This window comes from Podarcis bocagei (genome assembly GCF_964188305.1).
Source record: "Podarcis bocagei genome assembly, chromosome: 4".
Taxonomy (NCBI): domain Eukaryota; kingdom Metazoa; phylum Chordata; class Lepidosauria; order Squamata; family Lacertidae; genus Podarcis; species Podarcis bocagei.
In genome coordinates, this window is record NC_138128.1 from 96079273 (window position 1) to 96296283 (window position 217011).

The 217011-nt window shown below is 44.4% G+C and overlaps 1 protein-coding gene across 1 annotated transcript; it reads right to left on the minus strand.

The window, feature by feature from the left end:
* Positions 1-42615: 42615 nt before the first annotated feature.
* Positions 42616-199121, minus strand: ANO2 (anoctamin 2). Its single transcript, XM_081191598.1, has 24 exons — positions 198861-199121; positions 193206-193589; positions 166817-166915; positions 164117-164268; positions 161732-161786; positions 160783-160834; positions 159142-159197; positions 156903-156944; positions 147767-147831; positions 141373-141507; positions 136833-136993; positions 130848-130930; positions 124073-124156; positions 84731-84805; positions 82957-83158; positions 80219-80330; positions 77175-77232; positions 73337-73437; positions 66975-67123; positions 52056-52208; positions 51862-51914; positions 49191-49372; positions 44578-44683; positions 42616-43855 (listed from the first exon to the last, which is right to left on the minus strand). The coding sequence occupies exons 1-24, from the start codon at positions 198888-198890 to the stop codon at positions 43574-43576; spliced, it is 2871 nt and encodes a 956-aa protein (XP_081047724.1). The 5' UTR covers positions 198891-199121; the 3' UTR covers positions 42616-43573.
* Positions 199122-217011: the final 17890 nt, after the last annotated feature.

Consider the following 217011-nt stretch of genomic DNA (forward strand, 5'->3'; position numbering starts at 1 on the left):
GTCAGATTCCCAGTTCTGCACACACCCTAAGAGGAGTTGCTCTTTCATTTTGAAATCTGTCTCTAGTTTCTCCTTCTGTTCCATCAGAATTCAGTGGCAAAATGTGTTTTACTGTGTTAGTCTGGAAACAGGACCCAGTGGCGTAGCGTGGGTTGTCAGCACCCGGGGCAAGGCAAGTAATTTGCGCCCCCTAACCCCTAACCTGCCGCCGCTGCCAGCTTCTTTTTGCTGCTGCCTGGTCTGGTCTGGTGTGGTTCTCTCCCGCGCTCAGGGCTGCGCTGAGCGGCCGCTGCACTGTCCCTCCCCCAGATAGTCCCTCGCTCTCTCTCCACACCGCACGCCTGGCACCCACCCCCTCCACAGTGGGCGGCGACCCAGCGGCTCGGATCGGATTCGCACAGCCAGCACTGCAGTGAGAGAGAGAGAGTGAGCCAGGTAGGGGCAGAGAGCTGAGAGTGCGAGCGCGCGCCCCCCGATGTTGCGCCCGGTGCGGCTGGCCCCCCCTGCACCCCCACGCTACGCCACTGACAGGACCAATGAAGAGATCCAGCGATGCTCTCTTACATAACCTTCTGTCCTTGCCCGTCATTATGTTCCTGAGAAGGAACATCTGAATGTTCATCTACTTCTAAGGAGGAGCTGCAGAGGCTGGGAAAATGGTTTAATTCAGTTTACAAACTAAAAGAAAAACCGCTATGTAGTTTGGAAACTTGTTTGTTCACTATGCAGTTGGGCATAACCAAAGACATCATAACCAAATTTTGCACGGTGGTTCCTGAGGTCAAGGAGCAGGCTTTCATCTATGCTTGGATACAACCAGATGTCATTTTGAATCAATATGGGGTACTGAACCTTTAAAAACTGCACTGATTTAACCATTATTTTCAAAACTGCACTGATTTAACCATTATTTTCAAAACTGCACTGATTTTGTTTGTTAGAATTCCCAAGCAATGCAGGGCTCGAGGCTGCTAATATTATGTGATTTAGTAATTGTCAAGATAGGGACGCGGGTGGCGCTGTGGGTTAAACCACAGAGCCTAGGGCTTGCCGATCAGAAGGTTGGCGGTTCAAATTCCTGCGACGGGGTGAGCTCCCGTTGCTCGGTCCCTGCTCCTGCCAACCTAGCAGTTCAAAAGCACGCTCAAAAGTGCAAGTAGATGAATAGGTACTGCTCCGTCGGGAAGGTAAACAGCGTTTCCGTGCGCTGCTCCGGTTTGCCAGAAACGGCTCAGTCATGCTGGCCACATGACCCAGAAGCTGTACACCGGCTCCCTCGGCCAGTAAAGCGAGATGAGTGCCGCAACCCCAGAGTCATCCGCGACTGGACCTAATGGTCAGGGGTCCCTTTACCTTTACCTTTAATTGTCAAGTATTTGTAGATGGTTCCATAAGACAAACATCCCCAAAGGGAAGGCAAACAGAAGAGCTAAGAGACAAGCTGACACATAATATTTAATGCTACTTAAGGACTGATGTACGCTGGCTCCCTCAGCCAATAAAGCGAGAGTCGTCTGTGACTGGACTTAACTGTCAGGAGTCCTTTACCTTTACCTTTTTAAGGATTGGTGTAAACTCACATTCCTTAATTTTAACCATGATTGCATGTTTGTGTTCAGTATGCAATCTGAAGTTCACATCTCTGGTATTCTACCATACTCATTATTGGCTAAAGTTGCAGTAAAGCAAAAGGTGAACTACTAGGCATAACAAATCAATCAGGAAAACATATGTGAAGGACAAAATGTTCTAAGTTCTAGCATTTTGCATTGAATAGCCCCAAAGTATTAATTCACAATAGCCAATTGGTATGGAATGTAGCTCTGAAGTACTGTGAAACGAAGCAGCCAAGGTGTGTAACAGTTCATCCAGGGAGAAGCCAACAGGTAAGTAAGCTGAATTTTCAAACAACCCCACAGAAAATTTCAGTAACCCATAATACTCACTTCAAATGCTGTTTTAACGCATCAACCACCACCACCACCACCTTCTCTTGTAGCTTTCTAGTGCTGGAAGAAATGGACCACTCATCTACATTGCGTGCTTAAAATCTTTAGAATCTAGTGCTCTTTGGGACCATTCTTCATATTAAATTCACATATTCAAATCAATGGCTGGGTTTTTTCCCCCCTTGTGGGGGGCATACCTTGAATTCTATAGCATACACCTTCCTTAGAAATTAACACTTCAAGTTAACCCAGAAGGATACTCCTCATACCCTATATATTTCTTAACTGTTTCATTATTTCTTTGCATTTTCTGTGGGATAACCTTGGTTCTTTATGTGAAATTTTCCAAGAGGAACTTGGTAGAGTTTCTGATATGCAAAGGATCCTTTCAGACAACAGACCTGCTGGAACGGACCAAAGCTTTATATCAGGCATAGGCAAACTTCGGCCCCCCAGATGTTTGGGACTACAATTCCCATCATCCCTAGCTAACAGGACCAGTGGCCAGGGATGATGGGAATTGTAGTCCCAAACATCTGAGGGCCGGAGTTTGCCTATGCCTGCTCTATATAGTCTAGCATTTTCTCGCATTGTCACTATCTGGCTAGATGTCTATAGGAAGCTCACAGGAGATATTCAAAGGCTGGGTGCCTCTGATCTTGGAGGTAGCATATAGCCATCATGGTGGGTAGATATTGATACTGTCTGTTTTGGGTCTGTGGACCGCATTAGAGCTATGTGTGTGTGATATTGATACTCTTTATCTTCCATTAATTTATCTAACAGGCCTGTAGATAAATGTTTCCTTTGTGCTGACCTGTGCTTCCTAGGGCATCTTGCTAGACATCGCTGGAAACTAATTGGACTCTTTGTCTGATCCAGCAAGACTCTTCTGTTGTGTGCAGCCAGGTGGAGGCTAGTTGCTTTGAACAAGTACAAAAAGTAAGCTGCTTCTTTCAGTTCTGAAATTGCACCTATGGCATCATCAAGTTGTACATATTGCTGACAAAGAACTCATGGATTGCTGCAGCCAATAAGACTAAGCAACAGCATAAACAAAGGAGGTAAACTGAGGGATGGTAAGAAGGAAGATGGGACTGAGGAGCAACAGGACTTGAGAAATAACACAAATGCCCCAATTCACCATAGGCAGGAGACACTTCTCGACACAGGAAATTGGTTTTATTTGAAGTTCCATTTATATCTTGACCTTTCAGTCCTGTTATTTATATCGTGACCTTTCAGCAAATGTATTTTTTAATGATAGCCTGAAATATATAGAACCATCCATTTTTATTTATTAGAAACATTTTGGAGCAAAATAAAATCAATGGGATCCTGTGTTCTTTCTGCGCACTTTGCAAATGCAATTCATCACGGATGTGGCAGGGAGAGCGAAAGAGCACGGGAATCGGTCCTCGAGCCTGAGAAATGAGGAGGAAAGGGTAAAGAGCTAGTTGTGAGGGAATTTGTTTTCTGAAATACTTTGCCTGTATTTGGTTAATGCGGATGGCAGGAGGTTGAAGGAAGCCCAGATGCCTGTAAACAAACACAAGGCAAGGGTTTCCAAAAAGTCTTCTGAGAACTGGGCATTCTATAAGCCTAGGGTTCTGAGCCTTGTATTCTTAAACAGTTAATCCCTTTTAAGCAGAGCTGTAACCATGAATCATCTTAATTGGAAGATTAATCAACCGCAGCTGTGGGGAGGACCATCATCTTCTAATTCCTTCAGTATCTCCACAAGGCGCCACATCTTTGACAGCCACTCTGAACAGGCCAGCTACGCAAGTGGAGAAGGGCCAGCTTGGCACCAACATGGAATGGTTAATGCAAGTTCAGTCATTGCTCCCTTTGTCAGGGCTGTGGCCTCAGAGTCATGTCATAGTGGGACAGCTTAGTCCGTAGAGCATGAGACTCTTAATCTCCGGATTCGAGCCCCATGTTGCGTGAAATATTCCTGCATCGTAGGGTAAGATTACCAGATTTTTTTCTAAAGAATCCGGGGACACTTTTCTTTTTTAAGAGAAAAAAAGTTATTAAAAAAAGTTGTTGTTTTATAAAAAAGAAGTAATCTCTTCTGTAGTCTCCTCTGTTGTGCAGCCTTCTTCTGGGCCCCAGCCTGCTTTCTTGGAGCGCTAGCTGCCATGGAGTATGCTCGGTTCGGGCCTCGGCTTTGCTACGTGTCCTTGCCCTCCCGGTGCTCTCCTACCTCTCCTCTTCAGTGGCAGAGGCAGCAGTGGTGCGGCAAGGTCGGGGCTCCTCTCTTTTTTTCTCCTTCCTCTTTCTCTCTTTTCCTTCTCCTCTCTCCTCCCTGCGTCGGCTCCGGGGTTGATGCGCCGGGCGTCCCCTGTTCCCCCTCAGCAGCGGCATTCTCAGCAGCCCAGAGCCAGCCTGGTAGCGCAGTTGGCTCTGGCTGGCTTCAGGAGCTGCTCACTGCCGTGGCGCCCACCATTTTGCCTCACCGAAAGTCACCATATGATGTGTCTTGTGCTGTTGAACCAATCATGCAACATTCATTTCCTACTAATAAATCTACAACACTTAAAATATATATCCGGGGACATTAAATGAAATCCGGGGATGGATTTTATCCAGGGACAGATTTGTGAATTCGGGGACTGTCCCCGGGAAACAGGGACATCTGGTAAAACCATATTGTAGGGGTTGGGCTTGGTGAGCCTTATGGACCCTTCCATCTACAATTCCACAATCTATGCCTCCCTAGCCATTGTAATTGCTTCTTATATATATGTAGATGCTATAGCTAGCTATCCATAGTAGTGGGGTAAGAGCTGAAAATGATGCCAATATATTTCACATCTGGCAAACAATGTGTAGCTTTGGTTTCAGTACATGGGCAGATGAGTTGACTCTGGATTTGTATAGTCAATTCTGAGGCATGATTTAAAGCACTTGCCCCAAGGGAAGTGGATCCCTTGGTTTATGGTGGGAGACTCTGAATGACAAGAGGGAGGGTGTGTGAGGGGCAAACTAGCTGAAGAGAGACCTTGCCCATGATATAGCATGAGAGGATTGGAGCAGGCAAACTACATAAGGAAAGCTGGTTGCCCACAGCCTGGTACAGGGAGGCATGGAAGAGAGCCATGGGGACCCAGTGAAGGATCCCATTAGGGATAAAATAATGATTCCATTCTGTATCGAAAACACTCCACAAAAATGGGGGGGGGAGCACTGCTACCAGCACTCTCATTTGCCTCCACCCCCACCCCATTTCCCACACAGTCACACATTTACCAAGTTGCAAGTTGAAGAGGAGGGATAATGGCATCCAAGGCCATTATCACTAAGGGCCTCTTTCTAATCCAGGCATAGGCAAACTCGGCCCTCCAGATGTTTTGGGACTACAACTCCCACCATCCCTAGCTAACAGGACCAGTGGTCAGGGATGATGGGAGTTGTAGTCCCAAAACATCTGGAGGGCCGAGTTTGCCCAATCCTGTTTTAATCTGTTCCACTGCTGTCAGTTCTGCAAGTTTGCTGCTGCTGCCGTTGTTGAGTCCACCTGACTCATTGACCAAGCAAAACAAAAACAAAAACAGCTGTTGTTCTCAGTTGCAGGTGGGTGGAAGTCTAGGAAAAGCTTTTACCACCAACCCTCTCAGCTGCTCCCCTTGCCCCCACCACTTGCTTGATTCCTTGGCACCTTTAGGTATGTGTGGGAAGGAAGAGAAGAGGGAAGCTGGTAAACAAGAGGAGCTTGTTGGGACTTTGAAAGTCGTGGGGTGTTCTCAGAATTTCCAGAACCTAGCCAGAAATTTCCAACCTCCAAGAAGAAAGTTACTGCATATGTGAGTGAACACCAAGGGGGAGGGGGCAGAAGTAAATCACTTCACTACTGACATCCCCCAAAGGGTCAAAATCTCCCCAAAGCCATGAGGAAGAGGACTATGAATGTGTGTTACTGAATCCTGAATCTGTTACTGAGAGTGTGGGACACAAACTCTCTTCCAGGAATCTTAAACTGAAGTGACAGAGAAGAGCATGAGATCTCTTGGATCTCATGCCCAGCCTCATCGCCTTCCAAGCCAGTCCAAGGGTGGTTGCAAGATCTGGAAGGTTTAGCTCAGGTTGGAACTAAGAAAGTAACCTACCCCAAATCACCCCTCCCCGAAGAAAAAGTAAGCAACATTGTGTTTTGTGTGCTGTTCCAGGGCAAGTGCATGGGATATACATGGGAATAAGCCTAGCCCTTCTCTCACTCCCAGCTGGGTGCACATGCTAAACATTAGTCAGAGTGGGACTGCCCATTTCGTAGAATCACAAAACTGAAGAGTTGGAAGGGACCCCAGGAGGCACCTAGTCCAATCCCCTGCAATGCAGAAATCTCAACTAAAGCATCCATGACAGATGGCCATCCAAACTCTGCTTGAAAACCTCAAGAGAAGGAGAGGCCACCACCTTCTGAGGGAGTCTGTTCCTCTGTTGAAAATCTCTTTCTGTCAGAAAGTTCTTCCTGATGTTTCATCAGAATCTCATTTCTTGAACTTGAACCCATTGGCTTGGTTCCTACCCTCCAGAGCAGGAGAAAGCAAGCTTCCTCTATCCTTCATGGGACAGTCCAGCCTTTATATATCTGAAGATGGCTATCCCATCTCCTCAAATATTTAAGGGTTGTCATGTTTCTTCAACTGGCCAGTGATTTGGGCTGAGCAAATGCCTATGAGCACTGGCCTGGTAATATCACATCACGGCATCACCATATTATGGCACCACCTTTCATAGACTATGAAGGCCACACCACCATCAGAGGCATGAAGCTTAATCTTCAATTGCAGAGTCTATGCACATGTTTGCAAAGGGTGAGAAGAATTGTTAGGAGTAGAATCGGGGAAATGAAATGGGGATCATTTATCATTTAATTATTTTGTTAAATTTGTGCAAAAAATAAACAAATGTCGGGGGGAAATACTTTGTCCTTGAACTCAAGGTACAATGCTATACATGCCTACTTAGAAACAAGTCCCATTGAGTTCAGTGGAGGTTACTCTAGAATAAGTGAGTGTAAGACCTACTAAAGCATCATGGAACATTTTGTCAGCTCAGTCTGATCCATACAGATGTGAAAGGCAGGTTCCACTGGGCAGGAGAATTAGGAAGTGTGAATTGCTTTTGAAAGCTCAGCAGAAATCACCACCCACTCTAAGGAGCCCCAAGCAAAGGTGAAGGTCAGGAATGGGAAGCCTTTCATCTTTTTAAAGTAGTCTGATATTTGCAGTCTTTTTATTTGGCTTTTGTCAACAGGCTTTACCCTTCCCAGATTATGGACCTGTTAAACCTGTTACCTTGCTGTGCAAGAGAAAGAGTAATAATTACTCTAACCAGTGAGTCTACTGTTGGTGAGATTTGCATGCATATGATGCTATGTAGGTCTCTGTCTACGATCAGGACAACACCTCTCCTAGCAAATTCCTCACGCAAACCTGTATTCCCACTCAGTCCAGCCAAGTGTGAGGGGGTGGGTTTAGAGGCTAGCTCTTCAGGAACATGTATTCGGGGTGGGTTCGGTTTAAGATATTATTAAGGCTAATGTGCAAAGAATTGTGTTTACTCACGTGTCTTCCCCGCTGTCAGAAGCAGAACTTGGGCTATTCAAAATCCTTAAACACATACCGTATTTTTCGCTCTATAAGACGCACCAGACCACAAGATGCACCTAGTTTTTGGAGGAGGAAAACAAGAAAAAAAAATATTCTGAATCTCAGAAGCCAGAACAGCAAGAGGGATAGCTGCGCAGCGAAAGCAGCGATCCCTCTTGCTGTTCTGGCTTCTGGGATAGCTGTGCAGCCTGCATTCGCTCCATAAGATGCACACACATTTCCCCTTACTTTTTAGGAGGGAAAAAGTGAGTCTTATAGAGCAAAAAATACGGTAATTCTCCTGCAAGTGAAGAGTTGCTCTACTAAATTCAGTGGGTGACATTCTCTTGCACAAGCTCCACTCCCTCCCTCAGCTTAAAGTTTGGTACAGCCCGAAGGGAGGCTTATCATAATATAATGTTCAGACTGTATGTTTCTGTCAGTTTGTGTGTGTGTGTGTGTGTGTGTGTGTGTGTGTATTCCCCTAATAATTAATTCCAAACATTCAAAATGCATACAGAAGGCTGGAGGTTAGTGGTTGGTTTTTTGTTTTACAGATGTTGTGATAAGCACAATTCTCTGTCGGCATGGGGTTGAGTTCCGCCCTGACAGGAATCCAGGCTGGAACCGCAGGTTGCAGGTGGGGCGGAAATATTTCTGGAATCGATCCAGGGTTTGCTCCTTTCCAGCTCCTTTCCTTCATCTATCACCATCTCCCTGCTTCTCAGGGAAAGGACCGTTTTCTTGCTTATGCTATTATTGGTATTGTGCAAGAGGCCATCCATATCTCTGCTACTTTGCAGAGTGCAATAGGACAGGCCCTTCCCTAGGAAGGTTACCTGGTTTTGTGTGGAGGGTTGGTGATAGAGGAAGGACAGAGGCTGGGAATTTGACACGGGTGGATGACAGAGGAAAAGGAGACACAAGGGAAAATGGGAGCAGTATGTGTTCGTTTCTCTGATCACATTTGTTGTTGTTGTTGTTGTTTAGTCATTTAGTCGTGTCTGACTCTTCGTGACACCATGGACCAGAGCACGCCAGGCACTTCTGTCTTCCACTGCCTCCCACAGTTTGGTCAAACTCATAGCTTCGAGAACACTATCCAACCATCTTGTCCTCTGTCATCCCCTTCTCCTTGTGCCCTCAACCTTTCCCAACATCAGGGTCTTTTCCAGGGAGTCTTCTCTTCTCATGAGGTGGCCAAAGTATTGGAGCCTCAGCTTCAGGATCTGTTCTTCCAGTGAGCACTCAGGGCTGATTTCCTTCAGAATGGAGAGGTTTGATTTTCTTGCAGTCCATGGGACTCTCAAGAGTCTCCTCCAGCACTATAATTCAAAAGCATCAATTCTTTCGCGATCAGCCTTCTTTATGGTCCAGCTCTCACTTCCATACATCACTACTGGGAAAACCGTAGCTTTTACTATACGGACCTTTGTAGGCAAGGTGATGTCTCTACTTTTTAAGATGCTGTCTAGGTTTGTCATTGCTTTCTGCTCACACTTAGGCTTAGTGAAATGCACTCTTGCCGGCGAGCACACAGATGATGGCGGCAGATAGTAGGATCACACATAGAGGTGCCTCTCTGCCACCCTTTCTCAGCAGAGAGGAGCACTGCCAGTGAGGGTCTGCTTGCTTTCCCTCTCACCCAGACTTGGTGAGATTGGATCCACCAGATTCAAAGCCTCTGGGTCTCACAAGAAGCCCACACCTTGGATCTCTCAGGCACAACAGCCTAGAACTGGTGTCGTGAGAAAACAGAACCAAAGAAACAGGGCTTAGGATGTGGCAGTAGATACATTGCTCTTCTCCTCCCAGCCCTACTTAGGATTCCTTTGTCAGTTGCCATATGGCAAAGGAATGAATAAGTTGTGCTTTGCAGCAAAGGTAGCTTTGGGGATGGGATTTGAATGAGGCACCACAGTTTAAGAAGGATGTTGACAAGCTAGAATGTGTACAAAGGAGGGCAGCCAGGATGATCAAGGATCTGAAAACCAAGCCTTGTGAGGAACGGTTGAAGGAGCTGGGTATGTTTAACCTGAAAAAGAGGAGACTAAGAGGAGATATGAGGGACGCGGGTGGCGCTGTGGGTAAAAGCTCAGTGCCTAGGACTTGCCGATCATATGGTCGGCGGTTCGAATCCCCGCGGCGGGGTGAGCTCCCGTCTTTCGGTCCCAGCTCCTGCCCACCTAGCAGTTCAAAAGCACCCCCAAGTGCAAGTAGATAAATAGGTACCGCTTTATAGCGGGAAGGTAAATGGCGTTTCCGTGCGCTGCACTGGTGCTGGCTCACCAGAGCAGCTTCGTCACGCTGGCCACGTGACCCAGAAGTGTCTCCGGACAGCGCTGGCCCCCAGCCTCTTAAGTGAGATGGGCGCACAACCCTAGAGTCGGACACGACTGGCCCGTACGGGCAGGGGTACCTTTACCTTTACCTTTAAGAGGAGATATGATAGTCATCTTCAAATATCTCAAGGGTGTCACAGGGAATATGGAGCAAACTTGTCTTCTCCTGCTCCGGTGGGTAGGACTCGAACCAATGGATTCAAGTTACAAGAAAGGAGATTCCGACTCAACATCAGGAGGAACTTTCTGACAGTAAGAGTTGTTTGACAGTGGAACGGTCTCCCTCTGAGAGCCAGTGTGGTGTAGTGGTTATGAGCAGTGGACTCGTAATCTGGTGAATCGGGTTCGCTTCCCCGCTCCTCCACATGCAGCTGCTGGGTGGCCTTGGGCCAGTCACACTTCTCTGAAGTCTCTCAGCCTCACTCACCTCACAGAGTGTTTGTTGTGGGGGAGGAAGAGAAAGGAGATTGTTAGCTGTTTTGAGACTCCTTAAAGGTAAAGGTAAAGGGACCCCTGACCATTAGGCCCAGTCGTGACCGACTCTGGGGTTGCGGCACTCATCTCGCTTTATTGGCCGAGGGAGCTGGCGTACAGCTTCCGGGTCATGTGGCCAGCATAACTAAGCCCCTTCTGGTAAACCAAAGCAGCGCACGGAAACGCCGTTTACCTTCCCGCCGGAGTGGTACTTATTTATCTACTTGCACTTTGACGTGCTTTCGAAGTGCTAGGTTGGCAGGAGCTGGGACAGAGCAACGGGCGCTCACCCCGTTCCGGGGATTCGAACCGCCGACCTTCTGATCGGCAAGCCCTAGGCTCTGTGGTTTAACCCACAGCACCACCCGCGTCCCCTTTGAGACTCCTTAGGGTAGTGATAAAGTGGGATATCAAATCCAAACGCTTCTTCAGAAGGTGGTGGACCCTCCTTCACTGGAGGTTTTTAAGCAGAGTTTGGACATGGAAGCTATAGCTATGATCCCTGCATTACCGGGGATTGGACTAGATGACCCTTGGGGTCCCTTCCAAGTTCTATGATTCCATGCAGGTGTTATTTTATGAAGCCATGTGTACATTGATGCAATGACAATGAAAGTGCATCCAAGTATTTTTCATCTGTTGCCCTTGAGATGCTGGATCACGGCTGCTATTATTCCGACTCCATGGCTTTAGGCTGCTGTAACATGTAAATTTATAAGCCAGCCTTATAAAGAGGAAAGAGATATAAATGCTCTTTAATAATAAATTTACAAAAAGAAGTAACAATTGTTAGATATATCCGCTGCAGCAATTTGCAAATGGATATGATCACTGAAGTGAAAATGTATGATGGGACCATATATGTATAATTTTTTTTAGAAACAGTGAACGACCAGGGCAGCAGGTTAAAATGAACTGAAGCGGGAAGAGGAGTTCTCAGTATATAGATAAGTTATCTATATCCCTGCCTCCTGAGCAGGGATGAACCACTACTATTTTGATGTCATAGAGCTGGGATGAACATGTGGTTTTAAGACCCAGATACTGACCCTTTCTAAACGCCTGAAGGCCTGCTCCGGTCAGATTCTGGAAATCGTGGGGCGGGGTAAGTAAAGCATAATCTATAGAGCCAGACATAAAGAAATAGTTGGCCGAGCTTTGTATTTCTCCCCACCTCTACCCAGACCCACACCTGCTTTTCTGAACAGCCCAAAGACCTTTTAAAATGGCAATTTGATACCATACGGCTGACGGCTGCTGGACATCAATCTGCATAAACTGCTCAGCAGATGGAATTTTCAAAGCCAACATCAAATCGACCACCAGTGTAGATGAAGCGGAGAGAAACGGTGATGGAAAATGCATTTGTTTGTCAAAAATATAACAAATGCATTAGTCTAAGCAAGGGGGGGAGGAGATGTAAATGAACGAGGTGAGTTTGTAAACTAAGGCTGGAGCCCTGTACACATTGCTACTGAAGAGGAGCCTTGTTTTCAAGCCAAGAAGAAACTTCAACTTCAACTTACACATTTCTCTCTTGAAAAAAATGTTACTCCAGCAGCCTTCAGTCAGGATTTTTGAAGATCAGTTCAATGCCAAGAGAATAATAATAATAATAATCTGAAAAAAGAAAGTTTGTCTGTTCACTTCATAGTAACACTAATTTTCCACCTCTGAAGCTGCTAGTTATATATACCTCTCCAAAATTTCACTCCTTTTTCAGACTCTCCCCTCTTTATTACTCCAGTTAGCAATGCAATGAGCTGGTGGAATCCTAAAGTGATGGAGAGAATTGTACCAGTTCAGATACAGGTAGAGATACCATTAAAAAACAAACAAACAAACAAACAAACAAACAAACAAACCACCAAATCAATCAAAAAATCATCACAAGCAGAAAACAATTCCCTGCTGTAATTTTCTATTTGCAGGGAGTTTTGTAGGGAAGAATTCAAGATGTGACCTTCGACCTTGAAATAATATATTTCATTCTACTGCCTCCAGATTCTACTGCTGCATGTGTATACCAATGGTTAGGTCAGGCTTCCTCAACCTCGGCCCTCCAGATGTTTTGAGACTACAATTCCCATCATCCCTGACCACTGGTCCTGCTAGCTAGGGATCATGGGAGTTGTAGGCCAAAAACATCTGGAGGGCCGAGGTTGAGGAAACCTGGGTTAGATGATGGAGTGGTTGAGAGGACTACCACATATAAAATAAAGCCAAAATGAAATTTTGCCAGCCATGCAGCTGATAGAGTCATGAATACAAATGTGCTTGACATCTCTCTATATAATAAAAATTGAAGGCAAAGAATACAAATGTGCTTGACATCTCTCTATATAATAAAAATTGAAGGCAAAGTTGCACAATATCAGTGGCTGCGGCATGGAAGGGAGGCACACTGATAGGGGAAAGTGGTGGTTTAAAAGACTGGCAGAAGTTTTAGTAAAGTGGGGTGGAGAGACACTGAGAGAAAACACTATTTTAATACTTTGTTGGAAGCCGCCCAGAGTGGCTGGGGAAACCCAGCCAGATGGGAGGGGTATAAATAATAAATTATTATTATTATTATTATTATTATTATTATTATTATTATTATTATTATTATTATCAAATGTCATAGGTTGAAATAAAGTAGGGGTGGAGTAACACTGAGAGGGGGGAAGGTGGTGATTTTAAAACGATGGCAGAGGTTTGAGTACAGCAAGCAGAGGGCGACACTAAGGGGGTGGGAATACAAGTCTCAGCTCAAAGCAGTGGTTTTGCTGAGCGACAGCTCGACAGCAACCTGGGAAGCTGCTTCTTTTTGGAATGAAGTGGATGGGAGGGGAAAGGGGTGAGGAGGAGCACTTTGCTGGGCTGCTTCCACCATGAGGATGAGGGGGCTGGAACAGGAAGTAGAAGCACGCAGCAAGAACTTTCTTTATGTATGCTACAACAGCAGCAAGAATACTTATCGCAAAGTATTGGAAGACACAAGATCTACCTACTCTGGAAGAATGGCAGATGAAAGTGATGGACTATATGACATTGGCCGAGATGACAGGCAGAATCCGCGATCAAGGAAAAGAGACGGCGGAAGAAGAATGGAGAAAATTTAAGAGATACCTGAAGGACTATTATAAACTTGATGAATGTTAGAATGTTGAGGTTTGCAGGAAAAAAAGGGATACAGTGACATAAGAACAGACTATAGAAAAGATTAAGATGACAGAGCTTGGAAAGGAATATTTAGAAGTTGCTAAAAAATTATGGACATTGGAATGCAGAAAGGGGGGGTATGGGGGAGTCCCGGAAAAGAGGTTTATGAAAAAATGTTATGAAATTATACGTGTTTGTATGTCTTTTTAGGTGTTTGTTTGTCTTTAAAAAATTTTGTAAAACCAATAAAAATTTTATAAAAAAAAAAGGAAGTAGAAGCACGCAGTAGCATGCAAGTACGATGTCCCTGCCCCTATCCTACCCCGTTGGCTTTTAGTACTGGTTTATGTCTGTTTGCTCAGCAGCAAAGCTCACAGACTTCACACCTTCAACAACAACAACAATTAATTAAATAATAATAATAATAATAATAATAATAATAATAATAATAATAATAATTTATTTGTACCTCGCCCATCTGGCTGGGTTTCCCCAGCCACTCTGGGCGGCTTCCACAAAGACCAAAAATACACTAAGATGTCACACGTTAAAAACTTCCCTGAACAGGGCTGCCTTAAGATGTCTTCTGAATATCAGGTAGTTGTTTATCTCTTTGACATCTGATGGGAGGGCGCTCCACAGGGCGGGCGCCACTACTGAGAAGGCCCTCTGCCTGGTTCCCTGTAGCTTTGCTTCTTGCAATGAGGGAGCCGCCAGAAGGCCCTCAGCGCTGGACCTCAGCGTCCGGGCTGAACGATGGCGGTGGAGATGCTCCTTCAGGTATACTGGGCCGAGGCCATTTAGGGCTTTAAAGGTCAACACCAGCACTTTGAATTGTGCTCGGAAACATACTGGGAGCCAATGTAGGTCTTTCAAGACCGGTGTTATGTGGTCTCGGCAGCTGCCCCCAGTCCCCAGTCTAGCTGCCGCATTCTACCTGCCTACAAAGCCTACCTGCCTCCAGACATTGTGCAGCAGGACACAAAATTTCCAGAAGGTCCAGAGTTATCATCACCATCATTTTCAAAGTTATATGCTGCCTATCCTTCCAGGTGAGTCCAGGATGGTAAACACACAAACAGCAGAATGTTAAAAAGAAAATACTGTATAGTACAAATGCAGACTGGGAGAGATCTGAATTTGAAAAGCTCGTTGAAAGACGAAGGTCTCCAGGAGGCACCAAAATGTCTAATTCCTGTCTAATATTTAAAGGGTGGGTGCTGCAACACTGAAGTCCCGATTCCTATTCTATGTGGACAGACCAAACAGCAGCAAATGCCACCGGGCTGATTTCTATTCCTGACATGGGATAAATAAGTAAAGGCCAGCAATTTCTGCTCCCCTTTCCATCAGAATTTGCTGATACCCTTTTTAACTTTTTTCAAAAGTTTTTAACTTTTTAAGTTCCAGGTGGAACTTTTTTTTTACCCGGCTTCTGCAAATACAGTGGTACCTCAGGTTACATATGCTTCAGGTTACATACGCTTCAGGTTACAGACTCCGCTAACCCAGAAATAGTGCTTCAGGTTAAGAACTTTGCTTCAGGATGAAAACAGAAATCGTGCTCCGGCGGCACAGCGGCAGCAGGAGGCCCCATTAGCTAAAGTGGTGCTTCAGGTTAAGAACAGTTTCAGGTTAAGTACGGACCTCCAGAATGAATTAAGTACTTAACCCGAGGTACCACTGTATAAAACTATGCCATGGTGAAGAGTTCAATATAGGGGTTTTTTATGTTATTTTTCTATGTCAGGAAGCATTCAGACATGCAGCAAGACAGCTCTTTGCAGCATTTCCTGAATACAGAGCCTTGCTGGCCTGCTCTTTGTCCTTCCTATAACAAAGAAAAAACACTTTAACAGTGTTTAATCTCACCATGCCTGGAGTTGGGGTCAGGAAAGGGACGTGAGTGGACTGCAGGTTAATTGAGGGAGAATTGATTTGAGGCACGATCTAAGTGGGTAATGAATTTGAGAAAATATATCGTCTGTGCAGAACATTAATTTGGAGAAATAAATTAATTTAAGAGGAATTCGTCTAGATGGAATGAGTTGTCGTGAACACAGTGGAATTTCTGAATAAAGACGGCAAGACCAGGAATAATTGTGCAGGTCGCATTTGAAGTAAGTAGTAGGGACTCCATAAGATCGTTGAGTCCACGGTCTAAAATTACTTAGCTTCACCAGTAGACAAGACAACAAGGATCAAAACAGCTGTAAAATTTGCAGGGGGGGGGAGATGCTGATGCTGTTACCCTTTATTTTTGATGCCTTTCAAATGAAAATGATTTTCAAGGGAAATGACTCTTAAAGCAGTTGTTTAAGCCTGTCACCATGCTTAAACAAAGGTTTGAGGTAGCCTTTCTTTCAGAGACTTAGCAATGGAAAAAGGGGGTGGGGATGAATGTTGCAAATGTGAGTGGGTAGTATAGTTTATTATTACGGTCGGAGACCAGCTTGTAAAACGCAAATGGAACTACAATCCCAAAAGCAAAACAAACATTTAAAACAATATACAACAGTGGATTTTAAATTTAAAAATGTGGTAGGCATATAATCACATAAAAACTTTAAGATAGACTGCTATAGAGAATTGACCCAGAGTCGCCTGTGGATCCGAGTTTGGGAATTTTCTTAACAATCTAGTCACCATCCGGGTCATCTTGTGAACTTTGCCTAACAGAAGAAGATCGAATTTTTGCTTTACCGGGAAGTCAGCAAGCCTCACCAGCAGGGGGTCGTAGGTTTCTCTACATGGTAGAAGGAACATCTAAAAAATATGTATTCGGAGCTTCCTATTTCCCCCAGTGGGCAGGCGCAAAGTCTTTGGGCATATGGGACTTTTTTAAAGGATCCTTCCAAGACCGGCGAGGGCAGAGCCGAGCTTCTGGCAAGTGTAAAAGCCCTTCTTGCATTTTTGGATACAAGAAAAAAGAGATATGCTGCCGGTGCAGCTATATAGCTCTTGATTTCTACAATTTTGGTGAGTGGATGTAATGACCCTACTTGTTTGTAAAGACTATTTCCTATGAAAATAAGTTTTACTTCCTTTTCTTACACAGTTCTTTTTCCTTCTTGAAGTTATTCCATTTTGTCCTCTCAGCAACTGCATGGGGTATTTAACTCTCAGAGTGACTTACCCAGAATGAGCAAACATGGAACTCTCTGCCCCAGGAGATTCTTCTGGCTCCCACTTTGCCAGTAGGCTTTTTTTTTTTTTTTTTTTTTTTTACATAAAGTGGTGGCACTGTGGGTTAAACCACAGACTTGCCAATCAGAAGGTTGGCGGTTCGAATCCCCGCGACGGGGTGAGCTCCCATTGTTCGGTCCCTGCTCCTGCCAACCTAGCAGTTCGAAGACACGTCAAAGTGCAAGTAGATAAATAGGTACCACTGGCCCTGTTAGCTAGGGATCATGGGAGTTGTAGGCATAGGCAAACAAAGTGCACGTAGATAAATAAGTACCACTGCGGTGGGAAGGTAAACGGTGTTTCCGTGCGCTGCTCTGGTTCGCCAGAAGCGGCTTAGTCATGCTGGCCACATGACCCAAAAGCTGTACGCCGGCTCCCTCGGCCAATAAAGCGAGATGAGCGCTGCAACTCCGGAGTCAGTCACGTCTGGACCTAATGGTCAGGGTTCCCTTTACCTTTATTTTGCTTTCCTCTCCTCCTTATCCCATTTTAATCAGAGTCTGGACTAGCACAGCCTCTTCCACAACTTTCCAAATTTTATATATTGGCATTTGCTATATCCTGCCACTATTTGAATGTCACTATTTTGTACATGCAGTCTTTCCCCTTTCTTACTTTTCTTGTGGCACTCCTGCTGTCCGCTTTGTGCTGCCATGCAAACAAATATTGAATAAGGTGCTCTAAATAATCAAAATATCTGTGACGGCTGCTGAGCTGCTCCTGGATTTTTGTCCCCCCCCCCCAACTCATATTTGTTATCAAGGGTCTCCTGCCACTGTCAGTGAAACCACTGCTTCTTTTTAGTTGTTTAAAGGGAAGTCCTCTTTCTGCACATAACTGTTAGTTCTCTTTCTGCACAAAACTGCTGCATTATGGGGAAGCCTTGCTTCTTTTCTCTTGCATTCTGGGAAGTCTTGCTTGTAGGCTTTTCTCTGCTTTTGCACACACTGTACGAACCTGCTCTCCATGCCTAGCTGACCACATCTACAGAACTCGATTGTTATATTGTTTCATGTTATGATCAATCATTAGTAACAGACATCCTAAGCTCATGGAAAACAAACTGTACCTGCTCTTCATGCCTAGCTGACCACATCTACAGAACTTGATTGTTTCATGTTATGATCAATCATTAGTAATTGTTTGTGCCATATTAATCTCTAGTTACAATTTAATTAGGAGGCTTCATGCCTGTCTAGTTCTAGCTCCGATTCTCAGCCTTTAATGTATCAGTGATAAATGATCATATGTAAATCCCACCTCTCACATGTAATCCCCGCCTTGTAACCAATCAGCCACAGGCCCACCTGTGGCAATGCTTGCAATATTCAATAAAAGAGGCTCCCAAGGCCCGCCCTGACAGACGCCTCATGTTGCACCTGCTTCTCTCGTCTCCCGTGATTTTTCATTCCTACAGTTGTTGTTAGTCCAGGTGAAAGCAACAGGCAGACTTTTATGGCTGCTCCCTAATTGAAGTGGGCCGGGTCTGCTGTGCTGTACCAAAATGGAACAGGTGAGTTGAAACAGGGAAAAATATTTCATACAGAACTACGAAGGCGAAAGTAGGGCAGACCAGTGGTTGCAAACATAAATGAAAATTAAACGAAGGATCAACATCAGAACGGTTTATTGACTAACTAAGAAATACAATGTGATATTAGATGATCAGCACTCCGCGAAATTCAGAGCATGGAACGTCACCCAAAGATATATAATTAGGCTTTTATATTTGGCTATTTTGATTGTATTGTAACTTGGAATGTTTTAATGTGGTTTTTACTGGATTATTAAAATGGAAAACTTAATTAAACCATTTTTTTTTAAAGGAACAGGCGAGTTGGGATGGGATAACACACCCACAACAAGAAGCTTCACTTTAAGATGCCAGACAAGTAACAACTCCAAATATTGAATGGTTTTGTTTGAATCTATTTTAAAACAAACACGTTTCATGCCTCTACTGTGCCTATCAGGGGTCCCCCCCCCCAGCTAGGGGAAACATCTAAGGGAGGAGCTGGAGGCATGCTCAAATCCAGCACAATGCCATATGGATACGGACCCAAAAATGAGTGCCTGGAACACTTCCAGAACACTGCAAATGTGGAAGCAGCCTCTGTTGTTGATTTCCTAATGTTTTCATTGTTTAATTGGCTTCCTGGGTGTAAAGTGTTTGGGGCATTTCCTTCTGGAACTAGAAAGAGGGCTTTGCATCTACAAAGAAAACATTATGCATGTCTGGGGGAATGGCACTGTGTTTTGTCTGCTTACGCAGTCCCCACGACATCCCCAACATGTTCCAAATCCCTTGCTGCTGGCAGGGGGAGGTACAAGGAAATAACATGGCACAGGATTGCCCTTTTCCCCATGGCGTGGAGCTCACGTAGTCCCAGCCTGAGTGGAAATTTAAAGTATCTCCAGTCTGAGTCTAACACTCTTATTTGCCACACCTGAGCAGTCTCCAGAAAGGTGTAGCCTTTACACGCACGCACACACACACAGAGGTGCTGATGAATTTTGACACAGACCTCGAGGCTAGTCTATCAAGGAAATATATTTAGCATTACTGCGCAAAATAATAAAAACAATACCTTCCCCAACAAAAGCAGCTGAACTGCAAAAAGGCATCAGGAGAAAGAATGTTTTCCAGTTGTTCTCAGAAAACGAGAACACTTAGTTTTCTTTGGCAAGCGCATTAGTTAATAAGAGCCAGATTTTTTAAAAATCCTCTTTTTTCTTTTTCTTTTTTAAGGATCAGCTTATCCTCTCAGACATGTCGTGCTATTAGAATTTCTCAAAAGTAACTGTGAAGTATAAATTGGGTACCATTACTCAGATTAGAAAAGATTTAAAGGAAGTATGTTTCTGGAGGCGGTGGTTTCCAAACTTTCTACCCCCAAAAAAACTCCCCTCCCCATATTGACTTATCTGTCAAAAGGTATTGTAACTGTAAAAAGGTAAAGGACAGTTAAGTCCAATCGTGGACGACTCTGGGGTTGTGGCGCTCATCTCGCTTTACTGGCCAAGGGAGCCAACGTTTGTCTGCAGGCAGTTTTTCCGGTTCATGTGACCAGTATGACTAAGCCGCTTCTGGCGAAACCAGAGCAGCACACAGAAACACCACTTACCTTCCCGCTGGAGTGGTAGCTATTTATCTACTTGCACTTTGGCGTGTTTTTGAACTGCTAGGTTGGCAGGAGCTGGGACCTAACAAAGGGAGCTCACCCCATTGCGGGGATTCGAACCGCCAACCTTCTAACCGGCAAGCCCAAGGCTCAGTGCAGGCACCACAGTGCATGCAGTATATCACAAATGATTCTAGTGAATATAGAAGGGTTTATGCTCCTCTCAAAGGGACATTAGCCAAGACAGTGTGACAAAGAACACATCCAACATTGTCTTGTGCTCTCCATTGTAGGGAAAGATGAGTATTGGATGGCACACTGTCTCGGAAAATCTCGTCCGTCACTTCTGACCATCTTATGGAGTAATTCCTCATGAGCTTCCCAGGAAGAGCTGTAGCTCCCTAGTAGAGCATCAGCTTTGCATACAGGAGGTCCCAAGTGCAATCCCCAGCATCTCCAGATCAGGCCGGGAGAATTCCCCATCTGAAACCATGGAGAGCTACCACCAGTCAACGTGGACAATACTGAGCTAGATGCACAAATGGTCTGACTTGGTATAAGGTATGTAAGGAACAGTTTGAAAATGATTGGCCAAATCATAGAATCATGGATTTACTGCCAAAAAGTTCTTCTTGATCTTTAGTCTTTAGTCAGAATCCCCTTTCTTGTAATTTGAAGCCATTGGGTCCCATCTTCTGAGAGTGGAATGGACTCCATTGGAAGGTGGTGGCTTCTCCTTCACTAGAGGCTTCTAAGCAGAGGTCGGGTGGCCATCTGTCATGGATGCTTTAGTTGAGATTCCTGCACTGCAGGGTTGGACAAGATGATACTCAAGAACCCTTCCAACTCTACGATTCTGTGAACTCAAAATGTTCCATGCTATTTTGGAACACTTTAGGTTGGCCTAATAAAGGTATTGTCCTAATATGTATTTTGGAATTTTTCTTAATGGGTTGACATGACTGCCTTTCTTCAATTTCTTATGCAAGTGATAACCAGGTGCTGATTTATTCTGCAGATCAGAATAATTCTTCTTTGCATAACTGAAGATGAATGTTTGTACATAGCCCAAATTTGTACGTATGTGCTTTTTATAGTATGTGCTTTTCATATTGTACCTCCCTCAGGGGCATGGCTGTGCCTCCCATTTACAGTCATAATATGTCCTAATTGGACATTCCATGCAGCAAAGTATAGGAAATGAATTGGCTACCATATATGTAATAAACACAGCTGTCAAGGTTTCCCCTTTTTAAAGGGAAATTCCCTTATTCCGAATAGGATTCCTTGCAAATAAAGGGAAAAGTTGACATCTATGGTAATAAATAGGTTTGAAATAGATGTGAGTGATTGTTCCAATGGCCATAATTTCTGGTGGTTTTCTGTCCTCATAGCACTATGCTGGTCAAAGATAGGCTTCCACTGCTATTATATGTTTGGTAGCATAGTTTCTTAACTTCATTATGGTGTTTGGTATACTCATATAAGTTCATTAGTTTCAGAATTCATAACCTAATCTGTTCCGTGCAATGATATATGACACTGAAGAGGATATTCAGAGTCATTTTCTTGTCAACATCTTTTTGTCATTCTGCATACAGCTGATCTGCAAGGATGCTTTTTTAAACATGCTGATGCCTGAAACTCATTTTCTAATGGACTTCCTAGGGGGCCTCCTCATCCTCCTTCTCCACATGGTAACATGAGGTGGGCTTTTTCCCTTGTTGGCACTAGTAGTGTAGAATGCCCCTCCCTGCTGAAACAAAAGAGGAGGCCCCATTAGTGTTGGCACCCTACTGGCTCCTTAATACACAATTATTCAGACAAGCATTCCGCTGACTTAAATTTGTGGTTTTATTTTTAAAACTATGTTTAACACTTATTTTTTAAAAATTGTTTGTTTTATTATATATTTTAAGTAAGGATGTTTTAATGTTGTGTATTTTAATTATGGGGTGATTTTATAGTGGTTAGCTGCTTAGGAGCCATTTCGGCAGTGGCATATTAATTAGCTATTAATTACTTAATTAATAATACTTGTGGTGGTGGTTAATAATATTAACTGGATTTCTTACCCATCTGTCACCTTAAGGCTCCAGGGCAGCAGGATACAAGCACATATAAAAATGCAATACTGAAACCATTTAAAACAATTTACAATCAGAAGAATAGGGTTGCCCAGGGCAAAGAGGCTCTAGGTTATATTAACCTACTATAAACACATGTAGAAGAATGAAGTAAAAATTGTAAAGTAGGGTTCTGAGCCTGAGTTCATGCATGCATGATAACATATATGCCCGTTCCTTTCTGAATGGTACCCTGTTTTTTAAGAAAGCAGGAAAGGGTAAGTAGCAAACTAACGCACCAGTTTTCCTACCTGAACAGAAATGGCTAAAACCATCCTAGAGTTTGCTTTGGGGGGTATTCAGTGGCCACTGCAGGACAAGCCGTACAAATTAGCTGCAGCTCCTAGTTTAAAAGACTATCTTTTCACCTTCACCTTCTTAGCTGGGATTTTGATGCTTCGGAAATTAATACCAGGAAAATGTCACTGTCCTAAATGATTTAACAGAAGCAATTTATTCCTGTTTCAGCTGGAAACTGAAACCTCAGTTTAAATGAAGGATTCTGTCCAAAGCTGTTCCACACACACACACACACTGCCTTCACAAGGCAGATTACAGAGGGGGAATTATAAAACACCAAAACACAACCATTTTATGAAATAAATTTCAAAATTAAAAACTTCCACCATAGGCCACAATAAATACAGTATAGACTATAATCAATGTATACACAGTATTTACACATACATACAGTACACAGATACAGAATGCATGGACCCACATTCCCTGAAAAAAGTTGGCAATTGAAATGTTTTATTCGCTTCATATCTCCCCCCCCCCACCCCAGCAGAAAGCTCCTAGAAAAACCCTGAATTTTCACTTGACATGGAATCCGATGGCAAGCCAGGCCTTATCAACTCCACTTGATAATCCAGCAAAATTTCTCCCGCAGCCCCAAACTCTGAACCAGAGAGCAGCAAACAGGGAGAATTCCACCCCCTTTGGAATCTGAGCCGGAATCACTGTTTCCGGTGGGGGTGGAGGCATTTAGGGAATGGCTGCAAAGCCTGCTTGCTCTCTAGAGGGGTCTGAGCCAGTCTCAAAATACAGTCAGGACTCCACTGCAACGGAGGGAGGTGGTTTTGTTTTGTTTTGTTTTGTTTTGTTGTTTGCCTGCCTTGGATATCCTGACATGCGAAAGTAAAAAAACAAAAACAAAGTCCCTCGTGGGTTCGCTTCTTTACAGAAGCAAAGAAACAATTTCATAAGGGCAAATTTTTTTAATTTATTTTTTTAGTTTTTAAAACTGTCAACATCATCCCAGACTGTGACGGGAGGGGGGGCAGTCTAGCTGAGCCAGGAGGCTCACTTACAGTGAGGGGGGAAAGTATTTGATCCCCTGCTAAATTTGCCGGTTTGCCCTCTGACAAAGAAATGACCAGTCCATAATTTTAATGGCAGCAGTGAGAGACAGAATAACAACAGGAAAACCCCCCAGAAACCCAGAAGACAAAAGTCAGGGATTGATGTGCATTATAATGAGTGAAATAAGTATTTGATCCCCTATCAACCATCAACCACCCCCTATCACTCATTATTGGTTTCTGAATTGAAGAGAAAGACAGACAGATTCATATGGACCTTCTGTGGAATTCAGCCAGCATTTCTCCAGTGAGAAAATTCATCTCAAATATTGGGTTAGTGAAAGGCGTCCTAAATCCCTCTTACAGATGTGGAGGGATGAAGGCTTGCCCATAAGTGATACAGGCAGCAACTCCCACCCCCACCCAACCTTTTTTTTTTCTTCGCTTGCTGTCGACGGAGCTGCTGTTTGTGGTTGCCTCACAACAGGACCTCCACCCTGCCTTATAAGTCATGGCACCCCAGGATTCTTCCAAATGGCTGCAGAAGTTGCAGGGGGGGGGAGGGAATCCTTGTTCTTTTCAGCTTAAATATATATATATATATTGTGCAATCTAATTTTAGTCTGCACAAGTCTTCTCCCTATTTTAAATAAATAAATAAGACCCTTCTCTGCCTTCAGAGATGGTCCATTTGTTGACCAGCTCCATTCCCTCTACGGTGGTACCTTGGGTTACATACGCTCCAGGCTACAGACTCTGCTAACCCAGAAATAGTGCTTCAGGTTAAGAACTTTGCTTCAGGCTGAGAACAGAAATCGTGCAGCGGCGGGGCAGCGGCAGCAGGCGGCCCCATTAGCTAAAGTGGTGCTTCAGGTTAAGAACAGTTTCAGGTTAAGTACAGACCTCCAGAACGAATTAAGTACTTAACCTGAGGTACCACTGTAATAGTCTGAGATGCAGGTAGGCTGGTGGTTGGTTAAGCTTCACTGCATCTGCTTTCCTAAGCAGGGTAGCAAACCCCTCCCCACCTACACCTAAGACTAAAGGGAACCCTGACCGTTAGGTCCAGTCGTGGCCGACTCTGGGGTTGCGGCGCTCATCTCACTTTATTGGCCGAGGGAGCCGGCGTACAGCTTCCGGGTCACGTGGCCAGCATGACAAAGCCGCTTCTGGTGAACCAGAGCAGCACACAGAAACGCCGTTTACCTTCCTGCCAGAGTGGTACCTATTTATCTACTTGCACTTTGACGTGCTTTCAAACTGCTAGGTTGGCAGGAGCTGGGACCGAGCACATGGCAACAGGAACAAACCACTCTCTATCATGCATCTGAATACGTGCCGTTTCTGCATTTTCTTAAACAACAACGAAGATCTCAGCTCAGCTCCTGTTATTGCATGACTTATTTTTAATTATGAACAAAGGAGCTGCTTATCTCGTAAGGTATGCATGGGGCCATCAGAAAGTAACAAAGTTTGTAGCAAAATAATTATCTGGGTTGAAAGGAAAAACTCCAGCAGTGTTGAGGAATAACAAAAGGGTGTTTATTGCTAGCAATAAAGGCTTGATGGGATCACTCTCTAAAAGCTGAGCAAAGCACCAAAAGCGTGGGGCCTCCTTATATACATTTGTTGTTGTTTAGTCGTGTCCGACTCTTCATGACCCTACGGACCAGAGCACTCCAGGCACTCCTGTCTTCCACTGCCTCCCGCAGTTTCGTCAGACTCATTCTGGTAGCTTCAAGAACACTGTCCAGCCATCTCTGTCGTCCCCTTCTTCTTGTGCCCTCCATCTTTCCCAACATCAGGGTCTTTTCCAGGGAGTCTTCTCTTCTCATGAGGTGGCCAAAGTATTGGAGTCTCAGCTTCAGGATCTGTCCTTCCAGTGAGCACTCAGGGCTGATTTCCTTAAGAATGGATAGGTTTGATCTTCTTGCAGTCCATGGGACTCTCAAGAGTCTCCTCCAGCACCTTATATACATAGCTGTTATCTATTAAAGCTATACATATGCATAAACGTCCTCCAATCTAAAGTTACAACACAATACTAACTATACCATGTATGGTCTTTCCTTCATTATCTATTCATTGAGCTAGGGAACAAAGAACCCTCTCTCTAAGCAGCCCCCCTGCTGCACGTGATCTCTTTGCATTCCTTTCTACCTGAGGGGGTTAGAACACATGAAGGTAACATCTCAGAACAGCAAGACACATCTCCTTTCATATGTAGATGCTTCGGAATGTGTTTACAACCTTGGGAGTAAAGCTGCTCCTAGGGTGGTGCTGTGGGTTAAACCACAGAGCCTATGACTTGCTGATCAGAAGAACAGTGGTTCGAATCCCCGCAATGGGGTGAGCTCCCGTTGCTCGGTCTCTGCTCCTGCCAACCTAGCAGTTTGAAAGCACGTCAAAGTGCTAGTAGATAAATAGGTACCGCTTGGGTGGAAAGGTAAACGGTGTTTCCGTGCGCTGCTCTGGTTTGCTAGAAGTGGCTTAGCCATGCTGGCCACATGACCCGGAAGCTGTATGCTGGCTCCCTTGGCCAGTAAAGCGAGATGAGGGCCACAACCCCAGAGTTGGCCACAACTGGACCTAATGGTCAGGGGTCCCTTTACCCTTTACCTTTAAGGCACTTACAAAGAAACAACAGGCACAAGGCCTCTTGCCTAGCTGGTAAGCTGAGCTTATAGGTCTCTATGTGCATCAAGTTGACCAGCATACTTTGCTCTCCCACAGGCGTTGTGGGAGACAAGCTACATTAGGCTTCAGACATACTTCCTGTAACTGAGCCCTGCGCCGTGAACTGTCCGGAATGTGGATGGCCAGCTATCTCTGATCAGGTGGGATGCTCCTTTTAAAAAAAGATATGGCAATTTTGCCCACAGTGATACTCATAAATCTGGATAAGACGGAAGAACTCTTCATTGGTCAATATTTGAATATTGCACTGATATGCTATAAATTCAAAGAAGTGATTTTTAAAACAATACTAAATTGAACAAAAAGTTCTCACATTTTGACCTGCAATATAGGTAAAAATAGACAAATCTGTCAGTTTTGGTTTTTCTCAGTTTCTCCAATATTAAAAGTCCACCCCATTCTACAAAGTATTTGACTGTTGTTCTTTAAACACACAACAAAAATATGTATGCAGTTTCCTGAACATAGACACTCTTTTTAGTACACGTTTTGGGTAGCCAGGACACCAATGTGAACAAAATATTATTGGGGGGGGGGGAACGGATGGACAGATAAGCTCCTGCCCCCAATCCTAGCAACAGAGGTACCTTGTGTTGGTGAAACAGTTACTCCCCCCTCACACCACTTTTTATACACAAAACAGCTCTGTGGGGCTGACAGGTCTCAGAAATAACGCTGCTCTGAATTCTTAACGCTAAAAAGGGACTTGAACTCAACCCTCCCCAAGTTTGTAGGCACCTAGTTGCCCCCTCTGCCCCGCCCCCCACAAAATCAACAAGGGCTGGCTGCAAAATGATGCATTTGCCTGCTTGGGCATATTTTTAGTACCCACCTTATTTCTGTGACGGTAAGTTCTTTTAAATTGCTTTTAAATATTGTGTTTAAATTGTCATAATGCACCCAGGGACCTTGGGGTAAATGGCAAATTAATGATGATTCATAGGTGGGGAGTTTTACCCTCCAAGTTGTCTGAATTAGTTTAATTTTTTTTTTAATGATATGCAACTGGAAGCTGCTTCCTCCCTTCTCCTAGCAGAGCGCAGTGAACCTGCACACAAGAGTACACAGTTTGCATTCTCTCTTTCCTCCAGTTGCAAAGGCCGTAAGAAATGATGCCAGAGGCTTTTGCCCAATCCCAGCTCTCTTGTCATCGAGCAACCCTTTTTCAAGTTCCTTTGCATGACTTGTTGGAAAACAAAATCCAAAGGTGGAGGAGAATGAAAGGCAGCAAGGCCCCTCAAATATTTTATTGCAGGAGGTGAAGGGACCTGGGACTCTAGGAGTTGGTTCTGATGGTAGTAGCCATTTCTATCCCTCTTCTCCATGCATTTGTCTAATCCTCTTTTAAGGGTCAGCTTCATTGCATGTCCGTGAGTTCTAGTGTTAGAGGGAGAAAAACTTTTCTCTTTCTATAGCCTAATTGGAGTTCACCGATTGGGTCTGTGTTGCTCTGGGACAGGAGGAAGGAAGTCAAATGACACCGAGGTTGATTCAAAGAAAGAGTTTATTCTGCTCTCCGGATAGCAGAAGGCACTTGCGTGATCAAGTCCACAGCCAGTCCAAAGAAATGACAAGTTTCATGGGCTGCATCAATAGGAGTATAGCATCTAGATCAAGAGAAGTAATAGTGCCACTGTATTCTGCTCTGGTCAGACCTCACCTGGAGTACTGTGTCCAGTTCTGGGCACCACAGTTCAAGAAGGACACTGACACACTGGAACGTGTCCAGAGGAGGGCAACCAAAATGGTCAAAGGCCTGGAAACGATGCCTTATGAGGAACGGCTAAGGGAGCTGGGCATGTTTAGCCTGGAGAAGAGGAGGTTAAGGGGTGATATGATAGCCATGTTCAAATATATAAAAGGATGTCACATAGAGGAGGGAGAAAGGTTGTTTTCTGCTGCTCCAGAGAAGCGGACACGGAGCAATGGAGCCAAACTACAAGAAAGAAGATTCCACCTAAACATTAGGAAGAACTTCCTGACAGTAAGAGCTGTTTGACAGTGGAATTTGCTGCCAAGGAGTGTGGTGGAGTCTCCTCCTTTGGAGGTCTTTAAGCAGAGGCTTGACAACCATATGTCAGGAGTGCTCCGATGGTGTTTCCTGCTTGGCAGGGGGTTGGACTTGATGGCCCTTGTGGTCTCTTCCAACTCTATGATTCTATGATTCTATGATTCATGCAGTATATGTATCCTCCAGGCACCCTCTCCCTCCTTCCCATATAAATCCATCCACGTCAGCCTATGTATGCAGGTTGACATCACATATGTTCTTGCTCTGGTATTCTTAACCATAAAAGGGAATTCCTTCCTGTACTTCTGACCATAAAAGACCCTTCCTCTTCCTACTCTTATCTTGGAGGAAAAGGTGTCATCTCCAAGAACACACTTTTGGCGTTGTTCCGGACTTAGGTCTGTGCATCTTTTGTGGTCAGCACATAAGATAAGGTACAAATGTGTCTTTTCTGTTCTACTGGTGCAGTCAGGGTCATCCCTGCCGTCACAAACTGATAAAGGAGAGGGCTCTGAGCATGGCCGCGTTTCTGTTTATACATTGACTCAGAGCTCAAGTTAATGGATTTTAGCTAAGGAAAAATAGGGATTTTGGTGCAGTTTCAAACTGCCTGCACAGTCAGTTTTGGGTTTTGGGAAACCCATTCCTTCATTTCCACTTTCTCCAAGCCATGCGTTTGTATAGACTTCTATCACGTTGCTTCTCTAAACTGTCTCAAAACACTGCAGCCTTTCCTCATAAGAGAGCTGCTCCATTCCCTTTTTTAAAGCCTTTCCAATGCCATAATACCATACTGGGGTGAGGTGACCAGAACTACAGTAATCCAAATGCAGTCACACTATAGATTTGCATACAGTGGAACCTCTGGATGCGAACGGGATCCGTTCCGGAGCCCCGTTCGCATCCAGAAGCGAATGAACCCACACCCGCGCATCTGCGGGTCACGATTTGGCGCTTCCCCGCATGCGTGTGATGCCATTTTGAGCGTCTGCGCATGCGCGAGCGGCGAAACCCGGAAGTAAAATGCTCTGTTACTTCCGGGTCATTGCAAAGCACAACCCAAAAATGTGCATCCCAAAGCTGCTTCAACCCGAGGTATGACTGTAATTGCATTATGATATTGATGGTTTTATATTCAATCCCTTTCCTTATGATCCCTAGCATGGAATTCGGCTTTCCCCCCTCAGCCACCACACACAGTTTCAACTATGGATCCTACCTGTAACTAATATGCGGAATGCCATAAACCTGGAATAAGAAGGCTCAGACCAGAGGAAGGCCTGAGATTTCTGCAGGGGCAAAACTGGGCTTTATTTCACCTGGGTCAATAGCGCCCCTCTGGAGGCTTCACCTGGGGCAAAAAACCCCAGCTAGCCCCCTACCCCCCTAGCTATGGCACTGATTTATGTAGTGCTCAAAAATGTACAGGGATGGGCATGAAGAAACAGCCTCAATAATAATAATATAATAATAATAATAATAATTTATTATTTATACCCTGCCCATCTGGCTGAGTTTCCCCAGCCACTCTGGGCAGCTCCCAATCAAGTGTTAAAAATAGTACAGCGTTACATATTAAAAACGTCCCTGAACAGGGCTGCCTTAAGATGTCTTCTGAATGTCAGGTAATTATTTATCTCTTTGACATCTGATGGGAGGGCGCTCCACAGGGCGGGTGCCACTACCGAGAAGGCCCTCTGTCTGGCTCCCTGTAGCCTCACTTCTCGCAATGAGGGAACTGCCAGAAGGCACTGGATCTCAGTGTCCGGGCTGAACAATGGGGGTGGAGACGCTCCTTCAGGTATACAGGACCGAGGCCGTTTAGGGCTTTAAAGGTCAGCACCAACACTGAATTGTGCTCGGAAACGTACTGGGAGCCAATGCAGATCTCTCAGAACCAGTGTTATGTGGTCCCGGCGGCCACTCCCAGTCACCAGTCTAGCTGCCGCATTCTGGATTAATTGCAGTTTCCAGGTCACCTTCAAAGGTAGCCCCATGTAGAGCGCATTGCAGTAGTCCAAGCGGGAGATAACTAGAGCATGCACCACTCTGGCGAGACAGTTCGCGGGCAGGTAGGGTCTTAGCCTGCGTACCAGGTGGAGCTGGTAGACAGCTGCCCTGGACACAGAGTTAACCTGCGCCTCCATGGACAGCTGTGAGTCTAAAATGACTCCCAGGCTGCGCACCTGGTCCTTCAGGGGCACAGTTACCCCATTCAGGACCAGGGAGTCCCCCACACCCACCCGCCTCCTGTTCCCCCAAAACGGTACTTCTGTGTTGTCAGGATTCAACATCAATCTGTTAGCCACCATCCATCCTCCAACCGCCTCCAGGCACTCACACAGGACCTTCACCACCTTCACTGGTTCTGATTTAAAGGAGAGGTAGAGCTCAACTCTTCCCTTGCACAGGTAGATATGTCAACATTGCTCCGGAAGCAAAACTAAAGATCCCCTAATAAATCATACCACTGAGGAGGTCCAGAAATGTCCCCCCCCCCCAAAAAAAATACTAGTTTACTCAGCTGTCTCACCTGGGTGCTAATTGGCCCCCAAGCAGGGGAGGTGGACTATGGAAATGACTAAAAAGGCCCAGGACTCGACAGTCTTGGCAAGGAGGTTTGGGTCTAATACAGTGGTACCTCGGGTTACAGACGCTTCAGGTTACAGACTCCGCTAACCCAGAAATAGTACCTTGGGTTAAGAACTTTGCTTCAGGATGAGAACAGAAATCGTGCAGCAGCGGCGCAGCGGCAGCAGCAGGAGGCCCCATTAGCTAAAGTGATACCTCAGGTTAAGAACAGTTTCAGGTTAAGAACGGACTCCAGAACGAATTAAGTTCTTAACCCGAGGTACCACTGTATTTGTTTCAGCAAAATCCCTTTTCCGCAAGGATGGTGAAGTTGCATTTGGATTTTTTTCACTCCATTTGTAAGAAGAGGTTCACCAAAGGAGATGAGCTCTCCCAGGTGGTCTTTGCATGACTGCAGAAGATTATGCACACGGCTGTCTTCTCACATCACCTCCTTCTCTTTATGTATTTTCCGCAATGCCTTCATGGCAAGTTATCCAGTGCTTCTAGGAATTCATATTCCAATTCATTCCTTATGGTGCTTGTGTAGTTTATGTCCCATTGTTAGGGTGAATACAAAGCCTGTCTCATCAAAATGTTACTCGGAAATCTTTCCTTCCAAGAAGAAACCACAGGCTTGTATTTCAGGCAGGAGAAATAGATCCATTCCACTGTCGAACAGCTCTTACTGTCAGAAAGTTCTTCCTGATGTTTAGTTGGAATCTCCTTTATTGTAACTTGAACCCATTGGTTTGAGAAACCCATTGGTCCAGAGCAAGAGAAACAAGCTTGCTCCATCTTGCCCTTGAGATATTTGACGATGGCTATCTTATCAGTGTGGAAGCCGCTCAGAATGGCTGGGGTAACCTAGTCAGTTGGGCAGCAAATAAATAATTTATCATCATCATCTCCTCTTCCTCTCCGTCTCCTCTTTTCCAGGCTAAACATACCCTTGATCGTCTTGGTTGCCCTCCTCTGCACACATTCCAGCTTGTCAAAATTGTGGTGCCCAGAATTGGTCACAGTATTCCAGGTGTGGTCTGACCAAGGCAGAATAGAGTGAGACTATTACTTCCCTTAATCGGGACACTAGACTTCTGCTGATATAGTCTAGAATAGCATTAGCTTGTTTGCAACTGTTGACTCATGTGGTCTACTAAGACCCCTTGATCTTTTCCACATGTACTACTGGTAAGTCAGGTCTCTCCAATCATATATTAGTGCAGTTGATTATTCCTGCCTAACTGTAGAAGTATATTTGTCCCTATAGAAATTCATTTTTTAGCTTGGGCCCAGTTCTCCGATCTGTGGAGGTCATTTTGAATCCCAATTCTGTCTTCTGGGGCATTAGCTACCCCTCCCAGTTTGGTGGCATCTGCAGATTTGATAAGCATCCCCTCAGTTCCCTCATCCAGGTTGTTTATAAAGATGTTCAACAACAACAGGCCCAGGATAATATCAGACTACACTGAAGGGTTGTTGTAAGCTGCTTACCATTTGGACTGAGCCCATGACAGGGCAGGAATATAGTAGATTTCCAAACTGGAGAATATGATCTCTGACTGTTCATTATGCTAATACCCTGCAGATGTACTATTAATTCTTTTAAAATTATACTTTGATGATGATTGTAATTGCCATCTGACTTCCAAAACACACACCATTAATCAAGAGATGGTCAGCTGATGCTTCTTTGACTCACATCTGCACTGCAGCCTTAAAACAATTTAATTGCCAAGGAGTCATGGAAATTGTGGCTGAGTGACACAGAATCCTCTCCTAAAACGATCATTTCTTTAACTCTTTCAGGAACACCATAAAAAAACCAGTTCTAAAATTGATTTACGATTGTAGTGCAAATCTTTCCAAGCATATGTCAATACAAGAGCGATACAAGGATGGCCACTAATTGATTGATGGGTTATTTGATTTCTATTCTGTTTAATATTTAAAAATATCTCTAAAAGCGGTGTACGAAAAACTGAAGCAACAACTGACAGAACAAAAATATTACAACAATACACAGTTACATATAAAAATGTGACATGAATACAAAGTTATCAATATCAGTTCATTCCCCTTCTGACATAACCTTCCTCTGAGTTTACGGGTTCTCATAGAATCATAGAATCATAGAGTTGGAAGAGACCACAAGGGCCATCGAGTCCAACCCCCTGCCAAGCAGGAAACACCATCAGAGCACTCCTGACATATGGTTGTCAAGCCTCTGCTTAAAGACCTCCAAAGAAGGAGACTCCACCACACTCCTGGGCAGCAAATTCCACTGTCGAACAGCTCTTACTGTCAGGAAGTTCTTCCTAATGTTTAGGTGGAATCTTCTTTCTTGTAGCTTGGATCCATTGCTCTGTGTCCGCTTCTCTGGAGCAGCAGAAAACAACCTTTCTCCCTTCTCTATGTGACATCCTTTTATATATTTGAACATGGTTATCATATCACCCCTTAACCTCCTCTTCTCCAGGCTAACCAGAGTCCAAACAAACTCTCAGCTCTCAATGAGAAGAGTCTCTCTAAACAGCGGACGTCACTCTAGTCTCTCCCTCTAGACCTGCTTTTTATGTGCAGGTGGATGGTCCATCCTCAGGCTGCCCACAGCTGTGTCCCATTCAGCTTCACTCTCCACACCCTGTTCCAGGTGCAGCAGATATGTTGGGTTTCCCCGGGGGTCCAAAGAATGGGGAAAGCGGCCCCCTGAACTCACAGTTCTTTCTTCAGTCACTGTCCTCCCCTCCTTCAGCTCCAGAGACAACCAAAGATGCAATGCAAGATGCCACTAAGAACGAGGCTGAGCACTTATCAGATAGTCATTGTTACAAATATTCGACTGATGAACTAGTTTATAAGTACAGATAGGTAGCCATGTTGGTCTGCCATAGTCAAAATAAAAAATTCCTTCCAGTAGCACCTTAAAGACCAACTAAGTTAGTTCTTGGTATGAGCTTTCGTGTGCATGCACACTTCTTCAGAATCTGCACACGAAAGCTCATACCAAGAACTAACTTAGTTGGTCTTTAAGGTGCTACTGGAAGGAATTTTTTATTTAGTTTATAAGTGAAATTGTGTCCTCCCTAAAAGAGGGCATGTGTTGCAGTGAGACCTGGAGACTGACCTCCTGTGTTGTGGGTGGGTATATTGGACAGCCGCAACACCCGATTGGTAGGTCCCTCAATGTTGGGTTCAATCTGGCCAATGGGGTGCAGTCTAAATGGATCAAGGGACCTATATAAACCCATGCACGTGACCCAGAGCTTCTTCTTTCAGCATGTGCATCGAAACACCTGCCCACCTCTCCTTATATTTAGGGCATTGTGTGCTTGACCTTGCTATGCCGTCGTGTGTTGTCTGTCATTGGGACAGGGGCACGGCAGGAATTTGCCCCACTTGCTGATTGGCTGTTGCCATTTGGGTTTCGCCTGCTGCATAGCAAATCGTTACAACTTGTAAGGTTGTGGATAGGCACTGGTTCAGGTGATAGGGATGAGAGAACGCTCTCGCCATCCCTATTTGAAGGATATTGCATTAAAGGAATCCAGGGACTCAAGTGGTTTGGTCAACCCTGAGAGGGGCTTGTGCCCGTGCCTGAGTCCAGCGGAGCATCTGGGGAGTGAACATAGTCTGTTCCCAGCTTTTCGGCTACCTTAGGTTTTCACCCTTGGCTGACCTATGATAGAGCTCTGGGTCAGCGCTACCTGCAACGGTGCAGGGAGCTAGTTGAACCAGAGCCTATGCAACCACTCACTTAATCAATAAAGTTGTGGCCTAAATTCTGCCAAAAACCAAAACTAAAATTTGAGTCTTGTCTGAATTTATTTAGGGGAGAGGTCTCTGGGTCTGAACACGCAAATGAGACCACCCCAAAATAAGGGGATGCCTTCTGCATACTTGGGGAATGTAACTCTGCGACTTAAAAGAAAATTAAAATTTAAAAACACCTCTAAAAATGCAAGAGATCGTCATGGTTTGTATATGTAAGACTGATTCCTAAAGGTAGCTGGGTTTTTAACACAGAAAATGAAAATGGCATTTTTAACATAGAAAAAAATTGTCATATATTTAAACTGATAGAAGCTGACCAAGGGAGTGAAATTCAACAGCTACTGCTTTCCTCTGTTATGAAAATGTGCATCATTTGAATTTCTGCCTGCACACAGAGCCTCTGTCAAATAAAGAAGATAGTAACCATTATTGATAAGCTAACCTTTTATTATGTGTCCATGTTATTAAAAATATTTGTGTACTGCTATTTCATATAAAATATCAAAGCCATTTACAATTATAATGCAATAAAAACCACACAAAAATCAAAACAGATCACCAGCTGAATATTATGGAAAAGATGTATCTTAATTGTTTGAGTAAAACTTGTGGCTTAAAAATAAATGGCCATAATCCAAACTTGCAAAATCAGGACCATTGTAAAAAAATTTTTTAATGAAAAAGTCTTCCCTTGTTTTGCTCACCCTCTTCCCTTCCACTCTTCTTTGCTTTTCCTGAAAAAATGGTTAAATTCTTCTGAAATAAAATGCAGTAGCAGCCAGTGGCAGCGGATGTTTGAGGGCTACATGTACGAACAGGTTTTTTCGCCTGGGCCTCTCATCTCGCTGGGCTTCACATCTGCAGTTTACTCCTGCCTGATGACGGCATGAGGAATAGGTGAAGCTCTCCTGGGAGGATGGCAAGTATGCAGTGAAAAGAGAATTCAGGTATTTAAATCCCCCGTAGTCTCTGCTTATAAAAACATGTGTTGCCTTCAGCAGAAACATGTTTAAGCCACTTGCTGTTATTGCTGCTACAATGAAACCCATTCTACTTTTGGCAAGCCCTCAGAAGTTTCACCTGAGTGGGGAATCTCCAGCCTTGCCTAACATTTTTCTTTGTGTATCTGAAGAAGTGTGCATGCACACGAAAGCTTATACCAAGAACTAACTTAGTTGGTCTTTAAGGTGCTACAGGAAGGAATTTTTTTATTTTGACTATGGCAGACCAACACGGCTACCCATCTGTAACATTTTTCTTTTGGTGGGTTCCAGCGGAAAAAGAGAAGGAGGGAAGGCACCAGTCACAGGGAGAGACAGAGTCTCAAAGGTGCACAAGATTAAAGGTGTAATGGCTTTATTTATGCATTAAAATAATAATAATAATAATAATAATAATAATAATAATAATAATAATAATAATAATCAGGTCCATTGAGATGCACTGATCTGAATCATCAATTATGTTCTGTAACCAAAAGTGTCTATTACAGACGATGGCTGAGGACACAATGTTGTGAGGAACGTTGTGAAGTTTTGTTGTTGCTTTTAAAAAATGTTATTACACTATTGAATCTTATTCTTGTGCATCTTGGTATCTGGTGGAATGCAAAGAATGTGTAAAACCCTGCAGAGGGATTTTACTAGTGTCACTGAAATCCTTTTATGCCCCCCACCTCCCTGACCCCTCAATTCCTCACTCAGGTTTCTGCCTGGGCAAAAAGCTGTCTGAAGGTGTCACACAATATTCTGTAACAGGATCAATCTGGCTGCTCCATTAATTATAAGGTAAGGTTGTGGCTTTGTGCGTGTGGTTTCGGGATTTGCATAGGCGTGATTATTATGTTTCTATTTGCCACGATGAAACAAAACGCCACCTTCTGGGCAATCAAAGAGAAGGGCTGCAATTTTGAGAATGTTGCTTCAAATTCACACGGAAAGTCAGTCCACATTCAGCGTAGGCCACTGAGTGCTCTACCCAAATCTACCTGGAAGGTGGTCTGTTCTCCAGCCCAAGGTCTCTGAAGTCAGTTGCTACAACTGAGGCCTTAAGCTACAAATAGGGGAGCTGGGAAAGTGACAGCCTTGAGCAGTGAGGTCTCTGGACATGAACTGAATAGGAACACTTGGGAGAGTCTGCCCCACAAATCTTCAGAAAGGGAGATGAACAGTGGCACCATCTGAGGAGCTGTGCTGGGTCAGAAATTCTGCAGAGCTTCTGGAAATTCACCATGGCCCAGGAGTCTATTTCATGACTTGCATACGTAGTTTCTCCCTGTCATATAAGACAGCAGATGTCCATGGATGGATCTCATCACAGTCACTCTCTTACACATTGTTTGCTTCTTGGTTACGGATGTCGTAAGTTTTCCTATGAATTAAAAATAAGAACTCCGAATGTTAATACAATGCTGGCATGGTAGAGAAGGATACTCAGGAAGAAGAAAGACTGTTTCTCCTTATGGCCTCATTTCCCGCAGAATGTTGACATAGTTCATTATTTTTAAACAAACTGTTCCCAGAACAGTTAAACCAATAATATGAAAAGAACATGGGTAGTTAAAATAAAAAAAGCACCAATGCTTATTCATTATTAAACTATCCAATAACCACAGAAAGTCTAGCATGCTTTTGTTTCAAGGACTATGGTCTTGCACGGTGCCTATTCATTTCTGCAGGCTTGCGCAAGAGACCTTTCTGCCCAATCTGTCTTTGAGCATCTACACCATTGACTGGTGTGTGTGTGTGTGTGTGTGTCTTTGTGTGTGTGTGTCTTTGTGTGTGTGTGTGTGTGTGTGTGTATCCTTTTTTTATATGCACCTTAGCCCATATGGAAAGTAACCTCACTGACTAAGGGGAAAGCAAATACATGTCCTATTTTTAAAAAGCACTTTATACAATACACTATGAAATACTCCTATGAAAAATGTACACTTGAGCTGAGATTGGAATAAAATCAGGCTTGTAAACTATAAATTACTTATTATTATTATTAAGAAGAAGAAGAAGACTGTTTTATGAAGCCATGTAACTGAAGCAGAAAATTCCCACAAGGCACTCTATTAATGGAATTGTGTTCCATTAAGGATAAAAGAAAGTACTGTATCATAAAAAGGAAGTCATGTAAACATATGGGACTTATTTTTCCTCATATAATATGTATCTAAAAAGCAAGTATTCTCTTATTATGATTGCACATTCTGTTATTAGCCACTTACTGTAGGACACACTTACACAATGTATGAGCCAGCAAAGGCTTTCATGGAGGTCCTTTCCGGCTTGGTTGCCTCATATCCTTTAAGCTGGAGACTGAACATGCAAGGTATGTCATGCAAGGTACAGTTTGGGCCTCCTAGCCCGAATTGTGGGCTGTCTGATTCCTAACCTCTCCCCTGCTTTTGCAATCCCTTTGTAGACAGCAAAGAAGGAGGCTGGGTGAACTCCCGAGAAGCCAACCAGATTGAGGTTGACTTGGCTGACACAAGTGCAAGCATGTTGCAGGAAAACAGTATGGTTCACAACCATAAGCCATGAACTAGATAATGACCACGAACTAAGACACAATATGAGTCATAGCTCAGAACCAGCTGTTGGTTTGGTGGTGTTACTAAAGCCCTCTTCGCGTGTTCAGTTTGAAAGTAAAAAAATGGAAGGTCTTTCTCCTTGATCCTGGATTGGAACTGCCCTGTTTCTGAATGAATACTTTTTGCCCCCATTCGTGCTTAAAAAAATCTCAAAAGTGATATATTGTTTGCTGGTACCGGGCACCTTAGGGAACGCATTCCCTTTCCTTTCAGACCGGGCCTGACAAGCCTTAGGTAGCTCACACAGCTGTCATTTTGCAGTCAGAGGTTACCAGAGTCCCTGACAGGAAGAAGCAACTTTCTGACTAAGCTGAAGAGGCAGCAAGCCTGAACTAGCCAAGTTCAAAGTCCCCACTCAACTGTGAAGCTAACTGGGTCATGGCTGGCTAGTAACTCTCAGTCTGATGTGTCTCACATGTCTATTGTGAAGATAAGCAAAGGAAGGCATCATATACACCACCCTCAGTTTGCCTTTGAGACAGGATAGTATAAGGTCGGGGGTAGTAGTAGCAGCAGCAGCAGGAACAGTATGAATAGTGTGCATATGATAGCAGCCAGCCTCAAAGGTGAAGAAGACCCATGAGCAAAAATCTGTTTCCATACTTGGTGCTGCTGCAGCTGTGAAGGGAGACCAGTGTATTAAATCTTCCGTATTTTCCTCTACGTCACACAGGCATTTCCTGTGGCATTAACCCTAATTACAGCATTTTTCATCTGAGCAAAATGCACTAAGGCTCAGCTTCTCTTAAGCTGCAGTTCAAAGTGCAATAGAAATGCCTAACTTTAGTAATTTTCTCTTAGTTTATTTTTTAAAAAAGATATTTATTGAGATTTTTTTAACATATTACAATAAAAATGGAAAAAAAAAAATAAAAAAAAAAAAATAAAAACAGTTAAAAACACGTTAATTTTCTGTTTCTTATTTCCCTTAAGCTTATTTCCCCGGACCTCCTCATACCTCCCTTTTTTGTATTCCACTTAGATTAGTTCAGCAAATCCTTACCATTAAGCTTTTACCCATTTATAAGCCTTTTTTCATATTCTCTTAAAGCATTACAGCTAGAAACCACTTAATTTCTATCCAACATCATTCTAACATTCATTAATTTTACAATATTTCTGTAAATAATCTTTAAATTTCTTCCAATCTTCTTCCACCGACTCTTCTTCCTGGTCCCGGATTCTGCCAGTCATTTCTGCCAATTCCATATAGTCTATCACCTTCATCTGCCATAATTTTCTCTTAGTTTATTTCCCCCTCTGCGTTCTCTCTGCCTCGCTTCCCACACGCAAAACTCTTATTTTGCTTCATGTGTGCTTCCCCCACTTCAGCTGTGGCACCAGAGGAACGAATGCGACTGCATCTCTTTCTGGTTCTAGAAGATGAACGAAGCCCTTTTCGTATTTGGTTTTCAAAAGCATTTTTGTCATAGAGGTAGTTCCTCATATTTCCCACTGCATATGAAAGTGTAATTGAACCCACTGATTTCAGTATTAGCTTTGCAGCTTTGTTGGCTGAGGCCTTTCCATCATTTTCCATCTACCCCAGGAACATTTTTTCATCATTTTTAATGGATTGGGTACTGCTCGTTGTTTGGGTTTACTTTATATTTCCATATGCTTTTAGGTTTCTATTGAATAAAGCTGTTTGGGCGACTGTGCTGGAGAAAGAGAGGGGAAAGGGAACCTTCAGAGAGGTGAAAGTACAATGGCAGTCACTTTACGGGTAGCCTTACAAGTTTCAGGCTGATAAGGAAGGACTGCACTGTGAGAAAATGGTGAGTTCAACAATGGAACGGGGAGTTGGGCAATCGGCAGATCTCCAGTTATAGGCATTTAGGAGAGGCTTTCATTTGCGACCTGGGGGATGGGAAGAGAAGTCAAAGGTTTCTGTGGGAATGTTAATCCCTGGGGACCGAACCAGCACTCAGAACCAACCTGCCAAGTTTCTATTAAACTGAGCTTTCAGGATCAAGATAAAAATAGATAGTGTATCACATATGCAGACAGGGAAGCTGTCAGTCAAGGCTTTGATAACCCAGCAAGCCAGCCTTTACTTTTCCCAGCCTTGCTGGAGCTTGGGGATGGGGTGGAGGGGTGGGGAACTATGCAAGACTCCAGAGACTGTCCAGTAGACTAACATACATTAACTTTCACAGAAAAAGGATGAAATTCTAGATGGAGTTTAACCACAGCCACCTGCTCGTTCTCTCTCGCTCTCTCTCTCCTCCCTCCCAGTGGCTCAACTTTCTCAGATTCTGTGGAACAATGGAGGCTATATACAATGAAAATGCATTAAACATTGGAAAAGTTTCTCCTTGAGGTGCTCTGAACGATCTATGAATAAACGAGAACACAACCGTCCAAGACATTCCAATGATCACGCTAAGTAATTCTGGGTGCCCCCATTTGTGCATATCATGGAGCATTGTGCACAAGATTTGCACCATGTAGTTTGCCCTCTTAAGAGCAGGATTTTCCTTCATAAATAACTGGCCAAGGGCCCAAAATCAGAATCGAGACCCTGGCATGGGGCTGTGATGGACAGCTGAGCCAGACCAGAATGTGGTGATATAGTGCTTCAAAATTCCACCAGAAGGCCAGAGCCTCTCTCTGATTGGTTACCAAGACAGACAGACAGACAGACAGACAGGGGTGGAGCCAGCAGTTTTTGGAGGGGAAAGGAAAGGAGCCGCTTCTGAGGGAGGGTTCAGATAGTCTGGCATATAGTTTAAGGGAAATAGCTGGAGGGAGAGTTGGAGAATTGGATCTGATCTGTGTGTATAACATCCACTCTGAGGAAAATATCTACAGCCAGAGAAAGGAGTCTCTGAGCTTAGATAGCAAGACAGTGTTTAGTGTCTTGTGAAAGTAGTCAGACAGGAGTTTTCTGGAGGGCTGAGTCTGAGCTGTGGAAGCTGTGAGGATAAAGTCTCCTCAGGTCTCATTCCAGTCAAGGGGAGAGATTTTCCAGAGTGAAGACTCCCAAACCAGTTTAGGAGGGGGTGGTGATCCCCTGGGTGTGTTATACTATTTGGAAATACCACAGGAGTGGGGTTGTTAAGAGGTTGGGAAACTGACAGAAAGTCCCACCTTGTCTGAGAACCAAAGTGTTAAGCTCTAACACCTATGCAATGAAGTTTGAAGAAACTGAAGTAACCAAACTAGAAACAAGCTGAACACTTAACCAACTAGTCTAGAAGTCTGTAACATCCGCTTGGTTTACTATAATTATTAATGAGTGAACTGTTTCCTGAAAGAACTTTATCTCCTGACACTTCATTTGCTTTAACACCTTTCTTCTGTATAATAAACCACTGTTATTTGCTCAACTTCTGCCTGAAGTCTCCAAGTACCAAAGTTTTACCTCACACAAAAACCCATAAGATAACATGTGGTGGTTATAGGGTCTAGGGAGTGAGGCTCACCACAGGGGGGTGTTTTAACTTTTTGCCCCCTGGTGCAAGGTCAATCTTGATAGAAATAAAATTATTGTTGCATGCCACCATTGCTATCTCTTAGTAGTGTAAGATTCCAGGAGTTTCAGCAACTTACTTGGGTTTGTGTTTCCTTTGGAAATGAGGAACAGCGGAAACTGTGGTGTCTTTATGATGTATGGTTTATTTACACATATGTACAACCTGAGCCTATGATGGAGGGGTTCAAAGCATCAACACTCAAGGGTGTCTTCTCCCATAGCTACAGCCTTAGATTACAGCAGAATCTTTTTCTCTCTGGCTTCTCAGCCTGCCGCCTTTGCATCCAGCTTCTCAAATCTCCACTCTGGCCATTTGTCTTTCTAACTAATAGAAAGTTGATCAAGGAATAAGAGGGGCAAAAAATCCAAAAATCCCCTCATAACAATATTCTTTAAATACATTTAGATGGCATGCCTAAGTGGTAACTTTCTGAATTTTACATAGGAACATCTTGATTTACTGTCATTGTACAGCAGCAAGTAATAAGTGTGATCAAGGACTAAGTTAATGCATAAAATTACATTATATCCCTCTTAGGGATATCAGTGAACTAAAATGCTGTGCTTCAACTGAAGATGAAGCTACAGGTTATCACTTATAGATATGCTTGTATCAGCCAGCCATTTACAGCACTGTAACTTCAATGATAACTTCAGTATTCTAAAATGGACATTTTCCCCATCAAAGCTAGTTTAAGTGATGTTTCATGGATTCTTGTACTCAGTCCGAATTTCCAAATGTGCACATTTAGGAAGAGCAGGATTGGGCTTTCCCCTGTTGTTTGTGTGGGTGTTGAGCAAAATCCATGATTTAAACTACTATTTTTATTTTTATTCATAACATCAGATTACATGATGCTTTACATAGTTTCAAAAGCAAAAACAGACAGGTCTCTGCACCGATGGAGCAGGTTGACAATGGGGAAGACAACAAAAGGAGGCAAGAAGGAGACAAGGTAGCAGAGAGGGAAAGAGTTGCTGCTCACAACCTAGACAACCTACCTGTACTCTAAATGGTGCTGGTACCAAAGGACAGGTTGCCACTGTTGCACCACCTTCCTCATTATGTCTCCTGCTCCCTGCCCAGATGAATGCCATCATTTATGTCCCACTTGCTCATCAGATGGGACTGAGCAATGGGACAAGAACACAAGCTTGGTACTGTCTAAATCACAAGTGGGTTGCCTAGGTTGGAAAAGTATAATGTCCTCTTAAAATCATAGAATTGTAGAGTTGGAAGGGACCATGAGGGTCATCTAGTCCAACCCCAGGATTTTTTTTGGGGTGGGTGGGTTCTTGTGGATACACTTCATGAATGGTGCTAGGCGCATGTACTTCTGTATGTGGAAACTGATACAAAATGTGATGATGGACTGGAAAGAGGAGAAAATCAGGCTCTAAGCAAAGTGTTCTTCTCACTCTCTATCAGATATGCATGCTGTGGTCTCTCTTGGCGTTTTCATACTTTTAGATTGCAATCCTATACTCACTTACCTGAGGGTAAGCCCTGCTAAACTCTATGTGACTTACTTCCGAGTTGGTAGGTACAGGACTCTGCTGTTAATGAGAGAGAAACATTACTAAATGTCAAAGTGCTCTTTGACCATAAATATTTTGCTATTACGGTTCTGCAGCTTTCAGTCCAGCCACTCAAAACAAGGCCCATCAATATGGACTGGTGTACTCTTAAGGTAGTTCTGTGAAGGAGGGGGGGCGGGGATTTCTAAGAGAGGTATTAGAACTCTCACCAAACTATAATTCTCAGGATTTGGGATGGGGCAGAAGAACAAATGCAGGCAAATTGGTATAAAATTACATGAGTTTGTAACATAAATATACAGAGTGTTTTCACGTAGGACATCTGATTAAGAATACTGCAGAGAAATTTAAAAATGAAGCTTCTGAAAACCAGTATAATCTATTTGTCCAAAACAATATCCATTCTAGATTCAAGCACTTCCCCCTTCAAGATCTAACCAGACAATAGGTAAATTATTATTCGATATGTTTCGTACTGGCTGTTATTTGTTGCACTACAAACCTATATGTGCATCATGCTAGCTCAGCTGTCATGTATTCCTCTCCAAATCTTGGGAACTGTAGCAGGGCTAGAGTGATGATGAGAATATTCAACTGAAGAAGATAAGCGTCTTTCACTACTACAGTTCTCTGGGGACAGAGTGATTACAAGTGGTGTAGCTGTGCCCTCAAGGAATCATACATCAGTGTGGTGTGAGCTAAAGGATGTTAAGCTGCCCCGTTGACTTCGGTTGAACTGGCAGAAACTTGCCGCTCGAATTCTCTTTCCTCTTGTCTCATTCTTGCTCCTTTGCTTGTCTCGCCTGATAAAGTTTTCTATCAGTTTCAGTTTCTCGTGCTCTTCCTTCAAGAAGAAATCAACCAACACACTCTTTTCTTTCTTGATCTGCTCACTGATATCCTTGGGTATGTCTGGGATCATCCAGTCAACAAGCACACTGAGGAACATTACCAGGTTCTGCAGGAGAAATAAATTAAATAAGCAGGAGGAAGACGTGTTCCTTACAGCATTGAAAAGATCCTTAAAGCACTCGTTTGGGGGAGCTATAGCCAGGTGTGTAGCACTGTCTGCCGGTGCCAGGGGTGCAAGCGTGCATACCCCCAAGTGTGGACCGAGTGCACTAACCCAGCCCTCGCCACTCTCGCATGCTGGGTGGGGACAAGGCACAGCAGGCATGGAGGGTGCTCAATAATATAATAGTCTCTGGGCTGCTTCCAATACTCCATCAGCAATACAGTGGTACCTCAGGTTAAGTACTTAATTCGTTCCGGAGGTCTGTACTTAACCTGAAACTGTTCTTAACCTGAAGCACCACTTTAGCTAATGGGGCCTCCTGCTGCCACCTCGCTGCTGGAGCACAATTTCTGTTCTCATCCTGAAGCAAAGTTCTTAACCTGGAGCACTATTTCTGGGTTAGCGGAGTCTGTAACCTGAAGCGTATGTAACCTGAAGTGTATGTAACCTGAGGTACCACTGTATACTGCTAGCTGAACAGACACCAATACATCAAGATGTTTTAATTCTCTTCTAGTTTAGCTGAGACTGTTCCACAAGGGCAAGGGAATTTGAAAGGGTTAGTGAACAAGCGTGAATAAAAATCAATGGACAAATAAGTACTGCAGGCAGCAATCAATGCATTACATGTGGCAGTGAAGTAATATAACACAGAAAGGGTTTACCTGAAAGATAATGACAAAGGCCAAACGGGCAGATAAAACAGTCCAGTACTGCTTAGAAAATTCATACTGGTTTTCAGACCATGGCGGTTCTCTGTAATCCTTAAACCTGTAAAATGGAGCCATTGCTTTAAACTGCACATTTTGGAGCCATATCTGCTACACATAACACGGATCAGTTCAATTTTCCAGCTAGAAAGTTCCCCAGCAGTTGTGCAATTCGTACCCTTCATTTCCAGCAACAGTGTTTGGGTTCTCCGATTATGCTTCAATATTTCTTTTTCACACCCACCAACCACAGCCCCATGTGTCGGGCTGCAGTCGTGAATTGCTTTAACAATTTTGACTGACATGGGTTGACTCTGATAAATCAAGCAACACATTTGCTTTGAGATATTTTAGTGACTGATAAATAAATTTGAGATATTTTAGTGACTGAAGTGACTGATAAATGGAATCCAATAAATAAACAAAGTTGCCCACATTTCACTGGATGCCAGATTGCACATGTGTCCTCCCTAAATGGTTCTGAACAGAGGAGAGATGCAAAGAGCTTTTGTCTGTGCCCAGCAGTGGCAGATGTAGGCGCCTTTTCTTAGTTGATGGGCAGGAGATGGGAGGCAGAAGTGCTGGCCTGCTTGTAACACATTGTGGCACTCTCTTTTCCTGCTTTTTTTAGATGCAGCAACCATTTTGTGTCATGTCACTTCCCACATGGCAACCTCTTTGTGTTATGCCAGGCACAGACAAACTTGGCCCTCCAGATGTTTTGGGACTACAACTCCCATCATCCCTAGCTAACAGGACCAGGGATGATGGGAACTGTAGTCTCAAAACATCTGGCGGGCCGAGTTTGCCTATGCCTGTGTTATGCCATGATCCCCATGGTAGCCATTTTGTGACTAGTACTCATGGAGCTCACTTTCTACCAGCAAGTAAATAGGCTTAATAGTGAACAACTATACACTTTTTATGAAGATAAATATAATAAATTGTTTTGTTGAGCTGTGATCCCCTTGAGCTCAGTAGGACTTACTTCTGAGAAAGCATACAAAGGAGAATGGTTGTTAGGCATGTAAATATACCAATTTTGTTCTTAGAAATAATACAAAAGGATAGAGAGATATTTATTTGTATAGAAGGCACAGTTTTAGAATGTTCAACTTAGGTTCCCACAGTGGAGAGTTTGAAAAGAGAAGCATGCAAGGTCTGGCCTATATTTAGTATAGTGGGATAATTTAAGGCTGAGAGAGAGTGGGAGACAAAATATGGAAGGAAGGAAAGAGTTGGGCATGCTGAAGTTCCCAGGTTCAATTTCAGTTCTTTTATTCTATTTATTACAAAAGATCTTACCCGCTCTTCACCCTAAGATCCCAGGCCGTGTTACAACAATTGCAAAAACAGATAAAACCACCACAGTTATAAAACCAACGAGCCATTCCAAATGAACCAGAACAGTATAAATTAAGCAGGAGAGATGAGTCCCACAAAAACAAAATATTTTAACTGTTGCAAAGAGGTGCCTCTGCAACAATGAAGATGCTAGGTGCTTCTGGGGACGGGATGGGGTGAGTGCCACAATTTAGGGGCTGACACAGAGAAAGCCCTTTCCTGAGCCACCTTTCCCCAACACCTCTGAGGGTGGCCAAAGGACCAAGAAAGCACCTGATAAGGTGAATAGGGGTGTAAACAGTCTTTCAGATATTTGGGGCTTTAAACATTTAATGTGAGCAGCTTAAACTGCGCCCAGAAATGAGCTGGCATCCAGTGTAGCTGTTTTAAAACAGGAGTTATTTGAGCTCTAATTTGAAGCCCAGCACAGTAATCTGGGGTGCTTCACTTTGGAGTTTCTGAATTATCTGCACACAAATGAGCGTGAAAGTATTTCCAGCAATGAGACTAAGTTATTTATAATAGCAGCATAAATGAGAAATGATTGCTTTCAGCGGGGTGCAACCCTTCCTGGAGCAGGCTGCCTTCCTATGCTCTCATATAACAGAACTGGGAAAGGGGCTGAGTTTGGAGCCTGGAGACTTACTACCAATTGGAAGTGACAGCCCTGATGAAATGGACCACTTCTCTGACTAAAGCATCATATGGAAGTATCTGTCCAGTGGCAAATGGCTGCGTTTCCACCTGTTGCGTGTTGAGGTCCCCAGGGCCACCCCAATAACTCACACATCACACAGATTTTTTTGTTTAAGGTTTTTGGTATAATTTTGGCCACAACTTTATTAAAATACAAAAATGTGAGTGGTTGCTTAGGCATTGGTTGCGACTATCTGCCCCCACCATGGGGGACAGACTGACATTCCACACGATGCGAAAGTCAGAAAAGGGGAATATACTTGGGGGTAGCGACGGAGCAGGGAACCTGCCCTCAGCCCTCCCCAAATGCAACCAGGAGCTCATTGCTGTGGCCCGAGCCCCCTTGACAGAGTGGACAAGCAATAGTTAGCTCCCAATTCCTTTAACGGAATCCCTCGCAGCAGCAGCATTAGAGGGGCAGGCACAGCCAATCCATGCCCCTCAACCAACCAAACCATAAACCAATGCCTAACCACATTACAAGTTGTGATGATTTGTTATGCAGTAGGCAAAATCCAATCAGCCAGATGCGACAAAATTCCTACCGGGCCCCTGCCCCAAGAGCAGACGAGCCCATGACAGGCATAGCAAGGTCAAAGCGAACAACCCTAATTCTGGGGAGGGGGGGCGGGCAATCCGATGCACGGGCGAAAAGAGGAAGCCCTGGCCTCGTGCAAGGAGTTTTAGCATTTCTGGCTGTCAATCAACAAATGGCAACATTAACTTCTTCCTAACAACAAAGGAAGCCCCAATCACATCAGTGGCCAACGATCAATTAGCCCGCCCCCAACTTTGGAGTGTCCTGGCGGCCCCCACCGCAACACGTGCTCTCCATGAAGGAGAACACACTTAAATGTGCACATAATGGCAGTGTGCAATTCTGATATTATACTGGCAAGGTGATCAACATTATCTGGCCAATATTGTAACTTATTAGGATGAGGGATGTCTGAGAATTCCAGCAAAAACAGAAATGGAAGTGTAAGTTGTCAATATTTGCTAATTCATCCCATGTTTGGAATAAAAAATCTATCCAGCGAACACTTGTCGCTTTCAGTCCAGAAATGATATGTAACTGAACACACCTTTTCCCATTTATGTTGAAATCACTTTGCATTAAAATATTGTTGCTTTTGCTTTGAAGAAGGAGGAATTAGCTGTTGATGGTTATTACCATTTTGCAGACAGAGATTTAGAACCAAAGGCTGGACCTTCCCTGTTAAAAGTCTGTATCTTAAAAATATATTCTATGAATGAAACACACAAATCTTTGTATCAGACAGTGGTACTTCACAAAGTGATGGGATTGCCTGCAGTATTTGTCAAATGCACACCTGGTTGCAAACTCAGGTTTACTCTAGTGTCGTGTGGATAAGCTTTTAGTGACAAACTTGATGTTAGGGTCCGATAAATTCATCCTCATGATCTATACGAGAGGAGTGTTTAACTGAGTAAGGTGTCATTTTCATTTTGCCTTGAGCAGAATAAAAAAAAAATAACCCTTGTACTCTGCAAGAAAAAAAAATTATGGCTAATTATATGTCACAGATTGTTGACAGATTATTGCCACTGTTGCAATGTTCATTTAGAACAAATACCAGATATTTCAGAGTAGTGGATAAAAATGTTGCCCTATCTATTCTAAGAAGGCATCACTAGGGAGTGTTTGAATTTGTTATGGATTCAGTTAAAGACACCTTAATATCAAGTGAAGCCCATAATGGGAAATTCCTGCTTCCATTGACTTGTATCAGGTCAACTTTCTCCCCGATTTTTTTTCAGAAATGAAATGTCTGCATCTATGTGTTTAATTGAGCTAAAATACAAAGCTCATAGCCTCCCTCTATGTTAAGAACCCAACTAGGTGTGAAGCCTTCCTGACAGTTTTTGGTTTTACTTAAATGCCTCCACTGAGGGCTCTAAATTTGATAAGAGCAGGGGGGAGAGAAAGGGGCTGATCAGTCTTTCCCCATGTTTTTCTGATCAAAATCTCAACCCCAAAATTCTTTTCCACCTGTGGGGAAAACATACTGTATCCATTCAGTCAAGGCACATTCATCCACATTGAGATTTGACTTCTAGAGACTTGAGGAAGAGGGATGAACCTCAATAATGGCAACTGCAGTGAACATGTACACACACTAACAATATTTTAAGAAGGCATCCACAGAATGCAAAACAAGGACAGTGATTTATATGGGCCAGGGACCAGAAATAGGGGCTGCCCCTAGAAAACATGGATACCTATTGGATACTATTTTTTGTTCTCATATTTGTTTCCAAATGATTAAAGAAGAAATATTGTGTGTGTTTCCTAGGGAGTCAAGTCTTGAGCACACTGAGCTTTAAAAAATGTGAGGAGCTTACAGAAAGGGCAAATGTAGCTGGAAAATTTACCTTTTGCCTTCAATGACAGAGATCAGTCTTACTCTAATTTTAACCCACGAAAGTTAGTGGAACCACCTACCAAAATTGTTCCTACCATAAGTCTTAAATACAATAGCCAGTGATTGGTAAGGCTGCTTTACCTGCAAAGGGAAACATCCTCTTCGAAACTTGAGGCTTCTGGCTGGGTTCCAGCCTTGAAATCACTGACGTTGAAGTATGAGAGAGTGTGATTGATGAAGCCATGCATGGTTCCATTGTGACTATATGCATATTGATAGACAAGGCGCGGAATGAAATCAGAAGTGACGGATATGACAAAGGCCTGGGAGAAAAGAAAAACCTTTACCATATCAGCACAGATATGCATAGTGTACTTTGGAGTCAATTTATGGATGAGGACAGTGATCCAAAAGATAACCAGAAATCCCCAGAGAAGCTGCTTTGTGACTTGAGAACAAGAACTAGTTGGACTTTCAAGTATTATTTGTCTCCACAGCAGTGTGGAAGAGCATCCTACCAGACTGACCTGTAATCTGGCTGTTTAATAAAAATAGATGTGCAGTGGCTGAGAGGCCAAGGAGTCTGGCATTTGTTCAAGAGCTTTGCATAGGGGGCCTTTTATGCCTTTTTAATATAAATCTTGGATAGATTTTTACTGCCGTCAGTTTGATGTGAGATAACAGTTTATTTGTTTAAAAGATGAGTGAACAAAGAAGGATGATAATAGAAGGATGAGCCTTGTGGCAATTTACACAATTGAAATTGAACATATTGTTATGAGTTCTTTGGGGGGGCAGGTTGCATGCCTGAGCCCCCCCAATTCCTGGATCCAACATGGATTCAATTGCTGGAATAGCCAGACCAGCCTAGTGATGGCCCGCTAAGTATGAGTTGTTAAGGGAACAAAGGAAGTGGCTGTGAGCCAGATAGTGAGAAGGATAAAGCCTGAATCTGAAGCAGAGTTTTGGGACTGCGATGTGAACTCAAAATAAAGCAGCAATGGGGGATAAGGCTACTGATGGGTTCTAGCCACCATGGCTAGGTTCTACTTGCCATGTCGGAGGCAGCAAGTCAGTTGTTGGGAATCACACATGGAGAGTGTGTGGTTGCACTTAATCTCTGCATTCAGATTACCCCTAAGCACATGACTGCCCACTGTGAGATGGGGATGTGGGAGAAATTTGATTCAGTTCAAATTTATGGATGAACCTGCTTAATGCCTTTTTGCATAATAGAATGGTTCCTGTTGTCTCAAAGGAGGCAGCAATGTGCAACCATAACTGAAGAAGCCCACTGTGGACCCACAGGTCCAATACACCTTGGTCAAGGCAGTCTAGAAGGTGGTGGTGATTCAGCTGCAATCAAAACACAAGAAGAGACCTACTGGATCTCACAATGCCCAACCAGATGCCCACAGGAAGCCTGCAAGTAGAACCTGAGCATAGCCCTCCATACCTGAGATTCAGAGCAATGTCTTCAGAGATGTACTGGAGGTAGACCATAGGTATCACAGACAGTAGACATGAATTTGTCTTTTGGTGAAGCTTATTATCTTAATGTATCCCAGTCTGGATTCAGGCCTGAGAATCAACAGGGCAGTTCCCAGGTCCCAAGAACTGGGTTCTGTACAACAGGGCAGTTGTATTCCCTCTGAAGGAGCAGGTGCATAATTTGCGGGGTGCTCTTAGATCCACTGCTTTCACTTGAGGCCAAGGTGACCTCTTGAGGACCATTACCACCTTTGGTTGGTGTGTCAAACAGGGATAACTTTGCCATGGTGCTCCATATATTGGTTATGTCAGTGTTTGTAAAACAGGAAAGGGTTCTGACCTCCTTTTGTCTCCTCAGTCTGGTCCTCAGACCCTTGTCGGCATAAAAGAGTCCACAAGAATATCCTTGCAGAGTGCTTTCTGCTTTTATTCTTAAAAGTCTTTGTGCAAAAGCGACTGACCAGCTGTACACACCAACACTACCAGCTTTCATTAACCAACCAACCAACCAACCCCAACAACAAACTAACATTTCTCACTCTATATATACAACTCGGTGCAGACCGCTGACTCATGCTGACCCAGCTTTTTAAGCATTAAAGAAACAGCGGCCATTTTAGCCATGACACAATTAGACAACACAATTGCACAATTAGACAACAGTAGCACAGTGTATATGGAACTACCCTTTCTATGCTATGACGTTAGCATAAAATGCAGCTGCTATGGTGCTTAGTGGGACATCCGGCTTTACACATTTTACACTATTGCTGAAAGAGCTGTACTAGCTACCTGTTAGCTACCAAGCCAATGTCAAGGCTTTGTTGTTCAATATTCAAAGCCTCAAACAATGAACAGACCAAACTAATTTTTGAGGTCTACTGAGGAGCCCCTGTTGGTTGTTGGCAACAACTTGGAAGTGGGTCTTCTCAACGAAAGCACTCACCATCTGGAATGCCTTTTCCGAGGAAATAAAGTGAGGTGGAGACAGTAATGACCTTCAAACACTTAAAAAAACCAACTTTTATATTTAGCCAAACTTTCCTGGACTCAGACTCTCTTGTTTAGCACACTGCTCAGTTTAATTTGTGATGTATAATTTCATTTTGTTTTAATCTAGGTTTTAGGAAATTTTTAAGGTATGTTGTTGCATTTTTATCATTTTTTATGTAAACTGTTTAAATAATTTTATTGTATTCAGTGGTATACATTTTTATAAACAAATAAATTGATGTTTAAATAAGAAAAGCCTGAAATTCTTGACAATTTAAGTAAAATCCCCTCTTACCATAGCATACGTAAGCAAGAAGCCAATACTCACATTAATTATTACTGAAAATTTTCCAATGCCACTCAGAATGTTATACCAAATCCCTGTAAGAGAGAAGAAAGATTTGTTAAGCTGTGCAATTTCCATTCCTGTTCTCATTGCAAACCAAATTCCAGACCTCATATTTTTCTCTCCCGCCTTTCTATACACCATCTTTATCATAATTTTAAATTTAAAAAACGTACCTATATCTTTTGCTCTCACTGTATCTGGCCTCCTTAGCTCAGTGACAAACTTTTTGGCATCCAGGCGAACTTCAATGACATTGTTGAGCAGGGCAAACACAGGAGCCAGAGGAAAGGAAGCGACAAAGAGCGTGACAAATCCAAACTGTATAACTAGAAGACAGAAAAACATTGTTCCCAAGGCCTGAAAAACCAAGTCTGCAATCACTTGCAAAGCCATGACATACAGTGCTATGTACACCACTTAGGTCAACAAGGTTATACACGCCTCTTTGGCAGAGGGCTTGTTTCAGCCACCCTGAAGGAGGTAGCTGTGAGAAAGCCTCATTGAATCTTGAGGATCATCTCAACTATAGCACTTGTGAATGATATTTTCATGGGGAAATTACTGGATATTATGGATGAACTGCTTACATTGGCTTGGTCATGCTGATAGTACATGTTGCTTATGACATGTGGTGGGAATGTAAAAAGGTGAAAAGCTTCTGGGAGATGATATAAAATGAGATGAAAAAAATGTTGAAATATACATTTATAAAGAAATCAGAAACATTTTTACTGGGCATTGTTGGGAGTGATATAAATAGAATGTAAGCTCTTTTTATATGCAGTAACAGCAGCAAGAATATTATTGGCCCAAAAATGGAAGCAAGAAGAATTACCGACGATTGAAGAATGGAGGATGAAGTTATTGGACTATGCAGAACTAGATAAACTAACAGGAAGGATTCGAAACCGGCGGGACCAGAAATTCACAAAAGACTGGAGTAAATTTATGGACTATTTAAAAAGTAGTTGTGAAGATCAGACGGCATTTGTAGGTTTGCAAGACGTTTTGTGTGGAAGTATTTATTGGAAGTATTGCAAAAATGGAGAAGGGGAAGGATGATTTGTTAAGAGATGTAAAGGCAATATAAAGTTAAGAAATACATAAGAAGTGGTTAAAACAGTGGATCATCAGAGGTGCTGATGGAAGTCTAAAAGGATTGTATAAGTGATAAGTTTTGTGGTACATTTTATAATTTATATGTTAAAATCAATAATTATACACACACACACACACACACACACACACACACACACCCCTATTGATTGTCGCATTCAACGCAACTGATCACAGGATCCCTCTGCTTAGGCTCTCTAAACTGGGGATTGAGGGCGTTTTTATTCAGGGGATCCATTCCTCCCCAAAGAACCAGTTCCAGGAGCTGGCATTATCAGACTTTTCTTTGGCCTTCATGTTTGAAGAACTGTGTTGTAGGAGACCAAAGGTCTATCCAGTCTAGCATTCTGTTCTCACAGTGGCCAACCAGATGCCTATGGAAAGCCCACAAAGAGCACATGAGCACATTAGAACTCTCCCACTTGTGGTCTACAGCAGCTAGCAGCCATTTCCATAGTTTAATGATGCATTGTGTGAAGAGGTCATTCCTTTCTTCTGTCCTGAATCTCCGAACCTTCAGCTTCACAGAATGACACCGCCCATGGTGATTTAAGAAGTACATGAAACTGCTGAGTGAAGTGGTGAAAGAGTTTGGAATTGGGTGTTTTCAAAATGGTGATGACATCCAGCTACCTGTCTTTTCTAGCTGAAGTGCAGAAGCAGTATTTGGGAGCAGTAATGGAATAGATGAGGGCCATTGAAGTGAAACTCAGATGGATATGCTGCTGGTGGGAACGGTAGTTTGTCCGTTCAGGAAGATGGTGTCAACCAGTTCAGGTGGGAGTTACCGTATTTTTTGCACCATAACACTCACTTTTTTCCTCCTAAAAAGTAAGGGGAAATGTCTGTGCGTGTTATGGAGGGAATGCCTACGGGTGGCATGCCTATGGATTTTCCTCCTCTAAAAACTATGTGCGTGTTATGGTCGGGTGCGTGTTATAGAGCGAAAAATACGGTACATTCTCCTTCAATGGGCAGGTTTGCAGTCTGAGCGTGCATGAATTCATCTTTATTACTGAGCTTGGATCACAGCAAGATGGAGACGCTGTGGTTGAGTGGTTTACACCAGTTGTAAACCTTCATATGGAGTAGATGATTTCCCTACACAAAGCATCTCATTTTTTTGAGGGTTTAATCTCAACTTGTAGACTCTCACAATTCCAGGCATTCTTGCAAGTGAGTGTATATCTATTATGTATTTAAATAATACCATTGCCTACATTTTTCTTATACATTAGAAAGCATGGCAACAGAAGGGAGATAGCCTTTTTCATTACTTAAAACACCATAATGGCATAATGCCCAGTGAAATGCGAATTAAATTTCTGGATGCTCTAGAGTGGCATCCACACCAGCAAAGCCTTCATGTGTGCAGAAATTTTTCAGGTGTGTGCATGGAACTTTTTTGGATAGGACTGAGGGACCGCATGCCCCTTCTAATGGGTCTTGAATTGGTGAGCCGTGGGACGTGAAGCAGGAAATTCAGCCTGAATGCTATCATCCACTTTTGGTCACAAGAGGGAATGGAAAGGAAATCTGTCACACCAACAAGAAAACCAAAGAGTGATGCAGAGTGGATGGTCTTTTCTGACCTTTGCAAGAGGAAACTTCTGGATTAGGTTTCCATGCTGCTCTAAGGGATGCGGGTGGCACTGTGGGTTAAACCACAGATCCTAGGGCTTGCCGATCAGAAGGTTGGCGGTTTGAATCCCCACAATGGGGTGAGTTCCCATTGCTTGGTCCCTGCTCCTGCCAACCTAGCAGTTTGAAAGCATGTCAAAATACAAGTAGATAAATAGGTACCACTCCAGTGGGAAGGTAAACGGTGTTTCCGTGCACTGCTCTGGTTCGCCAGAAGCGGCTTAGTCATGCTGGCCACATGACCCAGAAGTTGTATGGCGGCTTCCTTGGCCAATAAAGCAAGATGAGCGCCGCAACCCCAGAGTCATCCACAACTGGACCTAATGGTCAGGGGTCCCTTTACCTTTACCTTTACCTAAGCAACTAGGTGACATTGCTCCTTGCTGGCCATGGGTTCTTTTCCTTCTGCCTTTGATTTTGTCTTGCAGTATTATGTCCATACTGTTAGCCCATAGTTTCATCTCTACCCTATGCTACACTAGCTCTCACCTGTAACATAGCTCTCCAAAGTTGTATCATAGAAATCTTCAAGTTAGAAGGGTTAACCAGGGCTATGCAGCCAAACTGACTGTTTTGGTGCAGGCTATGGAAGGGAATAGTGGTGTTTGCTTTGTGGACATTTTGCCCCTTCTGAAACAGACTTCCTTTCCACTAAACTCTTCCTTCTTGGCAATTATTTGCAGCATTTATGAAAAGATGGAAAACTGCTTGCAAGGCAGTGAGGTCAGGGGAAAGGGGGAACACCTTGCTTGTTGTTGACATAACTGAACCAATGCTCTGTCACATTGTGATGCAGTAAAAATAAGGCAGTGCAGAGGAACAAGATTCACATTCAGATGTGCAGCTGCAGGCAATTCTACACATTAGCACTTTGTTACTTTTAAAAGAATGCACATTTGAATCACTGATTCTTGTAATGGGAATGTTATTTCTTCCCCCCTAAAGAGCAAGCGAGCAGGGAAAATGTGTGCAAAAGCACAGAAGACTGGCATGTGGGTTTGTTTATGAACATTTGTTGACTTCCACAGCAAAAACCAAAACTGACAAACAATTGATGCAGCGCTACAAAGAAAGAGTCTGACTATTGTGTGTCTGCAATAGCCACTAATGATTTCTCACATAATTGATGTATACAACATGCCTCCACAAGATGCTCCAAGATGACACTTTCAAATCCTGCTACATCGTGGAGATTACAGAAGAATGTGGCAATATTTCTTTTGTTTTGATGGATTCTCCTGCTTTAGGGGGAATTCTTCTAAATCTTCAGAATTAATCCTGGAAGGCTTAGAGACCCTGAACCTCTTTCTGCCTCGCTTTATATGGATGCTAGACTTCTGACTGCCTTCAGCAGGAAAATAATTAATTCTGTTATATTGGCTTTTTGGAAACTTTCCAATGAAGTACCACAGAAATCCTTGGTTCACGCACTCACGCTTAGTAGAAGGGGAGGAAAAAAATTGGATAGCAAAATACGTTCATTGCAATCTAAACAGAAGTTCAGTGACAAACATGCCAGCTGGATGCCGGACAGAGAATCTGCTTGTGGGGTGGTGTTCTGCATATCCTTAGAACATTTATTTGGCAAAGGAATGTATAAAGGTAAAGGTAAAGGGACCCCTGACCATTAGGTCCAGTTGTGACCGACTCTGGGGTTGCGGCGCTCATCTCGCTTTACTGGCCGAGGGAGCCGGCGTTTGTCCGCAGACAGTTTTTCCAGGTCATGTGGCCAGCATGACTAAGCCGCTTCTGGCAAACCAGAGCAGCGCATGAAAATGCCGTTACCTTCCCGCCAGAGCATTATCTATTTATCTACTTGCACTTTGATGTGCTTTTGAACTGCTTGGTTGGCAGGAGCAGGGACTGAGCAACGGGAGCTCACCGCGTTGCGGGGATTCGAACCGCTGACCTTCTGATCGGCAAGTCCTAGGCTCTGTGGTTTAACCCACAGCACCACCTGTGTCCCACCCTTAAAAAAATTCATGGGACATGAAGCTGGGCTGGAGCTTAGGGTCATTGTTCTTAAGTTTGACTTTCTGATTTTAATCTTCGCTTTCTGTTGAGGAACCAGCCATCACCCCTGACTGCTGCATAGCAATTACACTGTAAGTATCCTGCTAGGTTGCCTTAAGTCTCAACATTTGCCCTGTGCAGTCTCTTCGAACAGTGTTCCCATGATGGCAGATACAAACTAGGCCCAGATGCAGTCAAGGTGCAGCTCGTTTTCAAAGCTCACAAAGTCTTCAGCTAATTATAAGAGAGTGTATTATTATTGATTTTTGGCTTTCAAAAAACCTCTCATGTTATCAAGATCAAGTTATTATTGCAGCAGTATTAGTGTTCTGGCATGCAGCATTCCTTACCACAGCACATTTAGAATCATAGAATCATAGAGTTGGAGGAGACCACAAGGGCCATCGAGTCCAACCCCCTGCCAAGCAGGAAACACCATCAGAGCACTCCTGACATATGGTTGTCAAGCCTCTGCTTAAAGACCTCCAAAGAAGGAGACTCCACCACACTCCTTGGCAGCAAATTCCACTGTCGAACAGCTCTTACTGTCAGGAAGCTCTTCCTAATGTTTAGGTGGAATCTTCTTTCTTGTAGTTTGGATCCATTGCTCCGTGTCCGCTTCTCAGGAGCAGCAGAAAACAACCTTTCTCCCTCCTCTATGTGACATCCTTTTACAGTGGTGCCCCGCAAGACGAAATGAATTCGTTCCGCAATTTTTGTCGTCTAGCGAATTTTTCGTCTTGCGAAGCACGAAATCCCATAGGAATGCATTGAAAATCAATTAATGCGTTCCTATGGTCAAAAAAAGTCGAAACAAAGCCAAATTTGGTACAACAACAGTTTATTAACTGCTCTTTAAAGTCACACATACTGTAAAGAGCAGTTCAAAAATTGAAGGGAAAATAAATTAACTTTATAAACAAAACATGTCTTTGTTTTTAGACAAAGGAAACAAAGCCGTGAGACGTTTTCGTCTTGCGAAGCAAGCCCATAGGGAAATTTCGTCTTGCGAGGCAAATCGAAAACGGAAAAACCTTTTGTCTAGCGAGTTTTTTGTCTTGCGAGGCATTCGTCTTGCGAGGTACCACTGTATATATTTTAACATGGCTATCATATCACCCCTTAACCTCCTCTTCTCCAGGCTAAACATGCCGTTCCTCATAAGGCATCGTTTCCAGGCCTTTGACCATTTTGGTTGCCCTCCTCTGGACACGTTCCAGTTTGTCAGTGTCCTTCTTGAACTCTGGTGCCCAGAACTGGACACAGTACTCCAGGTGAGGTCTGACCAGAGCAGAATACAGTGGCACTATTACTTCCCTTGATCTAGATGCTATACTCCTATTGATGTAGCCCAGAATTGCATTGGCTTTTTTAGCTGCCGCGTCACACTGTTGGCTCATGTCAAGTTTGTGGTCAACCAAGACTCCTAGATCCTTTTCACATGTACTGCTCTCAAGCCAGGTGTCACCCATTTAGTTTCTGTTTAAGTTATATTTCATTTCTGGTTTGAAGTCAGCTAGTGAAATATATAAGGGATGCGGGTGGCACTGTGGGTTAAACCACAGAGCCTAGGGCTTGCCGATCAGAAGGTCGGTGGTTCGAATCCCCGCGACGGGGTGAGCTCCCGTTGCTCGGTCCCTGCTCCTGCCAACCTAGCAGTTCGAAAGCACAAAGTGCAAATAGATAAATAGGTACCACTCCAGTGGGAAGGTAAACTGCTCTGCTTTGCCAGAAGCTGCTTAGTCATGCTAGCCGCATGACCCAGAAGCTGTACACTGGCTCCCTCGGCCAATAATGTGAGATGAGCGCCACAACCCCAGAGTTGGCCACGACTGGACCTAATGGTCAGGGGTACCTTTACCTTTACCTTTAGTGAAATGTATAAAGCATCATGCTAACTAGAGACAGGGCACTGCTTATTCTAGCAAGCATTCTGGGCAGATTTCACAAAACAAAACACCTCAATCAGCATTTCCTACCAGGGGTAGAACTGCACATTGTAAGAAACAGAGGGGATAGTGCTGAGAAACTGGCCCTTGTTGGGCCTCGCCTCCATCATGCAACTTCCTTTGGGCCTAGATCTCATTATGTTGTATGTTTCTTTTTTTTCTTCTTTTTTTAATGGATATTTATTAAGAATTTTCCATTTCAAAAAAAAAGACCAAAAACAAAAAGGAAAAAAGAAAACATATACAGTTTGAAACCCTTCTTTTTCTATAACATATTTCTCTGACTTCCCCACACCTCCCCTTCTTATATTCCAATTCAAATTGTTAATTCAACAAGTTCTTATCCCCAATTTTTAACCTTTTTATATTTAGTTCAATTTATAGACCATTTTTACAACATCAAAATTTATACGTCAATGTTCATTCTTAAATCTTAAATCCTTTTTCTAAAGTCAACCCAAATTCCCTTCCACGATTTCCCCACTTTTCATAGTAGTAACAAATCAGAATAAAAAGAAAAAAGGTAGATTATAATTATGCACCCTTTGTATCCCTAAACCCCACCCCATCCCCTTTCCCGGTTTCAATCCCCAACAAATGTCCATCATTCTTAATCTGCTGTCAGCCTGGAGATCTCACATCCGAGGCTCTCAATTCTCTCTCAGTTCCTCTCTGCCGGTTTTTTTGATAGTCCTTAATATTAAACACCAGATCTCGGAGACGCTCTGGCCCGATAGGGACAATGTTTCTTCCAGCCAGACCTCCATACTTAAAAGTGGAGCCCAAATCTGTTTCTTATTCCTTTCAAGTACAAATGTCCCCAGAGCTCCAACTTCAACCCTGATCAGATTTGTAATCCTTGGGTCTTCAGATCTCCACATAAGGAGATCTCTCATTATGTTGTATGTTTCATTGCTCTTGCTCCATTTAACGATGTGGAAGGAAAGGCGTTCAAGATAATGACATCAGTTCCAGAGTGACTTGTACTATAGAAGTGGAGGCAGGTATCTGATATGGGCCTGCCATTTTTGTTGGCAGGTCTGTGTTTCTTATTACACATATTTTTGCCTTTCTCGCTCACTGGATCATATAAGTTCTATTCTGAACTTAAAAGTGGAAAGCGTAATGCTGGTGGTCAACAAAAGAGGTTTAAAGACTGTCTCAAGGCAAATCTAAAAAAATGTAGTATAAGCACCGACAACTGGGAAACACTGGCCTGCGAGCGCTCCAGTTGAAGAACAGCCTTTACCAAAGGTGTCATGGACTTTGAAGACACTTGAACTCAGAATGCAAGGGAGAAACGTGCTAAGAGGAAGGCATGCTTGGCAAATCCACACCGTGATCAACTCCCACCTGGGAACCAATGTCCCTACTGTGGAAGGACGTGTGGGTCCAGAATTGGCCTCCACAGTCACTTACGGACTCATTGTTAAAACCGTGTTTATGGAAGACAATCTTACTCAGCTATGAGTGATCGCCAAAGAAGAAGAAGACTTTTGCCTTTGGAGGACCTTACATGTGACTCTAATCTAGGGGTTCCCATGTACTGTTTCAGAATATATCCCCCTAACATACAGACAGGTAGAATTGCCCTGTTATCTCTCAGTTTGTATGGCAAAAAGGACCAGAATAGGTGAAGACGGACAATCACACAAAGCTACACAGATTTCAAAACTGAATCCAATCAAGGTGGCATTTTGGGATTAGGCTACATCAGTATTTCCATTCCTTCTCAGGGGCATGTTGCTGCATTTAACCACAACATTATTTTTTCTTGCAGTTAAAAATTTCCTTTCTGAATTCAGTGACTCTCTCTGCAAGTCCTGTACTTTTACCCAGTTTTGAAAGTATGCAAACATTCTCCACTGAAGTGCTCCTTTCATCTTCATTTCTGCCTGATGCCCTTTCAGAACAATCTCAACTGACAGCTTCAGTGCTGAGCATCTCAAAGAACTTCCGCTCCATGTGGGTGGTCTGCGTCAATCAGCAGTGAATCTGACAGCTGAATTTAGTGATACGTACTGTGCACCACAGGGAGAAGAAAGTTTAATTTTACTCTAGCTTTCCATCTTTCTTGAATCTCATAGCCAGCACTCAGCATCTTGTGCCGCATGGTAAAATTACAAAGATGGTGAGCCATTAATATTAAAATAATCAGATTCACCTGCTGGAATATATATATATATATATATATATATATATATATATATATATATATGCAGGTTTTGGTGTCTTCGGGTGTCTTCCCGTGTAAGAGTTGGGGTGTCTAGGCGACGTTTCGACGAGGTCTCACTCGTCATCTTCAGGCTGGTGCTTTCGGCTTCTTGTTACTGGAACAGAGCAGGATCTCAGTGTTTGAGTTCCTATAAATACTGTTGAGGGGGTGTGGTGTATAGCCTCCAACGTTCTGGGCAGAGAGGAAGTTCCCAGGTTAGTGTGTCTTTTCTTCTTTTGTTCATTAATTACTTGAGGGATATCTTGAGTGATTTCTTGAGTGATATTCTGAGTACCACTTAGGAGGGTCATTAGGTGTGGATTAGTTGCTAAAGCTTTCGTGTCTTGACCTCTTGAGCTTGTAAAGAGTTTTTTCTGAGAAGATGGCTGTACTTCACTTAGTTGTGCTCTGGCTTGGCTTCGTGTATAGGGGCGAGCTGTGGTTTTGTGACAACAACTTAATTCCCACATGCTTCCAACTTAAATTCCACTCTAAAACCCCAGCTACCGAAAGGATCCTGAAACGAACTGAACTATCCCTAATCAGAAACGAACTACATAAGAAAAGATACCTACTAAACCAAACCAACAAAGATCTGCTCACTCTTCACCTCAAACTTTGTAACAAAATCCACCCTGCACTCTGGGACAAATGCAAACAACTAGCCGTTTGGAGAGCTGAAACGGAGTCCGCACATAAGACAGACACACACACCAACAAACTCCACAAACTAGAGAAACGCCAGAAGCCCAGCCACCCTCCACAACAACCCATGAAACAAACAGTACATAACATATCAGACAGGATCCTCACCTCAACTGAAACCAAAGTACTCTCCAAAGGTTTCAACTTTGCAGTCGCCCCGAGACGCATCCCCACGGAAAACATCATATGCGGAGTCGAAGCTAGCCTAACCAAAATCAACCCAGATGAAGCCAATAAAATCAGACTTGAAGTCACCAACATCCTCTGCTCCAGCAAACCACCCAGAAGCAATTTACACAAAGAAGAACAGAAAGCACTCACCAACCTGAGGAAAGACAACAACATAATCATTCTCCCAGCAGACAAAGGTAATGCCACTGTTGTGATGAACACATCGGACTACCAAGCAAAACTATCAAATCTACTCCAAGACCCTACCTACCAACCTATAAAAACAGATCCCACCACCTATCTGGAAAAAACCACCAAATCCAAAATAAAAGCCTCTCCTATCAGTGAAGAAATCCAGCTAAGAATCATCCCCAGAGAAAAATCATCCAGATGCCCCAAACTCTACGGTCTCCCCAAGATACACAAAGAAGGAACACCACTCAGACCAATAGTCAGCTCCATAGGCTCACCTCTACAAAATCTCGCTAAATTTCTCGCTAAGCAACTTCAGCCCTATGCAGAATCTATCGCTTCACACGTTACAAACTCCTTCCAGTTCATAGAAACAATAAAGAAGCAAAACCTACATCCCGACGACCTACTTGTGAGCTTCGATGCTGTATCTCTCTTCACACAAGTGCCCATTAATGAAGCCTTGACAGCCATTCAAAACAAATACAATCCCCCCGAATACATCCTGGACCTGACCAACCACTGCCTAACCAACACGTACTTCATCCACAATGGACAAAGATACAAACAGATAGAAGGAGCACCTATGGGATCACCCCTATCACCGGTCATCGCAAATCTGTACATGGAACACTTTGAAACCAATGCTTTAGACAAGTCAGAACACAAACCCAAACTTTGGCTCAGGTATGTTGACGACACCTTTGTAATTTGGCCACACGGGAAGAAAAAACTAGATAGCTTCCTCACACATCTCAACAGCCTACACCCCAAAATACAATTCACTATGGAAATAGAAGCCAACAACCAACTTCCCTTCCTTGACGTCCTAATCTACAAAAAACCTGATGGCTCCCTAGGACACACTATCTACCGGAAAAAAACACACACCAACCGCTACTTACATGCACAATCACACCACCACCCTGCACAAATAAACTCCGTAGCCAAGACTCTCATCTCCAGAACCAAACGCCTGGCTGACAAAGACCACTTGACAACTGAGTTACAGAATCTTTCAAATGTGTTAATCGCCAACGGATACCAGCAAAACAGGGTTACGAAGCTAATCCAAAAAGAAACACCCCCCAAAAACCAAGACACAGAAGAAAACAATGGCATGGCCCTCCTTCCTTATATCAAGGGCACTACAGATAAAATTAGCAAAATCCTCCACAAACACAATATCAAAACAGCCTTTTGCACCAACCAAAAAATAGCCAATATCCTCAGAAACCCCAAAGATAAAATCCAGTTAGAAAACCAAGGGGTCTATGAAATACCCTGCAAAGTCTGCCCAGCCACGTACATTGGACAAACAAACAGACGAATAAATGCACGTATCGCAGAACACAAGAATGCCGTCAAAAAAGAAGAAAAAACTTCCTCTCTTTACCAACACATGAAAGAAACAGGACACGAAATTAATTTTTCAGATTCCAAATTGCTCTTTAACACGGAACACCACCACAAGAGAATAATCATGGAAGCCATCGAGATAGAGAAACACCCTCACAACATGAACAAGCGTGACGATACGTCCCGCCTGCCAGACATCTGGAAAATAGCCCTCCCCACAAAAACCGACACCAGAACCAGAGGCACACAGAACGCCATCTCCAATCAACCACACCAGACCCAAACCCAGACCCTCTCCACAGATAAATTACAGACACCATCCAGTAGCCAAACCATAGTGGCACCTCCGGATGCTGCACCCCCCTGCAATCCTTACACAGATCTGGCTGGCACAGGGCACAAAACCACAGCTCGCCCCTATACACGAAGCCAAGCCAGAGCACAACTAAGTGAAGTACAGCCATCTTCTCAGAAAAAACTCTTTACAAGCTCAAGAGGTCAAGACACGAAAGCTTTAGCAACTAATCCACACCTAATGACCCTCCTAAGTGGTACTCAGAATATCACTCAAGAAATCACTCAAGATATCCCTCAAGTAATTAATGAACAAAAGAAGAAAAGACACACTAACCTGGGAACTTCCTCTCTGCCCAGAACGTTGGAGGCTATACACCACACCCCCTCAACAGTATTTATAGGAACTCAAACACTGAGATCCTGCTCTGTTCCAGTAACAAGAAGCCGAAAGCACCAGCCTGAAGATGACGAGTGAGACCTCGTCGAAACGTCGCCTAGACACCCCAACTCTTACACGGGAAGACACCCGAAGACACCAAAACCTGCATATATATATATATATATATATATATATATATATATATATATATATATATATATATATATATATATAATATGTGCTTTCGTAGATTTTCACGGGTACAGGAATGCAGGTTTTGGTGTCTTCGGGTGTCTTCCCGTGTAAGAGTTGGGGTGTCTAGGCGACGTCTCACCACAGATATCTCTCCACAGATAATCTCACCACAGATATCTCACCACAGTTATCTCTCCACAGATAAATTACAGACACCATCCAGTAGCCAAACCATAGTGGCACCTCCGGATGCTGCACCCCCCTGCAATCCCTACACAGATCTGGCTGGCACAGGGCACAAAACCACAGCTCGCCCCTATACACGAAGCCAAGCCAGAGCACAACTAAGTGCAGTACAGCCATCTTCTCAGAAAAAACTCTTCACAAGCTCAAGAGGTCAAGACACGAAAGCTTTAGCAACTAATCCACACCTAATGACCCTCCTAAGTGGTACTCAGAATATCACTCAAGAAATCACTCAAGATATCCCTCAAGTAATTAATGAACAAAAGAAGAAAAGACACACTAACCTGGGAACTTCCTCTCTGCCCAGAACGTTGGAGGCTATACACCACACCCCCTCAACAGTATTTATAGGAACTCAAACACTGAGATCCTGCTCTGTTCCAGTAACAAGAAGCCGAAAGCACCAGCCTGAAGATGACGAGTGAGACCTCGTCGAAACGTCGCCTAGACACCCCAACTCTTACACGGGAAGACACCCAAAGACACCAAAACCTGCATATATATAATATGTTTATATATATATAATATGTATATATATATATATATATATATATATATATATATATATATATATATACAGTGGTGCCTCGCAAGACGAAAAGAATCCGTTCTGTGATTCTCTTCGTCTAGCGGTTTCTTCGTCTTGCGAAGCAAGCCCATTGACAGATTAGCGGATTAGCGCTATTAGCGCTATTAGCGGCTTTTAGCGGCTTATCAGCTTATCGGATCAGCTGATAAGCGGCTTAGAAAAAGGGGGGGAGGAAAAAACCCCCGCAGGAACTCGCAAGACATTTTCGTCTTGCGAAGCAAGCCCATAGGAGATTCGTTTTGCGAAGCACCTCCAAAACGGAAAACCCTTTCGTCTAGCGAGTTTTCCGTCTTGCGGGGCACCACTGTATATATATGTAATTGGAATAAAAATATTTGAATTGTACCTGAAGCCAGAAATAAAGAGGGAGGCCACTGATATTGGGTTGAGGGCTTTTATTTAACAATAGATTGCAGCAAGAACCTGAATCGCTGTGCAAGCATAGGTTGAGGCCGGGGTAGCCTTGCCACCTCCTCCTAAACTGTATGCTATAGGCAAGCCAAACTCTGCCCCAAGCCCAAGTAATGGGTTTTCCTGAGTGTGTGTGGTGTAGTGGTTAAGAGTGATAAGACTCGTAATCTGGGGAACTGGGTTCGCGTCTCCGCTCCTCCACATGCAGCTGCTGGGTGACCTTGGGCCAGTCACACTTCTCTGAAGTCTCTCAGCCCCACTCACCTCACAGAGTGTTTGTTGTGGGGGAGGAAGGGAAAGGAGAATGATAGTCGCTTTGAGACTCCTTCGGGTAGTGATAAAGCGGGATATCAAATCCAAACTCTCCTCATCTGTTGGTTAAGGGAGACTCACCTGGCACCCATCTCCCCAAGCCCAACGACTCCAAATGTGTGGTCTGAGTGGGTCTCTGTGGAAGGCCTATTTGCAATGGCGCCTCCTCATTTGCATATACTACCGTTAGGCGTTATTCTCTCTCCTGTTTAATTTCAAGCTGTTAAATTAGGTTAGTTTATTCTGATTGTTTTATGCAATGCCGTATGGATATTTTTTTATTTTAATTTTTTTGCATTTACTTATTGACATCATGAGTATTTCTAATTGTTCCTAGTATAAGGTTACCAGATTTTTGTTCAAGGAATCCAGGGACACTTTTTTTTTTTTTTTTTGGAAAAAAGAAAAAAAAGTTATAAAAAAGCTTGTTTTTTTTTTTTAAAAAAGAAGCAATATCTTCTCTTCTGTAGTCTTCTCTGTTGCGCGCCCTTCCTCTCGGCCCCAGCCTGTTCTCTTGGAGCGCTAGCAGCGATGGAATAGGCTCGGGTCAGTCCTGGGCTCAGCCATGTGTCCTTGCCCTCCCAGTGCTCTCCTACCTCTCCTCCTCAGTGGCAGAGGTGGCAGCGGTGCGGCAAGGTCGGGTTCCCCTCTTTTTTCTCCTTTCTCTTTCTCTCTCTTCCTTCTCCTTCTCCCTCTCCTCTCTACTTCTCCCTGCATCAGCTCTGGGGTTTTCCTGGTCCTGGAGTGCCGCTGGGCAGTTGGCTGGGTGGCCGCACGCTCTCGTGCCCGGCTTGATTTGAGTCGCGGGGATGTGTGTGTCAGCGCTTCCCCCAGTTGACATGTCGGGCATTCCCAGTTCCCCCTTGGCAGCGGCAGTGGCACCCTCAGCAGCCCAGAGCCAGCCTGGTAGCGCAGTTGGCTCTGGCTGGCTTCAGGAGCTGCTCGCTGCCGTGGCGCCCGCCATTTTGCCTCGCCAGAAGTCCCCATATGATGTGTCTTGTGCCGTTGAACCCATCATGCAACATCCATTCCCTACTAATAAATCTACAACACTTAAAATACAAATCCGGGGACATTAAATGAAATCCGGGGACATTCCGGGGGACGGATTTTGTCCACGAACAGATTTGTAAATCCGGGGACTGTCCCTGGGAAACAGGGGCATCTGGTAACCATATCTTAGTAGGTTTTTTAAAAAGATCAGGAGTAAGTTCTGCATGCTTTATAAAAGTTCTATAAGCTTTTTAGAAAAAAGACTGCTTTGATACTAGCGGATGAAAAGAGATATTTCAAAAGCCTTACTCATTTCCATGTATTCTGGGGTCAACCCAGTGAAAGGTTCCAAGGCGTGGTCCAATTCCCATTGCTGAGGTGGCTTGGAAGGATCAGACTCATTTGTCTTTGTCTCAGGCCTCTCATCCTTTAGCTTCCGGAACAGTTTTTTTAACTTACTGGGGAATAAAAAAAATGTAGGCAATAAATTTAATTAAAACAGGCTGGGGATCTCAAACAGAGCTTTTAACAGCCTCACTAGTTGCCCAGGGAAGCAGCTTAAAAGAAAAGCATTATTTTTTTGTTTTATGTAGCAAACATAAATGTGTGTGTGTGGAAGACGCTCAGGCCTCACTGGGTCCTTCCATTTCATCCTCACAACCATCTTGAAGCTGAGATGACAACAAACCAAGGAGCTTTCTGGCAGTTCACCAGGGCATAGCTGTCAATCTTTCCCCCCCTTTTTAAGGGAAATTCCCTTATTCCGAATAGGATTCCTCACAAGAAAAGGGAAAAATTGGCAGCTATTTACCAGGGATGTGAGGTAAGAGCTCTCTCTGCCCCACTGCCTGAACTTACTTAAATAAACACATAAAGCATTGTCTGCAAAATAAACTTTGTAGTATAATAATCAAGTATTCTCCAGGAATGACACCAGAGATACCAGCTTAAGGACACACATGAGAAAAGATGCTCAAAGAATGTTTCGCATGCACCATACCTATGAGTTAATTATCCAGGTTAATCCTATGCCGCCAAGATCTTAACAAAGGGCCACGCTAAACCTTCCTCCCTGCAGTCTGCAATAAATCCCTTGAACCTGAAGTATGCGTGCTATGCAAAAGAGATTATGATGGAGTGATAGGTCTATTTATTAGCTACCTGTTCAAACAAAAAGTTTTCTTTTACACCTAACCAAAGTGGGGAAGTAATGGCAGGTATTTGTAATAAAAAACCATCAATTGAAAACCTTTGAGGGTGGGGAGCTGGACTTACAGCGCAATAGCAATACCAGTGGTGTCCAAACTTTTTTCACAGTTTCTTTCACAGTTGAGCTTTTTTTTTTTTTAGGATTGAAGTTGTTGAGGTTTTGTTAAGATTTTACCCCACGAAATAAACTGCCACAGGGGCCGGATTAAACCAACTGGAGGGCCGGATTAAGCCCCTGAAATGGACTCTGGTGCAATCCTATGGATGTCTACTCAGAAGTAAGATCTATTTCTTACTCTCGTATAAGTGTGTCTGATGGTGGTCTATTATTAGTAATAGTATTTGGTTGTTGTTGTTATTGTTCTGTTTTTTTTCTCCCCCCCCCTTTCCTTGTTAACTTTGCAAATAAAATAATAATAATAATAATAATAATAATAATAATAATAATAATAATAATAATAATAATAAGTGTGGATTGCAGCCCCCATATTCTTAGTTTTGTTAAGAATGGAAAAAAGAGAGTTGGACCTCAAACTGGTGCCATATGGAGAATTGAATAAAGCTAAGAAAAATGCTCAATGTGCTTTGACGAATATGTCTTCATTGAGGTTGATGATTCAATCCCTTCCCCTGTTGCTACAAGGTGCTTGGCCAGTTTTAGTTCTCAAGTTGCTTTCAGATCACATCTGGGATCACATCTGAGAAAAGCATATTTGTCAAAAAGGGGGGAAGGGGGGGAGCACTGGCTACTTCCATCCAGTATAATGCATTTGCCATTACCAGTTTGAGGTTCACTTTTCATTTTTGCTTTTCTGGCCATTACTGGTGCCACTAACGTTCTGTTTCATTCTTATCTCCCTCTGGTAGGCTGCCTAAAGTAACTATAATGTGAGCCAGTACAGATCATCACTGTGCAGACCTAAAATATGATTAACAAATAACCCCCGTGAGTACATTCTTGACCGTGTGTCCTGGAAGCCCTGCTCCCTGCCTTGCAGGCCTTTTTCCACCTGGGCAGGGGCTGGACTGACTCCAGCTACAAAAGCTGAGACTGCTGGACAGACTCTTGGGCTGGGGTGTTGTTTGGGGTTCTTTGTTGGGTGGCACAGATCACAAAAAGTGGTGGAGAATAGTTTGTAAATATTCTGTCAAAGTACTACTAAGCAGAGCTGGCCCAGTCATTAGGCAGGGTGAGGCTGCTGCCTCAGGTGGCAGAGGCCCCCAGGCAGCATGTCCAGCGGGTGCCTTGCCTGCCCTGCCATCTCCCCCAGTGGTGAAGAGCCACCTTGATCGGTGCCAAATTTGGACAAGATCATCATCATAATTTAGTAATTATACCCCGCCCATCCGGCTGGGTTTCGCCAGTCACTCTGGGCAGCTCCCAACAGATTCAAAACAGAATAAAAATCAAACATTAAAAACTTTCCTAAACAGATGTCTTCTAAAAGTCAGATAGTTGTTTATTTTCTTGACATCTGATGGGAGGGTGTTCCACAGGGCAGGTGCCACTACTGAGAAGGCCCTCTGCCTGGTTCCCTGTAGCCTCACTTCTCGCAGTGAGGAAACCTCCAGAAGGCCCTGCTTGGAGCTGGACCTCAGTGTCCGGCTGAACGATGGTGGTGGAGATGCTCCTTCAGGTATACTGGGCCGAGGCCGTTTTGATCAGACCCATTTTGAGCGAGATCTCAACCAAAACTGTGAGAAAGAGATGTTGTGGAGTGTGCAAGATCTCACATGATTTGAGGCAAGATTTCACCCAAAATTGGTGTGACCTAGCCCAAAATTGGCTGTGATCACTGCCATGGCAGGAGGGGTCAGAAGCAGTGGCCTTGCCCATTTCGCCTCAAGCAGCAAAATGGGATGTGGTACCCCTGCTACTAAGAGATATTATTATTATTATTATTATTATTATTATTATTATTATTATTATTATCATCATCATCATCATCATCATCATCATCATCATCATTATCATTATATTTATACACCACCCATCTGGCTGGGTTTCCCCAGCCACTCTGGACAGCTTCCAACAAAGTATTAAAATACAGTGGTCTGTTAAACATTAAAAGCTTCCCTAAACAGGGCTGCCTTCAGATGTCTTCTAAAAGTCTGGTAATTGTTGTTCTCTCTGACATCTGGTGGGAGGGTGTTCCATAGGGTGGGTGCCACCACCGAGAAGGCCCTCTTCCTGGTTTCCTGTAGCTTTGCTTCTCGCAATGAGGGAACCGCCAGAAGGCCCTCGGTGCTGGACCTCAGTGTCCGGGTAGAACGATGGGGGAGGAGACGCTCCTTCAGGTATACTGGACTGAGGCCATTTAGGGCTTTAAAGGTCAGCACCAACATTTTGAATTGTGCTCAGAAACGTACTGGGAGCCAGTGTAGGTCTTTCAAGACCAGTGTTATGTGGTCTCGGCGGCTGCTCCCAGTCACCAATCTAGCTGCCACATTCTGGATTAGTTGCAGTTTCTGGGTCACCTGCAAAGGTAGCCCCACATAGAGTGCATTGCAGTAATCCAGGCGAGAGATAACTAGAGCATGCACCACTCTGGCGAGACAGATTTCACCGTCTTATGGAAACTCTCTTGACTTCCCTCACTTTTGCTCAGACGTCTTTGCCAAAGCATTCCAAAATACTTGCCTTGCATTCCTGCTACAGATAGCACTGAGAGGCAACCTTGTTTATGGCAGAAGGCTCCTCCCAGTACTGTATCAAACTCCTTTTTCACACATGTGTTCCTAAAAAATTGCAATATCACTCTTGTTTTTAAATGTGTTGCAAGTAATTTATGTTAATCATTTTACTCATAAGGAACTAATTTGTTACGGCACCTTTTCTCTTATGCTAATTAAGTTTGACCTCAGTTGAATTCACTCATTCATTCATTCATTTGTTTGTTTGTTTGATTATTTGAGTACTGTTAATTTTGCTCACTACTATTTATACAGCTGGTTTTTCCCCACCACCATGGATGTTATATCAAATACTAATGTATTATATGATTCTCTCCACCCTCATCCCGCTCCCCCCCCCCATATAGTATCATGTATTGTATATTTTTCTTTGTCGTGAGACCTTTGGGTGGCAAGCAACTAATAAGTTTAAACAATAATAATAATAATAATAATAATGTATGCAAGCAATGATAATATTTCAGTAGGCTTTGGCAAATGGGATCATCTTAATAGATGGTCCTGGTTGCAGGCAGATCCTCAAACCAGTGTGGGTGGAGCTGTCGCCCTCATGCCAGGGTGGCACCACAATCACCCAGGGCTATTGCCCAATCATGTCAAAGGGTGATAGTGGGGGAAAGTATAAAAGCAGCAGCGCGACGTGTGCCAGGCTCCTGCTTCGCGCTGCCAAACACCCTCCCTTTAATTTAGATCCTTTGGCCTTGCTTTAGACTTTGGTTGGTTGCCCGGCTTGAGTCAGGGGCTGCATAGGAATTTTTTCCATTTGGCAAATTGGCACGGGCCACTTGGTTTTTGCCTACCTCTTAGCAATCGTCACAACTTTGTAAGGTTTGGCGGTTAGGCATTGGCTTATGGTGAATGGGGGAGGGCAGGTCGGCCATCGCCTGCCCCTCCAGTTTCAAGGGTATTCCGTTAAAGGAAGCTGGGGCCTGTCCGAAGTCCGCTTGAAGGGTGAGGGACATGCCAGGCCTCTAGGACAGTGTTTCCCAACCTTTTTTGGGCAAAGGCACACTTGTTTGATGAAAAAAATCTCGAGGCACACCACCATTACAGCCCCGTGACGTCAGCGCGCAGCGTCACGCCGGGAGGGACGCACGAAAGTGTAAGTTTCAATTTTTTTCCCTCCCCCTTGCCGGGGAACCTCCAAGCTTTGGGGGTGGGGGGGGAGGAGGCAGCAAAGCGAGGGACTGAGGGACTCCTCCAACGACAAGTGTTGGGGAAGAAGAGAAAGGGCTATTCCGCTCCAGTCCTTTCTGAAGGAGCTGAGGGTGGGGGTCCTCCGGCGCCTTCGGCGAAACGGCGCCGGCCCAGAGCGCTTCTAGGAGGCTGCCTTTGTGCGCGGCGTAAAGCCCTCTTTCCCTCCCTCCAGCCCCGTGTCACCTGTGGAAAAGGGGGCTGGATCCAGTGACGCAACTCGGAAAACTGTTAGGGAAGCCAGAGCAGGAAAGTGAGTGGGGGGCGGCGTTGCCGCTTTAACCCACGTTTCCTTTTTGAAAGAGAAACTTAAGACTAGATGACCCTTGGGACCCCTGCCAACTCTACAGTTCTATGGCCCTTTGTGGAGGGGGGGCAGCACCTGGAAAGACGGGCTAGGGGATAATTGGGGCGGCCGCCTTAGGCACACCAGAAGCGAAGCACGTCCTGAGCTACAAAAACAAACCCAATTCCTGCCTCGTTTTTTGCAGTTTCTGCAAAGCAAGGGAGTCTCCCCCGCCTCCATTCCTCGGTGGCTCCTCCTCCCCCTCCTCCCCCTGCTCCCCACTACGGGTCTCCCCTGCACTTGGCCAGGCCGCCTCGCCCTCCTTCCTTTCCCAGAGCAGTGGCTCAGAGCGCCTCCTTGCACCGCAGGTACACTCCGTGGGGAGGGGAGGGAGCGGAAGCCCAGACCAGCCCCCAACCCGCCTAGTCCGACCCCTCAAACCTTCCAAAAATAAGAACTCTGCGTTCTACAACGTCACCCCCCAGCGGAGCCCCCTTTATTCCCGGTGAGAGGGGGGCGGCGGAGGGAAAAAGCTGCTTCCCACACTTACCCGCCGCCATCTTGACTTCCTGCAATGAGCCGGATGCGGCGCCTAAGCTCCCTGCCGTTGCTTCTCCGCCTCCTCTACTTTGCACAAGGCTTCAGGGTCGCCGGCCGATTCATCCATCGGCCGCTCTTTCAAGCCCACTCGGAGGAGGAATGAGTCGAAAGAGCCAGAGACGCAGCCGCAGTGGAAGCCCCGCCCCTCCCTTCCAGTCTCGGGGCGGGGCAGAGGCCACCAGGCTGGCAAGCAGAGCGCCGAGAGCGAGGAAGCTGATGCAACGCGGAGGCAGACCCCGGCTGGCGTGTGTTTCCCAACCTTTTTTGGACTCGCCCGCCTCCCTCCAGGCAACATCTCGCGGCACACCAGGCAACATCTCGCGGCACACTAGTGTGCCGCGGAACACCGGTTGGGAAACACTGCTCTAGGAACACCAGGGGAGATGCAGGCGGGTTCCCCTGAAGCAATTTCCCTTTTGGTGGTTTACCCTTACAGACTTCCTGCAAAGGGGGCAGGAGCCAGATATAGTCTTGCCAATGCCTAAGCCAATACCTCTCTCATTCATGTAATCAATAAAGCTGTGGCCAAATTTTTGCCCCAAAACCTTAAACAAAATATCCGTGTCTGTGTGAATTTCTTTATTCTTATGGGGGGGGGGTGTCGGCTTGGGGGTCTTGCCACGCAAACCAAAAGCCACGACATGATACCTTACAGAAACAAGGGCATGAATGTGAATGAAATACATACGGAACTCCAATTTCAAAGATGTTATTTTGGATCAGCTGCTTCCCCAACATGATAATGCTCAGCTGAATGCAAAGCTCCATCAAGCAGCCTCCAGGAGCACACTAGAGGGCAAGAGAAAGGGCAAGGGGGAGACAGAACACCACTAAGTAGAGGTTTCCGGAGAGTGGGTAATGCAGGGGGGGGGGCAACACCCGCAGTGCTATTGCTTGTCACTGCCGCAGGGCATGCAAGCAACTGGGCATTCCCACATACCGTATTTTTTGCTCTATAGAACGCACCGGACCATAGGAGGGGGAGAACAGGATTTTTTTCTTCTTGTTCTCCCCCTCTAAAACAAGGTGCGTTCAAGGTGTGTTCAAGAGCAGGTCGGGGAACAGCCTTGCCGCTGCCCCCCGAGCTTGTGGGGCTGGCGGTGGGGGGAAGCGCTGATTTCCCCCACCGCCAGCCTCAAAGATTTGGAGCGCAGCTGCACTCCAAAGGCTTGAGGCTTCGGGGACAGCCTTTCAAGCCTCCACAGTGCAGCGGGGTGCCTTCACCCCGCTGCCTTGCGGAGGCTTTGCGCAGCCATCCCGAAGCTGGAACAACTTCGGGCTGCAGGCTGCTATCCGCAAGCCTTCGGAGCCCGGCGGAAACTCCCGCCAGGCTCCGAAGGCTTGCGGATAGCTTCCTGAAGCCTGGAGAGTGAGAGGGGTTAGTGCGCACTGACCCTTCTCGCTCTCCAGGCTTCAGCGAAAGCCTGCATTCACTCCATAGGACGCACACACATTTCCCCTTCATTTTTGGAGGGGAAAGTGCGTCCTATAGAGCGAAAAATACGGTATTTGCCAAGCATCAATCTGAGCTTCAGGAAAACGGCAGCTTTAGCAAACCCAGCTGATAATAATTGCACCCTTATATGTTTTTGCCTCCAGATAATCAGAATTAGAATATTACATACTTTCAAGCAGCACAGCAGATTTATGAAATATCTATTTTGGCGATGCAGGAATCTGTCCAGCTTCTCCCTTTTACTCATTCCCCCCCCCCATGTTAAATCCAGTTCGTCCCATTTCTATACCAGTTTGAGTTGTGTGTGTGTATTTAATGAAAATTCAGCAGCCTTTTAGTCTATGTTTCTCCTGGTGCACATTTTTGTATGCCATTTTACCTAATGTAACACATTGTACAAGCAATTATCTGTAATAGAATGCATATATATATATATATATATATATATATATATATATATATATATTTGCTTTCGTAGATTTTCACGGGTACAGGAATGCAGGTTTTGGTGTCTTCGGGTGTCTTCCCGTGTAAGAGTTGGGGTGTCTAGGCGACGTTTCGACGAGGTCTCACTCGTCATCTTCAGGCTGGTGCTTTCGGCTTCTTGTTACTGGAACAGAGCAGGATCTCAGTGTTTGAGTTCCTATAAATACTGTTGAGGGTGTGGTGTATAGCCTCCAACGTTCTGGGCAGAGAGGAAGTTCCCAGGTTAGTGTGCCTTTTCTTCTTTTGTTCATTAATTACTTGAGGGATATCTTGAGTGATTTCTTGAGTGATATTCTGAGTACCACTTAGGAGGGTCATTAGGTGTGGATTAGTTGCTAAAGCTTTCGTGTCTTGACCTCTTGAGCTTGTTAAGAGTTTTTCTGAGAAGATGGCTGTACTGCAAATAGTTGTGCTCTGGCTTGGCTTCGTGTATAGGGGCGAGCTGTGGTTTTGTGCCCTGTGCCAGCCAGATCTGTGTAGGGATTGCAGGGGGGTGCAGCATCCGGAGGTGCCACTATGGTTTGGCTACTGGATGGTGTCTGTAATTTATCTGTGGAGAGGGTCTGGGTTTGGGTCTGGTGTGGTTGATTGGAGATGGCGTTCTGTGTGCCTCTGGTTCTGGTGTCGGTTTTTGTGGGGAGGGCTAATTTCCAGATGTCTGGCAGGCGGGACGTGTCGTCACGCTTGTTCATGTTGTGAGGGTGTTTCTCTATCTCGATGGCTTCCATGATTATTCTCTTGTGGTGATGTTCCATGTTAAAGAGCAATTTGGAATCTGCAAAATTAATTTCGTGTCCTGTTTCTTTCATGTGTTGGTAAAGAGAGGAAGTTTTTTCTTCTTTTTTGACGGCATTCTTGTGTTCTGCGATACGTGCATTTATTCGTCTGTTTGTTTGTCCAATGTACGTGGCTGGGCAGACTTTGCAGGGTATTTCATAGACCCCTTGGTTTTCTAGCTGGATTTTATCTTTGGGGTTTCTGAGGATATTGGCTATTTTTTGGTTGGTGCAAAAGGCTGTTTTGATATTGTGTTTATGGAGGATTTTGCTAATTTTATCTGTAGTGCCCTTGATATAAGGAAGGAGGGCCATGCCATTGTTTTCTTCTGTGTCTTGGTTTTTGGGGGGTGTTTCTTTTTGGATTAGCTTCGTAACCCTGTTACCGGATACCAGCAAAAACCCGGATACCAGCAAAACAGGGTTACGAAGCTAATCCAAAAAGAAACACCCCCCAAAAACCAAGACACAGAAGAAAACAATGGCATGGCCCTCCTTCCTTATATCAAGGGCACTACAGATAAAATTAGCAAAATCCTCCATAAACACAATATCAAAACAGCCTTTTGCACCAACCAAAAAATAGCCAATATCCTCAGAAACCCCAAAGATAAAATCCAGCTAGAAAACCAAGGGGTCTATGAAATACCCTGCAAAGTCTGCCCAGCCACGTACATTGGACAAACAAACAGACGAATAAATGCACGTATCGCAGAACACAAGAATGCCGTCAAAAAAGAAGAAAAAACTTCCTCTCTTTACCAACACATGAAAGAAACAGGACACGAAATTAATTTTGCAGATTCCAAATTGCTCTTTAACATGGAACATCACCACAAGAGAATAATCATGGAAGCCATCGAGATAGAGAAACACCCTCACAACATGAACAAGCGTGACGACACGTCCCGCCTGCCAGACATCTGGAAATTAGCCCTCCCCACAAAAACCGACACCAGAACCAGAGGCACACAGAACGCCATCTCCAATCAACCACACCAGACCCAAACCCAGACCCTCTCCACAGATAAATTACAGACACCATCCAGTAGCCAAACCATAGTGGCACCTCCGGATGCTGCACCCCCCTGCAATCCCTACACAGATCTGGCTGGCACAGGGCACAAAACCACAGCTCGCCCCTATACACGAAGCCAAGCCAGAGCACAACTATTTGCAGTACAGCCATCTTCTCAGAAAAACTCTTAACAAGCTCAAGAGGTCAAGACACGAAAGCTTTAGCAACTAATCCACACCTAATGACCCTCCTAAGTGGTACTCAGAATATCACTCAAGAAATCACTCAAGATATCCCTCAAGTAATTAATGAACAAAAGAAGAAAAGGCACACTAACCTGGGAACTTCCTCTCTGCCCAGAACGTTGGAGGCTATACACCACACCCTCAACAGTATTTATAGGAACTCAAACACTGAGATCCTGCTCTGTTCCAGTAACAAGAAGCCGAAAGCACCAGCCTGAAGATGACGAGTGAGACCTCGTCGAAACGTCGCCTAGACACCCCAACTCTTACACGGGAAGACACCCGAAGACACCAAAACCTGCATATATATATATATATATATACACACACACAGGTTTTTATGCACACTTTCTCTTAATACATACTTCTGTGTATGTTTCTTGGTTAGTGAACTACACAGCAAAACTCAGAGAAGAGCATATTTTGAAGGACAGCTGTGTTCCCATATTATTTTGGATGCGTGAATTCAGTTAGATTAAATGCAAAGCAAACTGAATCCCTCTCCCTTCTCTATTTCAAAGTAAGATTTAAAAGTGGATACTTACCTCTTCCATTCGATAACCAGCAAATACATACACATAATGTCCAGGTCGGCCTACAAACCTGAGAACAAGCACACACATCTGGATTATATCAGTATCAGAATGATTAATTAAAATAGCTTACTTTGTGCAGCCAAATGATGAATATGGTTTTAAAATAAATAGAGGACCATTATATTTTATAACTAACTAAGGCTGCAATAGTGGGACGCGGGTGGCGCTGTGGTCTAAACCACTGAGCCTAGGGCTTGCCGATCGGAAGATCGCCAGTTCGAATCCCCACAACAGGGTGAGCTCCCGTTGCTCTGTCCCAGCTCCTGCCAACCTAGCAGTTCGAAAGCACGTCAAAGTGCAAGTAGATAAATAGATACCACTCCAGTGGGAAGGTAAACGGTGTTTCCGTGCGCTGCTCTGGTTCGCCAGAAGCGGCTTAGTCATGCTGGCCACATGACCCAGAAAAACTGTCTGCAGACAAATGTCGGCTCCCTCGGCCAGTAAAGCGAGATGAGCGCTGCAACCCCAGAGTCGTCCATGACTGGACCTAATGGTCAGGGGTCCCTTTACCTGTTAAATCTGCAATACTTAGGATTGTGTGTGAAACCCAAAGACAGCTAGCCCACCATTTCCAATGTCCTGGAAGGCTTGAGCCAGCAGGGCAGAAGTTTGGGTGGAAGAGTGACTCCACCCAGTTTCCCTGCTTTCCACTGGAAGCTGGTGAGGTGAGAGGAGAGATGCGGATAGACTCCTGAGCATGTCTAAATCTCCCCCCAGCTTGAGTGTGTGTGATGGGACTAAGGAAGCTTTGTATCCACCCCTTCCCGGTCTCTCCCTGGAATGTCTCAGAAACATCCCCCTGGGGGGCCCTACCAAACTCTGAGAGAGGATCCAATCTATCTAAGATTGCAGCCTTAGGCACACACACACACACACTCTTTCCCCCTCAGTTTCAGATGGTAATACAACTATATTAATAAAAAAATTAATTTTTAAAAATTAGTTTTATTGCAAAGTGAATACATCAGTACAAAACCACACATAAAGAATAATATAGAGAAAGAAAAAGTAGAGAAGAAAAAGGAAAAAAATGCAAAGAAAAATAGACAGTAAAAGAATAAAGAAAAGTATAATATTTCAAGACGATAAACACAACTTTACAAAATAATAGGAATAATAGACTTCCATCACTCTCACAACACTTCCTTTCACATTTCACATTTTATCTGTATTTCAGTATTATTTTCATCTTCATATATAGATATGTATATATGTATGTTTCTCCTTTTCCATTCACGAGGTCATTCTAGACACAGCCAAATTTTTACATTAGAACCTTGTCTTTCTAAATAATCATTCAAGCAATTCCATTCCTTCTTGACTGTATTCATTGGCTTTGGGCTTATTATATATGTCAATTTGGCCAGTTCCAAATATACACATAATTTATATAACCATTCCTCTTTGGTCGGTACCTGGTTACCCTTAGCCACCAGGATTCTTGCCACTGATGTCGCGTACAGAAAGAATTTAGTATTTTCTTTTGGAATAACACTATTCAATGTTCCGAAAAGATATGTTTCTGGTCTTTTGCTATGTGAAATTCTTAGTAACTTTTTTATTTCTTCATGGATCATGTCCCAGAACTTTCTGATATCTGGACATGTCCACCACATATGGTAGAAGGTTCCAATCTGCTTTGTGCATCTTCAACACTTACTACTAAGCGATTTGTTCATTTTAGCCAATCTCTCTGGTGATAAATATATAAATAAATTTACAAACACATATATAGTTGCAGATTTTGCCATTTGAAATTTTAAAAGTTTTTGTTATATAAAATAATAATATTATTCTTTGAAAATTGTTGTGACTCTCACTTCTCGATCCAGCCCTACAGAGAACAGGAAGTCTTCCATTCATTTCAGTTAATATTGCGTAACTGAGAATTTTAAAATATTCACACGTGGCTGTCTTTCCATCTCTTGTAGAAGGATAGTGTCTCCTCCAGGCATAGGCAAACTCGGCCCTCCAGATGTTTTGGGACTACAACTCCCATCATCCCTAAATAACAGGACCAGTGGTCAGGGATGATAGGAACTGTAGTCTCAAAACATCTGGAGGGCTGAGTTTGCCTATGCCTGGTCTACTCAGCAGGTACAGGAAAGCTGCATATATGCATCTGTAGTAAATCAGAGTGATGTGTTGGAGAATCCTTCACCAATGTCTGTCACAACCCCCTTCTGGAGCAGTCTCCGTGTGCTGCCTGTGGGTGTCCTTGAGAAAAACACCTGCGTGCCCCCTTAACTTATAAGAGGGGAGGTGCTGGCATCTGCCATACTCCCTTTGCAACAGTCCGTTCCCAAGACACGAGGCATGAATGCAGGAACCCCACATGTCACAAAGAGCCCAGTGGTCTCTCAACGTGTGCCGAGCAGGCTAAACACAACCCACACCCTGTCCTGAGCAGGCAGGTGAAGAATTCATATGAGGGAGAAGCCTCACTTCTCACTTCCCAGTGGGCTTTCTGGAGATAGTCAGGAGCAGTTCCATTCTCTCCATCTGCTTCCAGCCGCCCCCCAATCCATGCAGTGAGGTGTCATAAGCAGAACATATCTATATTGAATTTTGCAATGTGTAAATATCAAATGTGCTGGAGGAGACTCTTGAAAGTCCCACGGACTGCAAGAAGATCAAACTTATCCATTCTGAAGGAAATCAGAGAGCCCTGAGTGCTCACTGGAAGGACAGATCGTGAAGCTGAGGCTCCAATACTTTGGCCACCTCATGAGAAGAGAAGACTCCCTGGAAAAGACCCTGATGTTGGGAAAGATGGAGGGCACAAGGAGAAGGGGATGACAGAGGACGAGATAGTTGGACGGTGTTCTCGAAGCTACAAACATGAGTTTGAACAAAATGCGGGAGGCAGTGAAAGACAGGAGTGCCTGGCGTGCTCTGGTCCATGGGGTCACGAAGAGTCGGACACAACTAAACGACTAAACAACAACAACAACAAATATCAACTTTCTGCTAAAGAATCATATTCAACCCACCTTCCTTTAAAAAATGCCACGTAAAAAATTGGTGCATAGGAGTTCACAAATTTCAGAAGGAAAGCTTTCATAATTAAATGCTCCTCAAAGGTTTTTTCTGTTTTGGGTATCTCTGTCATGAAGAAAGCAGAAAAACAGATGAGTGGAAACAACTGATAATTTATGTGACACACAATAAACCAATAAGCCATATTCCGTGATCAAAGGGGATGCTGATAAGTTTGCAAAATGTCATATTTACATCTGAAAGGTCAAGACCTGTTTGGGAGTACAGGGTTCTTAGCTTCCATGCTGGCCTCAGAGAGAGGGAAGGAAGTTAATACACTTTCTCTCTGATTTGGGTTTCATCCTCAGCTTTCAGGTACTGAGTCAAGCATGGGTAGCCAACACCCACATTTTGTTTCTGTCCTACTGATGCTTACTTCATATTTCCTCTCCAGATGATAATAGTAGTAGTAGTAATAATAATTTCATTATTTATATGCCACCCATCTGACTTGGTTGCCCCAGCCACTCTGGACAGCTTCCAGCAAAATATAAAAACACAACAAACATCACACATCAAAAACTTCCCTATACAGGACTGTCTTCAGATCTCTTCTAAAAGTTGTAGTTATTTATTTCTTTGACATCTGATGGGAGGGCGTTCCACAGGGCGGGCGCTACTACCGAGAAGGCCCTCTGCCTCGTCTCCTGTAACTTCATTTCTCTCAGTGAGGGAACCCCCAGAAGACCCTCGGAGCTGGACCTCAGTGTCCGGGCTCATGACTTGATTATTGCAAGACACTCTACGCAGAGCTGCTCTTAAGGCTGTTGTGGAAGTTGCAGAATGTGCTGCGGTCTGGCTGTTGATTGGAGCTTCTTATTGACAGCATGTGACCCCACTGCTGAAGAATCTGCACTGGTTGCCAATATGTCACAGGCCAGATTTCAGGTGTGACTGTTACACTTGGGACAAGCCTTTCTTCATACATTCCTGTGCATTCTTTGATATCTGCTGGAGAAGCACTGATTACTCTTCCTTATGGCATCCACAAGGAATTGGGCCTTTAGTCTAGCAGCACCTACAATGCGGAATTCACTGCCTTCGTATATTAGGCAGACATCCTGTGTCTAGTTTTAGACGGCAGCCCCAAAACAATTTTATTTACACAAGCTTACCCCGTCTTTCAACTCTGTGTCATGTTTCTCTGATATTTGCCTGTTGTGTTTTGATTTTATGCACACTGTTTTGACACCCTCCTTGCTTGATTTAGCAATATAAAAAATTACATGGAAGCAAATATGTGAAGGGACGCGGGTGGTGCTGTGGGTTAAACCACAGAGCCTAGGACTTGCCGATCAGAAGGTCGGCGGTTCGAATCCCCGTGACGGGGTGAGCTCCCGTTGCTCTGTCCCAGCTCCTGCCAACCTAGCAGTCAGAGTGCAAGTAGTAGGTACCACTCCGGGGGGAAGGTAAACGGCGTTTCCGTGCACTGCTCTGGTTCGCCAGAAGTGGTTTAGTCATGCTGGCCACATGACCCGGAAGCTGTACGCTGTACGGTCAGGGGTCCCTTTACCTAAATATGTGGCAGGCTCTTCCATGAGGCCAGAGACCATGTCTCAGTTGCCTTGCAATGGTGTTGGGGTTTCCCCACAGCTTTGGGCTTGCTTTTGCACAACTTCCAAGATTCAGATTCAGCAAGCAGTGGAAGAATGAAGGAATGCAAAAAGTCAGGGAGTGGGCAGTAGCCATTAGCAGTTAGCCATGAGATGGATAGGAAATTGTGTCAAAGCCTTATCACTTGTCTATTGGCAGTCTCCCTTCTGTGGATCTTCTGAATGGAAGTGGAACAAATCACAAAAGTGTAATACATTAACTAACTGTGTGAATCTGCCCTTGGCAGACAGGTGCTTGCAACTGTTTATATCTAGAACTCTTTTTTGAATTTGAGTCAATAAGGGTGCTTCTAGGTTGGTGGCTAATAACTGTTCTTTTGTAGTTAAAGGTAAAGGTAAAGGGACCCCTGACCATTAGGTCCAGTCGTGACCGACTCTGGGGTTGCGGAGCTCATCTTGCTTTATTGGCCGAGGGAGCTGGTGTACAGCTTCCGGGTCATGTGGCCAGCATGACTAAGCCGCTTCTGGAGAACCAGAGCAGCGCACGGAAACGCCGTTTACCTTCCTGCCGGAGTGGTACCTATTTATCTACTTGCACTTTGATGTGCTTTTGAACTGCTAGGTTGGCAGGAGCAGGGACCGAGCAACGGGAGCTCACCCCGTTGAGGGGATTCGAACCACCGACCTTCTGATCGGCAAGTCCTAGGCTCTGTGGTTTAACCCACAGCGCCACCCGCGTCCCTCCTTTTGTAGTTACTGTAACTGGAAGCAAATTGTAACTGACTTGCTACATTATCCGGGATGTTGCACTCAGCTATGATCCTTCTATGTCCCTGCCCCTTCTTCTTCTTTAGTCAATAACTGAATAATTGAACCACCAACCTGCTGGTTAAAAGCCAGGTGCACTAACCCATTGTGCCACATTACTGATACTATTGTTGAGGAATCCCTTATAAGCTTCTGGGGAATTTCAGCATTTTGCAAAATATAGTACAGTATAAAACTCCTGCTATAGATTGAAGGAGGTTTGAATATTATAGAATGAATGAAAAGTCCTACTTTGTGGGACAAAAACAGTTACTGTACATTATTGGCAAGAAGCAGAACATATGCACTTATGAATGGTGAAAAAGCATTACCCATTTCTGTCAACCATTTGGCAACCATTCCATAAATCTCATCTAGGATAAGTATCACAACAAGGTTAATGATGACAGCCGTTGCTGTCACCGTCACTCGGACGTTAGACTTGGTTGACTCGTTGGGACTCATGGATAGTGCTGCCGCTGTAGTTATCCGGTACACAATCACACCAAAGACCAAGGAAAACGTCAGTGAAATCTGAAAAGAGACATACAGGTATTCATAGAAATGCTTACATTCATGCATTTTTGCATGTAAATCTACTTGCCGCAGTTAATGAGCTTGAGTGGCGTTAGAGAGCCCACATATTAAGCAGCTTCCTCTTTGAAAGGAAATGCTCTGCACATGGCTGGCCAATGGGTTTTCTCCATTGACCTTTTAGGTTTAGATTAAATAGTACTGGTGCGGGGCTGTCCCTGCTTATGCCACCACAGCATCATCCAGTTTGCTGATCTCAATTCTGAACTACATGGGCATAGGAGCACCACTAATTCTAGGATATTCAATCCTGGCTAGAACTACCAAGCCTCAATTTTGCATGTGCATCTAAATGTGCCCCTAGAACACATGAAGAAATGTGGCTGCTTATCCTGTTGAGGGCATGGACTCTTCAAGGACTCTTTTGGTGACCCACACGCTAGGGTCTTCTGGTGAGTCTGCATCTCCATGACTGACAGTCTATGCCTTTGCTCAGAGAACTATTATTCTCCTTGTTGGATCTGTAAAGGATGACTGCTATTAGCATCTTTAAAGGAAAAGGGATCCCTGACCATTAGGTCCAGTCGCGGATAACTCTGGGGTTGCGGTGCTCATCTCATATTGGCCAAGGGAGCCGGCGTACAGCTTCTGGGTCATGTGGCCAGCATGACTAAGCCGCTTCTGGTGAACCAGAGCAGCGCATGGAAATGCCGTTGACCTTCCCACCAGAGTGGTACCTATTTATCTACTTGCACTTGACGTGCTTTCGAACTGCTAGGTGGGCAGGAGCAGGGACCGAGCAACGGGAGCTCACCCCGTAGTGGGGATTTGAACTGCCAATCAGAAGCTGACTCTTACTCCAACACTGGCAAGGGAACATCATCTTCGACTGCACTGGAAGGCAACAGGCTAGTTGACTGACACAGACCAGCCACATGCCACTCTGCCTGGCACCTCCTTGGCACCTGCTCAAATGCTGTAATGCAACACCTGTGGCAGCAGTGCACAGGACATGAGTAAAGCAACACATGTATATGTGCAATATCTGCTGGAGTTTGTGGCCTGGACTGTCTCTCTCTCTGCCTGGTAGCTCAGTTAGGGTCTTTCCCAGTGATGCTTTTTGTGATGCATTGGGAGAAGGTGACCAGATAAGACAATCAGGCAGTCCAGGGAGCAAAAAGCAAGTATTGTCAGTGCCTGGGTAGCAGCTCAGGAAGATGGTTATTGGGGAGTGGCTCAGGCAAAGAGCAAGAACAATGTCACCACTGTGCTCCAACATCCACGGTCTGAGATGTTCTGGGAGGGGCAGCCATGATCTGGCAAAGGAGCTGGAAAGTGAACCAATCCTGCACCAAGCACTGAATCTGGACTTTGTGGTGCAATTGACGTTTTAAACTTTTGCAATTCTTAGTCCATCCCCAATTCAGTGTAAAAGAAGGATACACTGAGGGAAAACAGCAAAGGTAATGCATACGTTAGAGAATATTGATTCAGTCTGAAGATCCATGCAGTCAGGGCAAATTTAATATAGGCCACTGTTAAAAAAAGCAAGGAAATAAAATGCAAAATTACCATAAATAAGATAGATGCAAAGTTCACTAGATAGCCAGGGGTACGGTCTTTCCAGGTCAGTTTTTCCTTCTCATCCTAGTACAAGCCATAATAGGGAAAACATCAGTTATGATACTAAGTAAATAAATAAGGTGACAAGTTAAGCGCAATTTGGAATCAGTGTGATGAAATACAGTGCAATCATAAACAGTTTATTCAGAAGTCCCATTGGGTGTTATTCAACTAAGTTTTAAATACCTTAATCAAGTTTCTTAATTTCAATGGGTTTACTCTGAGTAAAACTTAGTTCACTATCACTGATGGATTCCAGTAGATCTTAGTTCCTAAAAAGTGTGTACAGTGGTGCCTCGCAAGACGAAATTAATTCGTTCCGCAAGTTTTTTCTTCTTGCGAGTTTTTCGTCTTGCGATGCACGGTTTCCCATAGGAATGCATTGAAAATCAATTAATGCGTTCCTATGGAAACCGCCTTCAGAACAGGTCCGGGGACAGTCTGTCCCCCGACCTCTTCTGAAGGCTGGGGGGGGGACAAGGGCTTTTCTTCCCACCCCCAGCATTTTAAAAAACCCCGGGACAGCAGAGGACTTCTCCGCTGTCCGGGGCGATCTTAAAATGCTGGCGGGCGGCATTTTAAAATCGCCCGGGACAGCGGAGGACTTCTCCGCTGTCCGGGGCGATGTAAAAGCCCCTGGGAAGGCAGGCAGGGGGGACAAAGACTTTTGCCCCCCGCCCGCCTTCAGAAGAGGTCCTGGACCTCTTCTGAAGGCGGGCGGGGGGCAAAAGTCTTTGCCCCCCCCCGCCTGCCTTCAAAAGCTGTCCGGGACAGCGGAGAAACGCGCTGCCTTTCTCCGCTCTCCCGGGAAGGCAGGCAGGGGGGAGCAAAGACTTTCGCCCCCCCCTGTCCGCCTTCAGAAGAGGTCCAGGACCTCTTCTGAAGGCGGGCGGGGGGTGAAAGTCTTTGCTCCCCCCCCCGCCTGCCTTCAAAAGCCGTCCGCGATAGCGGGAAGCGCTTCCCTGCTATCCCGGACTGCTTTTAAAATGCTGGCGGTGGGGAGCAAAGCCTTTTGGCCCCCGCCGGCCTTCCTGGACCTCTTCTGAAGGCCGGAGGGGGGGAAAGGCTTTGCTCCCCACCACCAGCATTTAAAAGAGGTCCCCGGAGATTTCCCTATGGGCTTTCTTCTTGCGAAGCAAGCCCATAGGGAAATTCGTCTTGCGAAGCGCCTCCAAAACAGAAAACCCTTTCGTCTTGCGGGTTTTCCGTCTTGCGAGGCATTCGTCTTGCGAGGTACCACTGTAAATGATTTCTGCCTTAGTTGTTACTATGCCCCCCTTCCTTGCCTTCAATTAGATTTTATCTGTTACTCTGGGTTTTTCTTAGTTTTTTGTTTTCCCACTCTTAAATTCACATTCCTTCACATCTCCACACCATTTTTGTGATTTTTAAAAGTGCGCGTGAAAATTTATCAGTGTTTCAGTGTGGCATTGCGATATATGGAGAAGTGCACATTTCGGTGCTCTCATTCCCATATTGTTTTGGGAAGTGCAAATTGGGTAGATTCATATATTATAATGCAAACTGAACCAAATTTCTTGTTCATCCCAAATTTTATCCAATATATGAAGACACATTACTCTCATACGATCTATAATTGAAAAAGCAGACTGAATTTTTACTGTAGACATTTCTTCCCTAGGGTCCCCCCCCCCTCAATTTTTTAAATTAGAAATTAAGAACTACTATTTGTCTTATTTCATTGTTTTCTCTGGCTTACTCATCCTGTCAGCAAGCAAATCTATTATGGTCTACCTTCTACACATTATATCACTAACACGCCTTTCATGTCATGTAACAGCATCAGTAAATAAAGTTGCCCTTGTGACCAACAAAATATGGCCCTCCAATTCCCACACCACACAAAGAAACACACATATTCACAGCTGCTTATATTATCTTCCTAAATATGGCTATGCCATGACTTCTGAAACAGAAGAGTAGCTGTTACATCTAAGTCAGGGGTGGCCAACTCCCAAGAGACTGCAATCTACTCACAGAGTTAAAAACTGACAGTGATTGGCCCCCTTTTGGGGGGTTCAGGTCAAAGTTGTTGTTGATCTTTTTTTAGGGGGCCCAAACTTGTTGAGCTTCATTGGGGGGAGCCAGTGATCTACCAGTAATCTAAGAAAGACGTCCAGTGATGTACCGGTAGATCACGATCTACCCGTTGGACAGGCCTGATCTAAGTCATGTGGCTGGCTGAATCGAAGACTTTTTCCACCAAAAGGGTGCACCTATTTCTTAAGAACACATCTGCTTTTGCAAATCCCAATCTCTCCCTGCCCCCCCCCCCCAAAAAAAGAAACCATCAGCAGAAGCGGCCAAAGAAGAGCTACAGGCATTCATTTTTATAATGCAACTATGGTCAGAAGGGGACGCAGGTGGCGCTGTGGGTTAAACCACTGAGCCTAGGACTTGTCGATCAGAAGGTTGGTGGTTCGAATCCCCGTGACGGGGTGAGCTCCCATTGCTCGGTCCCTGCTCCTGCCAACCTAGCAGTTCAAAAGCACGTCAAAGTGCAAGTAGATAAATAGGTACCGCTCCGGTGGGAAGGTAAACGGCGTTTCTGTGCGCTGCTCTGGTTCGCCAGAAGTGGCTTAGTCATGCTGGCCACATGACTCGGATGCTGTACGCCAGCTCCCTCAGCCAATAAAGTGTCGCAACCCCAGAGTCGGTCACGACTGGACTTAATGGTCAGGGGTCCCTTTACCTTTACCTTTATGGTCAGAAGACAAACTAAGGGGACCTGCGTTATCACCCTCTGGAAATCTTGTATGTGTCATGATGACTCAGGACTGCTTGCATATAAGAAAACTGGATGAGGACAAAACTCAGCTGCTATGATTCTTCTTCTCCCGACCTCCCCTCCACCTTATTTTGAAGGGGGTTGGAAGCGTGCGGATGCAAGGCCTATGTACATATAGAATCATAGAATCATAGAGTTGGAAGAGACCACCAGGGCCATCGAGTCCAACCCCCTGCCAAGCAGGAAACACCATCAGAGCACTCCTGACATATGGTTGTCAAGCCTCTGCTTAAAGACCTCCAAAGAAGGAGACTCCACCACACTCCTTGGCAGCAAATTCCACTGTCGAACAGCTCTTACTGTCAGGAAGTTCTTCCTAATGTTTAGGTGGAATCTTCTTTCTTGTAGTTTGGATCCATTGCTCCGTGTCCGCTTCTCTGGAGCAGCAGAAAACAACCTTTCTCTCTCCTCTACGTGACATCCTTTGATATATTTGAACATGGCTATCATATCACCCCTTAACCTCCTCTTCTCCAGGCTAAACATGCCCAGCTCCCTTAGCCGTTCCTCATAAGGCATCGTTTCCAGGCCTTTGACCATTTGGGTTGCCCTCCCCTGGACACATTCCAGTTTGTCAGTGAATGTATGAATAGTACAGAAAGTCGAAGAAGCACTGAATGCATAAAGATGTCTTGGAAAAAGTTAGGCCACTGATTCAGCTGGGCCAATGATGCTTATACCATCTGGCAGTGGCTCAGGAAAACGCCCTTCCTAGCTCTGGCGACTTAAGTTTCCTTCTTTGTGATTTGGGCTGTTCATTTTAACACAAGCTTTGTAGATATAACACAGCCTTCTATATAGAAATTTCAAGCTACAATCCTAAATATCCAGACCTACCCAGGAAAAAGTTACACTGAACTCAGTGAGTCCAATATATGATTGAACTGCTGACTGTTTTTTCACACCATTTTTTAAAATAGTTTTAAAATCCCAAGAAAACAGATGTCTTAAAGAGAATATACAAGGGATTGACTCAGGAACTTTATGTTCCCTGCCACTTCCCATATTGCTAGAATATTCACTGTAGAATGGCTGCTATTGAGCATTGCTCTGGCTACTGGAACTCCAGAGGTTTTATATGAGAAATCATGTGCCATTGTAACAACATTTAATTTTCTTTTTAACTGATTGTTTAACAAAGCCACAACTGATTCATTTTAACTTATCTACTTCTTATATTTAAGCAAGCAAGCCAACCAAACACAATTACTTAAAGTTGACTGAAACTAAGAGGATATATTTCAAATTAATTAAACGGTCCAACCAAGCAAAGCCCATAAAAACAGATTAACTTTTGAACTTCATTTGAAAAGTTCAATTTTGTTTCTGTGGGGTTTTTCTGTGTCACAAAATCAATAAAATATCACCCTCCCTACATATTTCACTTATGAAAGGAGCATTTTTACTAGGTTAATTATTGGAACAATAAACAGATACCAAAGAGGCAGAGCAATTTTTAAGACTATAATTTCATTTTAATTACTCCAGTACCATAGCAGTATTTGAACTGGATAGTCATTAAAGTTACTAACATACAGCTTTAAGATTAATGTCATGTGCCTACATCTGCTCTTCCACAAACTGTCAAATAAAATCACAATTATTCTTCTGCCTTCACGAAGCTTTTCCTGCTAAAATTTAAAAAAATAAAATGCCTTGCTAAACAGGTTCCACCTGTCCAAGCTTTTACATCTCTTGACAGAAAGTATTTTATCACAAATCTATTGCAAAAATTACCCATTCAACCAACATTATTTACTATAATAAAATCAACTTTGGCCTAATGGAAATAAGCCAGTTGGCAAATTTACTTCACAATTTGTATTGCTCAAATTACAATGTTATGCTGAAGTCTCTTAGCAGCACTTAATGGTCCTTTCACCTGCCTCTAGGTCAGTGTTTCCCAACCTTTTTTGGGCAAAGGCACACTTGTTTGATGAAAAAAATCTCGCGGCACACCGCCATTACAGCCCCGTGACGTCAGCGCGCAGCATCACGCCGGGAGGGACGCACGAAAGTGAAAGTTTTCAATTATTTCCCTCCCCCTTGCCGGGGAACCTCCAAGCTTTGGGGGTGGGGGGGGGAGGCAGCAAAGCGAGGGACTGAGGGACCCTAACCCTAACCCTAACCCTCACCGATCACCCGGGAAAGCATGCGAACGAGGAGCCCCCGTGTCCTGCTCCCGGCAGCGGACGGCACAAAGCGAGGAGGCCTGGACAAGGCAGCACGCTCCCCGCTCTCGCTGCATCGGGGCTTTTCTCCTCCAGGCCGCTTTCGAAGTCCCCTTCTCCGCTCCCAAGAGCCGGAGCCGCTGCTTCCAGGCCCTGTCCGAGCCCCGACTTGTGGCCTCACTTCGAGGAGCGCCTGTTGCTGGGGACGGGGCTGCATCCCCCTCAGCCGCCGCCTCGCTTCCTTCCAGGAGACCCGACGGCTCCCCCTCTCCCGCTCGCCCTCCTGCGCCCGCAGCAGACCGAGACCTCCCCGCCCCCGCCCGGCTCGGCCCTACCTGGGCGCCTCCAAGCCCGGCCGGCTCCGCATCGCGCTCCACGCCGTGCAGCTGCAGCGGGGGCGCACGGCGGCCCGGCTGAGCATGCCCTGGAGCCGCCGCGCCGTCGCTCGCGAGTCCCTCCGAGAGCCCTCGGGACTGACTCCGGAGTCGCGAGGCGTCGCGTCGCCCAGGGAAGGGGCGGCTTCCCACAAGTCCTCCGGGAAGCAAACGCCCTCGCCCGCCTCCCTCCAGGCCGCCTCGCTTCCTTCCAGGAGACCCGACGGCTCCCCCTCTCCCGCTCGCCCTCCTGCGCCCGCAGCAGACCGAGACCTCCCCGCCCCCGACCAGCTCGGCCCTACCTGGGCGCCTCCAAGCCCGGCCGGCTCCGCGTCGCGCTCCACGCCGGGCAGCTGCAGCGGGGGCGCACGGCGGCCCGGCTGAGCGTGCCCCGGAGCCGCCGCGCCGTCGCTCACGAGTCCCTCCGAGAGCCCTCGGGACTGACTCCGGAGTCGCGAGGCGTCGCGTCGCCCAGGGAAGGGGCGGCTTCCCACAAGTCCTCCGGGAAGCAAACGCCCTCGCCCGCCTCCCTCCAGGCCGCCTCGCTTCCTTCCAGGAGACCCGACGGCTCCCCCTCTCCCGCTCGCCCTCCTGCGCCCGCAGCAGACCGAGACCTCCCCGCCCCCGACCAGCTCGGCCCTACCTGGGCGCCTCCAAGCCCGGCCGGCTCCGCGTCGCGCTCCACGCCGGGCAGCTGCAGCGGGGGCACACGGCGGCCCGGCTGAGCGCGCCCCGGAGCCGCCGCGCCGTCGCTCGCGAGTCCCTCCGAGAGCCCTCGGGACTGACTCCGGAGTCGCGAGGCGGCGTGTCGCCCAGGGAAGGGGCGGCTTCCCACAAGTCCTCCGGGAAGCAAACGCCCTCGCCCACCTCCCTCCAGGCAACATCTCGCGGCACACCAGGCAACATCTCACGGCACACTAGTGTGCCGCGGAACACCGGTTGGGAAACACTGCTCTAGGTTACAGATATTTTCCTCAGTAGTATTGGAGGAACCTAACAGGGGGAAAGTGTTGAAACGGTACCTAGAGAATAATTCACTGTCTTGCCAAATCCTTCCTTCCCTATCCAACACACAATACTCTTACATGAGATACGCACTTTTCCTGCTCTTTTGACACATAATGGCACTCACTGATTTTACCCAGCAAACCACTGAACTGGTTGCAACTGGCCAGATGTTGGCCTCAGCTACATTAGTAAAGCCATTTTGTATGCATAATAATAATAATAATAATAATAATAATAATAATAATAATAATAAATACCCCGCCCATCTGGCTGGGTCCCCCCAGCCACTCTGGGCAGCTTCCAACAAAACACTAAAATACAATAACCTATTAAATATTTAAAGCTTCCCTAAACAGGGCTGCCTTTAGATGTCTTCTAAAAGTTTGGTAATTATTTTTCTCTTTGACAACTGGTGGGAGGGCGTTCCACAGGGCGGATGCCACTACTGAGAAGGCCCTCTGCCTGGTTCCCTGTAGCTTGGCTTCTCACAGTGAGGGAACCACCAGAAGGCCCTCGGCGCTGGACCTCAGTGTCCAGGCAGAACGATGGAGGTGGAGATGCTCCTTCAGGTATACTGGACCTGCATTATAAAACACTGCGGCACCATATGGTTCTTTCGCCAACTTGATTTCCCTTTACGAAGTTTACCACGCTTTTAACTCAAATGCTTCTTTGGTGTGTCTAGATCCAGCCGTTATGTAGGATATGATACTACAGTCCTGAGAAAGCGTGTTCTCCAATAAATGAGAACATGTGTTGCGGTGTGGGCCGCCGGGCCGGACCTCTTGTTGCCAGGCAGGTTAATAGTTGTTGCCTGGCATTATGATTGGGTAACCGGGTTGCTGGGGCAAATTGTATGTTGCAAATTGGGTGGGTGGGACCATAGTCTTTAAATATTGGTGCACTCTGGTTTCTCTTTCTCTTTGCAGAGTGCATCGGATCACCCGCCCTCTTTCCGGTTGACCTTGCTTTGCCTGTCATGGGGTCGTCTGCCTTGGCACAGGGGCCTAGTAGGAATTTTGCCATTTGGTGATTGGCTGTGCCATTTGGTTTTTGCCTACTACTCAGCAATTCGTCACAACTTGTAAGGTTGCGGTTAGGCATTGGTTATAATATGCTGGTGGTGGAGGGGTCAGGATAGGCTGTGCCTGTTGGGAAACTGCCAGGGAGATATAGTCCATCATGGCCCCCATCAATCTCCCGTAGTCACGCAGATCCAGCAATTAGCGACACAAAGCCACATTCCAGGGCTCGTGCACACTCCTCTTTATCAGCAGAAAACACAGCCAGAAAGTTGCACCGCAGAAGAGCATATTTACAGACTTTATTTAGCGTTGAACAGAACAAAGAAAAACATGACCGTTCTGAGTCAGTGTCTCCGACCGACTGCCAAATCGAAAGGAATAGCAAACATAAACATCCTGTGAACAGGACATGCACAGACTCTGTGACTCACAAAGCCTGCTCCCTTTTAAGGTGGAACGGAAATATCCTAACAGTGCCTGCCCCTCCTATTCCACTGAAGGGAATTCCGTTAAAGGAATCCTGGGGCTTGCCACGATTTCGTCCAATCCCTGTCATGGGACCAGGGCCGCCCAATCCCTGTCATGGGAATTCCTGTCATGGAACCAGGGCCGGCAAGCTTTTGGGGAGCTGCTGGGGTGAGCGGTGTGGGTCCGACGCTTAGCTCAAATGACCCCCAAGTTTGACTTTCCCTTCTACTGGCTACCGATCGGACCTCGGGATGTCAGTTCTGTCCCAGGCGGGGGGACAGATAGTCATAACCAATGTCTAAACAACCACTCACTGATTTTGTATTTTAATAAAGTTGTGGCCAAAATAGTGCCCAAAAACCAAAACTAAAAGTACGTGTTATGTGTGAAGTTATTTGAGGGGTGGCCTGGGGACCTACACACGCAAACCCAGGAGGATAATTCCCACAGTGAGGAACAACATTCTCCCAATACCACCTTCCTATAAAAGATAATTAAAAAGGAGTAACAGCAAGGATCATGGACAAAAGATACAGTTGGCTCAGATTCTAATCAAGGAGACCTGACGAGAATAAGACTTCAAATGCTATCTGGGCACCCCTTTGGGAGCACTGAGTTTTTGTTCCTCTTTACAGCAACGTAAGAATTGGGGCCCTACTAGCATTTACACCAAATGTCACCAAAATACAAATTTTCATGGCGAATGTAGAACATTATGTTTGGAGCAGGAGGAATCTGAGGCATTTGAGAGACCAGCAACATATACCGGATGGGAGGGGCAGTTTGCACATCCTGAACAGTGATTCATGGAGGACCTGAATGGAGACCATTAGGCAAGCTGTTTTGTGTGTGCATCTCATCATCACCAGAGTCCTGGGGGACGAGGTCCAAGGTTACTGAATAAGTTCCACTAAGTGTGCAATGGCTGCAAAACCTGGGACCAAAGTTGCCAATTGTTTCCCCCTAAACTTAATTTTGTTGTGCTCACTCGAAGGACAGATCGTGAAGCTGAGGCTCCAGTACTTTGGCCACCTCATGAGAAGACTCCCTGGAAAAGACCCTGATGTTGGGAAAGATGGAGGGCACAAGGAGAAGGGGACGACAGAGGATGAGATGGTTGGACAGTGTTCTCGAAGCTACAAACATGAGTCTGACCAAAGTGCGGGAGGCAGTGGAAGACAGAAGTGCCTGGTGTGCTCTGGTCCAGGGGGTCACGAAGAGTCGGACACGACTAAACAACAACAAAACTTAATTTTGAGGAAATAAGAAATAATTTAAATTTAAAAAATATCCAGGGAAGACCTGCATATCTCTCCATTAGCACAGACACCCTCACCCCAAGTCTGATCCTATGACTGATGTGGATCTCAGACATAGAGTGTTACCCACATTATTATTCCCTTTTCTATATTAATTTTGCTATTAGAAAAACAAGTCTGCACAGCACAAATAACTTACATTGGTACATGCAATCTAACAGAACTCAATGGTGCTAATGGAACAACCTCTAAACTTAAAAGCATCGATGTGGCTACAAAATGGAATCATCCTAATACCGTTTCATTTGTGCCCAAGCAAGGACGACCAAATTAGCAACAGATTAGGCATCTGGAAACTTTTAACAAAACGTGCATCGTTATTAGGAAAAGATTTGTTTTTCTTCTGCTGGGCATCATTCCTTAACGTTTTGTTCACCACAAATGAGCTTGATCAGATAGGAGAAAACTAAACAAAGAACAAGTTACTTGTTTGTGCAAGGAAACAAGTTTGTTTTACATTTTTAAAAGGTGAAATTCAGAATGGCATTAACTTCAGGGTATGACAGTAGCGACAAAACCAGCTGAATTTGGCAATCTGCTTTACTAAGGGCAGGAAATGTTCTGTTCCTGATGGATAAAGTTCAAGCCAGGCAGAACCTACTTGACCCCATGGCTTTTCTGCTTTCCCAATGAGTACCTAATACTAGATTCTCAATATTTGATGTGGAAAACTTCATGGCAACACATTACATGCACACACACACACACACACACACACACACACACACACAGTTTTCAAGATGTGCAATTGTGCTCAATGAGCAAGTTCACACTGTCCTGAAGTGATATAAAATGACAAGCATATTTCTAAAGCCCAAACCTATGTATGTTGTATCTCAACATGCTTATGCTATGTAAAGTTAGGATACGGCATCACCCTGGGACCTGCAATCTGCAGCAGAGGACTCTGATGAGGATGAAGCTCAGGTTTCTTCTTCTGTGGGGAGAACCATCCATATGCCATTTGGGACTCTCCCAACCAGATGACACAGCCTTGCCGAAGAACATGACCCCCCGATCTACCAGCCTTGTGGAAGTCAAAGACTGCAAAACGAGGGTCTGGTAACAACCTTGACAGTTCCTCCAGGCAGGCAGAGCTGATCACACTACATAGAGCTCCAGCTCCTTGCTGGGGCAACAACTTCATCCAGCTAAACAAGGGTGTTGATTTTCTCTGCCCTCTGTGCAAGACAACCTCTGATTGCACCTTGTTTGCTATGGTTTGATTTTGCAAATTTTGACTGGACTTGATTTGCTTCACCTGCCTCTGATCTGACTTCACCGGATGCTACCTGCTTCAGGTATGGGCCTCAGGCATGGGTAGGCAAACTAAGGCCCAGGGGCCGGATCCAGCCCAATCACCTTCTCAATCTGCCCCACGGATGGTCTGTGAATCAGCGTGTTTTTACATGAGTAGAATGTGCCCTTTTATTTAAAATGCATCTCTGGGTTATTTGTGGGGTCTGCCTGGTGTTTTAAAGGTAAAGGTACCCCTGCCCGTATGGGCCAGTCGTGTCCGACTCTAGGGTTGTGCGCCCATCTCACTTAAGAGGCCGGGGGCCAGCGCTGTCCGGAGACACTTCCGGGTCACGTGGCCAGCGTGACGAAGCTGTTCTGGCGAGCCAGCACCAGCACAGCACACGGAAACGCCGTTTACCTTCCTGCTATAAGGCAGTACCTATTTATCTACTTGCACTTAGGGGTGCTTTCGAACTGCTAGGTGGGCAGGAGCTGGGACCGGAAGACGGGAGCTCACCCTGCTGCGGGGATTCGAACCGCCGACCATGCGATCGGCAAGCCCTAGGCACTGAGGTTTTACCCACAGCGCCACCCGCGTCCCTACTCATTTTACATGAGTAGAATGTGTGCTTTTATTTAAAATACATCTCTGGGTTATTTGTGGGGCATAGGAATTTGTTCAATTCCCCCCAAAAAATATAGTCCGTCCCCCAACAAGGTCTGAGGGACAGTGGACCGGCTCCCTGCTGAAAAAGTTTGCTGACCCCTGGCCTCAGGCACTCATAGAAGAGGACAGGTTAAGGTATACCAACAGTCAGGCAGGCAAGCACATTTCAGAACGGCTTGCTGTCAGCGAGGTGAAATATTGCCTTATGCACACACTGTTTGGGAAATTTTAGAACTCCTCAATCTGCATTGCTAATGGAGAAGATATCTAACTAATCGTTTTATCTATCATCAGTTCTCCTATTTGCAAACTCGGGTGTTGAGTGCTGACAGAATTGGAGCCAAATGCATTCCACAGCTAAGTCTGACTTGGGAGCCCTTCCTCCAATTAGTGGTTGATGTTTGTAATTACTCTGGGGCGAGAGAGAAGCACTATATGCATGTTGCTATTATTATAAGGAGATGCCAGCCAGGTCCCACACATAGCAGCTCGTATTGGGGCAACAGAAAGAGGTTTCTTGCTGTCCTCAGCAGCCCAGCTGACACTCGCCAGATGCCATTTTTAAATTGCTGGCAATGAAGGTAGCTGGATTTTCACATCCTTGCCTCTCGCTCTCAGCTCCCATCTCCAATATGAGAAAGACAACAACACTGGCCTACCTTACAAATCTGGTGTAAAGATTACCAAGGTCCGGCAGTTCAGAAAGCAGTCAACCAAATGGCACTCTCCCAGTGGGAAGGAAGCAAATTTCAGTCTTGTAGTTCTTGGTCGTAACTAGGGCCAGGGCCTTTTCAGTACTGGCCCCGACTTGGTGGAACGCTCTGTCACAAGAGACTAGGGCCCTGCGGGACTTGACATCTTTCCGCAGAGCCTGCAAGACAGAGCTGTTCCGCCTGGCCTTTGGTTTGGATTCAGTCTGACCCTTATGTTTCCCTCCCCTTATGGTTTTGATCTATGGGCTACTTTTAAAATGAGGCTGCATTTTAAATTGCATTTTAACCTGTATTTTAAATTGGTTTCTCTCCCCCCCCCATTATGATTTTACTGTAATTTTACTGGTGTTAGCCACCCCGAGCCCGGCTCTGGCCGGGGAGGGTGGGGTATAAATGAAATTTATTATAATTATAATAATTATTATTATAAATGAAACAGATTCTAAAACTTGCTCTGTGTTTTAAATTATCTTGTTTTCATGCTGAATTTTGACAATGCAAGTAATACCACCTGCAAATGAAGAGAGTATAAGGCAAGGCAGGAGATGTGGGAAAATATCCAAAACATGGGGAGTGGGGCAGTACGAGAAAAACTGGTATGAATATGAGATATGCATGTGTGTCGTGCTTCCTTGACAGGTTTAGCCCCAAAGCAGGCTGGCATGCTGGAACACATGTGAGTAGGATTGCCAACTCTTTTAAAAAGTGCTATTTGAACAGGGCTTGTGGTGGAACATTTGAAGAAAAAGGCTAAAGGGGGAGTGGAATAGTCCTGAAATGATTTTCTGGAAACCGTCTGGAAAGAAAGCAAAAGGGCAGTTTGGGCTTGTTTCTGTTTAGGTGACAGTCCTGCCGGTGGCCAATTAAGCAGTTGCAGCCCATCGGTTTTGTATAGCAGGCGATTGGGAGCTTGATAAACCTCATGCTTCTGCTCTCTGTGAAAACCAAAGCAATAAAAAATAAAACCATGGAGAGACCTGGTCTTAACAAAGACACTGGATTCTTATCTCATTATACATGACTAAGCCATTTCTCACCTTCTCACCCCTTGCCTTTTCCTGTAAGACCTATTACAGTCGTTAAGAGTCGTCAACAGGCTCATCTCAGCTATCTGCCAATCTCCCATTCCCACCACCCTTCTGAGTAATACCCCTCCCCACCTTCTCACTATATAGAAGGATCTGGCAACTTCTGTTTCAGTGTATCTGAAGAAGTGTGCATGCACACAAAAGCTCATACCAAGAACTAACTTAGTTGGTCTTTAAGGTGCTACTGGAAGGAATTTTTTTATAATAAAAAATAAATAGAGTGGTACCTCGCAAGACGAATGCCTCGCAAGACAAAAAACTCGCTAGACGAAAGGTTTTTCCGTTTTCGATTTGCCTCGCAAGACGAATTTCCCTATGGGCTTGTTTCGCAAGACGAAAACGTCTCGCGACTTTGTTTCCTTTGTCTAAAAACAAAGACATGTTTTGTTTATAAAGTTAATTTATTTTCCCTTCAATTTTTGAACTGCTCTTTACAGTATGTGTGACTTTAAAGAGCAGTTAATAAACTGTTGTTGTACCAAATTTGGCTTTGTTTGGACTTTTTTTGACCATAGGAACGCATTAATTGATTTTCAATGCATTCCTATGGGATTTCGTGATTCGCAAGACGAAAAATTCACTAGACGACAAAACTTGCGGAACGAATTAATTTCGTCTTGCGGGGCACCACTGTAAAGGAAAGGGAAAACACTTGGTAAACCATTCTCCATGGCTGACAGGCTGCAATTCAGCTTGGTGACGCTGGCTGTCACCAAGACACTGCCCAGTTTGCTAAGACACTAGTCACAGGTGGCATCCAAATTCTAAGGCAGGTTCTTTATTGCTTTTTCTAATTTGCTCAGTACTTAATGAGTGAATGCAGCATAAAATAGACTGCAGGACCAGCTTTTGTGCCATGTCAAAGCACACCTTCTGTTGGGTAAAAAGCCAAACTTTCCTGAGCCTGCACAACTCAGGGCTTATCCACACTGCTTCCTCTTGTCCTGCTGTCCCGGAAAAATCACTTTTTAGCACTCAGTTGGAGCAAACAGCTATTCAGGTTTTCTCTGAATTGATGTTTGCTCCAATTTAGCATTGAAGAGTGCTAAGGAGCAGTGCAAAGGTGAAAAGCACTCTGACTCTAGTCACAGGCCAAGCCCTCCGTTTGGCTTGAATATCAAGCTCTGAGTTATTTGTTGTGGCGTTTGCCTCCTAGGATGGGTCATAAGGAAAGGGTTAAAATAGGTGTGATGTGATTGGCAAGGGGGGGAAAATAAAAGTTAGAGTGGGAGGTTTTGAAAGTCAGTTGAGTTGAGGGTTGAGGTTTGGGAGTTGAAGAAGGAAGAGGGAGGTTTAGGTGTGGGTTGGTAGAGTTGTATTGTAAGAGAGTGAGAGGAATTGTTAGGTGGAGTCAGACAGTTGGAATAATCAGTTTGGAGTTGTTAGGAACTAAGAATAAGAAACTGTTAAGAAAAACTAACTGAAACCATAAGCTTGTTCCTGCATTTAAAAATAAACTTGATTATTTGTTTATGTTAATAACTGACTGGACTCCGTATGTCCCCGTGAGAAGCGGGGTGGTGGCAGCGGAAAAAGCAATCGCAGTGGTGGCACAGGGTCAATAGACCGTCAAACGTCTGGGGGCCCTGTGTGTGATTGCCACACTTGTGTTCATTTAAATGCCTCTCTTCCCTTTCCCAACATGGTAAAGAGTTAAGCATAAGAAATAGCCAAGAGGGACAATTAACTGCTGAAGATTTTAAACGCACTGCAATACTTTATCTGTGACTTGCCCTTCAAGAAAGGTGCTATGATGTCATACCCTGTCTATAGCAAAACCTCATCTGTGGTTATAGTTTGATAACACTTTCATTAATGAAAGGTGTGCCCCCTGCTTAATGCCTGACACAGGGAAAAAGTGTAACATCAGCAAAATGTTAATAGAGAAGGAAACATGGTTCTTCCAACCTCCCTATATACTTGCCCATCAATCTGCCTAATTGTTACCTTTTCACCTTCTGAATTCCTGCTTCCTTCTCGTTTCTGCTGAATGTTGAAGCAGCTCTGCTGGAGGGATAAAGTTGCATCTCACTCTCAAAAGGCAACCAATCCCAAGTGCCTCTCCCTACCAATGTACCCACTTTCTCTGCACTGCCAGCTGGGAAGCTGGATAATATTCCTGGTTACGGGGGTCACTTTTGGTCCTGGAGGCCACAATTACTGGCCCTACACTAGCATTTGCTTTTGCCTTGTGCCTCTGTTTGCAAGATTTCTCTGGCAAGTTCGTAGACATGCAGAAAGGGTTCAAAGGTCTGCTTTGCCACATAATGTTAGATGGGCATTAGTGAGGCTGGCCCTTTCCCCCTGTCTCTCCCAGCAAACTCCTAGGTGTATTTGGAAGCACCTGCTTGGGTAAGACAAAGGAGATGGTGTTGGACTTCTGGAGGAAGAGAGGGGAACCTGCCCCATTGCATATCCGGAGGGCTGTGTGGAGAGAGTCTCCTCCTTTAAATTCCTGGGAGTTTACCTTAGTGAGGACTTCACTTGGAAAATCAACATAACTCAGGTGGTCAGAAAGGCCCAATAGAGACTCCATTTCCTCAGTCTTGCGAAAGAACAATGATAAACAACAATTGACAAACCCCTTTTGCCGGTCCACAATAGAAAGTGTCCTTTCATATTGTATCACAGTGTGGTATGCTGGCCTGACAGCCACGGATACAAAGTCTCTACGGAGGGTGGTGACTACAGCACATGATATCATGGGCTGTCCCTTGAGTCCGCTAGATGACATTGCAAGGGATCGTTGCCTTAGGAGAGCGAGAAAAATTCTCAGGGATGGCTCACACCTCGGCCAGCACCTCTTCAATCTTCTACCCTCGGGCAGGAGATATAGAAGTATAATCAGCCATACCAACAGGCTAACAAATAGCTTCTATCCATGGGCTGTTAGGCTGTTGAATGGAAAATAACATAGTGCAATTGACTTGCAAGGTGGTGAGTTGTTCAATAAGAGATTGAGTGTTTGGGTGGGTGGGGGTGTACAAGTTGTACAATGACAATAAAGGTATTATTATTAAATGATTTTAGGAAAACTAGTTAAGTATCTTCAGGTAGGGATGCGGGTGGCGCTGTGGCTTAAACCACAGAGCCTAGGACTTGCCGATCAGAAGGTCGCGGTTTGAATCCCCTTGATGGGGTGAGCTCCCGTTGCTCGGTCCCAGCTCCTGCCAACCTAGCAGTTCGAAAGCACGTCAAAGTGCAAGTAGATAAATAGGTACCGCTCCGGCGGGAAGGTAAACGGTGTTTCTGGTGTTCGCCAGAAGTGGCTTAGTCATGCTGGCCACATGACCCGGAAGCTGTACACTGGCTCCCTCAGCCAATAAAGCGAGATGAGCGCCGCAACCCCAGAGTCGGTCACGACTGGACCTAATGGTCAGGGGTCCCTTTACCTTTACCTTTTTATCTTCAGGCAACCTATGCATTTAGCTGCAGGCTGGCATGCAGATACTAAGCAGGTGTAGCTTTGCCTGGCATGGAGATGATGCGACCAGCTTCACCTGCTGAATGTTTTTACTTTTAAGTTGCTGTGGAGGCAGTGGAGCAGGGGCTGTAAAAAAAAAAACAAAAAAACCAAGGTGGTAATCCTAAGCATCAGAGAGTCCCTTGAGATGCTCATCTCTCCCCTGAGATATTGATTTGGCAGTGGTGGGTCAGTACTTCAGAAAGTGTTTTCACCATGCACAGTGTGGTGGATGCTGAAGGATTAATTTTGCAAAGAACATTTCAGTCCCCTCTCATGGCAATACTAGTGTTCCCTGACACACAGATTGGGTATCACTGAAGTAGCAATCATTGGTTTTCTTGATTTAGTCCAATGCTTTTAGGAAAAAGAAAATTGCCAGATAGCACTGTAACACAAAAACAGCCCTCCAGACTTCGTAATGTTTCTTACAGCACAAAAATGCATACTGCAATTTTTCAGGCAGCCCTACATACTTATTTTACTCATATCGAAAGGAAAATGCATTAGGCAATAGTTCAGTTCCTGGAAATAGAACAAAGAGTAAGTATATATTCATATGAATTCCATGCATCACTCCTTTAAAATCACTTATGCATATATCTTTAATCGCGTGTAAAAGGCCCCTGGGATTAATTGGGATATTCAAGGTAAAACGAAAAGAAAAGAAAGAAATCCACTTCAAAGACGAGAGCCCTGCTCTTCCTTTTTTTTGCCAGTCATTTCTGGCACTTCATTTCTGTTGCCTTTGATAAATCCCTTATTGTTTGGTGAAGGATATGATGAAATCACATAGAGCTTTTATAAATCCTGTTCCAAAATTACGAGTTTCAGGCCAGTCTTAAGTGCCCAATTTGGTGACAGGCGAGTGGTGCTGGATGCGCCACCTCACATTAACACACTTTGCTTTTTTTGCCTGCAGATTCTCTCACACAATTCATAGGATGCAAATGGAAAACGAGATTTTGACATTAGAGTTTTTCTCTTTTGGGGTGGGTGGAGGGCGTTTATACGTATCTTCAGGGACTGAAGTGAGCACTCTCGCAAGTTGTTGACCAAGAATCAAATCTCCAGAAACAAAGCTATTTAAAATATTCCCTTTGTCATACAACTGTAAAAGCCCATTATGCACGAAGGACTAAATTTCTTTTCTCTGCCACATACATCTGCACGGAAAAAATAAAAACCAAACACCACACACCGCTTAGAGCGTTGATGTGTATACTTCCATATATGGCCGTCAGCTGAAGCCCCAAAACTAAACCAACAAGCTTCACGTAGACAAAATTTCCTTCGGTCATTAGCACAACTCATTCTCTGATGTTTCTATTTTTAATGCCTCAGAAGGAGAAACAACCTTCTTTCTTGGACGCCATTAAAACTTTACTGAGTCAGTCTGGTAATGGTTATAGATTGGGGCGGGGGTTCAACTTTTTGGGCCATGGGGCCAGATCTTTATCTCCCATCATCCTGCAAGCCAACTTTTTAAAAGGTTAAGAGGAAGAACTTAAAAACAATATCATCAAAGTGCACTTAGACCATGTGCTCCGTAGTGAGCCTCTTCAGCTTCTTACCATTCTGCTAAAGCCCAAGGGAAGATGCCATGAGTTACCTTCTCCTCTTGGGAGATCAAGAATTGCAGCCAGCTAGGACAATGCTTAATGAAACAAACACACATGCCACCATCTCCACCAGTTCTCTCTCAACAATAAAGTAAGTTCCATGCAGCAGCCACTGAGATTCTAAACGAATTATACAGTTCTCCACAAGTGAGACAGAAAAACATAAGCCTGTTTTGCGGGAGAAGAAATTATCCAATAAATAGGGAGACAGGTTTTGGAAGAGCTCTAAGCTTCTTCAGGAATAGCCTCTCAGCCACCTCTTGCATGGTGGTTGAGACCAATCACTTCTTCAAAGAAACAGTAAATACGGTAATAATAATAATAAAGTTTCTGTTACAAAACTGTACAAACATAAATCATAAAACAGCACATAAACCATGACATGACTGACAAAAATAAAAATAAAAATGAGTCACTGGGGGGTAAATATGAAACACATTATTTTACAGTACATAATAATGAGGTTGATTACATAAACCAGTTCAATGGATTCTTCAGCAAATCAACTTGGAAAATGCAGAGGTATATGAGTGAGCTAAAGAGTATTGCCTGTTTATTATTGCAATATAGATAGACTTGTAGAGTTGGACGGCACCACAGGGGTCATTTAGTCCAACCACTGCAATGCAAAAATCTAAAAGGTTGCAGATGTTTATAAACAGGTACTTCTTGTCCATGTTTTGTTTCATCTGTATATTTAATCAAATCATACCATACAGCATAAAAAATTCTTGTTTTTGCTCTCCCCTTCCCACATTCTATTTTTGTGACAATCTTTGCATTACGGCTGTTTGCCTAACAATATTAATTAATTGCAAAGTTCTTCAAGTTCTGGCTACTACCATTCTGGCTGCTGTTTGTAAATGTACTTGTAAATGTGCTTGTAAATGTAAATTCCTTACTTCTCAGTTTGTCCATATCTGGAGTATATAAATTAAGCAAGGCTAAAAAACTGGGTATGCAGATTGTCTGAGCTGTAATTGGAGATATCTCTTTCAAGGTTTCCTTCCAAAATTGTTCTATTTGTGGACATTCCCACCACATACATAGGTATGTACCTGCAATTTGGCATCCTCTCCAGCATAAGAGGGAAAGATTGGGCTTTAGGCACCTTGGTGTTAAATAATATCCATGCACAATTTTTAGTCAATGTTCCATAGTAGTCGTTTTTGTCCATAAATTGTTCCATTTACCCCCCCTTCAGTGTTTATATCTCAATTTAACCCCCACCAGCTTTTTAGATTTTGTTGGGGGCAAAATTGGTTCTCAATAAACGTTTTGTATAAAAGGGAAACTAATCCTTTAGTCATTATACTATCTCTTATTACTATATTTTCATATTCTGTTAATTTTCTTGTAATTTTCATGTTTAATTTGTATATTTGTAAGAAATGATCTCAAGTGATATCCTAACCACCCTGAAATTTGATTATTTTCTAAATGCGTCTCTGCTATAGTAAGAGGTTGTCCCTTGCGATAATAATATTTCGAATAATGTAACTGCTGTTCTTTCCACACATTTGCATTATATGGTGTTTTCGCTTTGAAATAAAGGATGATGTTGTATCAGAATTATAGGTGACGGTCCTGAGGCTAAAACCTTTGCTCATTTCCCCCATATTCTAAAGGACGTGGGCATATAGGGGTTAAAAGAAACTACCTCTTTCATCCTTGTGAAATGGAGCAACAGCAACCCTTCTCAAATTTGCCTGACAGGTAGTTCAAAACGGTACTATTGTGTATGATACTGGAGGCCTCTGAGAAGCCCAAGAATATTGGAAAGAACATGCTCTCCCATCTTTCTCTCAGCAAAGGTCAGCTTCTGTTCCAAAGCCAGAGCTGAACCCAAGTTAAAATGGCTGTAAATAAACTGTCTCATCTAAGAGAACCTTGACCTAACCAGCCACTTATATTGAAGACAGGCCTATAATTACTTCAGTCTAAAGGTTAAAGGAACAGCTTGATTAGGGGTGACCACACAATGGCCTCATTCAGAAATTGTAGGGTGTTTTTTTTAAGTGTCCAACAGTAGAAATCCACAAATTATTTTGGAGTACAGGCAGGTAGGGGCAGCAGATGTTAAATATTTCATCAGCAGATGCTTGATAAACATGCCCCAGCATACTAACAGACAATCTTTGGTCCCTGAAGAGAGCTCTAGTTTTGAAGATTTATCATCCAGAAAAGCTTTACTATGCAACAGTGGCACCTGATATATAGATGCAATAAAAAACTGCCATCATGGAGTCTGCTCTAAAGCGGACTCTAGCCTATGTTCTTTGTTCTATGTTTTCTCCATTTGCATAATCTTGGCTTATTTGTTCATGATACAGTGGTACCTTGGTTCCTGAACGCCTTAGTTGTTGAACAAATCGGCTTCTGAATGCCGCAAACCCGGAAGTAAGTGTTCCAGTTTGCAAACGTTTTCCAGAAATTGAACGCCCGACGCGGCTTACGATGGAGTGCAGGAAGCTCCTGCAGTCAATCGGAAGCCATGCCTTGGTTTTTGAATGGTGCCAGTACTCAAACGGACTCCTGGAATGGATTAAGTTCAAGAACCAAGGTACCACTACTAAGGACCTTGATGGGCTCAAGTCTGGTAAAGGTACCCCTGACAGTTAAGTCCAGTTGTGAACAACTCTGGGGTTGCAGCGCTCATCTCGCTTTACAGGCCGAGGGAGCCGACATTTGTCCGCAGACAGTTTTTCCGGGTCATGTGGCCAGCATGACTAAGCCACTTCTGGTGAACCAGAGCAGGGCACGGAAACGCCGTTTACCTTCCTGCCAGAGTGGTACCTATTTTTCTACTTGCACTTTGACGTGCTTTCGAACTGCTAGGTGGGCAGGAGCAGGGACCAAGCATTTTGAAATACATCTGAATCTGCCAGCTGCCTAGATGGATCACACAACTTACCCCCTCTACCTTTGTTTAGGGGTGCAGTGGCCTCCACTGAGCAGTCATACTCTAAACTGAGCAGAATACCCAAACATGTGATGGATCTAAAATATAACAGCGCAGCCTCATTGTTGTCATGGTGTTTTGCTATCGCCAAAATAGAGGGGTCCTAATGTGGACACATAAACCCCACAAACAACAAAAGCCTGAAGAACCCCAACTAGTTGAGACCAACTCTATCAGTAAATATGCTTCTGCAGTTATGTCACTATACTTACAGAATTGCCAAGTTGCTCCTAGATCTCAGTGTTAGGCCCATGCACTCATTAAAGGTAGTCTGATGAATGGGGAAATAAGTAAACATTATGGAAATCCTACAGCAACTCTTCCCCCTTCTGCCCTTCATCGATGCTGTGCTGAGAACTTAGGAGGACATACCTGAGGTGGAATAGGACACCCTGTCTTGTCTAGGGAGGTCTCAGTTATTCATGCTAAACTGTCCCCTTCCTGGAGGAACAGGTGTTTGACTGCAACTAGCATCAAGCAGCAGCAACCCCAAAAACGATGTAGAGTTGGAATCAATCCTTTAGTCAAACTTGTTATGAAAAGGGCCCAGAATGGAGGATAGACACTCTCAACAGCTCCTTCCCTTTCTTGGTGCAACTGATCCCCATCACCTATTCTGCTTCACACGTACAATGTACCAGCCAAAGTAGCCCCTATTTTATCTTGCCCAGTTGTGACTCATCCTGGCTGGTACTTAGCTGCTGTATACCAATCCATTCATTTGACTTTTTGCCCCAATTCTTCTCCAGCCTAGAACTGGATTTTGTTGTTGTTGTTACAGTCCTCTCTCATTGGTACAACCCTCCACCATGTCATCTTCTCAGCATTGACTGAAGGCAGAATAATATTCAAAAGACATGCTGCTCTTATGAAATGCATATGAATTAGGTCTCACTGCATCCTCTTTATCGTTATCTTCTAAAACTTGCCTATTTTGTAACCTGTAGACTTCATCTGTGCTCCTTGGTTAAAAGACCAAGCCTCTTTGTTACAGTTGGGAGAACCATCTGGATTTGACAGCTCATTTTTGACCATCCACCCAACTCCTAAATCTTGGTTTTGCAATTTTTGTTTCCTTGCTGTAATCCAGACGAATTCCAATTGAATTTGAAAACAAACTGAGCACATAATTATTATTCTTTTCCACATGGCAGGAATATACATTGTCACAATAAATGATTCAAAGCTGTCAAACACAAAATCATGTTTACTGCAAACATCTAAAACATAACTTAGTTTGAGAGTTATATTTCAGGAGACACAGCTATTTTCTGTATGAAGTATGCATTTATGAAATAAACATTGCAATAAAAATACTTCTTTGTGGTTGCGCTAATGTGATAGACTGCAGTCCTAACCCCACTTACCTGGGAGTAAGCCCCATTGAACTGAATGGGACTTACTTCTGAGTAGACATGGGGTAGAACTTCAGGCATGGACAGCTTTCTGACAGGCCATTAGCTGATTAATTAACTTTGTCTTTAAGCTGCCACAAGGTTTTGTTGTTTTTGGTGCTAAAGACTAACAGAGCTAGCCTCCAGAAATTCATTAACCTTGAAAGGCAACACACAGAGAAACTAATTCATTTGTATTTGTTCATGCTAAGACATTAATGTCTATTATGTGCAATGATATACAGTATATAAAAATGTGTATATTTCTGCACTAATGGCCAATGGAAGTAAAGAGAAACTTGAGCAAATAAAGCAATTGCTGCAGAATGGAAAACACCAGACAGAAGTGTGAATGAATGTCAAAACCAACTGAGCCACTTTTGTCTATCCTTACTCATGACTGGTCACAAGAGTGATTCTAGCTTGGCCTTCTTGATGATATAGAGTCCAATTAAGGAATGTCTCTTCATTCCATAGAAGCTCTTCACATTCTCTGTAAAACATTCTTTCTTACCACATAAAACAAATATACATCAGTGTCACTGCAACATAGTGACATAAGTGGAAATCGGTGCAATTAAATCTAGATGCTATTACTGTTTTAACAAGAAAAATATATCATTAATTGGCCATGGGAATGCTCTGTCAACTTTTGATAGTGTAATTAGTTCAGTGTACACACTGGAGAGACAATGTGATATTTTAAAATGCAAGTTCAGGATAGTTCATTCCCACTTAAATATGCCCCCCATGGGCATTTCCTCCCTGTTCCATAAAGGGGGTGGGGTGAGGACTATTTCATGTACGGCAACAGAAGAACATGCTGTTTCCATACTCTGCTGTATTGAACTTTGCTGAATTCCAAAGAATTGAACTGGGGTCAGTGGATAGTGGATACACAATCTATGTAGTTGTGGATAGTGGATACACAATCTATATTAGATTTTTCTGACAATTGAGTCTCAATGTTTTGAAACTAACTGTTAAAGTTGGAGATTATCACTGACTCTCAATAGCCATATGTTTTCTTCTGTTTGAAATGAGTAAACCACGCATATCAATGTGTCGTTTCCACTGAGGTAAACAGAATATTGAATTTCATAGAATCATAGAAATGTAGAATTGGAAGTGACCTTGAAGGTCATCCAGTCTAACTCCGCTGCAATGCAGGAAACTCTGCTAAAGCATCCATGACAGGTGGCCACCCAAACTCTGCTTAAAAACCTCCAAGGCAGGAGAGTTCACCACCTCCTGAGGGAATCCCTTCCACTGTCAAACAGCTCTTACTGTCAGAAATTTTTTCCTGGTGTTTAGTTTGAATCTCCTTTCTTGGAGCTTGAAGCTATTGTTTCGGGTCCTAGCCTCTGGAGCAGGTGAAAACAAGCTTCCTCCATCTTCCCTTTGACAACCCTTGAGATACTTGAAGATGGCCTCATCTCTTCCGTCAGTCTCCTCTTTTCCAGGCTAAACATGCCCAACTCCCTCAACTGTTCTACATAAGGATTGATTTCCAGATTCTTGATCATATTGGTTGCCCTCCTCTGCACACATTCTAGCTAGTCAATATCCTTCTTAAATTGTGGTGCGCAGAATTGGCCACAGCATTCCAGGTGTGGTCTGACCAAGGCAAGAATAGAGTGGGAATATTACTTCCCTTGATCAGGACACTAGACTTCTGTTGATGCAGCCTAGACTAGCATTAGCTTGTTTGCTGCTGTGTTACACTGTTGACTCAGGCTCAGCTTGTGATCTACTAAGACCCCTAGATCTTTTCCACATGTACTCCAGGTGTCCCCCACCTTACATTTGTGCAGCTTGTTATTTCTGCCTACTTGCAGAACCTTCCAACTGGTGTCCCTACTGAAATTCATTTTGTTAGTTTGGGCCCAATTCTCCAATCCGTTAAGGTAATTTAGAATCTGGGGCATTAGCAACCCCTCCTCGTTTGGTGTCACCTGCGAATTTGATAAGCATCCCATCAATTCCTTTATCCAATTTCTTTAGAAAGACGCACACGTTTCAGTAAAAGCTACCTTCACAGGAGGGTGGGTTTTTTGCTTAAACATGAAAAAACTTCTAGGGGGACACTTTTCTCTCTTTTGGTATGTGTTGACTTTTTTTAAAAAAAACACCAACACAAAAATCAAGGGCTCCATATGGCAGAATCTCATGTCCTCAACTAAATGTTCTTCAGGCCTGCCACAAAGATGGCCAGAGACACATTTAGGTGTGCCTGACCAGTTCGGTCACACTGGGAGCGGAACCTTGTTAGTGCCACAAGGGATGCCCCAGCTATGATTTAAAATGGAACGCGAGAGGCGGGGGGCACCCAATTCTGGCATTGCACAGTGTGCCACTGAAATATGAGACCCCAAGATCCGCCATTGAGATGGCAACCCCCATATCTGATTGCCTTCTTTCCCTTTAATGCCTAGTTCTAGGTTCAGTGTGATCTTAATGTTGTTACTGTCTGTGGAGGTGTCACCACATTGCCACTTGCCCAGAGAGCTAATCAGTCACCACCACCACCTGCTCACTTTCTTTCTGAGAAAGGTTTCTGGAAGACTTTCCTCTGGTGGTGGCAGCACAAGAGCGTTTGACTTACATTTATTGAATATTCTTATCTGGAGCATTTCTATCCTACCAATCACAAAGTGTATTTTAAGACGCTTGCTGTGCAAGAACTGAATAATCTCAGAAATCATGCTTTTAATCTTCCCATTCCTGAAGTGAATTGCTCTTTCTTTACCCAAGTCATTTTTTAATTCTAAAGTGATTTTCCACGCCTCATAATGGGACTGAAAACTGGATACACTATTACAATGTATAATCAGGTGATAATTTTGCCATGTGATCAGCTATAATGAATAGTAGATATATAAATAAACAGGAGTTCATTGATTAACAATTCCAGAGAAGGTTATAGCCTTCAACAGGGGATTGTTAACAATTGTGGTATGATTTTGTAATCACAACAGCTGCAACAACCTGCTGGGCAGGTCCTGACATCAGGTAAAGACATTTTTTTAATGTGAGACTAACACTAGTAGTGATCTAGGCTTTATTAGATAAATTAACTTGTATATTACGATTTTTAACTGAAATATTTTAATTTGTATACAGTGATCTGAGTTATGGTGACCATACAGTGAAGGCTCAGACAAGTGAGTTGTTAATAAGACCAAGAGCACTTAGTAATGGGGGGGGGGATACTGTTGGACATCCCATTGACTGTTGGCACCATGCAGCAACTACTGAATTAGCAATTGGAAGAGTTCAGAGATGTATAAAATGGTTAATGAAAATGGATCAGAGAAAGATGAGGCTAACAAAGACACAGAACCTTTGGAGAATAATATTGATGGAGAACTGCCAGAACAGGAGAGTGGAATACTAAGGCAGTAGATATGGAAGTGGGAGCTGGACCATAAAGAAGGCTGATCGCCGAAGAATTGATGCTTTTGAATTCTGGTGCTGGAGGAGACTCTTGAGAGTCCCATGGACTGCAAGAAGATCAAACCTACCCATTCTGAAGGAAATCAGCCCTGAGTGCTCACTGGAAGGACAGATCCTGAAGCTGAGACTCCAATATTTTGGCCACCTCATGAGAAGAGAAGACTCCCTGGAAAAGACCCTGATGTTGGGAAAGGTGGAGGGCACAAGGAGAAGGGGACGACCGAGGACGAGATGGTTGGATAGTGTTCTCAAAGCTACCAGCATGAGTTTGACTAAACTGCGGGAAGCAGTGGAAGACAGAAGTGCCTGGCGTGCTCTGGTCCATGGGGTCACGAAGAGTCGGACACGACTAAACAACAACAAGATGCTGAAATGGGGAGGACCTCCACACAGGTGTCTGGAGGAGTGAAAATTAAACAGTGGAGTTATGTTGTTGGAGGAGAATAAGAAATATTCTGATCTGGCAGAGGCAGAGCTGAGAAAGAAAGGATTCGGTGTACAATTTGGAGTGAATTTAGAGGGGAAAGCTACCAAGTCTCTGGCAACACTTCTGGAAAAAAGAATGGAAATGTAAGAACTTTCTTCTAAATTAGGATAGAAAAATGGAACAACAGGAAATGGGAATGGAATATATGGGACTGGGTGCAAATTAAAACAAGAAGTAAATACAATAAGTAAATAACTATGGATTACTGCTTTAATATATGACCACAGCAAAGAGACACATGTGTGAATAAAGATGAAGGATTTATTGGAGGTAAATTTGTTATGTTGGACTGGAAGAAGACTATTGTTGAGATTTATTGAGAAATTTTCTGCACAGCACTACTCAATATAGCTCTTGCTCAATGTTGCCCTGAAATTCAAGCTCAGTGAGCATACAGCAGGCATAGGCAAACTCCGGCCCTCCAGAAGTTTGGGACTACATTCCCATCATCCCTGACCACTGGTCCTGTTAACTAGGGATGATGGGAATTGTAGTCCCAAACATCTGGAGGGCCGGAGTTTGCCTATGCCTGGCATACAAGGATTCTGCTGATACAACTTTCAGCCAGGCTTCACAAATGTGAAGTCCCCATTCGTAAGAACCATTGTTATCTTGCAGTAAAATATTTGCAGCAGATGCAATTGCAGAAGCCCATAAAATATTTCTGTAATCATATAAGCTGTGGCAGCTGAGGTTAAATCCCCCACATGTAGAATCGAAAAAGGACCTCTGCATGAGAGCAAAGAAATATCCCCGGATCAGAACCAAATAGGGCTATGAGTGAAACTGAGTGGGGTGTTTAACTGGGACGCCATTTTGATCCACACCAAGAAATCCCTAATGGCGAGTGAGTGTAAATGAGGCCAGTGCATTATGAGAAAGGGACAAATATCTTCCCTCCCATGCGTCTGAATCTTCTGAAAACTAAATTTATTGCCAAATACTTGCTCCTGGGTGTGATGGGCCTTTGGCAGGGGTTTCCATGGCGACCACCCCTCCAAGAAGCACTTATGGTACTAGCCATTCATTTTCATCTGCCTCACAGAGGGTTGGGGGAAAACAGCAATAGATGCTCCTTGTTGGCGTTACTGTTTGTTCACCCGCTCTTTATTCCATACAAATACGGTGGTCCCTCAGGTTACATATGCTCATAGCTGTCAACCGTCCCTTATTTGAAGGGACAGTCCCTTATCCCAGCGCCATGTCCTGCTGCTGTCCCTTAATGATGATGTCCCTTAAATTTCCCGGGTTTCAAAGGAAGCAGCTCCTCTCCCTCCCTCCCTGTGTTGCTTGGCTGCATTGTTCACCCAATAAGGAGTCTAAGAATGACTGGGGGGTGGAGCTTGCATGCCTTGTGCCGATCAAATCGGCCGCGTTGCCTGGGGAATCGCCTTTGCTCAGTGCTTCCCAGCAGAGAGGTGATGGTGGTTTTCCTTGCTGCATCCCCTTTGCCGGGTTGCTGCACTGTGGGAACCACCGTGTGAGGCTTCGTTTGGCTGCTGGTTGACTAAAATCCCTTATTTTGGCTGCTGATCCCTTATTTTCGAGGCTGCTGGTCCCTTATTTTCAAATCTGTAAGTTGACAGCTATGCATACGCTTCAGGTTACAGACTCCGCTAACCCAGAAATATTACCTCGGGTTAAGAACTTTGCTTCAGGATGAGAACAGAAATCGTGCAGCAGCGGCGCAGTGGCAGCAGCAGGAGGCCCCATTAGCTAAAGTGGTGCTTCAGGTTAAGAACAGTTTCAGGTTAAGAACAGACGTCCAGAACGAATTAAGTTCTTAACCTGAGGTACCACTGTATAACAATGGTTAGCAATGGGAAGAAGTAGTCACTGCTACTCACTTGGCTGCCCTCTCCACTCCTCCTTAGTATCACCACTTGCTTGCCCATTCAAGCAGATGATCAGAGTTACGGTAAAGTCTGTCGTTTCGCTTTGCAGCTACCTGCCCTCTCCATCTGTCTGCTGGAGGAATGTGACCACGTTACACTAATTCTTAATCCTGATCGAACCCAGACGGTGGATTCCACATTTTTTCTCAAGGAAAATATTTTACAGTTGAACAGAGCTCTCATTCCTTGGCTTGAGTTCCTGGAGCAGACATTGGGAACAACAACAACAACCTATTTCTGAATCCCTTTCTAAAATTACTCAGTTTAGTATCTGTTAAGTTACTTTCTCCAAGTTGGAAATGTCAATCAAGATGCACAACGTGAGGCTTAGGACTAATTTATTTTCTCGTGAATCCTGTAAATTATTAAATAGGGCTGGAAATGCCACTGAGGGATTGTTCATCATGATAATAACATCCCTCACATGTACAATGTCCTTGTGAAGAATAGTACACCATCACATTCATTCTCCTCATTTCTTTCTCCATTTCAGTATGTCAGCTACCGCACTGTGTAGCAACTCAAGAAGCTAATTGTGTGTCAAGGTCCTCCAATCCACCCCCAAATGATTCACACTTCACACATAATTTTTGTTTAAGGTTTTTGGCATACAGTGGTGCCCCGCAAGACGAATGCCTCCCAAGACAGAAAACTCGCTAGACGAAAGAGTTTTCCGTTTTGGAGGTGCATCGCAAAACGAATTTCCTATGGGCTTGCTTCACAAGACGACAATGTCTTGCGAGTTCCTGCTGGGTTTTTTTCCTCCCCCCCTTTTTCTAAGCCGCTAAGCCGCTTATCAGCTGATCCGATCAGCAGATAAGCCACTAAAAGCCGCTAAAAGCCGCTAAAAGCCGCTAAAAGCCGCTAATAGCGCTAATCCGCTAATCCGTCAATGGGCTTGCTTCGCAAGACGAAAAAACTGCTAGACAAAGAGAATCACAGAACGGATTCTTTTCGTCTTGAGAGGCACCACTGTAATTTTGGCCACAACTTTATTAAAATACATAAATGTGAGTGGTTGCTTAGGCATTGGTTATGACTATCTGTCCCTGCCCTGGGACAGAATTCCAGTGAAAGCCAGTAAGGGAAAACAATATTGGGGGGAGCATGGGGCCGGGCACCAGACCTTCACTCCCCCTCATGCTCCCTGGGGCTTGCACGGCCCTAAGCCCCCTTCAGGGGTATGGACGAAAGAATGGAAAGCCCCTGGATTCCTTTAACGGAATTCCCTTTCCACAGCAGCATTGGAGGGGTAGGCACCGCCAATCCTTACCCCCCCACCAACCAGTTTTTAAACCAATGCCTAACCGCAACCTTATAAGTTGTGACGATTTGCTACGCAGTAGGCAAAAACCAAATGGCACCAGCCAATCAGCCAAGTGGACAAAATTCCTACCAGGCCCCTGCCCCAAAAGCAGATGACCCCATGACAGGCATAGCAAGGTCAACCAAGATTCCTAAAATTAGGGAGAGTGGGCAAAAGTGCCTAGTCAGAGCTGGGTGACTTCATTTTATAACCTTTGGTCCAACCCCCTAAATGGCAACACCAAAATTTGCCCAACAACCCAACTGCCCAAACACTGCAGATGGTCATCCAAACTAACCCGCCCAGCAACAGAGGGGTGGCCTTCCAGACCCCACTGCAACACGTGCTCTCTATCAATGAGAGCACGCTTTCATGTAAAACAAAGGGGGAAAGTTAATGTGCAGCTCTCAAAACACCTCATGAACTTGTGGCCCTCCATTTTCTAGGCCTAGGTCTGCACTTTCTGTGTCCCAACACATTTATTTTATTTTATTTTTGGTCCAGCCACTTTCCCCAGGAAAACCCGATCTTTACTGGAGCAAACGGCAATTTGAGTTTGCCGCAGATTGTCATTTGCTCTGATTCAGCAGTAAAGAGTGGGGCTTTTCTTGCTGGAGGAAAGAAAATAAAAGTTCTTGGACAGAGATCTGGGAAGCCTGGACTTTTGCCTAGAAACGCGGACCAAATGGAAGTGTGGGTGAACCCTGCGCTGGGTTTTCTTACTGGCCTAAGCCAATGGAGCGCTTGCTGCTCTGAAGACAGCAGGTTGCCTTCAGAATTTACCTCAGGGTATGACCATGTTCACACCAAGCTTCAGTTTATGCTGAATGGAGCCTGGACACTCAAATCCAATAATGCTTTAAAAATTCTAGCCCCAACCCTGATGTTCTAATTCAGGAAAGCAAAGGAAGCCAAGTGTTATGGAAAATATGCAAAGTAAATACAGTGGTACCCCGCAAGACGAACGCCTCGCAAGACGAAAAACTCGCAAAATGAAAGCTTTTTTCGTTTTCGAGTTGCCTCGCAAGACGAATTTCCCTATGGGCTTGCTTCGCAAAACGAAGCTTGCCCCCGCACCCCGGACCTCTTTTGAAGCAAGGGGCGGCGGGGAGAAGATCGCTTCTCCCTGTTGCCAGCCCCGCAATCTCCGGGGACAGAGGGGAAGGCAGGCGCGCGCCTTCCCCTCTGTCCCCGGACTCCTTTTGAAGCAAGGGGCGGCGGGGAGAAGCGATCTTCTCCCCGCAGCCCCAGGTCCGGGGACAGCGGGAAGCGCTTCCCGCTGCCCCCGGACCTCTTTTGAAGCAAGGGGCTGCGGGGAGATCGCTTCTCCCGGTGCTCCGAAGCGGGGTGGGGGGGCGGGAACACCTGCCCCAGCCGCCCCGCTTTGGAACGCTGCTCCGAAGCGGGGTGGGGGGGCGGGAACACCTGCCCCAGCCGCCCTGCTTCGGAACGCTGCTCCGAAGCGGGGCGGGGGGGGGCGGGAACACCTTCTGAAGGCGGGCGGGGGGCAAAAGTCTTTGTCCCCCCTGCCTGCCTTCCCAGGGGCTTTTAAATCGCCCCGGACAGCGGAGAAGTCCTCCGCTGTCCCGGGGCAATTTTAAAATGCCGCCCGCCAGCATTTTAAGATCGCCCGGACAGCGGAGAAGTCCTCCGCTGTCCCGGGGTTTTTTAAAATGCTGGGGGTGGGAAGAAAAGCCCTTGTCCCCCCCCCAGCCTTCAGAAGAGGTCCGGGGACAGACTGTCCCCGGACCTGGTCTGAAGGCGGTTTCCCTAGGAACGCATTAATTGATTTTCAATGCATTCCTATGGGAAACCGTGCATCGCAAGACGAAAAACTCGCAAGACGAAGAGACTTGCGGAACGAATTAATTTCGTCTTGCGAGGCACCACTGTAAATAAAAATGAATTACTTTATTGAACTAGACTCCTTTTTTTTTTTTACAACTTTAATTCAAAGGTAAGTCCTGGGGGAAGAGTGATCCCTTGCTTTCCATCCCTGATCCAAGGGAAGGTATAATAATAATAATAATAATAATAATAATAATAATAATAATAATAATTTATTTGTACCTTGCCCATCTGGCTGGGCTTCCCCAGCCACTCCAACGAAGATTAAAAATACACTAAAATGTCACACATTAAAAACTTCCCTGAACAGGTAGACAATCAGAGTACAGTTGTACCTCGGGTTACAGACGCTTCAGGTTACACGTTTTGGGGTTGTGCACCATGCCGAACCCAGAAGTACTGGAACGGGTTACTTCCGGGTTTTGGTCTCACGCTCGTGCATGCGCAAAAGCGCTAAATCGCTCTTTGCGCATGCGCAGAAGCGGTGAATCGCAACCCGCACGTGTGCAGATGCGGCGCTGCGGGTTGCGAACGTGCCTCCTGCGTGGATCACGTTCGCAACCCGAGGTTCCACTGTAGTCCTCAAGGGGGAAAAATCATTAAATGCTAGGATACACTACTTTAGGATATGTGAAGTAGAAGAACCCTGCAGGATCAGACCAAAGGCTCATTAGGCAGCATCCTGTAACTAACAGTGGCCAGCTGGATGCCCACAGGCAGACGTGAAGGAAACAATTGAGGACAAGAGCCCTCCTGCACTATTTGTTCCTCAGCAATTGGTATGCACAGGTTTACTTCTCAACAATGGACTGTATCAGTTCTAAGGTAAAGGGGACCCCTGACCATTAGGTCCAGTCGTGACCGACTCTGGGGTTGCGGCGCTCATCTCATTTTATTGGCCAAGGGAGCCGGCGTACAGCTTCTGGGTCATGTGACTAAGCCGCTTCTGGCAAACCAGAGCAGCGCACGGAAACGCCGTTTACCTTCCCGCCGCAGTGGTACCTATTTATCTACTTGCACTTTGACGTGCTTTCAAACTGCTAGGTTGGCAGGAGCAGAGACCAAGCAAAGGGAGCTCACCCCGTCACGGGGATTCGAACCACTGACCTTCTGATCAGCAAGTCCTAGGCTCTGTGGTTTAACCCACAGCGCCACCCACGTCCCGTATCAGTTCTATCTATGTATTTAATCTAATCCCGTGGTTCCCCACGTGGGGCACAATTTGATTTTTAAGGGGGGGCAATTTGGAAGCTTGTTTAGACCACGTGAATGGCCTTTTAGGCTTCCTCCACATGAACAGGACCTCACTTTTTGAAGAATAAGAATTATATGTCACGGGGGGGGGGGGGCATCAGGGTTTTAGAGATACTTAGGTGGGGCATGGCCCAAAAAAGGTTGGGAACCACTGATCTAATCACCTTTAAAGCCATCTGAGGCAGTGACTGTCTTTAATTCTTACGCTAGAGGATGCTTGTAAGAATATTATACTTACGCATCGTTTACTATGTTATAATTCCATATTTATGAATAAATAATTATGGGTTTTGAGAAAGAAGAATCCCAATGATAAAATAACTCACACGCAATATGGGGAGGACTCTCATCGAAGCCTTTTCGGATCACTTTTTTAAAAAAAGAACTTGTCATCATCTGTTTTCAGGTGCATGTAATTATTTTTAATTATTCACTGTTTGTTCCGCTGCTTAACCTTAGGCATTCATTATAAATGTTCCAGCCTTTTCAGCTTCCTTTTGAAATACTAGCACCTTTAGGGCATTGTTAGAGTGATAAATCAACCTTGTGTATCTGTTCCACTCCTGACAAGCTCTTTCCCCCACTTTCAATCTAACAGATAAAATATTTACTGCATCACGGAGACCTCGATGGCAAAATGTGTCATGCTCAGAAACACTACTACAACAGAATAAAAAAACCTCTAATAACTGCAACATAATCCCCAGGAGATAAATTATTGATTTTGTGGAACACGCCTTTATAAAATGGAGTTAAGTATGGTGAGAAAACCATAACCAAACCAAAATGCCGAATGCTTGGGTTGACATATTCCCATTGTGAGCACAAAGGTGCCCTTGTATACCACATGAGAAATGACTCGACTTCCCATATTGCATAAACAGCACAAACACATAGCTTTCATAGTATGTTTCCGAGCACAATTCAAAGTGTTGGTGCTGACCTTTAAAGCCCTAAACGGCCTCGGTCCAGTAAACCTGAAGGAGCGTCTCCACCCCATCATTCAGCCCGGACACTGGGATTCAGCGCCAAGGGCCTTCTGGCAGTTCCCTCGCTGCGAGAAGCCAAGTTACAGGGAACCAGTCAGAGGGCCTTCTCGGTAGTGGCAGCCGCCCTGTGGAACGCCCTTCCACCAGATGTCAAAGAGAAGAACTACCAGACTTTTAGAAGACATCTGAAGGCAGCCCTGTTTAGGGAAGCTTTTAATGTTTAACAGACCATTGTATTTCAATATTTTGTTGGAAGCCGCCCAGAGTAGCCAGGTGGGCGGGGTATAAATAAATTAATAATAATAATAATAATAATAATAATAATAATAATAATAATAATAATAATAATAATAATAATTGCCTGTAATGCCACTGCAGAACATAAGGACTTGGGGGCTTTGCTTTTGGCCACTGCCAGGCTTGAAGTCACATGGTTTCCATTTATAACATCTATAACCAAAAATAGTGTATTATATAAAGCTCCAATGACTCACACATCAGACTCCCCTCCCCTCTAAAAGATTCTCCTTTTGCCTGGCCTTGACATGTTTGAGACTGTTCCCTTTCCCCAACCATTTGATCCTATCCCTCTTTTGCCTCGAATCGTAGAATTGTACAGTCCAGTCATCCAGTCTGGAATCTCAGCTAAAGCATCCATGATAGGTGGCCATCCAAACTCTTCTTATAAACATCCACGGAAGGAGAGTCCACCACCTCCCAAGGGAGTCCATTCCACTATCAGAAAGTTATTCCTGATGTTCAGCCAGAACCTCCTTTCTTGTAAGAGGCTTGAACCCCACCCTCCAGAGCTGGAGAAAACAAGCTTGCTCTAACTGCCATGTGACAGCCTTCTAGATATTTGAAGATGTCTATCATATCTCCTCTCAATCTCTTTTCCAGGCTAAACATCCAACTTTTTATGGCTTTTAATCTGATTTCATTCTAATGTAAATTCTGAGCCACTCCTCCATATTTATTTATTAATATTGAAGAAAAGAAGAAGAAGAAGGACAAGGAGAAGAAGAAGAAAATATGAACAACCTGTGTACTTCACTCAGTCACAGCTACAGTTATGGCTTTTTATTCTCCTTTGATTTGGTACATTCTCAAAAATCAATAAACCTGTACCATATTTATTCGAGTCTCATGTGCCATTGAATCTAATGCGCACCTCAGTTTCCAGAACCTTGAAACCAAAAAAAGTATTTGCTGGCGAATGTAAATGTGTAAGCAAATCTAAAGTGCACATTACTTTTCACAACATAATTTGGCCAAAAAAGGTGAGCATTAGATTTGAGAATATATGGTATTTTAAAAAAGGAAGCTTTAACAATCGCACAGTTCCACTCATTAGACAAGCGCATAGCAATGCATTTGAATATTCTAATGGAGGGGGGCTCCATAAATATGGTGAGTTCAAGAAACCATCAGACTCCAGCATCAGCATCTATTATCACCCATATTTATTTCTCTCTCTTCTCTCTCTTTCTCCCTCCACAAAGGTAGCTTTATACAGGAAAGGGGAAAACAGCAGTAAGCACTGGCAACAAACTCTTCTAGGTACACAAGTTTGTTTGTGTATCTACATATAAATACATATTGGTGAAAATTAAGGAAAACTCTAGTTTCTGGTACTAGCTTTCCTGTGGGAGCTACACCATTGAACAAGCCCAAACACAGTTTTGACCAAAGCAAAGTCCACACAAAAGGTTAACACAATGCATACATCTGTCCTACAACCTCCCCTTAACAAAGCAGAGCGAGCGTCGTGCAAAGCGAATCTCTGATGAATATGGATATTGTTAAAACTTTCCTAACTTGGCAGCTTTATCAAACGGACAAAACATCCGCTTTGTAGAAGACAGAAAGCTTATCCGTATCCTCATTATCCTGTCAGGGTTTATGCATGCATGACAGCCACTGATATTAATGGAAACAATTATCCCAGTACATACATTTTAATGCACCATGATAGTCTGGGCAATGGAAGAACTAATATTATCGTCTACAGTCTTTGCTCAGTTGCAGTTCCTTGCCTTTTATGGGGAAACTTCAGCCTGGTGAGAAAGTCATGCTCATTTTGGGATGAAAGCCGCATTACTAGAATATGGAGAATTATTACTCCAAAGCAGTTATGAAACGCAGCATTATAGTATCTTAATTTATGACACTATGAAGTGCACTGTGGTTTTTGTTGAGTTGTGTAAAACCCTCTCTGCAAGAAATTGAACACGTCTTTGAAACTGTTTTGGCTTCTGCTGAAATTCAGATGGTTTATCTCAGTATGGTAAACTTTGATGAACTGGGTGGGTGGAGAAAACACCTTGAGAAGTTCTGGTTGCATTGAAACTTAGTGCTTCTCTTGAAGATAGTTAGATATAGGGGACTAACCAGCCTATTGGGCTTTACTATCCAGCAGGGCCAGATTTAGATTTGATGAGGCCCTAAGCAACTGAAGGTATATGTCCATCTGTCCTTTGTCAACAACAAATTACTTTCAATGGGAAAGCGTGCCTTGGTTTTAGAACGCTTTGCTTTTGGAACAGACTTCTGGAATGGATTCAGTTTGAGAACAAAGGTACCACTGTATATAAAAATGAGCAAACCAGTGATATTTTAGGGAGCAGGCGAGGCCCATTACTTATATCATAGGAGCCTACACAACACAAAACACTGTTGCTGTATGTAGGTTTTATTTTATTTGTTTTTTATCTTATATTTTGGAAATGTACATCCAGTTTTCTTTCCCTTTAATTTTTTGGGGGCCCGCAAGAGAGTAGGGCCCTAAGCTATAGCTTGTTTAGCTTATACATAAACCCAGCACTGTCATCCAGGCAAGCTCTAAAGGTAAAGCGAACCCTGACCGTTAGGTCCAGTCGTGGCTGACTCTGGGGTTGCGGCGCTCATCTCGCTTTATTGGCTGAGGGAGCCGGCGTACAGCTTCTGGGTCATGTGGCCAGTATGACTAAGCTGCTTCTGGCAAACCAGAGCAGCGCATGGAAATGCCGTTTACCTTCCCGCCGGAGCGGTACCTATTTATCTACTCGCACTGGTGTGCTTTCGAACTTCTAGGTTGGCAGGAGCTGGGATCGAGCAACGGGAGCTCACCCCGTCACGGGGATTCGAACCGCCGACCTTCTGATCGGCAAGTCCTAGGCTCTGTGGTTTAGACCACAGCGCCACCCACGTTCCTAGGCAAGCTCTAGGAAGAGGCAAATTGCCTCAGTCAGAATGGGTGGCAAATAAGTACTCCTCCGCTTATTTTCCTCACTTGACACTGAGCCACTTATGCCTGACCTCCCAGTTCCTATGGCTCTCCAGAGCAATCCCATCTTCCTCCTTTCTTTTCTTTTTTTTATGAAATTTTTTATTAAGTTTTAACAATGCACAATATAAAAGGAAAAATACAAAAACAAAGACAAAAAATATATATAAAAACACCACATACATACTACAAAATACAACAACACAAACATTAAACACAAAATTACAAAAATGCATACATTAAAAAACTAATAATAAAAAAGAAAAAGCCCATATAGAAAAAACACAAAAATTCCCTCTTTCTTGATTTTATATCTTAAATTCACATATTTTCCTGACTTCCTCACATCCCCCGTTCTTGTATCCCTTTTAAAAGTTGGTTCAGCAAATTCATAGCCCTTAGTTTATCTATTGTTAGTTTAATCTTAAATTTTATCTTGTTGCTAGAACCCCCACAGTTCATTTCAATGTCCTTAACATTCAAAAATTTTACAATGTTTCTGCAAATAGATTTTAAATTTCCCCCAATCTTCTTCCACTTGCTCTTCTCCCTGGTCTCGAATTCTGCCAGTCATCTCATCTTCCTCCTTTCCTCCGCCACCACCATGGCCCTGGATCCTTCTCTCCCCCAACCCGCCACCTTACTCATTCATTGTTTTGCCACTACTAATGCTGTGGCTTGGCTCACTGTGCCACTGCCTCACTCTGAGAACAGGCTGTGGTGTCTTTCCTCAAAGAAAGACATTCTGGGTAAGGTGGTCAAAGGGAGTGCCTGTGCTGCTGTGATTTTGCCATCGTAGTTAGAAATTCCCTTTAAAATTTAGCTGTTTAACTATTAACTTTTTTTAAAAAATCTAAAAAATAAACTTTAGCTGCCACGACAATGCCACAGTGGCATAGAAACTCTCATGGGCCACCTTGCCCAGAACACCTTGCTCTGAGGAAAGAGCCCAGGCCAGGGGTCTGCAACCTTTAAGACAAAAAGAGCCACTTGGACCCGTTTCCGAAGAAAACAACAACTGGGAGCCGCAAAACTCGTCATTATAAAAATAACTTTTTTGTCACTTTTTTTTTATTTCTTTGTTTGACCCCTCAGAATTGCTCCTCCTCATAGAAATAAACGTTAAATTAACAAGTTACCTTTTTGTGTGTGTGTGTGTTCTTCACTCCCCTTCAAAACAGTGACCAGCGTACATGCCCCCTTTCAATGCAGTGACCAGCGTACATGCCCCTTACAATGTAGCGGGCGGGCGGGCGGGAAGGTGACGTCGGGACGGTGCGTGACTAACGCACGCACCGCCCCCATGCGACGTCACAGCCAGTACAGCGCCCGCCACAGTGGGGAGTGTCGGGGCGCACAATGCGCCTCCTCCCCTCGCTAGTATCCGCCCCGGGGGCCGCGGCAAAGGTATAAAAGAGCCACATGCGGCTCCGGAGCCGCGGGTTGCTGACCCCTGGCCCAGGCATTCCTTTAAAAATTTGGGGCGGGGGAGGGCTGGGCCCCCAGGAGTTGGCACCCCTGCTCTGGACTATTCAGCTGACCTCCTATTGGTACAGACCTACCTCTTCTGCTTCCTGAATATGAGGGAAACCAGAAGGTACATCTGTGATATCCCTACCAGCAGAAAGTCTCAAAATGAGCGAAGCCAGCCTAGAATCTGCTGGATCCCAAGATGCTCTTACAGCCAACACTGGCTGGCATCAGACTCCATCTGCTTGTTCCCCTACCTTCTCCCACTGCCACCATAAATGGCCGGGTTGCTGATGTGGCAGTGACTTTCCCACTCTGCAGAGTCTAGGCAGTGGCAGCAGAAACACTGAATTGTCCAAAGCTGTTGGTTAACCAAGCAATTCACTTGAAATAAATATCAGTCAATGTGTATCTTATGAAAATGAGTCTTTTTTAATACTTAAGGATCAATTATTAAAAAAACACTGCCATTCATCAATGGAAAATTACCGTATTTTTTGCACCATAACACTCACTCCCCCCCCCCCTAAAAAGTAAGGGGAAATGTCTGTGCGTGTTATGGAGGGAATGCCTACGGGTGGCATGCCTACAGATTTTCCTCCTCTAAAAACTATGTGTGTGTTATGGTCGGGTGCGTGTTATAGAGCGAAAAATATGGTATCTGTTTCATTTTCAATTGTAGGAACACAACAAAATCAAAATAGCACCCTACCCACCCACCCCAAAATAAGCAAGAACTTCTCTTTTGGAGCAAAACCTGGTTTATTCAACCAAGGCTTTAATCAATTAAAGGTTACAGCCCTAAGAAAAACATAATATGCATGTTGAAAAGAAATGGAAGGCAAAAATACAGTAAAAATCAAATGAAAGCAAAACTTTATTGCAGTCCAAAGACCCACAAAACAATTTCAAAACTAGATACAGTTAAAACAACCAGACAGACAGATGGAAGAAACCAAGGCAGTCATTTTGTTTTACAGTAAAACTGAAATGTCATACCTCATCTTGACATGTTTTTTTGCATTTTTCGGTTTGGGATTTCTTCTGTAGCAATTTGGTTTCATATTCTGGTCTGGGATGTTCCTAAAGAAAAATGTAAAAATGTGGGGCAAATTTAACATCAGAAGATTCGTAGATAATCAAATGGAATAAAAGCACATCGATACACGATTCAGTAGCTCACAATTAAGAAACACACCAATCAGATAAGAAACACTTATCTGGTTACACTGTAACACTGATATGGTTATCAAAATGGAAAAAGAAGTCTAACCTTGACTAGTTCCTTGGGACGTTTTTGGCAGGGGAGAGGAAGGGAGAATACATTTAGAACCAACACCTTGCAATACTTACTAAATAAACAATTGAATTAAAATAGTCACACTGGACCTTATAACTGGTTTTGAAATAAGATGTGACATTTGCCCCTGGGTTCCTTTAACAGAAAACCCTTGCAGCAGCAGCATTTTGGAGGGGCAGGCACAGCCAAATCCATACCCCTCCACCAACCAATTCCCAAACCAATGCCTAACCGCAACCTTACAAGTTGTAACGATTTGCTACGCCGTAGGCAAAAACCAAATGGCACCAGCCAATCAGTCAAATGGACACAATTCCTACCGGGCCCCTGCCCCAAAAGCAGATGACCCCATGACAGGCATAGCAAGGTCAAGCAAACAGCCTAAAATTAGGGAAGGGAGGGCGGGTGATCCGAAGCACGCAGCAAAAAGAGGAAGTTCGTCGCTGCGTGCAGTGTATTTAACAAATAGGGCTGTCAATCAACAAATGGCAACATATAAATTTCTCCAGTAACAGCCCGCCCCTGCTTAAAAGAATGGCCAAACCTTTTGCCTAGCAACAGTGAGGTGTCTTGTCAGCCCCGACCGCAACACGTGCTCTCCATGAGGGAGAACACACTTTGCCTGTTGTCTGGTTTCAAATGAATATACATTGATGAGACCTACACAACTCATGAACCAAATCAAATCCTGCCCGGCAAATGTATATTTTATTTATTTATTTATTATATTTCAATCTCACTCAAACAATTATCTCTCGGAGCAGCTCACATCAAGTAGAAAACTATAGTGGCAGGCACTTTTCACAAACGAAAATGAGCCACAAGCCCTGTCCTGAGGCTTACAAACTAAAATGACAATGAGCAGGAGGAGATGAGGGAGATCAGTCAGACAGTGCCAGAACAAAGCAGTGAGTTGTAAACAGGATTGTATAACCAGTTCAGGAAGGCTCGTACTTCCTTTCTAGTGTTCTTGCTTGAATAGAAGCGGTGCAGCTTCGCATCAAACCTTGATGTGGCCGGTGGCTGAAGCCCAAGTGTCCTTTGCCTGACAGCTTCTCCGATACTGTGCAAACCGACACAGGCAGCAAAAACAGGAGACTAATCAAGCAGTAGATGGGCTATTCAAGGGCCATGCTCAGCTTAGTGGACCAGCTTTCTTTTTAAACACAAAGCATCTGAAGCAATTACATCATTTGGGGTGCCATTGTGCATAGCTGTCAACCGTCCCTTATTTGGCGGGAAAGTCCCTTATCCCAGCGCCGTGTCCCGCTGCTGTCCCTTATTGATGATGTCCCTTAAATTTCCTGGGTTTCATGCTTGCCCGGCTCGGGAGGGAAGCAGCAGCTCGGGGTCCTCCGCCGTCGTCCTGGCGCAAGGAGTTCCATCGGCCCTTCCCCACCCGAGGCGGGGGGAGGGAGAGAGGTTCCCGCCCACGAGCCCGGAGGTGGCAGCGGTGGTGGCAGCTGAGGAGGTGGCCTGAGGGAGGAGGAAGAGGAGGGGATGGAGAGGGACGTAGAAGGGCGGTGCTTCAGCGGCCACCACGGCGCCGCAACCGCCTCATGCCAGATTGACAGCATCTGTCAATCGTACCAATGTAAGTAACCCTTTACAATAGCAAAATCCCTTATTTTCGAGGCTGCTGATCCCTTATTTTCTAGGCTGCTGGTCCCTTATTTTCAAATCTGTAAGTTGACAGCTATGGTCATTGTGGTGCCGAACTGTATTTGAAATTTTTTGCTGAATGTAAAATATGATAAATATTTATAGTTCAGCAGGTTTCACGTTTTCCAGAAATCTAAATTATGTGGAGTATTCGGACCACTGATACAATAACTAATACCTGATGCAGTATACTAAATATATGATAGGGAGATCCCTCTCTCCCTCGCTTTCTCTCTCGCCCAAGATCTCTCCCTCTCGGCCCAAGCGCATCTTTCCCCAACCACACATATGTCAGAGAGTCAGTGTGGTGTAGAGGCTAGAGCGTTGAATTAGGACCTGGGAGCTTCAGCCATAAAGCGAGGGATTGGAAAGGTCACTGGGTGAACTTGGGCCAGTCACTGTCTCTCATCCTAAGCCAGGCTTCCCTAACCTCGGTCCTCCAGATGTTTTGAGACTACAATTCCCATCATCCCTGACCATTGGTCCTGCTAGCTAGGGATCATGGGAGTTTTAGGCCAAAAACATTCGGAGGGCGGAGGTTGGGGAAGCCTGTCCTAAGGCTACCTCACAATTAAACGGGAGGGGAGACTGAGTTCTTTAAAGGAAAGGTGGGATATAAATGTAATAAAATAAAATAAAATACACCTCCCTTTTCCTTTTACACACAAAGAAAACAATGATCTCCCTCTCTCCCTCCCACACAGTGCTTTTCCCCCCTAGGGGTACTCTCATTTTGACTCAAGAAAACCACCATTTTAAAGTTCAAATCGGGAAAAATAAACACAATAAATGGACAAAAGTACAAAGATTCATAAAATGATTAGGGGTATGCGTATCCCTGCCCCCCCCCGAAAAAAGCACTGCTCCCACATCACAAATAAATGTTCTCTCTCAGACAAATCGCCTCTGAATCTCTCTCACACGTTCTATATGGGGGCATTCAGAAAAAAACCCTCCACGGGGCAAAGGAAGCACTCACCGTCAACTCCATCTAGCTGGTGGGAGGCAGAGGCATGAGTCTGCAAATATACCTCAACTCCTTCCTTGCTTCCCTAAAGGTAAAGGGACCCCTGACCATTAGGTCCAGTCGTGACCGACTCTGGGGTTGCGGCGCTCATCTCGCTTTACTGGCCGAGGGAGCCGGTGTACAGCTTCCGGGTCATGTGGTCAGCATGACTAAGCCGCTTCTGGCGAACCAGAGCAGCGCACAGAAACGCTGTTTACCTTCCCGCCAGAGCGGTACCTATTTATCTACTTGCACTTTGACATGCTTTCAAACTGCTAGGTTGGCAGGGGCAGGGACCGAGCAACGGGAGCTCACCCCGTCGTGGGGATTCGAACCACAACCTTCTGATTGGCAAGTCCTAGGCTCTGTGGCTTAACCCACAGCGCCACCTGTGTCCCTTAGTACGTGGTTAGACGAGTCTAAAAAGCCTAGGACACAAATCCCCCCCCCCCCGTCGCGGGGATTTGAATGGCAAGCCCTAGGCTCTGTGGTTTAACCCACAGCGCCACCCACGTCCCTCCTTGCTTCGCTAGCTTACCTTTAAAAAAAACAAAAGAAGCAGTCCTGGACCCTGCCAGATCCACCTGGCCAGCAGTTAGCAGTGGCCTGAGCATGTGGAGATATCCTTGTCACTCCTCCTTCCCCACCTTTTTCTTTTCAGACTCCCCAGCACAGGCAAACATGGCCAGAACAAATGGATGACACTCATACCTGAGCATTCTGCCAGGGGGAAAAAAGAAAACCCACTCTTTGTGTGTATCGTTTTGGTCTATAGGTCACAACCAGAGAGTTTAGTTGTCTTTCGTTGTTCGTCTATAGCATGGGCAGGCAACCTAAGACCCGGGGGCCGGATATGGCCCAATCGCCTTCTCAATCCGGCCCGTGGACAGTCCGGGAATCAGCGTGTTTTTACATGAGTAGAATGTGCCCTTTTATTTAAAATGCATCTCTGGGTTATTTGTGGGGCCTGCCTGGTGTTTTTACATGAGTAGAATGTGTGTTTTTATTTAAAATGCATCTCTGGGTTATTTGTGGGGCATAGGAATTCGTTCATTCTCCCCCCAAAAATATAGTTCGGCCCCCTACAAGGTCTGAGGGACAGTGGACTGGCCCCCTGCTGAAAAGGTTTGCTGACCCCTGCTCTATAGAGTAATAAGGATACTTGAAAGCGGGGTGAGTACAGATGAATGCACTAGCTCTGCCCTGCTACCATTTTGGTCACCTAGAATGCTCATTGCGTCTCCTTATTTGTGTTAAAAACCTGGAGAATCAGGTTTCTGAAACATATGTGGAGACTCTGTGAGCATAGAAAGTTTTCAACTTTGAAGTCTGGGGAGATCAGCAAAAGGGACAGAGGTAGTGCAATGATCCTTGTGCCCCTTTCTTGATTTAACTCAAATGAAAAACACCCAAAGACAGCTTTAAAGCTTACAAGTTTCTGATCTTTGGGTTTAATTCTGAACTTATTTTCACCAGTGTGGTTTAGCTGAAATTATTGGAGTAACACCGGTGCAGAAGCCAGTGGAATTAAGATCTTTGTTTAAGAGAGGGAAGGCGGTTTGACTTGGAACAATATTGTAAATGACTCTGATGTGTTGAGGAAGTCTAAATATCCATGTACGGAGAATATATATATATATCCACATCACACACATCCACTAATGCTGGAACCAAGCCAGTCCAGCTGCCAGACACTTATTGAAAACCATGTGAGCCAAGCTAAAGACAAAATAATTGCTCCAAATGAAACTGAGACTTCCCATCTTGGAAACAAAAAACAAAATCCTGAATTTTGTACTTATGCAAACGCTTTGTTGACGTCAATAGGACTTTTCTGTGACCAAGGAATAGACTCAAATATACTGTTTACACTATGGAAGTTACCTATGGGAATTTTAAAATGACTTGGATATCTGTTTTGTTTTTTAACAGTTCTGACATCCCTTGATATGTTTTCTGTTTGAAACAATATACTTCCCCCCTACATATAACTAACAGTTGGATAGATTAAAGGTTCAACCCTGGTCTGGAAACTGGAGAATTTTCCTACATCAAACAGCCTTCCCTATCTTAAACAACGATCATAATTATACTGGGTTCTGAACTGGTATAAATCCAGCAAATCCAGCAAAAATAAAATACAGTGGTGCCTCGCAAGATGAAATTAATCCGTTCCGCGAGTCTCTTCGTCTTGCGGTTTTTTCGTCTTGCGGTTTTTTTGTCTTGCGAAGCATGGCTATTAGCGGCTTAGCGGCTATTAGCGGCTTAGAGGCTATTAACGGCTTAGCGGCTTTAAGAAAAAGGAAACAAAATCGCAAGAACTCGCAAGACGTTTCGTCTTGCGAAGCAAGCCCATAGGGAAATTCGTCTTGCGGAACGACTCAAAAAACGGAAAACTCTTTCGTCTAGCGAGTTTTTCGTCTTGCGAGGCATTCATCTTGCGGGGCGCCACTGTACTGAGAAAAAGAATTCCATCAATGACTAACATCCAAGACAGAAACAGAGCTAATGCAGGAGTCTTTTTATCCCTGCTCTAATGTTCAGTTCTGATTCCCTTCATTTTCTCAGTTGCCCTAATGGTAGTTCACTGTGTCAATCTCAAGTTATTTCTTTTTCTTCTTTCCAGTAATCTTTCTAATTTTTTGATTAAGGCTAACCATCTTTCCTATCCATTTAATCTTCACATTTATATCATTTATTAACTTTCTGACTCTTCCCCTGTCTCCCTCCCCACTCAACATCTGCAGAATCTTACAATTCATCTACATTGTCCACCTCTCATTCTGACATGCAGCTACTAGAAAAAGGGGAAAGGGGTTGAAATCCAGAAGGCTGCAAATCATGTTAACCCTTCTTAAAAAAAGCATATTGAAAAGGTAGAATAAGGGAATATAGGTCAGTGATAAACCAGGGACGGATACAAGAAAACGTTAAGATTTTCATTGCAGATAACTGGGCTCAGCAACAGAAAAGGGAAGCTTCCTCCAAATATTATTCTAGACAGAGTTACTATAGTCCAAAGATAAACTCAGCTGAAAAGGCTTGAGCGATTTATCTCTTTTTCCTATGAAACAATTTTCCACCAACAGCATATAACAGAAACGGAAGTTGTTTAAAGAAAACTTAAAATCTCAGTGCCATGTTATGCTTGCTATTAATATTATATTACTAAACAAATGAATGGCTGGATGGTTCCCACCAAATCCGACTTTATTTGGTACTGAATCCACTCTTACTATACCTCTCTGTTCCTGTGACAGCAATCATCTCATTCTAGTCTGAGGTAAGGTAAACACAGTTGGCACTGTGGTCTAAACCACAGAGCCTAGGACTTGCCGATCAGAAGGTCGGCGGTTCAAATCCCCGCGACGGGGTGAGCTCCCATTGCTCTGTCCCAGCTCCTGCCAACCTAGCTGTTCGAAAGCATGCCAGTGCAAGTAGATAAATAGGTACCGCTGCAGTGGGAAGGTAAATGGTGTTTCTGTGCGCTCTGGTTTCTGTCACGGTGTCCCGTTGCTCCAGAAGTGGTTTAGTCATGCTGGCCACGTGACCCGGAAAGCTGTCTGTGGACAAACGCCAACTCCCTCGGCCTGAAGCGAGATGAGCGCCGCACCCCATAGTCGCCTTTGGCTGGACTTAACCGTCCGGGGTCCTTTACCTTTATTTTACTTTAGATTTAACCTCTTTTTGTCCCAATGTCATATCCAGCCACATTCTATGGATTTATAATAGCAAGTCTCCACCTGATTTTTTTTTATTGGAAACTATTTGGACTATTTAAAAAAGTAATAATAAAAAACCCTTACTTCTTCCTCCTCCAAGCCAGTTAGGTCCCAGAAATAACTTAGTCTCATCTGCAGACGCTTCCAGTTTTCAAGGAACATGGTGGCTGAGAAAGAAAATCCAATTTTAATCAGAAGAGGGCTTCAGAGTCAAAATTGATTATTCTGATTACCAGTATGCTGAATATTCAAACCCTCCTAATATAGATATGCAGCAAATCAGAGCCTGAGCAGTCTAGAATGATGCCTAGAATAGGTAGAGTATAATCAGCAATACAGGGAACTTTTCTGAAACGAAGCACTACTTTTTGCCTGACTTGAACCTGTTGCCAAACAGTTTCAGTGCATGACCTTAAAATTCTAACACAGCATATAATTGAGAGAAAAGTTATAACATGCTTTCCAGAGGTTATATTTTCCCATACCTTGAATAGAACACCAGATCTCATTCAGTCTTGAAACGCTAACATTAATAATTTGGGTAGCATTTATCATAATCCAACTTCAAATTACTGAATATTAGTCTGTACTGTCATCATGAATGATAACCTATTGGCCTTATTGCAGTCAAGGGAGTCTTTCTAAAATGTCAGGACTGGTAACTAGAGAAAAGGAGATGAGGACTATTCACTTGCACAGTTGTGGGTCTGCACCCACCTCACTAGGGTGACAACAGGAAGAACAGTCCTTCACCACCCTAATCATTTCCACTGGCTACACATGTGCAATATCCAATGCCCAAATATCTGAAAATGTCTGTGTATTAGTCCACATATAACAAGGTTTGTTTGTTTTTTGTTTTTAAAAATGCTTGATTGGTTTTAAAGCTATATAACAAAATATTAAACAGGTGCTAAAGAAATAATAAAAATAAACAAACGTTCATTCCTTAATTGATACCTGTTTTGTACATCATTTTGTAATGAATTTGAAATGACCTCCGATCCATTATGTTCCCAAACTGAATACCTTAATTACACACTTGGCTTTTTTTTCTCCTTGTTATTCTAATTACTTTAAATTTATAAAGTTGACCTATTACTTGCAGAAACTCAATCAAGGCCTGCCGACGGATTAATATTTTGACAATGTTCTTTTACATAAACTCTGTAAATATCTCCCTCTCTGGTAAATTTTTCACCTGTAACGTCACATAGCCTTGCTGATATTCTCACTAATTCAGCATACTCTCTTAATTTATTCTGCCAGTCTGATTTGGGTGGGTATAGGAAAAACTGAACAATTGTATTTTTCAAAAAAAAGGCCTATAGCTATGCTGCCACACTCTACTAGCAAATAGTATCGCTATGACAAGTTGTGTCTGGGTGGTTTATTTTGCAAAGACCCCTGGAAAAATCATAGAGCCCATGCAGGAACTCTATTATGATGAAGATGTGCCTCTTCACCCTGGTGCTTGACACTTGAAAGTCTGTAATTTCAGGACCCACCCTATTTTCTTTGATTGCATTTTCTGTACTTTAAAAAACTGTTTTTTAATGCTGTGTTTTAAATTGTTGTTCCCTCACCCGGGACCTTAGGGTGAAGAGTGGGTAATAAATGAATAAATAAATAACCCTGCCCACCGTAGGTGCCCACCCACCAGTGGGAGCCCAACATAACAGGAGGGAATGGCAACCACCAGAACACCACTGGGACTGAGGAATTAACTGAGTCTGGACACCCCAGGGCCCAGGGCGTGAGAAGCAGTTCTGGTCCTTCCCACTGTGTGATTTACTTTGCCTTATAGAACTCATTGGGAGCTGCCATGCTTCCATGAACATCCCTGTGGACAGATGCATGGAAACCAGGGTCAGCTGCACAGCTGGATCCTGTTAAGTGGAAGAAAGGAGATTGCAGGAAGAACCTTCTGACAGTAGGAGCTGTTTAAGAGTAGAACGGACTCCCTAGGAAGGCGGTGGACTCAGTGGCGTAGCGTGGGTTGTCAGCACCCGGGGCAAGGCAAGTACCGTATTTTTCGCTCTATAACACGCACCCGACCATAACACGCACGTAGTTTTTAGAGGAGGAAAACAATAAAAAAATATTCTAAATGAAACAGTGGATGTATGATTTTTGTGGTTCATGCTGTGGCCACAGACATGTGATCTGACAGTGAGTTTGGAGTAGCCCAATGCAAAAATCCATGTGGATCCATGCTTTGTAACCACGTTTTTGCACCACTGTGGCCCCAGGCAACAGTGGGTGTGTGATTTTTTTGGTGTAAGATGTAGCCATGGACATGCTATGTGATCTGATGGTGAATTTGGGGTGACCCAGTGCAAAAATCCTGAGGATTCATGTGGATCCGTGCTTTACACTCGTGTAAGCAGCTCCTCTCCTCTCCCGCTTTGTTCCTTTAAAGAAGCAGGCTCTCTGTCCCTCTCTCCTCCCCACTCAGCGGCTCTTCTCCCAATTTGCTGTTTCAAAGCGAGCCACGGAGGAGGGAAGGAAGGGGAACCATGGATCCTCTGCTCACAACTGCAGCAGATCCCCCCCCTGCCACCCGCAGGCATTCGCTCCATAACACGCACAGACATTTCCTCTTACTTTCTAGGAGGAAAAAAGTGAGTGTTATGGTGCAAAAAATACGGTAATTTGCGCCCCCTAACCCCTAACCTGCCACCGCTGCCAGCTTCTTCTTGCTGCTGCCTGGTCTGGTCTGATGTGGTTCTCTCCCGCACTCAGCGCTGCGCTGGGCGGCCGCTGCACTGTCCCTCCCCCAGATAGTCCCTCGCTCTCTCTCCGCACCGCACGCCTGGCACCCACCACCTCCACAGTGGGCGGCGACCCGGCGGCTCGGATCGGATTCGCACAGCCAGCACTGCAGTGAGAGAGAGTGAGTGAGCCAGGTAGGGGCAGAGAGCTGAGAGTGCGAGCGCGCCCCCTCTGATGTTGCGCCCGGTGTGGCTGGCCCCCCCTGCACCCCCCACGCTATGCCACTGGGTGGACTCTCCTTCCTTGAAGGTTTTTAAGCAGAGGTTGGGTGGCCAGCTGCCATGGATGCTTTCATTGCATTGCAGAGGGTTGGCTTTGCGGGTCCCTTCCAACTCTACAATTCTATGAACGTGCAATAAATCCACCATGGTGCTGATTAGAGCCCAGGAGAGGAAGCAGAGCAATAAAGAAACAGCCCAGCCTCTCCTACAAAAGACCATCCTAGACTGCTGCCATATAGCTACTGAAGATACCCTAAGGCAGGGGTCAGCAACCCGCGGCTCCGGAGCCGCATGTGGCTCTTTTACACCTTTGCCGCAGCTCCGGGGCGGATACTAGCGAGGGGAGGAGGCGCATTGTGCGCCCCGACACTCCCCACTGTGGTGGGCACTGTACTGGCTGTGACGTCGCATGGGGGCGGTGTGTGCGTTAGTCACGCACCGTCCCAAAGTCAACTTCCTGCCCGCCTGCCCGCTACAATGTAAGGGGCATGTACGCTGGTCACTGCATTGAAAGGGGGCATGTACACTGGTCACTGTTTTGAAGGGGAGTGAAGAACACACACACACACAAAAAGGTAACGTTTATTTCTATGAGGAGGAGTAATTCTGAGGGGTCAAACAAAGAAATAATAATAAAAAGTGACAAAAAAGTTATTTTTATAATGACGAGTTTTGCGGCTCCCAGTTGTTTTTTCTTCGGAAACAGGTCCAAGTGGCTCTTTTTGTCTTAAAGGTTGCAGACCCCTGCCCTAAGGGCTAACCCCACTGGCACTTCCCAAGAGTCATTGACTCTTGCATCCTTAAAGAGCATTAATGACCATAACCAACAAACAGAAGGTTGGCAAATCTCCTCCAACCAAGAACCAGTGGCAGATCTTCATGCTCCGGAACTGGGGGGGGGGAGCAGGTGGGGGCGGGGCTGCCACACATCCCGGGGGCGTGGTGCATGTCCTGGGGGCGTGGTGTGCCACCTGTAAGAGCATGGCGCCCACCGCGGGCAGGGGAGCAGCTGCAATGGCACACCGCCGGGATTGTGCTGCTGGGGATGGTGCGCTCCCCCTGCGCGCCTCTTCCTCCGCCAGTGCCAAGAACAGCTGGGTAACTGGTCTCCTGATCCAGCACTAGTATGTGAAAATTCTTATACAGTGGTACCTCTGGTTACGTACTTAATTCGTTCCGGAAGTCCGTTCTTAACCTGAAACTGTTCTTAACCTGAAGCACCACTTTAGCTAATGGGGCCTCCTGCTGCCACCGCGCCAACGGAGCACGATTTCTGTTCTCATCCTGAAGCAAAGTTCTTAACCTGAGGTACTATTTGTGGGTTAGCGGAGTCTATAACCTGATGCGTCTATAACCTGAAGCGTATGTAACCCAAGGTACCACTGTACAGTGGTACCTCGCAAGACGAATGCCTCACAAGACGAAAAACTCGCAAGACGAAAGGGTTTTTTGTTTTTTGAGCTGCTTTGCAAGACGATTTTCCCTATGGGCTTGCTTCGCAAGACGGAAACGTCTTGCAAGTTTGTTTCCTTTTTCTTAACACCGTTAATACAGTTGTGACTTGACTTCGAGGAGCAACTCATAGAACGCGGTGTGGTAGCCTTTTTTGAGGTTTTTAAAGACTTTGGTGATTTTTGAAGCTTTTCCAAAACTTTCCCGACACCGTGCTTCGCAAGACGAAAAAAATCGCAAGACGACAAAACTCGCGGAACGAATTAATTTCGTCTTGTGAGGCACCACTGTATTACACATGTGGATCATAACAACATGAAGTTTAGCACAAGCTCTACCCCTAATCAACAGGCTCAGTCCACAGCCAAAGGAACTGATAGGGCAGAGTGAGAAAGATTTGCACATTTGTATGGCTACCTCCGAGACCATTGTCTCCTTAATGCCCAAACTAATGGAAAAAAAAATTCAGAGCTTGGACTGCTTAAGAAAGGAACTTGGCAGGGGGTTGGACTCGATGGCCCTTGTGGTCTCTTCCAACTCTATGATTCTATGATTCTATGGGTGACACCTGGCTTGAGAGCAGTACATGTGAAAAGGATCTAGGAGTCTTGGTTGACCACAAACTTGACATGAGCCAACAGTGTGACGCGGCAGCTAAAAAAGCCAATGCAATTCTGGGCTGCATCAATAGGAGTATAGCATCTAGATCAAGGGAAGTAATAGTGCCACTGTATTCTGCTCTGGTCAGACCTCACCTGGAGTACTGTGTCCAGTTCTGGGCACCACAGTTCAAGAAGGACACTGACAAACTGGAACGAGTCCAGAGGAGGGCAACCAAAATGGTCAAAGGCCTGGAAAGGATGCCTTATGAGGAACGGCTAAGGGAGCTGGGCATGTTTAGCCTGGAGAAGAGGAGGTTAAGGGGTGATATGATAGCCATGTTCAAATATATAAAAGGATGTCACATAGAGGAGGGAGAAAGGTTGTTTTCTGCTGCTCCAGAGAAGTGGGCACGGAGCAATGGATCCAAACTACAAGAAAGAAGATTCCACCTAAACATTAGGAAAAACTTCCTGACAGTAAGAGCTGTTTGACAGTGGAATTTGCTGCCAAGGAGTGTGGTGGAGTCTCCTTCTTTGGAGGTCTTTAAGCAGAGGCTTGACAACCATATATCAGGAGTGCTCTGATGGTGTTTCCTGCTTGGCAGGGGGTTGGACTCGATGGCCCTTGTGGTCTCTTCCAACTCTATGATTCTATGATTCTATCTGGCATCAAGGTTAATATGCTTGTCTTGTTAGGACTAATTGAGTGGGGGATTCTAACAACAGTTCCCACACCTGTGCTGGTATAACCCAATAAACCAAAACAAGACTACATCAATAACAAATCTAATCAAGTCTACAATTTTATGATTCTATAATCTCCCCGTACTAGTTAAGACACCAGTTAACCCCTTTACATGTTTGCCTCTTAACCTACCAATAGGCACTTGTTTCCTTACTGGTACTACTTTTGTGGTGTTCTGTAAACCTGGAACGAACCCATCGTTTTGCCATTGAGCATCATCTTATGAATGTTGCCCTATCTAACTGAGGCATATAACATTCAAAGCAAAACTTACCCCAAAGTGCCATGAAAACGGAGAAAAAGACGGTGGCAGGGTTGTCAAATAAGTGGCTGGCGCGTGCTGTGCCACAAGCACTACTAAGGTTCCAGTAGTCACATGTCTTGTCACACAGGGGGCACATGGTGAAGGCATTACGTTGGTCGCACATCTCCTTGCTATGAAGAGCAAAATCCAAAAGGTCAGAATAATATGTAATCTGTGAGGGAAGTTGCTTTCTGCTACAGAACAGTCACAGACTTTCATTCAGCAAGAACAGAAGTTCAGACATCCAGATGGTGGCTAGAGAAGGGCGTATTTATTTAAATTCATTGGTTGTTTTCCTTCTTATTTATCTATTTGAAATATCTGCAGGCCATGTTTCTACTTTAAAAAAAATATTCGTGGTGACTTACAAATGAAAACGACGACAAGCAGCAGTAGGAACAAAAGATAACCAAGATCTTACCCACTTCTTTGCAGAATCAATCAATACAATTTAATTACAAAAAGAAAATGAAAAATGGCTCCACTAAGGCAATAAAAATTTAAGAAAGCACTAAGAACCACTAAGAAGCATTTCTTCGGGCTTAATGCCAAATGAAATTGAAATAGCATCCTCCTCTAGGTGTGGGAACTTGACAAACGCTAAGAGGAGGGTGCTATTTAGTGGCACCAAGAAATATGCAGGAGAAGGTGGCTTGAGCCTTCCCCCACTCACCATTTTCCTTGCCCTCCCCAGCCATTTCTCCCATCCAAGTGGTTGCTGCAAGTGGAAGAAAAACAGCTTGTCCGGAGTTTTGGTTGGGCTGCCACCAGTATGCTGATGACACCCAACTCTATCTGTTGATGGATGGCCATCCTGACTCGGCCCCAGACACACTGACCAGATGTTTGGAAGCTGTGGCTGGATGGTTATGTGGGAGCTGGTTGAAGTTAAATCCTTCAAAGACAGAGGTCCTTTGGCTGGGACGGGACGATATGGGATTGGGGGGGGCAACTCCCATCTCTGGCGGGGGTGCAATTAGGGCCTGCAAGACAGAGCTGTTCCACCAGGCCTTTGGTCAGGGCACAGCCTGACTCCCTCCTTTGGCAATCTTCACAGAACTCCAGCCCAATGGTTGCCATCAATTTGATTTGAATTAATTTTAGAATGAATGATTTTAGAATGTTGTACTATTTTATTGTTGTTAGCCACCCTGAGCCCGGCTTCGGCTGGGGAGGGCGGGATATAAATAAAATTATTATTATTATTATTATTATTATTATTATTATTATTATTATTATTATTATTTATTAGTGTGGAGAAGAAGCGACGGGCAGGGGAAGGGCTAAGCACTTTTCCTTTGTCTATCATTTATTTCTTCCCACTCTAATGAACACTCACTTTGGCCACAATAGGACTGTTATGCACACGTTGCATCTCTGAGTGATGGGTTCTAGGTGGAATGCTTACCTAGGTGTCGTTTCCACTGGAAAGAGGTCATTTTGATATTTCAAGAATATTGGAGTTTATTTGCAAATATAAAAGGGTAGACATAGGTGAAGGCACAGCTTAATTCCGGGGAAAGAGATGCTGTTCCTTTACAAAGCCTCCACAATCTGGCAAGCCTTCTCCGTTTCTCCACTTCCTCTCAGCCGATTGTCATATTTGCCACCTCAAACTTAGTTTCTAGTGCTTCTTTTCACAAATATCCTCAGCCCTTTCTCTGAACGGTTTTTCCTGTTCAGAACATCCTGCACCAAGAAGCCATTTGCATCCATGGAAAAACATGACCTTTGCATTCTGAGCTATCAGAAATCTACCAGTGATATTCAATTTCTCTGAGCAGGACTTACAAGAAGCTCAGCAAAATGCAAAGAGACTGACACAGCGTGAGCAGTTGAAATACAGTGAGCGTAAAAGCAGGTTTCTCCTTAAAACGTAAAATTAGCATTTAACCTTTTAAAACAGGGTGGGGAAGCCTTGGACTTCAAAATACTCTGGAATGACAACTCTCAATATACCTAGTTTGGCCACACCTGGAGGGCCAAAGTTCATCACCCCTCTTTTAAAATACAAAAATCACATTCTTATGGCAGAGAGACAGCAGAGGGTGCTACAGATACAGTTTTGCCATAAACTCCACCACTTTAGATATTATAAGAGAGCATTTTTGTAGGACAAGGAAATTACATTCTTGTTGGAAAGGTGGGACCTTTTTTGTACTCACGGTAATGTTACTTTCAGTACACCTCACCCAATGATAGCACAGTTTCAGAATGTATAATACGGAGTTAATGGACAGAACAGAAGTCACATTTATAGTGTAACTGGGGAACTGCACAGCTTCTGATATGTTTACTTGTCTTTAACGAAGAATGCAAAATCACTGCATTTTGGCTTACAGTAGCTAGGCATTGTTCACAGAACATAAAGTAAAGGTAAAGGTACCCCAGAAAATTAGGTCCAGTCGCAGACGATTCTGGGGTTGCGGCACTCATCTTGCTCTATAGGCCGAGGGAGCAGGCATTTGTCCGCAGACAGCTTCCAGGTCATGTGGCCAGCATGACTAAGCCGCTTCTGGCAAACCAGAGCAGTGCATGGAAACGCCGTTTACCTTCCCGCCGGAGCGGTACCTATTTATCTTCTTGCACGGGTGTGCTTTGGAACTGTTAGGTGGGCAGGAGCTGGGACCGAACAACAGGAGCTCACCCTGTCGCAGGGATTCAAACCACGAACCTTCTGATTGGCAAGCCCTAGGCTATGTGGCTTAGACCACAGCACCACCCGCGTCTTTATTTGTGACATAGGTAAAGGTAAAGGTAAAGGGACCCCTGTCCGTTAGGTCTAGTCGCGGACAACTCTGGGGTTGCAGCGCTCATCTCGTTCTATTTGCCAAGGGAGCCGGCGTACAGCTTCCGGGTCATGTGGCCAGCATGACTAAGCCACTTCTGGCGAACCAGAGCAGCGCACGGAAACGCCGTTTACCTTCCCGCCAAAGTGGTACCTATTTATTTACTTGCACTTTGAGGTGCTTTTGAACTGCTAGGTTGGCAGGAGCAGGGACCGAGCAACGGGAGCTCACCCCGTCGCGGGGATTTGAACCACCAACCTTCTGATTGGCAAGTCCTAGGCTCTGTGGTTTAGACCACAGCGCCACCCGTGCCCCATTATTTGTGACATAAAGAGTCACAAATCCTACCTTCATATTTACAATCTAAGGGGCATGGCACCAACTTCTGTATACATTCTCTCTGTTAAAAGCACCCAAACACACTCCCTGATCTTCCACTATCGATTGCAGCCGATATGGTTGCATTTGCTGGGGTGGAGAGGGAGAAGTCAATGTTGAAGCAAACCAATACACATGACTGAAGCTAATTGGTAGTTTGGCCCTCAGAGATTAGGCATATGAAGACAGGGGAGTAAGGGGGGGGGAGGCAGAGGATGGAGATATATTTGAGAAAGCGTGTTCACATAAAAGAGAGCACGTGTTGCGGTTGGGGCCAAACAAAACCCCATTTAGTTGCCAGGCCATAGATGGCTAGAGGCCTGGGAGCAGATTGGAGGATGTTGTTACTGGGGTAAATTTGATGTTGCCAATTTAGGGGTGGGATCAATGGCTATATAAAGCAGGGTCCACAGCTTTCTCTTTCTCTTTTGCTGTGGACACCGGATCTCCCACCCGCCCTCCCTTGCTTGGGCTTGCGCCTTGACCTTGCTTTGCCTGTCATGGGGTCGCTCGCATTGTTGCGAGGGCCCAGTAGGAATTTGTCCAGTTGGCTGATTAGTGCGTGCCTTTTGGGTTTTGCCTACTGCTTAGCAAATCGTCACAACTTGTAAGGTTGGCGGTTAGGCATTGGTTAAAATTGGTTGGTGGAGGGGTATGGATTGGCTGTGCCTGCCCCTCCAATGCTGCTGCTGCACGGGTATTCCGTTAAAGGAATTCTGAAGCTTACCATGCCCTTCGTCCAAACCCTGACGGCAGGGTGCGGGCCGCGTAAGCTTCAAGGAACATGCGCGGAGTAGCTGAGGGCCTGTGACGCAGCTCCAGCTGACTCTGTCCCTTGTTCCTCCGGGACTGACTAGGGAGTCAGTGCTGTCCCCCAAGGCGGGGGGGGGGGGTGACAGATAGTCATAACCAATGCCTAAGCAACCACTCACAATTTGTATGCAAATAAAGTTGTGGCCAAAATTATGCCAAAAACCTTAAACAAAAAATTATGTGTGATGTGTGAGTTATTGGGGAAGGGGTTTTGGGGGACCTCAGCACGCAATGCCAGAACAGAAAGTTTGGTTTTTAATACCTATTAAAAACATACCAATGGAAGGTGCTGGCCAGATGCTTGTATGGCAGGACACTGCAATGGTAGCAAGCAGGGCAATGTACTTTTAATGAATGGAGGACAGACAAGCATTTAAAAGAAACTGGAGGAGTAAAAAAAATCTCATCCTCATTCTTTTTCAGCTTACCAGCTCTGTAAATGGATGCCTTGCAGCACAAAGTCATCGAGAATGCACCTGAGCAGCACATCATCTTAGATATCAAACCACATTGTGGATGTGCAGTCTTACCTAGGAACGTCACTTTCAATGGTTAAGCATCCGTACAGGAACACAATGATTCCAACTACCGAAGACGGAATAAGGAACTCTGTGTATAAGCCCAGCCAGGCAAAATACATTCCAATTTTTTCTCCAAAATACTTTCTAAAGAAAGAAAACATAATGTAAATTTCAAAAGATTAGTAACAGTCCTTCTAGGGGTTCCTCAATAGTATCAACGTATTTTACAAACAGTACAGTTAACCACCCATTGTAAAACAGATAAGTAAAACTGCTTTGATGTGCAAGATATGAAAAGAAAGTGAACTTCCTTTTTGCTATGGACTCATCTACCATCTTAGAATTCCTACTCCATGATTGCAGTCATGGGATTTTTGTCTTTCACATGATGGTATATGTTTTGACTCCACAGAGTGGGAAGTGACGGAGACAGGATGTTTGTTTTACTGTGTTCCATGAAGTGGGACTATTGTCCTTTGTTTTTTCCTCTTCGCTGTCTGACACTAGAGAGAGAGGGAGCCATGTTGCAGTGCTCCATGTGTGTTTATATGTAAATAAAGTAGATTAGCCAAAATGCTGAGTTGCTGAGGTATGTCACACAAACTGTGCAGACTCTGCGGATCCCTAAGTGTGCCAGTGTCGGTTGGCATCGGTTGCTGTGATGTTTGGGCTGAAGAAAGCTTATGAAGCTCCCGAACAATCAGCCAGGAGGGAGGGAACATGCCAGTTGGGCATGTCTCTCTACCAGGGTCCTACTCGAGTGTAGGCTGAACTCCTGACAACATCATGCACTGGGCTACACAAACACTACACCATGGAATTGCCCCTCATCTAGTAGTATCTCCTTAGCCTCTGCACCAAACCCAAAAGGTTCTATAGTTGAGTGGTCTCGATTAAGGCAAAGTAGACATCTAGATATCAAATCAATAAAGGAAATCTACACCAGCACTACCCTCTCATGGGTGACCTACCGACTTAATTCTCAGACTATCATCTCTTTTCCTGGTGTAAATGGGCAGCACATCCTCCAGCCCCCATTGCTGGAACGCTTTACTATAAGATCAAGGGAAGTTCAAGGGTATTTCATGCCATGCAGCAGCCTGGGATAGCAAAAATAAGTTGGCCAGCCCTGCTTATTACCTTTTGGCAATACACAATTGCTGGCATTTATTTTTTATTTTTTGTAATTGCCAAGTATCTTCTCTGAGAGTTTGCCAGAAAGGTTACATTCAGCTGTTCAGTGAGCAGTAAATTTATAGACACAGAAGTTTGAAACAATCAAGTTCCTTTAAATATTTAGGAGGGGAAAAATAGGACATGTTTATGTATTATTAAACACAGCATCATAATTGTTAACATTGTTATGTTGTCAACGTATCACTTAGTCATACAAGATTAACCAGAACAGACAGATAATAAAGGCTTAAAATCTGCATTAGACAAAAGAATGAGCGATGAGCATGAATGGAGAAGCAGACAGAGAAAGAGAGAGAGAACATAGATAAAGCCATAAAAAGTGACAAGTGCATCTAGTTGCTAATCATCTAGATAGTTCATGCTTACTCTCAAGAAACGATGGATGACATTTAAACCCTAGCAATTTTCACCTCATTTGCAATGTATTGGACATTAATTCTCTCATTTATTTCTATTCCTCCTGTATCACAAAGTTAAAACTAAAGAGACCTTTATAAAACTGTAAGAGTCAGCTCAGTAAGAACCAATACATCCTTTTTTCCCTTTTCTTTTTTAAAGCTCAGGATTAGATATTCTCTTTCATTTGCATGATTCCGATCATTGTGCCTTGTACTCTCAACGAGTTCTTTCCCCCTGTAAATGTGTACATCTGGTATTTTTTTTTAAAGCAAATAAAATTGGACTTTGAGGAAGTCTCAGAAGGGAAAAGAGCAAAGATGTCAAAAGGTGGCATTCAGAGCATAAAGTTCAACTGGCTTTGTTTCTAAATCAAGAGTTCCAAGGTATTTTGGAGGCACCTGCCTCTTCTGAGCCCAAGCAATGTTGTCTAGAATTTAAATTAATATTTAAGATGTTTTGTCAGAGAGACAGAAAAAAGATGTACAGAACATGGAAAGATCTTTAGGAGATCAGCAGCAAAATCCTACTTATATATATTCAAAAGTACAGTCCGCTGAGTTTACTTGCAGACCATTTTAACACCCCAATCCTGTCAGAAGTGGTTTTTTAAGAAGGTATAAATACTTACCGAGAGTTAATTAAGGCTCAATCCACAATAAATTCTCCTATGTATGACCCATTGGAATTGAGTCGGGCGCAGTGTGCATCAAAGTTACAAAGCTATACAGAGCGAAATGCTCTTGTTTCCCCATAACATTAGAACTCAGTGTCACTTAATTAAGTTGATAGGCCATAGATTCAGGAAAACCAAAGGGAAATGCTTCTTCATACAACCAATAATTAATTTAGGGAATTTGCTTTCTTGCGATGTAGCTGGATTTAAAAGAGGATTAGGCAAATTCATGGAGATGTCTAGCAATGCCTGTTAATCGGGTCCTCCCTTAAAGAGGGAACGTATTGCGATGAGACCTGGACAACCGACACCCTGTGTTGTGGGTGGGTACATTGGTCAGCCACAACACCCAATTGGTAGGTCCCTCGAAGCTGGGTACAATCTGGTCAATGGGGTGCAGTCTAAACGGATCGAGGGACCTATTTATGCCCATGCACGTGACCCAGAGCTTCCTCTTTCGGTGCTTGCATTTGGCACACCCGCTCACCTCTCCATACTTTTAGGGTTTTGCGCTTGGCCTTGCTATGCCGCCATGTGTCATCTGTCATTGGGACAGGGGCACGGCAGGAATTTTCCCCACTTGGCTGATTGGCTGTTGCCATTTGGGTTTCGCCTGCCGCGTAGCAAATCGTCACAACTTGTAAGGCTGCGGATAGGCTCTGGTTCAGGTGATAGGGATGGGAGAACGCTCTCGCCATCCCTATGTGAAGGGTATTCCGTTAAAGGAATCCAGGGACTTGATGGTTTGATCAACCCCTGAGAGGGGGTTGTGCCCATGCCTGAGTCCAGGGGGACATTTGGGTGGCAGAGTTAGCCTCTTCCCAGCTTTCTGCTTATTCAGGTGTTCACCCCTGACTGACCTATGCTGGTGCCCTGGGTCAGCGCTACCTGCATGGCAGCTAGTCAAACCAGAAGCTATGCAACCATTCACTTTCAGTAATCAATAAAGTTGTGGCCTAAATTCTGCCCAAAACCAGTTTAAGTCAAGTGTAAATTTATTTAGGGGGAAGGTTTCTGGGTCTGAACACGCAAATCAAGATAGCCAAATTTAACATCCAAGGTTGGAGGCAGTATGCCATTGAATAGTAATTGCTGAAGACAACCGTGGGCGGAGGGTTAGAGGGTTAGACCACACACTCTGCCGGGGAGTTTCCTAGAGGTGTTGAGCAAAGTGGTGAAAGAGTTGATGGACTGGAATGGTAACCCAAATGTAAATAAAGAAGGAGTTGAGGGATAAAAAGTGTGTGTGGGGGGGGGTGCATTTTACATGCCTGGGCTATCTGGAACAGCATTTTGATGTGTGACATAGACTGGAAAGAATTTGAAATGCCTTTAGGACAGAAAGGGGCAAGATAAACAAAATATACTAAATGTTGCTGAGTCACTTATCTGGGGTGCCTATTTGGTTTCTTGCATCCCAGCCTCTCTCTCTAAATCTCCCACATTCACGCAACCATGAGTCATATGATGTGCAGCTACTTATCTCTCTTACACAACAGAATGGCAAGCAGAAGTCATATCTGTTGCAACACCTGGCAAAAGGTAACCAAAAAGCTCTGGCAGGATGTTATGTACTGAGTTGAATAGGATCCAAACTGCAGCAGTCTGATTGGTCCTAGAACAATAGGATCCAAATTGCAGCAGTCTGATTGGTCCTAGAACAATAGGATTCAGAATGCAGCAGTCTGATTGGTCCAAGAACAATGCAGCAGTATGATTGGTTGGCAGGAACCACCCAATCATGCTCCAGATATAAGTGAATCCACAACCTGATTGGCTTACAGTAGAATTCCAGAATTAGCCAATCATGTGCAGCCCATTGTGTAAATAATGTATATAAAGCAGAGACTTTGAGGGGACTTTTATTCATTCCTCCTCACCACTATGAGCTGAATAAAGAGCATGAAATCACTTGCGACTCTGAGTATATTTCACAGGAGCAGTTTTTGAGCACAGGAGGAAGAATCCAAATTCTGCCTCCTAACTTCACTCCACTTAGAGATGCATGCCTCCGTGTTGTGCTTTTCAAACTTTCGATTTGCAGGGAACCCTTTCCACACTGACCTGTTTGCAGATGCTCTGCTTCCCGCATGGTGCACCACTGATTGATGTTCTAGGCTACATTGTCAGTCTCAACAACTTGCTAGCTAGGCCTGATGATCCTCCAGCGTGGAAGTGAACTGCTGATGGAACGAGAGATTGCTCTTTTCCTCCATTGGCCATTCCCTGCAATTCCCTGCTCAGCGCTGAGAAAGGGGAACATGGGCTGTGTATGAATAGGCCAGGGGGGATGGATGAGTATGAAGGTGGGGTGTATGGATGTTTGTGGCTGGTGCGGGGGCTGCCTCTTCCACGTTTGCCTTTGGTCCTGTTCACTGCACACAGGGACTGTGGCCCACAGTTTTGCAAAAGGTTATGCAACTCTAGATTATATAACCAAACATCTGAATTAATGGAAGTTCTTTTGACACGCTATTTAAGCATGTCGATGGTTGCATGAAGAGTAATTGCTTATTTGGCATTCCACAAGAATGGTGTTGCATGTTGAAGGCTCACACTCCATGAACTGGCTTACGCAAGACTGGCACCTGAGTTCAACATGAACTGTATACCCTCCAGGGACAGCCCAGAAATTACAACAGCCCTGGTTTCTGATTTGATCCTGGAATGTCCCTATTTCCCCCACCAGTGTTGCTGCTGCTGCTGAGCTCACGGAGGAGGATGAGCCTGCACTTATCTTGAATGGTGATGATGATGATGGCTGTGGTGGCTGAGAAAGAACATCCTGTTGCCTCTCCATGGCTGCTGCTGCTGGTCGCCTCTCTTGGGCAGCTCGTAGCAAGCAGCTATTGGAGAGCAGGTGAGGAGAAGGAGAGGCTATGGCTTCTAAGGCCCAGTCTTGTGTGATGGGCTGGCTCTGAGGGGCAGGCAGAGGACAGGGCTGCCCTGAAGAAGAAGAGTTTGGATTTGATATCCCGCTTTAGCACTACCCTAAGGAGTCTCAAAGCGGCTAACAATCTCCTTTCCCTTCCTTCTCCACAACAAACACTTTGTGAGGTGGGTGAGGCTGAGAGACTTCAGAGAAGTGTGACTACCCAAGGTCACCCAGCAGCTGCATGTGGAGGAGTGGGGAATCGAACCCAGTTCACCGGATTATGAGTCCACTGCTCTTAACCACTTTACCACACTGGCTCTTCTTCCTGGGTGGGAAGAAAGGGGGAGCATAGAGCCAGTGTGGTGTAGTGGTTAAGAGCGGTAGTCTCGTAATCTGGGGAACCGGGTTCGCGTCTCCGCTCCTCCACATGCAGCTGCTGGGTGACCTTGGGTAGTCACACTTCTTTGAAGTCTCTCAGCCCCACTCACCTCCCAGAGTGTTTGTTGTGGGGGAGGAAGGGAAAGGAGAATGTTAGCTGCTTTGAGACTCCTTAAAGGGAGTGAAAGGCGGGATATCAAATCCAAACTCTTCTTCTTCTTCTTCTTTTGATTTTTTTTTAAAAAAAATGCTTTGTGCACCTGAGTCTAATTTTTCCCCTTTCTAAAATTTATTTATTGATGTGTGTTTTTCAATCTACCAAAGAATCAAATCAAATCAGGATTAAGGGGTTTTCTCAGGACAGTGGAGGACGTGTGTGCTGGTCCCATTGATATAGTGGTAGTGGAAATAACAGGGTCACAAAAGACGGGAGGCTGAGGAGGATCAGTTGCAAGGAAGTGAGAAATGCTCCTATTTTCATCTGAGGAATGTGGGAGGGTATGGAAATGAGCAGTTAATGTACTGGATGGTAAATATTTTCCTAAACAGAAAGAGGAAATTCCTAAACAGAAAGAGGAAATTCATTTGACGGAGATGCAAAAGCCTCTCAATGACTTTGCCTCTCAGAATCTAGCTCAGAACCTTTGAAGACATTTTGGAAAGGTACATCACCTTTCATTAATATTATCTTTCATTAAATCTTCTGCAATAAAACCTGTGATTTAGTATGATGGAAAGGGAGAAGCTAACTGCCCACCTCTCAATGCAAGGCCCCACTGACCAGAATCTTCCCCTAGTGCAAATCAGTGCAACTTTGCCAGTTTTGCCAAAGAAGGAACTTTACAATTTTGCCAAGAAGCTGTTGCTGTGCAATCAATTACCTTACAAGATCAATAGGCTGAAACTTGTAAAACGATCCATATCGTGCCCATTCTTGATACAGCAGCTGTGTGGGGAAAATAGATATACTGTTGACATACTGCATTTAAATGACAAAAAATAAAAATAAAGTTTCGGGGCTTAAATGGAGCCATGACTGAGTCCCATGAGATGTGAGCTCAAGTTTGAAACCTGAACATGCTGCAAAACATGCAAAATAATAATAAAAAGTGTATCATGTAGCACATATATGAACAGCTGGATTAAAATGCAGAGTATCTGAGGGCAGAGTATCTTTCAAAATTAACCACTGAGGGTTGTATCAAACAAAGCTAGTCAGCTGGCAGTAACGTTTCCATCACTGAAATGGGGAAGAAATTTCTTTTACACTGATTCACCCTCTTCATCACATACCCATGACCAGTCTGTTGGCAAAACAGAGCCTTATCTCAGTGCCACACCAACTCTGCTTACTTTTCTACAGTCAATAAAGTTCTGGTCTGTTTCAACGTGTGGTGTTCTGGTTATTTGCCCTTGCCCCTGACAGGGGTTGGGGTGGCCTATAGTCACCTGTCTTGAAATGGGGTTTATTACCACTTACTGTGCTTAAAATAATTCCAAGTCTACACAATACAATTTTGGGTTGTAATCTAAGCAAATAAACCCAAAAAGCCTAAACAGGAAGGGGTAGAGTAGGGACTAGATAAATAATGTGCATTAATCTAGTAGTTTACACAGGTGGCGCTGTGGTCTAAACCACTGAGCCTAGGGCTTGTCGATCGGAAGGTCGGCGGTTCTAATCCCCACGATGGGGTGAGCTCCTGCTGTTCGGTCCCAGCTCCTGCCAACCTAGCAGTTCAAAAACACGTCAAAGTGCAAGTAGATAAATAGGTACTGCTCCGGCGGGAAGGTAAATGGTGTTTCCATGCGCTGCTCTGGTTTCGTCAGAAGCGGCTTAGTCCTGTTGGCCACATGACCTGGAAAAACTGTCTGTGGACAAACGCTAGCTCCCTCGGCCAGTAAAGCGAGATGAGCGCCATAACCCCAGAGTCATTCGCGACTGGACTTAACTGTCAGGGGTCCTTTACCTTTACCTTTTTTTTACCCAACTGGAAGCAGTGGGGCTTGCATTCCAAATAAACATTATCGAATTGGGCTGTATGCCCTGGACACAACTATAACTGAATAGGGTTTACAGTAAATTCAGACAAGGTGTCAGTGGAAGTTCTGAATGAACGCTGCACCCCTATGTACCATGTGTGTTCCAGTTTCCTGGCAACTGTTCCTCACACATCATTACTCCTCAATGACCTTTCCAGGATATCGTCTTTAAAACAACTATGTACAGGCTAAGGGATATATCCAGCCAGTGGCGTAGCGTGGGGGTGCAGGGGGGGCCAGCCGCACCGGGCGCAACATCTGGGGGGCGCGCGCTCGCACTCGCAGCTCTCTGTCCCCTGCTAAAATCCACAGGTTAGGGGGCACAAATTACTTGCCTTGCCCCGGGTGCTGACAACCCACGCTACGCCACTGTATCCAGCTAAGTCATATGCAGAGATGATCCACTAGAATCAATGAACAAGGCAGGGATTTCAATGAGTTTACTCTAAGTATAACTTAGTAAGATGCAACCTTGTCCAATCTTAAACATGATTACCAGGGGAACTTACATCAGAGCAAACATGGATAGAATTGCACTGAAAAGCAAATCAAATGCCCACTATTTTGCACACTGCAATGAGTAAGGTTCATTATTGACTTCTAAGAATGATAATATATTGTGAGATAATTATGTATTTCTAGTATATATTAAAACAAATAACACTGGGCAACAATTTTTTACTTTTTGAATGTTGTCTAGATTTCTACAACTGCTTTAGGGTATTTTTGCACTGCTGAATCAGGAAATGGCATCCGTTTCTCTCCATCAGGTCAGGTTTTTGTGCTATGTTGATTTGAAAAAAATCAGATCTTGTGACAAAATCAATTACATTTTTGCAGCATTATCAGCTGATTTTTGTCAAAACATATCATCCTAAATATGTTTTTAATAGAAAAAAATGTTTTCCCAACAACATATATTGATTACCTGATAGAAACATTGATTACTGTAAACTGAATGGTGGGCATTGATAAAGGTAAGTACACGTAAATTGCATGTTGCTTCACCATTTTTCAAACTTCAGGGCTTGAACTTCTGTTTCTTGGAACTCCTGGAATGCTCAGCGGCAGGGAGGTCTCTCTTCAGAGTCCAACAGTACTCAGCCATCATGACTGCGTCCCAGCGACCCTGATACCTGGTCTCCATCTCTTTCATGTCCTGATGGAATCTCTCCCCCTGCTCGTCACTCATTGAACCCAGGTTCTCAGGAAACCAGTCCATATGTGAAAATAGGTAGTGTATCTTGATGCTCATGTTGCAGCCCAGGTTTCTGAAAGCAGTCAGCATGTTGTTGACAAGTTCTGCGTAGCTTCTGGCCTTATTGTTGCCAAGAAAGTTCTTCACTACCAGAACAAATGCCTTCCACGCTTCCAGTTCCACTTCGTTCATTGAGTTTCCGAACTCTGGATCTCTGATGAGCTGATGGATCTGAGGACCGTCAAAGATGCCAGCTTTCAACTTCTCCATGGTCAATCCTGGAAAAGCCTGGCACAAGTAAATGAAGCAGTCACCATCCTTGTCCAGAGCCTTGGTGAACTGCTTGATTAAGCCGAGCTTGATGCGCAGCGGTGGGAAGAGTATTCTGTCTCTGTCCACCAGAGGGTCGTTGATGACGTTTCTTTCTCTGCAAGGCACCAATTCCTCCGGCACAGGCCAGTACTTCTTCGTGTAATGCTGAGCACAATCCCTACTATCCCACATGCACAGAAAACATGGGTACTTGGTGAAGCCAGACTGTTGTCCCAACAAAAAGTTCACCATCTTCAGGTCAACACAAGTAAACCACTTATGCTGATCATAACCAATTTTCTCCAGCACATACTTCACCGCTTCATAGTTCTCCTTCGGTGTACTCGAGTGACCCAGGGGTATAGAGGCAAACTGGTTGCCGTTGTGTAGCAGAACACATTTCAGTGATCGCTTGCTGCTGTCAATGAACAGTCTCCAATCTTTGGGTTCGTACTGTGGCACTCCAAGCTTGAGCAGAAGCTGCGCAATATCTGCACAGTACACCAAGCCCTTCTCTTCCGAGAAAAAAACGGAGGTACTCTTGATGTCTGTTGTGGAAGAAGCTGATGTGAGCACTGTCAGAGAGGAGGTTTTTTTCCTTCAATCTGGATGCCAACAGTTTGGCAGAGTCCTTTGACAAGCTGAGGTCACGAACTAGATCATTCAACTCCTTTTGGGAAAATGGATGTGGAGTATCATCTTCAAGAACCACTTCTTCTTTTTCATATCCTTCAACACTGGAGGCATCTTCGTCACTAATGTCAGGAAGTTCTCTGAAGATAGGCACTGGAATTTCATCACAATGAGCTACAGGACGACATGCTGATTGAAGATCAGGATACTTGAGGCTGCTCCGGTTCTTTCTGTTGATCCCAGTCACATCAACAGCGCAGAAGTAGCCGTCAGTGACATGGTTTGTTGGTTCCCTCCAAACCATGGGAATTCCATACTTCAAACTCCTCTTGCCATTGGTCCACCCACGTAGAGTCTCGGTGCATGCCTTGCACACCATGTGTGGCACCCAAGCTTTTTCTTGGTCACCAAGTTTAATACCAAAATAAGCATGGTAAGCAACTTTATGCTTTGCCGCACCAATTTATGGAAGATTTCGAGGTTTTATGACTTCAAACTGATCCCTTTTCGACATAATCACCCAGAACTATCGGACCTGAATATTTCCTGTCATTAAAATAATCATTTCCAATCAAAACAATTATTCAACATGGCATTTTACCCCCACCAACTTCTTCTAAAATGCTCCACACAAGCGTACATGTGAACAAAAATGTAAAAAAAGACATGTGGCCATAGCTCAAAAACTTGACCTGATTGAGCAAAATCAATGTGATTTTTGGATTCAGCGCATCAGATTCGTCCCAAATCAACTGAAAAAACGCAGACAACAAATTTGTTGTTGACCAGTGTAATAAACAGTTTCTTTTTGGGGCTGTCTGCATAGCCGCCTATCAAGATGGGAAATGTTGCTGAAAATATTTGAGTTGCAGCTTTTCTAAAGTATATTTATTATGAGAATTGTTGAGACAAAATGACTCACTACCTCTTCTTTTTAAGGGATATTATTGCAATGTTGAAAAGTGCTTGCCTCTTTTGACATTATTTTGGCAGTGACTGTGAAAATGTTTTGTTGATCCAATTATATTTTCCCCTCTCGGTCTCTTTTTCGATTGGCTTCCTTTGCTATCCATGGTGTAGCCATGTAGCCAAAACTGAATTGCATTCATTGATGGGATTCCTTATTTTTTGAGATCACTCAGCCAGCTAATATGGGAATTGTTCTCCTCAGGCACATCATCACCCAGAAAAATCTAACTGGCCATGCATCTTTGTGATTCATCACCCTCACTAGTTTGCTGGCATCAGGAGAAAACAAGAAATCTGAACCAGTATTAGTGAGAGCGAGAGCACCAAGACGGATTAAATAAGAATGTTCTCACTATTAAAACATTTTTCAGGAAATATCCCCGTTGAGGCTGAACCAAAGTTTCATAAAATCACTGGTTTTCTTGAATTCGGAGTGTCATTTCACACAGAGCGTAGGACCTGAACGAACGGATTCAAATTGCAAGAAAGGAGACTAAACATGAGGAAGAACTTGTTGACAGCAAGATCTGTTTGACAGTGGAAAGGTGGTGGATTCTGTATCTTTGGAGGTTTTCAAGCAGAGCTTGAGGACCATCTGTCATGAATGGAGGGAGCTGGACTAGATAACCCTCAGGGTCCGTTCCAACTCCACAATTCTATGAACATTTGCATCATTTGTTTTTCCCCACAAGAAGAACCTGAAGGTGGTTGATTAGGACTGGCTTTTGCTTTATGATTTGGTTTGTTGTTGTTTAGCCGTTTAGTCATGTCCGACTCTTCATGGCCCCATGGACCAGAGCACGCCAGGCACTCCTGTCTTCCACTGCCTCCTGCAGTTTGGTCAAACTCATGCTGGTAGCTTCGAGAACACCATCCAACCATCTCGTCCTCTGTCGTCCCCTTCTCCTTGTGCCCTCCATCTTTCCCAACATCAGGGTCTTTTCCAGGGAGTCTTCTCTTCTCATGAGGTGGCCAAAGTATTGGAGCCTCAGCTTCAGGATCTGTCCTTCCAGTGAGCACTCAGGGCTGATTTCCTTCAGAATGGATGGGTTTGATCTTCTTGCAGTCCATGGGACTCTCAAGAGTCTCCTCCAGCACCATAATTCAAAATTATGAGTTGGTACATAAATCTTAATCAAGGAGGCTTGCTTACAAGAAAATAAAACCCAGTTAGTGTCAGTCTACCTTTGTCTGAGGGCCACACACTGCAAGGAAATGGAAGCTGCATTATGTACCTTAAAGGAAACACCATCAAAAGGGCTGAAAGCCGTTTTTTAAAAATGTCTCCCTTCACTTTAAACCTGATCAGGGCATTTCAGGAAATTAAACACTGAAACTATTCAGGTTCAGATAGAAAACAGATGATGTTATACGTAGAAATTCTATAGTCAAGTCTTATGGCTGGGCCATAGGAACATGTGTGAGCAATCAATGCAGTATTTCTGGAAAGAACCTTTTATGTTTTTAATACTTAACACTTCATAAGAGGGCCTAAATGGGCAGGTTAAGGAGAAGGGCAGCCCAACTTCTGGGGTGAATATTTTTCCAGGCACTAAGTCTTTTTAAAGTAGCGTTTCCACTTTTTGCTGTGATATCCAGTGAGTCCTTGCAAGATTAGCTGCTATGTCAGCATTTTGCCCTCCAGAAGAAAGTTTCGGCTACCTCTCCTTGGGGCTGATACAGATAAAAATGACGCTCCATTTATTCAGGCTTTATGCACCTCCATTTACTGATGACTTATGCATCTCTGACAACGTGTTATCCATTTGTGGATTTTCAGCACCCCTTAGTGGCCAGATGCTGTCTTGCCAAACTCTCCTTTGGGGGGGGGGCAATCCCACCAGGAAACTTTCCTGTGCATTGGCATATTTAGCACTTTCAGTATTTAAGGGAAACTGGCAATCTTTCACCAGTCCAATAGAGATAGGATGGAAAGCAAGGCTAAGAAGGGGAAGACTCATAGCATGGTATGGTGCAGTGATAAGCAAGAGCTCCGAGGCTTCAGAAAGGCAGCTAAAACATGAACCAGCGGCCTGACTAACCTAGCTTCTTTTGCTGAGGAAGTTTAATCTGAAGAAATGTGGAGCATTTTCACCCGAGTGAAAAAAAGCAAATGGACCGCTAGGAATTATTAGGAAAGTAGATGGCAGTGAGCATGCTAATTTTGCTGTATCAATCTATAGTTGTGGTCAGTGCTCCCCCCCCCTAAAAAAATGTTTAGGGGTACTCTCATTTTGACTCAAGAAAACCAACATTTTATGGTTCAAATTGGGAAAAATGAATACAGTAAATGGACAAAAGTACAAAGATTCACAAAATGTTAAGGGGTATGCGTACCCCTGCGTTACCCCCCCCAAAAAAGCACTGCTTGTGGCCACATTTAGAAAATATATATGCAGATGTGGGGCTGGGCATCCCATTTCAAGTAAGATGTTATAGACTAAAAGAAGACCATCCAAAATTATTGGCCATCTCCTATATTAGGAAAAGTTAAAGCATTTAGCTGAGGAAAATGAGAGCCAAAGTATAAATTAGGTTGTTCATGTTTTTTTTAGGTACTTAATGTGGTTTTAAGGGAGGGGGCATATGTGGGACTCTGATCTGGAATATGCTCCCAATCTGGATAAAGGGCCCTATTATTATATTTTCATTTATACCCTGCCTTTTCCCCTGACAGGGATTCAAGACAGCTTACATATAAAATAAGTACAGGTAAAAACATTGGGGAGGGGGTCGTTAAAAAACAAATAAATATTAAAACTATGGCAGCTTCATCTTGAACTCCCTTCCCCTGCTATCTTCCCCCCAAAGTGCTGTAAACAACTAAGGGAATTTTCAGTAGCAATTTTCTGCACTGGGGGCATATTCCAGACTGTTTCAAATGCTTCTTCTTCTCTAAATGCCCTGGGCTCAGTCAGAGAAGCAGCATATAAATGACCAATAACCCCCCTTATTTATTCTGAAATCAATGCATCACTCCCTTTCCTCTCCAAGTATCAAACTAGTAGTTCTGCTTTTGTTTCTTTATTAGCATGGGATATAATGCTGAAAGCTAGCTATGACAGATTCATTTTTTTACAGGCAGCTTTCATAAATTATATCTATTTGACCATTTCTACAAACAGTTATACTGAAGACACCCGGTGGAAGAATAACACAGAGGTCATAGCAACACAATATTGTTGTGAGTTTGGGGGGATCACCCTGCATGATGCCTGCGTTCCCTGTAATTCTTGGGGTCATAGCTGTCAACTAACAGATTTAAAAATAAGGGACCAGTAGCCTCGGAAATAAGGGATCAGCAGCCAAAATAAGGGATTTTCAGAGCACAGGTATTTTCGACTTCTGAGCCCCTCCGAGCCAAAGGCAGAAATCCCAGCCAGCAGCCAAACAAAGCCTCAAGTGGTGGTTCACACAGCGCAGCAACCTGGCAAAGGGGATGCAGCAAGGAAAACCACCGTCCCCTCTCCGCTGGGAAGCGCTGAGCAAAGGCGAGTCCCCAGGCAACGCAGCGAATTTGATTGGCACAAGGCATGCAAGCTCCACCCCCCAGTCATTCTTAGACTCCTTTTTGGGTGAGCAATGCAGCCAACCAACACAGTTGGAGCCTCCCTCCTCCCTGGCCGGCAGGGAGGGAAGGAGGGAGAGGAGCTGCTTCCTTTGAAACCGGGAAATTTAAGGGACATCATCAATAAGGGACAGCAGCAGGACATGGCGCTGGGATAAGGGACTTTCCCGCCAAATAAGGGACGGTTGACAGCTATGCTTGGGGTCCTGGAGGATTCCATTGTTGAATTAGCCAGGTAAGTTTCTTGCTGAGTTAAAGGCCCTAAGTACGGCTAGTATAAGAATAGAAGGTGCTCTGTGGAAAATGACCCCCCCCCTCACATGGCTGGTAGTAAGGAAGACAAAAGCAAGCGTGGAATGTGTGTGAGCTGGGCTAGAAGTAGGCAGAAGCCAGAGACGGAGAGCCATGCTTGATTTCTGCAGGAATACTAGGTTGTAACTATGGGAGAAGGTCCGTATAGTTAAAGCTATGGTTTTCCCAGTAGTGATGTATGGAAGTGAAAGCTGGACCATAAAGAAGGCTGATCACCGAAGAATTTATGCTTTTGAATTATGGTGCTGGAGGAGACTCTTGAGAGTCCCATGGACTGCAAGAAGATCAAACCTCTCCATTCTGAAGAAGATCAGCCCTGAGTGCTCACTGGAAGGACAGATCCTGAAGCTGAGGCTCCAATACTTTGGCCACCTCATGAGAAGAGAAGACTCCCTGGAAAAGACCCTGATGTTGGGAAAGATGGAGGGCACAAGGAGAAGGGGACGACAGAGGATAAGATGGTTGGACAGTGTTCTTGAAGCTACCAGCATGAGTTTGACCAAACTGCGGGAGGCAGTGGAAGACAGGAATGCCTGGCGTGCTCTGGTCCATGGGGTCACGAAGAGTTGAACACGACTAAATGACTAAACAACAACAAATGGGAGACCCTCTTGGGGTGTTAATGCTGTGAGCACCTCCATTGTAGGCTCAGGTTGAATATGTGTGTAAACAAGCCACATATCCTAAAATTTCTGCCACAATCTCGGCTGTATCTTGTTTCAAGGACACTGAACCCTGTGTAAGTGCCTGGAACCCCTGGAATCTTGCACCGCTTGGAGACTGGGGTGGCGGGCAACAAATCCAATGGAAAATTCCTCTGTGCAAACACTGCTGAAATTAACAGGAGCTGTGACAGAGCAGGAGAGCTTCAGACTGGACTGTGCCCAGTTTGCAGTATATTTTCAGCACAAAGGCTTGATTGCCGTGAACAGATCGACACATTCAGACCCAACGCCAACCAAACTGAAGATGTAAATTATTTTACCTTTCTTTCATTCATTTCTTTGTTTTCACCATCATATTCACCCTGAAAAGACAATGCTATTGGTAAGAAATATTGTAGGGAGCAGGAGTCACCTGCTAGCGAAGGGCAGGTAGCAAGAACAGCAGCAGTAGCAGCAGCAACAACAATTTTTAGTATTAAGGTGCTTTAAGCCAAACATGGTCAATACAACCCACATCAATGCCTTCCCTGTCATTCAGAGGAAACCCCTAGAGGTTTTAGAAACTACCGGTAGTCATTTCTAACTGCCACAAAATCTATGTACCGTGGTACCTCTGGTTACAAACTTAATTCATTCTGGAGGTCCGTTCTTAACCTGAAACTGTTTTTAACCTGAGGTACCACTTTAGCTAATGGGGTCTCCTGCTGCCACCGCTGGGCGATTTCTGTTCCCATCCTGAGGTAAAGTTCTTAACCCAAGGTACTACTTCCGGGTTAGCGGAGTCTGTAACCCGAAGTGTTTATAATCTGAGGTGTTTGTAACACGAGGTACCATTGTACTTCTAAAATTCCTTTTACTCCTGCCCATCTCTGTAAACTATTATCTACCCCACTACCATGCCTTAAACTGAAAACTCACTGAGGCTGTCCAGTGAAGAAGAAGAAGAAGAAGAAGAAGAAGAAGAAGAAGAAGAAGAAGAAGAAGAGGAGGAGGAGGAGGAGGAGGAGTTTGGATTTGATATCCCGCTTTATCACTACCCGAAGGGGTCTCAAAGTGGCTAACATTCTCCTTTCCCTTCCTCCCCCACAACAAACACTCTGTGAGGTGAGTGAGGCTGAGAAACTTCAGAGAAGTGTGACTAGCCGAAGGTCACCCACAGCTGCATGTGGAGGACCCGGTTCACCAGATTACAAGTCCACCACTCTTAACCACTACCAACAGTGGGACACCTGGGGTCCTCCAGACATTGCATCTACCATCCACCATCACCCCTTCCCATGCCAGCAGCTGGATTCCAACAACAGCTAGAGGACCACAGTTTTCCCATCCTTGCTATATATAATCATAGCATCATAGCCTTGGAAGGACCCAAGAGTCATCTAGTCCAACCCCCTGAAATGCAGGAATCTCAGCTAAAGCAGGATGGTGATGATGATAAATATAATATTGACCTCCCCTGCCTGCTAGAATGCAATTCAATGTTGAAGACCAGGGGTGGTCATCAACTAAATCATGTTTGGAGTTGGCCCACTGAAACCAATGGACCAACAAGAAATCCCACGAGAATCATAGAATCATAGAGTTGGAAGAGACCACAAGGGCTATCGAGTCCAACCCCCTGCCAAGCAGGAAACACCATCAGAGCACTCCTGACATATGGTTGTCAAGCCTCTGCTTAAAGACCTCCAAAGAAGGAGACTCCACCACACTCCTTGGCAGCAAATTCCACTGTCAGGAAGTTGACAGCTCTTACTGTCAGGAAGTTCTTCCTAATGTTTAGGTGGAATCTTCTTTCTTGTGTGAAGGAGTCCTATGTATAAGCCTAAAACTAGGATACTGCTTTTTATTATTATTATTATTATTAGTATTATTATTATTATTATTAAATTAATAATTAATCATACATAAATAAGCATAAAAATGTGCGCCCCACCACCAAGACCATTCTATTATAACTATCCAACCTCCCAACATTTCATCACTTCTTGTGCTGGTTTAACCCCTTTCCGTTTTAACAGCACAAATTCTATGAACACCCTCCATGTTTCTTCATAATCATTTCTCCTACATATTCCCCATCTTACCTTAATGGCACATGTTAATTTATCATTAATAGCTATATCCCAAACCTCTTTGTACCATTCTCCCATTTTATATCGTGCTTGCCCCTTCCCCTTCCTAGTTATAATGATTCGTGCAGCTGTCAAAAAAATTGTGAGCAAGTCCTTCATAGTCTGTGAACCTTCCACCCCATTGTAAATTGATAATAATGCTACCACTGGACTTTTGGCCAGCTTTAACCCAGTGATTTCTGTTATCTCCTTAAACACCCTTTGCCAAAAACTTTGTACATATTTACACCCCCACCACATGTGAACATAATTCCCTGTTTCTTGGCATCCCCTCCAACATAACACCAAATATCCCTTATTTATTTGAAGGATACTGCTTCTTAAGAGGAAGTTTGCACTCTAGCAGAATCTCATATGTAGCAGCAATTAAGCATTCTTTCACTTTTAACAAGGTTCTTAGAAAGTTGACAAGAGAGTGTATACCTACATCATGGAGGGGAAAGGCTGCTTCATAAACATTATTTGCTATTAATGTGTTAATACCTAAAGAAAAATAAAGATAGCAATAGTTATTTTTAAACACACACATATATTTGCTTTTCGGCCAAAGAATGCAATACCACTAGCACAATGGAACTCCTCCCTTCTCTTCCCCCAATGTGGATTACAGTTTATGAATGTAATGTTAAAATCTGATTAGTGGGAATATTATGTTTCAGGGTGGGATATACATTTTACAAGTAAATTAAAAGTACCGCATTTTCCCGTGTACAAGACTAGGTTTTTTTGCTAAAAAATAATGTCCAAAATTTGGGGGCGTTTTATACACAGGGGCCATCTCCCCCCATTTTCTTAAATCGGAGTCCCCCCAAAAATAGGGGGCATCTTGTACATGGGGGCGTCTTATAGACTGAAAAATACGGTAATTTAAAATGATTTGAACTCTGCAATCAAAACTTGGCATCTGAATCTGAAATCTAGCTGGTTTGTTTTGTCACATCCGAGTTAGCTTTTGGATTGCAGTATCTCCATTCACCAATTTTGACCAAGATTTGATGTCACCTGCTCACATATTGCTGCCACTCCAATCAAAAGTGTTAAGTTGTGGCCAACATATCAGACGACACAGCGATTCTTCAAACAGCTCTTGTTTATTCAAAGGCCAGAACAGAACTGAACTGAGGAGCTCAGTCAGCCTGCTTATATAGAGCTCCAGAACAATGTAACTGTAGCAACTTTCTAAAACTATCCAATCACTGAACGTCACTTTTGATCCTTCATTTGCATACAAACTATCCAATCACTGAACGTCACTTTCAATCCTTCATTTGCATAACTATCTACAGTATCCCCTTGCTGGCCCAGGGTGAGAACTTCAATACCTAACAAAAAGTGCTGAAGCTGTGAGTGCTACTGAAAAATAATCGTATATGAAGTGCTGACGTTCAACACTGAATATTTGTAGAACATATGCACTGAATATTTGTAGAACTAGAGATTATCCCGTCTAACAGAAGCTGCAGAAGAGAATTTGGGAGAAGGGGGAAGGGAAGTTTCCAATTATATTCTAGGCAAGGCCAATAAAGCTCAAGGCTCAATATTAGCCATTAAAAAAAAAAAATCAAGCAATATTATTTTCTTGCAGGGAATTCATTCTGAATTCACTCAACTACAGAATGTTTCCAGAACAGTTTGCACCCTAATGTTAGGTGTTGTTCATACTGGCCCAAGGAAAATGCTATTCTTTGAATGGAAAATTCAAAGGACTGTGTGGAATCTGTGATTTAACGAAACCTTTACATTCTCTTCCAACAAAAAACTAATTATGTAACCTGTATAAATTATGCAGATTGTTAACCTTTGGTTTTAGACAATTTATTCTGCCAATATATATATATTTTTACAATTTTGCGTAGTTTATTCTCCATGATGTCCAACAGAGCAGGATTCAGAAACATGTCTTTTTATTTGATTATCCAGGATTTGCCCTAACCTACTAAGACATAGCAGAGTGCACTATGAATATATCTTAACAAGCATCTGGGATTCAAAATTTAGAACAAGAATTCAGGAATATTAAAAAGCAGCGTCCGAAATAACATTTTTAAAAATGCGAATTATTTCTTACCCATGCTGTTTTTGGCTTTTGTAGTATATGTACGCTTCAAAATTTCATGTACCTGCATCAAAACACACAAACATGGTGTAACTAACAGATAACTTCTTTCCAAGAAATAGATGTTCTGCATGAAGCCAGTAAGACGTAAAGATGATATTCACCATACCATATTTTTTAAAACTATATTTAAATAAGATAGCTTTCTTCATCCAGTATTTCATAGTCCTGTGCTACGTCAAACTGCAGGTGAAGGCTCAAGCAACTGGAAGCTCCTATATACGGTAACAACAATAACAGCCCGTGTATATAGCAAACTATCATATCAGAGAGAAGGCTATATTTGAACCCATCTCCTCTTTAACAGTCATGGCTTCCCCCATCAAGAGTTTGATAAGATTCAAACAACGTACAGTATATAAAAATTAAATAAGATATACCCCCCAACGAAAAATAATGGAAATAAGCAGTGTTTTTTTTTCTAAAAAAAATGTTTAGGGGGTACTCTCATTTTGACTCAAGAAAATCACCATTTTATAGTTCAAATCGGGGAAAATAAATACAGTAAATGGACAAAAGTACAAAGATTCCTAAAATGTTTAGGAGTTTGTGTACCCCAGAAAAAAAGCACTGGAAATAATCAGGGTTTGTAGCCTCTGCCTTATTCAGTGACCATAAATCACCACGCAACCAGGGACCCATGATGATGAAATTTGAATACCACCCTTTTTTCGCAGATCTCAAGTGGTTCACAACATAAAAATGCAAGATAAAAGCACAAAATACATGATAAAAGCAAGAACCAAAACCCCCACAAACCATTAACTCCCTCTCCCACTTGTAGAGAGCCATGAACATTTCTATAGATTTTTTAAAAAAATATGTGATTATCAGCAATAACAGTGAATGCAGTTAAACACAGGGGGTTCCCTCATGCGTCACACCCCCTCAGCTGACTTACTATTCGACTGCGGGTAGCATTGTCAAAAAACGTGTCTTTATCTTGAATGTTGTACCTTGAGAAACAGTGATAGACAAGATCAGTTAAAATGTGCCTTATGCAATTCCCAGAAGAGCAAAAGAAGACCAGTCCTATGGATACTTCCCTGAGAGTAAGGCCCTTAAACGTAGTGGAGCTTACCTCTGAGGAAACCTGTAAAGGATTGTATAAATAAAAGGTGGCAGATTTTGTTTCAAAAAGTTAGCCAGCTTATATGATTCTGCTTGACAAGTTTAACAGGGTAATTTCTAGAAAGCGTGTTCTCCTTCACGGAGAGCACGTGTTGCGGTGGGGGCCGCCAGGACACTCCAAAGTTGGGGGCGGGCTAATTGTTCGTTGGCCACTGATGCGATTGGGGCTTCCCTTGTTGTTGGGAGGAAGTTAATGTTGCCATTTGTTGAGTGACAGCCAGAAATAGTAAAACTCCTTGCACGAGGCTAGGGCTTCCTCTTTTCGCCCGTGCATCAGATTGCCCGTCCCCCCTCGCTAGAATAGGGTTGTTCGCTTTGACCTTGCTATGCCTGTCATGGGGTTGTCTGCTTTGGAGTGGGGGCCTGGTAGGAATTTTGTCCAACTGGCTGATTGTCTGGGGCCATTTGGTTTTTGCCTACTGCGTAGCAAATCGTCACAACTTGTAAGGTTCGCGGTTAGGCATTGGTTTATGGTTAGGTTGGTTGAGGGGCATGGATTGGCTGTGCCTGCCCCTCTAATGCTGCTGCTGCAAGGGATTCCGTTAAAGGAATTGGGGGCTAACTATTGCTTGTCCACTCTGTCAAGGGGGCTCGGGCCATAGCAATGAGCTCCTGGCTGCATTTGGGGAGGGCTGAGGGCAGGTTCCCTGCTCCGTCGCTACCCCCAAGTGTATTCCCCTATTCTGACTTTCGCATCGTGCGGAATGTCAGTCTGTCTCCCATGGTGGGGGCAGATAGTCGCAACCCATGCCTAAGCAACCACTCACAAATTTGTATTTCAATAAAGTTGTGGCCAAAATTATGCCAAAAATCTTAAACAAAAAATTCTGTGTGGTGTGTGAGTTATTGGGGTGGCCCTGGGGAACTCGACACGCAAATGCAGAGTTAGGTAAGAATCACAGGGTTTTCCTTCTCTCAAAACGTCCTTGCACCCCCTGCTTTCAAGAGAAGGGAACCCTATTCAATAATGTAATTTACAGGTTTAAACCCACGATTTTTTAAAATTCACCTGGGAAAATGTTCCTGGATATTAACTTATCCTATGCCAAAGTCTGAGGGCAGCGCAAGAACTTTAAGAAACAAATTATACAATGCATATTTGAATATAAATAAATCCCCCACTGCTTCCTGGTGACAAAATGTTTGCCCGAACAGAGAAATGTTGCATTAGTTTCTGCAGCATGGCTGTGGGATAAACACTCCTCAGTGGTGGACTTTGGGCCCAATGTGGGGCTCAAACCCAGACTCTGAGAGCATGAGTCTCATGCTCTACCTGCTGAGCTGCACAATTTCTTTTTCATTATCATAATTTTTCATTATCATAATTCGTATATGAGGAATAAGAATCTATATGTTATGTACTGAAGTTCTCACCCTGGGCCAGCAGGGGGATACTGTAGATAGTTATGCAAATGAAGGATCAAAAGTGACGTTCAGTGATTGGATAGTTTTAGAAAGTTGCAACAGTTACGTTGTTCTGGAGCTCTATATAAGCAGGCTGACTAAGCTCCTCAGTTCAGTTCTATTCTGGCCTCTGAATAAACAAGAGCTGTTTGAAGAATTGCTGTGTCGTCTGATATGTTCACCCACAACTTAACACTATACATTCCAAACCTAGCTGGTGTTTTTTAAAAAAAAAACAGCCAAGATAAAATACAGGATTTACTGCATCTGCAACTTTAAACAACAATACTTAACAAATATATATGTATGCACACACCTTTACACACACACACACACGAAAAATTTGAACAAGTGTGAAATCTGACACATTAGCATGCTCTGATCTGCACACTAACTTTAGAGAGGATTAGGTCAGTTCACATCAGGGTTCACAGAAATCAAATTCTGTAAGCGTCTATTTGCATCTTCTGATTTCTGCAGAGCTAAAAGGAAGTGTCTGTCAACTTCCTCTAGCATCACAGAAAGTAAGGTGCCTGTTCTGATGCTACGATCCTCAGTTTGAGATCCCTGACACAATACATGGTAGGTGAGGGCACTCAAATATGTAACTCTTTCAACTGTTTTCTTAAATAGTACAGTCCCATGAAGACTGCATACAATGGGAAGTTATGTGCAGTCTCAGTCACCACAACATTCCTCAATGAATTATATTTCTCAGGGAATTATACTGTGCACCTCGTTAAGTACTCACAAATAGAGTTTTTCTCTGGAGAAAGGGTAAGATAAATGCTTCATTCTGGTGGTATTTTGCTGTGGCACTTTGGGCTGCAAAGGTTTTGTAAACTTCTGCCATATTTCAGACAATTTATTGACAATTCCCGTTTCTTCTGTTATTTCATACGTCTGGAGAAACAAAGAGAGCATGAATGAGCAGGTGGCTTCCCAAATATTAATTTGTTAAGAATAATTAAACGGCATCTTTTCACCAGCAGTGTTCCCAGAGCCCATATCCAAGAAAAGTTAGTGAAGCACCAATATTGAAGGAGAATTACTGAGTATTGTTCCACCACCAGTTTTGGTTCCAGAAAATGAGCTCCTATTTAAAGAAAAAATGTCACCCCCTGAAGTGGTTGTCTGCAGTGTCTGAATAGACCCTGGGAACATTTGAACTGCTAGCTAGGAATATTTATTTTATCTTATCATTTCACAACATTTGTGTCAGGGCCAGCCCACCCATGAGGCAAGGTGAGGCAACAGCCTTGGGCAGTAGGATTCACAGGGGCAGCAGATGCCAAAGTAGATCTTTATTCCCCCCCCCCATTCTTGATATAGGTCTTTACTCACTCCTTCTTCGCTGGCGGTGAAGAGGCACCATTCTATGGTTCGCCTCAGGTGCCAAAATGTTTTGGGCTGGTCCTATCTATATACTGCTTTTATAAAATCTCAAAGTGGTTTACAAAAAGATTACGTCTCTGCCTTTGGCTTTACTAACGTACAAACATTCAATAGTGCTTCTCAGCCATCATTCGTTCAGCTGATCTGCAGCACAGGATAAAGGTAAAGGGACCCCTGACCATTAGGTCCAGTTGTGGCCGACTCTGGGGTTGTGGCGCTCATCTCGCTTTATTGGCCGAGGGAGCCGGCATACAGCTTCCGGGTCATGTGGCCAGCAGGACTAAGCCGCTTATGGCGAACCAGAGCAGCGCACAGAAACACCGTTTACCTTCCCACCAGAGTGGTACCTATTTAACTACTTGCACTTTGACATGCTTTCAAACTGCTAGGTGGGCAGGATCAGGGACCGAGCAATGGGCGCTCATCCCGTCGTGGGGATTCGAACCGCTGACCTTCTGATCGGCAAGTCCTAGGCTCTGTGGTTCAACCCACAGTGTCACCCATGTCCCACGCAGCACAGGATACAGAATGCTTGAATGCGAAGGGATCTATTTTAAGAGGCAGGCTGAAGCAATCATTCCTCATCAGGTTAGTTTATATTCTCCCCCCCTCCCGCCCCCAGAACAGCAATAGGCTTAGGTAGCACCAAGTGAAAAGGAACGGAGAAGCTTGAGTTATTTCAAGGCAATCCTAGTGGAGAGAAGTTCTGTAAGAAAAGAAACCTAACAATCAAACAAACAAGGAAAATATCAAGGTATCAGCTGTTGATGGGAAGATGGTTCAAACCAGTAGATGCTGCTACAAATCAAGAGATTACAAGAAAGGACTAAGCATTGGGTAGAACTGTCTGGGGGTTAAGAGTTCCTTGATGATGGAACAAACCACATCAGATGGTAAAGGTAAAGGTACCCCTGATCGTTTGGTCCAGTCGCGGATGACTCTGTGGTTGCACACTCATCTCGCTCTATAGGCCAAGGGAGCCGGTGTTTGTCCACAGACAACTTTCGGGTCATGTGGCCAGCATGACTAAGACGCTTCTGGCAAACCAGAGCAGCACACAGAAATGCCGTTTACCTTCCCGCCGGAGCAGTACCTACTTATCTACTTGCACTTTGACGTGCTTTCGAACTGCTAGGTGGGCAGGAGCAGGGACCGAGGAACGGGAGCTCACCCCGTCATGGAGATTCAAAACGCCGACCTTCTGATCGGCAAGCCCAAGAAGCTCAGTGGTTTACACCACAGCGCCACCTGCATCCCCAACCTCAGATAGTCGACATTTCCTAACAGAGGTTTGGTGGCCATCTGTCGGGGCCTCTTTAGCTGTGATTTCTGCATTGCAGAGGGTTGGACTAGATGACTCTTCAGGTCACTACAATCCCAACACTACAATTCCATTAAACAACTAACATGTTGAAACGTGTGTCATGCCAATTTCCTTCTAAAGCTATGGTTTTCCCAGTAGTGATGTATGGAAGTGAGAGCTGGACCATCAAGAAGGCTGATCGCCAAAGAATTGATGCTTTTGAATTCTGGTGCTGGAGGAGATTCTTGAGAATCCCATGGACTGCAAGAAGATCAAACCAATCCATTCTGAAGGAAATCAGCCCTGAGTGCTCACTGGAAGGACAGATCCTGAGGCTGAGGCTCCAAGACTTTGGCCACCTCATGAGAAGAGATGACTCCTTGGTAAAGACCCTGATGTTGGGAAAGATAGAGGGCACAAGGAGAAGGGGACGACAGAGGACGAGATGGTTGGATAGTGTTCTCAAAGCTACCAGCATGAGTTTGACCAAACTGCGGAAGCAGTGGAAGAAAGGAGTGCCTGGCGCGCTCTGGTCCATGGGGTCACGAAGAGTCAGACACGAATAAACAACTAAACAACAACAACAACAGCAACTTTATAAGTGGAGGGGAGCATAGCCTAGGTAGTCACTGGGGAGGGGGGGGCTTCTTCCGTGCCATACTCAGAGATTAGAAATAACCAGCCTTCCCTGCCTTTCCTCTGTAATGTTCTGCAAGTTTCAAAATAATTAAAACGGAACTGAGTACTACTTACCCTTTTAGTGGGCATTTTTATTTTAAGAAACTCTGCTTCTCGGCTAAGTACATTCCATGGTGCATGTATCCGGACAAAACTCAGTCCTTGTGTCTTATTCTGAAAGGTGAAAAGAGAACATATTTTCTTGAAATACAAATTAAATTACAAATTAAATTAGTGGAACTAAAGGTGCAACATACAAAATAAAGGGGCAGCTGATAAAGAAGGTGCAAGTTATATAAAAGTAATGCCCTTTAACTTGTATTTTCCGATTTCACAACAGAGCACACTTTTATAGTGTTGTTTCAGTGATAACATATTAATTATAGTGGATAAAGTGTTTCAGGGTTAAAGGCATGAAGCATCCTGGGCTCACATCTCATTTAGCTTGAGCTGGAGTTCCATTGGGTATCTTGGAAAAGCCATCTTCAACCTCACTTTGCTGCCTGCATATCAATATCAATATATCAATATGGCCCGAACCACAAAGAAGGTGGTTGAGATAGTGCCTTAAATAAGAGAACTGGTATCTACACTGCATGAAAAAATGAAAAAAAATCACAATGTATAATTATGATACAACATATATCCTTCCTATTCTTTCCTTTAAAAATACGTACAGAGGTAGTAACTAGAGTTGAGTTGTTGTTTTTTTAATCTTTGGGCAATATAGAAATCAGTTAGAAATGCTCTGACTGGGTGGGTTTGTTTTTTTCTTCATTTAAGATTATACCGATCCTTAATTTACATAATGAGACCTGCAAGTCAGGGACCCATATTTTGTTTATGCTATTTCTGCAATGCAACATGAACACAAGCGATGCTACATTCTTGTCCTTCGATCAACGCTACAACAACACTTTAAATAGTCCTAGTACTGGTATGGATGGTGGCATGTCGTATCTTGCTAGAAAAAAGGACACTTGGGCTACGTAGATCAATTGTGTTACTCATTGTGAAGGAGTTGTGTGGCAAGGTCCCAAACCCTCCCAGAAAGTGGAATAAAGACACATGAAACAGTATTTTAGGTTAATGGGCAAAAAAAGGCCACAACTGTATTGGTTACAGAATGTGAGTGGTATTGGCTTAGGCATTGGAAACCACCTGACTATATCTGACTCCTGCCTGTCTGCAGGAGTCTTGGAAGGGTTAACCACCAGTAGGGGGAGCCCTGGGGGGACACGGGTGGCGCTGTGGGTAAAACCTCAGCGCCTAGGACTTGCCAATCGTACGGCCGACGGTTCGAATCCCCGCGGTGGGGTGCGCTCCCGTCGTTCGGTCCCAACGCCTGCCAACCTAGCAGTTCAAAAGCACCCCCGGGTGCAAGTAGATAAATAGGGACCCCTTACCAGCCAGAAGGTAAACGGCGTTCCGTGTGCTGCGCTGGCTCGCCAGATGCAGCTTGTCACGCTGGCCACATGACCCGGAAGTGTCTGCGGACAGCGCTGGCTCCCGGCCTATAGAGTGAGATGAGCGCACAACCCTAGAGTCTGGCAAGACTGGCCCGTACGGGCAGGGGTACCTTTACCTTTACCTTTTAGGGGGAGCCCTGCTGATGCACATCAACCAGAAACTCCCCCAGGGTCACTGCTAGGGGTCGGCCATGGCCCCAGCCCCCCCTCTGGGGCTTTGGATGGAGACCACGCCCACTGGATTCCTTTAACGGAATACCCTTAAATTAGGAGGGGTAGGTGATGGCCACTACCTCCCTTCACCTTCAACCTAATACTCTGATGCCTAACCGCTAAATCTTACAAAGTTGTAACGATTTGCTACAAGGTAGGTGAAAAATCCAAATGGCCGGTGCCAATTTGCCAAGTGGAAAAATTCCTACCAGGCCCCTTGGACAACCAAGGTCCATAGCAAGGTCAAGAAACAGAAGAGCCTAACCTAAGGGAGGGAGGGTGGGAGAACTGACCGAGCAGGGAGAAAAACCCTGGGGCAAGTCCTCGGCCACGGATAGCCTGCACCACACCCCTGGATCCACCCCTGGATTGGACGGCCTTGTGACGTTAACATATATGAAAGAGTCCTGGCGGGGAAATAGTAAAACGGGTTGCACAGTCAGGACCCAGGGGGTGGAGTCAGTGGGACTATAAAACCAGATCTGGGAGGAGTTTGGGGAGGAGTTCGTTGGTGGGTAGTTGGTTGGATATTGTGGGTTGGCTGGTTGGGAAAGGCAGTTGGTAATAGAGAGACAGATAGGGCCGTGGGTTCTTGAGTGTGGGGAGGTAGAAGAGATAGAGTGAGGAAAATAAGACCAAGAAAGTAAAGAGCAACAACGTTTGGAATACCGTAAAAGTTTTGTTTGTGTCTGAAATAAAATACACTCTTCTTTATTAATGGAAAAGCTGGCTGAGACTGAAGTGATTTTACCAGGCAGGACCTGGTTGGTGGCAGCGGATTAGTGGTGTACGGGTCAATAGTCCGTGAGACGACCGGGGGCTCCGTACAAACGCCACAGGCCTAAGGATGCTGTGGCTGAGTACCATCCAATGGTGCAGGGGTGATCCCACCCTGTGCGCGTGGGGAGGGCTTGCTCCCAGCCTGCAACGTCATCTCCCCGGAAAAGGGGAAATGTCTTTTCCTATGTTCTCATGCTCTATTATGCACTTTTCTCAAGGCACCCAGCGCACTCAGGGGCTCTGTGTAGCTGTTAACTACATTTGACAGAGTTAGGTAACACAGCTGCTTTGTAATCAAGTGAAACTGTAAATAAAACTGCTCCTGTTCATTGTGTAAAAATACATCTCCAAAAGATCAAGCCAAGGAAATGGGATTTTTTGTTGGTTGTTTTTTTTTTTGGGGGGGGGCTGATTTATTGCAGTTCTGATGTAAAGTGAGACCAGCTATCGCCCAGAGGTGGTGTCTAGGGTATTTACAGAATCCTTCTGGGTGACTTGGCACTGCCTCTGCTTACACAAATTGCTTCGTCACTAGTCCCAGGGAGCTACCATGCAATTCACAATGTGCATTGAATTACCGTATTTTTCGCACTATAGGACGCACTTTTTCCCCTCCAAAAATGAAGGGGAAATGTGTGTGCGTCCTATGGTGCGAATGCAGGCTTTTGCTGAAGCCTGGAGAGCGAGAGGGGTCCGTGCGCACCGACCCCTCTCGCTCTCCAGGCTTCAGGAAGCTATCCCAAGTCTTGCAAGCCCGGCGGGATGTCCCGCGGGCTCGCAAGGCTTGCGGGCAGCAGCCTGCACCCAAAAGCTGGGGACAGCGGGGAGGCGCAGAGCCGCCACCCCGCTATTCCCCGACCTGATCTGGAGGCTGGCGGGGGGAGAAGCAAGCCTGCTTCTCCCCCCCACCATCCCCACAACCTCCAGATCAGGTCGTGGAAAAGCGGGATGGCGGCGCTCCGCTATCCCGCTTTTCCCCGACCTGATCGGGAGGCTGGCGGGGGGAGAAGCAAGCCTGCTTCTCCCCCCCCACCAGCCCCACAACCTCCAGATCAGGTCGTGGAAAAGCGGGATGGCGGCGCTCCGCTATCCCGCTTTTCCCCGACCTGATCGGGAGGCTGGGGGAGGGAGAAGCAAGCCTGCTTCTCCCCCCCACCAGCCCCACAACCTCCAGATCAGGTCGGGGGAAAGCGGGATGGCGGCGCTCCGCTATCCCGCTTTTCCCCGACCTGATCGGGAGGCTGGGGGAGGGAGAAGCAAGCCTGCTTCTCCCCCCCACCAGCCCCACAACCTCCAGATCAGGTCGGGGGAAAGCGGGATGGCGGCGCTCCGCTATCCCGCTTTTCCCCGACCTGATCGGGAGGCTGGGGGAGGGAGAAGCAAGCCTGCTTCTCCCCCCCACCAGCCCCACAACCTCCAGATCAGGTCGGGGGAAAGCGGGATGGCGGCGCTCCGCTATCCCGCTTTTCCCCGACCTGATCGGGAGGCTGGGGGAGGGAGAAGCAAGCCTGCTTCTCTCCCCCACCAGCCCCACAACCTCCAGATCAGGTCGGGGGAAAGCGGGATGGCGGCGCTCCGCTATCCCGCTTTTCCCCGACCTGATCGGGAGGCTGGGGGAGGGAGAAGCAAGCCTGCTTCTCCCCCCCACCAGCCCCACAACCTCCAGATCAGGTCGTGGAAAAGCGGGATGGCGGCGCTCCGCTATCCCGCTTTTCCCCGACCTGATCGGGAGGCTGGGGGAGGGAGAAGCAAGCCTGCTTCTCCCCCCCACCAGCCCCACAACCTCCAGATCAGGTCGTGGAAAAGCGGGATGGCGGCGCTCCGCTATCCCGCTTTTCCCCGACCTGATCAGGAGGCTGGGGGAGGGAGAAGCAAGCCTGCTTCTCCCCCCCCACATCCCCACAACCTCCAGATCAGGTCGGGGGAAAGCGGGATGGCGGCGCTCCGCTATCCCGCTTTTCCCCGACCTGATCGGGAGGCTGGGGGAGGGAGAAGCAAGCCTGCTTCTCCCCCCCCACCATCCCCACAACCTCCAGATCAGGTCGGGGGAAAGCGGGATGGCGGCGCTCCGCTATCCCGCTTTTCCCCGACCTGATCGGGAGGCTGGGGGAGGGAGAAGCAAGCCTGCTTCTCCCCCCCCACATCCCCACAACCTCCAGATCAGGTCGGGGGAAAGCGGGATGGCGGCGCTCCGCTATCCCGCTTTTCCCCGACCTGATCGGGAGGCTGGGGGAGGGAGAAGCAAGCCTGCTTCTCCCCCCCCACCATCCCCACGACCTCCCGGCTTCAGGAGAGCCCCACCGCCAGCCCCACAAGCTCGGGGGACAGCGGGAGAGGCGCAGCGCGCCATCCCGCTGTCTCCCGACATGGTTTGGAGGTTGGCGGAAGGCTTCCTCCTCCCCCAGCCCCGCAAGTTCCCAGAGCGATGCCAAAGCATGGCTCTGGGTCCCGTTCTGGGGGAGGGGGAAGCTCGGGCTTCCCCGCCCCAGCCCCGCGCCTGGGGGGGGGATAAATTTTTTTTGCCTTTATTTCCCCCCCCCCAATCTAGGTGCGTCCTATGGACCGGTGCGTCCAATAGTCCGAAAAATACGGTAACAAACATCAAGATACAGATTTTCCATGTTTGTGTATGGGATTTGAATCATATAATTCATTTTAACATTAATGGGAATTGCACTGCAAAGCCTGATTCCGGGTCACTGCATTGAAAAGAAATCTCTATGTAGCTGTCCTCACTGGTTGAGAAATAATGACTAATAGCTTCCAGTAATATAGGAATATTTGTAATTAATGAGGTTTCTTTAGATATTGATAGATGGGAGTCACTAAACCATACCCTATGGGGAAGGGTTAATGCTCTCAAGATGAATATTATTCCCATATTAATCCTCATTTTGAGAGGAATTCCAATTCAGTGTTAGCAATTTTTTGGAAAAAATATTGAGATGTATAAGTATTATTGTGGGGGAAGAGTTGAAAAATTCAGAGAATAACAACATCTGAAATGATATACCTAATATAAAGGTAAAGGTAAATGACCCCTGACAGTTAAGTCCCGTCACGGACAACTCGGGTTGCAGCGCTCAACTCGCTTTACTGACCAAGGGAGCCAACGTTTGTCCACAGACAGTTTTTCCGGGTCATGTGGCCAGCATGACTAAGCTGCTTCTGGCAAACCAGAGCAGCACACGGAAACACCATTTACCTTCCTGCCAGAGTGGTACCTATTTATCTACTTGCACTTTGATGTGCTTTGGAACTGCTTGGTTGGCAGGAGCTGGGACTGGCAACAGGAGCTCACCCCATTGCCAGTGGTGCAGCTTCATGCTCCAGCACCGGGGGGGGGGGAGAGCAGGCGGGGGCAGGGTTGGTGTGCATCCTGGGGGCATGACAGCCAAAATGGCACCCCACTGGGATCGTGCTGCCAGGGGTGGTGCGCTCCTCCCACACTCCTCTTCCTCCGCCAGTGCCTGTCACGGGGATTCGAACCACTGACCTTCCGATCAGCAAGCCCTAGGCTCAGTGGTTTAGACCACAGCCCCACCTGCGTCCCACTAAAGTAAAATAAAGTAAAGTAAATGTAAAAGACCCCTGGCTGGTTAAGTTTAGTCAAAGGCAAATATGGAGTTGCAGCGCTCATCTCGCTTTCAGGCCGAGGAAGCCAGTGTTTGTCCACAGACAGCTTTCTGGGTCATGTGGCCAGCAGGACTAAACCGCTTCTGGTGCAACAGAACACTGTGACAGAAACCAGAGTGCATGGAAATGCCGTTTACCTTCCTGTCATAGCGGTACCTATTTATCTACTTGCACTGGCGTGCTTTCGAACTGCTTGGTTGGCAGGAGCAGGGACCGAGCAATGGGAGCTCACCCCATTGTGCGGATTTGAACCGGCAACCTTCTGATTGGCAAGCCCAAGAGGCTCAGTTAAACCACAGCGCCACCCTGAAGAACAACATAACTGGCTGGCGCCCTAAACAGGAGCATGCCTATAAAGGGGTGAGGGGAGTTTGCAACGTTTTACTGTAGGTCCCACTTGTTAAAACACTAAGTATGTTAGGAACAATAAAATATATTTATAATATTTCCCGCCTGATTTTTTTTTTTTTGCATGCAATAACAATGGCACGGTGTTTAATTTCAGTTTATTGAATAACCTTTGTATTGTTATATCCCCTTGTTGAAAGATGCAAAATTTAATTAATGTGTCCAGAAGAGCTGAAACCCAGCATTTGTTTACTTGGTTAGAAAAATAGCTGACAACGAATGATTCTATCGTTGAAAGATGCAGAAATATATAATCTTTCATCATGGATTACCCATTCTGGTTCAAACCCATTAAAACAGTTTTCTACAAGGGCTGAACATTCAGAGATGAACTAATAGCTTGGGGAAAATGCTTTTTATATTAACAATCAGACTGTGCTCATCATGCCCCTGCGCATATTAATTCATGATCTCTCGAACTATCTGGTCCTACCTGTTAGTAGCTGCTAAGGCATTTGAGCTGTTGAAATAACAGTTTGCTTGAGTCATTTTCAGATGGGCTCAGTTTAGATTTCTAGTGCCTCCCCCACAACTCCATTATTATTCCATTGAATAATAATGTTTATGTTGTTACATTAAAACATAAGCAAAAAATATTTTATCAACATTTTTTCCTGGCTCCATTTCTGTGATCAGGTTCACATGAAACACTGAACCAAATCATGGCTTTCTGCAAATGCAAGGGTTCCTGAACAGGAGATAGAAGCCATTTTGCTCCTTCCCCAGTTCTCCCGCTACTTTGAGCTAAGCCATAGCATGTTGCAGAATCATAGAAATTTGGGGTTGGAAGGGATCTCAAGGATCATTTAGTTCTAACCCCTGCGATCATAGCAATCCCTGACAGATGGCCTTTGTTTAAAAACCTCCAGAGAAGGAGAGTCCACCACTTTCTGAACACTGTCGACCAGCTCTTACTAATGTTCTTCCTGAACATTTAGTCAGAATCTCCTTTCTTGTAACTTGAAGCCATTGATTTGGGTCAAAGAATTAAAGAATTCTAGGGCTGGAAGGGACTCCAAGAATCATCTAGTCCAGGCTTCCTCAAACTCAGCCTGCCAGATGTTTTTGGCCTAAAACTCCCATGAGTTAGCTAGCAGGACCAGTGGTCAGGGATGATGGGAATTGTAGTCTCAAAACATCTGGAAGGCCGAGTTTGAGGGAGCCTGATAATCCAACCCCCTGCAATGCCAGAATTCTGCCCAAAGCCATCCCTGGGTGGGCTCAAACCACAATCATTCTGGTTAACAGCCAGACGCACTGACCCATTGCACCACAGGAGGTCCTACCCTCCAGAGCAGGAGAAAACAAGCTTGCTCCATCTTCCATGGGACAGCCTCTTTTCCAGGCTAAACATACACAACTTGCTCAACAGCTCCTCATAAGGTTTGGTTTCCAGATCCTTGATCATCTTGGTGGGCCTTCTCTGCAAGATGAGAGACCTTCACCCCAACAGCTGGGATTGAGCTCTCTCCCGCCTCCCCACCTAATCCACTCCACTCCACTCCACTCCACAGTAGGGTTATGAGTTTTGAAACAGTCGAACCTCAAAGCAAGCTGAGTCCTGTTCTCTCATTTGCAATGATTCATACGCTGATTGGGATGCGGGTGGCGCTGTCATCTAAACCACAGAGCCTAGGACTTGCCAATCAGAAGGTTGGCGGTTCGAATCCCCGTGACGGGGTGAGCTCCCATTGCTCAGTCCCTGCTCCTGCCAACCTAGCAGTTTGAAAGCACGTCAAAATGCAAGTAGATAAATAGGTACCGCTCTGGCGGGAAGGTAAACGGCGTTTCCGTGCGCTGCTCTGGTTTGCCAGAAGTGGCTCAGTCATGCTGGCCACATGACCCAGAAGCTGTACGCCGGCTCCCTTGGCCAATAAAATGAGATGAGCGCCGCAACCCCAGAGTCGGTCACAACTGGACCTAATGGTCAGGGGTCCCTTTACCTTATACGCTGATTGTGCTTTCATGCAAGTATTAGTGATATTTAGTGGCAGCAGCGAAAAGGTAACAAAACACAACTAGCAACTTTTTGAACCAGACCATTATAATTGTGGAATGCATTTCATTGTCAGCTCTGAATACCGAAATATATATTTGCAAGAACTCTTGGGAATCACTTATTGAAGTGATGACAGTAGCCATTAACAGGCATTTGTATGTTCCCAAACCCTGTCTCCTAGCTACCGGTATATAGCTCTCCTCCCCATTGCATGACAGGATTGCAAGTGGTTAGGGTGCAGAAAAGGTAATGATGCTTAATGGCACTAGGAGCAGCTTTATAAAGAAAACTGAGGTCATGGTGAATTACACAAGTTTTATTTAGTCTTCTTAATATCATGTTTTTCATTTATTTCTCATACAAAGAGGAAAAAAATGCAGGCTTTTTTCCACTGAGGAGAAGATGGAAATTCAAAGAACTGACAGTTTATGTTTTCATTTAAAAACTCAAGTTTCTTGAGACGTATCCTGGGGCTCCCAAGTTAAATCAAGTATGAGACGATGTGTGCAGAACTAGATATACACACGAAGGAATATTGGGTGTGGACTAGCACTATAAAATACTGGTTGCGTTGCCATTTTCGTTGCCAACCTTCGAGCCTGCTCTCCGACATACTTAAGGACTCTTATAAATCCAGATGGTTCCAAGTCTTACATAGCAAAACCAGATCTATCGGTATTGACTTAGAACTCTTGTATAATTCAAGTGAGCAATATATCTATTGCAATATTCAAACCAGATTCAGGGACATTGAAAAACAAAACAACGAGTCAGCTGTAAATAAAATTTGCTCCCCCAAGTTCTATGGTTTAAATGCAACAGATAACAGGGTCACTTATATCTCAAAATTCATAATTCCAGTCCAACACAGGGCATTTATGTTTTCCTGACTGAACGTTTCCCCCTCAGCTTTGGTCAAGGGCAGATATTTAAACATTCCCAGATATGATAGACATTGTGGATGTTCTTTGAATGTGCCGGACACCATAGAACATATTCTTTTCTACTGTCCATTGTACAGCCAGCTACAAAAATACATGCTATCCCCTTTTTATGGGTAGTCTCACACCATGGCACAATGAAAATATCAGATTCTGTCTGGCATTAACCCGGAAGTAACTGCAAGGCTGGCTGAGAATCCCAATGAAAAACTATATTTCACATGGCCCAATGAAAAACTATATTTCACATGGCTTATTTGTATATATTTTAAATTTTTATACATGGTTGTTTTATGATGTTTTATGATGGCCTATTCTTGTAATGCCTAATAAAGGTTTGGAGAAGTAAGTTTTTATTCAAAATGTAAATCTTACTGAAGGCATTATTAATAATTCTTTTTGAGCAAGTAGCATAAAAAACCAGAATTATTTGTTAAAGGAAATGTTTCTTTGAAAAATGGGAATGTATCATATATAGTACATTTTTGTAGAAATGTTTACTTTAAATAAATTATTTTATTGTTTTAATTTCCATCTTATGTGTTCGCTTTTTCTGTTGTTTATCCTATTTTAAAAAAATGCATTCCCTGTTTTGTGCAGAATAAGAAGTCAATCAGTGTGTTGGCTACCTCTTCTAAAATATATGCCACTTTTTTACTTAATAAGATGTAAAAGTAGTCCTCCTTCAACTGTACTCTGTGTGAAGAGCAAGCTGGTTTTAGAAATTTCTATTCCTCCAAGGATCATTGCTAGGATTTGTCCCACCTTATTGGGAAAACTGACTCCTTGGAATTAACGGTAATTACATTGGCTTTTTTTTTTTTTTAAAGCAGAGACATCACCTTGCCAATAAAGGTCCGTATAGTTAAAGCTATGGTTTTCCCAGTCGTGATGTATGGAAGTGAGAGTTGGACCATCAAGAAGGCTGATGGCCGAAGAACTGATGCTTTTGAATTATGGTGCTGGAGGAGACTCTTGAGAGTCCCATGGACTGCAAGAAGATCAAACCTCTCCATTCTGAAGGAAATCAGCCCTGAGTGCTCACTGGAAGGACAGATCCTGAAGCTGAGGCTCCAAGACTTTGGCCACCTCCTGAGAAGAGAAGACTCCCTGGTAAAGACCCTGATGTTGGGAAAGATGGAGGGCACAAGGAGAAAGGGACGACAGAGGGCGAGATGGTTGGACAGTGTTCTTGAAGCTACAAACATGAGTTTGACCAAACTGCGGGAGGCAGTGGAAGACAGGAGTGCCTGATGTACTCTGGTCCAGGGGGTCACAAAGAGTCAGACACGACTAAACGACTAACCAAAAACAACATTGGCTTCTCGTAGAATTGCTTTTACAGAATTGTGTTCTATCCTCTACCTTTATGGTGAGTTATAAGAAATTATGGTACCCTTGGAGGTTCCTGACATACTCACTATCCTTAATATAAAGATCCTTATGAAAAATATATGTCTGAGTTCATCGGCATGATTGTTTCATCAAGTGAGTTTGTGTGCTTTCTGTTGCTGGACAAGGAAAATTATGTCAGCTTGCATATTTCTCTATTTGCATTGGCTGCCAGGAAATTTGTGGCTCAACCCTCAAAGTATTTTTTCTTTGTTATGGCTTAAAGCTAAACAAATGATATTGTTGCTGCTACTACTTCTAGCTAGTATTAATCCGCAGAGTTATGGCCAAGATGAATTCTCCTTCTTCAAAGAGAAAGTAAACTTTACAGATCCTTTGAACAATTACAGACAAATTAGACTTGTCAGCAGCACCAAAACAGTGAACAAAAAACAGCTAGGGCTAAGGACACAACTGAGAATTGATGAATGGATCAACTTTAAAAATACAGTGGTACCTCAGGTTGCAGACGCTTCAGGTTACAGACGCTGCTAACCCAGAAATAGTACCTCAGGTTAAGAACTTTGTTTCAGGATGAGAACAGAAATTGTGCAGCAGCAGCGGGAGCCCCATTAGCTAAAGTGGTACCTCAGGTTAAGAAGAGTTTCAGGTTAAGAATGGACCTCCAGAATGAATTAAGTTCTTAACCCGAGATACCACTGTAGTCAAATAGTCAGGATTTGAATAATACACTTACAATGGACAAATGCAAATAGAAAATAAAAATATGAAGTAAAAATATACATAAGCTATATAAAAATATAAGCAGCAGCAGAAAATAATAATAATAATAATAATAATAATAATAATAATAATTTTATTTATACCCCGCCCTTCCAGGCCAAGACCCGGCTCAGGGTGGCTAACACCAATTATAAAATACAGTAAAAACATTTTTTAAAAACAGTTATAAACCAGGGAAGAAAGTTGGGGGGAGTCGCGCGGGGGCGGGGTGTTAATTGAAATTGTAAAAGGTAATTAGAACATTTGATTATGTTAAAATGTATTCAATAAAAATATATTTTTTTTAAAAAAAATAATGAAAATAAAAATAGTCAAATAGTAAAGGTAAAGGGTAAAGGGGACCCATGACCATTAGGTCCAGTCGCGGACGACTCTGGGGTTGCGGTGCTCATCTCACTTTACTGGCTGAGGGAGCTGGTGTACAGCTTCCAGGTCACATGGCCAGCATGACTAAGCCGCTTCTGGCGAACCAGAGCAGCACACGGAAACGCCGTTTACCTTCCCGCCGGAGTAGTACCAATTTATCTACTTGCATTTTGACATGCTTTCGAACTGGGCAGGAGCAGGGACCGAATAACGGGAGCTCACCCCGTCAAGGGGATTCGAACCGCCGACCTTCTGATCAGCAAGTCCTAGTCTCAAATAGTAAAAGAAAGTACTAACTCTCGGTCCTCGTCATTCCCTACCTTCCTGCCACTGCCACCACTTCCTTGGATGACTTCAAGACACCACAAAACAGAAAAATTACAATACCCCTGGGGACATACAAACAGAGACTTGATGATAGGCAGTGGTTAAAGGTAGCAGACCGGCAGACAGTGAAATCTTCAGCACAGAAGAATTGATGTCTTCCCAAACAGCAAGATCAGGCAGAGCTGCCATGTATTTTATGAAATGCAGATGACAAGAGATTATGCTTGTGCAAAGATGACATGCAGCGGAAATGACAAACAGGCACAGGCAGGGCAGCAAAGGGGCATTTTACCTGGTGAGTGCCTGTACAGAACATTGCATTTTGCATGGCATTGTGAACTGGGGATTTCCCTCTTTTATCCCCCAAACTATTTCATTTCCCCAGAGCCAAACATTAGCCTGTCTTTGTGCCCTAAGTGGTGTTCTTATTTTGTACTCAAATGGGAGTGTTGCTTGCTACGGGTATTACTGGGATAATATCACAGAAGATCACTGTTATTTCCAGAAGCTGAGTGGGATGCCCAGCAATTGTCCCTCTCATGCCCAGATAATGCCTATAAAACCTGTGGGACTGGGGCCTGGGATGGAAAGGAAGAAAGGGAATATAGATGAGCAGAGAATGTAGATGACCGCTAGCATGCAATGAACAGACAGTCTGCCAACAGGATATTGGACAAAGTTAGCCACCTCTTTTTCCTAGTGTACAGATTATGGAGAGGCACATACTGCTGAAACAGACTGCTGCAAAATGTCTTAAATTAGCATGCATTTTTTTTACAAGGTACTCTGGTGGCACTGTGGATTAAACCACAGAGCCTAGGACTTGCCGATCAGAAGGTTGGCAGTTTGAATCCCCGCGACGGGGTGAGCTCCCGTTGCTCAGTCCCTGCTCCTGCCAACCTAGCAGTTCAAAAGCACATCAAAGTGCAAGTAGATAAGTAGGTACCGTGCTGCTCTGGTTTGCCAGAAGTGGCTTAGTCATGCTGGCCACATGACCCGGAAGATGTACGCCGGCTCCCTCGGCCAATAAAGCGAGATGAGCGCTGCAACCCCAGAGTCGGTCACGACTGGACCTAATGGTCAGGGGTCCCTTTACCTTACCTTATTCTTCAACTACTGCTGGTGTTACAATCACTGTTTCAGACAAGGGATAGGATCACTGATCAAAAAAGTTTAGGAAAAAGCAATCCTGCCCAAACCAGAGTGTTATAATCACAGCATTGAACTTGATCAGCAGTACTCTGCTAAAAAAGAATGAAAAAGAAGCCTGTTATTGCCAAGACATAAAGTTTAGATCTATTTGGGGCTGTTAAGTGTGGGAGAATATGTATTTGTGCATATTGTCTGTAAAGTTGTGCAAAGAAAATATAAACCCAAAAACCGGTATCAGAACAGACGGAGAAGATTGTTTAAAAACCATAGAAAATAATATTCAATTTTAACACCCTAAAGCTGTGAAGAAAGGCAGTTGAATGTAACTGCTAAATTCATTTAAATTGCATTTAATGTACTGTATATCATTGCTTTATTATGTATTTGTACAACTGGTTAAAGATTTATTTTCGTGTGTTTTAATAATGTCCTTCTGAATTCATCGCCCACCCCAGGGAAAAATCCTTTTGAAAAAGAAAGAAGGGATAAAAGTGAACAAATGTTCATCCTCAGCTTTGTCAGAGCTTTTTAAAAACAGCTTGTATAGAACATTCTAGAAGTAATGGAGGAGGAGTTTGCTTTTCTGCTTATGAAGATGAACGCTTCTCTTCTGCATTCTTTCCAGCACCAGTTCCACAGCCTTTCCACAACAAAATCTTTCCACTTCTAAGAGTATCTGTCAGGACAAAACACGATTGTTTGTGCCAGAACATCATTGCACGCTAACTGTCACTCTGGGAATAGAATTCATTTGTTAGATGCGGCAAGGATTATAAAAGTGGGACCAAACACGAAAACAGGTGTTGTCCTAAAGTATTATGTTTTAAAAATGAGCAGGGAAAAAAGTCATTTATTTTTACTATATTGCAACCCCAGAGTTGTCCGTGACTGGACCTAACGGTCAGGGGTCCCTTTACCTTTTTACCTCACCTCCCAAGACCAACTTAAACATGGGCAAAGAAGGGTTTGGTTCCTTGAAGTCACTGCTTGAAAGAAAAGGAAGTTCACAAAAAACCGCTTACTATTCTCCTGGTGAGCGGCCCCAGGGGCGGGTGGCAGGCGCTGTGTTCCCACACAGCCAGGGATAATGCCATTTCTTCCCCCAGTGGTTGCACAGACCTCTGGTGGTTTGTCCTGGATTCTGACTGATCATGGGTGACATGGTGGCTGTGGCTTTGGAGCGGACCCAAAGGAAAACTATAAAGTCAGGCCACACCTCCTGCCTGGAGCTCAGCTGGCACTCAGCAACCCCAGTCAGCCACCCTTCATTTTCTGCTTGAGGTTCTGCTTGAGGGTTAGTGAGAAGATAGACACTGTGGCCAGATTGGGGCGGGAGAGGTAAGGGACCAACTGCTTAATGTGGCGAAGTTGGAAAAATGTCACCTTGGCTGTTGCTGTAACCTGCGCCTCCATGGAAAGGGAAGCATCAAGGATTACACCCAAACTCTTAATGGGGACACCAATTGGGCCCCCGCAAGAGAAGGGAGTTGGTCCCTCATCCCCATACCATCCCGACCCAGCCAGAGGACCTCTGTCTTTGAAGGATTTAGTTTCAATCGGCTCCCACAAAACCATCCAGCCCCAGCTTCCAAGCATCTGGTCAGTGTGTTCGGGGCCGAGTCGGTGTGGCCACCCATCAGCAGATAGAGCTGAGTGTCATCAGCATATTGGTGACAGCCCAGCCCAAAGCTCTGGGCAATCTGGGCAAGGGGGTGCATGAAGATGTTAAAAAGCATCGGGGAGAGGATTGTGCCCTGCGGCACTCCACACACCAAGGAGTGGCACGACGACGTCTCCCTCCCTAGCGATATACATTTGAGATGATCCTTAACCTGGAATTAACACTTAGAATCACAGAATAATATCATAGAATATTATTATTGTAGAGTTGGAAGAGACCACTAGGGTTATCTTATCCAATCCCCTGCACTGCAGGAATCTTTTGCCCAACATGGGACTCAATCCTGAGATTAAGAGTCTCATACTCTACCGACTGAGCTATCCCATCGAACAATCAGACTGGGTAATTCAGGTTACAATGCCTATGCCAAGACCTACTTACATCTGTAATCCATAAAATCGTGACCTATTTTATCCCAAAGCAATTCTCCCATGATTCTTCCATCTTCCCATGTAAGCCTCTGGCTGCTCACGGCCTCAAGGCACCTGGGCCCCCAACCCTACTGACTTCACCCAAATCTTAGCCAAATGATAACCCCATAGGTTCCTTGAAACAATAGATGGGTAAGAGGTTATATAAGAGATGTTTAGAAAATTTTGTGTGGTGTGGAGAAAGTAGTGAGAGGAACCCTTTTCTCCCTCCCAAGGATCAGCCGGTGAAGTTGGATGGTGGAAGATTGAGGACAAGGCTATTGCCCTCATGACCTTATTGTGAGCTAGTTAACTACTGTGGGCATCAGGGTGTTAGGCTATGAAGGTCTTTGGTCTATTTCGGAAGGGTTCTTATTATTTTCTCCAAAGAAGTGCTGCTATCCAGCTCTTCGGCACAAGATGGGGATAGGGAGTGTGTGACCCTATGATCTGACATGTTTCATTCATAATAATCCGATTAGAGCAGGCCATAAACACATTCTCTCAAATTTTACAGTGCTAAAATTGAACTTCCATTTTTCTTTGTGGCTTTGCATTGCTGCTCAACATCATTATCTCTTTTTCTTGCTAATATGCAGTTTTGTTCACCTCAGGTACAGAATCATAGAATTGCAGAGTTGGAAGGGACCCCAAGAATCATGTAGTCCAACCCCCTGCAATGCAAGGGTTTCTGTTTTTCATATTCTGTTGTTGAGTCTTGGCAGTTTCAGTTAACTGATGCTTCTAAAATCTGCCCTACAGAGTCAACCAATGTTTTCCTTTATTCCCTTCTTATTTCCCCATATTGATTATTGCAATATTCAAATTGTTGGTGAGTTCTGTTTTTTCTTAAAGAAAAGAAGCATTGGGAGGTGGGCTATTTTGAGTTGAAAAGCAGTTGCACTTAAGCATTTCCCCACCAACCTTTGTCACTCCAAATCAACCACCAATCACTACTTCCCATGAGATTCTATGCGCATGTTGCTTCTAGTATTTTATGTACTGCTAAGTGTTCCCTAGAGCCATCCACCAGTTCCTGCCTTGACTTTCCCACTGGGTTTGATTTAAAGATCAGTTTCTGCTAAAAACAAAGTCATTGATAATTACAAAGGGCTTTCCTGGGCTGAGCAATGAATATCCACTGATGTCTGTTAAGCTCTTTTACTACAACTGCATGCAAAACAAATCAATGGAGAAATATTTTCTCTGCTGGACTAATGATCCTGTCTCTTTTCCTGATTCCCATGCACTAAGCAAAAACGCTCAAAGTATAATAAAGTTTTAAATCCACAAATTCCCAACAAGCCCCCAAATTGTCCTGTGCTGGTGAATTTTCAAAGGATTTTTTAAAAATGCATTTCATAGAGAATCATAGAAGTCTAGAGTTGGAAGGAACCACAAGTGTGATCTAGTCTGAACCCCTGCAATGCCCAAGACGGGGCTCAAAGCCATGATCTTGAAATTAAGTCTCATGCTCCGCCTACTGAGCTACCAAGTGTTCAGTTGTTGCATAAATGTGGAGAACTGAATTTAAGATTAGAAAAATGAGAAACTGAGAGAACCGAAACATACAGATTCACCCTTCTGTAGGCAAGGAGATTTGGAAAGCCATTTTGTCTAAGAATGGCAGGAAGGGAATTTGGGGCAAATCTTGGCTACCTGGTTCTTTTAAAGATTGAGCCCTATTTACCTAATTATTATTCTCTTGGGGTCTAGTGGCATGGTCGTCTATTCTAAAGAACTGTTTGGGAACACTGAAACCATAGTTCTTCCTATGACTTGGCAAGATTTATGACATGTTTGTGTGTGTGTGTTTTGGCCCTGTACCAAGGCAGCTCTTTGTAAGCTGCTCTCAGAGCTAATCCTGTTATCATCTGTTTAGTTAGTAAAGCCACCGTTCTGCTGTTCTCTTGGATCCTGCTGTGGTGCTCGGTTGACAATGTGACCATGTGCGTAGATGCACAAGGGACCCACTTAAGAACATTACAAAAGCATTTAAACAGCATTCGCTGGATTGTAGTGTCTCTTCGTCTACGCTCTCTGGAGACAGCTCGCTCTTTCTCTCCTCTATGTTCTCGGGTCTGTAAATCCTGTGGGCAGCACTGGCTCCCATAGGCCCTGATATCTAACCTCCTGCTTGTGCATGAATCACAGAAGGGATTTCCTCAAGTACAAGTCAAGCAGTATTTTGACCCTTTTCCACAATGCCCGTGCACTGAGCATGGAGGTCTGCAATCATCTCAAGCCTGCGACTGACTGATGTCCTGTCTCTTATTCCCAATATGCATTCTGAGACTGATTATTTTATTTACAATATAATAATAATAATAATAATAATAATAATAATAATAATAATAATAATTTATTATTTATACCCCGCCCATCTGGCTGGGCTTCCCCAGCCACTCTGGGCGGCTTCCAAAAGAATATTAAAATACTATAATACATCAAACATTAAAAGCTTCCCGAAACAGGTAGTTCTCAGGTAATATCTCAGGTAGTTGAGGCTAGTCTTTCTGTAAGGTTAGTAAAGTGTAATTAAGGAGGTGAACACAACATTTTTCAAGGGCTACGGAGGTCACCAACTTCAGATATGAAGTACATTTCACCAGCACACCAAACAGCAGTCTATCAAGGGTCTGACTTTTACTGGTCTCAGATTCCCTTATAAAGTGTGGTTCAGTATTTTATCTACTTGAAACAGGCTAATTCAGAGTCCAGATCTGTCTGTCTGTCTGTCTCTCTCAGAACCTCTGTTCTGTGGTTCTGCATTCTTAAAAGTCAAGCAGAATGTACTGTGTGAAGCATTGAGCTAAGTATTTTACATTGTGCTGTGCCTCTACAGTTGTATAGTTTTATATTTCTCTTTTGTCTGACATAGGGTTGTCACCTTTGTTCTGGCAAAATAAAGGACAGGATGGCAGCGGGAGGCAGGAGGCTTTCCTTCCCCCACCTGGTGCTGACATTACTTCAAGGCAATCCATTATAATCTATTGCAGCCTAACCAGAGGGCTGCCTTGAAATTTGTCACACACACACACACACACACACACATACACATACACACGAATCTGTAAATCTGCCTATGCTTTGCTACCCATGCTTAAATACATGACCTTTGACACACCCTTTCACACACATCCAGTTCTGTACAGCAATACATACAGACCAGGGCAATAAATAAACAGTGGGGGGGCATATTCTGATGGGCTGGCAGGCTTTGTTCCACTTGTCAGATTTCTGAGATATAAAAATATTAGGTGTCAGGAGGGGAGGGCAAGTCTTGTCAGGAGCTACTTCTCCCCACCCTCCTCTCTCAAATGTCATGCAGATAACTAAGTTCAGAATTTGGTAGATCTTATTTCATCAGAACCGACAAAAATGGCGCCTGCCGCCCGAGCAGGACATTTGGATCAGTGTGTGATGATTTACTGCAAACAAAAGACTTACCAGCTTAAAAAAAAGGGGGGAGCCTTACAAAGTTCACACAGAAACATAATAATGCTTGCCTTAACTCGCTTATGGAAACAACTCAGAGGTTATTAAGAAGAAAAACGATAACAACAAGATCGAAAGATGGGACTTGTGAACACCAAAAGCAGCAGAAATATGAGATGATCAGACCCTTACTGAACTTGAAGCATGGGAACCCCCAACAAAAATTTATAATTTGGCAAAATATTTGGACTTTTCGATATGTATCGGTATAATTTGGAATAACTAATGTGATATGATTGGATTGTTCATTGGAAAACTTAATAAAAAATTATTTTAAAAAACAACAACTAAGTTCAGAATTTGGGCTTCTGGGACACACTGACACAAAACCACTTGTTTCTAGGGACTCAGAACCTGTTGCTCTCGTGAATGATGAGGCCCGGTGCTCCTAGGCTGCAGTTTGGGCATGGCTGCCTTAACCCACACCAAAATTTCGGGGAAATGGAAGCGGCAACATGAAAGCCTTGCCCTGGTTTGTTCCTCCGTGGGGGCGGGATGAGGAGAGAGAGCGAAGAGAATTTCCGCCCTCCCTTCCCAAAAAGTAGGAGGGGTTTGCAACACCGAGAGGGCTTACCTGGTCTGGTGCCTCCCACCTGGGTTAGGGTGGCTATCGTCCCACCCCCCGGCCTGGGAGGACAATGGATGGCTGGCTGGGGTTTGGGCGAAGCCCAAGGGAAAGTGGCCGACCCCCTCGGCCAAACCTCACTTTGTTTCTTCCTCTTCCAGGTTTGCCCACCCATCCCTCCCAAATTAATAATATTTTCTTGCAGCCTAATATTTTGTGTTCCAGGTCAGCGGGCACTGCTATGGTTGTAAGATGGTTGTTGTATTCAGAACCGGGAAAGAATTTTCCCTGCATTGGCAGGTTTCGCCTTCCCCGTAGCATTTCGTCACAACTTGGGCAGTTTTTAGGCCTTGGCAAGGTATCCTTTAGTCTATCTTCAAGTTGGGGGGAGGCATTTCATTAAAGGGTTGATTGCGGGTGTCCCTGGCCCTAGAGCGGCGGCATATAGGTCAAACTCCTGGCAGAGGTAAGGCGCGAGGGGACGCTGTGTAAGTTTGTGCTTTAGCATCCCCTCCCACTGCACCTCATTGCCCTGCACATCCTCAGTCCCGTACGGGCTGAGAGGGTTACATGCTAAGTTCCCCACATTCTGAAGTTAAATAAAGTTGTGGCCAATTTGAACCCATACTTTGGGGTTCTCATTCTTTGGGGAGGTAGGCTCCACAGACAGGGTTCAGTGGATGTGTTTGCAAAAAGAGGAAAGGGGAAAAGCGAGGGGCGGTTTCTCCAGCCAAGCCTTCCCTGCTGGAGTCTGGAATAATAATAATAATAATAATAATAATAATAATAATAATAATAATAATAATAATAATTAATTTTTTTATTTATATCCCGCCCTCCCCAGCCGAAGCTGGGCTCAGGGCGGCTAACAATAATAAAATAATTCAACATTCTAAAATAATTTCATTGTAAAAATTAATTCAAATCAAATTGATGGCAACCATTGGGCTAGAGAATAATAATAATGGGCATTTAGAAAGGATTCTTATCTCAGAAGGGAGAGAGAGAGAGAAAGAGAGAGAGAGAGGCAGCAGAGTGGAAATAGGGGAAATACAGGACAAACTTTGAAACATTGAAATACGGGACAATCCTGTCTTATTGCAGGACGAGTGGCAACTCTAGCCCTGACACCTTTTCTGTTGCTACTGCTGTCTTTAATTTCCTAATTATGTACTGTAATCCTATGAGTGAATGGTTTGAATGGATGATGACTCTGCTGAAAGATCACTAATGGAAGGACAGCAGGGTGGAAGCTGAGCTGCACAGCTATCACAGGCTAACAGGACATTAGAATCCTGCCTCTATGGCACCATCAGAAAGCTGCCATTAAGAACCAGCAATGAGAGATGTGCAGAAGTGGAGATTGCCATGTTCATTTTCCTGATTCTAACGCTAGCACTTCTGTCCCAGATTCAAACAATCCTTGTACTGCATTACCTGTTGTGTTATGGAACTGTAACTTTTTTTAAAAATCGATATACTGCCATGTTGCACTAAATTTCAAATGACGGGGAAAAATATCTGTATGCCAGAATACCACCTGAAATTTCTTCACATGAAATTACAGCTCAAAATCCCCCTGATTTCCTGGGTTAACAAAGCTTCAAACAGATTTTTCCCGGAGCAAATCTCATAGAAATGAGCACGGAACGTCTGCTAGATTCTGCTAGTTTTCCAGATGTGGCTTTTATGGTTGGGGTTAGTAGTGCAGCCCCTTGTACTCCTGGTGATGCTTTAACTCAGTTATCACATGAAGTCTCTATTCTAGTCTTGGCCCACCGTTCCTCCTGCCAGCCATATACCCAACCCATAGAATCCTAGAATTGTAGAGGGACCCTAAGTAGAGACATCACCTTGCCAACAAAGGTCCGTATAGTAAAAGCTATGGTTTTCCCAGTAGTGATGTATGGAAGTGAGAGCTGGACCATAAAGAAGGCTGATCGCCGAAGAATTGATGCTTTTGAATTATGGTGCTGGAGGAGACTCTTGAGAGTCCCATGGACTGCAAGAAGATCCAACCTATCCATTCTGAAGGAAATCAGCCCTGAGTGCTCACTGGAAGGACAGATCCTGAAGCTGAGGCTCCAATACTTTGGCCACCTCCTGAGAAGAGAAGACTCCCTGGAAAAGACCCTGATGTTGGGAAAGATGGAGGGCACAAGGAGAAGGGGATGACAGAGGACGAGATGGTTGGACAGTGTTCTCGAAGCTACCAGCATGAGTTTGAACAAACTGCGGGAGCAGTGGAAGACAGAAGTGCCTGGCGTGCTCTGGTCCAGGGGGTCATGAAGAGTCGAACATGACTAAACAACTAAACAACAACAACAACAAAGGGTCATCTCCAAGGCACCCCAGGGGGTGTGGGAATAGGGCGTTCATAGTCCCATTCATTATTTTGCAGATTATCCCAGATTATCAATTATCCCTATTCATAATGGGTTGCATTCAGCTAAATCCTGTGCAGAGCAGACCCATTGAAATCCATGACCCCAAGTTAATCATGTCCATTAACTTCAATGGATCTGCTCTGAGAAGGACCAGCGCTGAACCCCACACACTGTTTTTGTAAATAGTTACATATTTCTGAAGAAACTTAATGCCAGCTGACGTGTTGATCTCAGAATCTGAAATATATATCTAAGAATTTCCTCTAATTTGGCATCCAACTTCTTACGGAAAATAAATGTGCAGGAACCTGTTGCCTTCACTTTTCACCAAGTAGTTTTCTTCAATAAATGAGCCAAAATTGGCAGAGGTGAGGAGCATTTATGATTAGATGGACCTGGATTAAGTAGCATTATTATTATTATTATTATTATTATTATTATTATTATTATTATTATTATTATTATTATCGCAATATAAGAACATCTCTATCTTTAAGCAAGGAAACATAAACTGATGCCTTATATCTTCATCTAGGCAACTACCAGACACCTTTCAGCTTTCTTTACCGGGGATGTTTTGCCTAAAAGATGTTCTGGGTTGTATACAACTCTGGGTTTATGGGACCAAGTCCTAAGAGGTACAAGGTTACTTGCCTTTAGAAGAAGAATAAAAAAATGGCTGCTTTAAAAAAAAATAGCCTTCATCTCCTAAATGCTCTGTGCCTTTCAATCCGCATTTCATTCACAACAGCCTGCAAGGCAATCTTTTTTGTCCAGGTGCCAAAGCTCATCTCAAATGACTGCCCTATTATGGCTTTGACATATACTATAATGAATGAATACAGCAAAGGATCCATTTGTGGTTATTAAAGAGCAGCGCAACTGAAGCTTCATTTAACTACTGATGGTCCATGTAGAGCAGGGGTAGAGACTGTGAATGTGAGGTAGGTGGGCCTTGGTCTGATAGAGCAAGGCACTTCTTATGACTGCATCATGGGCGTGAACATCAGAATCATGGGCAGTGGCATAGCTGTCAACTTACAGATTTGAAAATAAGGGACCAGCAGCCTCAAAAATAAGGGCTCAGCAGCCAACATAAGGGATTTTAGTCAACCAGCAGCCAAACAAAGCCTCACGCGGCGGTTCCCACAGTGCAGCAACCCGGCAAAGGGGATGCAGCAAAGAAAACCACAGTCACCTCTCCGCTGGGAAGCGCTGAGCAAAGGCGAGTCCCCAGGCAACGCAGCCGATTTGATCGGCACAAAGCATGCAAGCTCCACCCCCCAGTCGTTCTTAGACTCCTTATTGGGTGAGCAATGCAGCCAAGCAACACAGTTGGAGCCTCCCTCCTCCCTGGCCGGCAGGCAGAGAGGGAGAGGAGCTGCTTCCTTTGAAACCCGGGAAATTTAAGGGACATCATCAATAAGGGACAGCAGCGGGACACAGCGCTGGGATAAGAGACTTTCCCGCCAAATAAGGGACGGTTGACAGCTATGGGCAGTGGCTGGCTTGGTGGGGCACTGGCTGAGCGCTCATGACCTCAGGAGAGCCCATGGTGCCCTGGGACTGATGCCAACGCTCAGAGGCCGCCAGCTATATAAAGGGGCTTAACTGTGGGGTGGGTCAGAGAGATGTTGCTCAGTGTGTGTGTGCATGCATGCATGCATGCAAGAGAACCGGCCCTACAATTCTATGTTTCTAGGAAAGTTGTTTCCTCTTTTGCAGGTCGGGATAGAGAGTCAAAAGTAATGTACCAATGAACAGATCATTAAACAGGGTGGCGTTTTCCCCATAATTGTAGTTCTCTGCTGCTTACTGTGTTTAATATCTGCTTGTCATATAGCTGTTTAAGGCATGAGAACCCTGCTCTTCTCCAATGCCACCCCCAAACCAGGACAGGGCAGCAGGGACAACATTAGGGTTGCCATATTTCAAAAAGTGAAAATCTGGACACAAAAGGTGTTAAGGTTTTTTTGGCCAAAGTTGTTGAGAGGGGTCCCCATAGGTCCGGATTTTCCTGGACATTTAATCGTTTTCCGCCCACGCGCTGTTTTCGACAGCTGAATACCGGCTGTGTCCGGGAAATTCCAGACGTATGGCAGCCCTACACAACATCAAGTTTCATGAGCTGCCAAGGGGTTATGTTATTGTCAGTCTTTCACCTGCTGATCTTGCGCATGGCATTTCTTACAGAGGGAGGGTCAAAAGCGATTTGAGAGTTACAGCGACTCTGTTCAGATGCTCATGCTGAATACAGTAAAGATTTAAGATCTTCTGAGCACAGAGGATTTGCAGTACCCACTCAGCCATGAAGCTCACTTGGTTTCCGTGGATCTTGTGAGGATAAAATGGAAAGGAAAAGAGCCATGGACATCACCTCAAGCTCTCTGATTAACAATTCATTTAAGTTTTTATTCCAGCAGCACCAACCCACTCCTAAGAACCCCATATTCCTTCCATGGGTGGGAAAGCAGCTAATCACCTCTTCCTGCCAATTAGTGCCACAATCAACTTAATGAACACTCCCCCCATGCGCTATCTGACTACTGCATTTCCCTAGAACAGGGGTCAGCAAACTTTTTCAGCAGGGGGCCGGTCCACTGTCCTTCAGACCTTGTGGGGGGCCGAACTATATTTTGAAAAAAAAAATGAACAAATTCCTGTGCCCCACAAATAACCCAGAGATGCATTGTAAATAAAAGCACACATTCTACTCATATAAAAACACGCTGATTCCCAGACCAACCACAGGCCGGATTTAGAAGGTGATTGGACCGGATCCGGCCCCCGGGCCTTGGTTTGCCTATCCCTGCCCTAGAAGAAATACAGTCTCCAAGAGATTGGATAACAACTACACTCCCTAAAGTAAAGCACATTTCTCTCTATACCAGCGTTCCCCTGTTCCATATTGTAAAAACAAGAGGACCGAAACATCCGAGCAACTTAATATATTAAAAACTAACTTCTACAACCTTATAATTTGGAATAAAAAGGTGATGAAACGCTGGAAATAAAAACACAAGCAAACCTAGGAAAACAGGCAACCTCCCACCCTCCACTCCTGATTTTTCATAGCAGGCAAAAAGCAAAACCAGTTTTCCAACCTTGATAACTAGATACGCAGGTACAGGTACGCACATACATTCTCTGAAAACGTACGGTTTAAACATTTAAAAGTCACTTAATTCATCATTGTTGTGCTCTCTTCATTGGACTAGCCACCAACTTTCATCTAAATTTATCTCACATGGCTGTTGTGAAGGCGCAGGAGGTATAAAATCGCTGCAAAAGGGACACTGTGCTTTTGCTTCAACTGCCATGTTATTGTACAGCAAGAGCTATATCAAACAGAAAGAGAAAAGCTTGCCAACTCTGGCAAAAAACCCCAAACACACACAATACTGTAAGCATGCCATGTGCTTTGGTGACTGAACCAACTCTCAGCCCAACCTGTCTCACAGGTTGTAAGTAAAACTACACATACACACCACATTTATTGAAAAATAAATCCTGCTAAACTCAATGGGGTTTACTCCCAGGTAAATAGGATTAGGATTGCAGCCTTACTCACAGAAAAGTGAGTATAGGAAGCTGACCAAAACCAGATTCAAAACAGGCCAAGCTGTCCTGTTTATAAACCCAGGAAAAATTAAACTTCCTATAGCTCTAGACTCCTTTGGAAGAAGGTGTAGAGGTATAAGTCTAATAAATAAAAATATTCAAACATTGAGAAGGAAGTACAACACATTTTAATGACATCATAAACTGAATGTACACTTTTATATTTCTCTCCAAAAATAGTTGATAGATAAAATCTATAACATCCTCCTTTTTTTGCAAAAATAACGATAATTTAAAGTCGCATGTACACTTATTATCAGCCATGAAATTGTTGAATGTGCATGCCTGGAAGGACACAGAGAGAGGAGGAAGTGGGTGGGCCATGGAGAGCTACTGCCATGCATATGGGCACTACTATTACCAACATGCAAAGTTTGGATTGGGCAACAATGAGACAGAAGCATAAAAGGGAGCTCTAGAAATCACTAGCTCTCGTGTAATATTCAAAATGGGACTTGCCCATCACAGCTTTGATTTAACTTAACTGGCTAAAATCCCGTATGGCAGGGACTACCAACCAGGGCAGCCCATTTCATTGATGTTTGGGTCTGGGGGAGGAGCTCCCATTTTGTCTGACAACTTTTGAGCAAGAGCCCAGGGGTGCCCAAACTTTTTTCAAAGAGGGCCAGATTTGATGAAGTGAACATGTGTGAGGGCCGACCAACGTTGTTGACCTTTTTTGACCTTTTTTTTAGGATTGAAATTGTTGAGCTTTTTTAGGATTGAAATTGTTGTTGTTGACTGCCACACGGGCCGGACTCTGGACATGACTGCCTTAGGTACTTACTTTGTTTGCAAAATGAAAGCTAACAGTCCAGCCTGATTTCTGGCCTCGCCCATCAGATCTTTCCTACCTGTCTGTTGGCAGTTCTTACCTCTGCATCTTTTTCTATCTCCAGACCAGCTTCCATCAGGTTGCTTTCAAACTCTTTCCTCTGCTCGCGTTTCGCTTCCTCCAGAGCCTCCAATGGCCCCAGATCGATGACCTCGGCATCTGGAGAAGCTGCTTCCTGGCCTTGTGGCGGCAGCGGCTGCTGTTCAGATTGACTTTTGGCCGTCTCCCCATTAGAAATGATAGCCAAAGAAGGAGGTCTCTGCGAGAGGCTTGGAGAACCACCACTGGACTGCGAGGTAGATTTCCGATAGTGATAAGCTAAAACATAGTCCACTTTCCTCTTGCTGTCTCGGAAGTGCATCCCTCCAGGTGTGAGCCTTTCTGTGGAACCTGCTTGAGCCCCATCCAGGTAGTTGTTGATAACCTGGAGGAAAGTTCAAAGAAAGTTACTGAAAGAAGCCTCCTGTGACAAATTCAAGAAAGGGGACTCAATGTCTTCCTGCCCATAAGCCATGGAGACACGTGATACGGGCAGCAACTGCAGCGATTAGCAGTTATATGAGAGGAGTGAGACGGACGGGGCTCAGATTAAGCAGTATAATGCAACAGAGTACAGGTGCCCTGCAGAAAGCGTCTTATGGAACAAATAACTTGAGATTATTCAAGCCAGGCCATGGACTGCAAGACACAACCCCCAGCCCCCTAAGAACATAAGAACCGATTTGCTGTATCTGCCAATTTGATGGATCAGGTCATCTCATCTAGTCAGATGCCCCTGCGTACTCAACAGCAGGGCACTGGAGTGACTGCCACCCCTTTCCGTTTCTCCCCTGACTACATTTGGTAGTCAGAAGGAGGGACCTGCTATATTACGCCCCCTAAGAAAGGTGCTCCAGTTCCTTGCTCCTGCCACCTTGGAGCAAGAACCTGCTACATGGCGAAAGTTGGGGAAGAAGCAAGGGGGAGGAGGGGAGAGATAATATCTTTCCTGAAGCCTCCATGTATAATGCAGAGAGAGGAGTTTGGCCTCTCTACTGTACTATAACTTTGTTGGTGTTGGTTGTGCTTGACAATCCTACCCCCATCCCTGCAGCTGATCCTCACCTGTTCTCAAAATTCTGTTGGTCCTGATAGCCACAAAGCCCTGACCCTCTTGTCAGACTGCTTGGGGTTCTCTTCCTCCCCACACATAGACATCTTTTCATTTGCAACTCCCCCCACAGAAGTTATGTTTGCTTAGCCTACCTAATAGCTCCTGGAAGTCCTATCCTTTGTGAATGTGTCTAATCCTTTCTAAAAGCCATCTAAGCCACTTGTCATTCCCAGACCTTGTCTTAGTGAACCGGATAAGTCAATTATGGACTATATGAAGGAGTACATTTTTTTGCCTACTGTCAATCAGCTTGACTGTGGGATCTCCAAGTCCTAATTTATGAGAAGGGGGAACTCCTCTCTCCTCGTTGTTCATACTTTTATAAATCATAGAGTTGTAGAGTTGGAAGATGCCCTGAGGATCATTTAGTATCCAACCCTCTGCAATGCAGGGATTATATATCAGAAATTATGTATGTCATGAAATATGTGTCATGTTCTTCTAAACCACATTTTAATCCAGAAGTGGACAGAAAGAAGATGAAGGTTCATAATGTTCCACTGGCCAAATTCTGGTGGAGCACCAATTACAGTGGTACCTCGGGTTACAGATGCTTCAGGTTACAGACGCTTCAGGTTACAGACTCTGCTAACCCAGAAATAGTACCTCGGGTTAAGAACTTTGCTTCAGGATGAGAACAGGATGAGGCGGCGGTGCAGTGGCAGCGGGAGGCCCCATTAGCTAAAGTGGTGCTTCAGGTTAAGAACAGTTTCAGGTTAAGAACGGGCCTCCAGAACAAATTAAGTTCTTAACCCGAGGTACCACTTTACCTGCTTGTTCCCAGTATTCCTTGAAATGATCCAAGTGGATCTAAGTGCAGAGCTAAGTGGACCTGGGCCTAATGCTGAAATGTTCTCCTGATGTTCTTATAGATACTCTGGATCACTTTATTTTTTAAAAAAGATTCTGAGTATTCATTCTTGCTCTGTAAATCAAAAAATGCAGCAGTGACTTTAAATTTAAAAATATACTATGCAAGATGGTTGGTGCTTCACCATTGCCAATCTGACCTGGGGAAATTCTATTTTGATCCCGAATACAGCAAATTAAACTCCCAATTATGCGAAAACCCCAGTAACATTTAATTGGGCACATCTTCATGGTGCACAAGCCCCATGTTTCAGACAGTTTCTGGTGCTCCTGGGGACATTGGGAGGAATCCCCCCCCCCCATCGTATGCAGGGGTTAAAGAAAAAACTTCTCTGACTCTAAAGGGCCACAATATTTTCAGGTCAAAGAAAATGCAGCAGATTTGTAACTCATTTCTTTACATGTTTATTTGGAAACATGTTCCACTGTGTACACCGGTGCTTTCTCCCCAAAAATATATAGATAAGGATTGCAGCATAAATGTATCTGGAAACCAGCAAAGAGTCATTTCAGCCCCACATAAACAAAGATTAGTTCTTACCTATGCTAAGAATTTCCCACAGGGAACTTGAGGGAGTTTAAAACAAAACAAAACAAACAAACAAACAAACAAACAAACAAACAAACTGGAAGAGATATAAGCCATATAGAATCAACGTCCACATCTCCACCACATCCCCACCACCTCTACTTCCAATTTATATACACGTGTTTGCCATGAAGGGGGCTTCTCAGGAACTTTACGGGTGCAAACCTATCAAAGTGCAGTTCTACATACGAGAAAAAGACTGGGAGAAGGTCACTGGAATGCAAGCCAGTTCGATTTCTCAAAATGGCATAGGGAGGAAGGGGAGCGACTCACTGCCGTAGCGCTTACTGCAATGATCTCCATCAAGGGCTGTTCAGTATCTGATGCTTTGTGCTTCTAATGGCACAAAAGGACCTGCAGCATGTAAAACAGTGACCTCTAAGGAACAGGGATAACGGGGATTAACTTCCAGTGCTCTAAAAGGGCTGCTCCCATGCTGCAGGAACAAGAAATCTTCAAAGGACCTGAACGGATGGAGTGAGCAACCAATAGTGGAAGAACCGTAATCATTCCTGAACACTGCATAACCATCCTGGGGGTTAGTCCTTAGGATAAATATAAGCTAACTTCCCTTTCTACAATTATTTCCAAAACTTCTATAAATTATGACCAAGACCAAGGCTCTCTGCTGGCTAAAATGTTCATCTGCAATATGACCAGGCTGCTGGCTTAAGAGGAGAAACCATTAAGGGGCTGAAAGCAAAACTAGCAAAAAGTGAGCTCCAGTAAAAAAATAGCAAAGAAACTTTATAAACAGACAGGAGATTCCCCAAGTAGGAGAAATTTTCACTTTCTTTTGTCTTACTTTAAATCCTCCTATTCACTGATGAATGTGCTGACTGTAATATGAAACTACATGGCTGCTCACTGTGAGAGTTGAATGTTAGGAATGTAAGCAAGGGCTGTGTGGATCTCGGGGGGGGGGGCACTCAGTATGGTGAAAATACTGGAAAAACACCCCACTGATTGCTGGTATCATGCGACAACTACTGAATGATCAATTGGAAGAACGTAGAATGGAAATGCACAGAACAGTGAATAAAAATGGACTGAGGGGGAAAGAGTACTTGGGGGAAAATACTGATGGATGATTGCCAGAACGTGCAAATGGAATGGTAAAGCTGGAGGCAATAGATGATGAAATTGAGAGGTCTTCCACATAGGTGTCTGGAGGAGTGAAACAGTCAAATGGTGGAGTTATGATGTTGGAGGAGAAGGAAACCATGAACAGAGAAATTACTAATTATCCTGAGCCGGCAGAGACAGAGCTGCATAAAATTTGGAGTTAAATTAGAGGGCAAAGCTACTAAGTCTCTGACAACATTCATGAAAAAAGAATGGAAGAAGAGAAAATGGGAACCAACTTTTTTTTAAAAAAGATGGAAAACCATGAGCAACAGGAAATGGAATTGGAAGATATGGACTTCAATGTGAATTAATGAATAAACAATAAGCAGTTATGGATTACTGTCTCAGTATATGACCACCGTGAAGAGTCCCCTGAGGGAATAAAGATAAAGGATGTCTTGTTTCTCAATATTGGAGGCAAAGCTGTTATGTTGGACTGGGGGAAGATTATTATTGGCTTTTATCAATCATACTTTTCAGAGAATCTCTTTGAAACTTTTTGTGCGGAAGGTCAACAAACTTGAGATATGCAGAATGGAAGAATATTGCCTAGCAGAAGGAGGAGCTGGATAGCATCCTGGGGTGAACATTTCAAATATTTTGAAGAAATCTCGTATATACAACTGACAGACCCCGAGAAGCTATTTCAGCTGGTGGCCCTGTTGCAGGATATAGAGGTGCAGTATTTTGTGAACAGTTAACTTGAAGAAGCAAAGAAGCAAAGCAATAAAGGCATTCCAGGTTGCTCTACGAAACTCCCAGAGCAACAACCCTCATTTTAATATGGCTTCAGCTTCTGTAAACTTCTAGTCAAGAGCAAGGGAATAGTGGGTGAGGAAGTTATTGTCTTGGGATATATGAATTTGAAAACAAGTCCTTCTTAGAAAACCCAGCCTAGCAACAGAATGCAAATAAGGAGGCAATTCATTCAACATTGACGTTCAGTTTTGTGTATAATGCTCTGCATTTGAGCTCTTATACACAGGACTATTTTTAGGATGACTCTTCCTCTCTTCTTTCAAATCTTTCCTCACTCACCCCTTAACCTTGGCCTCACCTGCAACTTAAAACAAAGCCTAAAAACAATTAATTGCACCTCTCTGGTTCATCCCGGCTGCTTTGCTTTCCCTTCCTTCATGTCTCTCACTTGTTGAAAATTTGTAAGGTCTTTGAAGCAGGGATCTGCTTGCTGTTGAACTCCCCACTCCCTTTGATAGTTTATTTTGCTTATAGCACCATATAAATCAGCTAGCTGATATACCTTTCCTTTTGTAGTCACACAGTAGTGAATAGTAGCCTTTGTTTTCTTTGGAATATCCCCCCTGCCCAACAAATTCATCGTCACCTTCTCTGGAGACAGGATTTCACTCTTCCATTGTGTTGTGTTCCATCCTTCTCCATCTGCCATACCTACAACTTAGGCATGTCTATTTATTTTTTCATGATGCACTGCATTCAAAAGACATACCTACTTGTCACATTCAAATACAAAGCACGGATTCCATGTCATTCCATGTCATGCCTCCTGTATACACACTTATCACAGACAGATTGAGGAAGTGATGGTGATAGCATATTCAGTGCCTTGTGTGTGTACTCTACAGTGCTTCGCAGTGCAAAACAGCCATAGAATCTGGCATTGATTGTAAAAAGAAAGAAAGTTTACAGCCCTCACACCTTCAGGTAAAGTGTGTGGGCAATGCCTGGTGAAATCTCTGGAGCTAAAGGAACAGAGGAATTAGAACGTTCATTGGCTGAATGAGAAGCATTAAAGCCCTGCAGAACTTAATTCTCCCTCCCCATGAATAGGAAAAGCAGAATAAATTACATGGGGAAAATGTAGAAACATGGCTTTCTTGGTGCAGATTATTTACATATTTATTTGAGAGATCACATAGCCCTGGGTTGATTATAGCACCCCCCCCCCCACTGTGTAATTGTCATGCTGTACTCACAGGCAGTCCATGCAGATTTTCTGGGTCCATCCCTGCAAGAGTGAAAATGCCTAGACTCAGATTTTCAGCCTACCCTTTCAAAGGGAGACACACCGTACGTGGCGCCATTTCGTAGTTGCTGGCCCCAGAGGGAATCCCAGGAAATCTATAAGCCAGGTCTAGAGAAGATGGTCTTCAACTATTATTTCTCCTTCCTTGCATGTAAAAGTTTATCTATATATCTTTAAAAAGCACTCAGGACCAGAAGGAAAGACAACAACACCAGTGTCGTTGTTGCTGAAAGTGTTGTGCTCTTTATCATCTCGAGGTACCCAGGGGCCTCATTCCATGGCTGCCACCTGAGAAGTCACCATAGCAACACCAGGGACAAAGAAGCAGGTGTGGCTGCAAAGAGGCTGAACTTCAGGAGCTTGCAAAGATGCCTCTGGTTGCATAAAGTTACAGACTCAGGTGGGTTCTGCGGCACTAAAGATTCAGGGGAGCAAGGGATATATGTACAGTTTTGAATCCTACGGTTGCAATCCTATGGGCCACTCATGTGGGAGTAAGCTCCATTGAACCCTGTGCAGACCATTTCCAAATAAATATACATACAATTGGGCTGCATGGTTGCAATCAAAAGCAAGCTTACTAGGAAGTAAGTCTAATTGAACTCACTCAATTTACATCCTGGTAAATATGCTTAGGTTCATGTTATACAGCAAATAAATTAAGGAAGGACTTTTTGTAAAATAAAATCCGAGCCCATTGCTTGCCGCCACCATTATCATCTTCCAAAATTTCGATAGAAAAAAAGGTTTCACAGTTTAAAATTGGTCACTAATCTTTGGTCAACTCATCATTTCAGTGTTAAACACCATGTACCACATCCGTGATTAAAAGTCTAAGCATTTGCATAGTTCTTGGAAGCAAATCCTACTGAAGTTCATCGCAGCTTGCTCTCAGGTAATTTTGTATTAAGCTGCAGCCTAGGTACGCTTGTTTAAAGTGAAGTCCCACTGAATTCAGCGAGGCTTACTTCCAAGTAAATATGCCCAAGATTGGACTGCCTCACTGCAGTGCATGTTTACTGAGATTAATGTCACAATCCTCCTCTGTTCAAGATCTGTCGGCTAAAATGCCATGCAATCTGGTGGAAGCCTTGTTCTGCCTTGTGGGTGAAGTCTGAGGTACACTCCACCAGCACTGCCCTCCCCAGTGAAGATACCCTGGTGGACTGGGAGAAACCAGAGTAAGGATGTGGCGCTGGACACAGATGCACCAAAGGCTATACAACTTGATGCCCACATTGGTGCATTCGTTGCACCATCACCAACCCTGGCGCAAGACATTTCCCTTCCATTAATTTCAACGTGAGGGAGCCCTGCCCACGTTGCTACAATAGAGGTTTAGTTATGGTGTTATTCAGCATCCAGTCACATCCAGAGATATCTCTGGCATTTTGCTATATACACTTATAGCTCACAAGGAGGGGAAACTAAGGACAAGGGCATTTTTTAATTACCTCACATGGCCACATACATGGAGCAGAAGACTCGGTCGCCATACATGCAGTGTTTCACTGCCACACCCAAACAGGGCAGCGGCGGAGGAGAAGAGTACGTACATTCACAGTCACTGAAGTCTCCCCCACTTGAACACTCGGGGGCACCATACCCTCTCCTCTCCCCCCCCCCACAGGCACCTCCTATGCATGCAGGTTCAGGGACCATGTGCTCCAGCTGCCGACTGAACCTATCTTTCAGACTCTCCCCTTGCTCTCAAACAGAATGCTCTCCCACAGGTGCATCGTCCCCCCCTTGTGTCCCTTTCCACACTGGTCAGAAGAGAGGCCCACCTCCTGGCCATCACCACAACCACGTTTGTGGGGTGTGTGTGTGTCTGTCTGTCTCTTTCACCTTTTTCCAACCTCAGATCCTCTGAATCAGTTTGCTATTTCTCTCTCTTTAAAAGAGTCCTCGTGAAAATTCATCAGCATTGTTTTATGAATTTCTTCCGACGTACGCATTTTTGCAAGGTGGTTAAGGCAGCTCCTCTGCACCCTGATTGGATCTTTTGGCTGGGAACATCCAGGGAGAGTCATTAATTGCTGTGGCTGAGTGGTCAGAGAACAGCTCTGTGGAGCTTGAAGTGTGGCTTTGAGTCTTGGACCCCAATGTGGCTCGCCCCACCTGCCCAAAGCATGCAAGAAGTGAGTGGGAGCATGCTGGCCCCTTCTATGCCCAATGGAATGAGCTTCTGGAGGCTGAAGTAGAGGTGCTCTGGTGATGCAGAGATGTGTACAGGGAAATGCCCCTATTATCACAACATCCCAGGGTCCCTCCATGCATGATCAGTCAGCTCATTAACAGCAATTTGCATTTAGCTTCATAATTTGTTTAGCTTATCACTTATTCTAAATAGCCATTTTAAATAGCCATTTATATTTCAAAAGTATTCCCCTACATCTTGCACTGATCTTAAACAATAGGCTAGCCAAAGGTTTCTTCTGCCTTGCAGAACTGTGTAGAAAGGGGAATTAACCAAGTTCCTCACTTTCTTTCATCTTTGCACAGCAAACATTTCGTAACAAAATCCCCTCCTTTAACAGACAACTGTTAAAGGTGTAGCCTAGAGCTAAGTTCTGTTCAGGCATTCGGTGTGCATGGGTACCAAATGTCTGACAGGGTCAATGGGAACCCATAGGGTTAGCCAACCCCCTCAACAACAGGGAGCATTCTGTCTGCTGCTGCCACCCCAGCTGGCCCATAGCTGGCATCCATCCGAAGATGACTGCTTCAGCATTCATCGGATTTCCTTCACAGAGATGAGAGCACTGAATGAGCAGAGATTCCTGCCCCTGTGTTCACTGATACGGGATGCCTGGTCTCACTGCTGTATAAGCACCTGGTTATCACTTTGTACAAGGGACACAGGTGGGGCTGTGGGTTAAACCACAGAGGCTAGGACTTGCCGATCAGAAGGTCGGTGGTTCGAATCCCCGCGACAGGGCGAGCTCCCGTTGCTCGGTCCCTGCTCCTGCCAACCTAGCAGTTCAAAAGCACGTCAAAGTGCAAGTAGATAAATAGGTACCACTCCGGCGGGAAGGTAAACGGCGTTTCTGTGCGCTGCTCTGCTTCGCCAGAAGCAGCTTAGTCATGCTGGCCACATGACCCAGAAGCTGTACGCTGGCTCCCTCGGCCAATAAAGTGAGATGAGCACTGCAACCCCAGAGTTGGCCACGACTGGACCTAATGGTCAGGGGTCCCCTTTACCCTTTACCCTATCACTTTGTACACTTAAACAACAACTTGGTCTCCTGCAATTAGCCATCCCCAGTCTCAGTTTTTAAAGATTTGTTTTCTTCTGGGAGGAAAGACTGCCTTGAAGAAGCCTCGGTGTCTTGTATGGATTATTAATATGCATTAAACACCAAGCAATCAAAGAGGTAGTTGTTGCCATTATCTTTTCCAATTTCTCACCATAAATAATAAAAATTAGAATATGGGAAATAACAGAGCCTTTTACACATGCTGTTGGTTCCTTGGAGTTAGAAGCTTTCCAGAGACAAATTCGGGAACTGCAAAGCTTTCCTCTGACATCAGCCTTTGAAGCATCACAGCGCTTCTTCCCTTGTTCTTCCAGCCTTCAAAATCATCCTTGTTTGCTTAGGTCTTTCACAACAGTAAATAGGACCCTGGGCTTGGCGTTGCAAGAGATATAAATCATGTTCTGTACATATACAGAACTGCTACAAAGCTTCAAAGAGAAGGTGTTATGTTCATCTGAGCCTTGTATGCCAGGCAGTTACGGATTTTGACAATATACTTGAATGGATTTTGACAACTAAAAAATTTCAATGAATTCATGGAAGAGGAGTCTAACCAATGGCCACTAGTTATATAGGCAACTTCCAATTTCAGAAGCAACATGACTTGGGGAGATCAATTCTATATTCCCATTTAAGCCAGGTTTAGCACCACTCTCCCAATTGAGTTTTGGCCACAACCTATTCAGCCCAGCATGCAAGGCTAAAAATAACAGGGTGAAAAGACAAGTCCAGCAGAAAAAAGCGTTGGATGCTGGAATAGGTTGGCTGTACCCTACAGTAACTAATTAAGGATAAAGCCCCCACAGTTGCTTTCCCTGCGCAGACATATGGAGACAGCAGCTACCAATAATGTTCTGTACACACACACCCAGTGTCAATTCATTCAGTGTCCAATAGCTACAGTGGCAAAGTCCAGTGGCGTAGCGTGGGGGGTGCAGGGGGGGCGGCCGCACCGGGCGCAACATCTGGGGGTTAGGGTTAGGGGGCACAAATCCATGGGTTAGGGGGCGCAAATTACTTGCCTTGCCCCAGGTGCTGACAACCCACGCTACGCCACTGGCAAAGTCCACTAGATGAGCTGGAGGCAGGAGTTCAAGCACCACCAGGGGGAAAGGTGACCCCCTGCCTTTTCCATATCAACAAGCTCCTATGCTCCAACACTGCAGACACCACAGACACTGCAGACACCCTAACCACTAAGCCACAGCTGCAGATGGCCATTCCCCCAGTCCCAACAAAGATCCCACAAGCTTAGGGGGTATTGGAGGAACCTGGCTCTGGGGAGCAGGGAACATGCATGTGGAAGACTCCTGGTTTGTCTCTGAGACACAACCACATATGAGGCGGGGGGCTCACACCTCAGCCAATCAGCAGGAGCCCTGCAGAAACCAAAAGCTGGCTCCTTCATGGGTCAACCAGTTCTTTTGGCTGCCCCCTCATTGTAGCCTGATAGGACTCTGGTTTTTCCCTTCCAGTCAATTGTCTCTCCCATGTCCAACTGCCTATCTCTCACACCATGAACCAAAAACAAACCCCTGTGTTGCAATAAGAACCAGTCACAACAATACAAACACAGCATGAGGGCTAATAGCTAGTAGAGAATATATAATAGAATAATGATATCATTCAAATTATAGGAATATGCCAATCAAAATTCATATGTACAATATAACAATGTGTATGCAGGTAGCTCAGTTCATAAGTTGTATGCCTTGTATTTTATTTCCAGCTGATGAAGACTATTACGAAACAGTAGTATCATTCCGGAGACACTGTCCTTTTGAGGCTTTTGAGACGTCTTCCATTGAAACTTTTGAAAGACTACTGAGAGACTTTACTTTTGAAACTTTTGAGACGTCTTCTTTTGAAACTTTGGAAAGACTATTGCGAGACTGTCCTTAGACATCTGTTTTGAACACATGGTTTGACGGTCCTTGCTACCACTCTGTTATATTGTACATAAGAATTTTGATTGGCTTATTCCTATAATTTGAATGATATCATTAAGGGAAAGGAGAATGTTAGCCGTTTTGAGACACCTTCGGGTAGTGATAAAGCGGGATATCAAATCCAAACTCTTCTTCTTCTATTTTATATTCTCTACTAACTATTAGCCTATGGGTTGTGTTCGTATTGTTGTGATTATCTCCCATACCATGGCAGTATCCCCAATGGGTACCATGAGAAGTCTGTTCCCTCACAACCTTGGGAACCCGAATCTCTTCCTCAGGCAACTGAGGTGGGCACCTACCACTCCCCATCAATAAAGTTAAAACCTTGAGTGAAAAGCAGCAGGGATGAGGAGATCCTAAAAGCGCAACAACAACATTTAGGGTTGCCAGCCAGTCCCTCCTGCAGGGCTCCTATGACTTGGAGGGTGTCCAGACCGACATCAGGATAGCAAATGGAGCACCACCAGTTCAATAAAAGGAGACCAGCACATGCTGCGTTAATATCCACCATGGGGAATGTATGCCTGGGGAATGCAACCCCCACAGCAGAACTCCAGGAGCATCATGGTTGCTGCTTCTTGTAAGGTGGCAGGCCTCTGCTGGATCCTCTGCCAGCTGGAGAGCATCAATGGAAAGGAAGGAAACGGGCAGCAGTTGGAGCACATGGTCCCTTGCTCTGCGTGCACAGAAGCCATTTGGGCAGGAGTGGTGCCACCTGAGTGCAATGCCAGGTGCCCCGGGCTCCCTTAGGTCCTGCCACTGGGGAAGGAGGAGGCTAGAGTGACTGCGAGTATACTCACCCCTTCCATTTTTCTTCTGGTAACAAACACTGTGGTGACAGCTTGCTCCCCTCGGTGCTTTTGGGATGTGGTTCTGCAAGGAAAAACCGCTCATGAGTTGCAATGGTTGGCGTGGGGTGTCTGGCCTTGGCAAACCCAAAGATTACCTGCACATGGGGATGGTTCCAGTGTTTGGAGAGAGGACAGGAGTGTTAGAGCAATGCAAGTTCAGACAAGACATATATATTCACACAGCAAAAGTGGCAGGGGCTGTGGAGAGACATAAAACCGAGTCTTTTTATAAAGCAGCAACAGCCAGGAGCAGTGATAGAAAGGCTAAGACTCCATTTGATGCAAGGCAAAAGCGAGCAGAGTTTCTTAATCTTTTAACATTTTGCAGAAGAACAAATTTTGGTAGATGCAGCCCTGCAAAGGCCAGGTAAGATACTCCTGCTTGAAATTTCCTCTTCTGTACAACCCCCTCTGATGTTTCAGGCTGCACCTGAGGAGCACACCTGTTGCTGCTTTTGATAAGGCTAGTGAGCTTCCACATGGAGGCGGTTCCATACATCTTTAAGCTGCAATCAAATGTCACCCATTTTTGAGGTGAAATGTCTGAGGAATATTGAGGAAAGAAGAGTTTCGGTAAGACTAGCAAAAAAGCTCTGGTGGTGGGAGTTCTAGCAGAAGGGCATCCAGTTAGCTAGTTGTTAAGATCGACTTTTTAATCAGACATATCCTGGTTCATTCATAACTGCTTAATTAACCAGATAAGTTCAAGTAAGTCAATGGTCATTCCACTGATTCTACTTACAGAATTTTTATGAGTCACTCTGTAGCCAGATGGTTCTGAAGCTCCATTGACTCTTCCAAAATGTACAGAGCGCTGATTTTGAGGAACAGTGAGGTATTTTTTGCTGTTTTTTGAAGCAGAGATCTGGGTGACTTTTCTGTTGTAGGCAGGGTGTGGGAGAGTTAAAGGCATATCTGAGGAGCAAAGGTCAAGAAGAGGAATAATTCTGTAATATTTAAATCAACTGAATAATTCACTACTTACTTAGTACTTGATTCATAGTAGCATGTGTGAATTTGCCTCCATTGACAGGCATTACCAGTGAGGGCAGTGAATGTCCTATGTGAATGTCTGAAGGTGGTTGGAAATTGGACGGCAGTAATGGATTGAGACTGAATCCTGACAAGACAGAACTACTGTTTCTGGGGGACAGGGGGAGGGCAGTTGTGGGGGACTCCCCGGTCCTGAATGGGGTAACAGTGTCATGGCTGGCATTTTTTTGGCACAGAAGTAATGGTTCAAGTTGTAGGGATCTTTTCTATTCTACTTGATTCAAGAAGGTTCTGGAACTTTCTCTGTTTGGTACAAGCTGGTGCAAGCTGGAAGTTTCTAGCTGACAAGTAAGTTTCCTTTGTGCTGGTGTTGTTTTGGTTTAAGATGGTTCAAACTGATTCTAATATCTCTCTCAAGGTCATGTTAACTATAGAAACAGGCCAGAAGGAGCCTGGTTTCACTTTCTCTTTCTTTCTTGGTGCTCTCTACTTCGTCCCTGTGTGGTGATCTGTACATAGCATGTTTAAGTGCTAAGGTTTTAGACTTACTGTAAGTTCAAGGTTTTGCTGCAACTTAAGGACTGTACCAATCCCGAAGAGTTGGATTTGTGACTGTTGCACTCATTTGCCTTCAGTAAATAATTAGCGGATGAAGCTATTTACTGAAGGAGCGTCTCCACCCCCATCGTTCAGCCTGGACACTGAGGTCCAGCTTTGAGGGTCTTCTGGTGGTTCCCTCACTGCAAGATATGAAGCTACAGGGAACCAGGCAGAGGGCCTTCTTGGTAGTGGCACGTGCCCTGTGGAATGCCCTTCCATCAGATGTCAAAGAGATAAACAGGCAGCCCTGTTCAGCGAAGTTTTAGTGTGTGGTGTTTTTAATATTTTGTTGGGAGCCCCACAGACGGCATATACAGTGGTGCCCCGCAAGACGAATGCCTCGCAAGACGAAAAACCCGCTAGACGAAAGGGTTTTCTGTTTTTCGATGCGCTTCGCAAGACGAATTTCCCTATGGGCTTGCTTCGCAAGACGAAAACGTCTTGCAAGTCTTGCGGTTTTTTTCGCCCCCCCTTTTTCTAAGCCGCTAAGCCACTAATAGCCTTTTAGCCGCTAAGCCGCTAAGCCTTTAATAGCCGCTAAACCGCTAATAGGGTTGCTTCGCAAGACGAAAAAACCGCTAGACGAAGAGACTCGTGGAACAGATTATTTTCGTCTTGCGAGGCACCACTGTAAATAATAAAATTATTATAATAATTATTATTATTTATTACACTCATATGAAAGTTCTACATGAAGTGTTTCATCAGAACCAAAGTAGATCTGATGGGGTAGGCACCGTTCTTATTTGTATGTCAGCCCCACTCAAATAAAAAAGGGGGGGAGTGAGGTCCCAGTTTTACAAAAGGCGTGCACAGTGAGTCCCACAGCCTGATCTTCTGCCCAGCTCTGTCCAAGAGCCATACTGAGACAAAAGGCACCTGAGGCAAGCACCTCGGGGGAAATAAGGCAGGGGAGGAAGAGGGTTTGGCTCCTCACGCTTGCATTTCCTGTTTGGGACCAGGCTGCTTGAAGCAGGCTAATGGTTTCTCCTGTTCAAATTGATTTCAACACTGCTAGCTTTAATTGGCATCTCATTCCCACTGGGGCTCAGATTGGCAGGCCCTTCTCAGCGGCGGAGCAAGCTGATCGGGCACCTGGGGCGGCGCATGTGCCCTGCACCCGTGGGTGGGGCCAGCCGGGGCAAGATGCTCCACGGGGCCTCCACCTGGGGGGAGGCAACAGACGGACCGTTTGGGCAGCGTGGAGCCTGCAGGTGCTCAAGCCACCACATCACTCCCAGGAGAGACGTGTGGCTCAGGCGCACTGCAGGCGCCACAGTGAGTGCCGCCCACCATTTTGTCACCCACTCAGTGGGGACACCTGGTGCGGACCACACCCACCACCCACCCCTTGCTACACACCCCTGGCCCTTCCCTGTTGTGGCGGCCAGCAGAGGCAGATTTAGGGGAGCACTACTGGTTCAGTCACACTGGGTGTGGAGCTTTGGGGGTGCCTCAGGGGACAGTGCAGCTATGATTCAGAATGGAGTGTGAGAGGTCGGAGGCACCAGATTTTGGTGTCGCACCAAAAGGGGTCGCTGAAATTTGAGACCCTGTGGTCCGCCGCTGCAGCCAGGTTACAGAATGTCCTCCTTTGAGACCGACCCTCTCTCTGCTGCTAAGATGCTCTTATCCCAGTCTGACTTCCCATTTCCCACTGCTGTAGCCTGTGAAATATGCAGGCTAGGGCATGCCTAAGCCCACTGAAAACTCCCCAGTTCTGCGTAGGACAGCAACCTGTGAACATTATTTCAGAATCCACAAATATGGGGAAATATGCAGATAATAATACACAAATCATCACCCCTGCTCTTTTTCTTTTTCTAGCTTTTCCATATAGATTATGTTGCCTGTGCTAATTTATATTTTCCCAGTAAGAAACTTAAACAAGAAGACCTTTTTCCTGGACCCTGTTAGGAGGGAAAGCATAATTAAGAAAACCAGTCAAATACCATTCTGAAGTCACCTCCGTTCCTTCCCCTCCATGAGTTTGCCTCCTAGTGTCAAATTAACAGTGAAGCCAAGGGTAACCTTACCGTGGGCTTCCATATTTCAGCAAGGGCTTAAAGTTGCCTAGAAGTTGCCTGGACACTAAGAGGACGCGGCTGCGTTGGTCTCACGCTGGGGTATCATTGATGAGCAGCTATTTCCATCCTAGCCTGTGCTTTCTGAAAGTCAACCACGAGCCAAAGCAAATTAGCCAGATCTTCTGTTTCAATAATCACCATCTAAGCAAAGAGCAAAAAGAACCAGCCACCAGCCGCTGACGCTCAAGAGGATCTCCTAGGTGGGACGGCAGCATCTCTGCCTCCAGCTGCACAGACTGCCAAAAGCAAGAGCACAAACAGCAAGGGATAAGAAAAATAAAAATCCAGGGCAAAGCCAGTGTCTTAAGTTAGAATCCGCTCGGCTCAAAAGCCAAAGGAAGCAGCTGCTTGTGTCGGTGAGGATTAGGCAAGGAATCCTAGCTTATTACTGCTGCAAAAAGCCGCAGTTCATCTGAAAGAGTGGACAACGCTACCTGGCAGGAGGTAAGTGTGGCAGACTTTTTAAAAGCCTGCACCTCAGCTTGCTCATGTTACCATACTACCTGGATACTGCATGCTCATTTCAACATGAAATATTCAAGGGATTATCTTGTAATCAATGGTATAATCAGAGCAAGGCCACCAGGTCCTACTTAACCTCGAACCCCGAGGCAAAAGCAGATCCTTCTCTGTGCTTGAGGTCTTGCTGGTAAAAGTTTTCTTGGGCAGAGGAATGGAAATGTTGCAAGTGTGGATCCCCGGGGAAATGTCCCTTTTGCCGTTGGTATCCCAAATGATTTTTTATTTTGTCTTCTGTAGCCTAGACAATTCTGTACTGCGACATCTCTCACATGAGAGAAATAGAAAATGAGGCTGCCTGTTTATTGCAAACATTTTCCTTAAAGCACAAAAAGACAGAAAGTTGCAAAAGATTTGCCTCTTAGAAATGTTGACCATGTGTTCTTTAATGACAGGGTAGAATAAAACCCAGGGATTAACTGTAGTCAGTGTGGTATTAATTAGTTCACATCAGCAAGAGTTTCTCCCTTCCTCAACTAGCAATAATCTAAAAAGACACTTGCTGCTTCTTATTGGTTTAGGAAATGAGACAGAGCCACAGGGAACCAATCCACATTAGATTAGTATTCCAAAAAGATCACTGACCTCTTTACTAGGAAACAGATTAGCGGTGAAAGGGCTGTGCAAAATATGCACCTTTTTATATATAAAATATTTATTAAAGTTTCAGAAAAAGGAATTACATAAAAACAAGAAATACAAAAGTAAAAGACAAAAATAAAAATACAAGAAAAATACAGAATAAAAAAGTACACTTACAGAAAAAAAGAAAAAAATAAAAATAAAAAATCAACCTTTCCATATCTTACATTCATATCCTTGTTTCCCTGACCTCCTCATACCTCCCTTTTTTGTGTTCCAATTCAATTAATTAATTCAGCAATTTCTTTCCCTCCTTATTATCCTGATCTTTGATCTTAATATATTATAACATTAAATTTTTACCTATTTAGAAATCCAATTTTTCCATATTCTTTTATATCATTACAGCTAGAAACCGCTTAACTTCAATCAAACATCATTCTAACATTCATTAATTTTGCAATACTTATGTAAATAGTCTTTAAATTTCTTCCAATCTTCTTCCACCGACTCTTCTCCCTGGTCTCGGATTCTACCAGTCATTTCCGCCAATTCCATGTAGTCCATCACTTTCATCTGCCATTCTTCCAGAGTGGGTAAATCTTGTGTCTGCAAAATATGCGCCTTTATTTTCATGGGTGTTTCCTCCTTCGCTTGCCATGGCATTGCATGTTTGGGATGCTTGTCAAATAAATACATAGATATTATATTATTTTATTTATTAGATGTCTATACTACCATTCATCCGAGGATCAAATGGCAGTTTACAATTTAAAAACACAGAAATGCATACTATAGTAACAAACAAAATCAATACTCTCTCACACACACACACAGTTTAAAAGGCCATGTATTGTTTATTTATGCTGAGTGGCTGGTAAATCTGGGGTGAGTTAAGAATGGTTGCAGGGTACTGATGCCAAGTTCTCATCTCAGATAGTCAACATTGTGCCCTCCTGATGTTGTGGAGTTGCAGTTCCTATCATCCCTGATCATGTTGAGAGCACCAGAGTCCAACAACACCTGGGAGAGACTGCTTTGGCTACAACAGGACTAGGATGAGTCAGGCCAGACGCTGTTGTACAAAAACCTCTCCTAACTTTTGCTTTTCATTTAGTAGCATCTAGCCAGGCTCCAAGCTCTCGAGTGGCTGCATGTGCTCTTTATTGTCTTGGTTGATAGGCGTAATACCACTAAACTGTTGACAACATGAGACTCTGCCTGGTCTGTAGTCATTGTGCAGACTGATATCAGCCTTTTCTAATGCTACCCGTGAAAATATGTCCCATTATTCTAAACTGAAATGTTGTGGCAGTGGCTAGGACCACTTTGCACTTCCTTTGTTATGAGCTTCACCAGAAACTATAGATGGCCCAGGTTATTCATGTGCTAGTTATTTCCAGATCACTGTGGTGTATTTTAAATATAGTGGTACCTCTGGTTAAGAACTTAATTCGTTCTGGAGGTCCGTTCTTAACCTGAAACTGTTAACCTGAAACTTGAAGGCAGTTTTGAAGCTTCAGTTAGCTAATAATAATAATAATTTATTATTTATACCCTGCCATCTGACTGGGTTTCCCCAGCCACTCTGGGCAGCTTCCAACAAAATATTAAAATACAACAGTCCTTTAGACATTAAAAGCTTCCCTAAACAGGGCTGCCTTCAGATGTCTTCTAAAAGTCTGGTAGTTGTTTTTTCCTTTGACATCTGGTGGGAGGGTGTTCCACAGGGAGGGCGCCACTACCAAGAAGACCCTCTGCCTGGTTCCCTGTAACTTGGCTTCTCGCCGAAACGTACTGGGAGCCAATGTAGGTCTTTCAAGACCAGTGTTATGTGGTCTCAGCAGCCGCTCACAGTCATATTACTTTGCATATCAGTCATGAAGCACCATCTTCTGCCAATTGTCATGGTCATTGCAATGATGGACACAACCCACTTAGATTGGATCGAATAAGGCCACAGCTTTATTGACAACAGATGTGAGAGGTTTGGCAAAGGCTCTGGACTTCCAGTCCACCTGCCAGAAGTGACACCAAGGGTCAAACCTGCAGCAGAAGGAGAAGGAGGCATGATGCTCTGACCGGGTCCTATAGTCCTCCCTCCTCCTTCCTAAAGTCAGGTGCTTCCTTGCCTGCCTTTGGGAAGGCAGTACGTGGACGGAGGGCACCAAATTTTTGCTTCACACAGGGTGCCATGGTACCCAAGTCCACCACTGAGAACCATACAGATAATTTCAATGTCCATCCATTTGAAAAAGCCTCCGCACAGATGCAACAGTTACAGGTACAGCAGGAATAATGTGAAGTAAATATCCTGAATGCTGTATTGCACTTATGACTAAATTGAAGGGCTGCCCAAGCTGTGAATTATTTTTTTTAGGTTGATTATATAAACTAAAACACTTCTCTTGATTTCAGTCAGCAACTCTGTTGAATCAGTTTCTCCTCTTTGCACCCCTTTCCAGGGTCAACTCCTCCCATTTTAGCCAAAGATTTAACATCAAATACCAATTTAACTGACCATTTGCTTAAATCTACCACCTTTTGTTCCATCCACAGGAAACAATACCATGAAAGAATCATGTGTGAAGTTTGTCTTTGATCCAAGGAGAGTCTGTACTTCTTTCTTACATGCTGCCATGGGAATGTCTCTGCTGAGATAAAGAAGGCAGGCAATATTTTGTGTCATATTTTGGATTGCCATTTTGCCCCACCCACCCCAAAATCCACCATTGCCTGCATGTAAGGCTTTATGTCTGCTTTTACCCAGAGCCCCAATTCCTGACTACTTCCCAAAACACCTTTCCAAAACAGGAATTGTTATTTAGTTCATCTAGTTGAGGCTAACATCTTTGTAACCAGTTCAAAATCTTCATAAGACCTTAACTTTTACATAGCCAAGTAAAGCAGCTTAAGGGATATGAAGTAGACCATTCCTTGTCCATTGACACATCCCTTTGGTAGAGCCTGAGATCTCCAACTTTTGTATTCCTGGAGATTGTAAATTTATTTCAGATGGTTTGAGTTAAAGTCAGTTACCATAGGAATAGATATTACTTTTTTATATAATGAAGATGAATCTTCCTTTAGTTATCCCCCTCAGTAGTGCTTACAATTAAAGTCAGTAACTTCAATCTTTGAAAGCAAGGGATACCGTTTACTTGTCAAAACTTTCAATTTCATAAGATTTTTGTATGCATTTAAGGAGGTTAAAAATTTGGACTATAGAAAAGAAGGGAGTCTTCCTCTTCTATTTGACTACCCACCTTTTGGAAGCTCAAACAATTATCTTCCCACACATCCCCAATTGCTGTTTATATTGACAAGATGAGATATCTCCCAGAAGATCTGGGGAGGAAAATAATTCATTATTTTTTAAAAGAAACTTAAGATGTGGTGACAAACCAAGATTCAATCTGTTTTGCAGTTTCTGCCAAAATAAAGGATGCTGTCTTAAGTACACCAACAGATCTTCATGGATGGGTGGAGAGACATTGTTACTCAACTTTGGGATCACCTTCTACTTCCTCAGCAAAAACTCAGCCTCTCTTCTCTGCCTTTGGGAAATGTTGTGAGATGTCCTTATTCAAACTGGATTCTGGTGTCCAGGGATAGCACAGAATAACGGGTATATTGTTATTCACCCAAGACCATGGGGTGGGTTACATGTCCAATTAAATAAATGATAAATGTAGTACAACTTTCTGTTGAGATGAATAGAGAAACACAGGTGTTTTTAGATTATATAAAGCATGCTAGTTCCAACTTCGCTGGTTGTCTTTGTTTTCTTCCCAAGGCTAGGAGAGTGGTGTTAGCTGATAATGCAGAGCTGTGACAAATAATGCCGTTATGCTAGATAGTGTTTCACGTACTGGAGGAGAATAGTGCTTGAAAGTCTTTAAAGTTGACTGAGAGATTACATGCAGTTAATAATTGAGGAGTTATATAAAACTTCTCCCTAAATCCATTTAATGTTCCTGTAATCCATCTTCTCTGGTGAGCTGCAATTAAATCAGTTCTTCTCCAGTTGGCTGAAATGGTTGGGGCAAGTTCAAAACGTATTTAAATATACAATATCAGTGGTGGCACCAGAGCTTTTTTCCTGGAAAAATAGGGGCCGGTACTCACCATGAAGTTGTTACAGTAAGTGCCATGCTTTTTAGCAACCCCCCAAAAGAGGTACCATGCAGAGGAAGAAGCGCAGGTAGAAAGGTGAATAAGGGACTGTGCTTAAGGTGAGGAATGGGTAGGGAAATAAATTCAACCACAAGAAGCAATGGAAGGGCCCAAGATGGAGATCTCCAATGCCCCACCCCTCCAACCCCAGTCATGCCAACAGCATCACAGGAGCTCTTGACATTGGCTGCAACCCACCAGCCAATCACACCTCCGCCAGACATATTTAAGCTCCGCATGGGCAAGCTGCAACTTAGCCCTGTACCAGATGAGCTCTTATCTATGTATACTGCACGTGATCCTGGCTGCATGGACATTAACAGGCAAAGGAGGACTCTGGCCCTGAAGTGCCCTTTCCTTCACCAAAGGTGCTTTGCAGTGCAAGGGAGCACCAAGAACACACAAAGGCTGCCTTGCTCACCGTCAGGGAACTTGAGGCAAAAGCTGCCTCCAGACTGAACTGGGAATATTGGCCAGGAAAAACCGCCTTCCAGAGTTTGGGGAGGGGGGCAGGAAATAGTGTTTAAAAACAAAGAGTCCAGTGAGGTGAAGGTTATTTATGAATAAGTTTCAAAGCACTGGTCACGGTGCAGATTTTCAGGGAGCCCATCAACACAGAAAGGGATTTGGGGGTTGTGGTGGGCAGCACAATGGAAAGAAGTTGGGGGCTGTTAGGCAAGGAATATTGGATACACCTGCTGGCATCATATTGCATGCTGGATTGAAGGTTTTGCTGAGGTATCTACCGCAATCCTAAGGTCTCTTTCTTGTCATGTTAGAGATAATTGCTCCAATGTCTCTTTACCTGTTGACACACATCTGCCATTTTAATGCTCATTCACCCAATTTGGATAGATTATTTGGATCCATTGGCTGGAATCCATTGGTTCAGGTCTTACCCTCTGAAGCAGAGGAAAACAAGCTTGCTCCATCTTCCATGTATTCATGGCTTGCTCTTTACACTGACCATCACTGTACTACAGAATTCAATGGTATGTTATCTATAAAACACTCTCTCTCTCTCTCTCTCTCTCTCTCTCTCTCGTGTGTGTGTACATGTTGTTGTTTAGTCGTGGACCAGAGCATGCCAGGTCCTCCTGTCTTCCACTGCCTCCCACAGTTTGGTCAAACTCATGCTGGTAGCTTTGAGAACACTATCCAACCATCTCGTCCTCTGTTGTCCCCTTCTCCTTGTGCCCTCCATCTTTCCCAACATCAGGGTCTTTTCCAGGGAGTCTTCTCTTCTCATGAGGTGGCCAAAGTATTGGAGCCTCAGCTTCACAATCTGTCCTTCCAGTGAGCACTCAGGGCTGATTTCTACCTGTTCCTTATTATCAGCAAGAACCTTCCCACATGACTTGCTTATATAACTGTGTCTCCACCCACAGTAGCAAATGCAACAGGGGGAAAAAATCCTGGCTCTTGACCCAGGAACAGCAGCTCAAAGATTTTTTCCCCACTAGAGACTCAACTCAAATGCACTCTCACTGCAAAACAGCAGGGAGCCGTAGAGTCCTTATTATGCTCTTGCAGTTTGCTAAACTAGTTTATGTGCGCAGCGTTCAACCTGGCCGCAGGCCGATCTTGTTTCTCAATCTAATCTCTTGATCTCATGAAAGAGCCAACATTAGCAGCCCTGAGGGGGAGGGTCTGTTTCTGAGCCATCTAATCAAACCGTGCGCCCAAACTGGCTTGATTAAATTAATAGATGCAGAAGGAAGGAGCATGGCTTGCACAGCACTGGACAATGGACACTGGTAAAAAATTTTGAGAGAGAAAGGTAAGATAAATATCAAACGTGCTCAAAGTATAATGCGTCAAAGGCCTGAAAACTTATTTGAGTGGAAGTGACGAGGAGATAAAAGACGAATATGCCTACCATGGGTAATAGTGGTGCTATCATACCACTTTAAAGAACCCTGTCGATCTCTAGCCTGAGACTTTGATTCTCAGATTCCCACTCCTGCAACAGTCAGAGCTGCAGCAGGAAAACAAATGGCATTAACAGCTATGGAAACTGCCCTCTGGGATGCTGCTGGATGCTCTTGGAAACCCACGGTCTTCTCTGTTGGGAGCTTCTTGATGAGTGGACACCATTGGGCAATTAATGGGCTAATTCAGGTTCTTCATCCCACCGGTATAAAATTTACGGCATGTAATGCCTTAAAGGAAAATATTATGAAAATGATTTATAGGTGGTACATGACCCCAGTCAAGCTTGCAAAAATCTATCATTTGCCTGACAATAAGTGTTGGAAGTGTAAAGAAACTGAAGGTACTTTCTATCACCTTTGGTGGACGTGCCCGAAGATTAAGGCTTTCTGGGAGATGATATATAATGAAATGAAAAAGGTACTTAAATGTACCTTCCCTAAGAAACCAGAGGCCTTTCTCTTGGGCATTGTTGGCCAATTGGTGCCAAAGAAAGACAGAACTTTTTTTATGTATGCAACAACAGCAGCAAGAATACTCATCGCAAAGTATTGGAAGACACAAGATCTACCCACCCTGGAAGAATGACTATATGACATTGGCGGAAATGACTGGCAGAATCCGTGATCAGGGGAAAGAGACGGCGGAAGAAGATTGGAAGAAATTCAAAATCTATCTTAAGAAATATTACAAAATTGATGAATGCTAAAATGTTGAGGTTTTTAGAAAGAAAAGGAGATTACAGCGACAAAAGATTAAGTTAAAGAAAAGAATAAAGAAGGAACACATTTGATAAAATTAAGTTTAGGATTTGCTGAAATAATTTTGGAAATTGGGATGTAGAAAGGGGAGGTTTGGGGGAGTCCGAGAACTGAGGTTTATGAAAAAAAGGATATGAAATTATACATGTTTGTTTGTCTTTTTATTTGTTTGTATTGTTCATAAAAATTCTGTAAAATCAATAAAAAAATTTTTTTAAAAAAAATCAGGTTCTTCATCTGGAAAATCTGTGCTGTCACTCTCAAGGTTGAAGTCTGCAATCTGCAGGCTGCAAGGAGGCTTTCCTCCAACCCCCAACTCACTCTAAATCAGGGTAGGCAACCTGAGGCCCACGGGGGCCATTTAACTGGCCCACGAGCCACCACCAAC

Excerpts from the sequence above, each read along its gene's own strand:
- ANO2 (XM_081191598.1), bottom strand. The coding sequence starts at position 198,890 with ATGGACCCAGAAAATCTGCATGGACTGCCT. Across the intron at positions 136,994-141,372 it reads ATTGAAAGTGACGTTCCTAG|CAAGGAGATGTGCGACCAAC; the intron begins GTAAGACTGCAC and ends TGCTCTTCATAG. Across the intron at positions 73,438-77,174 it reads CTGGTTATCGAATGGAAGAG|TGTGCTCCTGGAGGCTGCTT; the intron begins GTAAGTATCCAC and ends CTTGCCCTCTAG.